The 288,358-nt window shown below is 42.9% G+C and overlaps 1 protein-coding gene and 2 long non-coding RNA genes across 9 annotated transcripts; 2 read left to right on the top strand and 1 right to left on the bottom strand.

Annotated features, from left to right (window-relative positions):
• Positions 1 to 5,971: 5,971 nt before the first annotated feature.
• On the bottom strand, positions 5,972 to 11,876 carry LOC146894444 (uncharacterized). The gene is made up of 2 exons (XR_015002513.2): positions 11,573 to 11,876; positions 5,972 to 8,485 (listed from the first exon to the last, which is right to left on the bottom strand). It is a non-coding gene; the product is annotated as an uncharacterized LOC146894444 (long non-coding RNA).
• A 45,147-nt stretch (positions 11,877 to 57,023) lies between these two features.
• Positions 57,024 to 65,057, top strand: LOC146894443 (uncharacterized). The gene is made up of 2 exons (XR_015002511.2): positions 57,024 to 57,273; positions 58,509 to 65,057. It is a non-coding gene; the product is annotated as an uncharacterized LOC146894443 (long non-coding RNA).
• A 43,995-nt stretch (positions 65,058 to 109,052) lies between these two features.
• On the top strand, positions 109,053 to 231,206 carry Lclat1 (lysocardiolipin acyltransferase 1). 7 transcript variants are annotated; one of them, XM_048416136.3, is made up of 7 exons: positions 113,353 to 113,511; positions 161,138 to 161,306; positions 166,043 to 166,241; positions 178,316 to 178,462; positions 182,778 to 182,894; positions 211,559 to 211,681; positions 227,528 to 231,206. In XM_048416136.3, the coding sequence occupies exons 2-7, from the start codon at positions 161,142 to 161,144 to the stop codon at positions 228,028 to 228,030; spliced, it is 1,254 nt and encodes a 417-aa protein (XP_048272093.3). In that variant the 5' UTR covers positions 113,353 to 113,511; positions 161,138 to 161,141; the 3' UTR covers positions 228,031 to 231,206. The 7 variants fall into 7 exon arrangements, with proteins under 7 accessions (XP_048272095.3, XP_085547384.2, XP_085547383.2 ...); XM_048416138.3 differs by lacking the exons at positions 113,353 to 113,511; positions 166,043 to 166,241 and adding an exon at positions 109,053 to 109,236; XM_085691258.2 differs by lacking the exons at positions 113,353 to 113,511; positions 166,043 to 166,241 and adding an exon at positions 109,530 to 109,693.
• Positions 231,207 to 288,358: the final 57,152 nt, after the last annotated feature.

Raw genomic sequence — 288,358 nt, 5'->3', positions numbered from 1 at the left:
CTGCTGCATGGGGATTCTGGTCGGATGTGAGTTTACCTGGAATGCCCCGGTGTTATTTCGGGAAGGCAGACATCCTATGGAAACAATGATGTGGAAAAGAAAACAGCTAAGGCAAATGCTAGTGCCTGGGTTTTTGCCAAGAGTCCCATGTGACCAGGGGCAGGCCCGAGAAGCCCAGGTCAGGCAGATGGAGGGCTTGAAAAGCAGGGTGTCTCGGTCACCAGCGGGAAGCATGCAGGAAGGAAAGGAAAGAACAGGTCACAGGGAAGTGCCCGGCAAGTCATGGTGGCATAGAGAGACCCTAAGATTTGGGTGACAGAAAAATAATAAAAGAAAAGAAATACAGCCTGGCCTAAGTTGGAGCCTAGGCTTCCCCTGTTTGCTGGGTGATCTCAGGCAAGACACTTAGCCTTTAAGATAGAGTTTCTAAGACAGAAGGTAGATGGGAACACAGAAGCTGGTAAGCAGGTTTCGTCAAGACATACAGACACAGCTTGCTCGTTAGTGATAAAATCTGACAAATTCCTGCATAGACATGCCATGTAGCCCAGGCTGGCCCTAACTTGTGACTTTCTTGCCTCTACGCTCTGAGGACTGGGACACAGGTGTGCACCACTGTGCTCAGCTCATTGCCTCTAAAGCTCATGTTTCTCAGAGGAACATGAAACCCCTCCCTTCCCTGCATGCAGCTTCTCCGGGACACAAGAAAGAGAGGTTCCCCGTGTTCTCTGTTCACTGTAGGCTGGAACAATTTTTTTTTGTGGGGAGTGGGGGAGACTCAGGGAGTTCTTAGTCAGCACCTGGTTAAGGAAAACAGAAAGAGTTGTCATATAAATGTGGAGTTTAGACATGTAGGTGTTTGTCTCAGGTAGGGAAAACTCAGCAACTGAACAGAGAAATGGGCAGAGAATTTCGAAGGTAATTCAGAGCTAAAGCGGAAAAGCGGGCGGACAGTGAGTTGACAAACAGGAGGAAAAGTCATTGCCATCACACGATTCGGGCGGCACGACATATAAAGTGCCGCAGCCACTTCGGAAGGCACGTGGCCGCTCCTTAAAATTCTGAACACGAAATCCAAAATGCGAAATTATCATGAGAGCAATTCCACTCCTAAGTTTCTATCCAAGAGAAGGGAGCAAGTGCCATCACACACAGCGATGAGTACAGGCTGCTAGGATGGAGTAGGGAAATTATAAACCAGAAACTCAGGCCCCTTTGGGCTGCTTCCCAGGCATGGAGCTAGGCAGACTCATAGAACTAACTGTGTATGGATCAACTCCAAGGGGAAGGGAGAAAACCATGGTCAAAAGGGAACCTTTGGGTTAGATGACCTGGGCTCCAGTTTCAGCCCTATCTGCTAGCCACTGCATGACCTCTGACATGGGTGGAGGGGCCTAACGTCTCAGAGTCTTGGTCCCCAAGTCTGTAAATGGGGGCCCATCAATGTGCCTGCTTCATACAGTAACGAAGTGTGACTAAGGGTATGTGTGTTAACACAGTGCCTGCTGAGAGTAGCTACCCTGTAACTATGAATTGTAACAATGAAAGAGGAAAATCCTTCACCATGGTGCTGTTGCAAATAATAAAAGATCTGATTGCCTTAGCTAGGGAGGCATTCCCAGAATCAAAGTTCAAAAAGGTCAAAATTGTAAACTCCATTCTGCCTGTAGCCATGGGAATGTGAGAAGGTATTGAGCTCTCTTTTTTCATTTCAGCTGGCCATGCAGCGCTCCTCTCATCTGCGAGCTGGTGTTCCAGGAGAGGGATAAACAGAAGGGACTCTGAGATGCTCATTGTCCTCCAACAGGCCTGGCTCCAGCCCAGCTTGGGTGAGCATTCCCTTCCTGGCCTCCCAAAGGTGACAATGATGAAAGATAATTACAACTCAGCAATCAGGGGTGACTGAAGGAGAGGTGCTGAGCCCCTCCAAGTGTGGAAGGGAGGGAGCGTCCTGGATTATCAATTATGCTCACATTTGCAAGATGTAAGGACAATAATCAAGTCCTAACTGTCATCTTTGAACCGTGTTTGAATATCTTGCTGAGTTGCTAGCAGTGGTGTCAAAGAAGCTCCCCATAATCATTTTTGGGGGAGAGTCTAAAGGAATGACTGACAAACAACTCACACATCACCTCATTTTTTTTTTCTGCGTCCCCATGGAGATGCCAGAATGCCTTGGCTTAAACGGTCTGTTTTGTAGGTTTGGAACATGGGTCATAGCTCACACCTCTAATTCATCATTGGGAAAATAATGGGGCAAAGAAATGAGGCGTGGGATTCAGGTGGTGGGGAGCATAGGGCCAGATGCATACATCTGGGAGTCAGGCCAACTCACCCCATGACACATCACTCTCTGAGACCAGACGGCCAATGATTGCCATCTAGCCTCGAGGTAAGAAATGAGTATGTGATTGGCTTCCATCCCCAAGACAGGCAGCCAATGAAGGCAAAGGTCACAGCAGGCTGGGGAGCTGCTGGGCTGACTTGCACCAGGATCAGAAGACAGGCAGAAAGGTGCCAGGATGGGTTCATGATGAAACTCTCAACCACATCAGCCTCCCCCACGCCTTCTGTACCAGTTACTGCTCTAAGGACCGGTATGCCATAGGTCACTGTTGCTACATTTGGCAGACACCCTGTTCTGAGTATCCAGTGAGCCTTTCTCCTTCTCCCCAACTCCACCCACATGGGGGACAGAAGTTACCGTGCTTGCACAATGTGGCACTATCTGTACAGACACATTAGTCCAGATGCGCAACTTGATTCATGACTTGGATAACGGGTTTCCCTGGGGGGCTCAGGAGCAGGTATCATGGAAGCTTAAAGCAGTTACCTTCTGCCATGCATGTTGGGGGGCAAAGCAGACTGGAAGTAAAGATAAAATCATCTTAAACACCATCCCCAAACCCACAACTGGCTACCTATGTGTCTTAGGGCAAATTCCTTAATCCTTCTGAGCTTGTTGCTAAGAGGCTTAAATTGAATAATAGACACCAGGGATCAAACCTAGAGGTTACCAACAAGTAGCGATCTCTTTCCCATCTTCTATCTCTGTTTCCTAAGACCACGCAAGATCGATGCAGACTGAGTGATGAGGCCCAAGTACACTGTCTAAATATAATTGCAATTAAGCAGGGCATTTAATTGAGCCCAAATATAGTTCTTGCTGGCTTGCAAAGGATTTTTAAAAACAATGTGAACGTATTTATATCAAAGTCTTAATAAGATTAGGTTGCAGGAACAATTATTGAAGAGACTAGAGATGAACAGCTCCAGCCAGTCTTGCAGCAGTTGTATGCGGCACACGGCTTTAACAGCAGCTGGCGGGATTCATACTCAAGACCATATATGATGTGATGATATCAGATCTCATGCCTCATCTGTCACTGAGGATCTGCTTCAGAGCGGGTCAGGAGCAGTGCTTGAGTGGACTGTGCCAGGCCTAGTGGGCTGTGAGTATCCTTTGTCAATGAGTTTCAGTGTCGCCATGACCTCTCAGCTATTCTGATGCCCTGAAAACAAGAGACCTCACAGTGTATGCGAGAGTGCTCATGTGAAGTCACATTAACTCAGACAGCAGGAGAGAAAAGGAATTTGGGGAGAGTCTGCAACAGAAGTAAAAGTGGGGTCTGGCAGAGGTGGTGCCAGCCCACAGGTGGAAGAATATCAGAACAGGAGATTCTTATTGGCAGTGACCAGGCTATAGTCAGTAGGGTCTTCTCAGATGCTATCTCTGTAATATGGGTTTTATTTGCATGGTCTTTTTTGATCCTCCAAACAATCCTATGGAACAAGCAAGAAGGACGCATGAACTTTGCAGATGAGATGAACAAGGCCCAGATAGGACATTAATACAAGGTCATGTTGGAAAATGGCAGAATCAGGGCTCTACTGAAGGGCTCTATAATCGCAGTGCCCCTGAGTTCCCATCTCTATATTCTTTCCAATATGGAAGCCCTATGAGTTAGCCATTTGTGGTTCTACCTGAAGTGCATAGGCTAGTCTACCAGGCGTTATTTGAGAGCCAAGCCCTGGTCCAGTCAACTAAAGGGGTCACAGACAATAGTGGGCCATAGCCTAATTCTTGGGAGAAAAAAACAAGATAATGGTGAATCTGGAGAGCATTTCTGAGCAATCTAGAAGGGACAGGGTCAGAGTACATGCCCCCTGCCAACCTGGGGGCTCTAAGGCCTCCTTGAGATCTCAAAGGGACAACTTGTCTAGCATCTGTCTCAAGCTGGTCAAGAAGATAGTAGGAGCACATCCTCCTCCTACCCAGATCTACATCTACATGGGGAAAAGCAGCAAGGTCACTAAGGCAAGACTTTAGTAAACCTTCATGACCCCATCTACTTGATGGCCCCAGTTTACCATCCTAGACCATCCTAGACACTCTGCTGCCTGCTCTCTATACCGTCTTCCAGAGTTTCAATGCTGTGAAGACACACCATGACTATGGCAACTCTTAGAAAGGAAAACGTTTAATCCGGGCTGGCTTACAGGTTCAGAGGCTTAGTCCATTATCTTTATGGTAGGGAGCATGATGGCACACAGGCAGACAAGGTATTGGAGAGGTAGCTGAGAGTTCTACATTTAAGTTGGCAAATAGCAGAAAGAGATTGACATACGGGGCCCAGCTTGATCATCTGAAACCTATATATGGAGTTCTTACATGAGTCTTAGTCTCAAAATAATTAGATGAATAAACAAAAATAAAGTATATATACAAGTCAAATACTTTCTGTGAGTAAATCATAAAGAAATGTATTTAAAAATGATTCATGGGCATACATATAATTTTATTATTTACTGAACATGAAAGCAAACTTGTATAATAATGAGGTGGATAAGTTTGTTCTTTTTATATAAAGAATCAAATCTAGACTGAATGTTTGATCCTACGGGGCATAGAGCATCTTCAACATTTTCCACAGTTGGTTGATATTTTGATTTTTATAGTCGTCAGTGCTGAGGTTCACATAAGTAGTACAGAATGACAAAAGTATGTTCAGTGCCATTTCAGAAAAGACTGGGAATTCTATCTGATGCCAAGTTAAACATCTATCTAGTGATACTTTAGGAAACTCAAATCAGTAACTCAAACAGTTGTTTTTAAAACCAACCATTCTAACATAAGACAAGACAGGGATATACTAGTTTGACACCTACATGCTGAGGGATGATAGTAGGAAAATATTAAAATTATTTCTTTTCTGTTATTAACCCATTTTGTTTCTAAAAGAGCAGGGACAAGTTCAACTAAGCTCTGGGGGTTCCAAAGCACAACCAAGACCAAACTGTCTTGTTCTATGAAGACATCAAGTTGAGAGAACTGAAATAAAATTCAGTGTGCATAACAGCAATGTCTTCTAATTTTTTCATTGGCCGAGCATTGCCTTCAGAACAGTTCTCCTACCTACCTGTGTAACCTTGAGTGAGTCACACAACTTTTACCAGGAAAGGCTTCAGAGTATTTGAACTCTTCGGACATTATCTGCCAGCAGCCTCCTCCTCAACCTCTGCTGAACAATGCAAAAGGACGCAAGTGAAGATGAGCTTCGGATTGTATCATGCTTGAGCCTTAAAGACAAGGCAGTGCTTGGGAGGCCCTTGGGTGTTGTTTATCCAGAACCATGCTTGGAAACGACCCATGTGAGGTGGAAGGTCAATGTGTTTCCTGACGTCACGTGACTCAACAGCATGCTAACACTAAATACGTAGGTGCCACTTCCTTGTGTGCCAGGTAAGTATTCTCCAGTAGATGTCAACCAAATGTCCTGTCATTTGATTCAGTTCTGTCACTGTCTACTTGGACGTAGTGTCAGGCCACCCAAAGTGCCACAAGACTGTTTTCCAATTCCACCATCAAAGTCCATCTCCTCCACCTCTGTGGCACTCGGTATAATCAAAGTCCTCTAAAAACATCTTTATTTGACTTCAGTGAACATAGAGGAACATAGAGAGGCTCACAGAACTCACAGAAATGTTTTAATTATGATTAGTAATTTACAGAAAAAGTTACAGATGAATATCACAATGGAAGAGATGTGTAGGGCTAGGGCGAGAAGTAGATACGGGAAGAGTGCGAGTTTCCATGCCCCTTCTGGGTTGTTCTACCTCCAGGGAACCTGTGTTCAGCTGTCTGGAAGCTCTCCAAAGACAGTTCGTTGCTGGGGGTGGAGGTGGTGTCTAGGGGTGCTTCATACAAAAACATGATTAAGTCCTTGGCCACTAGTGACTGATTCAACCTTCAGTGCCTTCTTTCCAGAGGTATGACAGGGGCTGGGGGGATGAGTGCTGGACGTTCTGGCTGTCTAATTACATGGCTGGTTCTTCTGGCAACCAGCCCCCATCCTGAGGCCCCCACTAAGAATTTCATTACCAAAACCAAAGATGCTTGTCTCATCCAAGAAATTCCAGTGGATTTAAGAGATCTGTGTCACATGTTCTTATCACTCAGTATCTCACAAAGGTCTTTGTACTGCTTTGTCATAAGGCATGGTACATTTCAAAATAGCTGGATGAGAGGGTTGAGGTTCTCACCACAAAGAAATGTGAAGGGTATGTGGTCGATAGACTAGCTACTTTGATTTGATCAATATACAATGTATGCATGTATTGAAACATCAAATCATACTCCATACATATTCTAAACTGTAATAAACAATAGTAAATGTCAGAATAAATTTTTTCCTAGAATAGGGAAGGAATGGGTTTGCAAGGGCTTTGGGAGCTCAAGTCAGAAACCAGGAGGCAGGAACAGAAACCAAACATGCATTTTTGATGGTATCAAAATATCCCTATACCCACAATGCCTTCTTTCAGATGCCATAATGACCCCAAATGAGAAGTATCTAGGTGGCAGGTTGGAGACCTCATGCACAGGGTGCAATTGCTGCTACTGAACTGGAAAGACAGCCATGGGTTATGGGACCCCATCCCATCAGGAAATGAGAAAGACAAGTTCAAACCCACGCTTCCCCCTGCACGTGTCTTTACTGTATAAACAGATGTTTGGCTAAAGCCCTAGTATAAATATCCTAAACTGTTACAAGTGTTTATTTCCAGTATGGGGGAATTAAGTGAGCCTTTCACTGTTTTGGGTGTCAATTATTTTGCTATTTACCTTTTCCATAACAGTCACTGCACTACCTTTGTCATAAAGAGTAATGAATTTGAAAACGCTGCCACAAATATTTGCAGAGCGCTAGCGGCTCTGCTTCCAAGTGCACTTTCAGGCAAACAGGCGGTCGTCTGGAGAATGATGTTGAGGTTATTGTAACCTGGGTCCTTTGTCTTCGCCTCTTTGTAGTGGAAGCCTCCTGAATTCTGATGAGGTTCCCCCTCACCTTCCCACCTCGAAGCCTTTGGTCGTTTTATGTTTTGCATCGTGTGGCCGTCTTGTGTTCCCTGTCTTTCGCCAAGCCCACCCACGTCAAGACACTCTGGGAGCTGTAGTGATATTGGAGGCTTGGCTGTCTAACCCTTGTTCCACAACAGGGAGAAGGTGATGGCCAGTTTGTAACAGTTTGATTCCTTTGCATGCAGGATTGAGTGACAGATTCAAAATATGATTGTGCTAGAGAACCCTTGTTTGGTGCTAGAAAGTGGTCCCAGCCTTGGCTCTCCTCACTCCAAAAACGCCACATTAAAAGACTTGACTTTCTGCAAAGAAAACCAAGTGACCTACATGCACCCATGCCGCAGGCCCTTGGCTTCTTTACATTATCTGTGATGACCCTGCTACCTCGCTCAGCCTGGCATCCAGAGGTGCAAATGTCGAGTGCCAACACAATGGAGTCACATCACGTAATCATCACGTGGGCAGCTAGCTTACCAAACTCCCTAGTGATAGTCTACCCCAGGAGCCCGAAAATCTGCATCTGCCTGAGTCATGTCAGCTTCCTACAGTGTCACCAACGGTGCTTAAAGGTACACGCCGGTCACACGACAGTCACTCAACGTGAAGTGATGGCATTTGCTGCTCAGCCTTAAGGTGTGAACATTCACCAGCATCTCCAATCTGCTGCCTTCTGAAGGAAGGGGTGAGGATGATCTTGGATCCCACAGTATCTTTTCTTATGTACTCTTTTTGGTGAGGTAATGATAATCTTGGTTGTTAACTTGAGATTTACAATCACCATGGAAACAAACCTCTGGACACTCCTGTGAAAGTCTTTCTACATTGTGTCAATTGAGGTAGGAAGACACGCCCACCTGGCCACCCCCACAGTAAAAGTAGGTGGCATTATTCCCTGCACTAAAGTCTTGGGCTGAAGAATCAGCAGAAAGGGAGTTGCCCACCAACCTTCTTCTTCCTCTGCTTCCTTACTTCAGATACAATGTGACCTGCTGTCTCAAGTTCCTACACCGTAACTTCCTCGCTCTGGAAGTGAGAGCCACAAATAACCTTTCTTCTTCAAATTGCTTCTGTTAGCTTGTTGACAAAGGTTTCTGTCCTGCCCAGTCCTGCAGCCCTTCAGTCCTAAAGAAACACATAGAGGTCTACATTAATCATAAAGTGGTTGGCCTATTAGCTCAGGTTTCTTATTAACTCTTATAACTTATATTAGCCCATAATTCTTGTCTGTGTTAGCCACATGGTTTGGTACCTGTTATCAGCGAGGCATTCTCATCTTGCTTCCTCTGCATCTGGGTGACGATTGCAGACTGACTCTTTCCTCTTCCCAGAATTCTCCTGTTCTCATTGCCCTGCCTCTACTTCCTGCCTGGCTACTGACCAATCAGTGTTTTATTAAAATAATACAAGTCACAGGATAAAAGACCATTGTTTCACAGCAGTCATCTATTTTGTCAGTGAGCAGAAAAGTAACTAATTCAAGAGAATTGCACTGTATGAGACTCCCCAGGTATGTAGATGATAGACACCCCAAAGTCTACTGGGATCGGTTTCCCAGGTCCTGCGGTTCTGCTTCTTTATTCCAACATTCTCTCTCTCTCTCTCTCTCTCTCTCTCTCTCTCTCTCTCTCTCTCTCTCTCTCTCTCTCTCTCTCCTCATTTCCCAACTCCCAAACCCATATTTTGGGTTTTCCCAATCCTTTACCCACAATGGGAAATCAATTACTTCATCATGAGAGTGATCTGTTGGAATATTACAGATTAGAGGCCACCAGAATATGGGACAAGCCAAAAGGATTTGTAGACCTGGTCCTGAACTGCAAATAGAACACCTTCCCTGTGGGACTCAGCTGAAAGAGCTGGGGTTCATGGGCACCAAGCCCATCTTGGTCATGGGAACCTGAACTATGAAGACACTGGCCAGGCCCTGGACTCAGAGTTGGAGTGTTTCTCTAGCAGGCCTAGCCCGTTGTAACCCTAGGGAGTGTGAGAGCTTAGCTCCTAAATGAGATTGCTGGTGCTGACAACTGGGGACCAGGGATCTGGGGCCACTTGCTAGATGAGAGCCAGTGGTCCTGGTGTAAAAGAGGTACCCCCTCCAAAGTGGGGGCTCTGAATTCTGTAGATGCCCACATTTGGCCTCACAGAGGGCTCCTATGGTGTCAGAGTCATCTCATGGCACCTGCATGCTTATCGGTTTCAGTTGAGTGCTTCTGGAGTGTGGATAGGAGCAGACAGAGACCAGCAGCTCCGGGCTTCCTGCCAGGCAGCTCATGGCCCAGAGGAGCCTAGGAGTCATGAGACACTTGCTCTCCCCCTGTGACTCTCACCAGCATGCTGGGTCAGGCACACTTGGAGCCAGGCAGGCTAAGTGCCGGGTTAAGTGAGTACTGTGGGTAAGGGCCTTGATTCCTTGAACTTTTGCCTCCTTACCTGTGCTGCAGGATAATGAAGTTGCATCCTTCCTTCCTGCTGCAAGGCTGGGTTAGAAAACTTTCAAAGGATATATCACCATTTCATGGGAGGGGAGAGAATAGAAAAGACAGACGGGAAGGAAGAGGAGAGAAGAACAGAAAGAGGGGAGAAGAGAGAGAAGGCCAAGTTGTTTTTCATTTGCCGGGCTTCTGCTCTAGCCAAATATCACCTTTAAATACTGTTGACACAACACAGCCAAACTTGCGGACTTCGACTTGAATTTCTGTTCTGTTTTAAAAAAAACCGGACTTGAAAAACAAATCTCCCCGAACACTGTGTCTATAGCCCAGTCCTGTGAGGTTCAAGCTTGGATCTAGCCCAGGACTGCCAAGGTCAAGTGACAACTTCCTGGACTCCAGAAAAGAACACTTGAGGAAAGGAAGCAGAAGGTTGCAAAAGGCCAGGTGTAGTGGAAAGGGAAAGCCTCCCAGGTAGTGCTTCCTATTGTCTGCCTAGGTGCTGTCTGCGGTAGTTCGCACAGCCTCAGTGGGGAAGCATTTCTGTATCTGGCTACAGCTAAAACTAAATGGAGAGGTGAGGCAATTATTCCAGCTCTTCAGATCTGAAGCTACTTCCACCTAAAATAACCAGATAATTGAGGTCAGAGTGGGTGGTCCATTCTGCTTGAATTACCCACGCAATTATCTCAATTTTCCCATTGCCTTTGTGTATAAGCCAAAACATTAATATCATCCAGGTCGAAGAACACAAATAGAAATAAGCCACATGTGTAAAGACAGAACTTCCCAGCCCAGTCTCCCTCTGGGTGGTGAACTTCATATTGTATTCAATGACAGTCAAGCAACAGGTTTGTGTTAGACCAGGGGCTGTGCACGTGTTGGGGATACCATGAGGATAAAGAAAACATGGTTTTGTCTGGCTGGAGCATAGATTTTCATCAAGAAAATGACAAAAGTCAGTAAATGAACAAATACAACAGTCATAAATTATAGCAAGGATGAGAATGAAGCCAAAAAAATTCTGTGCTTATTATAAGCAACTGTAGGTAGTGATTCACACAAGAAGAAGAAGAAGAAGAAGAGGAGGAGGAGGAGGAGGAGGAGGAGGAGGAGGAAGAAGAAGAAGAAGAAGAAGAAGAAGAAGAAGAAGAAGAAGAAGAAGAAGAAGAAGAAGAAGAAGAAGAAGAAGATTAAAATTAGCCTGTGTGGAGTGAAGAGTTTCTCACCCCTGCCAGTAACCACTTTCCATGTTAAGAGCTCTCCAGAGCATCAAAGCAACAGGTATGCAGGGAGAAAAACCACTGACTCCCACATGAAAAGCTCTGAGCATATGTCCTAGCTGGACGATCTCAAGTATGTCAGTGGAGTCTCATTTTTCTAATCTGTAAAATGGGCATAAAGACCAAGAAGATCTTCGGTGAAAATCCTCTGCAAGTGGTAAAGTTCTAAACGGAGGAGGTGGCATTGACTGGGTTTGTCTGCAAAGAGTTTAGTGAATCTGAGAGTGGAGGTAGCCCAACCCTGATCAATTCAAAAGAATAAAGTGGAAGGGGAGATAAGAGGAGAGGAGGGGAAGAGAGGAGAGAGAAAGGAGGCAGGGAGGGGAGAGGAAGAAGGGGGAATGAGGAATTATGAGAGAAAGATAAAACGGCGATGAAGGACTGGAAACTACAGGGATTGGGGATTGTCCCCACCGGAGCAGCCAGGATGAGAGAAGGGAAGGAGGAGCAGGGCTGGAGAAGACACGGGACGGAAGGTGGCATACTGTATTCTTCACCTGTGTGCCACTCACTGGGGTACAGACGGGAAACAGCAGTGGGTTCCAAAGAGACTGAGCTCATCCGCCAGGGTCGAACGAGACAGGTAGAGACAGCCCATCCACGACACAGTGCCCGACCTTCCTGTAACACAGGAGCTTCACCCCTGGCTCAGATGGCTTTCTAAAGAGGCTGACCACAGAAAGCGTTGACAATTACACCGGTATTTTGATCACCAAGGGCCTTGAAACCAGGTAAACAGCCCTATGACTTTTGTTTTAAATAACCACGAACGCAAGAGCTGCCCCTGTAGCTTGAGCTCACACTGAGTCTCACGGCCAGGGCCACATCTGCAGTCCACAGTAACATTTATGTCATACTCTCACGGGGTAAGAAACCTGAAGCCCTGAACCAGTATGGAAATGGGACGACTGATCTTGCTTGGAGCTGAACGCTCCCATATCCACCTCCAGGGTGTGTCTCTTCCCACAGTGCAATAGCCAGGCCAGTCGAGACTTCAGAGCTCTGAGTTTGAGCGTCCGAGTCTCAGTCAGGACTGGCTCGGGAAATGCTACAGGTGGCTATTTTAAGAGGAAGGAACAGTTCACATCACAGGACCCCTGGGAACCAAGGAGGTCATCAATCAAGTCTCTACAGATGCAAAGTCTCTTCATAGTTTAGGTGACTTGCCTCAGGCAATAGAACTGGGTAGGTCGCACCAAGGCAAAGAAAGAAAGAGTAATGGGCTTCAAACTGTGGGGGGCCACCTGCCAGTAGTGGGTCAGTCTCTGGGTTCAAGAAATGAAAGAGAATCCAATAGAAAACGGACTGGATGCATGCACATGTTTCCTAGTTTCCAGTTGTATGTGTTACTCTGTGCCTACAACCCCTGTATGTTAAAATGTCTCTGGGCCACAGGCAATAGCCTTAAAATGCACTGCACTAGGGAATGAGCACAAGCAAGGAAGACCGTGTGGGAGTGACAGGAAGTTTGAGCAAAATCCAACATTTGCTGCTTAATGCTAGCAAAACAGTTTTGAAATAACCACTGGACCTATTTTTAGGGCTACCAAAATTACCTCCTACTTTGATCTCTGACGCTGACCAGGATGGCTCCTCCACAGACTGGAGGCTCCTCACTAGCGCATGCTGTTCCTACGAACCAGACAGGCCCAGGGAAGTCATCACAGCGGAAATAGGCAAAAAACAGGTATTTCTCTCAACCCCATAGCTATTTCCCGTACCCGACTTCCTTCCCTGCCTGGGAATGAAAGCAGGCTCGTGGAAATAGAGGCCAATATCCTTCATAACAGGATGTAGCAAGGGACCACACAGGGCTCTCTGAGTCAGGACTAATTCAGAGCAGGGCTGGCTGTCTCTGGGTCATTTCACCCTTGCAGGACACCTTAACCCTTCAGAGAGCAGGAGACACTGCAAGGCCCTGCAGAGGACAAAGAGTTCCCTGCGTTGATCCTGTGGACAGGCCCTCTACAGCCTCAGTGCTCCTGCTCCAAGCACAGGCTGCACCTGGAGATTGAGGTGAGAAAAGAAACAGCTCACAGATTCGTCCACATCAGGGTTCACTTTGGCATGCGTGTGCACACTCATGTGCGAGAAATGAGCATGAGAACGTGTGAGGAAGAAACCATAATCTTGTAATGAAGCGCTTGAAACATCATGTCTGGGTCGTGGTGGGAAAGGCAAGGGTCCTCACTGGTGGTAAGCAGAAGCATGAACTTCCATCTTCCCGTATGTAGGGGGACAGTAGACGTGAAGGCTGGGAAGACAGTGAGAATAAACTATTTCATCAGAAGTCACACAAAAATACAGTTCTAGCGAATTATAATCCGGAAACTCAGCAAGTGGGAATAGAAGAATGATTTGGCTGTTCATCATGGAGGTCTAATTTCTGTCAGCTCAGTACTGACTGGCAAGTCACACGCCTCGTGGAGCATTAGCTTGCCTCCAAGCTTTATTGGATTACATCAGACTCTGCTCACGGATGATCTGCCTTTACTAAGTCCTGCTTATTGTTCTTTTTTAAAAATAATACCATGGTGGGATGTCCCGGGCAGCTCGCGGAGCAGCTGCAAGTGGCAGCGCCATGCGGCCGGGGAGTCAGGGTCCCCGGGCGAGCGGAGCGGCAGAGTCAGGCGACTGGATGCGGTGGACGGCAGAGTAAATGGACATAAGGCTATACATAAAGCTAGACATTTATTACTTAAAGAAAGGAAAACATAGACAAACATAGAGAGAACAAAGACACACACACACACACACACACACAAGAGAGAGAGAGAGAGAGAGAGAAGATGGCTGCGGGGGAGGTCCAAAGTGGCTGGGGTGGGCGTGGTTAGTTCTTAAAGTGACAGCAAAAGACTAACACTGCCCCCTGTAGAAGGCTGCTGCACTCACAGCTTAGACCAGTGGCTCTCAACCTTCTTAATGCCGAGACCCCTTAACACAGTTCCTCATGTTGTGCTGACCCCCAACCCGAAAACTATTTCACTGCTACTTCATATCTATAATTTTGCTACCGTTATGAATCGTAATGTAAATATCCGTTATGCACTCCATGGGGGATCGCGACCCACAGGTTAAGAACCATGAGCAGACCATCATCAAGAGTGGGGGTACATTTTTAAATGAGTGTGACTCTTCAAAGTCTGTGCTTCGAGACAGAAACGATGACACATCCTTATCATTTCAGCCCTGTGGAGACGGAGGCGGGAGGATCAGGTGTTTAAAAGTAGCCTGGGGATACAAAATGCAAAATCCACAATTTTGGTAACTGAAAATTGCCAATTGTTTTGCAGTACTTTATTATATTGGGTGTCTTGTCTTTCTTGGGCTTTTAGTTAGCTGATGAATGAATACATTAGACACTTCTGGGTTTTAGTTGGGATTTTACATAGCTTGCATTTTAATTCTTTGGTTCTTTGCTGTTTCTATTAACCCATAGCATTATTTTAATAAATGTTATAATACCAACCTACTAACTCTGGACTATGTCTGTTTATTAACCTTTACATGTTTAATGAAAATAAACAGAGATAAATAAAAAAAAATAAAAAAAAAAATAAAAGTAGCCTGGGCTTCATAGTGAGACACCTGCCCCCACCAAACAAAATCAAAAACCAAACACACATACACACACATACACATACACACACACACACACACACACACACACGCAAAGATCATGTATTGGAAACTTAATTTCTAAATGTCTTGTATTGATTCTGCTTTGAAGAAAACATTTATGAGGTAATTGGGGTTAAATGAGGTCTTACTAGAGAGACACCCCCCAAATGGCAGCAACAATGAGTATATAAGAACAATTGGCTCTCCATTGCTATGTGATGACCTCTGCCGGCCTCTGCCATGTTATGAAGTAAGAAGCGCCTTTCATACTGGCACCTGGACCTTGAGGATGTTCCAACCTCAAGAGCGTGGGAACTCAACCTCTGTCCGTCCTAATTACACAGCTTGGGAACGCGGTCACAGCCGCAGAACCTGGCGAAGATAACAGCAGATCCTGAGATCTAGTTCCGGTTACTGCTTAGAGAACAGCGTACTTGAGGGAAGAAGTGAGTGGCCAGGCAATGTGGCCAGTCAGAGATAAAGCGAATGCTCAGACAGTTTGGCTCTGAGACAGACGGTGCTGTGAGCAATCCTTCCCCTCCCTCGGTATCAGATTTTCATGAGCACGAAATTTTCCAGAGAGACCCAGGGAAGTTAAGGAAGGATTGCACTGGGTTCCTTTGAAGCTGAAGATGTATCAGAACTACCTTGAAAGCCCAGGGCCCAGTGAGTGAGACATACTTGCAGTCTGATCCCAGGTACCCTCTTAAAAACTGTGTAACCTTGACCAAGTCACTTAGTGTGCCGGCTAGGTTTAAGTCAACTTGACACAAGCTAAAGTCATGTAAGAGAAGGGAACCTCGGTTAAGAAAATGCCTCCATAAGATGGGGCTGTAACAAGCCTGTAGGGCATTTCCTTAATTAGTGAATGCTGGCGAGGTCCCTGTTCCTTGCGGCTGGTGGTCCTGGGTTCTATAAGAAAGCAGGCTGAGCAAGCAATGAGAAACAACATTGCTTTTGAGAAAGCAATTGAGAAACAATGTTGCTGAGAAGCAACATTCCTCCGTGGCCTCTGCGTCAGCTCGTGCCTCCAGGTTCCTGCCCTGCTTGAGTTCTGGTCTGACTTCCTTCAAAGAGGAACAGTGCAAGACAAAGCAACTCTTTCCTCCCAGTGTTGCTTTTGATCATGCTGTTTTATCACAGCAATAGTAACCCTGCCTAAGACACTTCACCTTTTTCAATTTCATTTTCTTATCTCTACAAAGTAGCTATTGAACTCCTGTCTTCTAGAGGATTAGGGAGACTCCTGAGCCAAAGCTGCTGGCCCAGAGCTGGGAGTAGAAACTCAGTTGAGATCTGATCGCCCTGTAAGAGTGCTTGTTGATTTAGAGTTGACCATTAGGGCAGGGAGTCCTCACCATTTGTTCCCTTGGCTTTTCTGTGTTTGGGGTGGTATCTTGGCAGCCAGTGCTCCGACCCCAGTGAGACCCAAGATCTCCTTTCCTCATAGCATGGCCTGGAGGATGTTCTCTGGCCCCGGCAGGCACAGACTTGCTGCCGTGGTTCCAAACTTATTGCGGCTTGGAAAGAATCTCTGGCACGTGTCCGGTCATCTCCCACAAGCTATGATCCATGGCGTGTTGGAGAAGTGCTTTGTTCTGGGGCCAAGGTCACTTTATAGGAGGGTCACCCATAAGTCTCCCTTTAGCCCTCTCTACTCTACCCCCTGTTCTGACACCATCGGCTGCATGTCACAGATACAGCCTGGGAGACCCAGCAGCTGCCTTCTTGCTAGAGGCCTAGACTTATGCCTGAGTTTGGAGATAGCTGGTAATGAACTATGAGTGAGACCAAGGCTGGGAGGGGGGTCATTGAGAAGTGACCAAGAGGAAGCTGCCCTAAGAAAAGACTGGGGAAACAGCTCCCAATCCAGGCTTTCTGAATTCAGTTGCTCAGTTGTTCTGGGCCTCTAAGCAAAGTGTCTCCCTCTCTGGGGTTCAGGTTCTTCCCTGGTGAAATAAAGACACCTGGCTTTTCTAAGGTCCCTCTGGCTTTGCTATTTCTAGGCTGTGCATTCCTGGGTTTTCTTAGGCCCACATTTCCATAAACCAGAGCACAGTTCAGCGAGTTTGAGTTGATGGAAGGGGCGGCAGGCTGGGGAAGAAAGCAGAGGAGGCAAGAAATAAATGCAAGGGTACGACTTTCCCAGTCAGAAATCTCTGGCTTTTCAGTGCTATTGCCCTTGCGTGCCTGTAATTGGATTGATTTTCTATCTCAAACCCTCATTGTGGCAAGTGCAGACACCAGCCTAGTTATTTCCAGGTAAAAATCAGACACCAGAGACTTTCTCAACCCTTTCAGTCTTCAGCTGTGTTCAATTCAGGCTTCCCCCTCCCTTCTCTCCTCTGCCCCCCCCTCTTGCCCCCAACACACTGAGACTAAGGAAAACTATACCGTTGTTCAGTCTGCCCTGGATTCCTTTTGTCAAACATGACCCCTTTCCAAGTTGGTGTACATGCTATTCTCATTCAACCCCTAATGGGATGGCCAATGTCAGAGCATCCTGCCTACTTCACATCCTGGCTCCTGCTGGATGCCCCTTTGCAGACCTGTTGTCTCACTATTGCACTTGAGACTCACGTACACATCTGCATCGGTTCCTTTTCTCACAGCCATGACAAAATACAAAATACCGGATGAAAGCAAGTTAAAGAAGAAAGAAAGGGCTCACAGTTTAAGGCTACACGGTCCATCACAGTAGGGAACTTCTGGTGGCAGGGGCATGAGGCATCAGGTGGCCCCTATAGTCAGGAAGCAGAGAGAGATGAATGCTGGGTTCAGCTTGCTTGCTCCCTCTCTAGTCTGGAACACTCACATCTAGGGTGGGTCTCCCCACCTCAACTAACCGAATTTAGAAAATTCTTCCCAGATATGCCCAGAGGTTCATTTCCATGGTAATTTTAAATACTGTTGACAGTCTAACTATTACACAGCCCCCAGGAGAGCCCTGGGACACCTACCTCCTTCTCTACTTGAAGATAGAGAGGGTAGAGGGAGGGAGGCCAGGTGTTCTGTGCCTAGGCATGCCACACAGCCTCTACCACACTATAGCTGCTACACCAGGAACTAACTCCGGAATGCTTTCCCAGAGAAACATGACCAGTTTCCCTTCGCCTGAACCCTAACCTTATAGGGTCTTCTAGGAGTCTATCTGCCTTCCCTAACGCCCTTCACCTCCAGGCCCCTCCTCAGACCAGTGGTTCTCAACCTTCCTAAGGCTGCGACCCTTTAACAGAGTTCTTCATGTTGTGATGGATCTCCGTCGGTAAAATTATTTTCATGGCTACTTCAAAGCTGTAATTTTGCTACTGTTACAACTCGTAATGTAAATAAATAGCTGTGTTTTCAGGTGGTCTTAGGCGACCCCGGTGTAAGGGTTGTTCTAACTAACAAAGGGGTCACAGCGCACGGGTTGAGAACCACTGCTCTGACTCTAAATTTGAGTCCTCTTCTCCGGATGACAGAATATTGATCTGGGTGGAGCAGGGCATGGGCAGGACTGTCTAAAGGTAAAATGACTTTACATGTCACATCATTGGTTCTTAATCACTCTTGTCTCTCACCTGCAGGGAAGCCTCGGCTTTCAGAGGCCAAATATTTGCTGCCTTTGTTTTATGCCTTCGTTCTTTAGACTGCTCCATTCCCACTGCCTGAATGTTGAAAAGGACACACTTATTAATACTCCTCCAGCCAAAGGGCCTGGGGAAGGTTGACTAAGGGACCAGAACTGGGCTCTGAAATGTCTTTGATTTTTAATCAATAATCTAAGTTCTCCACATTTAAGTTCAGTGTAGAGACACTTACCCTAAACTTAAAACCTTCCTCTTCCTTTCTATGGCCAGTTTCAATACGCTTATCCCAACCCCTCCCCTTTCTGTAACTTCCCAGGTCTTTAAGCAAACTTCCTTCACTCAGCTGACCCTCTGTGTGTGTGTATGGTTTATGTTCCGTGGGCATGCATGCATGAGGATGCATGTGCATGTGGAAGCCAGATGCCAGCCGCAAGGGTCGTTCTTCAGGCATTGTTTGCCTTCTTTGTCTTGTTGGGTTTTTGTTTGTTTGTTTGTTTTGTGGGTTTGTGTTGTTGCTGTTTTGTTGGGGTTTTCGTTGTTGTTGTTTTGGTTTGGTTTGGTTTTTCCAGACAGGGTTTCTCTGTGTAGCCCTGGCTGTCCTGGAACTCACTCTGTAGACCAGGCTGGCCTCGAACTCACAGAGATTGGGATTAAAGTCATACACCACCACTGCTGGGCTTGTTTTGTGTTTTGTGATGGGGTCTCTCACTGTCTTAGAATTCAGCAAATAGGGGAGGTTAGCTGGCCAGGGAGCCCCAAGGATCCTGTCTCTGTTACTCTGGCATTATGATTACAAGCATCACTACCACCCAGCATTATTTTTAAATGTGAGTTCTAGGGTTCTAGGAATTGAGTCAGATCCTCGTGTTTGCAAGGTCAGAGCTTCACTGCTTGAGCCTTCTCTCCATCCCCTGAGGTTCTGGACCCATTCCTCACCGTTTCAAGGTGGGCATCCTAATGATCAGACACAAATCTCCTTTAAGGACCGCTCCCTAGGAAGGATGTGACACATTAGAACAATAGGCCTCAGTTAGTTCCCTCCCTTCCCCAGCCCCAGCCAACTGGAACACAGGCAGGCTTGAGTTGATGGCTTTACTCCACTGAATGCCCCTCCCACTCCAGCCCCAGTTCTGACCAATCACATTTAACCTTTATCACTGGGCTCTCCTGCGGCTTCCACACAGTAGGCCTAAGCCAAAACCCCCTCCCTTCTCACAGGATAATTATATTCTCACCTCCTGAGAAGTTACGAGCCACCCATTGAAACCAGCCTGAGTTTCTCATAGATGTCCTTTCCTGACTCAGCAGCCTAGGCAGCTGCTAGGATGCCCCTCACCTGATCCCAACCTCCTTCTGCCTCACTCCTACTCTCCCCCATGCCTGTCTTTGTACCACTGACTTGGCCAATCCTCTGAATGAGGGTTACCTGGGCTCTCCAGGTTGGTTTAATCCTTTTCCTCTTAGTCCAGTGGTTCTGACCTGACCTGATGCTGTGACTCATTAACAGCTCCGCAGGCTGTGGTGATCCCAACCATAAAATTATTTTTGTTGCTACCTCATAACTGTAAGTTTGCTACTGTTAATGAATCGTAATGTAAAAACAGTGTTTCCTGATTGTCTTAGATGACCCCTGTGAAAAGGTTGGTGGGTCTGGGGTCATGACCCACAGGTTGGGAACTACTGTCTTAGCCTTTCCTACTTCTAGTGCCATTTTGGAGACACTGACCCTTGCCCTGGTGTCACATAGTTCTATCATGTAGGCCTTTGTCACCAATACTACAATGGGCACTCACAACACGCTAAGCGTGTGTGTGTGTGTGTCTATACATGTGTGTTTGTAAACTCTAAAGGGGCCAAGGTAATCCCTGAGTAGCTATGACAGAGAAGCAGGTTTGGACTTGCAGAAATGTGGAGAGTGCACACTCATCAGGAGGGGAGAGAAAGCAGGAGGCTTCCCCACTGTACACTGGCTGAGTGAGGATGCTTGCCTAAACTGGAGGACGGCCCAGGCCAGTCCTAATGTCTGGGCTATTCACATTACTCTCTATGAAACTTCTCATGGAATATTTGATCGTTTGGTATTTAAGACAGTGTCTTGTCAAAGGCCTGTGAGAGTCCATAGTCATGTCCACTCCAGGCTTAGCAAAAGCCTCTCTGGGACTCCTCCAGGCAGGGCGTGAGCAGGCACAAGTGTGGTTCCATTACCCTGAAATAGAAGGAGATAAAATTAATGAAGGGCCCCAAAACAGGAGAGCCACAAAGCCCAGCTACTACAGACCCTCTGGAGGGGATCATGCTTCTTCCTTCCTGCTCCACCCTCTCACTCAGCTTCTACACGAGAGCCAGATGCAGTACTGGGCACAGAAGGCGAAGTGATGGCATTAGCTGCTGACTAGAAGGCAGAAGGAACGGTGGGCAAGGGTGACGGATGCTGTGACTCTGAGAATACGCGGGAATCCAGGGACACTTGGGGGAACTGGGTGGTAAAAGTCAGAGTTAAAGCTAATCAGGAAAGATTTCCCAAGGAAGAAAACATGTGATTTAAACTTAGGTGAGTGTGTGTGTGTGTGTGTGTGTGTGTGTGTGGCGTGAAAGCAAAAGAGGAACTATGTGGAGAAGAAGTTCAAAGTGAGGCAGGAGATTAGAACAAGCGACAGCAATGGAATATATATGACATGAAAGCAGAAGCAGCAAAGGGCAAGGGAGGGCTGGGGTAGTGCCAACGAGGACAAAGTACAATACTGTGTGTGTACTAAAATGTCATAGCGGAATCCTTTGTTTTGTATGCTATCTAAAAACAATTTTTAAAAGAAGACATTTTATTATTATTAATCATTAAATTATTAAAAGGAGACACTTGAGTTTGAAGCCAAGGAAAGAACATTTGGATGACCAGTGGCCAGAGAAAGGACATCGTCAGCCGAATGTGGGGACATCTTGACTTGTGGGGGCACAGAGAGCTATGGGATAGAAGCATATGAGCTCACGGGAACAGAGGGTGCCAGTCATCGGGCACAGATTTGAAGGGTTCAGTGAGCACTCTTTTCTCTCCTGTCCTGAGAGGAGAATTGTGCCTTTATCATGTCTTCCTCAGTATCTAGCAGGGAGTTTTGCATACAGCAAGCGCTTACTCCTTGTGAAGCGCTTGACCCAGGACAGAGGTTAATAAGAGATTAGAATGCTGGTTCTGCATAAAGACCCTCAGAAAATTAAAGCATGTATCCAGTCATGTGATTTGTGAGTTTACTGCCCTGCAGTTGCTATTTTATAACTAGAATAAATACTCGTTAAAAACGAAATGAATCGGAATGTGTAAAATCAGCATCAGCAATTGGCAGGCAACAAAGCCTGGCTCCTGGGAGCTCGCTTGAGTCCAAGGTCAAAACATGCCGCGGGTGGAGATGCAGAGGCAAAAGGTCACTTGCTCCTGGGAGCAGGACAAAGCCAGAACAGCGTCCTGGGGCTGTCTGGGGTAAACGACACTGCATGGTTCAGCTGGTTGTGTTCTGCCCAGCTTTGGTTCTTTCATAAACACACTCACTGCAGTGAGAGACTGGAGAGGGGACAGTCCTAACAGGGGCCATTGGGTGATGAAAAGTGGAAGGCGCTAATCTTGAGTTAACACTGAGCCTCAGTAGGCCAGAGGAGATCAAGGCTCCCCAGCCCCTCCTGGAGGCTTTGCAGAAGCCTGCTGGCCTCTGGGCACTTTCTCCAGCATGGGTGTTGTCTTCCAACTCACCATACTCCTCAGCACATTTTCTGTCACCTCTTCACACACACACACACACACACACACACACACACACACCATCTGAATGAAACCCTTCATCCTTTACCTAGTAGTTTTATTCATTCATTTCTCAGCACATTGGAAATGATAATTGCAGAAAATCTTGTCTTTTGGTTCAAAGATATCCTCAGATTTTTTTCTGCCTTCACGGTCCCAATCTCTTCTCAGAACCCCCTCCCCTTCCTCTCCTCTGTCTCTCTGTGGTTTTACTTGGGAGTCAGTTGCATCTTTTAGAAGCATACCACAGAAGGAAATTCCTCCAAGACAATGCAGTAAGTCATGTGAGCTATGCATGAGTGATGGAGCCTTTGGGTAGAGGTAAAGAATGCTGATCACAGAGCAAAACAAAGCCCAAGAGGTCACGCTTTACAGGGTGAAATTAGTATTAAATAAGAGTGTGTCACAGATTGTGAGGTGCTGGGACCTGGCTGCCACACCCTCCTTTTGATAAGTTGGGTTTACTAAATGAAACATAATGATATGTAACCAAAATACCGGGGATCATTGCTTTACTAAGGGGACATAGCCAACAAACACAGAGGAAAGAAATGGGAGCAATACCTCTCACTCTGGGAGGTTATTTTTTTTTTTTACTTTAAAATCTGCCTGGGTGTAAGAAAACAGACCACAGAGTCTTGGAAAGTCCTAGCAGCCCAGAGATTCGGTGGGAAACATCTGACTCTCTTGAGCTGCATGCAAAACAACAACAACAACAACAAAAAATTGGTTGTTCTTCAGTTAAATATTTGTATTTGTGAATTTTTGCCCTGTGTTAGACAAGGAATTTTTTAGCAATAAAAACGTACACTTTCATTTAAATGATTGGTTGGTGCTGAGCCCTTGCTGGGAGGCTAGAGAGAAAACTATTTGGGGTGACAAAATGGGGAAAATTTGTCATCAGTGATTCATAGAGACTATAAATATGTGGCTATACTGTTCTTTTATTTATGATCCAGCTGGGAAGTGTTGTCTGGGAGGAGGCAGAAAGAATCACAGACAAGGTCAAAGGGCAACTGAGGACCTCGTGCAGGTTTTGCAAAGTGACTATGTTCCCCACAACCCCCAGCCCACCTGTCTGTCGCAGGCCCCGAAAGCTTCCACAAGAGCATCTGTTATGCCAGAGAGAATGGTGGTGTCTGCCACAGGCCTGTCTGGGATGCCACAGGATGGCCACTTAGTTAATGTTCTGCATCCTGGGGGACATCATTGGGATGAGCTCAGTGCTGGCTTTAGCATGTCCCCAGCTGGGGAGAAAAGTAAAAGCCAGGGTCCGGGTACTGTAAGTTGGAAAAGTTCTGCTTATTTCTCAGAATTCCAGACACACCCTAACCCCCACCCCTCCACACACACTATAATTAGTGACTACATCATTCATGCCTGCGTGTATTCATGCACCAGGGTATCCCTAGCTTCTTAGACAGACCAGTCTGGACTGCCCTGGTTGAGCCTTTAGTCTTGAGGGGAAGACTTCTGTATGAAGGTGGCGGAGAATTAGGCAGGTGGAGGCCAAAGGTCCTGCCCCCATGGGAACAGAATTGGAGAGAGTCCAACCTTGCCACAGGTCAAGAGAAAGGAATGTCCTAAAGCTAACCGTGTGGATACAAGCTGGTGTCCAGGTAGGGCAAGCGCAGGAGGGCACAGGAAGCAGGTCTGGGTTGCTGGAAGACATAGGCAATCTTCTGTTGCCCTGAAGCAGGATGACACAGAGCAGTAAAGACTTGCTTCAGCCATAGAGGAGTGGGAACTGCCAGGAGAGCGGGGGAGGGAGGGGCACTTTCCCAGGCCCTCATTGCTGCCTTGTAAAGAGACCACTATCTGGGTTCATATGTTTCTAGGTCTGTTTTCCAGGTCTTTTTACCTACCAACAAGCCCCTTGGCCTCAAATGCCCCTAACTGATGAGGGGTGATCAGGATGGAGCAGGGAAAGGGGTGTCCAGACAGATCCAGATGGCGACACACGGGGGGAGGACACAGAACCTTAAAGTCGGACTAAGACCTAAAGATCAACTCAAGGGTATCCTTAGGACTCCAGTCACCTCCCCACGGAGGGTGGCACCTACCTGAGACAGACAGGAAAAGGTCCAAGCCGGAGCCACCTGAAAAGGCACCCAAAGCTGAGGCTGCGGTCAACTGAATACCCTGAATGAAGACCCCTCTGTAGACTAGGTTTGTCCTAGGGGGTAGACCAGAACTTCACTGTCAGGGAAGGACGGACCCGTCATCCCATTTGTAGTAGCTTGAATGAACAGTGTCCCCTACAGGCTCGGATGTTTGAACAATTGGTCCCCAGGGGTGGCAATGTTTGGAGAGGTGCTGGCGCCCTGCTAGAGGAAACCACTCAGGGGAGGTTTGGATAGTATGCAGCCTCACTCCACAGGCAGCTCTGTCTCTGAATCATATCTATGGTGGAAAAAATAAGGTCCTCAGGCTTCTTCCTCGTGCCACCATGTCACCCTCTGCCATTATAAAATAACCCTCTCTAATCTTTTTTTTTTTTTTGACAGGGTTTTTCTGTGTAACAGTATTGGCTGTCCTGGAACTTGCTTTGTAGACCAGGCTGGCCTCAACCTCATAGAGATCTGCCTGCCTCTACCTCCCAAGTTCTGGGATTAAAGGCATGGGCCACCACCGCCCAGCAGCCCTCTGTAATCTTTCTTCTGTAATTCAATTTGGGTCATAGTGTTTTATCACAGCAATAACAACAAAAAGTAACGAGTGCACCAGGCTCACAAGGTAGAGGTCTGTGAGCCCAGAGATAAGAAAACATATCACCCTACCTGACGCTTGGGTCACAGCCCTCCTCTTTACTTTGACTCCTGCCTCTGTCCCGGATGCTTCTGCATCCATACAGGTGACAGTCTTCATTCCCTGGTCTCCTAATCTAGACAACGCCACGGCACTTCAAGACCCTCACGTTTCTGAAGAGCACTTGGAATATGCATGTAGGAGCCACTTACAGGGACTGGACTTCTGGTTCTGCTAGTGACCAAGTGGTCTGACTTAAGCAAGCTAAGTCACCTCTGCTAAGTCTCCCAAAGGGACTCTGAAAGAACCTCTACCACTGGAGACTGTGGAATTAAAGATTTCTCTGCACATGTCATATAGGATCCGTGAACAGCGTCCAAAAAGTGAGCGAAACCTCAACTCCTGCGAGACAGTGCTGCACCCCCAGCTGAGCACACAACCTGTACAGCGGAGCGTGCGCTCCAGGCTTGCTGAATGACTGAATTGTGCCTTCAGTTTGGCGTGGCTTCATTCTTAAAGTTAAAACAGGCACCTCTCCAGGCACATCCTTTATTCTTCCCAAACAGGACCATCTTTAATCTCTCCTAATTTACTTTATCCAGCCAGGACGCCCCCGCTTCATGCCATGTTAGAAACTTTTCTATTGCTGCAATAAAACACCATGACCTAGGCAACTTAATCGAAGGAAGGATTTCTTTGAGGTTTACAGTTCCTGAGGGATACGAGTCCATCACCATCATGGAATATAGCAGCAGGCACTCAGGCAGGAATGGCCCTGGCGCAGCAGGTGAGAGATCACGCTCTGATCCACAAACAGGAAGCAGGCAGCACACCAGAAATGGCTAGAAGCTTTAGAAGTCTCCATGACATGCTTCCCTCAACAAAACCACATTTCTCAATCTTTCCCAAACAGTGCCCACCAACTAGGACCAAGTATTCAAGCATCTGAGTCTATGGAGATCATTCTCATTCAAACCACTGTGTGTGGACACACACACTCCCTGAATTTAAAAATATTATTTTTCCAAACTCATGCTCAGAGGATCCTCTGGTCACGATCCCTTAGAGTGTCCTGGCCTGCATCTGCTGTCCCCTGCCTTCCTCAAGCTATAATTTTCTACTCACACTTAGAGCCCTTTCCCCCTCTTCCTCTGCCTTTGATCCCAATGGACAATTGCTTCTCCTTTCTGAGAGAAGAGACATCACTAATGCTCTTGTTTTTAATCTAGAGTGTTCCCAAAGATCCATGCAAGGACTTGGACTTCCCGCAGGTACACCCAGGAGACAGTGGAACCTTTAGAAAATGGAGCCTGGTGGGAGGGCTTGGGATTTGAAAGATGTGTCCTTGCTGAGAATAATGGGACTGAGCCTTTTCTTCTTTCCCATCTTTGAGGTGACCTAAACAGCCCTGCTCCCACATGCCTGCTATAATGAGGTACTCCTTCATAAGAGGCCCAAGAGTGGAAAAGTGGGCCTATCCAGTGTGGAAGAACCCTTCAAAATTCTGAGGCCAAAGAAATCCTTTTCTCTCTATATATAAATGTATTGAGTCGTAGAACAGAGTGAAGTTATAGCTTTTGCAAAAACGTGATGCAGCTGGAGATGATGATGTTCCCTGTCACCTGGGACCTGCCAGGGTCGTGCCACCGTGAATCTCTCACTCTTAAACGAATTAAGACATTATCAGAAAGATATACCATGCTTTCTCTTGCTTATCGGTCACGGGTGTTATAGATGCATACGGTCATATGTGAGCTAGTAAAATGAGAGCAAAAACAAAAGTGTTTGGGGAACAAAGGGAACCAACGGGAGGAGGGGAAGGCAATGACAGCAGAGTATGGGAAGATAAACCCAAGTACGTTACAGACTCACATGAAAGCAGCCTTGTGTAACTGTGTACTGTAAAAATAGAAAACTTGTTCATAAAGGAAACCCCTCTGTTTTCATAAGCTGGCATCAGTGACAGTGGAGTAAACCTGACTAATTCCCCAAACATAAAATTTCACTTGCAGGCTTTCCCCACCTATGAATCTCCCACATCTGCTGCTGGCCTGCCTTTCACAGAGCACTTCCTTCCTCATTAGCCCTTCCCTCAAATGTGGCCCTTATTCGCGTCTCATTCAGTTTTCCCCTCAGCACATAGACCAGTTTAAGACATGCCCATTGCCCTGGGGAGCAAATTGAAGTACCTGGAATGAGGAGGAAGCGACAGTTCTCTGGGGGAGACTTTTGTACGATTCCCACTCCCAGAAGGCAATGCCTCATGAGTCTCCAGAGTACACACATAAATCTAGAAAGAGTCAGGTATATTCTACAAACCCTGCAGATAGAACCCCAACTGATATATAAACTCTAACAAAGGAACACAATGCTGCTGCATACAAATATATAACCACATTGAAAGAGCAGAGAGGAGAAAAATTAATCTAGATATATTTAAAATCTCATTGTGACAACTCTCAGACTGAAGACAAGGAGAACTATGCACACAAGGGGGCTGCTATTTTATCTCTCAGGAAAATATGTGCCAACAACTCAGTATGTATGTTATAATTAAGCAAACATGTCTATTTCAGACAAGTAAAGCTAGATTCCTCAGTGTCACTGAAAAAAAGTTAAATATAAGAAAAAGAGAAAACTAAAAACAGTGTTAAGTGGTAACTTAAGGTATGAGCATTAACATAGGATGGAGAGAGAGAGAGAGTCTGAATGCAACAAGTGTCATTGCCTAACTCAGTCAGTAAAGAGAGCCAAAAAAGAATAATTCCCAAGAGAAATGAGAACCCAAGCCCAGTTACCCCCACATCTGGAGCAACAAAGCATCTCAGGTTCAACTAGCAAAAGAGCACCACAAATGATGGGGGCCCCGGCCCGCATGGCACGGATGCCTGTTCCAAAGGAGTTTCCCCAATTTGGAGGCATGACTCAGAGAGCCACACATTTGTCATGACGTTGAAAAACCCTCGAATGCATATGTCAGAGCCAAAGAAGGAAAACTTTTCCATACAGTGGCATCGGAATTAATAAACACAGAGAGAATAACGAAAACAGAAAATCGCCATCAGACAAACGCCATAGAAATAACTGGTCCCAAGAGGACCGAAGCCTGTCTTCATACTGGAGAGATTAGCAGACGTCACTCCCACTGTGTAATTTGGGTTTGCACAGCAGACAAAACTCCAGCAGTGTGTGTGCCTGTGACGCTGGCTATTTATCCATCTTTTGAGATGTGGGCAGACCATTTGTTAATTGGCAGACTGTTCTTTTGTCATTGATTTTTTTAAGGGTGATGTCATCCTGATATTAGTCTCCTGTCAGGTGAATGGCTGGGGGATTTTATGCCATTCTTTTGCTTGTTCCTTCACAGAGCTACCTACTGATGGTTCCCTGAACCTTCCAAAAATTTGCATGTTCATTATTAAAACCAATGTCTTTTTTTCCCAGCTATAATCCTTGGCTTAACCACTGTACCACCATCCACCTGATATCCCAAGAAAGAAGCCTGGTCTCTTTTCCTCCCACACTTCTCACTTCTGATCAGTACCTGGAACTTGCCAACTCCACACCTGGAATACTTTTCTGCTGCCCAATCCGATGCCTTCTTCCTCCCTGACCAGAAGAGGAAAGAAATCTTTTTGTATTGTGTTCTGCGTCTGGTCAGCCTCTGGTAACCACTGCCTTTCCTTAAGCCCCACATTGGCTTTCAGGATAGAACCAAAAGACCTTAAGATAACACTCGGGGTCCTCCATCATGTAACCCAGGACCCTCACTTCTCACCTTCTTTTCTCACTCTGGCTTCTCGACAGGCACCATGCTGCTATTGGAAGCACGTGTCGAGTCTCCCAAAATAATGCCTCCGCACCCCTCCTCCCTCTCTGCTTTCGCCCTTCATTGTGCTTATCATAATGTGGTAGTCTAATCAAATCTCTGTTCATTGACTGCCTTCCCACAAAAGCTCTGTGAAAATAGGAATTTCTAAAGTTGTGCCAACTACGCATGGCAGAAACTTTACTATTTTAGTCATCTTAAGAGCAAAATTCAGCACTATCAAGCGCATTTACTCAACCATTACTATATTTATCTCCAGAACTTTTTCTTCCTCTCTAATGGGGACTCTGCACTCCTTAAATAGTAACTCCCCATTACCCTTCCCTCCAGGCTCTGGTAGCCACTGTTCATTTCCTTTCCATGTAAATGTGCCCATTCTGAGTTCTTCATGCAAGCAGAGTCATATCTATTTGCTGTTTTGTGCCTAGCTTATTTCACTTAGCATAATGGTTTTAAGGTTCATTTGTTCTCACTCCCTCCCTTCCTCCCTCCTTCTCTCTCTCTCTCTCTCTCTCTCTATATATATATATATATATATATATATATATATATATATATAAAATCTATTTTAATGGTCACTTAATAATTCATTTTATGCATAAGACACACTTTATTTATCCGTTCATCCATTCATGTACATGTGGGCTGTTTCCACATTTTCCTCCCATTAGCACTTGTACTCCCAGTGTAGAAGTATCTGGAAATAGAAGTATGGTCATCAATAGTAGCCAACAGCCTGGAATCATATTAGTTTCCAGGCACCCAACCAAGCACCCCTCTTATGCAGCTAGGCCTAAATGTAGATTGTCTCCTCTGCCTAGAAATTCTTCCCCTTCTTGTCCTTGAAGAAATGCTTTTGTCCCCTTTGACACACATTACAGCTGAGACACTGAGCCAGTGATTCCCTCCTTTCTAATGCTGTGACCCCTTAATATAGTCCCTCATATGTGGTGACCACCAACCATAAAGTTATTTTTGTGGCTACTTCATAGCCATAATTTTGTTATTGTTATGAATTGTAAGGTATATATCTGAAATGTAGACTATCTGATATTCAACCCAAAGGGTTGTGACCCGTAGGTTGAGAATCACTGCCCTGAATTACCTTTTTCCTTTCCCAGGGTCTAAGGGATCTCATTGTTATTAATCTCCCTTCTTTTCCTTTCTCGTTGCCCCATTCTCAGCCATCCCTGCCCGACCAGCCTCTGCCATTCGCCTGCTACCTGCTTCTCCTGCTAGGACTCGATGATTCTGAGTAGAGTCATACTGGGCTAAATCTTCAGTAGTTTGCAGTAGCTGGTGCTAGTTTGAATGCAGAATGTCCCTCGCAGGTTTGCCTTTTGGTCACTCAGCCCTATCTGGGGTTGCAATTTGGAGACTTTATAGACCCTCTGTGATACTGAGCGTTGGTGGATGTAGCCTATCATGGGTGGGTGGGATCTTTGACAGCCATACTCACCCGCCTAGCTCTCTGCTTGGTACCCTAGCCATTTTGAAACTAACTTCCTCAACTGCCATGATGGATTGTATCCCCCAAAACCATGAGTTAAAATAAGTCCTTTTCCTTCTAAGTTGTTCTACCAAAGTACCTTGTCACGGTGAAAGACAAGTAACGAACCGGGATCCGAGGAGCTGAGGCGTGAAGCAGGTCATTGCCTGGCTCAGAGCTGGCCACCCACATCTCAGACCTGAGTGCCTCTGTGGAACTGGCTCAGACTCTGCAGAAAAGCCAAACGCCAGCAGCAGATCCAAAGCACCCAATGATTTAGTCCTGGGTCTGCCTGCAATAGCCCACTCTGTCTACCCTGCCAGGAGCAGGACCCCCCAGTGCTGCTCAAGCCCACAGAGGGAAGGAAACGACTGCTCTGAGAGCCTGATGAAGGCGCCCGAGGTCCTGTGGGAGTCTGACTTTACAACCCGTGGAGAGTAAGGAGGATTTTCGTTGGTTTTCAGAACCAAATGTTTTATCCATCATAAGAGAAAGGAGCAATCATCATGGAAAAGTCTGAGAGGCAGGCGGTGGAGTGGCTAATAATTCTGCTCTCTGGAAACCACCTGGAAGTGGCCATGTCCTCCCTGGTCCTCTTTTCATGCGGTTCTCACTGGACTCCCACGAACTTCTCTTCCAGGCAGCAAGCATTTCTTCCCATTCTTCACACTTGGAGAGATCATGACTTCCTTGGCTGGCGAACTCTTAGTTTTTCCTAAGGAGTCTGGTGACACTTGCTGCATCTTTAAGCCATATACAACCGTGATAAAATGAAACATTAGCTTCTAAGAGGGAGAGAGGGCATGTTTATTGATCTAACAGTAAACCCAGTTTATGTTTTGCACTCTGTAAACGCCATTTTTAATGGTTATATATCACCCCATCATGTAGAAATATAACACTTCTTTATTTTTTATTTCCCTGTTATGGAGCATATCATTTTCTACTGAATTCTATTATTCAGGCAGCATTTTGATGAGCAGTCACATCCATGAACCTCTTCCTTACCTGAGATTTGCCTTATAGGAAAGTAGAAATACTAGCAAGGTGTGCTGGCACTGACCTATAATCCCAGTTCAGAGAGAGCTCGAGGTTGAGGTTATCCCGGGCTATATAGCCCAGCAAGACTCTGGTTCAAAATAATAGGAGAGAAAGGGAAAGAAAGAAAAAGTGTGTGTGAAAATGCTTATTCCTCTCACTCTAACCAGCTTTGATTAAACCTCTTTGCTTAAAACCTCAGGCAGCCTCCTCGGCTTGCACAGGCGAATCGGTGATGGAGCCCGCTCCTACACCTGATCTGTCTGAAAAGCCAGGTACTGGACACAGCGCGTCTGATCTGTTAGAAGGACTCATGACTGTCAGAGTGAGGTTCTAATCCAATCCTCTGATAGTACTCTTTGATTCTCGGTTTCCTTGTCCGCAGAAACAAGTGCCCACTACCGCCCACCTGCACAGAGCTATGGGAATGAGTGAGATCGTAAACAGAAAGACAAAAACATCTGGAAAGTGTCATCTGGCTCTCGGCTTCAAAATACATGGGAGGCCTTATCCTTTCTGAGGAGTACATGAGCGTGGGCTGGGGGAGTGAGGGGGTGGGGAAGGAGGGGAGAGAAGGAGAACTGTGGTTGGTATGTAAAATAAATAATATCTGTTCAATAGTCTATAGGTGACATTTCTATAGAACTTACACACGGCAGTTATAATTAAAAGCTACATTAAATGCTTTCTATGGATGATCTCATTTAATTCCGCCAACCACCTTCTGGTATAGAGTTTTGTTTTTGTATTTTGAGGTGAAAAACTGCAGCTATGACTCAGCGAGTGACTGACACAAGTTTGGATATAGGAGTTCTGCCTCTGTTTTTAAACAGAGATCTTTATCATTATTGGCTTTGACTTTTTGCTGAGTCCCATAGATTAGGTGACTACTGCCAATGCAATTTCTAAGAGGAAAGGGTCACCAGAACCTGCACGACCATGCAGGAGGCCATAGGGCTGGCCAGGGTGGAGGAAAGCACGGATCTACTACAGATGGTTGAAGGAATGATGGTGATACAGAGTGAGCAGACTGATTGGATGCTTCCCTGGTTGCTTCCTTTGATTCTTCTGAGCTCTTAAGGGCACATGGACTGCTCCTTGGCCTGCTTGCTGCCTTGCCCTGGAGTGATTTGCGCTTCACAAGGTAGTTCAACCTGGGAGTTCTGAAGGGGACAGTTTTGACCCTTCTGGGCTCTGAGTTGGTTGGTTTTCATGAACTCCTTTGTTAGGTCAAGAAATTGGCTGGCCTAGAGAGGCTATCTCTCCAGCTAGTCCCAGAAAAATCTTCGTGGCAGTACTTTAAGAAGAAAGAATGGAAGAAAAACATAGTTAATACTCTGATGAACTAATCCACATTATTGGTGCTGGGGTTCTCTTCGTCTTGAACCACCCAACAATGAGGATTTCCATTCTTATCCAAATGCAAGGTTCATGAAGACAGAGACCATGAAGCACCCAGCACAATGCCTGGCACACAGTACTTCTTGGGATGGCTTTTCAGAATAAGTGAATGAACGAAGGAATGAATGAATGAATGAACGAACAAGTGAGTAAGTCTATTGAGTCTAGAGCTTCCTATACTCTAAAGGACACACAGATACAGATGCTTGACAAGTACAAACTTTTCTGTACCTGGTATGTAAGAGGGTGGAAAGGAGAATGTTGGGAAACAGACTCTGCATAACCATAACGGCCAGGATCTAGCACTCCGTAATCAGGAAGAGCTTCTCCTTGACGGCTCAGGGCATTCAGATATCGCCCAGTAGAGAGACCTGAATGCCACAGTGATCTATCCTGACCCCTCACCTAACCATTATTCTGATTTTAGAGTTCTCTCTAAGGACCAAATATCTTCCAAATTTAGCTGTCTTGAGAACACACCAGTGGACTCTGGCTTTGCATCCTCACACCCCTGTCCTTGGCTCCAGGGTCATCTCAAGGACCTCTAGTCACCTACATGCTTTTCATATACTGACCCTGATCACGACGATCGATGCTGATCCCTTCATAATCTGCAACTGTCTTCCAAGTGGAACAGCACCGCAGAACCCTGCTCAGCACCTTCCCAGCAATGGTCAGAGCTGGAGATGCTAAGAGTTGGCTGGAGGGTGTTAAGAACACCTTTCCTGCTGTCTTTCGGAGAAGTCTATGCTGCTGCACCTCCCAAGCAACTCTGTGAGAGGCTGCAGGATTACACAGTTATGGAGGCATCCAACAGAGGTCCTTCTGTCCTCAAGGTGTTTGCAAGGAATACAGAGCTTGGAAACTAAAGGACACAGGCATGGGGCCCCGCACTGTCACCAGGAGGTGACAAATAAGAACCATTGCAAGGGGTCAGGGAGACAGTTTGTAGGGTGCTTGCTACATAAGCATGAGGACCCAAGTTCAACCCCTGGAGCTCACACAAAAAGCCAGGTGTGGTGTTGTGCGAGCTTACAACTCCAGTCCTGGGGAGGTAGAGACAAGAGGATCTCTGCGGTTCATTGGTCAGCCAATCGAGCCTAACTGACAAGTCCCAGACCAATGAGATCTCCTATCTCAAAAACAAAAAAAGCAAAAGTGGATGGATGGCCACAAAGGAATAAATGAGAAGTTATCCTCTGGACTCCATAAACATACACACACACACACACACACACACACACACACACACACACACACCAAAACCACAGGAAATATGTTTTAAGAGCATCTGTGACAAGTAAAACAGAGAACAAAATAGCATAGAAAACACTCAACTCTGACCACTTCCCTCCTTCAGAAGCCCCAAGGTCCCCAAGCAGCCTAGCCTATCCAGTGGGCTGTCCAGCCCTTTCCTCTCCACGCCCTTCGGAAAGGCACTGGCTGGCTTCACAAGCCATATCTACAGAGAAAATAGAAATGAATGACTAGAAAATTAGAGTGCTGTGCAATAAGAGAGACAGATGTGACTTCAACCCCAGGGAGGAGCAGGGAGGAGCAGGGAGGAGCAGGGAGGAGCAGGGAGGCTCACCCCTCACCTAGAGACTGTCACGTCCACTTCCTTTTCCAGCCCGATTCCAAAAACATCTCTCCACATTTGCTCAGGGGTGGCTGTTGCCATGGCTACTGGGTGAATCTGGCATGTGAAAAGCTCTTCCAATTTTGGGACCCAACCTGAAACAGGTGGCTATTTTTAGTCACACGATACTGTATGCCTTAGAAAAATCGGCTCTTTGCTTGGTCTCTAAACTTCACCTTTATCGCCACCCCCAGCCCCGTTTCATTGCTCTAGCAGCTTGAAGCGTATGCAGGAATTTTTTTTATCAGCATCACAATACCCTAATATCTGCAAAAACTCCATGATGAGAAACATAAACATCTTATTTCAGATTCAGGACATTCTCCAGGGATCCAAAAGAAGGCCCTAGGCAGCATATGTCACCTTTCCCTTTGAGACAGGAGAAGGATCTCTCCAATCAACAACAATATCAGTAACGACAGCAACACACACATACACGTACACACACACATACACACAAGCACACACACACACACACAATTCAGAACTGCCGCCAGATCCTTGTTAAGGGATCTTGCTTTGACCTTGACAACCAGTTTTGGTAAGTTCATTCATGTGCCTGAATTGGCACTAACATTTGCAAAATTCCACCTAGGTTCCATGTGTATTGCATGCAATGTGAAGACAGGCATAAGAAGTGTGGTATCACTCACCTCCAAACTAACTAGACGTAAAAGAACTTACTTCAGGCAGCCCTAGGTTATCTCTGTAAATGTGCCCGCTTTTTCAGTCTCTCACCCCCAAGTCAGAAAAGCTCCAAATGCTCAATAAATTCCTGCTTCAAGTTCTTCATGTTTTATTATGCCCATTTCAAGTTCCTCTGTCCAATCAATTACTTGTGTCAACTCCTCCTACTCTATAGTTTAAATAATTCAAGAATTTTCTTTTTCTTGGATCTGACACTTGGTACTGAATGCAGAGCCTTGGAGCTGTGTGACTAGGGCATTTCTTGACTTCCTGGAAACAACAGAGAATCCCCTTTCTTTCTGGGTGGTGTCTTCAGTGATTTGCATGTAAAAGGGTTTCTAGAGGTATCAGTGGAACTGAATCGCTACATGGATGTCACCAGACAAGGTTTCAGCCACAGCCCCACACCCCTGGATGCTGAATTTGCTTTCAAGCTCAGTCTCCAGATGAGTAAAACAGGCTCACTTACAAATGATGTCACTAGAGTTGCACAGGCTTTGATTCGTAAATGGCCAGTTCTGATAGGAAAAGACATGATTCTTTAGAAATCAGGGAAGAGGATGGAAGAAGAGCAGGAATGTTAGTGCTATTCAAATTATAGGGCCATGGGAATTCTAGAAGCAATTCAGACAAGCTATCCAGAGGAGGAGCAAAGGAAGTCTGGGCTTGAAGTGGAAGACCAAGAGGAAGAGGAGGAGGATAGGGGAAGAGGGGGTATGAATACAAGAGCATCATGTGATTGTGGACAACACACAGTTTAATGGAGCTCAGACACCAATAAGCACACTGATGGCAGATTCTTGGGCCGGCACAAGCTTTTTCATGGGCTGACTAGTCAGGTTGTATTGAAGTCATATGTCTCTAAGTCCTCAGGAAGGAGAATCAGACTGTGAAAGACCTCATCCAAAGCAGGAAAAAGAGAAATGGAACTGGGAAATCTAAATGTCACAGGAGATTTTGGGTTCCTCTCTCAAAAAGTACTGAGCTAAACCCATCAAGGCAAAGAAAAACTAAGACTGACATTTGTCCCTCAAACCCAAAACCCAGTAGGAGAAAAATATCAACAGAAGTATGGCATTGTGGAAAGCCTGAGAAACAAGGAGAGATGAGAAGGCAACATTAAAAAGAAGCCTAGAGGAGAAAAACACAAATGTTGGTGGAGCAGAAGTTTCATACATGGGATAAATGGCACAAATGCTCAGAACGTGAAGAATAACAACTAAATTGGTATGTAGTTGTTTTTTTTCTTTCAAAACTGAAGATGAACAGAGTAATTCATTATTTATTAAGTCTGGGTTTACCCATTAAGTTCAAGAACGGCAAACAAGCAGCATACAAATTTATACATTGTGTACCAATAGACTTGTATCTTGACACTGGCTAGGAGGACACCAAACAAGAGAAACAGAAGAGACATGAGACAGAATGGGGAGTGAGACTCAAAAGCGATGCTGGAAGAACCGTGATAAATAGGTGGTGTGTGTGTGGTGGTGGGGTCTCTGGAGAGTCAAGGGGTCAGTGTGGGCTCAGGCAGGCTATCTCAGGACCATGGATAGCTCAGAGCTGCTCTCTGCCTGGGTCGAACTATCCCTTCCTGTTTTTTTGGTTGCTTATGCTTTTTTTTTTTCATTTTATTGTTTATTTTATGTATATAGGTGCTTTGCCTGCATGCATTTCAGTGCACCCCATGTGTGCAATACCCAAAGAGGCCAGAAGAGAACACTAGATCTCTTGGGACTGGAGTTAAAAAGTGGTTGTAAGGCATCCTGCCGGTGCTGGGAAATGAACCCAGATCCTCTGGAAGGGCAGTCAGTGTCCTTAAATCACTGAGACATCTCTGCATCCCACAGCTGCCCCTTTAACATAACATTACCTTGGCTTCTCTACCTGGGTGCCCTTTGGGTGTTCAATGGACCTGCTTTTATTCTGAACTTTATGGCAATCTCCTATCTCATAACTCTGCTTGTAAGTAGGATGGAAGTGTAGAAAGGAAACCACTGAGTTTGGAAACTCACTTACCTATGTCGTGACCACTTTCTACCTGTGTGGCCCTGAAGAAGGCAAGCACGGAGAAGCTTAATTTTGTCCTTTGTCAAATAAGGTTAATAAGGTTTTATCCTTTTTCTGAAAAGACCAACTGGGAAAATTAAATAATGTTATGCGTGTGAAAGCATTTTAAGATTCTAACACCCCCGGTAAATCTTGTGTAGTTACTAGAATTAGATCCCTACAAAACAAGTCCATGACTTTCATAGAAACTCCATAGGGCCAAGAGACATGGGCAGGAGAACAAAAGTTCAACAAGTTAGCCTGACTCCGGCTGCCTTAGTTAGCTATGTTCGCCATTCTTCTATGTGTGCCAATTAAAGAGAGGGAGGAAATAAAGAAAGGAGTCTAATTCATTAGGTCTCTTTAGGGGAAGTTCAGTGACTCCAAGCCCATCTTTGGGGTGCCAATATGAGTTCACATTTAAATAGGGGGCAGGAGGTATGCATAATTAAAGTGTCTGGTCAAGGGTGCTACCACTCACCATAACCCATCATTATCTCACTTGGGTCTTTCATGGTGAGCGATTTAAGATGTTAAATTGTTAGTCCGTTTGTTGCCGAGGTTGGCATTTCTTTATGGGGGGGGGGGTATGGGAGGAGGGGGAGAGATGGAGTCTGTCATGCAAGGTATGGCTGGCTCCTCCTGAAATTCAAGGTGACTCCGGAGGAAAGGCAAGGGGAAGTACTTATCTCTCTGCGCCTGAGCCAAAGTGTAGGAATAAAACACAGGCCGAGCTGCCAGGCTTTCATCTGCTTTTAGCTGCCTCGTGGGCCCAAGTAGAGCTGATGCTTTTTAGCATACGGAGCTTCTAAGTGCCTGTTTCAATTGCCCTGAGTCTCCAAAGGCTGAAGCAAGACCCTGAGAGGAATGTGGATTTTGAAAGCCATGGGATCTGGGTAGAAAGCTAAACAAATACAAAAAAGAGATAGAAGGGAATGGAAAGATTTGCAGATAGCCACGACTTTACCAAAACAGGTGAAAGATCAAGAGGAGAATGCTGCATAATGTCTATATAAATTTAGGACTAATACTCGGGAGAAGCTAGTTATTAAGTGGGCTTAAATAATTTCAGTAGTAGCAATCTTCTTTCTCAGCTTGTGTGAAAGCCCTTTCCAGTCAATGTGTATTTCCTCTTATATACTTTTTAAAATTTTAGTTTTAACTTCGTTGTTAAAAATATGTTATCATTATAGGAAAAATTAGATAATACAAAAGTATGATCATAATCCTCCAAAATGAAAGAACTATTTTCATTCCTTTTTTTAAAAGCAGGTATAAGATCATAGCCCCCAGGATCATCTTCTCAAATAGCCAAGAGCTCAGGAACATCCCATCATGTGGGTAACAAGAAATAAATCTAGTAAAAAAAAAATTTTTAATAGTTATATGTAAGATCTATTGTGTGACTATGTTGTAATTCTTTGTCCATTTTCCTATTGTTGGATATTTAGGTCATCACATCTAACATTTCTTTGTTGTAAACTTTGATACAAGGGGTTAGTGGAAAGGTTACACCCGTGAATTATGCGGAGGAAAGAGAAACCTATTCACTACTGGTGGGAATGTAAGCCGGAGCGACAGCTATGGAAGCCTATGTGGAGATTCCTCAAACACTGGAAGCAGAGCTATCACGTTATCCAGCTATAGCACGCTTGGGTCTACCGACATCACAATAGCTAAGAAATGGAACCATTCTAGATGTGTATCAATACGTGAATGGGTAAAGACCAATGGTCTACACACACTATGGGCTTCTATTCAGTCATAAAAGAAAATGGATTCATGACCTTTACAAGAAAAATAAATGCAACTGGAGACCATTATGTTATTTAAAATAAACCAGACTTTTAAAAGACAAATTCGACATGCTTTCTTTCATATGTAGGTTATAGGTTTAAATCCCCCCACCCCGTCTATGTGTGTCTGTGTGTCTGTGAAGGGGGGAGAGAAAAGGGATCATAAAAGGGAGGAAGAGGTCTAAAGGAATGGAAAGGGGGGACAAAAGATAGAGTAATGAAATAACATGACTGAAACAGGGTGTGAAGGGTCAATAAAAAGTAGAGAAGGGTTAAGGGCAAAGGATGGAGAAGAAGAATGACTAACAACAAACAGTGGTGTACATATATGAAATGTATGATGAAACTCATTACTCTATATGCTAAATTTAAAAAAAAATTATAAGAAAATTTGAAAACAGAAAAGGTCTAAGTTCAATATATAAACTTTTCGATGAGTTCCTGCTAAAAATATTACATGGGAAAATGTAAGGATCTCCAAGAGGTACTGTACATGTGACTTTTTAATGATACTGTGACTGAGGTTATTTAGTTAGGTGCACCAGCAATGGAGCCAACCCACATCAAGCGTGTGAAAGTATTTAAAGTGGAACAATGAAATACAGATGTTTTTTTATCCCAATAATCCAGCGTGAAATTTGCAAAAGGTGATGCAGAAACAGGCTAATGAAAAGAACAAGCTGTCCATGAACTAAGGGTGTTGCAAATTTATCTTTCTGATCAGGAAATCCAGGTGACAGAGCAGCAAAGATCCTGGAAATTACCAGACCCAGTGCTCAGCCTTTGAGTGCAGTGTGCTTATCTTTCTGTGGCCATGGGGAGCCCAAGGCACACAAAGCTAAGTGACTGACAAGGTGTCTCAGGGTTCCTTAGAATAGACAGATGACCAAGATGCTTTTCTCCGGATCAAAAGGGGAGCATTCTCACCATCTTGGGAACTTGGCAAGATCAAATAGATACTACACAAATTCCTACGAAGCTGGAAAAAATTAAGATTATTAAAGGAATCATTAAAGATAGCACGGCCTCTCTTTCTTCAAGATAACATGAAGAAGTAGGGCATGTTAAAAGCACTCAAAGGGAGGCCCTGAGCCAAGGACTTTAAATAACAGAATAGCTCTTTTTCCCTTCCACAGAAGTGATCAATGCAGATCATTTCTTCCCCCCCCCCCATAAAGGTGAAGAAAATGTAACAGAAATAGCAAAAATCAAAGGACAAACGACAGAAGTCTCCACAAACAGGGTTAGGGAGATGAGCAAAGACAAAAATGGCTAACAAGAGAAAAGACATTGGCTGTAGATGCTTTAGAGTACATCTCCTTTTTAAAAAAAAAAAGTTATTTTTTCTTTTATTTGTATGAGCATTTTGCTTGTATGTTTGTGTGTATGCAATGGATGTGTGTGGTGCTTGCGGAGGCCAGGAGAGGGGATTGGGTCCCTTGGAACTGGCATTAAAGATGGCTGTGGAAACTGACAACCAAACCCAGATCCTCTGGAAGAGCAGCAAGTGCTCTTAACCAGCGGACCATCTCTCCAGCTCCTGGGGCTCCTCTCTTCAAATTGGATATCTTTAATTTCATCTGTGATAACTGCATACATGTAATCAATGCATCTTGATCATAGGCATTCCCAACTCCCCAGTCACTCCTCTGGGCACATCAGCACCTCCCTTTCTCCACTCTTTGTCCTTTTTTTTGTTTGTAACCCACTGAGTCTAATTAATGCTGCCAGCGGGAATGTGGACCAGATCGTGCTAATCTGATAGTTGTAGCGGGCAACTGCAGCTATGGTGAATTACGAGTTCGATGGCCAAGTCATACCCAGAAGACAGCATTTCAAGCTTGCTTCCTTCCCCATTCTCCGACTCTTTCGTTCTTTCCGGTCCCTTTCTGTTGATGCTCCTGCGCCTTGGGCAGGTTGACATAGATGTACCATTTAAGGATGAGCTCCGAGGATTCACTTATTTTTAGTACTTTGACCAGTTATGAGTCTTTTAGATATGATCTGTCCTCAAGGATACTACACTGGGAACGTGGTTCCCTAGTATAACAGCATCAAGAGAGAGTGGGTACTTTAAGAGGCAGGATGTGGTGGGAGGCCTAACCAAAGGCTAAATAAAGACGTTGCATCTAGAAGTGATTTAGGTAGTTCTTGGAGAAGCCTGAGCTCTCACAGGAGCAAAACTGGTTCCTGAATCACTCCCTGGTTTCCCATCTAACCATCTGTCTCTTGTGTGGCTTTTCCTTGGGGGACATGAACAAATGTCAATTTACCCCGGATTAGGTACCAAAGAGATGATGGCACCCAAGTCTAGCTTAGTGAAAAAGCAAGTCTTCGGGTTAACTTACAGGAGCATGGGTGACGGCAGCAGCAAATTGTCCACCCTGGATAGGTGACGACTCACAAAGGGTGCAGGACCGACCGGAGTTCCCTGAATGCCTTGTAGGCAACTTGGCCGACTGAGAGTCTCCTCTTCTCAGCAATCACTCCCGTTTTTTTATAACCTCAGGGAGGGGCTTTGTGGATCACTTCCTGAGACTTTTAAATGTTATGTCCTGATTCTTAAGTCTTCCTCGGGAAGTGAGAGTTTCACTTAGGAGGAGAAAAACTCTCACTATAATGATCTGACACAGAGTAATGTAGCCATGGGAAGAGAGGGGCCAGGCTCGGCACCATGTTGTTCAGACTTTCCACTTCCGAAACTGCGAGCTAAGTAAACCTCTTCTCTTTATGGGTATTGGACTTCGTGCATTTCATTAGAGCAAGAGAAAAATCAACCAGCACAGAAACAAACCATGGGCTCAGGAACCTGTGCCTCCTCTAGCTGAGCATAGCTTCTCTGTGGTCTCTCTGTTCCTTGAGGCATAAACAGTTTTGTTCTAAATGCTTGTTTTGTTTTGTTTTTCTTTCCCTTTTGGTTATGAAAAGGCCAAGGAGAGAAGTCTAGAAGCTAAATGATAATTTTACTGTTGCAATGGTACCGGGAAGGGGGAGATTTCCTGGGGAGAATATATGGTATAGAGGAAAAACTCGGACCCATCACCGGGTAAACGGCCCTCTGCTGGATGTGTCAGTTCCGTGACCTGTCTCAGCCCTGGGAGACTGAAAAGAGGGATTTCAGAGAGAAAACAGTTTTCACCTTAGATGCTGGTTTTGTACAGATTAAGCACATTTAATAAGCCTCTTCAGTTTTGCAAGAAAAAATTGCTGACTGGTTATACAATAATGTAACAATATAAATACTTAGCGTTACTAAGCTGTACACTAAAAATGGTTAAGATGGTAATTTTTATATATGTACTTACTCTACTGCTTTAATCTTTAAGAACCAGTGGTGGTGATGTACACCTTTAATTCCAGCATTTGGGAGACAGAGGCAGGTGGATCTCTGTGAGTTCGAGGCCAGTCCGGTCTATAAAGTGAATCCCAGGATAACCAGAGCTACACAAAAAACCCTGTCTTGAAAATACTACTACTACTAAACTACTACTACTTAATAATAATAATAATAATAATGATAATGATAAATATCTTTAAGAAGGTACAGGAAATTTTACAAAGAAATAGGACAATTACCTTGCCCAGGGAATGCCTGATGCCTACGAGTTGCATTGGCAGATCTCCCTGCAGAAGGAGATCTACTGTAGAAGGTGCTTTTACAAGCCTCCCATTTGACCACATTAGTTGCTGAGTGCAGAAACTTGCATCATTCCAGTTTCCATACCTGCTCAATGAGACAAAAGTGAGCATCTAGTCCAAGGGGCCAAAGACTGGGATGACTCATTGAGCGTATCATTTCACAGCCAAACGTTCTTAGGAGTCCGAAAGAGGCGAAAGTGCGAAAAGAGAGACGGGGAGATGGCATGCGTGAGTGGTCACGCTACATCAGACGCACGCCTCTACGGTACGTAGGCATCCTTCCCTCTCACATGTTTTTAAACAAGGTTCCATGTAGCCTGGGATAGCTTCAAACTCACTATGCATCTGAGGATGGCTGACCTTGAGTTTCTGATCCTCCTGCCTCTGCCTCGTGAGTGTTGGGATTAGACGCAAGAACCATCATCATTCCTGGCTTATGTGACACTGAGGACGATTAGCCAGCTTTGATGTACCTAAGACAAGCACTCTGACAACTGAGCTATATCCCACGCCTCCTCTTTAACTTATAATCACAAGCATATAAAATTAACTGGACTCTACTTTGGTATTACAGTTGTGGGAACGTCTGCTCAGAGAGGGACACTAACTTTGAATGTTGCCCAGTTAGGTAAAGCTTAGAGCTGGGTCCAAAAACGAATACGAAGCCTAGAAGGGCAGCTGCAGGCAGAGGACTGCATTGGGAAGTCAACTAGATAACAATTGTGCCTCTCGTTGACCTTTGCTGCTGAAGAACTTGATGACACTTGGCTGCTTTGACACTGGAGGAGGTAATAGGGGCAAGCCACAGGTGCAAAGAACAAAACATTTCCTCAAAGGGAAGTAGGAAGGGAACAAAGGATTGCTATCTCCCAGACACAGACAGGAAAACAAAGTTACCAAAACCTGTAATTACAGTGTCAAGAGAAGTGGCCAGGGGAGAGAAAAGACTGCTTTGCAAGAGATTGGGGGTGGGGGGTAAAGATGCAAAGACATCTTTTTCCTGCCTGTGCTACATTTATAAGAAAGCAGCAGACACTGTGCAAACTATGTAGGTCAAGTGGGGGGAGACTGTAAATACATTTGACATTTAGCTAATTTTAAAACAATTTTAAATGCAAAGGGATCAAATGAAACAATGCATGGGAAATGCTTAAATTATAAAGTGTTTTTGCAAAAGAAGAGTGGTACTTATTTTTATGGGTATATTTATAATAAAACTGCAAAGACAAAGAAAACTCAGGCCAAGAGCCTGGACTACAGCTCTGCAGGCCCCAGCTCTTGCTGTGAGTCCCTGGTCTCAGAGGTTTCCCTTTATCTTGTTGAATTACAACTCCGCTCCACCTCTGTTGCTGAGGGCTGATGTGGGACAGCTGTTCAGCAGCTGGCCTGCATTTACCCCAGGTGGTGGTATCTTAAGAATCAGTTGAGCAATTGCTTTGCTATGTGTTGTTTGAGATTTGCAAAAGTCCGTCATGATCTTGGAAGGTTCGTGTCAGCCCTGAATTAGGTGCTGGAAACTGGCATTGTGCATTGGAACAATAGGTGCAGGGAGGGCTATGCTGGTGCTGGAGGAGGAGAAGGGACAGCCAGGACCATGGAGGGACCGTCGTCACACTGGGAGGAAAAGCATCATGTTCTCATCCTGGGAGGTTCTGAAATAATTCACTTTGAGAGTGTACCATTACCCACTCTCTTCTGGTTTCATGAGCTTTCTTCTCCCTTTTCTGTCCCAGTTCACTCTTCCTCTCTCATTGACTTCCCTCTCTATACCTTTCTTCTTTCTCTTCATTATCATTCTTTACCCTCTCCCTTTCTTCACTCACTCCTTTCTTCTGTCCAGTGAATATGCAAAGGCATATATAATGTGGGACTGAGAGACAGGCTAAAGTGTGTGGAGGGGAAGTTACAGTAATAAATTGCCCTTAAGCCAAGTATCATATAGACAGCTTCTCCTTCCAACTGGAGGATCAAGTTAATGAGATCCCAGGCCTGCAAAAGCAATTAGGCAGGCAACATTGAACTATCACTTCCTTACAACGAAAGCCATCCCCTCGGTTCCAGACAACCCAGGCCCTAGGAACAAGCAGGAAGCAGGCCAGCTATCTTATGTGGAGTCTTTGATGTCGGGCCTCACAATGGGGGCCACAGCTGTCAAGGTTCAAACTCGTAGAGGTGTGTGGATTAAAAATGCCAGGCAGATAGAAAAAAGATATGAAAGAAGAAGACAGAGACACAGAACTGCAGAACCAGGAGAGCAATCCAGTAAATACTGAATTCACCCACGTTTATTTTCCATATGCTCTTATACCCCAATACAAAAAGAGGGTGGAATGGTTCCAACTCTGTGGGGGCCATCTCAATACCCCAAATACCAAGTAACCACACTCTAGGTCAAAATATCTTGTTGGTAGCCACACCTTAAGTCAAAACTCTTGTCAATAACCTTGAAGGAGTTGGAATAGGCCTGAACTCTCTGACCTCCGGCCAAGGTGAAGTGAACCCACTTCTATGAGCCCCCACATGTCTCTTCAGTCCTACCCATTGTCCTCAGAGCCCTCATCTCTTGGTTCTGGGATCTAAGTGATGAAAAGGTTCACCAGGACAGAGAACACTGAAGGGGAAGATTTCCAGGGCCCTCACTGCCAAAGGTTCCTGTTGAAACACTTGCTTCTCAGGGGGCTGGGGTCCAAGCAGTAAAATGACTTTAAAACAAAACAAAACAAACAAAAACATTAAAATAACCTTGTTTCTCCACGACCTGGTTAATCACAATGGATGCGTATATCTGTCAGTTAGGCATCTGATGGCATGAGAGTTCAATGTCTGTCCCCCCCCACCCCAGAGATGGTACCTTGCAGACTGCTCACAGCCAATTGACATTTCAAATGACCTTTAAGGTCTGCTGGGTAAATATGCTTTTTCTCCTGAGCATTCTCAAGTATTTGAACACCCTTGGAAGCCAAAGACATTCATTCTTCCCTGCTGGGGAGCAGTGTTTTGAAGCACAGATGAAAGCCACTAAGGAGAGAGATGGCCTGTCTGGGATAGAGACATAAGAAGTTCTCAACTGGGAACAACTGTGCTGGTTTTGTGAAGTTTGAACATTATTCCATCTTTTTTTTTGGAGGGTTGACTTAACAAAAAGGTGTGGGAACTACAAGTGAAAAATTCCCATGAAGCTTCATAGGGATCCTGCAGCTCCTTCCTCTGAGTTGAAACAGTCCCTCCGAGGAGGAGGGGAGCTCTTAGGAAGCAGGAAGTACATGAAACTTAAAAGGCTCAGGAAGTAGAGGAACCTCACAGATCTCAAATAACCCCTGAAACCAGACTTGTAAAGCTCTTGTGCATGCTTATGAGAGCAGGGCCAATTTCTGGGGAGAAGGGACTCTTCCACCAGCTGAGCTGCCTGCAAACCATGCAGGACGCTCGAGAGCTTCAGCTGGTGTTGGGCTCCTCTATGGTGTGCTGATGTAGGAGGGTCTTCTGTCTATATGTTACTTTCATTGGTTAATAAAGAAACTTCCTTGGCTTTTTGATAGGGCAGGAATTAGATAGGTGGAGTAGACTGAACAGAATGCTGGGAAGAAGGGAAGTGAGGCTGACACCATGGATCCAGCCGCCAGGTCAGACTTGCTGAATCTTTCCCAGTAAGCCACGACCTCATGGTGGCATACAGATTATTAGAAATGGGTTGAGTCAAGATGTGAGAGTTAGCCAATAAGTTAGTACTAATGGACTAGGCAGTGTTTAAAATAATACAGTTTCCGTGTAATTATTTCGGGTAAAGCTAGCCGGGCAGGCGACAGGAAGCGACCCACCATTCCTTTTACAGTGTGCAGTCATCCAGGCTGCCGTAAGCAACCACTGTAAACTCATTCACTAGGCTAGACTTGCCACAAACCCTTTCTTGGATCCAGTTTGCATCCTATCCAAAGTAGGTATCTGTTCACATTTCCCCAGGAAGAGTCACAGCAATGGGTCCTGAAGCCTTAGGCTTACTGGTTTCCCCATAAATTTGTCCCGGCCCTGTGAAGCACTCCTTCTGAGACTCAGAACTGCTCAGGCCATCCTAAAGAGCAGCTGAGATGAGCTCCCTACTCTAGCCAAGGGAGCCTTTCCTCAGAACAAGAGCAATCAGCATAGGGCTGGGCATCTATGCTGACTATGAACTTGAACCCTGTGGCCCTTGTCTCTCATGTATGAAATTTCCACCAATGTTCTGCGACCAGTTCTCTACCTAGCAACAGGTATGAGAATTGTAAAATAGGATTTCAGTACTTAACCTACAAGCAATCTGCAAAACAATAGAAGCAACAAGAAAACACATAGAGATTAGAATTATTTGGGTCATTCCCAAAGAGCTTAAGAAACACCCCATAAACAGAAGAAAAGTGAGCCGGGAAGTGATGGCTCATGCCTTTAATCCCAGCACTCGGGAGGCAGAGGCAGGTGGATCTCTGTGAGTTCGAGGCTAGCCTGGTCTACAAGAGCTAGTTCCAGGACAGGCTCCAAAGCTACAGAGAAACCCTGCCTCAAAAAACCAAAAAAAAGAAAAAAAGAAAAAAAAAAAGAAAAAAAGAAAAAAGAAAGAAAGAAAGAGAAAATAAAAAATAAAAAATATATACTCCCAAGAACATGGAAGGATAAAGAACAATTGCTAGCCTGTATCATACATGCATTTTCCTTATTTTCTTTATAGATACACAATTATAAAGCCAGGCATGATAATATACACTCATAATCTTAGCACTTAGGAGCTGGAAGCAGGAAGGTCACAAGTTCAAGGCCAGTTTGGGCTACACAGTGAAAGCTTGTCTCAAAAGAAATGAACCAAAAGTGACTACATTGGAAAGCTGAGGAGGAGGACAGATCTCCATCGCCACCTTGGCGTGGTTGCTTCTTAGGTGCGTGACACAGGGGTACGGTTTGTATAAAGTCTACTCTGAAAGTGGGGGTGGTTACAATAGGTACACAATTGCTTTGAGAATTAAACAAGACAGTGAACAGAAGCGCATGTGTCTGACACAGAAGAAGTTGCTAATAATTATTAACCATTAGTGCCTACTACTTTCAAGCAATTACATATAGATTATCTTGTATATATCTCTGAAACTATACAGAATGCCTGTTACAATGACTACCAATTATCTCTGTGTGGCTGGACCAGTGTTCATCACCAGTTCACACTGACAGATGTGTCTGATGTTTCCAAGCAGTCTAGCAAACACCCTTGCATATCTTTGTACCTATGTAAGTACTTCCATAATTAGTAACTTCAGGAGCTTAAATTGCTGAGTCCTACTTAAGTTTTCCACAAATAATACTAAACGCTTTCCATATGGGACATTCCATTTTCAATTCCACCTATAAATAAAACTGGTTCTGATCGAGTTGCCAATAGTAGGTACTGTCAGTCTTTAAAACCTGTGCATGAGAGCTTTATTCCAGCAGAGAACAGGAACCATCCCGAAGCAGGTGGGAAAGTAGAAGATGTTTGAAAGGGGACTGAGGGGGTGGCTCAAAGCGCTTGCTTTGTAAACTTGAGGACCTGCAGTTTGCTTGGAATCCCACTGAGGCAGAGACTGAAGGACTTCTGGGACTCACTGGCTAGACATCCTAACTGCCTAACTGATGAGCTCTGGGCCAATAGGAGATCCTATCTCAAAGTACAGCAGCTGGCATTCCTGCGGACTGATACCCAAGGTTGTCCTCTGACTTCCATATGCACGTGGCTACATGCATGCACAAAAACCCAAACATGCTTAAGCCTGTGCAAACACACACACACACACACACACACACACACACACACACACACACACAAGTGAAACAAAATGTAACTAAATAGAAAGATACACTAAAGCGATCAGGAAGTCCAAGGAAGAAAGGGGAAGCTGAGGGCAGAAGTTTAACTGGCTCCTGAGCAGACAGTTCCATATCTAGGATCAAACCCCCACAGTCTGCCCCCTTGGTTATCGAGTCTTTAGGACTAAGACAAGAGCAGGAGAGTTCTAGAGTCGTTCACTGTCCCTGACCTCAGAAGACGGAGGACTCATGCAGAAGGCCTGTGATTAGAGCCTTCACCAAACCTCTAGACTAATTATGGCTGGCTGGATGAACAATCCAGAAATTTGGAGTTATATTCTGGAGATGCAGCCTGGCAGTGCTTCCTCTGTGTGGCTCTCAGGGTGACAGAGCAGTTCAGACTCCAACTTCCCACTTTCACAGGCGAACCATTCTAGAGCAGACCACTGGCCATTTTCTGTCTTCTGAAGCATCAAGTGCTTTATGAAAGTGGCCATGAATTCAAACCAACTTGCTTTCAAATCTGTGGCTCTGCCACTGAGCAGCTGGATAGCCTGAACCCTCAGCTACTTCGTCTAAGACATGGAGGAAACAGTCTCCCTTATAGGGAGACCTTTCTTGAGATGACTAAGTGACAAAATCTACCGCAAGGACTGGGATCAGGGAGGAATGCATGGGCACTTTCCCTTAAGCCACAGAGACAATGTTTTCTGGTTTCTTACAAACCGCAGTAAGCTAGATTCTACTTCAGGCAGGTCAGCATATCTAAAGTTGATCTTCTATAGAATTAAACATGCATGCACATGTAGATACGCGTGAACACCTCATTACCCCAGTGTCTATTTTCTAAAAATGTTGTTTATTGCTAAGCCAGGTTATGGAGGTCTCTAATCCTCGTTATTCAGGAGGTTAAGGCAAGATGATTACAGGTTGAGAGCCTGCCCAGATTTTAGGGTAAGTTCAAGCCCTTCCTGAATACAGATTCAGCGCAAGGTTATCCTGGGCAACATAGCAAGACCCTGTCTCAAAATAAAAAGAAAAGCAGTGTTGGGGATATGAATGAATGGTAGAATGTTTGGCAGGTGTGAGGACCTACGTTCAACCTCCAGCATAAACAAATGAATAAGCAATAAACAAGCTGCTCCTGCTGGAGAGTTGTGATAGCTCCGAATCTGGCTTTTAAAGCCACTGAGTCATAGGCTTCAAATGGGTGACAAGCCGTGTATGAAAGTATATCTCAATAGACTCATTATGTAAACAAAGAAATTTTTTGTGGGGGGTCAGTTTTCTACCCATGAATTATTTGGCTACAAGGAAAGAATAAAATTATAGGGGAAAATACATGTAATTACCCACTGAAATATAAAAAATCTTTATCCTTTCCTTCTTCTAGTTCTTGCTCTTAATTCTCTTCAAGATATCTGCCATTTGGGGGAAATCTTGGATTAGTCAAACAGTATTGTAATAGGGGAAACAGTCGGTTTGTTTTGAATCTTTTATCCACTAAAATTCTTTACTCAGATTTTCTTGGTTTTCAACAAAGACTTTTTTCTATTCCAGGATCTGTGTAAGACACATCGTACTTAGATGCTGTGCTTCCATGCCTCCCTCTGGGCTGTAATAATGTTTATATCTTTTAATTCCCAAGTTCAAAAACCAGTCTTGAAGCCGAGCAGCTTTTCTATTGCAGGCACAGAGGGCAGCCTCGAAGCAAACAAGACCAAGCTTATGTGCCACACAGACTGGGAAGAGCAAAGGGAAACTGGAGCACCCACTTCCTCTCTGCCCCCAAGAGAGCCAACGTAGGTACTGCTGGATGTGGAAGAGGGTAAAAGCAGGAGAAGGGGGTTGGCTGGCAGGGGCCCGCTAACTGTGGAGAAAGATCAGAGTGCAGGGTCTTAGGGAATTTCTAAAGAAAAAAAACTGGTTCAGCTGTAACCCAGCAGGTCTTCCCTATGGACAGAGGCTGAAGTTAGAAGGCTGTGCCAGGAGGCGCCCGCCTCACCGGACCACACACAGCCTGTAAAACGCGCTGAACAACTGTGTGGAGTGTGTCACTGTCCCATGAGAGACTTTCCCCTCTGCTGCCTGCTTGTCACCTCTAGATGAGATAAATGACATTTCTCCAACCCCTGAGACTTTGCTGAGCCTGTCCCAGATGCTCCAATCACCCAGCACCATTACTCTTATTTCAGTGGAATAGCCCTAGGAACAGGGACGGTCCAGTAAATACTGACTGCACACAGACCGTGTGGGCAGAACCCCAGCTCTGCCCAGCCCCCGACAGACACAGCTCCATGGAGCATGTCTAAATATTCTTTGTGGGGATCTGAGCTCAACTCCTGCTCTGTCCAATTCTTGCATCAGCTGCTGCTCTGCTCTCTGGCACCACAAAGGAAGCATGAAGAACCATTCAGCTCACTTTCTGAATCATTTGATGGTTTCCAGACTCCCTTAGCCTAGGGGTAGTCAAGAGCCGGAGACACAGGAATGTGACCCTGACGTGATTTGTCACCTCCGTCTTTGCTTTATCAGGAATGTTTCCAGTTCTGAGAGTAGAAGAAGACAAGGAAGGGCAAATTCTAATGTCACCAGTGTGGGAGTGAAGTCATGTGAATGATTCCCCATCAAGCCCCTTGCTTAGAAGAGCGCCCCTCTTCTCCAAGCACCTTTGGAAAGAAGGAAGGAGCCCCGTGATTAAGATCAGGGGGTGCTGAAATGTAGCACAATTAATAAAAACCCAGAGACAGAAATTGGGGTTCAAACTGAAGGTCAGAAAAGCAAAACAGCCAATCACTGGCTCTTCTTACCTCTATCTCAGTCGGACATGGTGATCCTACTTCCAAGAATCTCAGAATGAGACTGAGCTGTTCCCTCCTGACTTTCTTTCTTTCTTTCTTTCTTTCTTTCTTTCTTTCTTTCTTTCTTTCTTCTTCTTCTTCTTCTTCCTCTTCCTTCTTTCCTTCCTTCCTTTCTTTGTTTCTTTCTTTCTTTTTGTGGTTTTTTTGAGACAGGGTTTCTCTGTAGCTTTGGAGCCTGTCCTGGATCTTTTGTAGACCAGACTGGCTCAAACTCACAGAGATCCGCCTGCCTCTGCCTCCCGAGTGCTGAGATTAAAGGCGTGTGCCACCACCACCCAGCTTGGGGACTGAGATCCTTAAAGAATATCCCTGTGCAGAAGACCTGGAGTGGGGGTGGGAGGGTTGTCTGCAGATGTCACAACTGTGATGAGGCCACAGGACACCTACAATCCAGGCATGAGCGTTCCTTAATAGAAAATGCCTGACCTATAGAGACAGAGTGCCTTTGTCTGCGTTGCAGGTTGGCTCATGTCTGCAGTACTGGACTGAGTTTTGACAAAGAGTAGGTCTTCCAGCTGGTGGACCTTCACCATTCATTATGATTGTCAACTCTTGCCTCTCAGGCCTGCTGCCCCCAGCTCCAGAGCTCATCTACAGTGGGGCAGAATGTTGACATCTGTCACTCATACTTCACCAGGACACACCCATTTCCCCCTTCATTCCATGGCTCGACCTCTACTTCTGAGCTCCAGAGATGTCCACCTGCCCCATTTCTGCAACTTTTCTTTTTCCTGTTTAAAGAATTCTCAGGAAACAAGAACTCATTTTCAGTTGAATTTGAAACTGGGAGGAAGTGAACCGAAACTTCTGGAAGCTAGTCCCTGGAAATGTCTGCCTAAAAAGGACATCAACTAGGAACCAAGAGATAGACAGTCACCTAGGTCTCATGGTTTCTGGAGAAACAACCATCTTTGGTGTCTTAGTTAGGGTTTCTATTGCTGTGAAGAGATACCATGACCACAACAACTCTTGTAAAGGAAAACATTTAATTGGTTGTTCATTTTCATTATGGTGGGATATGGTGCGTACAGGCAGACATGGTGCTGGAGAGGTATTTGAGAGGTCTGTATCTTGCACAGGTAACAGGAAGTGGTCTGAGATACTGGGTGTGGCTTGGGCATAATGAGACCTCAAAGCCCGCCCTCACAGTGATACACTTCCTCCAACAAGGCTGTCTTAGTTTGGGTTTCTATTGCTGTGAAGAGACACCATGATCATGGCAACCCTTATAAAAGAAAACATTTAACTGGGACTGGCTTACAAGTTCAGAGGCTTAGACCATTATCATCACGGCATAAAACATGGCAGGGTGCAGACATAGTGTTGGAGAAGGAGCCAAGAGTTCTATATCTGGATCAGCAGTCAGCAGGGAGAAAGAGTCACATGGGGCCTGGTTTGAGGTTCTGAAACCTCAAAGCCCACCCCTAGTGACACACTTCCTCTAACAAAGCCACGCCTACTCCAATAAAGTCACACCTCCTAATAATGCCACTTCCTGTGACCAAGAATTCAAATCTATGTTCTTATGGGGGCCATTCCCATTCAAGTCACCACAAACATCTTTAATATCCTCTCAAGTCTCCAATGCTTCTAAGTATGCAGATCAGTGTGCATCCATGAAGAGATTCCTGAGAAGGACAACCGGGAGGAGACTGAGCAGCTGAAGTAAGCTTGGGGTGACCTTTATGGAGTTCACTGCCCAGAGCTCGAGCAAACTCCTGAACCTCAGGAATCTGAGAACAAAAACCCTTGCTAACGACCTAAACTCGGTTTCAAGGAGTGGAGATATTTCCCACTCTGCCCAATCAGGAGGCGGCCATCTTCACAAGCATGGTAGGGCATGGGAGAGCATGTTTAATAATGGCAAACCTATCAAAACCAAACGGACATAGCTCACATCCTGTGGGCAATAAACTTCCACAGGTGAAATATTACGAGGTTTTAGGGGAATTTTATGAGCTTTGAGGGAGCCCTAGTATAAACTGAAGCCAGCCATGGAAAAACAATGTAATGTGGACCATGGAAGGCAACCCTTGAAAGTGCCTGCCACCACTACCAAAGCAAAGAAACTGCTGGAGCAGAGGAGAGACATGCCAGGCTTTCTACACCGCTTGTGATTTCTGGGACAGAGGACACTCTTACCAGTCATATTTTTGTCCCCCTGAGAATAAAGATTATCAAAAGTCTCCTCTTTTCTCTCACTGTACCTAGTACAATACATATGTGCCTATAATTACCCGTGAAATATTTTTGAAGATATGGGATATATTTTGTAGGTACCCAGATATGTATTTTCATGGGAATTCATTATCTGGGAGACTTTTCCATACCTCAGTTAGGACATGGGCTCTGAATGAGAAGAAAGGTCCCAAGGTCACATAACTAATAAACAAACTCAGATTTGAGACCATGTTTCTCTGTCCCAGGAGCCTAAGTCCTTTCAACTACATTTATGTCTGCCAGCACTGTTTCAAAATACTCAAGAGGACCCTGAGTGAGTGGCCAACATTTTATTGCAAGGACAGTATTAAATCTCAGAAGTCATGTTAGTGACAGCCTCAAAGAGATAGGATAAGATGGCATGATGTCAGAGGAAAGAGACTCTTACAAACTTTATTAGCCCATTCCTTGACATGTATGTACCTTGACACGTGTGCACCTGTAAAAGCACCTCCATCATAGCCCCCAGACTAGCTCTTGGATTGGCCCCTCTGCCCTGCTCCCTGTAACAACAACACAATAGCAGGATGGTCTACAGGCAACAGATGTTTCAAACTTGCTGTTGAGTAATTAACATGATCAACTCTTTCGTTAGATCATCTAGAAAGAGCTCACACGTTTTTTTTCACCTGTGCCACAGACCCAAGTGACTTGTCTTACCTTGTTGAACTTTGTGTTTGTGACTTATCAAAATCTGAACGCGGCTAACACCTCTTCTTCATGTCTCCCTCTTGGACAGCAAGATTTCATGTCCTGGCCAAACCTGTGGAAACAGCTTCATTTCTGTCCACTGTTGAGATGCCATCCTTCACAGACCCCTGACCTAGGTGTTTATCCTCAGCGGTTCATTAAGAGTGGGGTAAAAGGGTTTTGCCACTTGTCGAGGTGAGTAGGCACCTTGGCCTAGGGTGTGAAAGTCCCTCACATTTGCCCTGTTCTTCCACCTTGAGAGATTCTCTGTTCTTGAATCTTGGGGTTTTTCATATATACAATGAAGAATATCGGACCAAAACTTTCAGAAGGTTCTTGCAGCCTTGGCAACCTCTACTCTTTCTTCCATCTGGTGATTTCAGCTCCTCCCACATCAGGGCTTCTTTTGTTTGAGAAAAACCAGGATTCGGGGATAGATTCAATGGCAAGCTGGTTCTTGAGGAAGATGCTGTAATATGATCACACAGCTGTTTAGTGATTCTATGTGAGAGAAAGACCACGTCAGGGGTAATGTCAAAGTTTACCAGACATTATCTTGGACCAAGTCTCTTTCTTCCATGATACCGAATCATTATCCTCAAAAGCATTACTAATTGTGCGCTTCCCCCAGATGCTGGGCAGCGCTGGCAGGAAAGCCGAGGACCCATGCTGGGGGTCACCTACTCACTGGGGTTTTTCCTTAGTTCAGCTTACATTGGAGGGCCTGGCTAGAAGCCAGGCTATGCCCTGGAATAAATGCCTTGTCAAATCATCAGCTAGAGCCCCGGGAGGTGCCCACGGTTCCACTTAGCCTTTCATTTATCTTTACAGCAGTGAAACCAGCTTGTCTGGAAGTCTCCCTCACTGGGGAGAAGGTTAACTTACAAGGTCCAAGTTTAAAAAGAAATGAAAACGATCTCTGCGCCCTCTCATTTTAGAAGAGTTACTCTCTGGCACCCATCAAAACGGGGCTGTTCAGATGTCATCTAGAGACAGAGAGGGGAAGGAGAGCGGCAGCGGGCTGCTCGCCCACAGGAGTGACTTTGGTTGCTTTTTCAACATATAGATCAAAAACTCGCTGAGCGGTTAACCCTCAGCAAGGAAGTGGCATGCTTAGCAAGCAGGAGACTTTTGCAAATGGAGAGGACTTGGCAGAAGCCACGGTTGCTCAACTGTGTATGGCACTGATCCGTGCTGGAAGCTTCTGTCATCATGTAAACATCCCGGGATGGGCTTTGGCTCCACTCTGGGAACATCCAGGATAATTCCCTGGAACCTACTGCCATCTTAACTTGTAGTGGGTAAGGTTTTCCAGACTCTTGGAGGCTTTCTCAGTAGAGGAACGTCAGGAGGCATACCTGGGTAGAGAGACGGTGTCTCTGCCTGATACATCCCCCGGATAGGCCTCTCCTATTCATCCCTGTTTTCTAGTGGATGAGCTCTAGCAACCACAGAGAGTGAAAACCTTGGCATCAAAGTCAGAGATATGTGTGCAAACAAGAACCATCAGGAAGGACAAAGCAATATGAGTTGATCCAGGTCAGGCCTTCAGGGAGTGAGAGTGAGTGGCTACCAAAATAGTTTAGAGAGCAGCCAAGGGCATCAATGTCCTCAGAGACGCTGATTTGGTAACAGGGATCCCCCTAAACATGGGCACACCTCTTGGCTTATCCTTTTCTTTGTCTGTTACTGTAATGAAAATCTGAGCCTGGGACATTTATGAAGAAATTTAATTTCTTCTTCTTCTAGAAGCCAAAAAGTCCCATATTAAGATACTGTCGTCTGGTAAGGGTTCACTTGCTGTGTCATAGCATGAAGGAGAGCATGCCATCATAGGAAAGAAAGAGCATGCCAATTCAGATTTCTCATTTCCTTATAAAGGCAGTAATGCCATCATACAGACTTCGTCTTCGTGATCTCATGTAAACCTTCTCAGAGGTTCTGCCTCAAATACCATTGACCTATGATCGTTGGAGATGGTACTTCAGACAGACACATGAACTTTTAGGGGACATATTGAAACTACAGAACCCTAAGGAAATGTCCATGAGAAAGAGCACTGCTCAGGTGGCCCAGGGACTTTCTGAAGTCAACAGAGAACTCAACCAGGACAGCCCTTACTTGTTTAGTATTCGGGTGTCAAGAGGAGAAAAGCTGTGTCTTAGAGTTGGGAGAAGAAAGAAGAAAGCGCAAGCTAGAGAGAAAATAAGGACCATTGATTGGAACACCAGGAAAGACCTCACCGTGAAGGTGAAGTCCAGGCCCTCTGAGAAAGATCTCTCCTGACCTGCTTGCTATAAGGAGTCTCAGAGCAGAGCAGACACTGAAAGTGCAGAAGGAAGCCAACTTCAAGCATCTACCTGGTCCTTCCCCCAGACTGACCTGGAGAACCACAGAGGCCACCTCTCTGCTCCTGTCAGCTGATGCATCCAACGAATACAAAAGTATCTGTATTTAGAAACTAGCCCGCAACCCTGCTTCCTTATTAGCCCAGTGAAGGCACCTGAGTTCGGAACAAGAGTCGTTGCTGGAACTGTACTAGAGTCAACATCTCCTCAAGTCCGATTCCTCCCACTTACCCATCTGGTGCTAAAGGTGAGACTCATTGGGCAATGTAACTCCGCGCCCACTTTTGGAACCTGAGACTCCTGCTATGCCTTCCTGTCCCTTCTGTACAGCAGCAGCACCCGCCTGTTTGTCTTGGTTTGTTTGTTTATTGGAAGGGTCTTATATAGTCTAGGCTGACCTCAAAGTCTCTGAGCCCTTCTCCTTCCACGTCCCGAGTACTAGGATTACAGGTGTAGGCCACCATGCCCGGTTTAAGTGTTGCTGGGGCTCAAACCCAGCACATCCTCAGCACCCTCCAGGGACATACAGGATGCTTCTCTTCTTTTCCTTTGTCTAAAGCTTTCCTTAATGTCACTGGATGGGGGTATGGGATAGGACCCATCCCCCACCCCCAGAAGAGGCTTTGGAAAATGGAAAGCCAGTCCCAGCCAGGGCCCTCACCGGATGGAGCACGGGAGGAAACAAAAGTGCTTGTGTTAACAGAATGTCATTTCCCAACATGAGTCAGGCTCAACGCTGAGGCAGGGAAAGGAGAGCAAATGCCTTCCCATTCATCACGATGGACACGGCTATTTTTAGAGCAACACCAGCTCGGCGCTGGGCTCCAAAGACCCTGCCGTGGAAGGAAATGAGACTCAGCCGATGGTAGAGCTGGTTGGGAGCATGCTTGTGCTTGTGTATGCACATAGGAAAGGGGGAAGGCAAGCCTCCCTCTCTAAACTTCACTTCAGTGTGAGCATGGGGAGAGAAATGGAGCAGGTAGGTGATCATTGAGGGGGAAAGGAAATGAACTCATCTTTGCCTGGAGCTGGAATAGGTATTTGGCCTAGAAAGGTACCTCGGATATCCCACAATCTGACTTTTGCTTGTTTGCTTGCTAGTTCCCTCTGCCTCTCTCTCTCTCTCTCTCTCTCTCTCTCTCTCTCTCTCTCTCTCTGTCATTTTTTTCCAAGATGGTTTCTCTGTGTAGTTCTGTCTGTCCTAGAACTTGCTCTGTAGACCAGGCTGGCCTCAAACTCAGAGATTTGCCTTCCCCTGAGTCCTGAGTGCTAGGATTAAAGGCATGGACCACCACTACCTTGGTCTATCTTGTACTTTCTTAGGTACATCGGCTCAATATCTCTAAGTGAGGGTTAAGCAGCCTCCTCCCAGATGTGGTGGTTGGGATTCAGGCCTCTGAGCTATCTGGTCAGCATGAAGAATCCAGACATGGGTGTCAATGGTGGATAGTTTCCGGAAACACTTGCCCTACTCAGTGCCCACAGGCCTGTACTCTAAAAGGGAAACCTTCCCTGGAATTAGAAGAATCCCTGTGTCTGACCCTTTTTCCCATTAATTATAGGAAAGGAAATCCTGAGTTTGAACTTGGCCCCAACACCAAGTCGGGCTAAGGGTGTGGTCCCATTCTTTCTAGGTCTCATCTAAAATATTTCTCGGTCCTGCCTCTGCTTATGCTAACGTATCCATGTTGGAGATTCGTACCTCCTCAGCATACACACGCAGAGGAGGAGCACAGCTGGGGAGGAGGCTGCCTCTTCTAGGAAGCCACAAGGCTTCCTAGATGTCCATCAGAGTTTATGGGAATGTGGTTTATACTACTTGTGTAGTATAAACCTGTAAGGGCCTTGGAGTTGACTCACTTTCCATTAATAGCCCCGAGGTTCTGGCCAGTTTTAAACTTCTTACAGGCAAGAAAGATTGAGGTGACTTCCTGCATCGTCACTGAATGGATTCCTAAAATCCAAAGCAAGTGGACAGAGCATTCCACAACAGGGTGTCATGACTGCTACCTCCCCACGGGGAAGCAGAAAGGACTCCTGAGGTGGAAAAGACAGCCGTGAGCTCAGTTATGAATGAAAGTCTCTGTTGCCCACCCCTCCCCAACCAATAGAGCCCAAGAGATGGAGGGCTTAATTGCTTTGACCCCCAGATACGGGCAAACAAAAGGGCAGGCCTCTTGCTCATTCGTTTTCATCTCCATCTTTTCTTCTTAGGGTTATCACAGACAAGAACTGTGAGTCAGCACTGTGTTCAGGCAAGGCACTCAGCTACCCTGAGACCCATCTAGACTACCTGGACAGAGAGACAGACCGACAGACCGACAGACAAGGTTTGGAGGAAGGCATACTGCCTAAGGATCCAGGTGCTTCAACCCCAACTCTATACCTGGTTTATGACCTTGAATCAACGGCCCACCTGTATGGGCCAGAAAAGGAACGGCTTGGACTACACGCCCTTGAAGTTCCTGTTCAGAATAGCGCCAAACAAGTCTAAGGACGGAGGTGGAAACTTCTAAACATTCTCCCCCGGAAAGCTGGTTCTCGGACTGAGGGAGTGGACTTGGCAGAAAGGGCGTGGATAGCTAACAGACATTCATCTCTCAAATGCTAAGGACTACAACCGGTATCCTCTGCACGACGGGTATCACTTTCCCATTGCGTGGATGAGTACGTGAACACTGAGATTCAAGGCACTTTGACCTTCCTGAGATGGAAGCTCATGCACTTTTTGTCACACCATACCCTCCCAGTGGACCACCAGAAATAGCGAGCTCTGTTTTCCTTACTCCAAACATCCTTTTTAAAGCCTGGCCCTCTATGAGCTCCACTTTTTTTTTCCTTCTGTGACTTTGTTTATTATTAAAAGACGGCTGCAATTCTGTGTACCCTGAGCTGTACTGGGAAAACGAACGAACAGTGTGGCCAAGTGTGTGGCCCTGTGTGACACCAGATCCTCTTGTACAAGTTGCCACCAGACGACATCATTGGCAAGTTTCTACATTGTGCTTGTACTTCTAGAAGAGGGCATGAGTCCGACGCCAGCCCACTTCTTTCCAGGCACCTGAAGCCAGCCAGCTCCCTGTTCCCCTTTCCTTTGGGTGACTTTGTGCCAGAAGATCCTGGCAGGCTGAGGTCTGATTGCTTGACTAGGTCTCTAGTAATGAGGAGGGGCGGGCTGTGTCCCGCCGCCTGGCTAACTTAATCCCCAAAATAATCACATGGAAATTGTATTAATTATATTACTGCCTGGCCCATTATATCTAGCCTCTTCTTGGCTAATTCTTACATCTTGGTTTAACCCATTTTTAATAATCTCTGTAGAACCATGAGGTCATGGCTTACTGGGAAAGATTCAACATGTCTGACCTGGCAGCTTCATGATGGCGGCTCTCTCTGACTTTGCCTTCTTTCTCCCAGCATTTAGTTCTTTCTATTCTGCCCAACTAAGGGCCGCCCTATCAAAAGGCCAAGGCAGTTTTCTTTATTCAACCAATAAAAGCAACACATAAAAAAAAGACCCTCCTACACCATAGGTCTCTCATGAAGCTCAGTGTGGTGATACTTTGTATGATCTAACAAATAAAGCTTTTCTAAAGATCAGAGTGTAGAGCTAGCCACACTAGTTAGCCACAGAGGCCAGGCAGTGGTAGCAGGCACCTTTAATCTTAGCACTTAGGAGACAGATGGATCTCTGTTAGTTCAAGGCCACCCTAGACTACGAAACTTATCCAGTCTAGAAGAGAAACAGAGCTAAGCAGTGGCGGTTCGCACCTTTAATCCCAGTACTTGGGAGTCACCTGCCTTTAATCCCATCATAAAGGAGGTGAAGATAGGAAGGGATATGGTTGAATGGAGAGAGGAATGTAAGGTGGGAGGAGACAGGAGCATTGCAGTCAGTCTGAGGAGCGGTCAGTCTAAGGAGGCAGCCTGAGGACAGGATTACCTTTGGTCTGAGCTTTGGCAGAGGTAAGAACTCCAGTGGCTGCCGCTCTGCTTCTCTGATCCTTCACCTTTCACCCCCTGATGGCTGACTCCAAGTTTTTATTATTAAGACCAATTAGAATTCATGTTTCAACTTAGGGGCACTGCAAGAGCAAGAGCCAGTGTCAGATCCACTCTACTAAAATTCCTTTGCCCCTCTTCTCTCTGGCTTGCCCTGCCCTGTTATATCAAGGCCGTTGACTACCTCCCCGTTTCCACTGGTTCAGCTCTTTTCTCGTCTCTCTAGTCTCCCTCACTCTTGTCTTTCACTCACTCTATCTCCCTCTGTCCTTGGTGCCTGTCTTCCTATTCATTCTCCTCTTTGACGGCCAGGGTCTAAAATAGCGAGACCCAGAATGCTGGACACACAACTGCTTGAAGTCATTTTCCCACGCGCTATGCCGTAGTACCAGGTGTGAAAGCTGAGAGACAAGACTTTCCACTCCATCCCTAGCATGGCCTGATGTTGCAAAGCTATGTCTGTCGTTAGGAAACTGACTCCCATGCTACAGGTTCTAGGCACAGCCTACCCCCTCACTGCTATCCGGGGTAACGAGGAGAGGCTGTCAGTTCATAAGGACAAAGAAAGTATCAAAGAGACACAGGGCCTTGTCAGCATTCTAGAACAATCTGGCATGCTTCTCTTGTTTCCATTTGTAACAAGGCCTACTTTAGAGGAAGTTTGCAAAGAAGCTCCACGAATTTACCAGTCTCAAAGGCTCAGAGCAGTTTCCGGTTGACCCGAGACATTCCAAGTTGGAAAGCAAAGGTGGCATGGGCTCCTGCATGCTCAAAACAAAGCCCCTCTATGTCTTTGATAGATGGATAAACGGCAATTGAAATGAATTGCTGGGATTAATATAGGTGGTATCTAGATATATTCATCTATTTCTGGGCTAATGACTGCCTACATAATTCTGAATACTGTTTTCCTTTTGTGTCTTGGTTTCCATGTTTATGAGATAGGGTTATTACAAGAAGAAACCAATGCATAATTGGAGAGAGAAAATGCTATGTAAATAAGATTTGAGGTCCTCCTGCTGTTCGCTTGACAGCAGTGCACTAGGAAGGTTCAAGATCCTTTTGATCTCAGAGGAGAGGGACCAGCTGCTGAGAGATGGGTCTGATCTAATCCAGAGCTGACCTTCCAGAAGGTCCTGTAGATAATTTGTGATGCTTCTTTGTAGTCTAGGACAAAGGTGGAGGACAATTTGCGGACCTGGTAATGACCATCTGCCACGAGTCCGATGGAGCCATTCTCTTTCCTGCATCATTTGTCTCCCACGTGTTTTGTTCTACAGGGTCAAGCACCCATGTTTCTGACCCCACCAAGACCTTTGATTCTGAGTGTTGAAGGCAAAAGAAGGAAGACTTTCCCACTCCGATGCGAAGCAAAACTCAGAATGGGGAAGTATCCTTTGTATTTTTGACACTCATCTTCAAGAGACATTAAGATAGTGTGGTCCCATAGGGGCCAGCACAGGGAAGGGCTGGTGGAGGATGGGGGCTCCACATGAATATACCGGACCACATGCAACCATCTCCTCAATCCTCCCTCACGTCTCCACCGCCAGATTGGAGCGGCCTGTGGAAAAAATTCCTGTCTGTTTTCAGAAACAGATAAAAGCATCCAGATTATGCAGAGCAAATCTCAGCCTGAAAGCAGCTGGAAAAATCTGTTTCTTGCCACTGTCACTGACCCTGTGACCCTTCCAAGTAATGACATTCGAGCTCATTCCGTCCCTCCTCCCTCCTTCCCAGTACTGACCGAGCCATCCACTGCACATCTGGTCCTTGTCGGCACTGTCAGGCCATTATCCCTCAGACAGTGAGAGATAGGCGGTGGAAGAGGAGTTGAGCTTGCTGGGGTTTTAAAAACAAATTAGCGGCGGGTTCAAGGACAGGTCAGTGTTAAATCATGTCTCATTTGATCCAGAGTATAGGAGATCATATTTACCACGCTGTGGGTCTTCAACCCTCCACCCACTGTCCCAGGGTAGGAGATTCAGTCTCGGCTAGGCACAAGGGTATAAAGCTTAGGTCCACTCCTGGATAGACAGTAGGCTAGACAGATGTTTGATCTCCTGTAAGCATATGGGGCTTGGAACACTGACTAGCTCATCACTCTGGAGTTCTGGTGCAGGGGGGGATTATCTCTGGCTTTAGGGAAAGTCTGCCAAGAGCCAGCTCCATCGTCCAGGGTGCTCATGTTTGCAATGCTTCAGTTACGTTCCCCCCCACACAATGGTAAACACAATAAAACAGGCTTATGCCCCATGCATGTGGGGGCAAATGCCAGCAAGCACACCCTTGGAGGTCTGCAACTAGCTGCTCAGCTGGGAGGCATTAGGGGCCCCATGGCTCCAGATTGAGACTCTGCCATTCCTTCGGCAGAGCACTCTTAGCTGAACAATTCCTTAGGCACCACTGTCCTCCCCAAGTCTCCCTCCCCCAACCTACTCTCCACCTCAGGCGGTGGATTTGCCATCCAAATAGGAGCCAAATACAGCTAACTTCCAAAGGAGCCCAGATGGGACAGTTCTTCCCAGGAGAGTGGGGTGGGCCTTCTTTAATCCTTTTGTCCTCTACGAGAGAAGGAGGACATCTGTCCAGCAGGTGGATGGATCGAGTCATTACAGCAAAGAGAGGCTCAAGAGAGGAGGTACAGAGTGTCGGACCGGAGTTGGGCTCCGAACCTGTCCCAGGTGCTCAGATAACTGTAAGTAGGATTTGATAGAGCAAGGGAAATTAGGGGACCCTGTAAAGCCCCACCAAGGCTCAGCTTTTATGTAGAAAGCATTTTCTCTGAGATTAGAACCAAGGATCAAAGGGAAGAGAGGTTTAATAAAAAGCAATAGCAGAGCCAGGCAGGGGTGGCACACGCCTTTAATCCCAGCACTCGGGGAGGCAGAGGCAGGCGAATCTCTGAGTTCAAGGTCAGCCTGGTCTACAAGAGCCAATTCCAGGACAGGCTCCCAAATCTATAGAGAAATCCTGTCTTGAAAACAAACAAACAAACAAACAAACGCAATAGCAGAGAGTTAGAATCATAATCCAGGCATGAAATGACCACTTTTGAATGGTTTGTATGCCTCTAAGCCATTAAGACAGTCCCACTGCCTACTAAGTTCTTCAATGCCTCAAATATGTATTAAATGCTTTTTCATCCTGTAAGGCAAACACACATCACACACACACACACACACACACACACACACACACACACACACCTGTATATATTTACAGGTTCTCATGTAGCTCAGACTGGCCTCTAATATGTTATGTAGCTGAAGATGTCCTTGTGTTCTCCATCTTCCTGTCTGTACCCCTGTCGGCTGTAGTTATAGGCACGTACCAGGTTTCCTGGGTACTGGCCATCGAACTCAGTACCTCGCGCACACTAAGCACAGACGGCAAGAAGCATTCTACCAACTGAGTCACTTTTCCTGTCTCTCAGATTCCTTCAGTCAGAATGAGTGACTCCCCATGGGCTGCAGGCGAGCCAGACCTCGACTTGGGATCTTCAGGCTGTTTTTCTAGTTAGTGAGGACTGGGTCTGAGTCCTTCAAGGTGCTCTGAGTGAGCACCCTAATGACAGAGCCCACATCATATTGATATTTTAGCCCCACCCGTGTCTGTCTCACAACACAGCAGAACAAATGTGCCTCTGAACCGCATCATCTTGTGGTCACAGCGAGTCCTGAAGGCTAGCTAAATCTAGCCCAATGAAACATAGGTGGCCAGTCTTTCTTTATTTTGAGAGTAAATTCACATAGCATATAATTTACATTTTAATTTAGTGGTCTTTGCTATATCTGAAAGAGTGGGGCAGCCGTCATTCCTACCTAATTCCAGAACATTTTCATCTTCCCAAAAGAAACTCAGCCTATTTAGCTTTTATCTGTTTCCCCTGGCTCCCGGCCCTAGGGAACCACTAACCTACTTTCTGTCTCGATGGACTCGCCTATTCTGGATACTCCACATCAATGGACTCTCATACAACACACAGAGAGTCTTTTGTATCTACTCCATACTCAGTATCATGTCTTTAAGGTTCATCCATGTGATGATGTGGCTTGGTACCCCGTTTCTTTCCACGGTTGAATACTATTCTGCTGTGTGAGATACCACGTTCTGTTTACCTCTTCATCGGTTGATGGACATTTGGGTTGCTTCCACTTCTGGACTACTATGAATCATGCTTCTGTGAATGTTCATGCACAAGGGTTTGTGTGGACATATGTTTTCAATTCTCCCGTGTATATATTTATGAGTGGAAATGCAGGGTTATGGGTAATTCTATGTTTAACTTTTTGAGAGCCTGCCAAGCTGTTTTCCAGAGCAGCTGTGCCATTTTGTCGTGCCTCTAGCAATGTACACGGACTCTAATTTCTTCCCATCCTCACCACTTCTTGTGATTTTCTGTTTATTTTTATTATAGCTATACTAATGGGTATGAAAACCAATGTAAGTTCATTTTGGTTTTGAATTGCATTTTCCCCTAATGACTAATAATGTTGAGATTGTTTTACTATGCTTGCTGGCCATTTGTATATTTTCTTTGGAGAAGTGCCTATTTAAGTCCTTTGTCCACTCTTAAATTGGGTTATATGTCTTGTTGTTGAATTCTAAGAGTTATTTATATATTCTGGATATTAGATCTTAAGCAGATATATCAGTTACAAATGTTTTCTTGTGTTTTGTGGTTTGAATTTTTTTTCGCCTTCTTGGTAGTAACCTTTGATTCACAAGTCTTTGATTAAAATGAAATTGTTATCTATATTCTCTTTTATTGCTTGTGTTTTGGTGTCAAATCTAAGAAGCTGTTGCCTAGTCCAAGGTCATGGAGATCTATAACTGTTTCCCTCTAAAAGGGAAGAGTTTTGACTCCCATATTTAGGTTTTAAAAGGTTATTTTGAATGTGCTTGTGTAAAAGGGATGCAGTGGAAATGTGAACTCATTCTTTCATCCGTGGGTGTCCACTCATGAAAAAATCTGTTCTTTCCCTAGTGAGTGCTTTTAGCACTGTGGCTAGAAATCAACTCCTTATTCCTTTGTTAAATGATTAATTATCGAATTCATTACTTAACAAAGGGTCATTCATTCAGAGACAGATATGGCAAACTGACATTGCCAAGACTTTTAAAATACACAGTTGTCTCAACCTGTCTTCATCTCCCACGCATCAAAATCCATCTGAAAAAGGTCAACAACCACTAGAATGTCTTTTACAAATGTTTCAAGTGATCCAAAGCCCTTGGACTTTCAAGCTAGTATCACTAGTGTAGACCTTCATACGATTTTGTTTTTAACTGATTTAAAAAGAATAAACCTAGAATAATTGTAAGATATGTTTTGTGGACAGAGCACATATACAGATAAGCAAAAGATAGCTGACTTTTCATCATTCAAAACTGGACATATCTTGCTGGGGTCTTGTGTGAGCAGGGAACAAATGAGGGACGCTCCTTGGCTGTGGGGGATTGGAAAAGAATCCTTTTTCCTCTCTGCCCTTTGGAATCCAATTCTTTCAATTCAGTGGATGATGTATATGTAGAGAAATGCATATGGTGATAGAGCCACAGTAAGAGACAGATCCGTGCTTGAAGTGTAGGACGGGCAAACGCTCCACACAGACGAGCAGAGAGCAAAGGCAGATCTGAGGAGTGAAAAGCGAGGCAAGAACTGAGGAGTGGGCCAAGGCACCATCTGCGAGAGGGCTTCCTCTGGCAAAGATGGATCTTCAAAGAGACGAGAAGGGGGGTGGACTCTGGTCTCCAGTACTAAATAACTTGCTTTTTCAAAACTACCAGGATATTGAATGTAATTCCCCTTAAGTCCACTGCGCTTATGTCTTTGAGGCTGGTCTTGGCTAAGAGAAAAAGAGCTGACTTCCTACCACTCACAGATGGACACATCCTGCTGGGGTCTAGTATAAGCAAAAACAAGTGAGAGTCATTCTTTGTCTGTGAGTGACGCTGTCTCGAGCATGCTCCATGGCGTCCCATCCCACATCACTCGACTTGTCCTTCCTCACTCTTTTTTTCCTTAAAAAAAAAAAAAAGCTTTTGGGTTAGTGTATGGTATGTGTATACACAAGTGTCATGTGTTTGCAAGTGTGTGTCGGGGTACACATAGGTGTGAATGTGTGCATTTTGCATGTGGAGGGGCGCGGAGGTGGGCATTAGGTATTTTTTCACATATTTTCTACACATATTTTTTAACACAGGGTCTATCGCCTTGAGTTCATCACGTGGCTATATTGGCTTGGCTGTCCTACAGGTCCCAGAGATCTTCCTGTCTTTGACTCCCCAGTGTGGACCACAAACACATCCCATCGTGCCCACCTTTTTACACAAGTGCTGGGAAGCAGACTCAGACAACAAGGAAACATATTATGGTCTGACCCTTCTCCATGTCCCCATTATCCTTACCTTTCTAGCTAATCGCAGCGCATACAGTTTCTGAATTTCTGTGTTAGGTCAGTAATTTGCTAATGTTTCCTAGAGTGTAATATCAAATATTAGACTTAGCACATTTATATAGAAAGAAAAATGGGTTTGTGATGATTAATCTCAATTGTCAGGTTGATGACACCTAGAATTACCTGAGAGACAGCCCGCTGGGCATGCTTGTGGGGTATTACCTACTGTGGGTGGCACCATTCCCTGTGTCGGGCTCCAGGACGGTATTAAAAGGAGACTGGGAGCTGAACACAAGCATTCATTGCTCTCTTCTTCCTGAGAGCAGAGGCAGTGTGAGCGGCTGCTCCAAGCTCATGAAGCCTTGATTTCCCTTCCGTGGTTGACTGTACCCCCAAACGGAGCCAAAATAAATTCTTCCTTAAGTTGCTTTGTTGGAGTGTTTTATCCCAGCAACAGGAATGTAACTAAGGCAGAGTTTTAATGTGTATTTCCCCACTAGGTAATAAGCTACTTGAGACCAAAGGCTTCATCTTTCTTAGCTGTGTGCTTTGAACAGTGTGTGGCCCTAAAGGACTGCCGATCTGGTTGTGGGTGCACGGTGGGTGACTTTACAGCTGAACAGTGACTCAAAGCTTGGCCTCCTAGGAGACTAAGAAGTAAAAAAGGAAGAGGAATGAGAAAAAGCACTTCATCCCTTCTGGTATTTTCTTTCTACTGCCAAGCTAATCACAAATGATAAGCCCATGGATTTCAACAGCTAGTCTGAGCTCTCCTGTCATTACCAGGAAACAGTTGAGCATACAGCAGGGGCAAGGCGCGCATGTGCTGCTGTGTAGCAGGTACTGTGGGATGCTGATAGAGAACACAAAAGAGGGAATCTGCGAGTCTTGGGGTTGCCATGACTGGAAAGGAACATTTAATACCGAACGTTATATCAGAAAGTCAACAGGCAGCCAGGTAATTGGAGTTAGAACTGCAGAGCTAAGTCAGGGCAGGGTGATGAGAGCATCCGTCCACAAGCAGCAGGTCAAAATAGAAGCACTTGGTAGAGATAGCTCAGGAGCAGAGAGCTTACTTGGCATGTGTGAGGCCCTGCATTCAAACCCCAGCACCACAAAAATCAAAACCAAATCAAACAGACATAGAAGTAGCAAGACTGAAGATAGGAATATGCTTGGAATTTAAACACAACAGAACACCGAGAGGGCTTTCCTACTCTTTGAGTTTTCTTCCTCTCTATAAATATATAAGGAAGTCAACCAACTCAATACTGAGAAAATAAGCAACCCAACTAAAAAGAGCCAAGGGCCCAGGGGTGCAGCCCAAGGGTAGAGATCTTGCCTGACGTGTACGATCCCCAGCAATGTACAAAGAAGAAAAGACTCTTAAAAGATATGAGTGGGCGTTTCCTAAAGAAGACATACAAGCTGTTGTATGAAATGCTGCTCATCGGTAATCATTGCATGGGGGGAGGGGGATTAAAGTCCCAGTGAGATATCACATCACACCTGATTCCTAGAAGCCATCTACATCAAAAAGCCAAGTGCAGTGGCCTGCATCTGTAATCTTAACGCTCCTCGGGTGAGACGGGAGACCCAAGAACGGTTTGAAAGCTCACAGGCTAGTTAGCCTGGAGTACACTGTGCAGCCAAAACTAAGAAAGACCCTGCCTTAACAAAGAGGAAAGTGAGAACCAGCTCCCAAAAGTTGTTCTCCGATCCCTTGAGTGCACCATGGCATGTTTGCACCCCCCCCACTTCACCCCCACCCCCCCTACACACATCACACCTTACATACACAAGTAACAACTTAAAAATAGTATTAAATATAGTCTTGAAAGTTACTGAGGGAAGATGTTAAGGGTTCCCATGACAGAGAGAGCTGTGAAGCAAAGGATATGATAGTCAGCTTGATTTAGTCTCTTGTACGATGGGAACATATGCCAAAATGTTATGTTCTGGGTATGGTGAGGTGAAATTGTAGTTCTGGTGCTGGGGAGGTAGAAACAGAGGGACCCGGGGGGTTGCTGGCCAGCCAGCCTAGGAATAAGGTGGAAAGTGATAAATAGGACACCTGACAGCCTCCTCTGGCCTCCATATTTTAGTACTTAGGCACAAGCACCACACTCACACACATGCACAAATGCACACACACACACACACACACACACACACACACACACACAACTTATTTGTGCTTGCTTGCTGTGGGTTGAATATGGAAGTTCCCTCATGGGATTCTTGTTTGTCAATGGGTGGCCTTTTGAGGACAGGTTGACTCATGAGAGTTCTTCCTTTATGAATGGATTCACCCTTCCTATGACTAGTTCTGATTCTGAATAGACTATCGGAAGATGGTGGAACCGTGGAAGCTAGACGCTGATTGGAGGAAATGGGTAACTTGGGGAACATCTTTTGGGGGTTCATTCTACCCTGGCCCCTTCCTGTACTCTCTGGTTTCTGTCCCCTATTGGATGACTAACCTTTTCCACATGTTTCCAGCACCATGGTGCTCTGTTTCGTATGGACCCTTAGTTAGCAGAAACGAGGACTATAGACAGAAGCCTGTCAAGCCGTGAGTCATGATAAATAATCTCTCCCATTCTGCTGTTTCTCTCAGGTGTATTTGTGGCAGTGACAGGGAAGGGAGTGAGTACAGTCCCTGTCGTTTTTTTTTTTAATGATTCCTCTACTCCTTCAAATTTAGAAGCTATTTCTCTACTGATTTGGCAAAGTCTCTGTGTTGATTTTTTTAATGTGTACAGTTTTGTCCGGCAATTTGATTATTTATATGTGTCATTTTAGCCAAATTGTCATTTCCTTTATTGTAGAAAATATTTAAATAAAATCATTTCTCAAATGGATGCCCAGTGCTGCCTACATCTTAATTAGATCCTTTCTCCGTACTCTCTTATTTATCATATTTCAAATTCATAGAGAAAGTTTGAGTTCTGAATTCTCTCTCTCTCTCTCTCTCTCTCTCTCTTTCTGTCTCTCTCTTTTTAGCTATATTGATCTATTTTTCCTTTTGTGATAAGAATCACCCACCTCATTTCTTTATTCTCCTCAATATCTCTGGTGCTGACTATATTGACTAATTTTTATTGTGCTCAATTAATCTTTATTGACTGACATTAAATGTAAAGTATTTGTAAATACCTGCCAAGTTTGAATCTCAAGTATTTTTAATTAAAAAATCGATTATTGATTGAATGTTGAATCACTCCTTGAGATGTTACTTTCTTTCATCTAAAAAACTGGTTCTTGACCTGTGGGTAGCAACCCCTTTGGTGGCCCTAATAACCTTCTCCAGTGACCGTCCAAAACCATCAGGAAAACAGAGATTTACATTATGATTCATAACAGTAGCAAAATCAGTTACGAGGAGTGAAAATAATGTCATGGTGGGGGGCGGGGGTACCATAGCATGAGGTACTGCATTAGAGGGTCCCAGCATTAGGAAGGCTGAGATCCACAGCTCTAGAATATCTCAATTCCTTGCCACCTTTACTTCTTGCGACACCCTCATGAGAGACACTAGAACAAAGGCTGAGATATGGGAATAAGGAAGTTTCCAGACTGCGTTAGCACATGCTTGAGTTCATCTCTGTCCTCATAGCAACCCCAGGAGACAGACCCTAAGGATTATGCCTTAATTGTCTAGGTAATATAGCTAGACAGACAATGACTATTTTCTGACCAAGTACAGACATTGTGACATTGGTTTGGAAAGGGCACATAGGTATATCACCAAGAATAAGATTTCTTTTTCTTCTCTAAAACAAGGCCTCATGTGTCCCAGGCCATCTTTTTCTGATCCTCCTGCCTCTATCCATGGCTGAGACTACAGCCATGAGCCATCATACCTGGCTTATGTGGTGCCAGGGGTGAAACCCAGAATGTTGTACATGCCAGACAAGTCCTCTCCCAACTGAGCCACATCCCCAGCCCACCCAGGAAAAGATGTGAAGAACACAGCACAGCTCCATCTTAGGGGAAAAGAAAAAAACTCACCATGGCACAGGCCACACACAGAACCGTGCCAAGGCTGCAGGGCTCCAGGCTGACTCTCAGGTACATAGATGTATCGTGTGCCAGAAGTTGAAATGGGCTCCCAGGGAGTTCTTGTGCCTGAGATTCAGAACGAAGATTGTTTAAGAAAAGTCTCTGGGATTGGTTTGAACTTGAGCATAGAGCAGCTCTTTCTAAATGTAGGCATTGAGTTGACCACAGGGGGTATGGGCAGAATAGCAAAAGGACAGGACTATAAATAGCAGCCGCATCTGGAAAGCAAAAGACAGGCCTGACCTGTGCACAGAATGGAAAGGACCTCTGTGCGAGCATCAATCTCTGCCATTCTTCCTCCCCTGCAGAGCACACCTCCCTCCAGCCTCCACTCCAGCAGAGAGTGGGCCTGGGCAGCGTCACTGGAGAAGTTCTGAGCTTACAGAGGTTTCTCAGTCCCCAATCTAAGGAGTTAAAATAGAGCAGAGCAAGTCAGCCTCAGATTGGGGACCAAGGCTCCCCTGGGTCCCTCCCAAAGGGCTACAAGCCGATCCTTTATTTATACTGGGTTGTCTGTCTTTGTTCAGTTCTGTCTGCTTAGTCAGACTGGAAATGGTTTGCTGGAAAAAATAATGGTGCTGTCTAACATGGTGTAACAAGATGTCATCCTCTGACTCCAACGCATAAAACGGATTTACAGGAAGGAGAGGGGGAAAAGACCACAAAGCCCCGGGGAGCGCTTGACTCAGATAAAAACCACGCGGTTTTGTTTGTGAATGTCAAAAACCTGTGTGCTATTTTACTGAGACGAACATGAGAAGAGACGTGTGTGTGTGTGTGTGTGTGTGTGTGTGTGTGTGTGCGTGCGTGTATGGGGCGTTGTGGGGGGGAAATGGATGTGAGATATAGACTACAGAGCCTGAAGACAGAGTGTACAGGAAAACTGAAACATTTCATTTCACATTGCGCACCTATGTAAACATGCCCTAGAGTCTACACATAATCGCACAGACATGTGGCAAGCATGTGCCACAAACAACATATACATGTCACATGTACATACAAACACCATACTACCTAAACCTCACCCAGATATGCCACGTACTCACCACCATGTACAACCATGCAAAAACACTAGCACCCTCCCAGGACACCACTTAGGTGTTCTTGTGTACACACACACACACACACACACACACACACACACCAATAATCCTTTAATTTCCACTTCACTGAATTAATAGTGGAGTCTGAGTTTTTCTGACGAACGTACATGTGCAAGATTCTCGCGTGTTTCTTGGGCTCCTCTTTCAGGAAGACTTGTACTAGAAATACAAAGTTGAAAGAGGGTCAAAGGTTTTTTATTTGCTTCCCAACAGACAGTGCTTCCAGAAGGCACATTAAAATTCAGTCCTAACATAATACAGAATATTATTAATACGTAATACATAATAGTACCATGAGTCAGGAAGGATGGGACGAAGTACCTTGGTCATGCATGGTACTTATGTACAGTATTCTTTCTGTGCTGGAAGAAAATTCTTGTGTAGCCTCTGGAGACTTTTAGAGCTTCAGTGGATCTCTCTCTCTCTCTCTCTCTCTCTCTCTCTCTCTCTCTCACACACACACACACACACACACACACACATATACACATAAGGAAGGAGCAACCCATAGCTCTTTTCGTTTCAGACCTTACTTACTCACCAGTAAAGCAAAAGTAAGGAGGATGGGTCGAGGGCTGTAGGTCAATGACCAAAAGAAGAACAACTGAACTTAGCTGTATGCAGTTTCCACTGCTCTGGCAAAAATTAAGTCCATATGCATGTATGAGCTATGAAATATGAACTGTGTAATCTCATTAAGTGGCTCTTATTTTACGTTTGAAACTGGCATTGTGTGTTACAAGGATGATCAACATAATGGTGATCATGGTAAATGATTATGTTTTTAGGACATTTTATAGTGACATCTTGAAAGGGAGGCTGCAGGGGGGAAAAGGAAAGAAGTAAGCCAGCGGAGGTGGCACACACCTTCAATTTCAGCAGGGAAACTGGCAGGTAGATCTCTACGAGTTTGAGGCCAGCCTGGTCTACAGAGTGAGTTCCAGAATAGCCAAAGCTACACAGAGAAACCCTGCCTCAAAAAAACAAAACAAAAAGGAAAAGTAAGTGTAGGTGTAGGTGTGGGTGCGCATGTGCACATGCTGAGAATTGAACTCAAGGCTTAAAGTACACTAAGTATGCTAAGCATATCCAGCCTTATACTTTTACAACTTTACTAACACTCATTTTCCTGCTGCTTAAACAAAGCCACATTTTCCCATGGTGCACTAGCTTCTACAAGTTATGTAGCAGGCCTGGCTGTCTTCCTGACTCCAAACATCTGCTGTACCTTGGTAGGACTTCAGTGTTTTAGCACAGTAGTATCCTAAGCCTCTATAACAGTGTCAGGAACATTATGGGCTTTCAATAACTCTTTATGGAACACATGGATGCTTTAAAAATAAATCTGTATAATCCCAGGATGCCATATCTCTCCTCTGAATGCATTAGCATGCCTGGCACATGCAGCATATCTCACTGCAGAACCGGCCTGTTCATCCATACAGTCTCACCTTGCTTTAAGGACGTCACTGTTTAGGAAGAAGTACTATAGACAAAGGGACAAAGTGATCACATGTCCATAGAAGCTTAGAAGAGCTCTGTGCAAGGAGCAGTTAGAGTTTTGGCCAGCAACACCCTGTGGGCCATGGAGAATACTAGAGAAGAGACCTCTGGGGCCCCTGGCATGATCCCCACCAGGAAAGCAGAACTGACCATGGCCTTCCTCAGCAAACCGGCTCCTTCCCTGCCTAAACACCTTGCTCCTCCATTTGCTTTCATTTCTTTTATCCTTCAAAGTCCTGTTGGTCTAAACTGAGCTCTCCTCTCTCTTGATGACTATAGAGCAATTTAGCCCTTGGCCATACCTTGTTTTAAGTTATCCTGTCACACAACTTCATGTTTATGAATGTTATCTCTACCCTGTTCTCACCTATCGCACACGTGCATGCACACACACATGCACACACATGCACACCTGGGTTATAAGCTCCTGAAACGTGGTGGGTTTCTGATTGAGACTTACATCACATAGTGGGTGCTAACACCAAGTAAACTACAGTGAAAGGCACATGTGGGCTTCACTCTCCCAAGGGTTGGCTACAATGCCTCCAGGGCTAACATACACTCTTGAGGAAAGGCAAGCCATCAATGATAGTTAATCATGACTGTCAATTCCATCGGATTAAAATCACAAGTTATTAGCAAAGCATGACACGAGGTATGTCAGTGGCGATGGCATTTCCAGAGAAAATCAAATCATGGGCTTTCTAACCTATGAATAGATCAATCTCTTGATAGATTAGCAATGTCATTAATATTGTTGAATGGTGTTGAAAAGTAGGAAGCATATTACATGTCTTTGGAGGCTGTATCTTGCCTTCACCCCCTCTCCTTGAAGGGCCTATCCAAATCAATGCAGTATGATCTGGGAGGGGTTTGGACCTATTGGTACTACCAAGGAAATACAAAAAGAATGAGTCAGGTTCCCAGGCTCCTGCATCCAGACGAAGGCATTAAAATGAGATCAGCTGAGGCAGACGACAAATCAAGTGATTAGCCGAGCAAGTCTGTTTCCTCTCTGACTGGCCTGGGCAGATGTTCATACTGGCTTCAGCTTTTCCCAGGAAGACACCAAGAGTGCCAAGACACCAAGTCAAACTGGCGGCCGCCTGTGCATCTTAGTTTTACTGTGTCCCTTCCCATGGCAGGCAAGCTACTGAGTGGCTAATAAGAAGAACCCTTGTACTTCCTCTCACACCAGGTCACAGTGGCCCAGGCCTTGAGACCTGAAAAGTGTTACTTCATCCAAGGCAAGGCCGACCAGTTCCTGAAAGGCAGAAATTAAAACCATCCAATTAGCATCCTGACCAGAGAATTCATAACAGCATCGTGTGTGACAGTGAACTATTTCAACGGCATGGAACAATGATTCAGTAACATCTCCTATGTGTCTAGTTCAGACCTGTAGAGGAAAACAACATTTTTAAGTTGGGAAAAATAAGGTGAGTGAGGACAAATAGAATATTCTGAAATGTAAAGGGAGCCCTAGTGGATGAGGTTAGGCTCTGTATTTGATCACCAGATCTGCTACTCCCAAATTCCTCGGATACATTGCACCTCTGTCGCCTAGCCTGTATAATGGGGATGACAGCAGAGTATTGTATGTAATACTGAAAGAATGATTATCTCAGTATCCATCACCATCATCGTGATAATGATGATGGTGAGAAGAAACAAAGATTTTTTTGGGGGGGGGGGGTGAGAAGGAAGGGGGAGGAGCTAAAAGGATCTGTTCGCAAATGTCTTCTTTACCCAACCTTAAATCTTTTCCCTCTCCTTCAGCGTGTAAATGGCAGGTACTATACTTTGTGGCCATCTATATTCGCTGGTGATAGAGATATTGAATTGGTCATTCTGGGATAGTATAGCCATAGGTCAGCTGGGAGTCAGATCTAGAAGGCAGGGCTAACAGCTTCAGGTTCAAGGGCTGTGCCGGGAAGCCATGGCCCAGCAACGATCTGGGTGGAGAAGAGGTGATGGTTCGCATCAGTCATGCGTATAGGATTTCAAACGCCAACTAACCGTGCTGGGGTTCAACACGCAATCCCGATGCCTCCTCACGTGTGAATTGCAGACTTGCGGGTATCCAAAGCGAAGGTTCGCTGAGGCATTTTGTAGGGCGTTTACTTGGTTCTCCAGGTACTCCTTCTCATTAGGGGATCCCACATGTTCACATGGTTTTCAGAATATAGTGTTAAAGGACCTGATGACAGACGCTAAGTGGAAATCCCACACTAGCTCAGAATTGAATATAATAAAGGGTTATTTATTTAGGGCTGGACTCAGATCACAGTCCTCTGCTCGAATGGGGAACAGCAACGGAATCAGGCAGCAGGAAGAGAGGCCTGGCATTCGAGCTTCACACAGGCATTTATTGTATAAGAGGCCACGCCCAAGTGGGCGGGTAACTTAAAGACTACTGACTGTAGGAATTCCTACAGCACGGACCAACGAGTCACGGACACGGACACGGACGTTATTTTGCTTTTAGTACATTTGTTTCTCCCACAGATGGCCCTTCTAAGTTCCTTTCTGTCTTAGCTCCTTTTTGGTGCTCACACTTTCTTCTTCCCTCCAGCCACACAGGTCTCCACTGTGTATTTACATCGTTCCACAAGTGTCTTTGCCAATCTTAGTAAACTAAATTTTAAAAACCTTTTTAATTTGATTGCTTTGTCCTTTCTTATTACTTTGCAACACCGTAAGGAAACCTGGGTATGACATGCTGGCTGCTGACACAGAAAAGAAATAAAAGGGTGTCCTCCAAAACCGCTCCCCAGACAGCTCCCCAGTGTTCACTTTCTACTTTGAAAGGCTTGGTTTTATTACACATCCCCTCTTATTTTTCCTGCCCTTTGGCCAAACCATGATTTGCTGTTACTAGATTTCCTCTTGCCCCTCAGACCCTATCTGAGAGGCCCTTTTCAAGTCAGGACCCAATATGCGAAAAGTCATGTGCTTGATGCTTTTCAGCGTTCCTGCCTGCCTGCTCTTAGACAGAACCCTTTGATGAGAAACTCACATTTTTTTTTTTTTTGCTTGCAATTTCACAGCATACCCACTAGCTTTTATCTTTGCGTCTGAACCCAGGCAATAACTATAGTGTCTCTGCTATCTAGATCCTGAGCTGTCTGTCTCACGCAGAAATCACTCCTGCGCCTGCTATCTGAGTCTTCCATCTTTCATCTCGTGTAGAAAGGCTTTCGCTTGTGCTCGGCTCTCTGTTCAGATTCTGCTTGATAGACTTTCCAGGTTTTGTTTTTATATGCTTCAGGATCTGATGACCCAGGAGGAGAGAATTATTTAGTAATTTCCTTGTCAACAGAGAGGACACGATGTGACAGAGACTGTCCACAGCTTGCTCCCCGTTTCGCCTTTGATTTGATTATCAGAAGCAATGCTGGCTACTTGTTCTTTACACTTGAAATTGGGTACAGCTCCCACCTGTGGGCTCCTTCCTTTCTGAGCACATCTGTTGGCTCCTGAGGGCTAATATCAGACAGTACCTCTGGGGTAACAGCATCCTGTCGGAACTCAGAGTCCTAATTACAGCCTCCATTGTCTCCATGGGCGATGTTCCTACACAGACAAGAACTTTACATCGTGGAAATCAAAATTGAAAATGATGGCAATTTTTTCAAAAGGTCGTTTATTAATTTATTTGTATTGATGTTTTGCCTGTATGTGTGTCTCTGAGCCACTTGAGTCCTTGGTGCCAACAAGAGACCAGAAGAGGATGTCTGATCCCCAGGACTGGAATTTTAGTTTATGAGCTGCCACGTGGGTTCTGGGAATTGAACTCGGGTCTCTGAAAAGGCAGCCAGTGCTCTTGACCACCACGTCATCTCTCCTGCCCAAGCAGGAGAATTGTGATCGCTACCTCCCATTCGTTCTTCTTCATCTCTGCTTCCTTCATCTCTGCTGGTGGGGACACAGGAAGTCCTTCCTACGTACCGGTAACTTTAAGAAACAAGGTTAATATTTAATGTTCGTATCTGACACATTTCACAGAGAATCCCACTTCACTATGAGAAGTTTCTGTGTCTGTGACTCTCTGATGGCCATTATAACTGGAGTGGCCATACTTTGGTGCACACAAATGAGAGATTATGGAACCACAGAGAGATGCTGGCTAAGAAGCCTGGTTATGAGTGGATGGCATGGGGAGTGAGTCAGCTCACCTAAGAGGAAGATAGAAGAGTCCTGTGTATCTGAGTCTGAAAACGTGCGCAGGTTTTATAAAGGAATGTGGGAGAAGGCACCTCAGAAACAGATAACCTGGAAGCTGATGGTGTGTGGAGAGCTAACTGTTAGAACTCACAGCACGTTTGGCAGCAAGAGGAGATAATTAGCCTGCTAGCTGCTGAGTGTCTTCTGATCTGGATTGAACTCAAAGCATCCTTCAGACACGTAGAGGAGCCCCACAAGATTTTTCAATAGTTTTTAACACTCCACCCTAAATATGTACAGATGACCAAGAATCATACGACATTTGAGGAAATCTCCAGGGTTTGAAAACGAGTTCAAAGAAGAGAGGTAGAAATTCTGAAGGAAAGTAGGGTGATACTAGATGTCAAAACAAGAATGGGGGTGTAATAAAACACGCAGACTCTGAGAACAGACATCTTTTAAAAATTAAAACAGAGAAAGATTCAGGAAAGGTCATCGGAGTTTGTAAAAAGAAAATCACATTAATAAAACTTAGGTCTTGGGCTAGATCTCATTTACTAGTGTGCTTGCCTAGCGTGCAAGAAACCCTGGGTTTATTTCCCAGAACTACCTCAACTAAGCATGGTGGCACAAGCTTGTAACCTCAACATGTGAGATGTAGAGACAGGAGGATTAGGAATGGGGGCTTGAGGCCAGCCTGGGCTGCACGAAATGCTACCTGAAAGCAAGCAAACAGCAACCAAACCAAAGCAATAGAGCTCTTAAAGGAAATTAAACAAATAATTTAAAAGACAATGGAATACAAGCAAAAGTGATAGCTGCAACCTTACAGGTCTAATACCCTGAATGAGAATTTCAGTAAATAGATTGCTCTTATAAAGTTGACAAAACATAGCAAGCTTAGTTAAGTTTGAATTCCTGACAATGAATAATTACTTAGAATCAGTATCACATTTACAGAAAAAAAAATACTAAAAAGTTATTTGTTGGGTGACATATACTTATAAACCCAGAAACTTGGGAGGATTACCAGCTCAAGCCTAGCATGGTTTACAGAGAAATTTCCAGGCTAGCCTATGCTATATAGCAAGATCTTACTACCTTTTAAAAAGTTACTTATTAGCCAGGCAGTGGTGGCGCATGCCTTTAATCCCAGGATTAGGGAGGAAGAGGCAGGCCGACCTTTGTGAATTGGAAGTCAGCCTGATCTACAGAGTGAATTTCAGGACAGCCAGAACTACACAGAGAAACCCTGTCTCAAAAAAGCAAAACAAACAAAAAGTTACTTATTGATTTCCTGAAATTCACATGGAACTGGGCATTTTATTTATCTGTATTTTTATCTAGCTGTCTGTCAGAAAGGAGAGAACAGACACATTAAGGGGAAGGAAATTATTAACCAAAATATCAATCAAATTTCCCAAAACTAAAGGACCTAAGTACCCAGCTTTAAAAGGTTCAGTTAATAGGCAGAGAAGTTCATTTTAGAGGGCCCCAAGGATTGTACTGGGTTTCCTTTTCTTTCTTCCTTCCTTCCTTCCTTCCTTCCTTCCTTCCTTCCTTCCTTCCTTCCTTCCTTCCTTTCTTTCTTTCTTCCTTCCTTCCTTTCTTTCTTTCTCCTTCCTTCCTTCCTTTCTTTCTTTTCTTTCTTTTTTTCTTTTTTAGTTTTTGTTTGTTTGCTTGTTTTCAAGACAAGGTTTCTCTGTATTACAGTTCTGGCTGCCCTGGAACTTGCTTAGTAGACCTGGCTGGCCTCAAACTCACAGAGATCTGCCTTCCTCTGCCTCCAAAATGCTGGAATTAAAGCATGGGCCACTACCGCTGCCTGGCCTGCACTGGATTTCTTAAGGGATGAAAATTCGGAAATGCCAAATTCAGAAAGCTCACCTCTCAAATCCTGTTTCTCAGGAAATGGACTCTATCACCTTAGAAGTAAGTGGATGCAGCTTGGTTGGTAGAATACTTGATTAGCTTGAGCGAAGTTGTAGGTGAGATCTCTAGTGGTAAATAAAACCAGGAGTGGGGTGCATGCCTCCCATCCCAGCACTCAGGAGGCTGAGGCAGGAGGATCAGAGCCCAAGGTCACCCTTGGTTACGTGGTGAGTTCAAGGCCAGTCTGAGCGGCAGGAGAACTGGTCTCAGCACAGTAATAATACAATGGAGTCAAAGAGCAGTGAGCCTACATACATCAAGTTACTAGCCTCAGAAGAAGATTCGGGAAGAGGGTTGTGTGACAAGTGTACGCCAAAGCTGGGAAACAGAAGATACGGAAAAGACAACCAGGACGAAAGGATGACTGGAGGTGCAGCTGGGAAGTTAGATAATGCTTCAAGGTATCTAAAAAGGACCAGAAGTATGTTTATGGGAAACTATAAAGCCATAAAATGAGGCAATCATAAACTCAAGGAAAACCATAGAACTTTTCAAACACTTTGTTTAGTATACTTGTTGGTTCTGTATTAATTATGTGTATGCTATGCTGGGGATTAAGTCCAGAATTCTGTAGTTGAATTCATAATTAAAAGTTTTTGTTGGATATGGTGACTCGTACCTACAATCCCGGGGAAATCGAGGCAGGAAGATCACTGAGAATTGAAGGCCAGTGTGTGCTTCCTAATGAGACCGAATCTCAAAAGACAATCAAACAAACAAAAACAAACTTGAAAATATCTCAAAATATCGAAGTAGCATTTTGTTGAATGGACTTGAGGAAATGCATCAGGAGATAGCGGCTCCAGCTTCTGCAATCAATAGAGTGAGCAGCTATGGAGGAGCTAGATAAACAATCTCCTTATGTGACACGTGTTCCTAACTTCTCAGTGTGAGTCCCATGCCTCTTTCTTCAAGCTCCCCCACCTCCCTCCCAGCAGTATCAAGATCCCTTTTACTCAGGCTTAGCGTCTGTAGGAATCACGGGGTGGTCCTAGGCCAAGGGCATTGTCAGTATCCAGGCAGGCCCAAAATCAAGGTGGGGGACTTTTGGGGATGCTGCTAGCTAGATTCACTGCTGCTAGTACTTGCACCCCCTACAATCCTTCCTGACACAAACATGTGTTTTATGTTTTCCACGGTGTTCACTCACTCCAGAGCAGGAAAAAGTCTTCCGATTTCTCGATGTCAGTGCTGGGAGCCAGCATCTTCTGGTCCTGTTCGAGGCATTCTTGCTAGTTATTCCTAGTCTTTGTTAATCAAATGCTTTCCTCCTTTTGAGTTTCTTCATTTCTTCTTGCCTGTGCTGTTGACATTGGCCGTAACAATGGAATTTTCCAGTTTCCTAAAAACTAGCAGTTTTAAGGGTATGACTGCCCCATAAACTCTTTACTTCTGTGACAGCCTGGAGTCCGGAGCTCTGCATGAAACAAACATTTCATGAGATCCAGGATTTGTGTCTGCAGTAGCCGCCATTGGCCAAAGCACCAGTTTAGCCGGGAGAACCCTCCGCGCTGTCGATGCTTTAGTTTGTTCTAATTTATAGTGCTTGGTTTGTAAACAGCTGGAGGGGATAGATGGCAGCAGAAGAGGACACATGGGAGGGGGGATAAATAATAGTGCAAGAGGACCATTTAAGGCAGTGGGACACGCTTAAAGGGAAGAGCAGGTTACAAATCACCAAATACAGGATGACCCCGTTTCTCCAAGTACGTGTGTGTGTGTGTGTGTGTGTGTATGAGCGCGCGCGCTCAAAACCAGAAACTAACAGTGATTTTCTTAGCCTGGGGGTTTATGAAAGGTTTGTACTTAATTTTTGCTTGCCTAGTTTTCCCAAACAGACATGCGCTGTTTTGCAACAACAAGAAAAACAAGTTATTTAAAACATAAATAAAAACTGTAAGATTCTGGGCAAACACCATGTTTTGTCTGAATTCCCTTTATGAGGGGCCAAGGACAGTCCTCGTTAGTAGAAGACTGAGGACAAGGAGTGGGAACATTCAGAGGTGGCGGCAGGGGCCAGCCAGCCTAAAAAGCTAGCAGGTCCATGCGCCTTATAAGAAACCGTTCCCAAATAACCAGGCAGGCGATCCAGAGAGTTGCTCAAACCTGACGGATAGATGTTAAAACTGTGCCTGGAAACTGGATCCCCAAATCCAGTGACATTTGCGCATGTGTCCACTAAACACCTATGGCAATCACTGCTGTGTTGAGCAGCGGGTAGATGGGCTGAGGAAGTCAGGGTGGGAGGACCCCTGCTAGCAGCTGCTATTCAAGGCTGAGGGTGCTGGTTAGCCAGCATAAGGGTCTGTCTCCTAGTCCATCTGAACTGCTGTAGATAACAGGACAGTAAAGCTAAAGCTTGCTCAGCTACACATCTATTGCTCCAGATGCTGGTGGCTGGGAAGCCCAAGGCCAGGTTACTGGGGGATTCTGTCTCTGGCAAGGGTGCTCTTCCTGGCTGATAGATTGTGGCTTTTCTTTTATTTTATGAGGCAAGGTCTCAGACCTCCCAGGCTGGCCTCAAACTCACCCACTAAGGATGACCTTGAACTTCTGATCCCCTTGTCTTCAAGCGGCGGAATGCAAGAAGGTGCCCCCGTGCTTGGTTTTATGTGATGGTGGGAATCGTAATGAGGCCTCATGAGTGCTGGGCAAGAGGCACCCAGCTGAGGTAGATCCTTAACCATTTTTTTTTTAAAAAAATCAGTTTCATAGTTAGGATATAAAATAATGGGTTTTGTTATGAAATCTTCAACCGGGAAGTCATTGCATCTTGCTTATTCTCCCTCTCCACTACCTCACCGCTTCTTGCTGATCCCCCCCCACACACACATAAATATTCTGTCTTCTGCTTTTCTGTCACATATGCACACATACTTGCACGCACACATACAAATCTAGATTCGACTTCAGTTGGAAAATATGCACTATTTTGTTTATCTTTCTCATTCCTCTCCTCTCACCTCATAGTTTCCCTTCTGCTTTCATGGTGTGTGTGTGTGTGTGTGTGTGTGTGTGTGTGTGTGTGTGTGTGAATATTTCTTTATATGTAGGCCTAGACTCTGCATATGAGAGAAGACATGCAATATTTGTCTCTCTGAGTTGGGCTTATTCACTTAACACATTGATCTCCAGTTCCATTCATCTTCCTGCAAATGGCATCAGTTTGTCTTCTGTACAACTGAATGCAGCTCTATTGTAGATCGATCCCATTATTTATTTGTCTATTGATGGGCTAGATGGTTGGGTGGCTTCTCCTGCCACCTCCCATTAGGGAAGGGAGGCAGACATTTTCCGGAGTGACGTTCATAAATGCACTGATCCCCTCCATGGGGTTTCTGCCTTCCGTGTCCAGTTACTCCCTCAAAGAGCCACCTTTAAATACCATCGTCCTGGGGGGCTTTGAGAGGGCATAAGCACCTATCCGCAGCAACCTTGAGGAAGAGGAGGGCCGCTGAGGGGAGGCAGGAGAGCAAGACCACCGCGGCATGCCACAGGGGTAGGGTCTCTGTTTCTCTCACCGAGCCCGACAGCAGCCTGCGCAGATTAGTTTCTGCCTCAGCCGCATCTCTAGCTTGGCTAAGAACCCATTAGCTAGAAGAACTGTTATGCTTTATTTTAAACAATTTCGCAAGGTTATGTAATGAACAAATATGCAAAGCTCTTCATCATGTTCCGCGTTCGCAGTGATTTAGAGTGGAGGATAGGCAAGTTCTATTATCTCCTTTTGTCCAGAGAATGAATTGAAGCTTGGGGGAAATGATTGCTACGATTTAGTACCGTAATTGGACCAGGGCTGGGTGCGAGCTTTTCTGACCTTTGACCACCAACCCTTTCTCTTATGCTGTCTCCTACTTAGTTGTTCATTCTTTCACTTATTCATCCAACATCGGCTGTACTTAAAGGCTTATCACATTACAGGCAGGTGTGTTCAGGAAATCAGGTCTAGGCCCTGGTAATGACACCCTAGGATCTGGCTTCGATCGATGATTCTTCATAGTGAATGCACTTAGAATTGCCTGGGGAGCGCTCAAAAGCTGCCATAGCCAGATCCCATCCCCAACCAATGCCATGATGATGGCTGCTGCCTTCAAAGCTCTGCAAGTGAGCCTCACATACAGCGAAAGCTTGCAATCATGGTTCCGGTGAGCACAAAGCATCGACCACCTCAGTTCCTTTATGAGGAAAACAGCCCTGACTGCAATGACTGCAATGACTGAGAACCAAGCGCTTTCAGTGGAGCTCTTCTGGTGTTACACCCGCTGCGCTGCCGAGACGTTCCTGAATGGTGAGTGGTTAGTTGCCTGTCATGAGTGACGGCTTGGTAATTGGATGGTCTAAGCTATTGAACGTTCCCGGCAGCAGTTAGAGGCTCTCTGACCCCTATGCGCGTCTCCTTTTGGAGCGAAGAATGTAGTCTGTTTAAGAGCTTCGTTCAGTCCTCCGTGGCAATTGTCTGAGTCTGAGTTTCCACTATGCAAATACATGTATACGAGCAGAAATGAGAACCGGGAACTAGAGTAAGTTTAAAGACTCCTGCCCAAGCGCATGCTGTAACTAGGTAGGAAACCGAATCTCAGAGAGGGGAAATGACTCGAAACGGTTAGACAGCGATGCAAAACAGGACATGATTCAGTGCTAGAGTATGGCTGCCGGCCACAACTACCTACTCTCCTGGTGCTTTTGAGGCTAATGTTTCTCCTCCGTGGGTCGCAGGATAGGAACGCTTTCTTTCCAGGTGGACTGAGAGGCGTATTTTCCTTTCCTCTGAGACATAGCCGGAACAAATTCATAAGCCCAATTAGGAAGACTAGTAAGCGACTCTCGCCTTCTAGGCAGATTCACCTCACGGTATCCCCACGAGGTTGGAACTGTTTATTTTCCTCATTTCATAAGAGAGTAAAGCCAATCCACCTCACGGGCAGAGTTGGGAAGCAGCTGTGGGACTCAGTGGTATCTGGCTCACTGTGTGATACATTTACCATTTATGAAAACATGACTAAAAGTCCTGCTCACTTTAGATGCACAGCTTGCCTCTAGACCTCAGAGCTGCATTGTTTTAGAACCGGGAACTGAGTAGCGACATATCTGCCATTTTCTTCTCTCTCTTTTTTCTTTTTCTTTTTTATCATCCCCTCAAGTTATTTCTTCTCCTTAAATTCTTAACTACACTGATATGAAGAAATAAGTTGTGTATGATGTCTTAGATGGGGAAACAGAAGGATCTAGAAAGAGCAAATGGCTAAAGTGTGGTAGTTCATACCTGCCATCCCAAACTTCAGACTGAAGCAGGATGAAGATTGTAAGTTTGATGCCAGCCCAGGGGGACACAGTGAGTCAGACTCAACCTCAAAAACACACAAAGAACAAATAGCTCCAAAGTGAACTCTACAACCATACGGTCTGGATCAATAACCCAGGGCGGCCCCAACAAAGATGGAGTAGTCATGGTATCTGTGCTGGCTGACTTTTACCATCAATTTGGTATGACCTAGAGTCTCCCTGGAATAGAGAACTTCAGCTGAAGAACCGTAACAATCAGATTGATCTGTGACCATGTCTGAGAGACTGTCTTGATAGATGGAGGTTGGAGGGCACTGGGGTGGTACCATCTCCAGGCGCATGAACAAGGTTGTACAAGAACGCTAGCTGAACACAAACCGGAAGGAGCTAGTGGGCAGTGTCCTGCAATGGTTTCTCCTCTCGTGTCTGCTTGAGTTCCTACCCTGACTTCCTCCAGGGATGCGCTGTTCCTGAAAGTGTGAGTTGATGTAAACCCCTTCCTTCCCCAGTTGCTTTGGGTCAGAGTGGGTGTCTTATTTGTTTGTTTTTTAATCACATCAACAGGAAGCAAACTAGAATTCCAAGAGCAACTTGACAATAAGAACTATTCTCAAGACATTTCCAGTTGATCTTGGAATAACACATAAATATAGACATGCCAAAGATGAACACACATAAATGGCATTTTCTTGATTGGCAACAGGTATGGATTACCTGAGCAGTAGTAGAATACTGTTGAGAATACTTAGAATACATTTCCACACCGTGGGGCTCCACACAGAGCCTCAGCCAATGGGACTAGCATCCTTGGGCACAACAGTCGCTCCTTGAACGTCCCCTTGCTTGTGACTAGTGGCAGCTTCCACACGCTGGCCTCCTCTTCTTCATTTACGGGGGCTGTCTCTAGTCACCAGGCAGCAAAATGAACCAATTTCTCTCTCTCTCTCTCTCTCTCTCTCTCTCTCTCTCTCTCTCTCTCTCTCTCAGAAAATACCCACTCGTAGCTTCTTAAAGACAAGATATATTCTGCAGTTTTCAGAAATTCTGGCTGATCTCAAAGGGAAAAGGAATGAAATGGTCATTTGTTGAACATCTATTAGGTACCAAATTCAGAATCAAACATAAGAATGAGTATGCATCCTTGTTGCACTGCTTCTAAGTGTCAAAGTCGCGGCCTTTTTTCCTTATGAAGTTTTAGAAACCAGATTTATGTGATATAAAAGTCGGGTAGTACTTTGTAGATGTTTAAAGCATACAATTTAGTTTTTGACATATGTCAGAATCTGAAACCCACAAAACTCATCCAATTAGTTAATCGAAACGATCAGTTCCCAAAGTTTCTCCCTGCTTTTTTTGTAGTCCCTCGTATCTGCTTCTGCCACCTTTGTATCCAATAACCTTCAAGCTAATTTCTGTATGTGCTGGCAGAGAGAATGTAACACACCTCTTTCCTCTCTAAGTCCCCGTAGCATCATTTTCCAAAGCTGTAAAAATGTTACTTTATGTGGCAAAAGTGACTTTTTACAAAATTAGGCTTTTCCTAGATGATCCTGGTTATACCCATAGAAGGCAGAGAAAAAGAGGGGACCACCAGAGTTAGACAATGAACTGTGATAATTGAAGTGGGGACTACAGTTCACTTGAGAGATCTGACGATGCCAGGAAACATTGAAAGTAAAGATGGGAGTCACAGTGTGAGAAATGCTGCTGGAGTCTAGAAGTTGCAAAGGGTAAGGTCATGGAATTGTTTTCTGTATTAGAGAAATGCAGTCCAGCAGGCATCTGTATTGGCCCTAAAAACCATCTTGGCACTAGTGCTGCCTTCCATGGCAGAAGAAACTTTGAAATTGCAATTAAATGAAGGATTTTGAGATGAAGGGATTATCTTGGATTATCCAGTGGGCCTTAATGTAATCACAGTGTCCTTATTAGAGTAGCATGGACAGGGATTTTACTATGGCAGAGGAGAGGTGATTTGGAAGCATGGATTGGAGCTATGTACCTGAAGGATAGAAGAAAGGACTGTAAAACAAACAGTGGAGTACAACTTGCCCCCCAGGTCCTGAATAACCTTGAAGAGGCTTAATATTAATTGTAAACTGTTTGGCCTATTAGCTCAGGCTTATTATTAACTAGCTCTTACAACTTAAATCAACCCATTTCTATTATTTCATATTTACCACAAGGCACATAACTTATTACCTCATATCTTGCTTCTTCTGAAGCTGCTGGCATCTCCCTGTTGAGAAAAGTCTAAGTTCTTAAAATATTTTAAATACCATATTCTGTAGGTCTTTGAAGTGTTTTAAGATTACTTATCCATCTGAAATATATCTCTGTATGTTTGGAAAGTCCAACTCACATGGCTATAAGTTTGACAATTATAGATGACTATTAATTTGTATTTTTAACTATATTTACATTTTAAATGAATTGCATAAACATAATACTTTAAACAAGAATAAAAATATACATATGGTATAACAAAATTGACCTTAAATTTGTATCAATAAACCAAAATCCACACCAATATATTCATTTGTCTGTCAGTGGAGCACACCATCAGGAAATGAAAATAGAAAAGACATGAAATCTTTATCAATGCCTACAGAGGGCAGTAGTGCTCCCAACCCTTTGATGTTAGTTTAGTGTAATAGTTTGAATCTGAAATGTCCCCAACAGGCTCTTGTTTTGAATCCCTCTTCTTCATCCAGTAGATAGTTCAGTCACTAAAAATTTTAGGAGATAGGACCTGGCTGATAATAAGTCACTGGGCTTTGAAGATTACAGCCTGGCCCCTAGCCTCTGCCATTCTGTGCCTTCTGGTCTACCATCATGTTCATAGTCTCCAGTACACACTCTGGCTGCTAAGAACTCCACCATGTCTTCCCTGTTAGAGTGGACTGAAACTGTGAGCCCAAATGAAAACGTTCTCCTTCAAGTCATTTCTGTAAATGTTCTGTCCCACTGACACAAAGTAATTCACATTTCTCCTGTTTAAGTCACTCAATTTATGTAAGATTTGTTACAGCATCAACACAAAACGAATACACTAATTCTAGTACAGTTGTAAAATGAAGATGCTGTATTTCTGGGGCTATGGTAAAACTAAATAATTAAATACATTTATAGTAGATGGACCTCTTTCTTCTAATGTTTCCTTGTGTAGTTCTCCTCAACCCTGAAAGTTTCTCTATAAAATATATATTTTTTAAAAAAATTAGTAGCTCCCTTTGTTTTCTGAGAGTGGACATGTATTAGCTTGATTTCCCAATGCTGTCACAAAACACAAAAAAGCAATGTAAGGAGGAAAGGGTTTATTTCATCATGAAGTTAAGGTCTATCATTGAGGGAAGCCAGAGCAGGAGATCAAGGCAGAACTTGGAGACAGGAACAGAAGCTGAGACCATGAGAGTGCTGCTTACTCTGAGGCTTGCATTCATCTATGTTTCTTTTACTTCCCTGTTGTGGAATATTCGATTAAGATGGGTTACATTCATCTGTGATGTGGAACATTTGTTTAATGATGCATTCTTTTATGTTGCATTTGCTTAACTTGGTAAAGCTATGCCATTTTGCCTGCCTAAAACACCTGATTGGTTTAATTAAGATCTGAATGGTCAATAGCTAGACAGAGAAAAAGGTGGGGCTGGAGGACAGAGGAAGTAAAGAGAAGGAGAAATCTAGGGAAGAGAGCAAGGAGTGAGAAAACAAGAAGGAGAGGGGGATAACAAGGGTCAGTCACCCAGCTACACAAAGCCACCTGTGGAGTAAGAAGGGAAAAAAAATATATAAAATAAATAAAGATTAAGTAGCCCAGAAGCAAAATGTAGTTAAAGAGAAATGGAATTGATGTGAAATTCTCCTCTGTATGCTGTGAATACCATTGGTTAATAAAGAAGCTGCTTTTGGCCAATGGCACAACAGAATGTAACCAGGCTAGAAAAGATATATAGAGAGAGTAGGCAGAGTCAGGGAGATGCCATGTAGCTGCCAGAGGAGACAGATGTGCCCTGCAACTTTACCAGCAAACCACGAGCCTTGTAGTAAAATATAAAATCATAGAAATGAGTTTATTTAAGATATAAGAGCTAGTTAGAAAGATGATTAAGCTATTGGCCAAACAGTGTTGCAATTAGTACAGATTTCTGTGTGATTATTTCAGGAATCTGAGCAGTCAGGAAATTAATGAGTAACTTCCAACAACAAATTGGTGCCAATGTAGTCAACTATAATCACGTGTAAATGCTTGTTTTCATTTAAAGGGGAATATGGTATGGAGATTTGTATTGGTATGGATCTTGGTTTATTGATAAAAATTTAAGGTCAATTTTGTTATATGTATATTTCTGCTCTTGATTAAGGTATTGTGCTTCTCATTAAAAATGTAATGTATAATTAAAAATACAGGTTAATAGATTATCATTTCTAATAGTAAAGCTTGAAGGCATGTTAGATAGGTTTTCTAAATGTACAGAAATATACTTCAGTCAGATACATAATCTTCAACACTTTCAAAGACCTACAAAATATGGCATTTAAAATGTTTTAAAAACTTAGGACTTCTCATGACAGTGAAACACATCTACTCCAAGAAGAAGATGGGCATCGAAGAGGCTCCTCATGGAATTAGCCATTTGGGCAAGAAACTGCTCTTGCCTGAACTGTTTGACTGGACTTGCAGGACTCACGGAGAAATGACTGCTTAACTTGCCTAAAGAAGGTGAGACAGTTCTTCAGTGTTCCTGCTACATGAAAGACTCTGCCAGACATTCTGCAGGACACAGAAGAAAGAGACTGACAAACTGCCAAAATAGGTGGAGGTGTCTTTGAAAATGCCTGCATCATGGAAAAGTCTGCCAGATACTATGGGCCTGTAGGATGAAGATGGATGCTTCAACAATACAGAAGAACTTTGGGTGATTGTCTAGGCAGCGAGACGTCTCTGTCAATTCTAGAGTTTTGAAGGTTGCTTACAATGCACTTCCTGTTTACTTGGGTAATTATATCCTTCTGGGTTCTTTGATGGAGTTAAAAAATAGATAATTATAACTGTAGTTTTTCTGAATTATAATAAAAGATAAAGTAGATGTAAATATTGTAACTATACTTCTTGTTTGATACCTATTTTGTTGTATGTAATCTTGCTATGTTAAAGTTAAAACTTTCTTTTTTATTTAGACAGAAAAGGGGAGGTAATATGGGATTCCCCTTGGTGTGCTGTGTATACCATTGGTTAATAAAAAAGCTGTTTTTGGCCAATGGTTTATGAGATTATAACCAGGATGGAAAAGATATATAGAGAGAGTAGGTGGAGTCAGGGAGATGTCATGCAGTCGCCAGAGGAGACAGATGTGCCCTGGAACTTTACTGGCAAACCACAAGCCTCATGGTAAAATACAGAATAATAAAAATAAGTTCATTTAAGATATATGAGCTAGCTAAAAAGACACTTAAGCTATTGGTCAAACAATATTGCAATTAATACAAATTTCTGTGTGATTATTTTAGGAGTCTGGAAATGAACAAACAGCCTTCAACAACATGAGATAATTCATGTTAGAAAAGTTGGCTAGAAACACACTGACCTAAGGCTGGGCATTCTGAGTACTAATAAGTCTCCTGTATTTATTTGGGAGCTTGGTGGCAGGGAAAAACAACAACAACAACAATAAAAAAAAAACTACACCTCCCTTGACCACCTATCAGAGATGGTGCCAATTACTGTAGGCCAGACCTTACCATGCCAACTATGAATTAAGAAAATGTTACACAGATATGCCCACAAGCCAGTCTGCTGGAGGTATTTCCTCAATTGAGGTTTCCTCCTCCCTACTATCTCTAGCTGACAAAAACTAACCAGTATAGGCTCTTGCTGTGTAGTCCAAGATGGCCTTGAATTCATAGTGCAGCCCAGTCTTGCCTCACCATCCTCTCGCTGCAGGCTTCTGAATGCTGTAATCAACAAGTATGTGCCATGACATCTGGCAAAGCTATACTCCTGGAGGTGGCCAATATTAACATGGGAAAACATGTTTGGTAGCAAGTTTGAAGTCAAGATGGTGATGGTTCAGGCTTTTTCTGGGGAAGCACAGAGAAAGTGACAAGCTGTAGGGAAGGAACAGTAATCTCACAGAGCCGATCTCTAGGAAGAGAAAGCAAATGCAGAGAAACCCATTTGTGTTTATTTTAAACTGTAGGTCAATGGGCTGGAGAGAAGTCTCACCAACAGTTAAGACTACTTGTTCTTTCAGAAGACTCAGGCTCGATTCCCAGCACTGTTGGGAATAACTCCCATTCTGGGAGATCCAACACCCTCTTCTGGTCTTCACAAGGTACCAGGCAAACAGGGGGTACACAGGTGTATGTGCAGACAAAACATTCATGCACATAAGATAAAGTTAATAAATCTGAACAAATCAAATAGAAGTCATATTATTACTCAGTTATGGGGAAGCCAACAGATCAGGAGGTGATGCCCATTGAAAAGACAGTTCATAGTTTATGTTTCCCAAGAGAAATGCTTGGCATGCCATCAGGGACCTCAGTGGGAAGCAACAGAGTAAGTTAAGAGGCTGAAGCAGCTGGGCAGTAGTGGCACATGCCTTTAATCCCAGCACTCAGGAGGCAGACACAGGTGAGTTCTCTGTGAGTTCGAGGCCTGCCTGGTCTACAAGAGTTAGTTCCAGGACAGGCTCCAAAGCTACAGAGAAACCCAGTCTCAAAAAAACAAAAAAAAACAAACAAAAAGAGGCAGAAGTAGCAAAAGAATGGGGACTGCTGTAGAAAGTCCTACAGTGGTAGCCTTTAAGTTACCTGCCCACTTCGGTGTGGCCTCTTATACTACTTATGCCCATGTAAAGTGCACGTCCGGCCTCTCTTTTCTGGCTGCTGCGGGATTTGGTTGCTGTTCTCTGCTCCAGCAGAGAATATTGATTTGTAAATAAACAACCCTCTATTATTCTCAATTCTGAGCTAGTGTGGGATTTCTTTTAAGCGTCCATCTTCATCTGGTGTCCCACGTGAATTCAGACTCCACACCTACTGGGTCGACGGCCTAAAGGCCTAGCCAGTCCATGGCCCAGAACACCACTGTGGTGCTAACTGTGTGCGGCAACTTGGAAATTTCCCAAACACACACATGCCCCCCTCACACTCACTGCTGCATTCCCTGGGGTGGTTCCCCGGCACAATTCCTTGCCCTGTGGCAGTTTGCAGCTTCCAGTTTGTGCTCCCTGCCCATGAGTTCTGGGTTAATTGTTCTGTGTATGGAATTAATTTAATTGCTTTTAATTTATCAAGCAAAGCATATTTCTCAGTATTTAGCCAGTACCAAGGTAGGAAACTAAAGCAGCTCAGGAACGTTCCTGTCGCCACCAACGGTTGCGCTGCTGCTAGTCGCTACTCTGCAACCACAACACCTGCTGTACAATAAAGATTATTACACCCAAAACAATTTACCAGCTAATCATTAATCACCAGGTAATTAATAAATCAATATGGCAGACTACATAAATATTGAAACTTTTTTGCTAATACTATGACTTGTTTTCTGCAAGGCTTATATGGTTATGGTGATACATCCATTTATTGGATATTGGGTCTCAGTTTTTTTCTTCATATTATATCATTAAGAAAAAATGTAGCACTTTTAGGTATGATACAGTCTTCAGGATTAATACCATCGAAAATCAAAAGTTACCTGAAAAATTAATACTATTGAAAAGGGTAACATTAATTTGAAAGACAAAATTGAATCCATATCTAAGGGTACTGAGAAATTATCTTAAAGAATTCATACTGCTAAATTTGACAATCAAATTTTTTTTTAAAAGTTATGATAGGTTAGCAGATAGAGAATCTCTCCAGGATGGCAATCTGCACACTATCCAAATAATGTCCAAGGATGAGGTGTTATCTCTAAAGGAGAAACTTCAGACCTTGGAATCACATGTGTAGAATGAGGACCAGAGGCTAGGTGCCTCAATGAAATCACTAGAAATATATACAGGCCAGAAGATTCAGGCTTTACAAAAGACAATAGTAAAAAGATTTGGAATGATTGAGGAAATTATTGGAGCTGATGAACAGGGAGAGAAGGCACAAGGACAGGAGTCAACATTGCCAGAAGCTGTCAGAGATGACTTACCCAGGGTTTTAGCTTCCTACCCTATAATCTACTCTGATAAAGATTCAAGTTCTAAAGGCCCAAAAGGATCCAAAGAAGGTAGATAGATACCTATAGGAATGAATGATATAAAAGGAATTAAGCAAACTGTCATAGCTTATGGCTTGCATCCAGCATTTGTTAGGGAGATGATAAAGGCATGGGCTTCTGGCATTAAGGTGACGCCACATGATTGGCTTCAGTTAGTTTTAGCAGTCCTGGATGATGGGCCCCAGTTGATGTTTATATGTTATTTCAGAGAAAAAGCTAAAATTTTAGAATAACAGGGAAAATCAAAAGGACTTGAGACTTCCCAGGATCAAATTCTTGGTGAGAACACTTATGCTGACTCACAGGTTCCAGCTCTTTACAATAAATAAATCTTGTCCCTACGGCACAAAGCAGTCTTTAATGTTTGGGACAGGATTCAAGAATAAGGAAAATGTATATCAAAACATATACCAGGGTTAAACAGGGCTAGAGAGAACCCTTTAGTGACTTTTTACAAAGATTAACTAAGGCTGTACAACTAGGAGTAACAGACCCAGACGCTAGATGAGTACTTATTGAATCTCTGGCTTTTGAAAATGTCACCTTAAACTGCAAAAAGATACTTGGGCCTTTAAAGGTTAGGTCAGCACCTATGGATGAATGGATCCTGTATACAATGAGCATTGAGACATTTGACTATAATACTGAATCTTGGATAGGAGAAGCAATTTCCAAAGGAATGAGGAGACATCAAAATGCCAAATGTTTTAATTGTGGTAGAATAGGACATCTAAGAAGGGATTGTAGACAAAGAATTCCTAGGAATAATATCTCCTTTGGGAATGACAAGAATAGGAGGATTCAGACTTCAGATATATGTAGAAGGTGTGGCAAAGGCCAACATTGGACCAATGAGTGCAGATCAACAAAAGACAGACAAGGCAGCCTGATATCATCAGAAAACTCCTTGAGGGGCCTCTCGTAGGCCCCCAGCCCAAAAGTAGACCAATCATTTCCAGTCACTGTGAAGGACACATCTCACCAGGAAAATTTTTTAAAAAATTCAGAGCCTTCTGTAAAAGACCTGTTCTAGATGATGGCATAAACATGGAGGATAAATCAAAAATTTTGATAGAAAATAGAAAACATATATTCTGGCATACATCTATAAATGACCAAAGACCAAAGCTAAAAGTGTATATAAATGGCATTATAATTGTTGACTTGATAGACACAGGTGTGGATGTGAGTATCATTACTCCAAAATCTTGGCATCCAAATTGACCTCTTCAAGAGGCGAATGTTCAATTACTTGGAAATTGAACCATATCTCAAGTTAAACAAAGTAGAAGATGGGTTGACTACATAGGGTCAGAAGGTTAGAGAGGGAGACTGAGGCCATATGTGGCTAATATTGCAGTAAATTTATGGGGTCATGACCTGCTGCAGCAATGGAATACCCAGATTAATATTCCTGCAGTCCCAGGAATTCATAATACTGGGAAGGATATTATAAGGTACTACACACAAAGGTCCCCAGCCATTCAGGCTGTGCAAGAACACAAAGCAACTAGCAAACCTTTAAAGGTACAACCTTTAAAATGGTTAACTGAGAAACCAATATGGGTTAAGCAATGGCCTCTAGGTGAAGAAAAACTGCAGGCTTTAGAACAGCTGGCAAAAGAGCAACTAGATGCATAGTGAAGAATCATACAGCCTCCTGTATTTGTTGTTAAAAAGAAATCTGGTAAATGGAGAATGGTGACAGACCATAAGAGCTGTCAATAAGGTTATTCAAACTCTACAATCTGGAGTTCCTCTACCTTCTCTATTACCAAAAGGATGGCCTCTTGTGGTTATTGATTTGAAAGATTGTTTCTTCACTATATCTTTACAAGAAAAGGATAGAGAAAAATCTGCCTTCACAGTGCCTACTTACAATAATTCTCAGCCTACTAGGAGAAATCAAAGGACCACCCTCCCTCAAGGAATGCTCAGTAGTCTCACTTTGTGCCAATACTTTGTAAGTCAGCCATTGGAAATAATACGTAAGCAATTTCCCAAGTCTATAATTTACCATTACATGGATGACATTTTGCTATCTGATTTAAACATAGATACTTCAGAAAGAATGTTTGAAGAAGTAAAGAAAGTTTTACCAAAATGGGGATTAGAAATTGTGCCTGAAAAAAGTACAGAGAGGAGATTCTGTCAATTACCTAGGTTATAAAATTGGCTTACAGAAAATTAGAACACAAAAGGCACAAATTAGGAGAGACTGTTTACAGACTCTTAATGACTTTCAAAGATTGTTAGGAGACATTTCCAGTCTATAAATGACTGTTAGGATAACACCTGATCTAATAATTCATTTAAACAAAACATTAGATGGTGATAAAGACTTGAATAGTCCCAGAAAATTGACAGCTGAAGCAGAAAAGGAATTGACAATTGTTGAGGAGAAATTACAGGAGACACCTGTGGATAGGGTGAATACAAATCTTAATTGTATTTTTTAGTCATATTGCCCTCCAGAATTTCTCCTACAGGAATTTTAATGCAGAGGGATGATATTATCTTAGAATAGATTTTTTATCACATAAACTAAGTAAAAAATTAAAAAATTGTGTGGAAAAAGTGTCTGAATTAATTATAAAAGGTAACTTGAGACTTCATCAATTAGCAGGAACAGACCCAGCAGAGATTATAGTGTCTTTTACTACTGATGAAATAAAAACATTATGGGAAGACAATGAACCATGGTAAATAGCTTATGTTAATTTTTTGGGATAAATTAATAGCAATTATCTCAAAAGCAATAGACTTAACCTTATAAAAAGAACTTTTTGGATTCTTTGCCTAATTGTACGTGATGCTCCAATAACTGGAGCCTGTACATTTTATACTGATGCAAATAAATAAGGGAAGGCAGGTTACAAACCAGAAGAATTAAGTAAGGTGGAACAAAACCCTTATAATTCTGTTCAGAAGGCAGAATTATATGCTATTCTAGTGGTGCTAAGGGATTTAAAGAATCTCTTAATATAGTTATTGATTTATAATATGCAGAAAGTTGTCTTGCATATTGAAACCACTGAATTTATACTAGATGATACAGGATTGACTTCATTATTTATCCAGGTGCAAGACATAATCAGGAATAAGCTTTGTCCTATATACATAACACACATCTGATCCTATACAGGTCTGCCAGGTCCTGCAGCACAAGGTAAGGCAGAAATTGATCAATTATTGATTGCAAACATGTTGCAAGCATCAGAATTTCATAGCAAATGTCAATAACAAAGGTATAAAGAAAGAGCTTTCTATTACATGGCAACAAGCTAAGGAGATTATAAAGAGTTGTCCTACTTGCTCTTTCTATAACCAAACACCATTGCCTTCAGGGACTAACTCAAAGGGTACTCAAAGGAATGAAATCCGGGAGATGGATGTGTTCCATTTTGTAGAATTTGGAAAATTAAAATATGTACACTGTAACATGAGGGGGCCTGCTTGTTGGGGTTTCTGTCCTGCCCGATACCCCACAGCCAGCAAACCCCAAAGAAAATCACATAGAGATCTCTATAAGTTATAAAGCTGTTTGGCCCAATAGCTCAGACTACTTATTAGCTCTTGTAGCTTATATTAACCCATTGTTCTTATCTATGCTAGCCACATGGCTCAGTACCTTTCTCAGCTGGGCAGGTTAAATCTTAATTCTTGGTGGCCTGGGCAGGAATAGAAGGAATGGGCTTCCTCCTTCCTAGCATTCTCCTGTTCTCATCGCCCCATCTCTACTTCCTGTCTGGTTGACCCACCTATACTTCCTGCCTGGCCAATCAGCGTTTATTTAAAATAAACAGATTGACAGAATACAGACAATTCTCCCGCACCAGTACACCATACCATTGACACTTATTCTGGTTTTCAGTGGTCAACTACTTTAAGCTCAGAAAAGACTGATTCAATAATTGCATAAATATTAGAAGTTATGGCAATCATGGGTATACCTGCACAAATAAAGACAGATAATGGTCCAGCATATGCCTCTAAGAAAATGAAACAGTTTTTTTTGCTTATTATAATATTAAGCATATTACAGGTATAACACACAATCCTACAGGTCAGGCAGTTGTAGAAAGATCAAATCGAACTATAAAGAATATGTTAAACAGAAAGGGGTGGAAAATACCCCGAGAAATAGATTACATGATGCTTTATTAATCTTGAATTTTTTTTAACACTAATGAGAAAGGGACAACAGAAGCTGCGAGACATTAGATAATAGAAAAGTCTTCTGAATTAAATCAGCCAGTTTATTTCAAGGATGTGTTGACCTGACATTGGAAACTAGGAGATGGGGAAGGGGTTTCATTCTTGTTTCCACAGGATAAGAAAAATAATTTCAATAGATACCATTGAAATTAATGAAGATTTGCTTTGAAAAGGAGAAACCTCTTGCAAAAGAGAAATGACAGCTCATCCACAATAGTGACAACCATACAAGTGGTAAGGAAACCTCATAAGGGTTGGGGTAGGGTTCTGTTCTTGTCTTTACAGGAAAATACACATCTTGAAAATTCAAGAACCCCTGGATGTTTGAATGCTGACAGAAGGAAAAAAAAACTATCCAATGAGAATCATCAAGAAAAAGAAATAAAACTTGTAAAGGACAGGTGATCAAAAATATACATACAGATAGATAGATAGATAGATAGATAGATAGATAGATAGATAGATAGATAGATAGATAGATGGTTTTGGAGTTGTGCAACGGCTCTGTCCTTCTCTACATTCAAGCATGTTGTTAAAAGAAATATTCAGAGTTTCTATCTCATGTCCTCTGGTATGGGGCAGAAAGAATAAAGAATTTAGAAAAATTTTACTTTCCTTCATACCTATTTTTGTCTCTATCATACCTTTCATTGAATATACATGTCTGTATATGTCTATATAAATAATGTTCAAGTTTTCCACAATGAACAATGAATTTTCCTGCAATAATCTTTGAAGTTTCCAGGAAGAAGATGGGGCCCCACAACAACAACTCCACCTGGCTGATATGATGTCATGATGCTGATAGTGCTACTATCAGACTTGTTTTGGGTGCCTGCTGCTCAAGAGGGTTCCAACTTGGTTAGCTGAAATGGTGCACTTTTTTACAACATTCTGGCAAGAAATCCAAATAGGAACCTCAGAAAAGCCCTACTGAATATTTAGAGACTATTAGCAATTATGCCAGACAGTAATCTTGGAACTTGACCATCATTTTACTTTCACAGGATGCCATAGAAAGAACATCGCCCCATGACAGCTGAAAGTAATTCTAGAAGACAATGTTCCTTTTCCCAACAAAGTTTGTCCTCAGGGTTAGGGACATCATTTAGGAGTTGATTCTAATTGGTATAGGGTTAGGGGTTGGGGAAATTTTTATAGATTCAGGGATCTCTTTGTAAAAATGGGGGGGGGATTGGATGGGATAATAGATTAGTGTGAGCTTACTCACACTAATAATAATAGTGAGTAATCGAGTGAATACTTGTGAGCTATTATTTATAGGCAATTTACACTGGTATAGATTCTTGTATATTGAAACAAATTAAATTATATTGAATATATTCCTATTTTTGTCTACAGTATTTGTATATCTAGGCAAAGTTATTTTGTCATATTGTATGCATGCATGCTTCTATCTCTGCTTAAAACATTTTTGCATATCGATACAATTTTAGGATATATTTATCATATTTGCAATGTACATTCTACCTCTGATCAAGATACTTATATATTGTTTACATTTTGAGCTCATTGTCCCCTTTTGTTGCACAGTTGTTTATTGTATAACATTCTAGTATGAAGTCTTAGTCTTTAAGTTATATACGTATTAAGAATTATAGATCAATAGTCATCTATGTTTGTCATACTTATAGTTAGATTAATCAGGTTCTTTAGATACATAGAGATTATATTCTGCATAGATAGGTAATCTTCAACCACTTCAAAGAGCTGTGATATGGCATTTAAACAACTTAGGGTTCTGTTGAAGTGAGACATGATTGCTCTTGGCAGGACCTATCTATTCTAGAGAGAATGTTGAGCACCAAAGACACTCCACTCTGAGTTTGTTTTCTTCTTGACATGATTGGCCTTTAGGCAAGGAACTGCCCATGCCTCAACCACTGACAAGTTACATGGTATTTGGAAATATATAAGCAGGACACAAGGAAAAAGACTGTCAAATCTTGCCAAGACAGGGTAAGATGGTTTTGAAAAATTTCCTGCCTCTGAAAATGATCTGTCAGTTACTCTAGGCCTTAGCCAAAGTTGGTTGCTTCAATATTTCAAATGGGACTTTGGGTGATTGCGAAGGTAGCCAGTTGTCTCTGTCATTTATTGTACATTTTTGGAAGTTACTTGATTGCACTTCCTGCTTACTCAACTAGTATTATTTCCCTTCTCGGATCTTCGATGGGGTTGAAGACTAGATAGTTGTAGTTACTTTCCACTCATGACTTGGCCAAGTTATTTATTATGCAAGACTTAAACTCATTAGGATAGGATAATTATTAAAACATTTATCATGTTTCTTGTTGATATATTTTTTTCTTATTGTATATAATTGTGTATTAAGCTTGGAACTCTCTTATTTAAACAAAAGGGGGAGGTGCTGTAGGAATTCCTACAGCCAGTAGCCTAAAGTTTCCCACCCAGTTGGTCGTGGCCTCTTATACTATTTATGCCAATGTAAAGTGCATGTTAGGCCTTTCTTTTCTGGCTGTGGGATTTGGTTGCTGTTCTCTGTTCTGGCAGAGGATATTGATTTGTGAGTCTACCCCTAAATAAACAGCCCTTTATTATTCTCAATTGTGAGCTGGTGTGGGATTTCTTTTAAGTGGTTATCTTCAGGAGACAATAGCCACTGTGGTTTCCATGGAGAGGAATGGGTGAGGCAGGACAATCAGGTTTTGGAGTAACTGATTCTGGAGTACAGGGCAAGATACTGCCAGGTCCAAATTCTGGGGGCAAGACAAAAGCCAGCATTCTACAGAAACTTGTGCAGCCAGTTTCCCTCTACCAAAGGATCCATTTCCTTCTCACTGGCAGAAGGGACAAAGGCTATCTGTGGTGCCTGTTAGCATATCAAAACACATGCCAGATTCTAGGCTCCCTCAGTGTCCCAAGTACCCAGTCCAAAGGTACACATTTCAGAGTCCTTGCTGACGTCCTAGCTCTTCCCACCTTTCCTCCAGCCCAAACTCCCTCCTGCTCATGGTCTTCCCTTCCTCCAGCTTCTCCTCATCCTTATGACCCTGCTATTTTGGTTATGCTCTCTCTTTAAACCCTCCCCAGACCTTTTCTCTCTTTTGTTTTCCTCTCATAGTCCCTTCTTTTGCCTTCTCGTGGTCTTCTCTGTGTGTCTTTACCACTTGATCTCCTCCGGTCTTTCTCTTCTCCTGGCTAAGTCAAGTAGGGTGGCCATGTTCTATGACTTGCCGTCTCTCTCTGCACTGGAGTCTTCCAGATGCAGGCTGCTCTCTCTCGCACATCCACAATAAAAACCTTACCCTCAAACATTCTTTGGAGTAATCATGTTGTTAGTTTATATATCTGGTGCTGAAATCCGCAGTTTATACAGATACCTAGCTGGGGGAGAGGGGAGGAGGACACTACAGCAGGCAGCTTGGAGTATAAGACCTGGAGTGGGGTGCTCCAGATTAGTTGGTTTGCTTAGGAAAGGCTCCTACCTGGGAAGGTTGGTTGCTGTCTCTGGGAACTAGCTAATCTGGGACAAGCTGCTCTTTCTCAATTTCAAGGCTCCAGATGCATCCAGAAAATAAAAATAAAATATATAGTTAATATGGATCTGTGGTTGACCATCCTAGACAGATTGTGTGGCTCTCAGAGGTCGTGCAATGAGCTCACAAATAAAGGCCTTAAAGGTTCATTTTGCTAGGAGAAATAGTATGGGGAAGACAATAGATAATTCTATTGGCAGATGGGGTAAGAATATCTCGGAGAGAGGTCAGTGGCTCAGGTTAGAGATGCTTGCTGCCAAGTCTGACTACTTGAATTTGATCTCCAGGTCTCACACACGGTAGAAAGAGAAATGATTTCTACAAGTTGTCCTCTGACCTCCATATACCACCTTCATAGTGTGGCAGTGTGAGTGAGTTCCCCTGACAATAAACCAATTAACCATAAATGCAATACTGATAGTAACAGTAGAAGACTTTCTCATGGAGGGGGGCAATTGGTCTGAGGGTTGGTTATAGGTTGACTATGTGATTGTTATCACCATCTTTCTCTCTATAGCCATTTTCCATTATGGAGTTTAGAAGGTTAGATACTAACTTTCCACTTCCTTATAGATAAAGGAGGTCAGTGTTTTAGATAACTAGGCACAAAGGAACATTTGTTGGGGAGGTTCTGGTTAGACCTTGTCCCCCATGTAAGAATACAAAGTGGTGGGCTGAGCCAGTCGTCTCAGGATAGGGAGGTGGGAGCAGGAGTTCAACTTAACTAGAGACAGTCTTAAGAAAACAAACCAAACTAGGGACCAAACAAAGGCCTCCCGCAGAGAATACCTCTTGTTTCCTGTTAGCCTTGTTAACTGGGAGCCTTTGAGCTCTGGGAAGCAAAGCAGGATGAAGGAATCTGGACTCTGGTGGCATCCCTGAGTTACACAACCAATTTTCTGTATTGGCTAGTTCTATACTTTGAAGAATAATAAATGTCCTTGTAGATTAAGCTACAGTTAGGTGGATGTGTTACTTATCTCCGAGAATTCCTTTCAGGCACAAGGGGTCTGCACTGAGGAGCAAGAGGAATGGTTGTGTCTGTATTGGAAGAATGGCCTTTCCCTCCATTTAGCCCAAGTGAAATGGAGGTTTATCAATGGATCTATCAGCCAGAGTTCTGTCAAGAAACAAATAGTCTATTTGATGAAGAAGGGATAAATGAAGAGAGTAGAAAAGACTTAGTTAGTTGGATTCCTGGATGGGTGGGGGGCAAATAGAGGGTGCAGGGAGGAGAGAAGAAAGAAGAGGGAAGAGGAAGGAAGGAAGGAAACATCAAGGAAGGAAGAAACAATCTCAAGGGAAATTAACAAAAGATATTGAAGCGCTGCGAGAATGTGAGGCTAAGCCATTCCTGCATTTGGGTCTTGTCTCAGGGAGCAAGGGTCAGGAGTGGCTTTGAAAATGCTAAAGAGAAAAGAAAGCCTTAGATATGGAACTATGCCCTCACCTCCAGGGAGGGAGCAGGGGAATGCACACCTTGAGGTACCTGTGTGCTCACCATGCTTGATCCCTCCAGAGACAATGGACCAGGCATTCTGGAGATGCCAGCTGGGTGGATTAGCATAGAGCAAGATATGGGAGCCAGTGAAGCAGTACAAAGAGAATCATCTTTTCACTGTGGGTGGTGTGTGTGTGTGTGTGTGTGCGTGTGTGTGTGTGTGTGTGTGTGTTAGCATAAACCTCTTTCATTCATTGTAACACCCAAACTCCTGAACTATCAAAGACCACACTTGCTTCTCAGGAAATTGAAACATCCTATTTCAAATGCCGTTTGTGCAGGGGATGCTGTGGGCTACAGAAGTGATTGCTTTAGGCCTTCAATATGAGTCTGTGGCCTCTGCCAGCTTTGTATGTCCCTTCTCCCTGGAACCTCTGGAGAGAGTTGTTCCAGCTTTGTTGGCAACAACTCACTTGGCCCTTCTCTGAAGTCTCCTACTGAGCACATACTCTACTTCTTACTATCACATTTAGAAGCAGCAGCAGCAGCAGCAGTTGCATGGCCATATAGATATTTAATAGTAACAGAGGCACAATAAGAACTAGAGCATGGGGTTTATTGCTGGTGATCCCGTTTCCCTGAGCATAGCAGAGAGTGCCCTAACAAATGTGCCTATTAAATCAATGGCTCATGCGGTTGAGCAATTAATCAGCTGTATATTGTATTGTAGGAATCAAGAAAGATTCAGAAAATGGGGAGAAATTACTCTTGGGGGCAGTAGAGGAGATTAATGCCATCCTATAAACATATGGGTACATAAATGGGAGATTTTCATTTGTTTTCTTCTACCTCAAAATATATATACCTGATAAAGATCTAACTGTATGTTAGGGAATACAAACATGCCAGTTTGTTGCTCTCAATTCTTTCAGCCAGAAGCAACTATTGCAACAACGATTACAACAGAGTCTCTTGTGTCTTCCCAGAGCTTCCAGGCATCTGCAGTCATATACGAGCTTCTTCAAGAAGCTAGTGCTGACTTAGTTGGTCCTTATGTGTCTGCAGTGGATGCTGTCAGGGCTCTTTCAATGTGGGGCAGCCATCCTCCGTGAGCTTTGGTTGTTAATGGCTCACAGCTGCCCCTCTTCTTCAGGGGGACACTCTTTGGAAGAGTGTTGCCTGCCTTGGTACGCTGGTTCCATCCCTCATCCAGTTATGCTTAATAACTGACCAATACTGGAACATAACACAGCCTCATGGCTGAGTAAACACATAGAAACCCAGAGTTTCCATGGGTTCTAGCTGAAGCTTGTCTCTAGTGGAGACTGCATAGTTACTTTCCTCTGTCATCTCCATATTCTGTTTCTTCCACCCATCTTCTCTTGATAGTGAGTGTCTTATAAGCAGATCTCTACTTCAGCCCCCATTTCTAGGAAACCACTAGCAGGAAATGTTCCTAGGAAGCAGTCTAAAGACAGGATTCTCAAGAGGACAAGGTGGTAACCAGGACAAGTCCCATTGCTAGGCAACAGCAACTGATCCCATGGTTAGTTACTGGAATATTAATAGGAATACTGTGGCAGATGACTTTGCTGAACAAGAGATGGGTGCAGTAGAAGAAGGTGCCTTATCTGATGTGGTCTTTGGTGTCTGACAGGTTTGAATACTTACTGTAAGGATTTGGAGATGGATGGCAAGTAACATGTTGGAGTTGGAAGACATGCACAGTAGAATTTTAAAAAGTTTTTGTCACCTGCCTCCAAATTTAAAACTAGACATTGTAGTGATATTTTGCTTGTGTTTTAACAAATAAAGCTTGTGTGAAGATTAGAGTGCAGAGCTAAGCTACTAGAGGCCAGCGAGTGGTGGCACACATCTTTAATCCCAGGATTTGAGAGACAGAGACAGAGGGATCTCTGTTAGTTCAAGGCTACCCTGAGCTACGCAAGACTGAATTTGTCTAAAAGAGAAACAGAGCTCACACCAAGATGATTCCAGCACTTGGGATCCCACGCCTTTAATCCCAGCACTAGGTAGGTGGAGACAGAAGTGATATGGCTGGACAGAGAGAGGAATAAAAGGTATGAGGAGACAGGAGCTCAGTGCAGTCTGAGGATGCTGTCTGAAACAGTCAGTCCGAGGATACCGTCTGAGGACAGGATTGCCCTTTGGGTCTGAGGATTTGGCAGAGGTAAAACATCTCTCTAGTGACTGGCTGCACTGTTTCTCTGATCTCTCAGTTTCCCCCCCCCTAATATCTGACTCTGGGTTTTACTTATTAAGACCAATTAGAATTTGTGCTACAAGGCATAGCCCTTTAACTTTAAAGCTGAGTGGAGTCTCATCTTGGGTATATTTCCAATACTAGATTTGGGGTGCTGACACAGAAACAGCTGAACCTTGAACCTTGGGGTGAGGCTCTCTTGAGAACCTTGAACCCTCAGATTCAAGCAGGCCTCTTTGACTTGATGGAAGATACAAGGTCTGTGGGTCAAAACTCATCTTGACAATAGGGAGGGAAAGGGGGCTGCAAGGCTTTTCTCATAGCGGGAGGGTGATGACTGGGTGTGCATCTCAAAGCTATGATAAGGAGAAACAGACTATAAAGTGGATTGGTTTCTGTTTTGTTTGCTTTTTTTTTACTCTTTGGTCTTTTGAGGGACCCACGTTGGTATGTCAAAATATAATCTGGCTTGTTTGTTTTACGCTAAACCCTTTTAATCTTTCGGCGTTTTACTCAGTTCTCAAATAAATCACATACAAAGTCTTACTATTACTTATAAAAGCCTAGCCTTAGCTTGGCTTATTTCTAGTTAACTTTTCTTAACTTAAATTATCCCGACTACCATTTCCCTTTGGGCTTTTGTCTTTTCTTACTTCTGTAATCTTACTTTTCCTCTTACTCCATGGCTGACTGGGTGGCTGTGTGACTAACCCCTGGCGTCCTCCTTGCCTCATTCTCTTGCTCCTCCTTCTTGGTTTTCCTATATATACTCTCTGCCTGCGAGCTACGCCTAATCCTTTCTCCTGCCTAGCTATTGGTCTTTCAGCTCTTTATTAGATCATCAGGTATTTTAGACAGGCAAAGAATCACAGCTTCACAGAGTTAAATAAATGCAGCATAAACAAAAGCAACACATCTTTATATTGTTAAACAAATGTTCCAGAGCATAAACAAATGTAACACACCGTAAAATAATATTCTACAGCAGTGGGGAAAGATAGGGTCATTTAACCAGTCAGAAGAACATCCGTCAAGGCAAAGTGTGTCTTACTATTGGCTTACTCTGTCCCTCAGAAAGGGCCCGAATGGCACTGCTTATCAAGGTGATGGGAGATGCTCCGCCTGGGACTAACAACATCATTGAGACGCTCTGAGGCGCTTGTCTTCTAAAAGCAGGACAGGGCTAAGGGAAAAGATATTCCAAAACAGGAAGCTTTGGTGGCATTGGGGAATGACAGATGTCAGAATAGCAGAGACAACTGTGAGAAGCAGGGGCAATCTAATTACCATAATGGATGGCAAGGTCTAAGTGGCAGCCAGGGGTCTTGCCCTGACCTTATGAAGATGGCTGATGGTACATAGCATTTGTTTTAGGCAGGAGATATGTGGGCAGACATTAAGGGCGCCGTATAATATATAGTCTCAACAGAACAGCGATAGGTAAAAGAGTGGGGTCAGACATCACCCCAGTGGAGAATTGTAATCCGTCGCCCAATTTCAAGTCCTGAGCCTATTAGACAGACTACAAGGCCTGAAGGAGTCACTGCTCCATGTGAGGACCCAGCACACACATTTCTTTGATCCTTTTCCAAAGTGTCTTACAATCATTATTGTTATTTTTTGTCTTTGTTTTTAATAATCACAGACTGGGGGACGAGAAGCACTCTGATTTTTAGAGAAATGTTGACTAACGGATCTAAGTTGATGGGGCTCTCTATAATCCCTAAGCATCCTTTCACTCCCCTTCCTTATTCGCCATCAGAATGGGGCACTAGTGAATTTAGGTAACAGAGAGAGTCCTCACCCAGGCCTGACTTAGTGGGTCTCCTGGAGTCTACCACCATCCTACTGGCCACTTCTCCACTTCCGGAATGTGCCATTGGAGTGGATATACTTAGCCACTGACCAGCATCTCACACTGGTGCTCAGCCCAAAAGAGTAAGATCTACGAAAGCTGAAGGCTAAGCAAGCATCCTCAGAGCTGCCCCGGCTCTCCTAGCAACTAAGACAGTAAACAAGAGCAGTTTTACATCCAAGGAAATAAAAGATTCTTAAGGACAGACTTGTGCAGCTTTGCTCCATGGCTGTACTCACTTTCCTGTTTTCCGTCCTAATGGATTCCAAAGGGACCCAGCCCACCTGGCATCATGTTGGTCTAGCATATTGAAGAAACATCATGCCAGTCAGGTCTGATGCGACTAAAACGTGAGAATTTTGTTGGATGTCTCGATGAGATACATGCATGGCAGAGGTTGGATAAACTTCACAGAAATTCAAGAATTGGTTACATGGATGAAAATTTTAAATAGTGATTATTATGCTTTAAGTGAGAAATAATTTTAGATTTAAGAGAGATGGAAAACGAGTATAAGGATTTTCTTCATTTCTTTCTGTGTTAACTTCTTGGGTAAGCCTAGAACAGGGAGCGAAACAAAGACAATCGTTAGGCATGGTGGCACACAGGTCAGCTATTCAGGAGCCTTGGAGAAGGAGGACTGCATGTTCAAGGTCAGCCTATTACTTGGTGATCTGTAGGCCAGCTTGGGTAACTTAGTGAGATCCCATCTCTCAATAAAAATTAAAACGGTAAAAAATGGTTTGAGGATGTAATCCAGCTTTCTTGGCATATGCAAGGTCAAGCCCAGCATACTCAGGAGACAGAGGCATACAGTTGTACGTGAGTTCAAGGCCAGCCTGGTCTAGAGATTGAGTTCCAAGACAATCAGGGCTACACAGAGAAACCCTGTTTCGAAAAGCAAAAAAACCCAAACCAAGCCAACAACAGCAAAACATTATGCAAGGTCCTCGACTCAATCATGATTACTGGACAAACAACAATAAAAAAAAGAAAATAATCTTCAAACAATGCTATTATCTAGCTCATAGACCTCATTTGGGCAGTGAAGAGGTCAATGGTCTTGGGATAACACATTTTCTCCCAAATGAATAACAAGTTACTGTAGCTTGAACCTTTTACTGCCAGGAAAAGAAGCGCAAGACTCCGATAATATTTTCAGGTTTAAGAATCATTACGCGCTGGGCAGTAGCGGTGCATGTCTTTATTCCCAGCACTCAAGAGGCAGAGGCAGGCGGATCTCTGTGAGCTCGAGGTCAGCCTGGTCTATAGAGTGATTTCCAGGACTGGCTCCAATGCTCTGAACTGTCCCTTAGCAGTTCATGTGGAGAGGAAGAGGGGCCAGAACAAGAAAGTGCCCAGCTGCATGTCCTGTCTGTGGCACAGCAGTCCTGCCTCTCCAGCACAGCAGCACACAACGGAACCTGCAGCAGAGGAGGGGCTCTGTGCGGTCTCCTCAAGTCCTCAGAGAAGTCACAGGACATTCATGAGAGGTTCTGGGGGATCACCACGTTCATCCGATAACAGTGACAAGCCCTTGAAAGCTAAGAATTTCCAGAACTCTGATTTTAGAGACAAATATGAGGTCTATCCAACCTCATAGGGATAACTGCATTTTTGTGTACTAGTGTTCTCCTTCGTTGTATTTTCATTTTCTAATGCAATTTCTGCACATCTCAAATACTGAAATACTGAACACAAGTAAAGGAGATGGAATGCTGGTTCTGAGCAGGAAGGTACCTTCCCTCCTTTTTACAAATCCAGAGTCTTGCTCAGTGGTGGAGGTACATACCTTTGACTTAGCACTTGGGAGGTAGACGCAGGAGCATCTCTGTAAGTTTGAGGCCAGCCTGGTCTACAGAGGGAGTTCTAGGACAGCCATTGTTACACAGAGAAACCTGTCTTGGGTGGAAAAAAAAGCAACCCTTCTTCCTGGTTCTGCTATCTGGAGTGCTGGGGTTACAGGCACGCACTGCCTGCCACACAAGGCTAACCTGTACTTCGAAAACCATTTCTCTTTGTTCCATGTTAAATAAACAAATTAAATGTATAAATATTCAAAAATGGCCGTGGAGGGGTTCTGTGGGTTATGGGTAGATATTTACTATTTTAAAAGATTTTTATTATTTATTAAAAGCCAGCAAAAAGGCATTGTGCCGGGGAAGTGAAAAGAAGTTAAATTAACCACAGTTTCTACCATCTATTGCGCTTAGTCTGGTAGGTTTGGGTTCAGACCCAAGGCAGTAGAAAGGCACTAAGTCCTTTCAAAAATAGAATGCTAAAAGAATTTTTTTTTTAAAAAAAGAGTCCAGGGGAGGAAAAGTTGAGAGCTGAGCAAACACCGTTGATGAGCAACAGTTGTGTGCTATGAACTGTGAATTTGTACTCTGATTTGGGACAAAAAAGCAAGGTTTAGTAATTAGTGCCTCGGATTTGTTTTCCATTAGGCAACCTCAGAGTTCGAAGGTGCCTTTAGTTTTATGCCATCAGGACACTGGTTCTAGGACTGGCTGGATGCTAATTTGCTCTTTGATTTGGGACATAAAAATTAGGCTTGCAAATGAGCGCTCCAGATTTGTTATTCCTTTAAGCAGCAATTGGGCTCCCCGGAACAGAGAGCGGCCTTCACTGAGCTCCGATCTCGCTTTCTCTGCTAGTATTCTGCTGCAGGCCAGACCAGGATCTGGGCACTGCCCCTTTAAAGCAGCCTAGAAGACGTCAGGGGTCTCTCCCGGCTGCGGAGCGGGGGCGGAGCGTCCAGCACAAGGGCTTCTACGTAGCCGGGGACGCCTCTGCGTCACAGCGCCCATAGCCAATCAGGGTGGATCCTGGCGGGACGCATTACTAAGGCGACGGGCTGGACGCCTCCCCGTTTCGGGATGAATTAGCGGCGGGTTCTGCTCGGAGGTTGTGACCCCCGTGGAGTCGCAGTCTCTCTCCGGTGTCCCCGCGACGTTGCGCGGTTTCCCCGGTGTGTCCCAGGTTCACGGCCCGCGGCGTCAGGTGCGGGTTTGGGCGCGGGGAACATGGCGGCGACCAGGGGATTCCCCGAGTGGGCGGAGGGGGAGCTGCGGCGTGGCCGCTTTTTCTGAGCGCTCGCTTCCTCCGGTGGGCCCCGAGGGACGGCCACTCGCGGGAGTTGGGGGAGGGTTAGAGCGAGCGACTCGAGAGAGGCGGAGGCCTCCGGAGCCGAGCAGGTTGTGGGACAAGGGTCGCCTTGTGCCTCGTCAGTGCTCAGGGACAAGTACCTTTTCGTCCACGCCACACCTTGGTGGCCCCGGGAGCTGTTGGGTCCCCAGACACCGCCTAAGGTGTGCCAGGGGCCAGATCCCAGGTGCACAAAGCTGGGATATCCCACGTGGGATACCCACAGGAAAGCTGTCCAAGGCTCAAGCCGGCTGTTTGCTGCGGGTGCGAGAGGTGTGCACTAGGTCTAGGTAGCAGTGCCACAGAAGGAAAGGTAGGCCACGTTAGAGGCTGACGTCTAGGTTGACTGATTTTTCTGTCCGTTTTTTGAGACATGCTCTTGCTAAGGGCTAGCCTTCCAACTCGTCGTCCTTATCTCTGTATTGTACCTTATAATTGGTGCGAAAGTAGGCGTGGTACCTGGCAGGTTCTGTCTTTCAGGTTGTATCTTAACATCTAAAATTATATTTGATCAGAAGCAATAAAGACGAAAGGTGTTTTCTTGTGGTTGTGGAACTGTTTGGTTTTCTCGACCTTTCCTGAAGGATTAGTTGCCTTTGAAGTTCACGTTCTGTCTTCGGTGCGCTTTGAATGGATGTAGACAAATCTGAGTTTTGCAATTCAGTTTAAGGCCCGGAAAAGTGTTGAAGGAATATCGGCGAAGGAATTACCAAGATAAATGCTTTTCATTCACATCCTCATGTATTTTGGCAAAGAAACATCTTGTCATAAAAAGTTTTAAGTAGTTGGACTATCTAAAAAACTACTATTTTAGCCAGGTGGTGGTGATGCACCACGCTTTTAATCCCGGAACTTGGGAGGCAGAGGCAGGCAGATCTCTGTGAGTTCAAGGCTAGCCTGGTCTACAGAGCAAGTTCCAGGACAGGCTCCAAAGCTACACAGAGAAACCCTGTCTTGAAAAACCAAACCCAACCGACCAACCAACCAGAAACAACAACAACAGCAACAAAACTATTTTGATTAGTGACTTTGCAAAATTTGTGTATTTAAAAATGTTATTTTTATTTGCCTATTTGAGACTGGTGAGTTTATATGCATCATGCAATGTGGAAACCTCCTGGAGCTGGAATTACAGATGTTTTTGAGTCACCTAATGTGGGTGTTGGGAACTCAACCCTGACCCCCTAAAAGAGCAGTAAGTGCTCTTAAGCATTGAACTTCAGCCCATAAACTTGTGCATTTTTGAATTACTAAAAGAATTGAAAAGTCATAGGCGCACTTGACTTCAGTCCTCAATAGCTACTGTCTCAGGAGTGCCCAGGGTATATCTGACACTGTGATTTCCACATAACTTCTACCTTAAGTTGAACAAATGTTGGGGGTTGCTCTTTTCCCACCAGGTGTGAAGACTGGCTGCTGCAGATGGCAGGAGGGGAACTTTTCTACACTGAATCTGCGGAGATAGGATCAGTTTGGCCTGGTGTTGAGGTTATATGTAGTGATAACTAGGTTACTTCTTAAAATACGGTAATTATATAACTTCTGTGGGGTGTTTTTTCTCTGAGTGGACAGTTCTTGGCCAAGCAGTCTTCATTAAGGTTTTGTAAGGGGGCGGGGCAATGCATCTAAAAGACTTAAAAACAGTGGTAAGAATTGACGTGTATTAGTATGCTCTACTCTACCTGGTGGTGTATCAAGGGCCTTGTGTCCACTCAACCGTTCAACGCCAGTATAAAGTGGTTACATCAACAGATGAGGAAACTGGAGCAAATGACATCGTTTGTCCTAAACCATTCAGCTAGCTTTGTGAGTCCAGCTTGTGGCCACCCACATCTGTCTGTTTTTTTTCCTGTCCTGGGGATTGAATGCAGAGGCTTGCATATGCTAAACAAGTGTTCCATCACTGAACTATTCCCAGCCCCTTTTTATTTTGAGACAGGGTCTCATTGAGTTGCCAAGATTAGCCTTGAACTCATTCTGGAGCCTAGGAAGGACTTGAACTTGTGATCTTCTTTCTGCTTCAGCCCTCTGAATAGCTGAAATCCCAGTCCTGCACCACAAGGCTGGCTCCTGTGTTCTTCCATACCTTCACTATATGCATCCAGGTGTATCATGTGCTAAGGGGAATATGTGAGCTGAGTTTTCAGGGTCTTTTACTTGTATAAACAATTATGATTCATTTTTTTGGCGTCCTTCATTGTTTGTGTGGCAGTGGCTACAATTACTTTGGTTATGTAGTATATTAATTTCACTTTTTTTGTTTATTTCCTGAGACAGGGTTTCTATATGAAACAGCCCCCTGGCTGTCCTGGAACTTGCTTTGTAGACCAGGCTGGCCTCAAACTCATAGACATCTGCCTGCTTCTGCCTCCCAAGTGCTGGTATCAAAGGTGTGTGCCACCACCGCCCTGCTTACTTTGTTTTTAAGACATCAATCTAGTCTGTAGGACAGGGTGATTTGATCTGTAATCATGATGGCTTCAAATACGCAGTTATAGCCACTCAGCCTTCTGAGTGTGAGGGCTCTTGCTCAGCTTTGATGTCCAATATGTTTAAAAACTATTTTATTTTATTTTAAAGATTTATTTATTTATTATGTATACAGTATTGTGCTTACATATATCCTATAGGCCAATAGAGGGCATCAGATCTCATTACAGATGGTTGTGAGCCATCATGTGGTTGCTGGGAATTGAACTCAGGACCTTTGGAAGAACAGTCAGTGCTCTTAACCTCTGAGCCACCTCTCTAGCCCATTAAAAACTATTTTAAAGCAGAGTTGTAACTAATACCTACCAGGAAACACAAGTTCATAGTTTTAATTTTTATTCGATTGTTTGTGTTTGCATATGTGTGTAGGGTGTGGCATGCACATGTTCATGTAAAGGCTTTATTTTTTGAGAAAAGGGTCTCACTGAATATGATGCTTATTGATTGAGTAGACTGGCATCCTCTTGTTGCTTGGATTACATACATGCACATGCTGCTAGACCTGGGATTTTACTTGGGTGCTGGGGCTCTGAATTCAGGTCCTCATGCTTGTGTAGCAAGCACTTTACCCATTGAGCCATCTTCCCAACTCTGGTTAAGTTCTTTGAGAGAATACTTTGATGGATGAATTTAAAAACAAACAGACTGGGTTTTAGTACAACTCATTGCTAAACAATAAGCTAATAATTTTCTTAGTCTTTTTTATTTCTGTTTTTGATTTTTTTTTCCCCCTTGAGTCAGGGTTTCTCTGTGTAGCTCTGGCTACTGGTTGTCCTATGTAGACCAGGCTTGCTTTGAATTCACAGAGATCTGCCTGCCTCTGCCTCCTGAGTGCTGGGATATTTTCTCAGTCTTTATAGGAAAAAAATGACATAAAAGTGGCTGTGATTTCATTGTTTCATAACTCTATCTGGAATCTTTCTGTCTCCTTGGAAAATTAATTCCTCATCTAATCCTTGAGGTCAAAGAGAGGCCCAAGTCCAATCTGAAGATGTGGGGAAGGAATAGATGATTAACTTACAGTGTGCTAAACTCTCAGATGTAGCGGTGATAGGCACAGAGAACTCTGGGAGCATGTGCTGGGATGGACCTAGCTAAGTGAGGAGAGAAGCTAAGCAGAGCACGAGGGAGACCAGCCTCCAGAAGTGAATAGGCAGGAACGCTGTCATGGCCGGATGAATGAGAGTGTGTGTATCCTTTCAGGGAGAGATACAGGAAGAGGTAGGTCCAGGCTGAGAATTCTTGGCTAAGACTGATTTTATGCTCCTAGCAGTATGGATTTTACAAGGACTTTCAGTCTAGAGCTAAACTAGACTTGCACTTTTCTGTCAACTGGCCAGCTGGAGTTGCTGGGAAGAGGAACCTCAGCTGAGAAAATACCTCCATCACATGGCCTGTAGGCAAATCTCTAGGTCCCAGTCTTGATTAATGATTGATGTGGAAGGGCCCAGCCTGCTTGAGAGTGGTGTTTTCCCTGGGCAGATGGTCCTCCTGAGTTGGATAAGAAAGCAAGCTGAACAAGCCATGGGAAGCAAGCCAATTAGCAGCGTTTCTCCTCGGCCTCTGCTTTGGTTCTTGCCTCTAGGTCTCTGCCTTGGTCTCCTGCCCTGACTTTCCTCAGTGACGTACTGTGACAGAGTTGTAAGTTGAAATGAACCCTTTCTTCCCTAATTGGTTTTGGTCATGTTTTATGGTGGCAGTAGAAATCTTAACTAAGACATGGAGTGAAATGATCGGCTTTCTGTTCTGCTTCTTTGTTTATTTGTTGGGTGTTTTTGAGGCATGGTCTCACTATAGCTCAGGCTGGCCTGGACCTTGCTATGTAGCTGGCTTCAAGCACAAGGTTATCCTCCTGCCTCAACACTATCAAGTGCTGGGATTACAGGCTAACATGAGGTGCTACACCTCATTATGTTCTGGAGAGGTGTCTTTGGTAACAGAATGTAAAGAAGAAACCAGTTAAGTATCATTTCATAATCCAGGCTTGGTGGTTTAGGCTGAATGGTGTTTCGGCTTGATAGTGTAGAGACTGAACAGTGTATAGACTGTATGGTGTATATATATATATATATATATATATATATATATATATATACACACACACACATAGGCTGTATGCTGTATATATAGGCTGTATGGTATATAGGCTGGACGGTGTATATATAGACTGGACAGTGTATATGGTGTATATATATAGGCTGGATGGTGTATAGGCTGGAAAATTGAATATTGCTAGGAGAATGGGTATTAGGTTTTCTTCCTTCCTTCTTTCCTTCCTTCCTTCCTTCCTTCCTTCCTTCCTTCCTTCCTTCCTTCCTTCCTCCCTCCCTCCCTCCCTCCCTCCCTCTCTCCCTCCCTTCCTTGGAGAATGGGTTTTAGGTTGTCTCCCTCTGTCCCTCCCTCTGTCCCTCCCTCCGTCCGTCCCTCCCTCCCTCCCTCTGTCCCTCCCTCTCTTCTTTTTTTTTGAAACAGAGTTTCTCTGTTTAGCCTGGAATGTCCTAGGGCTAGCTCTGTAGACCAGGCTGGCCTCGAACTCAGAGATTCGCCTGCCTCTGCCCCCAAAGTGCTGGGATTAAAGGTGTGCACCACCATCCCGTTGAATATTTTTCTTATATTAGGTTTTTGTTGTTATTTTGAGACCAGGTCTCATGTAGGCCAGGCTGGTTCTGAATTCTCTTTGTAGCTGAAGCTGATCTTAAACCGCTGATCCTTTGCCTCCAGCTTTCAAATGATGGGATTATAGATGCGTACTTCCACCCCCAGCTTATTTTGAGTACTTATATATTTGCACAGCAGTGATTTCAATGTGGAAACAGCCACTGATGAAATGAGGCGGTGTAGAAGGAGCGGTGGGCCACTTCCCGCCGCCCGCCTCCCAGCTAGCTTTACCCCTGAAATAATTACACGGAAACTTTTTTTTTTATTCATTTAAGCACTGCCTGGCCCATTATCTGTAGCCTCTTTTTGGCTAACTCTTACATATTGATCTAACCCATTTTTAATAATGTATGTAGCACCACGAGGTGGTGGCTTACCAGGAGGATTCTAACCTGCGTCTGTCTTGGAGAGGAGAGTCGTGGCGACTGCCTGCCTCTGCTTTCTTTCTCACACGATTCTGTTCTGTCTACTCCACCAACCTAAGGGCTGGCCTATCAAAAAGGCCAAGGCAGTCTCTTTATTAACCAATGAAAGTAACATGACCTTTCTCCATCAAGGTGGTTGTAAATGGATCATGCAGATGTTTATAGCACTACAATTACTCAGTGCCAACAGTACCACAGTGCGGGGCCCGGGATTAGTTAGGGTGAAAGTGCGAACTTGCCACGGTTTGAGGATCCTGTTTCTTTTGAGCATGCTGCAGAACCTTTCAATCATAAACAGAAATCAGTACTTGCAGATAGATTAAACAGATTTATTTGAATGATTTAGAAAGCAATGATTTTATAAAAGTTGATCCTTTAGTGTGTAGTTGCTGATGTAGACCAGTGGGAACTCATGTTGATGGGAGTGTGACATGGTTCGTACAATCACTTTGACATGTGTGGCTTTGTCACTCCTATCCGAGGTGCTTTGGTCATAGTGTTCATGGTGCTGTTTTTTTTTTTTTTCAACAATAGTAACCTTACCTAGGATAGGGAGAAAAGATGGAAAGTAGGGGTAGCTGAAACACTTTTTCTTTTTAGCTCCTCCCTTAGAGTCAGGGCCCTGCTACCCAACTCAATCTAACCTTGAATTATGCTGAGTCGTGCAGGCTGGTCTTGAATTCCTGGTCCTCCGGACTGTGCTTACTTTGTGCTGATTGCGGTGTCCAGTCTATGTTCTTCACTTCTGTGCCTGCATGCCTGTTTTACCTCAGTGAAAATTTAAAATATATGGTACTCTTGTGGCTTTATTTTGAAGGGCTTGCTTGAACAAAAATAATTTATGCCCAAAGTTTCTGAAGATCCATGTGAAATATACCTTTCTGTGATTGTTTAGAGCCATTCTTTCTGTGATGTGGGATTTTTAAATGAAATCTCTCTTCTGCCTTTTGTGTTCTACTGCAGTTTTTATTTTGTTTATTGGACAGTCTTAATGCTTCATTATATAATTTTGAAATTTAGTAAAACTACATACTCCCCCCACTTCTGATCGTGTCTCTATGTGACTAGGCAGGCCTTTGATCCAAGGTGTCTCATCCTCACTAGTGTTGAGAGTGCATTGTGAGCCACCACACCTGCCTAACACTGAAGTTGTTCAGTAAGGTCAGTTGATTAAGGAAAAAGTGTTTGTGTGGTGATACTTAATTTGTGATCTAACAAATAAAGCTTGCCTGAAGATCATAGTGCAGAGCTAAGCCACTAGTTAGTCATAGAGGCCAGGCAATGGTGACTCACACCTTTAATCCCAGTCCTTGGGAGTCGTGTGCCTCTAATCCCAACACTAGGGCTGTGGAGACAGGAAGGATATGACTTGGTGGAGAGAGGAATATAAGGTGGGAGGAGACAGGAGCTCATGGCATTCAGTCTGAGGACTTGTAGAGACAGGATAGCCCTTTCAGTCTGAAGATTCCATGGAGGTAAGAACTTTAGTGACTGGCTGCTTTACTTCTCTGTCTTTCAACTTTTACCCCCAATATCTGACTCTAGATTTTTATTAAGACTAGTTAGAATTCACAGTACATGTTTGTTTTGTTCTCTTGCAGGGGGGATTGGGAACAGGGCTCAAGTACAAAAGGCCAGGTCTTTGTCACTAGCTTTACTTACGGTAGTAATGACAGCAGCATGGTTTAACTTCTCTTTCCTTCCGAGGCTAGATATACTGGGAATTAGATGTCCTCTTTGCTACTGGGATAAAGAGTTCTTGTCTATTGAAGGTACTAGTTGTCCTTGGAACTGAGTCTTCATTCATTTCAGGTGTTCCCAAAGTTATATTTATTTATTCCTTTTTGAATCTAGAGTTTTGTGAGGGAGTCCTATATTCTTACTTTGAATTAAGAATGCTTAATGTCTGATTCTGTCTTTGGGGACTATTCTTAAGACTTCTCAGGGTCTTTCCACCCACTGGTAGTTACTAGGCATTTCTAGATTGTTAGCTGTTTACATTAGTTTCCTACAGCTGTTGCACTAAATCACTGCAAACATGTTGTGGAGACAAGCACTCCGAAATGTTGTTAGTCAGCCAAGATCAAGAGTAACAGAGCTGTGGCACCTCAGAGGCTCCAGAGGATCATCCTTCTTGGCCTCACAGCCTGTGGTGACTGCTGGCATTCCTCTTCATGGTATGAACACTCCAGCGCTTGTCTGTATAGCATAGCTGTATGTGATTGTATTCAGGACCTTCCTCAATAATTGAAAATAACCCACTCATTGTAAAGTACTTAATATAACCACATTTACAGAATCTTTTTTCTTTCTTTCTAGATAGTATTTATAGTTTTCAGAGATTAGGATGTGCTATGTTTATGCATCTTAAATTAGCATATATTAATTGTATAAAATAACAAATTGAATGTTGAGGTTTTCATACATGCTGTATAGTTAGTTACTTGTCATCTTGTGACAAAATAGCTGAAAAGAGCAACTTAGGGGAGGAAGAGGTTATTTTGGCTCACAGATATCAGGATACAGTTCATCACGGCATGGAAAGCCAGTGACAGGAGTGGGAGGCATCTGGTTACATTGTATCACAGTCCAGAAGGAGACAGTGCATACTGGAACTCACCCTGCTTTATCCTTTCTATTCAGTCCAGCATCCCTGCCTACTGAATAGTGCTGTCTGCAGTGAGGTGGGCATCCCATCTCAGTTAACCCATTCTAGGTAAGATGGTGCCTGCCGTTTGTAGTGAGGTGGGCATTCCATCTCAGTTAACCCATTCTAGGTAAGATGGTGCCATCTGCAGTGAGGTGGGCATTCTGTCTCGGTTAATTCATTCTAGGTAATTCCTCAGATCCATGTCCAGAGTCTTGTTTCCTACATGATTCTGGATCCTGTCAGGTTAGCAGTATTTATTAACCATCACATGGCTGGTTTCACAGGAGAAATTCTCTACTCTGTGATCAATGTTTTCTTTCCAGTATCTTCTTCAGTAGATTTCTTCAGTGTTTTCAAATTGTATGGGAGAGTGTTTTATGTCTTTGGTAGGTTTATACTTAGAATTTTCCTGCTTGAGATTGTTGTAAGTGAAATTATTTTCCTGATTCCTTTCTCAGTGATATTATTTTATTATTATTATTATTATTATTATTAATTATTATTTCTTTTTGAGGAAGGTTTTGTCTGTGTAGCCCTGGCTATCCTGGAACTCATTCTGTAGACCAGGCTGGCCTTGAACTCAGATCTGCATGCCTCTGCCTCTTTACTCCCCTGAGTTTTTTTTTTTTATTGGTAAATGAAAAACTATTGATTCTTGTGTGATTTTGTATCTTATTAGAAAGGTTTATTATTATTGCTTGTCTTATGGAATCTTTAGGGTTTCTCAATTATAAGATCATATTTGCAAGTAGAGATAGTTCAGCTTCTTTTTATGTGTGTTTTCTTTGTTTCTTTTTTTTTTGCCTTATTTCTCTGACTATGATCTCAAACATTATATTGAATAAAAGTGAGAATGGATACTCTTAGGATGTGAATTTACTTTGGCAGTCGTTCAGTCAGCCATAGTAACACTTGTTAATTTCTGTTTATTGCTGTGGGACAGTGGTCTTGTATTGTTTTAATAAAACACTGATTGGCCAGTAGCCAGGCAGGAAGTATAGGTAGGGCGACAAGAACAGGAGAATTCTGGGAAGAGGAAAGAGCCAGTCTATAGTTGTCACCCAGACATAGAGGAAGCAAAATGAGAATGCCTCTCTGATAAAAGGTACCAAGCCATGTGGCTAACACAGACAAGAATTATGGGTTAAGATGTAAGAATTAATTAATAAGAAGCGTGAACTAATAGGCCAACCAGTTTATAATTAATGTAACCCTCTGTGTATTTCTTTGGGACAGTGTGTTTTTTTGGGACTGAACGGCTGTGGGATTGGTTGGGACAGAAACCTCTGTCAACAGTTTATAAGTGAAGAAACAAGATTAATTGCCTAAAGTCACAAAGTTTGCAAATATCTGTTACTATCTCTTACCTCCTTCCTTTCAAAACCTAGGAATATGCAGAGCCAGGTGCAATAATATGTGCTAGTGGTCCTAGCACTTTGGAGGCTGAGGCAGGAGGATTGGTATGTTGAAGCTACTCGGGCCACATAGTGAATTCCAGCTTACTCTGGGCTACATAATGAAACTTGTCTCAAAACTCTGAAACATACACACACAGCCAAGATACAGTTTTACCATAAGGGCTCATTCTGTCGCCCTTGATGGACACATTCCCTTCCTTCCCTGACTTCTTACAAGTACCAATCTGTTTTTTGTTTTTACAGTTTGGTCATTGAAGGAATGTTAGACTCATGGATTTAAACAACATTCAATCCGTGGGATTTGACTTTTTTCCACCCCTATTTGGCATAATTCTCTCTGGATTCATTTTAGTTATGCATGAGTTTGTACTTTTCTCGCCCTTGCATTCCTTAGTCTCCTTAGCACTCCCTCATAGAGATGTGCACATTGAAGGGCGTCTGTGTTGTTTCTAGTGTTTGGCTCTTAGAAACAAGCTGCTATGCACATTTGGGTATGCGTTTTTTTTTGTGTGTGTGTGTGTGTGTGTGAATGTAAATTTTTTACTTCACTGGAGTAAAACTCAGCAGTGTAATTGCTGGGCCATATGGAGGTTGTGTAGATACATGGGTTTATTTCTGAACCCTCAGCTCTTTTCCCCAGATCTGTTTGTTTTTTTCACGTTAGTACCACACTATCTTCATTGTTGTTGCTTTGTACTGAGTTTTGAAAATAGAAACACAAATCCTGTTTTGTTCTTTAAAAATAATTTATTTCATTTTTTACTTATTTTTCTGTGTGTATGTGTGTATACACATATATGTGGATATGCTGTGCGGAGGTCAGAGGACAACTTTCAGGGATTGGAATTAAACTCAGGTCATCAGACTTGGCAGGAAGTACCTTTACCAGCCATGCCATCTGGCCTGACATATTTTATTCTTCATTAAGATTATTTTTAACTTATTTTTAGTTTCTTACACGACTATATTTTTTGTTTAGTCTCACTCTGTAGCCCAGGCTGTCTCAGAACTCATTACGTAATCCAGACTAGCCTTGGATGTGTAATCCTCCCCTCTACTTCCAGTGTGCTGGGATTGTTTGCAGGGCTGTGTCACTATGCCGAGCAGTGTATATTAATTTTAGAATTGATTTGTCGATTTCTACACAGTAGGCATATGGGGGTTCTGACAGGAGGTGCCCTTTATTTGTTAAATTGTACAACCTTCACCACGATCAATTTTAAAACATTTTGTTATTCTAAAGAATCCCCATTTGTCACGTGTATTAGTAGTGACACTTCTACCTTCTTCCAGACTCTCCTTTTCTCTAGCAGCTGTGATCTTCTTTCCCCTAGATTTGTGTATTCCAGCCTTTTTCTATAAATGGACTGATGATATATTGTGCTCCTTCTTCACACTTCTCCCCTCTGATCCCCCCTTTTGTATAGGGTCTATATTTGTAGCCCAGGCTAGCCTAGAACTCACTGTGCAACCCAGGCTGGCCCTGAGCTCGTGGATATCCTCTTGCCTCAGGTTCCCAAAAGGTGAAATTATACATCATGCCTAACTTTATCTGATCATTTTTGAATGACTTTTCCACTTAGCACAATATTTTCAGCATTCCTGTGCACAGTGGAACAGTGTGTTTGTCTGTTGTTGTGACAAAACAACATGATCAAGGTAAATAATAAAATCTTTAATGGGGCTTATAGTTTCAGAGGGTGAAGAGCTCATGATGGTGGGCAGAGGCAGGCCAGCAGGAACAGCCAAGAGCTCATATCTCAATCTCTAAGCAGGAGACAAAGAGAGAGCACCCTGGGAATGGTACATAGTTTCGAAATTTCAGAATCCACCCCTAGTGAAACATCTTCTCCAGCAAGGCCATACTTCCTTCACCCTTTCCTAACAGTTCTGTCAGCTGGAAAGCAAGTATTCAAATACATGAGCCTGTGGAGGACATTCTCACACCACCACACATGGTATACTCTGTGTGGTGTATACTTGGTTCTTTCTTTTGCCAAACCATCTTTTATATGGATAGTGCCACATTTATTATTATTATTATTATTATTATTATATTGGGTTTTGAGACAGCGTCTCATCTTTTAACCTTGACTGGCATGGAATGTACTGTGTCGACTAGACTGGCCTCAAGCTCGAGGTCTGCCTGTCTCTGCCTCCTGAACGCTGGTATTGTACGTGTGTACCACCACACCTAGCCTGCCACATTTTGTTTATCCATTCATCAGCTGGTGAACTCTTGAGTTGTTTTGCTTAGTGGCTATTTGGAATAATGCTGCTGTGATCATTCATTTACAAGCTCTGTATAGGTTTGTGTTTTCATTTTTTTCTTGTATATACTTAGTACTAGATTTGTTGGCCCACAGGGTAGTGGTATTTAACTTTTTGAATAATTATTAGATTGTTTTCCAAACTGGTTGTATGAGTTTACTATCTTGCCAGTGGTGTGGCCAGATTTCCATTCTTAGCATCAGTACTTGTTCCTATTGATCTTGTTATAGTTAGTTCTTCTGGAACTATCCTTTTGGACATGACCAGAGGCATGCTACAAATCTAGTTGCTTCTTTCAGACTGACAGTCAAAATACATGATCACAGCAAGTAATGGATTGTTTTCAAGTCATTTTTTTTAATCTATTGGTAGTATGTATGATTGTATACTTATTTTTCTTGGACTTACTAGTATTGTGAAGAAAATCTTAATATTGCTGACTATTGAACAATCTTTACATCCTGGTTTAAAACAGTTTTTAATATCATTGAATTCCTTTTCCAATGCTTTTTGAAGATTTTTTGTGTTTCTGCTACTTTTATATAGTTTTCCTGGTTTCTGCTTTGAGATAGTACTAGTTTCATAAAATAATTGAGACGCGTTCACAATTCATTATCTGTTTTCTAGGAGACATTGTAAGAGTTAGTTTGAATTCTTTAGTCCTTTGATAGAATTCTCTGATAAAACAGTCTGGGCTAGAAGATTTTTTTCAGAAGCCTTTAGGTCTGAGTTCAGTTTCCATGATCATCATGTGCTATTCAAACTTGCTACTTCATTTGGGTGACTCATGTTGCTTAGTGCTTTTGAGGAAGTGGCCGTTGGCAATGGAGTAGGGCCTCCTCATTTCTGCTAAGCAGCTGTAGGTCAGTGTCACCTGTCTGCTCGACTTCTCTTGATGTGGTCATGTCTCATTATTGCTCCCCAAATGGTCTTAACTGACACCTTGGGCCAGGGCGATGGCCTTCTTGCTTCCTCCTGTCTAGAAGTCTCTTCTGGGACCATCTTGATGGAGAAGAATAGGGGTGATAGATCTCTTACAGGCTTGTGTACTTGGACACTTGGTCTCCAGTGGGTCACACAACTGGAGATGTCATGGAATCTTTAGAAAGTGGAGCATTGCTGCAGGAAGTGTATCAAAATCTGAGGCCAGATTTTGAGGATTTATAGCCTGGCCCTATGCCTTAGGGTTCCTATTGTGGTGATAAAACACCATAAAAGGAAGTGGAAAGGAAATGTTTATTTTGCTTACACTTCTGTATCACAGTCCATCATTGAAAGAAGTCAGGGCAGGAACTCAAGATAGGAGGTAGAAACTGAAGCAGAGACCATGGAGGAGTGCTACTTACTAGCTTGCTTCCCATGTCTTGCTTGGCCTGCTGTCTAGGACCACCTGCCGTGGAGCGGCACCACTCACAAGGGCTAGGCCTCCCACATCACTCGTTAATCAAGAAAATGTCCTACAGACAACCTGATGGAGGCATTTCTCAGTTGAGGTTCCTCCTCTTAGACAACTCTAGCTTGTGCCAAGTTGACAGAAACTAACCAGGACATTCTATGTCCTATTCTTTTTCCCTGTTTCTTCTTTGTGAGGTTGAGATGTGCTCTCAACTTCCTGCTTTGCTGTCATGCCATGTCTTCCATGCCCTGATATACCATCCATCTGGAATCATTAGCCTTTTCTTCCTTAATATGTTTCATGTTTCATGCATGGTATTTTTACCATAGCAACACAGAGGTACCTAATATAAAAATTGGAGTGTTGCTGGCCATGCTATTTTATAGAGCAGTGCAGAGAGTGAGTCCTTATGGGATGCTTGGGAGCTGCTAACACCTTGGTGGGCCTGGACACACCCTTCAGGGAGAAGGGGTCAGGGAGGGGTGTGTCCCTTAATGTAGGGACAACCACTTGAGCTTTCTGGTCAGTGTGAGGGTAAGTGGTGGGGGTTGGGATTGGAAAAACAGTTCAAGACTGTCTTCTTGCCTTGACCTTTCCTTCTGATATTTAGTGCTTAACAATATTTTCCTTATGGTAGCAGAGTGAATTCCAGGGCTGGGTCATTTCAGTGGTGCAGTGTTTGCCTAGCTTATGCAAGGTCTGGTTTGGTTTCTGTCACTAGGGGAGAAGAAAAGAGAAAGTTGAGTTAGAAGAGGGAATCCTCAGAGGCTGAGGAATTAGCTTGATTGTTATATATTATTTATGTACTTTAGAAAGTAAGTGTCTAAAGTAGTCTAGGCTGGTTTTGAACTTATAGCCCTTCTGCTTTAACTTTTCCAGCAGCTGGGGTTACAGGCCTGTACCATTTGATTGGTCCAGCTTTTGGACTATCACAGACCACATATTGTCTTAAATGACATTGTTGGCCTTCTCTTGTAGATAGCTGACAGCTGACTCTGGCCTTGTCTGTCCAGCTCAAGGTCCCATCTGTTTAGCGTTCCCTTGAAATGCTTAGTCACCACTTTTTGCCTCAGTTAGCTGAGCTAAATTTATTCTCAGTCCCGTATTCCATTTCCTGCCAGAGTTTGTCCATTTTTGTACATTCAATTGTCCTGTCTTGAAGTTTTTAATACAATTTTGGCATGTCTCTCTATTTCTCTTTTATTGCTGCTTTTGTAAGGCTTAGGTTCCCCCTCTTCATTATACTTGGATTATTTCGGTAGTCTATGTTGGTATTAAAAATAGTAGCTTTTATTTATTACATATTTGATAAACTGTATCTGATCTTTCTCTGGCTCTTGACTTTGGGCTTAAAAAAAGAATCAAAAACCCTTGGAATTTTCTGAATGGTAAGAATATCTTTTGTTATCTCCAGTGTCTCTTGATTGTACTGGGAATTTGTGCTGTGTATCAGAAAGACCAAAATTAGAAGTTTGGAACTTTCAGTACCTCACCCTCACCCCCATGCATACTTGCCCATGTCTCTGAGAGGAGAAAAGGAAACTAGATGCTGAGTTTAATTAGGGGACCTATGATTTAGCTAGTCATATTTAGGGGGCCCGTGATTTAGCTGGTCATATTTAGGGGACCCATGATTTAGCTAGTCATGTTTAGGGGATTCATGATTTAGCTAGTCATGTTTAGGGGATTCATGATTTAGCTAGTCATGTTTAGGGGACCCATGATTTAGCTAGTCATATTTAGGGGCCCATGATTTAGCTAGTCATGTTTAGGTAATGCAAGTCTGGGACAGTGGTGAATGTGTTAAGGTACAGGGCTATTGACCCCTGGGTCTCTGGAGTGGCATGGAGGTTTCGTGTCCACTCTTCCTCTCCCAGACCCTTCTCAGCGCATCTCTTCCTTCCATTTAGCTATTCCTGAGTTGAGCCTTTTATAGTATAATAAAGCTGTGATTGGTAAGTATTGTGCTTTCACTGTTTCACGAGAATTTTTCTCGTGAATTACTGAACCAGAGAAAGAATTTAGAGAAACAGCGTTTATGGTTAAATGGGCATTAGTGTAGTGAGCCCAGAGATATCTGAAGTAAGAGTGAGTGGTTTTGTTAGGTTCTTGCTCTTTACCTTGCTGGATCTGATTTTACCTCCAGACAATGAGTATCAGAATCAAATAGAAATTGTAGGGCATCTGGCTGGTGTCAATGTAGTGTGTGCACGCTTTTAGGTGCTATGTGCATCATTTCATGTAGCACCCTAGAAAGGTAATGCCCGCTTTTATCTCCCTTGACCCTTTGCTAGGGAAGGTGTAGACCTACTAGTCCAGGGCCACAAAACCAGGGGTTGTTGGGAAAATTCCATGCTTTCTGACCACAGACCTATTTTTTAATCCTTTGTGCTGAGGCAACTTGATTTGGAGATTAAAACTCTCCTCTGACCTGGCAGGTGTGATCTTTGCATTTTTTCTTTTTTGTTTTGAGACAGGGTCTGCTTTGAAGCCTAGGGCCATGCCTGCACTCCCAAGTGCTGGGATTACTTGAATGGACCACAGAGCTTGGCCACTGTTTTTGAACTCAGGGACTTCTTAGTTGCTCCCCCTATTACAATACTCCTAAGGCAGCCAGTCAAGGCCCAAAGTGGTAATATTGCCCATATTTTGTTCATATGGAACAAAATCAACACCTGTTGTGTTTTTTGGTAGGCCGCTCCATTCTGTGTCTGCAGGAGTTGAGTTAGGAATGGAATGTGTGGGTTCTGGCCCCTGGTAAAATATAATGGGAGGTCAGAATATAGGAAAAGGATGTTGGCATAAAAATAGCACATACTGACCAGGTGAGTAGGTCTTGGACAAGCGGCTTCATGGAGCAGGGCTGTTTGAGTTTGACCTGAAGAGACTGTAGGATTTTGAGACCTGTGACTGGGCAGGTGATGCTCCTAGGCAGGAAGAAAGTGAGCTAAAGGGATTGAGGGGATTTTGGATTAAAGCTGAAGCAGAGGCTGCCTTACTTTATCTGGAGGCAGCTTTTTCTTGAGGCAGGATCTCTTTCCTCCTCTTAAAAGGCTGTGATATGTTTTTCTAGTTGAATGTTTGCCAGATCTTGGTTCTTGCCCCACTTTTAAAAATGCTGAAAGCTGTTTTAGGGTCAACCAGTGATACATTCATTTGTTTAAGTATGCTAATCAGTCACAATTTTACTAAAAACAAGGCCTGAAATATTTTTATGTTACCTGAACTCGCCAAAGGAAGCTTTAAATTAGAATGTTCAAAAACTTTTAGTAGTGAAACATTAAAGTGAATATCAAAATAGGCAGCCTGAAGAAGGTCGTATTCTTTAAGTTGGTTAAGGTGATAAGTATTTTAAATGTGGACACACATTGTTAACCGTGTATAATTATCTTGGCATTCAGAAGGGTAGGTTTGTGACAGCTTTCCTCACTCTTCAGAGCATAAGAATTTACTGCTGGTCATTTGTTCTTCTGCTTTGAAGACAAAGAAACTTTAGTTGATTCTTATTTGAAGATTAGCTGTGCTATGTAACATTTTTACACTTTGGGAAAAATAATATATAAAGAACAATTAAAATCACACTATTCAGATAATTGATAAACTTATTTATGTTGTATAATTTTTAGATATAATTATACAACTTTGTACCTACTGTTTTCACTAACTTATATTACCAGAATCTTTCCTAAATTATGCTCCTCGCCATGACTTCTATTAATATATAAGCATCATATGTAGAGTTTGGGAGGATGTCTTTCCTTTAACTAACAACAGAATAATTTATTTATAATTTTGTCAGTTGCTCCTTTTACTTCATTGATGACTTTTTAATTGTAACTTCACTGTTTAAAACTGACCCCACAGTACTCCTTTATGTGACTGTTGATCGTAGCTTAGCCATTTCTCTATTTTCTGTAGGGTGTGTGTGTGTGTGTGTGTGTGTGTGTGTGTGTGTTATGAGCACGTAAGTGTAGGTGCTGGGAGAGGCCAGAAAAGGGCATCGGGTTCCTTGGGACTGGAGTTGGAGGTGGTTGTGAGCCATGTGACTTGGGTGCTGGGAACTGAGCTCAGAAGAGCTGTAAGCACTAATGACTGTTGAGCCATCTCTCCAGCCCCCATTTCTTTATTGATGGACATTTTGCTCTTCTGATATTCATATTTACATACTACTCCAGTAAATTATTTATTCATTTATGTATTTATTGTGTTGAGATTGAATTCATGGCCTCCATTGAGCTACAACACCAGTCATCAGTGATGATCTTTACGATAGTTTCTCATTTTTATGATTATTTTTCTAAGATAGAAAATTTGAATGATATTTTTGAGTATAAATATATATGCACTTAAAAAGTACTGGCTTCACTATGTTATCTTTTTAAGGAACTTGGCCATCAATGTCCTAGTGACTGTGTGCTTGTCCTTTTCCCTCTCTGCTCACTGCTAAAGGAGCCCGTCTGTCACTGTCCTTAGTAATAGTGTGCTTGTCCTCCTTCCTGTGTGTTCACTTTTAAAGGATCCCATCTGCAGTGTCCTTAATAACAGTGTTTGTCCTCTTCCCTCGGTGCTCACTTTTGTAGATTATCACTGACAAATAGGAAAAAACGAGTAATTGAAAACATGTCTCATGCTGCCTTAATTTAATTTTTGTGTATTTTCTCATATGTGACTATTTTGATTCTTTGCCCATTTTTCCTATTGTTATATTTTATTCTAATTCTTTAGTGCTTTCATAGTTTACATGTAACTCTTTAATTCATCTGGAATTTATTTTGATTTCATGGAATGAAAACTGCTTGATTCTGGAGGAGATTCAAGGGCTAGTGGGCCTTGAAATTGTCTGGAAAAATTTAGAGGGTAAAAATAAACTTGTTGCCTTTGGAGAGTAGCTTGCTTCAGATTTATTTAAAGCCTTAGTTAGTGTTACCCAGCTCTGCAGGTCCTGCTTGTGAGGGGAAGACCCTGCTATGCTAGTGTAGCAGAAGGAAAGCTGGGTTCAGATATGTGCTTGCAGGTAGTTCAGGATAATCTGCATTTGAGCAGAATTGCACCCTCTTTATAAAGAATAGATGAAACTCTTGTATTCAAAGTACAGCTGTCTTTGCTGTGTGATAGCTTTTTATACACCTGATGAGATGCTCAAGTTTCAGTGGGAAAAAGGCCTGTGACCTTGTAATCTAAAATCTGGAAGCTAAGATGCATTATTTTTATGACAAAGAGTTCTTGATGATTTGGAGCTCTGGAATAGGATAAAGATCTTGAGTTACATGGATGGGTCCTCCAGGAGGTCACATATACCCTAAAAGGGGGAGGTGGAGGGACATAATGCACAGAAGAGCAGGAACAGTGACCGCACAGGCAGAGGTTGGAAGGAGATGGTCACACTCAAGGAATTTTAGCAGCTGTATGAGGCAAGAGCTGTTCCTTCTACAACGTGGAGGAAATATGACATATACCTGAACATGTACCTGAATCTGAAATAATATCACTGGATTTTATTTGGGTCCCAGGATTAGAGAATACGTTTATTTTAAGCCACTGGGGATTTGTTACCACAGATGCAGGAAACCTGTGTGCCCTAAGGGACGGGCTACCTGTCTCCTGTTAGTAACAAACACTAGTTATTTCTCTTCTGCTAGTTAGCTATCAGAGTTCAACTTTGGCTAGTTTCATTACTGATTATTGCTGGTTCTCTATGCCAATGGTGTCCTGTTTTGATTCCTGTACGTTTGTTGCAAGTGGGAAGCGCCAGTCTTTCAGCGTTCTTGTTCTTCCGCACTGCTCTGGCTACTTCGAACTCCTTTACATTTATTACGAAATTGAGAGTTTTTTACATGCCTGGAAGAAAACATTGGAATTTTGATAGAAATTATATTGCATCTATAAATTACTTTGCATTTTATTGCCATATTCATAAATGTGGGATTCTTTCTAAATGTTTGACTTGTCTTTCATTTCTTTTGGCAGTGCTTTGTCGTTTGTAATTTGTAGCAGTTTTGAAGACTTAGCTCTCTGGTTGAATTATTCTTAGGCATATTACTGCTAGTGTGCTTGTAGGGTCAGTGTTTTCTTAAGTTCTCTCTTGGTTTTCTTTCACCTCTTCTCCCCCTTTTTCTGGGTAGGATTTTACTATAAACTGCACACTGGCCTGAAACTCCCTAGGTAGTCAAGGCTGGCTGGCCTTGAATTGATGGTAATCTTTGTGTCTCAGGCTCTCAGGAGCTGAGATTATGGGCACAAACCTCCAAATGTGACTTATAGTTGAGTTTTGTGTGTTGAATTTTGTTCCTGCAGCTGTGCTGAATTGATTAGCTCCTTCCTCTGGTGAGTTTGTAAATTTTTTTCTGAGATTTCCAGACGTAGGATCATGTCTTGTAGAAATCACCTTTTCCCTTCTGATTTGGATGAGTTTTTTTTTTTTTTAAGATTTATTTATTTATCACGTATACAATGTTCTTCTGCATGTATGCCTGCAGGCCAGAAGTTGACACTAGATCTTACTACAGGTGGCTGTGAGCCACCATATGGTTGATGGCAATTGAACTCAGGGTCACTGGAAGAGCAGTCAGTGCTCTTAACAGCTGAGCTATCTCTCCAGCCCTTGGATGAATTTTATTTCCTATAACTAGTTCTGGTTAGAACTCCCCTCAGGGTTGATAGCAATGGTGAGAATGATTGTCCTTGTGTTCTTGATTTTACTTATTAAGTCTATTATCCTGGACTATGATTTTTGCTTTTAAATTTGTAAAATTGTTAGAAGTTGAGTTAATTGCTAACCTTTGAGAACGTAACTTATTATTTTTGCTGGTCCCAAATTTTAGAATATTTCTTTAGAAAATGAAATTTTCACACAGTTGTAATTTTTTTAAAGATTTATTTATTTATTATATATACAACATTCCTTCCATGTATGCTTGCACACCAGAAGAGGGCACCAGATTTCATTACAGTTGGCTGTGAGCCACCATGTGGTTGCTGGGAATTGAACTCAGGACCTCTGGAAGAGCAGTCAGTGTTGTTAACCTCTGAGCCATCTCTCCAGCCCCCACAGTTGTAATTTTTATAATTGGCATTTCATGATCTAGAGTACACAGAAAGCAAAGGAGATGGTAGCTCAAGGCTTCACAGAATGGAGAATTCTACCTGCCTTCACCCTGGATTTTGGCATTTGCTTCTAATGATTCACTTTTTATCACTGCTCTCAGAAAGGGAAAGCTTGCCCAGCTTAACCTTTTGAAACTTGAAACACCTTTGCATGTGTATCTTATCTCTCTTTAAGAGTTAGCCAGTTTCTTTTGTTTATGTTTTTGTTTTTTGAGACAGAGTTTCTCTGTAGCTTTGGAGCCTGTCCTAGAACTTGCTGTCCTGGACCAGGCTGGCCTTGAATTAACAGAGAATCTGCCTGTCTCTCTCCCTAGTTCTGGAATAAGAGCTTGTGCCACCACTGCCTTGCAAATCAGTTTCTTTTATTGATTCTTTTGTTTACAGTGGAAAGAAGGACCGTGGCTTCTAGAGCTGAATCCGAATAAATTTGTCTCATATCCTAGGAAAACAAGTGCCCTAGAGTCAGAACACATATAGTTATTGCATTTGATAAACTGTCTTATGATTTGTCTTTGTGGGTATTTTGATAACACTTAGATAGGTTCTGATGAGCCAGGCTTTATGTATGTGTGAGAATTATATGATTATATATGTTATATATGTCTGCATATTTAAATGTAAATGCAAGACATTTGTGTATGTGTAATATGCAATACATATATTATATATAATACAAATGTACATACAAGACAGTTTTGAATAAAGAAAATAGGCCAAGTATCTCTTGTAAGTAAAAGGAGTTTAAATTTATTACAGGGGGTAGCAAGAGGGCTCAGCAGATAAAGGCACTTGCTGCCAGGACTGGTAACCTGAGTTTGATCCCTGGAATGCACATGGTAGAAGGAGAGGACTGACTTCCACCAGTTGTATTCTGACTTCCACATGTACACTGTGTCATAGATGTGCTCACATGTAAGCAAACACTAATACACCCAATGAAAAGAATTTAAATAAAAAATCTGTTATGATTTAAAGTTAACTATAACTCCTGGCCTGGGAGTTTTCTTGGTTCAGACTCCAACTCCCAGCCTGCCAAGCGCTGACCCCTCCCAAGGGACGGTCAGGACTACTCCCATAGGCTATTTAGGCTTGCACTGAAGAAAAAAAAGTGGTTTTGGGTTTTGCGTGTCTCCCCACTCTGTCTGTCTGTCTGTCTGTCCTTGCCATGCTCTCCTAGCCACCTGGGATGGAATCATTTATTAAACGTGGGCATTTTTGATTTGGCCTAATTTGGTTTAATTGTAGTTATTTTGCGTCAGTGGAGAGGCTCTTTTTAAGGATTATTTCTAACAAACTATTATGATTATTGGTATGTTTGTGTGTGTGTATAGAGTACAGGCCCATGCATGCCATGATGCACATGTGGAGGTCAGAGGACAACTTCCGGGGTTGATTCTCTCTTCATTGGTTCTGGTGACCAGATTTCAGGGAATGAGGTTTGTACAGCAAGCACCTTTCAGCTAAGCCTTCTTGCCAGGCAAGTTTTTTTGCTTTTTTTAAGTTAATTTTGGGAGTATGGAAAGCAGGGGAGGACTTGATGATTTCAATACCACTTGATCGTTCTGCTTTGGGTCATCTGTACTCCATTGTTGTTTATACCTTTTTCATGCCTTCACTTGCATAATAGTTCTCCATAATTATAGTCTTAGAACTTTATGAAACTAAACAGATTTTTGTATTAATTTCTTCCTTCATGAAATAAAATACTGTACAGATGGCTTGATACATGGATGTATTTAAAGGACGGGGGCAGTTTGAGAACCTTTCACAGTGCACGTGTACCATACTTCTTTGTAAAGAGAATTGTTCTTTTGGATTGTGTGTGTTTTCCTCAGTTGGTGTACCTGTTTCAAAGGACTCCTAAGTGCACAGTAAAGGTAAGTAGGGCAGCGGGATGCTGAAACCCTCTTCATGTTGTCTACACTCTGAAGATGGGTTTAAACCCAGCTTTTTGTCTTCATCCAGTGCTCAGTGCCTAATTCCACCGACCAAATTCACAAAGGGTTGATGCTTTTCAAAAGCCAAAGACCCGTGTATTAATGTGCTTGGGAGGTGGGTCTTTCCATTGTAATTTGCTTTCACTGTTAGGAGTTTCTAATTGTGATGATATCACAGTACTAAGTAGTGGCTTCCTAATAGCAAAGTTGTCTAGAGTATGAGGACTCAGACAGACATGAAAATAAATAAACATGTGTTAAGGATTTCATGTAACTCATAGTCAGTGTGGGATCAAGCACATGCTTTAACTGGTTCAAAGGAAAAGTAAAGCAGCCCACAAATTTATGTGGGGTGAAGGAATGTTGAAATGGATTGCACATGATGGTGTTTAGTGGGGGAGGAGGGCTTGGGAGAGACTGAAGTCAGCTGGATCTTTTACCTGACAGTGGAACCTTTGCCTCTCTAGGCACTCCTGGTGTGTAGGGTTGTGCAGTGAGGTGGAGGAAGTGCTTGATGGGTTCCAGATTTTCTCTTGCTTGTTATTGGGATTTGTGAAGGGTGGCGCTTTGGAGTATTTGCCTGTTACTGTAGTTGTGGGTGGAACTTTGGGGTATTTGCTTGTTACTCATTGGTGGTGGGTGGAGCTTTGGGGTATTTGTTACTGTGAGTTGTGGTAGGCAGAGCTGTGAGGTATTTGAGTTCATTTCTGTGGATCCGTTTGGAATTCCATGACTTTATAGCCATATCATTATGTTGTTAATAAAAAAAGCATCTTAAAATAATTTGACTTTAAATATTTGATTATATACAGACCTAGGTCTAAATTTTCTTTGCTGGTCTTCTAGAAACTGGATAGTTTTTCAAAATTTTTCCTTTGTATTTGTGACTTTTTTCTTTCTTTTTTCTTTTCTTCCTTCCTTTCTTTTTCTTTTTCTTTTTTTTTTTTTTTTTGAGGGAGAGAGGGAACAGCTGGTGTCCACAGCAAGGAAAAAGAGTGCTGTGTCGTGTGCATGGCTTTCAGGAAAAGCAAGAAGCGTGCATGAAGTCACAAAGATTGCACAGGGATTGGAAAGAGCCCAGGCTTTCCAATAGTACCACTGGTCTGTCACCACACAGGAATGCCGCCCCAGTATCCTTTACCTAACTTGTCACAAGTTTCAATTAATTCCTCCTGAACATAATGTGTGTTCTGTATAGTTGGGTACAACTTCTCTGAGTAAATGCTGAATCTTTCCTTTTAATGTTTTTCTCTGATGTGATTTCTTCTGATATTTGATGCCTTCTAGTGAATTTAGCCTTTCAAAAGCATGATTGAGAGGCAGTAACCAGTACAATGAAATCTTCACAAGGAGCATTCCAACAATCCTTACATGCTGTGCTAACATGGCAAGTTTCTGACCCCAACATATTCCAACAAATATTGACTGTTTCTGATTCATCTTACTGACTTCAGTGGCTCTTGCCTTGAAAATCTCTTCAGCTCAGCGGCTCCAGTTAGACCTTGTATCCTGAGCACCTCTGGTGTGGTGTATCTATTTCCCCAGGGCTGTGTGAGTTTGGAGAGTCCCACATTTCAGCTGTGGGTTTGACTGCAAGTAACTACCCGTGTATGGGAGATGGTTCCCAGAGCCGCTCAGGTCCATTTCCTTGTTATTTAACCTGCACAGGTTTTATTCCTAGTGTAGAAATCGAGAGCCAAATGCCATGGTCATACTGTGGTCTCAGCACTTGAGAAGTGGAACCAGGAGGATCAAGGCTAGCCTAGGCCACTTGAGATTCTGGTTAAGAAAAAAAAAGCAAAATATCAAAAAAAAAAAAAAAACAACCCACAAAAAAGTTGAGTTGAGAGAGGTCAAATAATTTGCCCAAGGTTGTATGGAAAGTATTAGAACTATGTATGACCTGCTCATGTAAGTTAACAGTGGGGTGAGTAGCAGGTTGACAGCTCTCTTAGAAGTACCTAGTTGTCTCAGTCAGGTGAACTGAAGTCTCTCTGCTTGTTGAATCAGGTTTTCAAGTAGCCCTAACTGACCTAGAACTTTCTATGTAGCCAAGGCTGCCCTTGGACTGGTTCTCTTGCACCATCTCTCAAGTATAGGGAAGGACTGCTGCTGTCACCCCTAACTTTAAACTTTTTGATGCATCATCTTTACATTGTTGCACTTAATTGTGTGGTTTCTTGTGAGTTTCAATTGTAGAAGTCGTGTTTTAATCTGGACACAATTCTAGCACTTAGGAGCTTGAGATAGGAGGATTGCTAGTTCAAAGTTAACCTGAGCTACATGGTAAGACCCTGTTGGGGGTGGCTGCTTGTTCGTTCCTGGTTGCCCAGAACCGAAATAATCACACAAAAACTATATTATTTAAATCACTACTTGGCTAATCGTTTAAGCGTATTGCTAGCTATCTCTTACATCGTTGGTTAACTCATTTCTATTAATCTGTGTATTGCCACGTGGCTGTGGCTTACTGGCAAGGTTCCAGTGTGTCTGCGGTAGTGGCTACATGGCTTCTCACTGACTCCGCCTTCTTTTCCCCAGCATTCAGTTTAGCTTTCCTGCCTAGCTCTATTCTGCTAAGCCACTGGTTGAAACAGCTTTATTCACTAACCAATAAAAGCAACACATAGACAAAAGGACTTCCCACACCAAGACCCTGTCACAAATAAATAAATAGGAGTGGCAGATTCTGAAGCCTGTTTGAATTTTAGAATTGGTTTTAGTTTTCATCCTGTAAGGCTCCTTATAAAGACTTCTGTGCCAGACTGATGCAGTCTTTCCTAAGTGTACTTTCCTTAAAACCTTTGAGATCTGGAGAAGTGATTTCTAATATAGGTGTCAAATCTTTCAAGGTGTTCATAATTTTAAGGGCTCTTTTGGTCTCCAGTGCCATTTAATCCCCTCTGCATTGGGTCATGTCTTTTTATTTTTTATTGCTGACTAAGTTGAAATTCACTTCTCTATCTGTAGATGAGTTAATCTCAGATTAGAACTAGGTGTTTAATATTCTAGGTTGTAGGTAGTTGTGTATACTCAGGGCAGGCTTTGTTATGTGTACACAATTTAGGATATGTCTAATTACTGGAATAAGACAAGTCTTCAGAAAATCAGAGATGCTATATATTCTGTGCAAGGGAGATGTTTCTCATTTCTGGAATATTGTGTATTTTTTAAATGAAGCTCTTAATTGCCTCAGTGTATTCATATGGTCAATAACTTGTACTTAACTAGGTTATAGGTTGGTGGTGACTGATGACTCACCTGGCCCTTTTAGCCTTCTCACTCTTCCGTTTTCTGTGTGCCTACGGACTAGTTTTCAACCATATCTCCCCACTTTCTAGCTAGAGTCAAACTGAGAAATGAGAGACATTGTGTTAAGGAACAAAGCTGGGAGCTTTCCTAGTTGAAAGATAGTAGCTCAGAAGTGTCCAGTCTAGGATTTAAAGTCTGGAAGAACTGAGGAAATGTTCTAGAGAACATTTCAATGAAAGGAGAAGCTGAAAAAAAAATCCCACCGGAGTCCATCTGCCTTTTGGTTGAAACAGAACACTTTTCTTTTAAAGATTTCTTATTTTTCTAGTTCAGTCCTTTGTTCTCAAAGGTTTTTCTAGCTGTGAAAAAATGTCAAAAGGAACTTAAAAAAAGTGTACAAATTAAGAAGTAAATTGTGCTCTGAGTCCTGTGTCCTATGATCTGGACACAGATCATTTAAAGTTAAGAGTGTTACTGACAAGTAAAAAATAGGCATAAGCCAGTCACAAAGGTGTTTGACAGAAAAGACAGGGTGATAAGCAGGGTCTCCCACAGTCTGGGAGAGTTAACACATTGGTTGGGGTGATAGGAGACAGGGTTATAGACCACAATTCCAAGTTAGGCTCTGTTCCCCGTGATTGAGACTGTTACTAGTGCTGTATTCAGGTATGTCTGAGTCAATTGGCTCTTGTAGGTTAACGTGAAAACTTGATCACTGTGTGTCTTACAGTTCTAGTGAGAAAATTCTGGCTCAAAATGTGATACTTTGGAATGTCCTTGCTCATGAGCCAAGTCTTGTCTTTCCACATTTAATTTTTCATTTGGGAGTCACATTTTTATTTGACAGTAAATTAGGCAAGTATCTGTAAAGTAGACCTAGCATGAAAGCATTCCCTCCCTAAGTGTCAATAGTCTTTATTGGCTTTCACAAGTTAGGTTAAGATTGAATTTTATTTTAAAAGTTTTTAATTAAGTAACTGTAGTAGCCACATACTACAGTCATATTTTGCGTAGTATTTGTACCAATATTTGGTTTTGTATCACATGAGTATTAAAACCTTTATTTTAAGCTTCAGATAGATTTTCTGACTTGAGTACATAGCAAAGCAGAAATGCTTTGTGGGATCTAGTTGGGCTGCCTAATTGTTCTGCTTCTTTGATGAAGTCCTTGTTCCATTTCTGAATCTGAGTTTCTTCCACACAAAAAAAGAATGTTCATAATGTCACCACTCATATAGTTAAATCTAGAAGGATACAGGGGTTAGATATTCACTTTACTGTGTTTGTTCAGTGAGTACTATACACCAGTACAAAAGGCCACACTTTTCCTAAGTTTTCTTAATGAATGATTCACATAGGCAGGAGGAATAAAAGAAGTAGAATTCAGAAGAATATGTACTTTGTAGTATCATCTAAATAAAGCCAAAAAATAGTTAAGACATGTTATGGTCATAGACATTAGAATCATGGCTGCCATTTAGAATGGGTAATCATTGTGAGGGGCATGCTGGAACCAGGAGGCTCTAGGGTTGCAAACAGTGCTCTGTCTTCATCTTGTACTTACTTCGTAAAAACTCATCAGATTGTATATGTAGGGCTTGTATATTTTCAGCAGATACTTTATCTTTTAATATTTTGTTAGCATATATTATGCATAATGGTCTTGTGACAATATTTTTTGTAAAAAAATTATTTATTATGTATGTAGTAGTCTGCCTGCATGCCAGAAGAGGGCACCAGATCTACTTAGAGATGGCTGTGAACCACCATGTGGGTGCTGGGAATTGAACTCAGGACCTTCGAAAGAGTAGCGAGTGCTCTTAACTTCTGAGCCATTTCCCCAGCCCCTCGTTATGACAGTTTTATGCGTGATTGTATGTTGATCCTATTCACCCCCATTACTCCCTTTTGTCCCCTTCCTATGCTGATTAATCTTCTCTTCCTAACGTCCAGTTCCTGTCTTGTTTTTCCAGTGTGTTCCTTAGGGTTGTTGACAGGAGTCTGTGTGAGAGGGTATTTCTAGGAGAGTGTGATCACCTTACCTGTGGCTACACCACTGAGGAAGAAAGTGTGTCTTCTTTTCCCAGGAGCCCTTAACTAACTAGAAATCCTCAGAGGAGCGTGGACGCTGTGAGCCCTACCTCCCATGACAGGATGTTGACAGGCCCAATCTTGTACAGGTGATCATGACTGCTGAGAGTTGGAGTGCCGTAGCTGTGTGCCCTGTGAGAACAGCACTGCACAGCACCACCCCGTCCTCCAGCCTTCCATCCTTTCTACTACTCTCCCTGTGATGTTCTCTGAGCCTTGGAGGGGATGATGTCAATATCCTGTTTGTGACTGAACATTTAGTCGTTGCTTGTTCCCAACACTTTGATCATTTATGCATCTCTGTAGTTAGTACTGCCGGCCTCAAAAAGAAACTTCTTTGACCAAAGCTGACAGCCAGCACTTAGGTGACTGCAGATTATGCCTGGGGTCTCTTGGCATTTCTTCTCCAGCTTTTAGACATCCCTCTTGCCATTGGGAGTGCCTATGTCTTCAGACTTAAAGGACTGAAAATGTATACCAAAACAACAGCAGCAGCAGCAGCACACACGCATACATACAGTAAAAGAAACAAGAAAGGGCTTATTGGGGATGTCACAAGAACTAGGTTTAAATCTCAGGTACCCCACTAAAAATCTGTGGTTTTACCCTCTCATCTCTCTCTCTGAGTCTTAGTGGTCATATCTGTAAAATAGCTTCCTGTATCAGTATCCATTGAGGCAAAACATGAAGGCATATTGACAGCTAGAGAAAATACTCTGGATATAAAGTGACATTACCTTTCTGTTGTGCTATTTCTTGTAATGTGACTTTTACCCAGAAAGGATATGAATTCAAAAGTGGTATTGAATGACATTTTGATCCACTGAACCACATTTGTTTGACTCTTTCCCCAAAGTGACTGTAGCATCTTATCTGACTGCCCCTCCCCCCACTTTAAAACTGAGCCTTTTAAGTAGTAGAAACGGAGCTTTCTATGTGTGCTGGTTACGATGCCAGGGATGTAACCGTGAACAGTACTGACAGCCCTTGTAAGATAAAAGAGAAATTGCTTGAAAGCAATAATTAAATGAGCTTCTCAAAATGGCGTTAAGAGGTCACTGGGAAGTAGGAGTGCAGGTCTGCAGCTGGTGCCTACACTTTGGACTCTGGTCATCTTGATGTGGGAATAGCCAGAGAGTTGCTTGTACCCAAACGTAGAAAACAGTATCAGATGGTTATTGCTTTGTGGACATTTTCTTGTCTTTATCCTCTGTTGGCCGTGTAGCCCCGATACCTTCTCAATCCCTACGAAAACTTCCACTTCCCTTCCTTCTTCAGCGTAACTCTTTGGAGGTTTCTAGACCTGTTTCTCTTGGATTGCAATCCCCAAGACTCTAGATAATTTAGATTGATTGACACACTCACAACCATAAAAAAACCAAAGAAAGACAATTGAAATCCTTAGAACTGAGTAATGTTACAATCAGATTTACATTTGTCTACAGTATGAGGAAAGGAACAGACATGTTGGCCATTTGACCAAGAATGAAAGAAAGGATGTCAATAGTGGTGTGAGCAAAAGATGAGTGTTTTGTCAAAGATGGTGGCAACAAAAGAATGATGGATTTAGGATTGGAGACAAAGGTACCAGGCCCCTTGATGACTTGAGGGAATCTAGAGAATGAGGGAAAGGGAAGAGTAAACTTGACTTGTAAATTTCTTGGTCAGTCATCTGGTGGAGAAAGATTGTGAGCAACAGAACACTAAGAGAAGGATGAGGATTAGGGTGTTGGTTTTGAGTGTGCTCTGGTGGATAGAACCACTAGACAGTCATGCTCATTGTCCAAGTGTTCAGCAAACTAGAGTGTGGGGCTCAGTGGAGAGGATGGTGCTCAGTATCCACAGTGAAAGATCACCATGAAGTTACAATGGAGAAAAGGAGCAGAAAGAGATAGATGCAAGAAGACAGCCAATGCCCAAGGAGTAGAATACCTCAGATTTAGAGGTCTTATGGTAGAGGAAGAGCAACCCCAGCTGGTAGAATATTGCGGCAGTAGTGTCACAAAAGTTGAGCGAGGCCTGAACTCCCAAGAGGGAGTGACGTGTAGAATATCCCTAAGAGGTAGACGAAAATGAGGGAAGCTGCCATTGGATGCAGCAGCGTGGAAGTGCTCTAGTTTTGATGTGATGTCAGGGACAAAAATAAAAAATAGCTGGTTGTGACTGACTGAAGAGGAGGTAGTGGTGAGGAACAGGCTGTGGATAGCCACCCGAACACCCTGGGTAGTCACTGTAGATGGGGCACGACTTACTTGAAGAGTCTTAGCAACCCACTTAGTAGTGTTTGCATCATCCATAAAGGGCTTTAGGAACTTAGCATTGGCCTTTGACCCCTAGTAGTTTTTCCTTGGTTAGGAATTAAGAGATTCTGAATATCAGAGACATCTTCCATTTAAGAATAAAATTGAATATTCAATCTGTTAACTTCTAGAGTTAGTGTTTTAATTAAAAAACGAATTACCTTTTCAGGAAAATAATTTTAAGCCTTGAAAATTATTCAAAGACTATTTCATCTCAAATCACTTAGAAATTCATTTTTTTTTTTTTAAATTACAGTGTTGCAGTAAGACCAGCATCTAAATAGGGATTGCATTTGGCAGTTACACATGCGTCCCAAACACAGCACTGTTCCTGTGGTTTCGGTTTTTTCCTTTATAAATAGAATTGTAATCGGTGTAGGTCAGAATTTCCCTGAGCCTGTTATAGTTAGCACTGGCCGCAACTTAGCCCTAAATAATGTGTGTAATGAATCTAATAACACTTAACAAGCATGCATACCATTCAATGGAAGCAAATAGGATTTGAATTAAAAATTACATAACATAGCAGGAAGGGCATATAGCAATTTAAAAAAGCTAAGTTAACACAGCTCTTTCTTTAGTCCTGTCATCAGAACAATTTGTACTTACAGTTAGAAGTCATACGGTCTTACACACCACTGCTGCCCGTTCACATACTGAATATACTGCAGACTGAGACAGTCTCTGGAAGAAAGCATTGCCATAGGGACGACTTCCAAAGTGTGGTCTGCCTGCTATGTCAGGCTCACTGCATTGACCAACATGGATGCCTTTTTACAGTGTAAAGACAAGCCATTAATTTAGGACTGTGGTTAAAACATACCCTGTCAAACATCAGCTTTTTGTCTTTATAGTCATTAGAAACAAGAATGGTCTGAGAAGTAGTCGTGGCCGAGAAAAGCCTAGGAGACGTAGCAACTAAATGTACTGTGGCGTCCTGATGGTCTCTGGCACAGAAGAACAACCTTGAGTAAAAACTAAGGCAATGTAAACAATGTATGCATTGTAATTAATACAAAGGCATTCATCTTGATTCCTATGGCCATCACATGTATGAAACTAATGTTATGATCCTCTACTAGGGGAATGTGGATACATGGTATATGAGGATTCTGTTCTGACCATTGCATTGTTTTCTAACAATCTAAACTATCAAAGGAAACATTTGTTAAAAAAAGAACATAGGAGCTTTTTTTTTTTTTTTAATAGCTATCTTTGGAAAATACAGCCTGCCACACTTTGTGACTCTATTTAAGTTTATGAACTTACTGGACCTCAGCAATGTTCCTGTCTTTTCATGTGCTGTGACAAAATGTCCAACCAGAGCAACTTAAGGAAGGGCTTGTTTCTGCTCACAGCTCCAGAACACAGTCCATCATGGTGGAGAAGTCTAGGCAGCAGGAGCTTGTAGGAGCCGGCCTCTGTTCACAGCCAGGAAGAAGAGCTATGATGCCTGTGCTCAGCTAACTTCCTCCTCCTTTTACCCCCGCCCTGCACTGTGTATGGCTGTGTATGCTTGTGCGAGAATATAACAGTGACACATTTTCCAAATTTTCTTTTTTTTTAAGTTGCTTCACTTTAAAATTTGAACAGTTTATTAAATAGAATTTCAGATTTCCAAATGTGCAGAGCAAATTAAATTTAAGTATCTGAAATTTCTTTCTCTTTGTGAAAATAACTTTTTAGATACTTTACTATATCAATGATACGTGTTTGTTAAGTTAAAAAAAAACAGCTTTCACTTAAACAGAATCTTTTCAGAACCTGACTAATTAAGTTGTCTAAACATTAACAGACTAACAGTAGTGGATTTTGCTGGTCATTCCATTTAGCACAGTGTGATCTCTCACCAGCAAATACTTGAGCTGTTTCCACTGCAAACACTGCAGTGAGAGATAGGCCTTGCCACCGAAGCCAGTGATGGTAGCCGTCATCAATAGCTGTTCTTCAGGAAGAGTTGCCTTCGTTTGGCCTGGTCCTCCCATGGCCAACTAATTTTAAACTAACCGGGAAGATGCATGGGGAACAATTGCGTGAGCGGTAGCAACTTGCTGAAGCTGTTTGCTAGGTTTACAGTACATGGAGTTTCCTTGTACTCTAAGGGGCACTGTGCAGTGCTTGGTTCCCAGTACTCGCCATTACTAGCGTGAGGGGGAGAAATGGGGACTGGCTTGTAAAAGAGCCCTGCTTTTGTTAGAGGTTACGCATTAGCCTTTCGTTTTTCATCAGCTCATATGCCCATTAGTCATAAATACTTGTAAACTTTCATTTTCTTTAGTGCTTAAATTTAATACTCTTAGATTTCACCAAAATTTATTGTTGAATAACTCTTGACTTTTTCTAGCAAAAAAATCATTTTACTTTGTTGCCTTTCTCTCCCCCCCCCCCCCCCTTGAAGATCTCAACATTGTAGCCAAGGCCTTGGACTTAGCTACACCTAGGCTGACCTCAAACATGAAACAATCTTCCTATCTTAGTTTCTCAAATGCTGGGATTACATGGTGAGCCAACATGTTCAATTTTTTTTTTTTTTCTGTTTGTAGTGGTAACGAAATACTCCCTTCTAATCTAAATGCTGTGGTTCTCAACCTATGGGTTGTGACCCCCTTAGGGGTTGAACAACCTTTTCACAGGGATCATATATCAGATATCCTGCATATCAGGTATTTACATTATGATTCATAGTAGTAGTAAAATTACAGTTATGAAATAGTAACAAAAATGATTTTATGGTTGGGGTCACTCTGACATGAGGACCTGTTTTAAAGAATAGCATTAGGTAGGTTGAGAGCCACTGTTATGATGGATAAGTAGAACAGTGTGTCTATTATGTCATTTTTTTTGCTTTAGTATTTTTTTTAATTTCACATCCTGACTGTAGCCTCCCCTCCCTCCTGTCTTTCCACTTCCTCCCCCTCCTCCCAATTTATCTCCCCCCACCCAATCCACCCATCCTCCATAATAGCTCAGAAAGGGCCAGGCCTCTCCTGGGTGTCCCCAAGGCATGGCATATCAAGCTGCCACAAGATCAAGCACCTGCTCTGTATTCAGTCTGGGCAAGGAATCCATGTGAGGAATAGGTTCCTAAGAGCCAGCCAAAGCACCGGGGACAGTCCTGCTCCCATCACCAGGGATCCCATGTATAGACCAAGTGCCACATATGCAGAGTGCCTAGGCTGGTCCCATGCAGGCTCCCTGGTTGTTGAGACTCTGTGAGTTCCCGTGAGCCAGGCTAGTAGTTTCTGTGAGTTTTCTTGCCATGTTCCTGATGTCCCTGTTCCTTCCTCCCTCTCCTCAGCAGAACTCCTGAGCTTGGCCCAGTGTTTTTCCTTGGCTCTCTGAATCTGCCTCCATCAGTCACTGAATGAAGGCTCTCCATGACAACCTAAGTAGTCACCAATTGGATCACAGCGGATGGCCTGCTCAGGCTGTGCATCCACTGCTGCCAGAAGTAGACTTCTGGAAGTTTTCCTTGCATCAACTCCCTAAAGGGTAAAGGCCCCCTTTCCAGTCATCTTTCTCAGCACCCCCCCCCCACCTGATCTCTCAATTTCTCATGCACCCTGTCCCCAGTTCAACCAGGAGATCTCCTCTATTATTTTCCTTTCCCAGGGAGATCCATGTATTCCCTCCTTGGGACCTTGCTTTAGAAAATGCTTTGTAGCAGAGTGTATTTTAACTTGCAAATTAATTTTTTCATTCTTTCCCCATTCTCATTCTCTCTCTCTCCCTCTCTCTCTCTCTCTCTCTCTCTTTCTCTTTCTCTTTCTCCATTCATCCTGCTTGTAGCTCAGGCTGGCTTGAACTTAGCTGCTGTTTATAGTTTATCCTGACTGAAAAACTGCTCTGCTCTGCTCACTTCAGGTAACCCGTGCTCGTGTTTGAACTTTGTGACAGTGTAGGATGAAGCCTAATTGAGGCTGGTAGGCAAACACTGATGAGTAGATGAACTGGAAGATGAAATTAAGTACCTCTTGCTCATGGAATAAAGACTGAATTGTTTTGTAGCCAGGAAGGGAAGGGACATTATCTGAGAAAAACTTTAGTCACAGCCTTAAATGACATATTTAAAAAATATTTTTTGTATAAAATTAAGACATGAAAATTTTAATCACAGTCATAATATCACGCGTGTAAGTAATAGAAAACTGAACAATAGTTTAGCGTTTTTAATGAGTTATGAACTCATATTTTTTTCATGTTGTTCTAGACAGAACCTAAGCAGCCACCATCCCTGTTCTGCAGACTGCGTCCAGACACGCCCTCGTTCTTGTGGAGTACTGTTGCTTCACTTGATGGCTTGTTTCTGCTCACCAGGCTTCTGTTTTGTTCTTCAGCTCCTGGTGACCCATCCTTTAAGGTTCATTTTTGAATTCTCTTTTTGAAGATACTATCAGATGTCCACTAGAGTTTATTATTTCCTTCTTTCTGAGACTGGAGCTTGCTTCTCTTGTGATTGAATTCTAGACAATAGGGTGTGATTCAGAAGACTTTGTCCCCTCACATCCTTAGGTTCTGTGCAGGGCGAACATGAACTAGGGTATGAGGAGCCTCAGTACGAGTGACCTCGATCCCTGAGTGTCTCTGTGGGAGGAGAAGGCTGCCCACCAACCCAGGGACTCCTGTAACTCTTCCGTATCATGGTGAATAGATTTAATTGTCAACTTGACACAATCTGGAATCCACTTCAAAAACGGTTTTAAAAGGGAGGAATTGTCTGGATTGGGTTAGCCCGTGGGCATGTCCATGAGGGATTTTTTTTAAAACAAGTTGAGGTGGCAGCACCAGTCATAGATTGGGTCCTGGACCAAACACAAAGAAAAGAGCAAACTGAACATTAACATGCATGTATTCCTTCTGCCCCAGCCTTTTACTGTGGATGTAATGTGACCAGCTGATTCTGGTTCCTGCTGCCTTGACTGCCACAGTGATGGGCCATCACTTGGGATTGTGGGCTGGAGTAAACTCCATCTCTTGTAGGCTGATCTTTGTCAGACTGTATCACAACAGCTGGAAAGGATGAAGACGCATGTCGAGATGCAAAGGCAGTGTTAGCCTTTACTTGTTCACTACTTGCCACCCTAGGGACACTTCCTTCAGGAGCACACTGCCGTGTCCATCCTGCAGTCCAGGATAGCTAGGAATATGGCCCAACACAAAACCATAAACTTCATTAGAACATTATAGGCTTTTTTTGTGATTTTTTTTTTTTTCGGGGTGGGGGATAACTCAGTTGTGCCAGTTTGAGTGTGAACTTTGTATGATATCCTACATTTAGTGTATGTCTGCTCTCTCAGTCTCTAGACTGGACACCCCAGATATATGCCCCAATTTCATCTGCTGTGGCTAGAGAAGCCAAAAGATTGGACTGCTTGTAGGACAAGTTTTTACTATTCTAGTTCACTTGGATTGCGTTTTTTTTTTTCGCCCCAGATTGTAAGATAGCTATTTGACATTTACTCTCTCTCTCTCTCTCTTTTTTAAAATATTTATTTATTATGTATACAATGTTCTATCTGCATGAATGCCTGCAGATCAGGAGAGGGTGCCAGATTTTACTACAGATGGTTGTGAGCCACCATGTGGTTGCTGGGTATCAAACTCAGGACCTCTGGATGAGCAGGCAGTCCTCTCAACCACTGAGCCATCTCTCCAGCCCTGGTATTTACTCTTAAAAAAAGAAAAGAAAAGTCCTATCCAAGTCCTTTTAACAATACAAACATTTGCTTGGAAAGAATAGGGGTGGGATATAATTAATTGAAAAATAAATTAATTCAACCTATGACCTAGCTCCATATGCAAAGTCTCAAAGTCCATATGCAAAAATGCAAGTAACGTGAGAAACTAAGACAGTGTTACTGCTAATCTTGCAGTAATGGCATGATGCCATACTCTGATGCTACCTGCTCAACCTCCAATGATCAGAAGGGCGGCAGGGGATGGGGGGGGGAAAAGAAAAATGCAGAAAACTTATGCAGAACTTTTTAATTTTAGCTCAATTTTTTGTGTTAGCCAAGGAAACCCTTTAGGGAGTATATCTCACAGGTAATACTTTCGTACCCTTTATAAAAGCCTTCGGAGAACTTGGCTTCCTTCCTGTTAGATGGTACATTCCATGAGAATTCCGAGGTCTTGTGTCTTAAGGCTGAAGCATTATCTGCAGTGTATAGCAGTAAGTTGCTGGCTACCGAGGAAGTGGCCTTTTGTGTATCCCCTTCCTTCCTTCCTTCCTTCCTTCCTTCCTTCCTTCCTTCCTTCCTTCCTTCCTTCCTTCCCTCCCTCCCTCCCTCCCTCCCTCCCTCCCTCCCTTTCCTTCCTTTCCTTCCTTTCCTTCCTTTCCTTCCTTTCCTTCCTTTCCTTCCTTTCTTTTGTTTTTCGGGACAGGGTTTCTCTGTAGGTTTAGAACTTGTCCTGGAACTAGCTCTTGTAGACCAGGCTGACCTCAAACTCACAGAGATCCGCCTGCCTCTGCCTCCCGTGTATCCTCTGTCTTGTCCCTCACTACCATTCTGGTGTTTTCCATCCTGTGAGAATGAATACAAATCCAGTAACTCCAGCACTAGCTGGCACTCCTTTGCTACTTACCCACTTCCTTAGTTTCTTGTTCCATGTAGTTTCTATACTGGTGCCTGGCAGTCCTGTGGGCTTTAGAGTAGTCTAACTTTGTAGAAGAATATGTGCTGAATTTGCTTTTGTGACGATCCCAGGTGATTAGGGATACTGATGTTAGAGAAAAACTGCATTGTTTGTTTAAATGTAGCCTTTGCATTAGTCATGTTGGTTAACTGTCTGAAGGATAGTTTACTTTTTTGCAAGTACTTATTTTAAACAAAGTATAACATACTTATTTGTGGCAGTCTCAGATTTAGTAACTTTTTTGGACATTGTAGTTTCACTTAAGTACATTGATTCCACTTGTTTCTGCCAATTTTAGAATGTGTGTTTTGTTTGATGTAGGGTTTCCCTTCAATAGCCAAGATGATCTTGTACTTAATTTCTCTTGTCTCTGCCTCCTAAGTGCTGGGATTGCAGGTGTTGCCCCAACACCTGTCCCTGGCTGTGTCTTTATTAAACAATCCTTAATTCATCTGGTAAACCTCCATCTAAGCTGGGCTTTGCTTTATTGGTCTTAAAATTTCTCTGTTTATTTTTTCCTTTTCTTTTTTAGTGGGTTGTCAACATCATCTTTACAAACCCATTTCTTTCAATTTTAAAAAGGTTTTAGGTGTGTGTTTAGGGATGGGACGTATGTGCATGTGAGTGCCATGCCCTTCGAGGCCAGAAGAAGACACGAATCTCCTGAAACTGGAGTGGCTGTAAACTCTTCCACATGGCTGTCGGCAACTGAACTTACCTCTTCTACAAAGAGCAGCCATACACTTCCTTAATCACGGAACCATCTTTCCAACCCTGACCCTCTACCCGGCCCCATTTGTAACTGATGAGGTAGAGACCATGTGTTTCTCATTGTCTGCACCATGAAGTCTTCATTTCATAATCTAGAATTCCTGCTGCACTAATTTGAAGTACTGTATTGGAAAGAACACAAGCTTTGGAGTTAAATGTATGTGGGTTTATGTCTGAGTCGCTACCTTCTGGTTATGCCGTCTAGATATTTCAATGCTTTTTGAGGTCGTGTTTAACAACAAAGGAGAATGCTTTAGCTATCTCGCAGAATTGTGAGGATTGAGGTGCAAAATGTGAAATAGTTTATGCTAGCTTTCTCTTGTCTTCTAATGACTTCTGAAAAAGACCCATTTTCAAAGCACTCAATTTAAATAGAGCCAGGTAGTTGAGGAGGAGATCAGATGGAGGAGGGCTTACCTGACTCCAAGTCCTTTCCTATTGCCAGCATTTTGTGTTTGTGACTTTTAAGTAAGACATTCTCATATCTGTACAAAGAGGGAAGGAAACTGTCAAAACTGAGCCTGTGTTCCTGACGCCTCAAGTGTGATGTCAAGGGCTTGCCCTATGTTTCAGGTGATGCTCTCTGATACCTGGAGGGGAGAGGCCCACAAATGGACAAGCTGGGTTTAGGGAAGGGCAGCTCTAGTCAGAACTGCTAGCTTTTTGTTCACACATGAGTTTTCATGGGCTTGTTAAATGAAGGGTTCCATGACCATTATCTGTAATGCCTCTTTGAGCAGATGTTTCCATAGTGAATTTATAGGCTGCATGGTTTTTAAATTGACTGAATTTTCAGAGATGTGTCTCATAATATCTTAATGATTACACTGTATTGCTTTGAAAACTACTGCCTTTGCCTACCAAATGGAAGTTATACTTATGACAAATACTTTAAAAAATTTTATTACTGTTAGTTGGTTTTCTTCAGGCCTCGGAGCTTTTGTTACCAAATGAATATTTTTATAGGCCTTCACATTAATTTTTTTATTTATGTTTTTATTTGTTAGTGATGAGAACATGTTACATGAAACACTTGAAAATAGATGGATAGAGTTCTGGTCATTCTCCGTCTGCTCCTTATTTTTATTTTTGCTAGTCTAAGGAAAAATAAAAAGGGTCACAGATGTAATCCTTTAATAGCAAAGCAGGCGTTCCAGATAGTAACCCTGTTATTATTTGTACAAAATATAGTTTGTACATGAGCCAGCGAAACCCAGTCATTGTTTTTTCAGAAAAAGCCAGAGAAAAAGTATTTTGTAACTGTTGCAGAGAATTTCATGGCTGGTAGAATTCAATCTGATTTGCTTTGGATAAAAATGGATAGCTCCATCTAAATTACAAAATACCATGCAAGTATCATGGCATCACAAAGATGTTGAAAGAAAGTCTAATACAAGGATACAAATAATACAATGACATGATCTATTTCTGAGCAGGAGAGTTCTTGTTTCTACTTTTTCTTTAATACTTTTTCAGTGTTTTTCAAATTTCCCAATTGAGAGTTTTTTGAACAACAAATGCATATGGTATATCTCTGGTTCTGCCTTGTTGCTCTGGCCTGGTGCCTACATGACACGGGTCCTCCAGTCCTAAGGTGACTTTAGATGGCTCCCAGCAGCAGGGCTTTGAGACAGCTAGTGAGTGTTTCTCTAAGGAGGAGTTCTTTGTGTCTTTCTGGTTACAGAGTCCCTGCCTGATACAAGTTAGGGATTTTCTCATCAAGAAAAAAAATACATGTACCTGTCTTTGCATCCAGTTCTAGGTATCATATCCTTAGATATATCTAGGCTGAGTCACTCTGCCGTGAGAATAGATTAAAAGAGAGGTATATTCATTTTGCTTGTGTCTGTTAACATGAATGTTTGCTGTCTTTGTCTTTTGTTTGTTTGTTTGTTTCTTGATACAGAGTTTCTCTGTAGCTTTGGAGCCTGTCCTGGAACTAGCTCTTGTAGATCAGGGTGGCCTTGAACTCACAGAGATCTACGTGCCTTTGCCTCCTGAGTGCTGGGATTAAAGCGTGCACCACCACCGCCCTGCTATGTCTTTGTTTTACTTGAAATGTTGTTTGTTTAGTTAGCATAACCTGTATCTTAAACATCTTTTATTAAGGGCAGTAGAGCCCTCGAAGCAGTGTAGTCAATCGGCTTGTTGTTTGAAGAAGTGTCATTTCATGAGGGAAGCAACTTATTCTTTGTCTCTCCTGTGAGTTGTTAGGTATCCTGCCGACTCAGTGAAATCAGTAGTTCGTGTCTGGAAAAAAGAAAAAAAGACCAAAGCCTGAATATCAGCTTTTGCATATCTAAAACATTGGATCAATGTCTTCTAATACCATGTGATTCAAATTTCATACTTTCCATTAGTGACTAATACTATTCTTTGTTTGTTTGTATGTTTGTTTTTTTTCAAGACAAGGTTTCCCTGTATAGCCCTGGCTGTCCTGGAATTCACTATGTAGACCAGGCTGGCCTCGAACTCATAGATCCACCTGTCTTTGCCTCCTGAGTGTTGGGATTAAAAGTGTGCACCACCCTGGCCTAGCTTTCTTAATACTACTCTTAAAATGTGTATCAGTGATAGTGATAGGATATTCAGATCCTCAATTAAAGAAATTCTGACTTTTGAGTTTCACTTTAAAGTATTTTTGGGGATTTTGTTATTATTATATAAAAACCATGTTCTTTGCACCGCTTCGAAAATAAGCAATCATAGTCACTACACATGGACAGCTATTAGTAGTGTTTTGAGTATCTGATCTTTCTTCCTATCAGTGATGCTACTTTACTTTTTGGTCTCCCTTTATTCTCTGGTTTTATTTTGCATATTTTAGCTTTTATGTTACCGAATACTGGTACAGAATGATGAAGTGCATTTTTGTACACACATGATGTACTCTAATGATATTCATGCCCCGTTCTGCACTTATGTTTCCTTTGCCTGACTCTTCTCTTCCCTGGTGAATTAAAAACAAAAGGAAAGGACATGACTGCTCCTAGGTATGGTGGAGGAGAAAATTTATTCTACATAAAAGGAAGAGCACAGCCAGAGGCAGAGACATCTGGGAGAGTCCAGAGTGGGCATGACCCTGAGCCATGTGGAGAATGGTAGATGGAAAAGGAGAGGGAGAGACTGAGACAAGGTACAGCAGCCAGGGTGTCCAAAGAAGAGATAAAAGGACCAGGTAACCTAGATGGTTGGGTTATATATAGAAGGGCAGCTAGGGAAGGGAAGCCCAGCCCCAGGGCTGGAGAATTCAGGGTAGAGGGCAGGTATGCCAGCCAGGAGAGCCCCCTAACAGGTAGGGAAGGGATTGTGCGAGAACCTGGCTGCCAGGTCTCCTTTGATATGTAAAATAGACACTTCAGCCAATTGTCCCAGGTTTGAAACCTAACACCTGGAAGCTCCTCTTCTGCCTTAACCCTCCCAGACTCACAAATATCTGTATTTATAGCTTCTGAGGTGGTAGTTCTTTATTTAACAGCTCATAATTTCTCTTTTCCCTCGGGATTTGTGATCTACAGAGTAGAGCTGGCTAGAATTATTCCTGTGTTGGTAATCCACCATTTGATCTTCTTGTTTTTAGATGTAATTACATACCGCACAGTTAAGGTTATGTATGCTTATAAAGTTTGCTAGTCACTGGCTTATAGAGTTGTGCCGCCTCCACCACTGTCCTTTAAGTTCCCCAAATAAATTTGAACTCATAGTCACTTTCTGTTTCCTGAAACCTCTGCCTTTGCAGGCAGCCCACCTGTTGTTGTCTGTCTTTGGAGCTTCGCCTATTCTAGACAGTTCATAGAAACAAAATTCTGGTGTCCATGAATCTTTGACTGACATCTTTCACTTTAGCAGGATGTTTTTGGAGCCAGTCTACATGGTAGCACGTAGCAGTATTTATTCCTGCTGTGGTTCTGTAGTACTCGCTGACAGATATACTCCATTGCTACCCACTCAGTAAGTGACGAACGTCTGTGTGACTCCCACTGTCTATGTCATTAGCAGTGAGCCTTCAGCTGTAATTGACTGTGTACGGATGTGCGCCTTCATTTCACTTGATGTCTCTGAGGGCTAGAGTTCCTGGGCCATGTTGTAACTCTATGGCTAACATTGTGAGGGCTGTAATAAGTAATTGGAAAAGGAAGGTAGTCTTTTAAATACTGGCTAGGTGGCATCTTGGCTACCCTAATAATCCTTTCTGAGACGGTTTCACATTGGTCATGTTCCGCTCGGCGTGGGTGTATGTGGTTTTAACTTTTAGGTCTTAGAAATCTTTTTGTAATAACAGGAAATTGTTGAAGTACAGTGCTTTTGCCATTTACACAGAAAAATATTGGTGACATTTCATTAAAAATCTTACATAGTGTTTGAAATAATTTGAAAACAACAGAATCCAACAGAGATCCAAAGACTTCAGTGAAGTTTCTTTAGGATCTACCAGTCACCCCTGCTCCACCTGTGATGTTGCCCATAAGGATGGCAGTACCAGCTTCTCTCTGACTTTGCCCCAGTTTAACTGTGACTGTCCCTCCTCTAGGCCCAGGCCCTGCTTGTGTCTTAATTCTTTTTCAGTGGCTCACTTATCTGTGGTCTCCTTAATGGTCACCCTGTCATAGCTGGCTATTTCCTCTTAGGTACAAGTTGGGTCCTACCTTCCCACTCCTCACTTTCTTCATTGGGTGTCTGCTGAGACACTGGGCCATGAGACCAAATATTTTTAAAGCCTAGTGGCTTTAATTCCAGCTTCAGATACACAGTTCCACAGACGGACAGACTGCCTAGTTCCCTGAACTTGGCATCTACAGTCTACAGTCTTCCTCTTCTCCTGGGATTGCACTCCACCACACCCAGTATGAGGGGTGGATCCAACCTCGTGCTCCACGTAGAGCCTGAAGATGGTTAGCAATCAGATTGGAAACTGATTGCTGCTTGTTTTCTTTTCAAATGCTTGAAATAACTTGGCATTTTTTTTTGTTTTTTTCTGTTTCTCAATTAACATGGCTATATTGATTAAGAATTGAAAGTAAACAGGAGTGCAGTTATGTTCCCATTCTGTTTTGCTCACATTTTAAACAGTTGTAGGAAACTGTTAAAACAGTTACCTGTAGGCGTCACCTCTCCCTCTCCCGACACTCCCTTCTCTGCTTCCTCAATCCTACATCACCCCCCCCCCCGACTTTCTCTTATCTCAGTCTATCTTTTGTTTTCACGACCTCATATTGTGTAAATAGGATTTTTGCTACACACTGATGCATCTCTCAGTCACTTAGTATCTTGAACTTTGGATGTTTTTGCCTCTTCTTCTCTGGAGTGTTTGGAATATTGGTATGCTCCACCATCCCTGGTTTATGTGTTGTTGGGGATAGATAGGACTTTGTGTATTCTAGGCAGCACCCTCTCCAGCTTACGTCCATGCTCCTCCTTTACACATTTTGACCAGCTAGTTCTGTGTCTCATGAACGGAGAAATGGAACATGGGTTCAAGTGAATGGAGATAAATGCTGTGAGGTCAAGTGGATGACTTTTGTTTTGTTTTGAAGGTGGGTTTCTTTATATAGCCTAGGCTGGTCTAGAACTCATGGTCATCCCTCTTCAGCCTCCCCAATGCTGCAGTAACAAGAATGTCACAAAGCCTCACTCAGGGATGGCTTCTAGTTATTTTTGTTAGGCTTAGGATCTTCGTGATGTTGGCATAGTTTTAGGTCGGAGGAAGATTTTTTTTTTTTTATCATTTCTACCTTAATGTATTATTAAATCGTTTTTAAATTTGAGTGTAAAATTTTACTTTGAGCTTAGGGTCTAGCTAACAGTCATTTGGCTAAGAGCATGGATTATTTCTACTTTCTCACTTGATACCCACTTTTGCTTTGATAATGGGATAAAACACAAACAGGCCTTACCGAGAGTAGATCTTTGGCTCTACTTTCTTCATCCTGTCTTGACAGGTGGAAATTCTTTCCTTAGAAAATGTTATGGAAAACTTCAACCCTCTTTCACTATCCCAGTTGTGGATGGTGTCATCCTACAGAGGTGACTGTATGGTACCCTGGCAGCCATCCTTGTGGACAGATTTCTGTGCATTTCACTTAATATTGTGTAGTTTTTAGAGACTAGTTTTTGATATTGTCTAAACTAGCTATGAATTCCTGGTTTCAAGTAGTCCTCCTGTCTCAGCCTCAGAAGCACTACAACTATAGGCCAATGCCTCTGTGTCTATCTATGTTTCTCTGTATTAGCCACAGAACATAGGAAGCTTAGGGGAGGGGAGGTCACACTCCCCAAAATGGTATCATATTCTTTTTTTTAGCAATGTATCTTGGAGCCAGATGTGCTGGAATCATGCCTATAATCTTAGCTCTTGGGATGGATCTCAAGTTTGAGGTTTCAAAAGAAATCCTCCTCAAGAGCTGTTGAGTGCAGTGTAGGAAGCACACCAGCCACTCTGTAGGGATCTACAGTGTTGGATGGACTGCCTTCATCTAGCCTGCCCCATCCGTGGCCTGTTTCCTTTCTCCTCTTCGCTGTTGGTTGACAGTGGGACATGCTTGTACATGTAGTGGAGGCGTTCTCTGAGGTAAGTGCCTAAGAGCTGTTTCACGATGATAGGCATGCTCAATACCGTACCAGCTACTTACTCTTCTGCCCTTGGAAGGGCTTGTTCCACTTCATAGCCTTTCAATTGTGAAGGGGAGGACACAGGCAGTTTCAGAATATGAATGGCAAACCAGATATTGACCATTTGTGTTTTCTTTTCATGAACTGCATGTTTCTGATTGGGTTGTTTATAAAATGTCTAATTTAAATTATTATGTGTAATGTTTTCATAAATAGTGTGAAGAGGCACAAATAAAGCATATGTATTTTAAGGGTGCAGTTCGTGAAACTTCAGAGTTATTCCATTCCTAAGTGTGACCAGCACCAAATCAAGAAACAGCATTTCAGGTGCTCCCCCAGGACGGCTTATCTATTTTGGAATTTCGAGTAAAAAGAGTCATACTAAGACATATACGTACTTCTTCTGCATACTGACTAGTGAATGCATTTTAAGTAAAAGATTGCTTCAGGAGTTAGTGCACTGAATATTTGTATGTGTCAAATATTTACATAGAATATGTAAGTCTCATGTAGACACTTTCTTCTCTGTCCAAACACCAAAGGTAGATAATGAAATAAGCACTTTCATTTGACACCACCCTTGCTGCCCTGGCCTAGTTCTAAGAACTGCCGGAGTGGACTTCCCTGAATGGAGTTATAAGAAGCTGTTGACAGAGTCTGCTGGGTACTGAACATTCTTCTGGCTTTGTTCTAGAAGATGTAGCCTAAGCTTGGCCCCATTCTGCTCCTTCATAGTTGCGTTTTACCAGAATGGGTAACTGTGGTTTGGTTTCTTGTAAGACCTTTATGACTACAGTGCCTGTTTACCTGTATGTTTTGTACCTGAGGAAACCGTATTTTTATTGCTGTTTTAGGAAGAAAGAGTTGACGTGGTTTGTCTCTTCCCTGTTATAGTGTCTCTGTCTTTTCCAGAGTAAATTCTGTGTTCCCTTTTCAACTTCTTTTGAGTACTCAGTTGATACAGAAAATATGTTAAAGTTTTGACTTATTTTTATCAAAAGAAGCTTTTATCCTGATGCTTTGTATATTATTTTTCTTCAGAATATTTTGAATGGAAATTTTAAGTGAAGTTGTTTCCTGATCCTATGTGTTAATAGAGACTCAGTTGTATGACTAGGAAGTAAAGAAGAATAACATTGGTAATGGTGACATTGGATTTTAATTTATTTTAATTAGTTGTCTGTTTCCTGAAAGAATTTAAAGTTGGTTATAATAAAAAAACATGTGTGACAATGCCATTGAGAATAAAAATGGAAGGCTGTAAGAGAAGAAAGAGGTAATAACCATAAGCTTTGTTTCTAGAAAGGAGTGCTCCATTTAGCTTAGTTCTTTCTGTCCCTTAACATTGGAAAGGAAAACAACTAAAGCTCTTTTTGGGGGGATAAAGAGACATTCTATTTTACTGGGTAAGACAGATGTATTTATGTTATCAGGTTCTGAAAATTTTTATGGGTCCTTGTTTTGTACATAGAGAAACTTATGTAAACCCTTCAACAGCAGTCACAGGGAAAATGCAGATGTGTCTGCGAGAATGGGCTGTGCAAATTAGTATGCATGTGTGGGTTTAAAAAAATTAGTATTTCTTATGCTGAAATGTTGAGCCTTTCACTGTGTTAGAAAACAGTGGTTTAGTGATGATTGTGTCTGGTGTGGCGCTTGGACAGCTGGTTCTTTTCTGTTCACACAAGGCACATGCTGACAGTCTCAGTAAGCGGGCTATGATTATTTAGTATTTTTATTTTTGCTGTTATTTGATCATTTTTCCAATAAAAACTTACCCAATATGCATGTATGGCTGGGCAGTGATGGCACATGCCTTTAATCCCAGCACTTGGGAGGCATACTAGGTGGATCTCTGAGTTTTAGGCCAGCCTGGTCTACCAGAGCTAGTTCCAGGACAGGCTCCAAAGCTATAGAAAAACCCTGTCTCAAAACATCAAAACAAAACAAAAAGCCGAAACAAACCTATTTATGTGTATATGCAGTCATTGAAATTTGTGCCCGCGTTTTCCTTTTATATATTTGATTTTATCATGTGAGTTACATGATTCTTACTAGTTTAGTTTAGAGAGATTATCAGCTTCTCTGATATATTTGTCTCAGCTAACTCTTCTGTAAAGTAATTAGGATTATGACAAATATTCCTAACCATGGATTTATTAATATGCTCTTGATATTATTATAATTAAAATATTTTAAGTTGTAAAATGCATGTTTATTCATTAAAAACTTAGACTAAAACAAAAGTAAATGAATTAAGGAGTGAAAGTTTTCTCCATGTTTCATCCAAGAGTGGGGGAGATCTATAAAATACTCATGTTGTTGTTAATGTAACATGCGTGTGAAATGTGTAAAGAATGGATACTGATAGTCTAAAAACACTTGAACATACAGGTCAGTCACAGTCCGTAAGACTAGAGTGTTATCAGTACTACAGCTCTTACCCATTTATGTGAGTCATTTCCAGTTTATTTTTCTTTAAAAATTTACTGCCTACCTCCGTATTTGCCTGTCTGTCTAGTTACCTACCTACCTACTTAAATTTTTTGTTTATTTGTTTGGTTTTGGTTTTGTGAGACAGGTTCCCTCTTGTGTAATCCTGACTGTCCTGGAACTTGCTCTGTAGACCAGGCTGGCCTTGAACTCAGGGAGATCGGCCTGCCTCTGCCAACCTTGTGCTGGGATCAAAGGTGTGCGCCACCACTGCCGGCCCTAGGCGTTCTTGTTTGTTTGTTTCATTTTGAGAGGTAAGCATGCTCTGCTACTGCCATCGTTAACTGACAACTGAGACTCTCTAAGGTGCTAGGGCAGCTGGGGTGATCATAAAACTTCAGTTTCTAGAGAGTTGGTCAGATCCTCTGCTTCAGGACGCAGTGGACAAGAGTTCAGTGAGTTTGGTAAACAGACTCAGCAGTCAGGGCATCTGGTGGGACCCTGTGGGTGTTGACTGTCCAGTGGGAATGTGTGTCATTCTGCTTCTTAGTTCACAGCTGCTGCCTTTCACCTCACAGAAGTGCGTCAAAACAGACGCCCAAGACAGATAAAATGAATGTCACCTGCTGATCTGGAAACCAGACATGGAAAGGACAACAATGCTTATATTATCGTGTGGTCAGAAACCAAGTTCAAACTGGAATTTGTGCCAGATTCACTTGGCATTCCATTCATGGCTCAGAAAGGTGTTTTGTGTAGCAGTGTGGAGCAGGGCCTTGCACACAACGAGGAGCAGGATCTCTTAAGTTGTGCATCTCTTGTCTTGGTCCCCATCTACTGCAATAAATAAACTTCTCTGATGAGAGTTGAGACATTGGCCTGTAGGGATAAAGATAAAGATTTACAGAATATTTTCTTTCCTGATACATTTATTTTTAAATAAAATTAACAACTAGATTAATTTTGGGCTAGGAGTGTAGTTCAGTGGTAGAGTACTTATGTAGCACTTGAGAGGTTCTAGATTTGATCCTTACCACCTTAAAAAAAACTGGAAAGATAACTTTTTATCAAAAAGGATATAGGAAACAGTAATGGAGAGAATGAATTACTGCACATGCCCTAAGGAAACAAAAATGTATAAAAATCATCTGTCAATAGAAAATGACAGACCCAGTACCTTGTAAATGTCCTGTACTGAGCAGGGTCCATCAGAGTTGCTCAGATGGTGGTGCATCCACTGTGGTCAGGCAGGTCTTGAACCTGGGATTTCCCTGATTCTGTGAGAGGTAGCTGGGATTGCACATTTGTACTGGCAAGCAAGACAATTGTTTAGATGCTAAGCAGATAAATACCACAAGCCCTGTATAAAGTGTCTGATAAATAAAAGGAAGCCTACATTCAAACTAGCAGAGGTCTTAGGATCTGCCCCAAACCTCCTCATGTTGCAGGTGAGGTATGCAGGTAACTAAGTGTGCTCATAATCAGCTGGTTGTCAAATGTTGTGCTTTGTGTCTGACCTGCTGCAAAGCGGTATTTCTCAGTCCTGCTCTTTTTGCTAGTAAGTCTTATGAGTTATCTGTTGCAGAGTCCAGAGAAGGCTCTTAGCAAAGCTAGGCTGTCCACATTTGTGTCACTTTTAACACCTGTCTTAAAAGATGAGTCATAAGCCTTAGATTTTCCCCCTACTCCTTGTGCCAAGATGAAATGCTGTTTTTCCCATCCTAACTTGGGTGTAGCTTTCTCCCTAGGGCCAATGCTCTTATGATTTTTTGCATACCAACATTCTGAACCTTGTTTTCTTTTATACTTCTGTAATTTCTAAGTCTTTCCACCATGCTGTTTCAAATTTCTATGTACCTGTATGTTGTTTTTCTGCCTGAATTTTCTCCCTGCTTCCTCCAGGAAGATGCCTTCTTGAATGCATTAGAGAAGCACCCATTATCCCTGGTCCTAACTGACTGACGGTTCCATGATACCTCTGTTAGGACCTTTATCACAGTGAACTAAAGGATCTTAAGATAAGAATGACTTAGTGAGCCTTTCTCATAAAGCTCCCGTGAATGTCTAAGATTCAGAATGCTTTTTAAAATAAAGCATTAAAACTTTGTTTACAGTTTATCCTTGTAGTGTAATTCTTTTAAAGTATGTGTTTAATTACAAAAATAATACAGTCTTGAAAAAGATGTATAATATAGCAGACTGAGTATAGACACCAGCACCAGAATCCCTAGAGCCAGTTCTCAGCTTTGCTATATAGTAGCTGTTTAACCTCGAGCCAATTACTTTAACATTTTTGTGCTACAGAATCCTGATGTCTAGATTAGGGGTGATAAAAATACCCATGCCATGAGATTATTGTTACTGTTAAAGTCTACTCAAATCAAATACATCAAGCAGTATTTGGCTCATTATAAAAGCTTGGAAAAAATATTTCAGATCATTATTATTGAAATAATTTAAAGTATAGATTTTCACAGGAACAAGAAAATGACAAGTTAGTCATTTTAAAATTTTTTTATTTGTGAAACAGAGTATCGCTATGTAGTTCAGGCTGGCTTCAGATTCACTCTGTAGCTTTAAACTCGGGATCCTTGCTTCCCAAATGCGAGATTATAGGCGGATCATAATTTAAAATGTCCAGAGTGGGTGTGCATGCTGCTTAGTGACAGAGCCATGTAAGTATGCATGGGTTTAGTGCCCAGCTCTACAGAAGGAAGCTAGTGGATGTGTTTTCCACCAATCTGCACTGTGCAGTCAGGAAACAGAGAGAGCAGTTTGCTCTTCTACAAGCTTGCCTGTGTCATCCTCCGGTACTCGGACTATCTCTTCCCCTAACCTTTGCAGCCACTCATCTGTTCCCCTCCTGTGGGTTAGCCTTGCCCAGAATGCCCCCCAGAAGAAAGGTCTTTTGCACCTGGTATTTTTGATTCAGCACACCATTTGAGAGTAACTCAAATGGCCTACATTAGGCATATATCTTCATTGATGAATACCAATTCAGTATCTACTCACCCTCAACTGACAGGTTAGTTCTAGCTTTGTGCAGTTGTGAGAAATGGTGCTATAAAGGATTATGTAGAACTTTTTGTGTGAAGATAATGTTTTATTTGTACAGGACATCCAGTGGATTTACTAGTATAAATATGGTGGCTATCAATGTAGCATTTTGTAAAACTGCTGAGTTGTTTCCCAGAGCTGCAGACAAGTTGGAGTTTTCCCCAGCAATGTTTGTCAGTTCAGATTGCTGCACATCTGTGTTGGTCCTTGACGTTGTGTTTTCCTTCAATATTTGCCTCTTCCAAATAAGTACATAGCTATTCTTAACCTATTGACCCCCAAATTAGGACTTGAGTAAAAATACAGAAAAAGGCTATGAACTAGAGCCAGAGAGGAGCACATAAGAGAGAGATGAGACCAATAGGTCAAGGAGGGGAGGGCTTGTGCTTCATGGGCAAGAGGCCCTAAGTTTCATTCCTAGATTTGTGAGACCTTTGGTGATGATGACTAGTCCCGTGACTGGCACACAGTAGGGATTTCTTTAAATGCTTATTGTTTCATAAAAATATTAAAGTAGATTACGTTGGATCTATAGAATCCATTGCAGTCATGGCGGTAGATCCCTTTTATTAGCTTGTCTTTGTTTACGTACACAGTTAAAGGCTGATGTTGGTCTAATTCTTAGCTGCATGGCAAGAGGGAGATGGCATGATGCAGTGGAAGGTGGACTAGGCAGGAAGGGATGCTTTGTGTTGAATTAGGAAAGTCCTTTTAGCCTCCGTGGGGTTCAGATTCGCTGCTATACAGTGGAAAGCTTCTGATGATAGCTAGGCTCTTTTCTTATAATCACATCAAGTCAGAAATTGGTAAGGTAGAAGCGTGCAGGAGGTTTTGATGAGGATACTGCCTGAATGGATAACGGTGCAAACCTGTAGCTCCACCAGGGAGGTTAGGAACAAGTGTCTAGAGTTAGCTGCTGACTGGCTGACTGGCAGAAAATAACAGATAGGAAAAGGTAGATAAGAGGAGTTTCAAACAGAGAGCAACATTGTAGATGGTGGTAGTGGGTGTGTGTATAAGAGGCAGATCTGAAATACTGAATTTAAAGCCTGTGTGCCTTTCTTCTGTTAAAAAAGATTTATGTTGAAGACTGGGGAGAAGCTGCTGCTGATGTTTTTAATGCAAAGAGGCTCTGAGACAGTGATATGGAGGGTTGTGGGAATGCATGCCTGTAGCCCTGTGTGCTGGAGTCTGCGCCACTGCTTCCTAGTCATCTTTTCCTCCATGATTCCCTGTCCCTCTCCCTAAAGGTTCAGATCTAGAATTTCTTAGGATTCTAAGGATTTATCCTAAGGATAAAATCTTAGGATTTTGTGTATATACCATCAAATATTGGTAAAATTTAAAACATACACTTGGTACCAATTTTTTTTAAAGATTTATTTATTTATTGTGTATACAACATTCTGCCTCCATGTATGCCCACATGCCAGAGGAGGGCGCCAGATCTCATTACAGATGGTAGTTGCTGGGAATTGAACTCAGAACCTCTGAAAGAGCAGCCAGTGCTCTTAACCACTGAGCCATCTCTTCAGCCCTCACTTGGTACCAATTTAAACTTCATTCGGTATCAATTTGTTCTGTTTAGTTTAGGTTTATAAAACGAAATGTTGGAGTCTTCATTTTCAACTATGTTTCCAAGCATTTGATTTAAAATATCCATGTTAGGTTTTGGTTTCAGGTATTCTAAGTTAATACTTTGGCAGATGTCTGGATAAAGGAAAGGGGTTGGCTGACTTACCCAGCAAGCTCATAAGGAGCCCATCTATGACTGGGTGCCCAGAGATATATCTTCAGGGTCTGACATGAAGAACGAACTCTTCAGATTCTTTTCTTTCAATTTTAATGTTCTCTGTGAGACTGCTGTTGCTTTTAGGTGTGCTCACCCTTAGGAAGTTTTCTGCAAAACTTAATGCTTTATTTTGGCTCCTAGGTAGAAAATAATCTCTGAAATAGTAACCTAGGAAAGAAAAATACCCTTTTATGTTAAGTGCCAATTGATTTTAAAAAGACTTCTTATACACCAGACAATGTATTTTTCTGGATAACAGACATTTATGTACTGTTTGAGAGTATCAGTTTCTGGTGTACTGGCAACTTGTCAGCCTTGTAGAGCAGGGAATTGAGTCTCTTCTAGCCTTTGTCAGAGTTATTCAGTAGCCTCATCATTAAAGAGTATTGTATGCATAGTTTTGATGGAATTGGAACAACTAAATGTATAGTAATAAAATATATTCTTTGTTTTGTTTTCTCTTTCAGAATCATGGTGTCATGGAAGGGGATTTATTTTATACTCTTTCTGTTTGTGGGAAGCTTTTTCGGAAGTATTTTTATGCTGGGTCCCATTATTCCTTTGATGTTTATAAACCTGTCATGGTATCGCTGGATCAGCAGCCGCCTTGTGGCTACGTGGCTCACACTTCCTGTGGTAAGTCACACACAAAAGAAGGGTGTCTCTGTTTGTAGTGGGTATCCCAGCTCTTGTACTTTTTTAGCGTCAGAGATTTGGTTTTCAGGGAAACAGAAGTCCTTGGTGTTCTACAGTAGGCACGTCTGACTTAAGAAAGAAGTGGGAAAATAGAAAAAAATAGAAATACAAAATTCGTGTCTTTAAAGAAAACCCTTATAAAGAACCTTACAGAAAATTAAGAGCTTCTTTGTATATTCTTCATGAATTTTCTTTTATATTTCATATGATGGAGGATTATATCTAGAAAAATATGCAAATTTTAAATATTGAAGAATTTTTACATCACTAAATTTTATTCTGCATTTCCATTCTGTGTTTTACAAAGCAGTGACACATTAAGAGTCTATGGGGAAGGTGAAAGAATATCAGATTATTTTAATGAAAAATTTTAAGTAAATGTAACCCCCCTCATGAATAGTAAACATCTTTTAAAATTTCTGATAGAGGTGTGATTGATTCACATCTTTCCAGTAATTACAAAAATTAAGAACATAAAAAATATCAAGAAAATGTGATTTCTATCTGAAAATGAGATTAGTAGCTTGGATGAGATACTATTCAAGAGCATCAAATGTTCAGCAGAGTCCTGGGGTCTGTGGCGCTCTATAATTGCTCCAAGCGCACCTCCTTCTGATCTTGCCGGTTCCCCTCCTCTGGGACTGAGAAGAGGTTGTTGTGCATCCGTTGGCCCTGTGCGCTTGTCTTTCCTTGGATGGTCTCTTGGGGACTGGTCTGGTCTTTCTCTCCTTAGCGACAGCTATTCCTCTTTTCTCCTCAGGTTGCTGGGTGTATCAGTCTGTTTTGGTAGGCAGTCGATGAGTTTAGTACCTGAAAAAGAAAACAAGGAGGGAAAATGTTCTTCCCTAGTTTGTAAAGGAGCCTTTCCTACCTGTTTCATTGAGCAGCGTGTCTCCCTCGGGCAACAGGTGGAATGCCTGCCCGCAGGATGAAGGTCATGCAGCTGCTGTGGACCCTTCAGATGGAGATTGATCAGTAGTCACTGAAAGAGTGCTTGGGGTCAGATAGACATTTTAAAAAAAATCTCCTGATAATTGACTGTTAAACCATTTACATATACTTTTCTTATTTAAAAGTAAGTCCTGTGGTGAATGACTTTTAAACTTGCATTCATTAATTGCAAAAAACTAATCCTTCCCTTCTTAAAATTATCTGGGTTTTAAATTTTCTGTACAGATGTATCTGTTTTATGAAATGCAATACTTGCAGCCTGGTCCTCCTAGCTTCTGACTTCTTTCTACACTCACACTTTAAGTGGTCTGTTCTGTAGGCACAGGAAAGGACTTGTGTACTGGACCAAGTAACCATGGTGTGGTTGTATATTTAGCTCAGGTACAAAAATAATTTGAAGGCTTTGTTAAAAAGAAACAACAGTGTAAGAATCCAGATGTAATGAGAGTAAAACCAGTTGACCACCAATGTGACCCCTCTAAGTGCTTGAGGAGGATGGCTTTGTTTCAGCTGCCACCTTATCAGTGCTTATGGAGAAGGAAGTGGAAGCTTCTAGGGATTCAGTACTAGTTGCTTTTCTCATTCTGTGATGAAATACCCTGTTGACAGCTACTTAAAGGAGAAAGGATTCTGACACCTTCAATCTCCTGGTCTCTGCGGAAACAGGCTCACCTTCACAGCCTCACATCTGTCCGCAGCAGCTCCTTATAGGGAGTCTGTCCCGGCCATACCATTGCCTGGCCTCGGTTTCTCTCTGAAAAGGACTCCATGGCCTCCTCAGTCTCTCAGATTTCTCGCCTACAAAGCTAGTACACTGCACAGTGCGGTCTCACACTCTGTCAGCTTGAGCCATGGTCTGGGTCCTTTGAAGCATAGCTGTCAGCTTCTCCGCGCTGACACTGGGAACACTTTCCCAGACAGTTGCTTTTAAGGCACGGAGAAGACCTTCAGCTTCATTTCCAGTTCAGGATCCTTCTCTTCAAGTAAGCGTTCATGTTCACAAGTTGGAACCCTTAATGGGTAAAGTCTTTCTCTTCAGGGGCATTTCCCATTGTCCTAGTACAGAGCCAAGTGGTTCTTCATGGCTGTGAAGTTTATAACGTGTTTGAGCTCTTTTCTTCCTCAACAAACTGCACAGTAAAAATAAATCTCTCTCTGTCTCGTTTTGTTTTTAGAGACAGAGTTTCTCTATGTAACCCTATTTTTTCTGGAACTAGCTCTGTAGACCAGGCTGGCCTTGAACTCACAGAGATCCTTCTGCCTCTGCCTCCTCAGTGCTTGAATTAAAGGTGTGCACCACCACTTCCTGGCTCCTTTTCTCTTTTTAACTGTAAACTGGGTAAACATAGTAAAAAGTAGCCATGCCACAGAGTAAATGTTCTTGCCTTAAAATTTCCTTTGTCAAACAAATTAGTCCATTATCTTTAAATTCAGCTTCACTAAAGTTCTCAGGACACAGGCAGAATGAAGCCAGATTCTTGGATGTAATGATGAACAGGACGGGATATCCACATTGTGGAGGTGACAGCACACTACCTAAAATAAAATCACAAGAAAACAGAGATCCACTTAGCTCTGCCTCACAAACACTTGGATTAAAGGCATGTGCTAACATGCCCAACCCATAAAGCTTTTAATTTTTAAATAGAAAAAGCCATAAAAAGTTAGTAAACACTAATGTACATGTTAATGGATAATGTGTGCGTGTGTGTATTGATGTGTGTGTTAGTGTGTGTTTGTGAGGTCAGAAGAGCGTGTCCTTTATTTTGCTCCATCGCTGCTCACTTATTCCTTTGCAGTGGAGTTTTATCCCTGAACCTGGGGCCGTGTTTTCTCAGACTAGAAGCCCGCTAACCCCAGCAGCCCTCCTGCTAACCCCAGCAGCCCCCGTCCGTGCTCTTAGGTGTGACTGCGGCTCTCAAGCAGCTCAGGAAACAGCATGGCCAGCTCTAGCGGCGGCTCTACTCAGCCGTCCAGCCCAAGCGCCCTCTTTTTTGGAAGAAGTAACATGAATACAACTTTTTAAATAGTTGTTTCTTTCTTTCTTTACCTCTAAGATATCCTGCTCTTGTAGAAAGCCTTATATGTGGATATTTATATTCATGATTTGTTTTACTTCTCTTTCACTGCTATGTTTGTGTTTGATGCTAGCATAGATACTCATTTCTCCTTTGCTGTCAATGTTGAGTGATTTAAAGATGATTGAGAGGTTTGAATTTCTTGGTTGAATTTTACCTCCCTACTAACCCTTTCTCGATTAGTAATGAAATAAAATAGGATGTTCCATATAATAACTTGAGATTGAGATTGAAATTGGGAATAGTCATGCACACTGTAGTCTTGGTTTCTTGGAAGACTGCAGGTAGAGGTTGAGTGCAGATTCTGGGCAATATAATGAAGGGAAACGAAAAAGAAGGGGGAGGTACTAGCTCACTTCTTAAGAACTCTAGATTGTAGTACACACTTTTCTTCTGAATATTTAGTCTAAATTATATCCACAGGTCTTAGAAATGTTAGTTTAACAAACTCAGCAAGCGTTTGATCATTCGTATGTGCCAGACGTTTGCTGTAGGTGGTAGGCTGAAAGATTTTAGTAGACAAAGTTATTTTAGTCATTATGTATTCTTTTTGAGCAACCAAAGATCATCTTATGGAAAAAAATGAAATTTAGTTTCTTCAGTCCTTTATTCAGTTATATTTTTGATTATTCTTTCTAGAAAAATTATATAATATATATCTTTTAAAGTACCCAGTAGAATCATATTTTGTATTTCTTTTAACTTAATAATATATAATTGACGATTTGAAATGTCAATTTGAATTGTAACATGAGGGGCCAGCTTGTTGGTGTATCTGTCCTGCCCGACACCCCACAGCCAGCATACCCCAAAGAAAATCAATCACACAGAGATCTCTATAAGTTATAAAGCTGATTGGCCCATTAGGTCAGGCTACTTATTAGCTCTTATGACTTATGTTACCCCATTATCCTTATCTACATTAGCCACATGGCTCAGTACCTTTTCCAGCAGGGCAACTTACATCTTTCCTCTCCGGTGGTCTGGGCAGAACTGGCAGAGGGAGCTTCCTGCTTCCCAGAATATTCCTGTTCTCATTGCCCCACCTCTACTTCCTGTCTGGTTGACCCGCCTCCACTTCCTGCCTGGCCAATCAGTGTTTTATTAAAATACATGATTGACAGAATACAGATAATTCTCCCGCACCAATGTAGTTTATATTTTTTATTATGAAACTTCCAGAAATTAAAAATAGTGGAATAAGTGTATATAGTACTTCATTGTCTTATACTTGATCAGCTAGCCCCCACTTATTACAGAAGCAAGAATATAGGAAACTATGTTTTATGTGTTAGAATAATAGGCTATAACATGATAAAATTTACATATGGAAAATTGCAGGATTTTTAAAAAAAATTGTTAAGTATTGAGTTTTGACTCAGGGTTGCTTTTCCAAAGACAATTTTTTATTTAGTTATTTAGTTTTTAAGTGTCATCTTTTTTCGTATTATGAAAAGCAACATAGCATAGTCATGACAAGATTAGCAAGAAGGAAAAAGATCCATAACTCTTAAATATTTTTTCATTTCTTTTGAATATTGTAAATATCTAATAAATTAATAGAAATGTTTAAGAATAATCTCATACCTGGCTTCTTGGCCTGAAAATCCTAAATTGTTCTATATCTGCATTTTTAAATTTTGGTAGGCATTGTTGGAGACAATGTTTGGTGTCAAAGTGGTTATAACAGGTGACGCATTTGTACCTGGAGAAAGGAGTGTCATCATTATGAACCATCGGACCAGAGTAGACTGGATGTTCCTGTGGAATTGTCTGATGAGATACAGCTACCTCAGACTGGAGAAAATTTGCCTCAAATCCAGTCTCAAAAGTGTTCCTGGATTTGGTATGTTATTCATACATTAACTATTATGTATTTGTATGTATTTATGTATTTGTATGTATTTGTGCCTACTCTAAGACTACAATGGTGTCAGTTGAAGTGTATTATTCTCAGCATATCTCATGGAGCTACAAATACCTCCAGTTTCTTTTCTCTTAATGGCTTTGTTATGAAGATTTTATCTTCATCTCTGTTTTAAACAAATCTTAACTTGAGAAGAGAAAATAAACTATTATCAAGGAAGTAGGTCATTTCTTAGGACTACCACACTGAAGGATATGAATCTAATAAATTGGTAATTTTCTTATAAAACCTCATTCACAAATTAAAATGACACAAACACATTCTCATGCAGTCCCTGTCTCCACAGCTTCCTGTGTCCAGACAAGTCCCGTGGACGATCTCCTGCAGCAGCAGGCTGGATCTCATCGTCCTCTTGTTTGTCACATACCTATTAACTGTGTGCTGTGTTACTTAGTTGTTTGAGTCTGATTTTCTTTTTGTTTGATTTTCTTAGGTTTTTTGTTTGTTTGTTTGTTTTTGTTCAGTTTTGTTGTGTTATGAGACAACCCAGGCTGGCCTCAAACTCGACTCTTCTCGCCTCAGTCTTGTAAGTGTTAGGATCTCAGTGCACCACCATGCTGCCTGAGGCTTTTGGCTATAGACTTCTTTCTTGAAGGCAAGACCACACACATTCTGCCTCTTTCTCTTTTTAGAAATACTTTATTAGCATATCATTATGACATTTTTATACATGCACATATGTATTTTGATCATGTTCACCCCGTTTTCTTATTTTGTCTCACCCCTACTGTCATTAATTATTTCTGTTTTTTGAGTTGACTACCTTCTACTTTTTCTATTTTGATGTGCCCAAATATAAAACTTGCTTACAGGATTATAGGTGAGAGTTTGCTCACAAGCGTGTAGATACCTTTCTAGTACCTGTACCGTTGGAAAATGCCTATTCCCCCACCAATTATTAGTGCATATAAATCCTCAAGTGGGGTTAAGGTCCCGTAAGACTCCCCTTTTCCATCTATCACAGGGCCCAGTCTTGTGCAGGTAATCGTAGCTGCTGTCAGTGCAATAGTCGTGCCGTTAAGAAAACAGTCGTCCACTCTGCTCAGTCCCTTCTCATTGCTTCTATATTATATCAGCTCCTTCCATGGTATTTATGGAGCCTTGGAGGGATAATATAGATGTTTTATTTATGACTGGAGATTCAAGAGTCATTACCAATTATGAGTTCCTGCAGTCACCATAGCTCCCTGGAAAAAGGAGCTGCTCTGAGCTGACAGCTGCATCAGTCTAGTTATTTAGAAGACAGTTTGAAGGCACACCATATACACTTAGTAAACAGCAGCAGTAACTTTCTCTCTAGTGCCTGTGACCTCCCAGCCATGGGCTTTTGACTAGTTCACATATCAGATGTGCATTTCTTCTTGTGGGCTAGGCAATCGATCAGATCAGAGAATCAGCTGGTTATCTCCATAAAAGATTGTCACTATTGCACTAATTGGCACATCTTGCCTAGTCAGTTGATACTGTGTGAGCATACGTGCAAACACACGCACGCACGCACGCACACACACACATTCTCACACTGGATAAGACAGTTCTCTCCTAGCAGTCTGTGTAGCACCCTGCAGCATTATGAAAGCTAGTTAGCAGGGAGGTTGCATTAGCCCATTTCCAGATTAATTTCTCTGTGTCCTGTGATCAATGTATACGGATGGCATCTTTAACAATAGAATTTTTTCATCTGGTTCTGGAGAAGAACCAATTGAGTGACATTTGTCTACGTTGTTTCTGGGCTCTAGGGGTCTCACTGACAGACTGAAAATCTCATAGGTAGATAATTGCTTGCCTTGGGATTTTTGTTTAAAAACATGTGGCTTCAGGGTGCTGATTTATCTACCCACACAGGGTATTTTCATTTCAAACATTTAAAGAAAAATGTTTTGATTAGCTTCTTGAGTACCAGAATTCCTTCTTTTTTTTCCCCATATATCATTAGTATTGGTTGACCCTTCCTCCCCACCACCTCTTCCCAGCTCTTCCTGCCTCCCACCCATTTTTCTTTTTATCTTCTGCTATTTCTACCCCTGCTTTTAAATCACATGCATTTTGCTACACAACTACCGCTCTTTAAAGAATCTTACTTTCCTGGATTCCACATGTGCTGACTTCTTCAAAAATGCATATGTACATAAAATAAAAGCGAAGTTTGCATATGAGAGCTGTGGTGTTTGTGTCTTTGACCTCAAGTTACCTCATTTAATACATAATTTTCTAACTCCATTTTCATGCTATTTCATAATTTCATTTTTCTTTATGGCTGAATAGAATTCTGTTGTGTATATAACCACACAGTTTCTCTGCCCATTCAACAATTTATGAACATCTGTACTGATTCTATCTTCTTGCTTTTATGAATAAACCATCAATGAACATAGATACGCAAGGCTCTATTGTAGGATATGGAGTCCTGTATGTGCCTAGGTCTTTGGAAGCCCTGCTTTTAGCTGTTTTAGAAACCTTTGCACTGATCTATATGGTGACTACTCCATATTACATGCCCACAAGTGAAGACTGAGGCTCTGTGTCCTCCCCAGCATCCGTGTCCCCCTCCTCTCGATAACAACCTTTCCAGCTGGAATGACACGGACTCTCAAAGTAGTTTTCATTTTCATTTATTTGATGAATAAGGGTGTTGAATACACTTTCAAACATTTGTTAGCCATTTGTCTTGCTATTTTTAAGAACTGTGTTCAGTTCGTAGCTCATTTTAAACAACTGAATTATCTGCTTCCTTGTTTTGCTAATAGGGCTGTTTGTGTGTTTCTTACATTCTCCCAGTAAGATGAGGAGCTCATGAGGATTTCTTCACTCACTCAACTGTGTTGCTTACAACTTTTTCATTTCGTTCTTCCTTTCCTGTCTGTTGACTGTCACTCCTATTTTGTGAGGGGCCGTAGTCCTGTTGAGAAAGTGTCTGCCTAAGCCTGCATCAGAGTTCTGGCTTTTCAGTTGAGGTCTTTCTTTTTGGAGTTGATGTTTATGCAGGTGGAAGATAAAGATCTCAGTTCTTCTGATTGTAGACACACAGTTTTTGTTGAAGAGACTGTCTCTTCTCTGGTGTGTATTTTGGCATATTTGTCAAAAATTAGGTGGCTTAGCTGTGTGAGCTTCTCTCTGGGTCCTCTCTTCTACCCCACGGCTGCACGTGTCTGTCTTTGTGCCAGGGCCATGCTGCTTTCATTACTATGGCTCGGTAGTATAACTTACGGCAGAGGATCCCTCCGGTGTCATTCTCTCTGCTCAGGATTGCTTTGGGTATCTGGGTATTTCATGGTTCCACATGAGTTTAAAGGCCCACTCTCCTTATTTCTATGAAAAATAATGCTGGAATATAGATGGAGAATGCATTTATCTGTAGATCGCTTTTGGCAAGACAGCTGTTTTTACAATATTATTTTTTCTAATCCATGAGCATGGGGCTGCTTTTCAGTCTGCTAGTGTTTTCTTCTGTGTTTTATACTTTACATTTAGAGACTTTTTTTTCACTTTCTTAGTTAGCTTTAGTCCAAGATTTCTTAATTTTTTTGTGTTTATTGTGAGTGGGATTATTTCTTTCTTAGTATGTTTGTCATTTGTACATAAGAAAATTCCTGATTTTTCTGTGTTGATATCATACCATGTCACTGTGCCACGAGTGTTTATGAGTTCTTAGATACAAAATTAATATCTACAAATAGGGATGCTCAACTAACTTAGTTGGGAGAGTGATTTTAGCTATTTTTTTAAAAAATGAGATATTTTAAATTAGTTTCAGTCTTATTTGTTGTAAATATGTATAGAATAGAAGCAGAAAAAAATCCCTAACACTATAAAGTGGATCAAATATTATGATGCATGCATTTGAATAAAATTATTTGAATGAGAAATACAAAGAATGATAATTGACTGGAAAATATGATGAAATGTGAGAATCCGTTGAATTAAAAAAGAGCATAGAGGAAAAAGAGAATCATATGAAGAAGCATAGTAACAAGAATTTTCATAGTACCTTACAAGGGAGGCGAAGAGAACCGGTGCTAGGAAACAGTGCTCCGGGGATGTGACTGAGGAGAAAGTGGGTAAAGCTCCTCTTAAACCTATATAAGGCTGAGTAACCTCATCAAATGAGCTGACATTTGAAATGCTCACAAGTCTCAGAGTTTTTAATGCTGACATGATACTGCACCAAAACATCCATCCCTGACCTCACATGGTTTGTGACTCTCCAAGTGCGCACAGACATCCACCCCTGATCTCACGTGGTTCGTGACTGTTGAAGTGTGCAAAGCTAATAAAGCAGTTGCTTAAAATTACTCCAGGCTCTGAGTATAAGGTAAAGTCAGCGAATTTGTATTTATTAGATGTGGGTTGCATTATGTGTATGAAAATACTTTTTAAAGATACACAAAATAAAGCATTTGTGGTGCCAGGCATTTAGGACAAAACACACCCAGCTAGTACTTGGAGTCCTTTTGAGAACAAAGTGTGACTTTAAATATTTCAAAGGTAACACTTAGATGACAACTGAGGGCATAATAGACAAGCTGAGGGACTTAACAGCTTCCAGATCCACCAGAGACCTGCTCCCCAGAAGACATGGAGAAAATTTTAATCTACTCACCTCTTGAAGACCTTGGAAATATCCCAAGGGTCCCCAGCAGAAGCAGAAACATTTCTTATCCTGAGATTTTCCTTCCCATGTCCTCTCAAAGATGCCACTCCAGACCAGGATGGCCACCAGCACAAGGGTCCTACTTTCTCATGCTTCCAATTCTAGTTTCTTTGAAACTTGGGTTACAGTGCCCACCATGCCCAGCTGACAACTTTGAATTTATGGCTTAAACGCAGACCAGCCAAGCCTGCTAAAACAGTATATTGGCATCAAACAAGATTTGGCTGCATGTGGTGGGGAACAGAAAGGATACCATAAGACAAGAAAGAGTAGTGAGGTCCACACACACAGAGGAGGGCATGGCAGCTAGGACGTGACATCCTGGGCTCTGAGCCAGCCTTGGGGCCAGTCTTACTTATGTGGAGATTCCAGTCAGGCTTGTTTCAGTCTAGACTGGTTGCTGACTCTCCTGTCCCTGATAGCCATAAACATCGTGGATAACCTGCTTCCCACCACTTCTCCATGCTGGGAAATGCTCGTTGGTGGGTTAACTGCTTGTCTTAAGTTCAGAGTTTTATAAAAACTGTGAAAGTTGATAAAGTTTCCTTGATTCAGAGCCATGGCTTTAGGGTTATCTAGTCAAGCCCTTACTAAACTTACTACACTCCATTCCTTAACTAGAACATCCTGTCAATATGCTCTGAGCTGACCCCTCAGGCAGGCGTACATCGCTGCGGGTGAGGCATGTGAGAGCAACAACAAGCAGAATTTGCATCCTTAAGTTTGCTGAAAATCAGAGTCCCCTTCCCCAAATTTGTTATTATATTCTAAAATTATCAGGTGTGCTTTTGTAGTAGTCATTTTAAGAGAGAGCAGTAAAGGAATTATTTGGGTGAACTTTAAGGCTTTTCATCTGCCTTGTATTTATTGGTGAGACATGAACAATGCAATGACAACTTTGCAGTAATAGTAAAGAAATACAAGATGGACTCAGTGTACCCGACAGTTGTTTGTTAACCTGAATTTCAATAGATAATTTGACCAAAGTTTTCAATTATCCTTTTTCTTGTTACTAAAGTATGTGTAAACTGTCATTACATTTTTAGTACTGGGATAGATTAGCTGCTATATTTATTATAAGCATGTGTCATTTTTTAAAAAAAAGATTGGCACTGCCATCTTTTTGTTTCTTGTAAATCTTATAGAAAAAATTTTCTGTATGTTTAAAATCAGATATTTCAGCTGGGTGGTAGTGGTGCACAAATTTAATCCTAGCATTGGGAGGCAGACACAGGCAGATCTCTGAGCTCAAGGCCAGAGACTACAGAGACTTCTGGACTACAGAGCGAGTTCCAGGACAGCCAGGGCTACACAGAGAAACCCTGTCAAAAACAAAACAAAACAAACAAATAAAACAAACAAACAAACAAACAAAAACAAAACAAATCAAAACAGAAACCCCACAGAACATTTGTGCTGTAGAGATGGCTCAGTGGTTAAAAGCACTGGCTGCTCTTTCAGTTCTCAGTAGCCTGCGTGACAACTCACAGCTGTCTAACTCCAAGGGGGTCTGACACCCTCACACAGACAAAACACCAGTACTCATAAAATAAAATTAAATAAATTAAAAAAAACTCTTTTAAAAAATGTTGTTACTTGGTAACTCTTTAACTCTTGAAATTAATATAGTTCATATAACTTCCAAGTAAAATATTTAGGCTTTGATATTAGATGGAAAGTAGTTGTTAAAAACAACTACTTACATATTTTTAATCAAACAAAATTTTGCGTCAACAAATAAATGTTCTGAAATAAGAAGTTTTATATGTAATAGAAAGATTGTAAAGGTGTCCTTGTTCCCCGGTCTCCCATGGTGCTGGTCCGTTCCAGAGCAGCAGGCCGTTCAAGGGAAGGTGAGAGCGGCCTTGTGTCAACACGCATGGCTTTGCCACTCTGTCTCTTAATGTCGTTCTTCTGTCGGGAACCGCCTTTCTTTTGGTCACTCTTGCTCCACTTCATGTCATTATGCACTTGCTTTCCATGGTGCTTCTGGGTAGGATCTCCTCATTCTGAATTTTACCATGTTTCTGCATTAGATGGTGGTCAAGCATGTGGGGAGTAAATACCAGAGGTGAAGTGCCAGTGTCCTATCAGAGAAGTTCCTGGTGGGTGGCAGGTGCTCTGTCGTTGGTGACATTTATTTTAATCACTTGAGTGATATGGTGTGGTGTCAGCCAGGTTTTCCTACTGCCATGGTGCTATATTCATTATACTAGATTCTGTATATTCACCAGTAACTATGTTAAATTCATCAGTGACAATTCATGCTCATCATATCTGTTTTATTATTTGATTTTATTGTCTAGTGCTATCATTTTATTACTGAAGGCATTTTAGCTTTGGATGTTGGAAATACCCTTCTTGTTTCTTCTTGCTTATGTTCTGATGTTCTAAGACAACTCCTACCCTTCTTCTCTGACACGGTCTCACTGAATAGATCAGGCTGGCCTCAAACTCAGAGAGATCCATTTGCCTCCTGAGTGCTGCAGTTAAAGCGGTGCACCACCCTGCCTGGCATTCCATCCTTTTGGATATGCTCTCTGTACGAGCGGTTTTCTTGCCTTTCCCAATATTTAGTAGATACGCACATTCCTTGGCTGGTAGCCTCTTCTTTGATCTTCAAAGACAGCAGTGGCAAGTTGAGTCTTTACCCTTCCATTTTGATACTGAAGCCCCCCTCCCTCACTCCAATCTCTTCTACTCTTAAGGGCTTTTATTATCACTTTTGGCTTACTAAATTAATCTAGGTTAATTTTCCAGGGTTAAACTTAGCTATATAGCAACCTCTGCTGCCTGTTGTCTGTGATGTGACATATGCAGCAGTTCAAGAGTTGGTACACTGAGGGATTTGTTGTGGTTCTGCAGTTGCTAGCTAGTCTGGGTCTTGGAGTTTTTCAAATTAGCTTGAGAATTTGATAAGGTATAGATAGATAATAAACTATCTAGAAAATGATCAGTGACAAAGCTAAAGGATGAAAGAACTATTGACCTATGTTAGAATGGAACTCCTAAGTTTTACCACAAATGAAAAGCCTCATCTGACCAACATATGCCATCAGTGAATGTTTATTTCCTCAATTTCAAACAAGGGTGCTTAGAGTCTGCCAAGAGATGAGTTATTTCTAGGGTAATCTTCTACTCTTGTTGAAGACAATGGGATAAGCTATGCATGCTTTTCTTTTCTTTTTTCTTTCTTTTTTTTTTTTGGTTTGTTTTCCTTTTCAATTTTGTGGTTTTTCAAGTTTGGAATTGTGTTTTAAAATGTTTGCTTTAGAAGATCATTTACTTGCTTGTGTTTTATGTCTTGCCTTTTCTTTGAGAACAAGCATCTGTGAAGCCTAATAACACAGGCAACTACAACAGAATTCTTGAAGGAAAAGGTCATAAATTAATGGTCTGCCTCCACTCAAGAAATTCTGAAAAGCCAGAGGCTTTGTGGAAATTGATCCTCTCAGTAGAGGGGTGGAGAACATTACATTTGTTACATGAGGAGTTCCAGGAAGATGGCTCTTGCCTTTGTCTCTATGACTAGTGTCTTGACTGAGGTTGACATTCTGGGAACTGTGACTGCTTGTTAACCAGTTTCTGGATTTATTGCTATGGCTACTGTTGCACACAGGTACCCACTCAGTCAGTACTGTTTCTTGGGAGCTTTGTGGTAGTGTTTTTACTTACAGTCTGCATCTGCTCATATTATTTATTCTCAATTAATTAGAGACCTTTGGGTAGCATTTCTTGGTTTCTTTCTTCAGAATTGAAAATACTATGGAAGGTATTGTCTAGCTACTTTGGTTTCTGGTGCCTTGTTCATAGTGCTACAGAAGATACCATAGTGCATTAGCAGATATACAGACATTGATGATAATGCCTAAGCTAACACCATGGTTCAGTTCTGAGAGTAATAGATGAGTAACACAGATGTTTTTATGATTCCTTAATTGTATGCCATCTGTACTAAAATGAGTGAAAGAAAAAAGTAATGGCATACAAGTTTACTTACTAAGGAAGAATGTGAATGCTTGAAGTTAGCAATACATTCAGTTGAGCCAGGAGGTGGAGCACGCCTTTAATCCTAGCACTTGAGAGACAGAAGCAGGTGGGTTTCTAAGGTCCTACAGAGAAGGCGCCAGGACATCCAGGGCTACACAGAAAAGGGAAAAACAGAACAAAACCACGTTCAATTGAATAATTTCTTCTAGCAAATTCTACATCTTAATAAAAAGGAATGTCACAAGAACAAAGTGAAATTATAGATTGTGGTCCATGGGTAGGACAGAGTATCCAGGGGTTTCTCACTTGTCCTTGGGGGTGATTGGTGCTGATGCTGTGTAGGTGGAAGGGAAGATGGCAGAGGCTCCAGGGAAGGACTGAAGTCTCTTGGAGGAGAGGAGAGAGGTTGGGCGATGCAGCTGTTTTTTCTTTTCCTTACATTTATTTGTGTGTCTGTGTACATGTGGATGCCATTGTGTACTTGTGCAGGTCAGAGGACAACTATAGGCAGAATATCAGGCTCTAGTTTCTGAGCTGATTTCCAGCCCTAGAACATTCTTTACAAATGTGAACATGGTATAATTAACCATTTGTAGAACTGTACAGCTTTAAAGAGTTGAATGGTTTATACAGTTGGACTTGTAATGAGTAATAATTCTCTGAGCCTATACATTATACATAATATATGTAGAGAAATTCAAGTATATTTGGAGGAAAGCTGCTTAGAATATACCTTGCAGTGGTTTTATAAAGGTTTATTAATATTTTTTAAGTTATGTGTGTGTGTCCCTGTGTGTAGGTATGTGCTCATGAGTGCAAGTTCCTGTGGATACCTAGAGGTGTCAGATCTCTTGGAGCTGGAGTTAGAAGTGGTTGCAAACTACCAGACATGGGTGCTGAGAACCACAGTTGGGTCCTCTGAGGGAACTGTGTTCTCTTAACCACAAGCCATCTCTCCAGGCCCTTCACACTGATTTAAAATATTTGATGCCTACAAAGTAGGAATAGATAGCATGCTGGGAGACAGAGGTGAAACGGTCAGGTTGTTGTGAGTTCAAGGCCAGCCTAGGCTACAAAGTGAGTTTGAGGCTAGCTCAGGCTTAGGCTACATAGTAAGAAGCATTTCAGAGTGCCTCATCCATGCCATAGATAGTAACTGTTACCTGATTCATTGTTGTCCTAAGAACTAATGGAATGAAATGCTCAGATTAATACCAACATGCTGTTAGCATTCACCAAACATTATTTTTATAATTACACTATTTTTTCATAAAATGGCTGGTGTAGAAAAGAATCATTGGCAAATATTAAAAACAAAAATATGATTGTTGAAATAAGCTCAGTTATTGGGACAAAAGAGAAAAATCATAAAAGCTGGGGAATAGCTGGTAGGGTATTTCATGGATGAGCTTGGGTTTGGCTTCTTCCTGGATGCTAGCCACACTGGCTGCACTGAGGGATAGAGGGCTGTGGGAAATGCTCTGAAATGCTGAGGAAATAGTGATTTGGAACCTCAAATTCTATTTTTAGCCAAACCAGCTTCCAAAGTTAAGAACCAAAAATACATTTCAGGAATGCGAGGACAGAAACAATTTTCAAAAGGAAGGACTAACAGAAGGGCACAAACAAAGAGGTCAGCAAGCTTGGGGTCAAGTCTAAATATTAACAACATTTCTGTCATGTTGAAGAATGTGATAGAGAAGTAAACAGTCTTTGGAGCAGCCGAGTGATCCATACAAATTCAGTAAGACGGGTGGTGGTAAGAGGCATACAGTTTGGGCATCATCTTACTTTTTAGTAATTAAACTTAAATTTAAACCGGAGTCTTCCTGTTTACACAGTGGTAGAATTAAGAGCTGTTTTGGTTGGTGGAACTTAATAATTGAACTCAATGTTGAAGGAGTTGTGTGGTTCAACAGACTTACCAAATAAAGAAGGGTAAAAAAGCAAACGAATGAAATGGAATGTTCTGCTTCCAAGCCAGTCAAGCTGAGGTCAGCATACTGTCTGCCAAGGGATAGGAAGTCCATGTTTCATATTATGGGCAATGCTGTCCCTGTGGCAGCCATACTGTCCTGGTGGCACCTAATGCTTCCTGACATTGTTAGACCGAAATAGCTATAGATGGTATACATAATTAAATGGGATGGCTGAGTTCTAGGAAAGCCTGGATTTTAGAGAACAAGAGAATTAAGGCAAAAAATCCTTAATTTCAACTGAAGACAGGGAAAAATGGGAGAAGGGGAACACTAAGAAGGATAACAGGAAAACATAAAAAAATATTAGGAAATCTTACCCCTAGATGTCTAGTAGAGATAAGAGATTCTCAGATTGGTTTTAACCTAAATTATAAAGGAGTAGGGGATAGGTAAACCATGGCCTATCTGTATTTCAGAACAGCACTGCTTGTTTGCAAGGTATTGCCCATCATCCCTTCTGCTGAGATGAGTGTTGTGGTTATTGTGAGAGTCAGAGAGGAGGATTCTCAGTGGCATCATGGAGATGAACCTGTACATGGGTTGGCAAGACTGAGGACCAAAGTGCTTTGTTAGGAATCAGAAAGAACTCTGTGTTTGGCTTAGCAGCAAGAACTTTTGGCCTTTACTACCTATGGTGTCTTTATTGCCTAACTACCTTTGCTTCACAGTTTACTTTCCAATGCTCCTAGGTAAAATTATAAGACAGAATGGACATTCCAAGCTTTTCATGCTTTATGAGCTTCTTCAGAGACTGCATAGACTGTCCTGAGTCAGGTATCTCCCACAAAAGCTCAAGAGGTTGTGGCCAGGGGAGGATGGTCAGGGAAGGCTGGTGGCGAAGGCTGGGTAGGCATCTGAAGCACAGGTGGGTTTACCGAGACTGCCATTTCAGTAGTAAAGTGGGTCTACCTCTGAGATAGCTAGTGTGACCACATACACGCTCAGGGGATATGCTTAGTAACAGTCTAGATTTCCCTTTTCATTTAAGTAAAATCTGGTGACTACTGTTGAAAATAGCATTTGTATTTAGTTTGAGAGTATAGAAAACGAAATATTAGAAAATTCTTCCATGACCTGAGAAATTCTTTTTTTACTACTTTATAAACAGTAGTACTTTAAGATTATAATGGCAAGCTGTGACTTAAAGGAGATTTTAAAGAATTTTACAAACCCCAGGATAACCAAACTCGTAAAAAAAAAAAAATACTGTGGCTTATCTGTTTAATTCAAGATGAGTGCTAAATTTATAATGTTATAGAATGCTTATGATAGAAAATATAGTAAAAAATTGAGGACTTGAAAGTTATATTTAGTAGAATGTGAATATTGCTCTTGAAGCTCATGCAAATGCTTGTTAATTTTTTTTTTTTTAGGCTGGGCCATGCAAGCTGCTGCCTTTATCTTCATTCATAGGAAGTGGAAGGATGATAAGAGCCATTTTGAAGACATGATTGATTATTTTTGTGACATTCATGAACCACTCCAACTTCTCATCTTTCCAGAAGGAACTGACCTCACAGGTGAGGCATCTGGGGTTTGGATCACAGAATTTAAAACCTTATAAACCACTAGTTAAATTTTTTAATCCTAACGTGAGATATGTGGCTATCAATAAAAATAATGGATGACCCCAAGGTCACTCAGTTAATGGTACCCAAACCAGACATGGTGGTACAATCCTAAAGGTCTAGCTACTCATGGGAATGATGCAGGCAGATCACAGGTTTAAACCAGCCACAGCAACTCAGTGGTCAGCGTCTCACCATACACAGTAACGTGATGCCGTGAGTAATGCTCAGTGGTAGACTGCCAGGAGGCCCTGGTCCAGTTCAGGTACCGTGGGTGAGGGAAGACCAAAGAGAAAGGACATTTGTAAAATAGAGTTTTATGCTGGGTGATAGTGACACACACCTTTAGTCCCAGCTTTCAAGAGGCAGAGATAGGTGGATCTGTGAGTTCAAGGCCAGCCTCACTCAGACCAGGCAAGTGACTACTACAGAGCTATGTACCCAGCTCTACATGATTATTTCTGTGAGGTAGAATGATACTTACATTGTAGGGCCAGTTTGCAAAAGCCGTGTTTCTTGTATAGAGAAAGTAGACTGGTCAGGGAGCTTTAAGGTATTTTTATAAAACCAACATCTACAGATGATTTTTATTGAGTTGGGGAAACTTCTCCCTTCCTCCCTTCTTCCCTCCCTTCCTCCCTCTCTCTCCCTCTCTCCCTCCTTCCTTTCTTTCTCCCTTTCTATTTAATGGGCTAGCAAAAGTATTTCAATAATTTAATTTAAAAGTATTTTTTAATTATTAGAGTTATCTTTAAATTTAGATTTGTTTAAAACTGTATTACAGCATTTATATTTCACTTTAAATTCTGAAACTAGTTTGCTTGCATATTTTTAGATTAGTGTGTTTCACTGTGACTTTATATGTTCTGGCTTCATATACTATAATTGGTTATAACTTTTTGTTAAGGGGCAGTGTATATTGGGGAATTTAAAAACACAAAAGTATACACAAAGGTTGCTGTAATCCCACAACCCATGGATGAACACAATTTGAAATTTTGGTCCATTTGGACTGTTATTTGGTCACAGGTACACACGTACACACACATTTTTAGGAATATGTGTATGTGCACACCAGCTCCTGTTTAACCTTAAAACTGGCAAACAGACCATGCTCTTCTTTGTCTGTTTCAGTTCTCCCTCAATATTGTGATCTTTCCCATGTCTGTCCTTGAGAAGATTGGGGGGTCTTTAGGTTTTATGTTATGTGTTGGGGTCTCTAAAGAAAGGATTTTTGCGATATGCTTGAGCAGACATTAAGGTTTGCTCTAAGGGAGTAGTTGACCTGGCAAGTGGTTGAGCTCAAGGAGGAGGAGCAGCTGAAGACCAAGGTGCCTGCACGCGAAGTTCCCTTCCTTATAGGCATGTAAAGTAAGGAGACCCTTGTTTCTAAGACCTTTGATTATATGAGATCTATCGCATTATGGAGTTAGTAATCTGCATTACTACTCTACTGACTGAACTATTAATCCTGCCTGAAAATACCCTGAAAACCTCTAGAGCAAATGTTTGTGCTGTCCTAGTTTCATTTCTCTTGTTATGATAAATAGCCTAACTAGTTGAAAGCAGCTTGGGGAGAAATGGGTGTACATCAGCTTACAGTTGCAAGTCACAGTCTGTCACTGTGTGGCTGTCAGGTGAGGACCTTTAAACAGTCAGTCACACTCACAGTCAGATAGGAAGAGAATAATGCATCCTTGCCTGCTTGCTGTGAGCTAGTTTTCTTGTCCTATTGTTCAAGAACCCCTCTCCAGGAGATGATGCCACCCAGAGTGGGTGGTAGTCCACCTGACATCACAGATCTGTATAATTCCTCTTTAAGAGTTTCCAGGTGTGTCCTCCAGGTTGTGACAAGGTGACAGTTAGACACTGACAGGTGCTGCTTTGTCAGGGTTACACAGAATTAACCGTCACAGCGGTAGGGTGTAATTTTGAGTTCCATTTTCTTAAGTTGGAAAGGAAAACTATTTTTGGTTTAACAACATTACATACAATTGGACACTCTTCTACATAGTTTCTTTAGTAGATATCTTAGTGTCTGAAACTTTGTATGCAAAATTAATTCCCTTCCTTGGAGCTTATTTTTGATGAGGAATAAGCTAATAATATGTACAGATGTTATAAGAGTTTGTGTAGAAAACTAAAGCAGGGTGGGTAGATAGAGAGCAAAGGAAGGGAGCAGGGTTCTAGTCGTAAGGTGGTCAGGGCAAATCTCTGTATTGTGTTTCTGTTTAAGTGGGGATCATATGTACAAGGTAGAAGATGCATCTGCAGCAAGAGGCTTTCTGGGTAATTGAATAACAGCTGCATAGGCCTGAGGTTGGAACATGCCCGGTTGGCTTGAGAAGATCGCTGGCAGTCCTGTGGTATGGGTGGGAGCAGTACTGGAGTGGGAAAGTTGCAGGGAGTGATCTGACAGGAGGCTGCGGTTGGAAAATGGGATGCTAGTGCAGTTACTAATAATGATAGCCTGGGAATGGGTGGATGGAGGGAGGTGGAGGGAATATCGCCACACTAGTTTGTCTGATTATTTCCAACTTCCTACAGTGTGACTGTATATTTTAAAGTTGTGTGTTTGTATTCATATCTGGAACAGAATTCAGTTATACCTAAGAATCTCCAGAGTTACTAACAACTGGAAAACCAACTGCTTCTTTCTCTGATGACTCTGGTACTTCTAATCTCATCTAAAGTCCATCAATTGGCTGTAACAGAAGTGCTGTTTTATAGCCCTGTGCCCAGGATATTCACAGACTAGTAGAGAAGAGCTTTCTGATGTTCATGTCCAGTGCCTTTCCCTTTAACTGCTGGGGAAGCTGGGGGCATTTGACTCGGTGCCTCTTTGAGAACTGACAGAGTGTCTGCTGGATCTCGTATTGTGGGGTGCACCTGTGGTTGGTGTGGGTTGGAGAACTCACCAGCCTAAGCTTACTCCGAGGAACGTATTTTTGTAGATATTTTTCTTGTACTAGTGTACAAGTTTCCAGATAGAGCTGAAGTACAGACCCTAACATTTGCTGTCATCAGAACATATTTCATGATCTCCAGTCAAAGCCAAATTTTTGAACACTTTATTTTCCAATTGTATTTGCTGAATAATGAGTTTGGTTCTTCTTGGAATTTGTAAAGTGACCTCATGGAATGGAAAAAAAAGTTATTGCCAACAATTGGAATATATACTTGTCTCTGTAACTATATTCAGCCAAACCATGTTCAGATGTTTGTACATGATGTGCTAATCATGTGCTGTTTTGTTGTGCAGTGGTTTTGGTTAGTAATATTAGTCATTCTGCTTGAGCAAGGCAGATATTTCACTTTGAAAGCCTAAATTACTGGGTTAAAGAAAACGTTGATCTGATATATTTGATTGCTGGTTATTTCTTCTGGATGTCTAAATCCTTGTCTTTTGTTAGTTTTCAGCTTTATTAGCATTTTATATTGTATTTGAACTTTTATTATTTAAGAATTTTATTATTATTGGTGGTGCTGGGGATTGAACCTAGCATGATAGTAGACAAGAGCTCTATCACTGAGATACATCCTCATCTCACATAAAGTTTATCTTTAATGAAAATTTTAGCTTATTAGTGTTTTGGTTTTCTGTATCTCAATTTTCATTACATCTTGGCTTTTGTGAAGTATTCTAAATGATTTTAAAGTTTGGGATATAAATGTAAGGGAACTTATTAAGGTTCTGTTCATAACATATATTCACATATATCCACACATATATCAGTAGATTGAGATTTTTGTAAGGGATTATTGCAAATGTTTGTATTTTGGGGCTGGAGAAATGGATCAGTGGTTAAGAGCATTTGATACTCTTGTAGAGGACCTGGTTTGGTTTCTGGCACCCACATGGCTGCTCAAATCTTTTAACTCCAGTTCTTGGGACTCTGGTGTCCTCTTCTGGCCTTGTTGGGCATTGCACATGTTGGTAACATATTCAGGCAAAGCACTCATACACATATTCAAAATGTTTGCATCATCTTTGTATGCTGTCTGTAACAATGTAATATGTAAGTGTATTTTTGGGGGAGGCACGTTCTCACTATTAGTCCTGGCTGGCCTATAATTTACTATGTAGACTAAGCTGGTCTTGAACTAAAGATCTGCCTTCCTCTGCCTCTTGAGTCCCGGGATTGAAGGTTTGCTTACAATGCCTGGTCATAAGTGCTATTTTTATCCAAGAAATTCTTCATATTTTTCTGCACCTAACTATCTTCCTTAATGTTATAACTTTTATTTTGTCTGTTATTTTGTTTAGAAAACAACAAGACTCGGAGTAATGATTTTGCTGAGAAGAATGGACTTCAAAAATACGAATATGTCTTACATCCAAGAACTACTGGCTTCACTTTTGTGGTGGACCGTCTAAGGGAAGGTCAGTGCTGCTCTTCAAATGTGTTCTAAACCCAATGTGGCACATTCTTCTGAGCTTTATGTGCAGCTCTGACGTCTAGTGAGGCACCTTAGGACCATGCTGATCTGTGACTAACAGTTACCTTCCTCCTCTAACTGCTACATGCCACAAAGCCGCCTGTGTCCAACATGAAAGGCCTTGAAACATTATGGGAGAGAAGGTCCATTTCTTTCCCTAAATGGCATCTCTGCTCTGAGTCTGATGTGCTTTAAGATGCATAGTACAATCCACTAAAACAAAGCTTCTTTACATCTAATTACCATGATTTTGAAGAATGTTTGGTACTGGTTCAAAATCACATTGGGATGGTAAAACCAAAACTGTGCATGATTATTTTTGAAATTCTATGATTATAACTAATATGATGTAGTCTTGTGGTTTTGACTTCCACTTTGCCAGTAAACACTGTGTGCCTTGCCTGTCTACATGTAGAAGTTCATAAGTGGGGTTCTTCATGTCTGTGGAAAGTGGTGCAAAGGCACTCAGGTGGTGTGCTCACACTTGTGTGTTCACTCTTGTCTCATCTCTCATCTCTCTGATCTAACACCATTTTGGTATCTAACTTAGACTCAACAACATGGTTTCTCTTGTATGTAGTTAGTAATTTCTTTAAAAGTATATGTGATGGACTGGAGAGATGGCTCAGAGGTTAAGAGCACTGGCTGCTCTTCCAGAGGTCCTGAGTTCAATTCCCAGCAACCACATAGTTGCTCACAGCCATCTGTAATGAGATCTGGTGCCATCTTCTGGCCTGCAGGCATACATGGAGGCAGAATGTTGTATACATAATAAATAAATAAATCTTTAAAAAAAATAAAAGTATATGTGACACCAGGAAACATCATAAAAATTTTTCAAATGACATTGTGACATATCTTTTACTTAAAAGATCATCCCTGATATAGCAAGATAATGGAGAGATTATTTTATAGTTGGTCAGAATATATTATGTTCTCTGTTCTGAAATCCAGCAACCTGATAACTTTGTTGCACACTTGGGAAACGTATATTGTTTGGTTGTCACTCAGTAGTCAGTAGTCACATGTAATAATTTTTTTCTGCCGGAACTGTAAACCGATCCCCTAAACCCTATGTATCAATAGAGAGAGAGAGAGAGAGAGAGAGAGAGAGAGAGAGAGAGAGAGAGAGAGATTCAGATGATCTCATTTGCTGTATTTAGCAAACCAGGTGATAATTCTGTTTATTTCATTTAGAATTGTAGACTAGAACCTGTACTGACAAAGAAACTTGGTGATGATTGTTACAACAATAATAGCACTGACGTTGAGTGTTTACAAGTACCAGGCATTACACTAAATATTCTAATGTCTAATTCAGTTCCTCCTCACAAGCCTCCAGAGCAGTTCGCATTATCACACAAAACGAGGGCAGGCGGCAGTGTGAAGAGTCACCTGTTAGCGCTGAATAGTGCTGAATTGAGTAGCATGTACTTCTCCATCTAAACTATAATTGTAGTTAGCCTCCAAACCACAAAACACTGTCGTAACAAGAGTGAGCTGGGTGGTTTTATGAGAGGATTTAAAAGAAAGAAAGAAAGGCAAAAAGAGGCTAGATGGCCAGGTAATGGAAGGATGATGGTCACAGGCAGGTGTTGGGATGCTGTGTGATGTGACAGGAGGAGCAGGTACAGACTAGGGAGGCACAGCTTACAGTGTTGAGACAGATTTAGTTTCTTGGGAGGAGATGGAGTTCAAAAGAATAGAGAGTAAGATCTGCACTAGAGTTCAGCAGCGAAGAGGATCTTAGAGTCTAGAGTATTCCTTTAGAAAAGAAATAGAAGACTCAAAAGGAGGCCCAGCCTAGCTTTCAGATCTGCTTTTGATAGTACACTGTGAAAGGAAAGCTTTCTGCTACACCAGATGACCTTATAATTAGTATCCCAGTAGAGCATAGAGACTGCACAGTCAAACAAGTCTCCATAAAGTGCCACCTTTGTGGTTCTCATAGACAGCAGAGGCAGGCAAACATGAGTTCAGAACAGTAGGAGCTAAAGATAAAGCCAGAACAGACATTATTGAGGAGGCGAGGAAGGAGAGCAAGGAAGAGGAGCCCACGTCTCTCTTTAGACTGTTTATCAGAACTGAGAATACTTGGAAATCTCAAAATGTAACACTAATTATGTAATGCTTTACAAGTAGGTTGTTTCTGTCATAGTAATTGCAGGTAAAGATTCTTTCAGTGCCTTAATGTTTACCATCAGTGGACTTGCTTTATAGTCTTGCTGGAATCTTTCTTCCTTGGGGATGTGAAATTGCCCTGCAAATGGAGATAATCAGTATTTAGTTTGATGCATCTTTAAAAAAAAGTCCCCAAAAGTAATAAAAAGTAGTGTCCTAGCATGCTTCTTAGAACATTATATCTTACACTGGTAGGTATTTGTTATGGGTGATTCATATGGACTCCTAATCATAGAACCTTTCAATATATGATCATTTTTGTTTCTTTTTTAAATACCAAAATAATCCAAACTGAAAAATAGTTAACAATTTAGATGAAAGAGGCTTCATTCTTTGTTCTAGTTATCACTTATAATAAAAAGTATAATGTAATCTTAAATCTTGAAACCATCACCCCCAAATACTCTATTCATTATAATCTCTGGTGATTTTTAATTTTTATTTTACATTTGATCCAACCATTATAACTTTGGCATAGATGTGCAGTTGCAATAATCATGTTCACCGTTAGGAAGCACAGGTGTTGTCATTTGAAAACACTGAGTTGTGTTGAAACAACCTGGAAATACGGTTAGCCTGACTATGCAGGGGAAGGAGATGGAAACATTTGTTTTTAAGGTATGGTCCAGTTTGAGATAGAACTTTGTCTTCAAGAAGCTTATAGTCTTAACAGATAGAGATAATAGTGAAAGATGTCTAAATTGACATGTATGTGAAGTGCTAAGTTTTATGCAGATATTATGCTAAATAGTAGGAAGAGTACTCATTGAAGAGGGTACTGAAGATTCATCTGTGACTTCTATTAGAAGCTGAATTTCTCTTGAACACTAGGGACTGTGTGGCCTGGAAAGGCAGAAAGAACATTCATGGATGAGGAAGTACAAAGAAGGGCCAGCGTGGACCCAACAGTCACCTTGCAGACATCAGTGTGGGAGCTGAAACAGCTTGTAGAGTAACACTCAGTACTTTAAATGTTGTCTGGAGGCCAGCTGTTAAAAATGTAATACCTCAAGAGTCATAACTTAGTCTTTTAATAGGTTGAGTCACCAAGCAAGTTGGCGTATCCATTGAGATTACAAATGATCATGTAGATATGCTTAAGTTTTAGATTTGAAATCAGTCATTTTAAAACTTAAAACAAGTCCATATTTCTGTTTATACTTAGGTCATATGCATAAAAATCTACATAGGAAGAAATGAAGAATATAGCTTTTCCATGAACCTGGGTGGCACTGAGTTAACCACTAAAGTAAAAAGTAAATTCTCATTGGATAATTTGGATCAGCCCATTTAAAAGAGAGAGCCCTTAGATTAGTTCAGAAAAAGAGAATTGCTGACTTTAACACTGGATTTTATGGATATTTGATATCTGCTGGCCCTGTGTCTGGCTCTCTTGCGTTGGTTTCTGTAGCCCTCCTTTGCTATGAGAAAACTGCAAGCAACGTTGTATATTCATAGGCAGCTCAGGCTTCAGCAACATTGGGGGGACTTTAACTTCTTGAACTGGAGGCTAGATTTGCACCTAGCTGCCGACAGTCTATTGCTGCAGTGGCTTAGTATAGGGAAGGAGTAAAGCCAGCAGAGGTCAGCACCCTGTGCAGCAAACATTCCATTTATTTTAGGCAGTGAGCCTCTTCCAGGATGGAATTTCAGCCATCCTTCTCAGCAGCATGTGAAAGATGGCAAGGAAGACAGGCAGGCATATAAACAATTAAAATACTGAGGGCATTAAATACCATGCACTCTGACCTTTCATGGCACTTTTCTTAATTGCCGAGAGCCATTTATAAATATGCCAAGACCTTTCCGTTATGTTAAAAAATGTGATTGTACAATAGACTTTTGACATTTGCAAGAATATTTTCTGAGACCTATTCTGCTTCCCCACATTTGCAGAGCTCTTTGGAGACTGGCAGTTAGCTTTCTTTAGAGGTCATGTTGATTGTGATGCGTCAGTGCAACACCACCTAAGAGATTTATGTGCTCACCATTGGGGTGAGCACACAGGCCACATAAGTGACTTGTGATTTTTACTTTGTGAATGGTTCTTCTGTTTTCGTTGTTCATTTTAACTCCTGACTATAGCAAAACAAACACAAAGAAAAATACCTGAGCTTTTCATTGTAGATATAGATCCTGTCTTTATTTTTTAATGAGCCAGTTTATGACAGCCTTTATTAAAAACGATGGACGGCATATATATGAAACAGCCACCTAACATTAACAGGTGCTGTCATGTTCCAGGCACAGGGTCATACATGATTTCCCTTACCTTGCCTGTGGAGTACAATCAGTTGTGCTGCTTTTTACAAACATAGTCACTTGGCTTCAGGCCCAGACCGACTGACTCTGTCTGGTGGTGCCATCGTGGGTTCATAGTCCCCAACCTACTGCCATACATGCTACCTAATCCTCCCAACTGAGCCATGTGCCATAGTCATACCTGTACAGACAGTCTTCCTTCAGCAGCTTGTCTGGGGTTGTGGGTGAGAAGAAAGATCATAATTTGAAATTATGCTTGTTTCATGCTAAAGCTCATGCACTCCTGCACTCCTAGGTATAATAAGTTCCCAGTTGTTCTGCTACACATACTACAAAACTTGTGCCTGTAGCAGCCCTCCAAGCTTTCACGCTGAGCTCCTTGGATGTATTATGAATTTTGTTTAAGCGTGAGAGAGAGAGTGTATGTGTAGGGTTTTATAGTAACTTGTTTTGTCTGATTCCTTTATTTACCAACTCCATCTCTATTTCTCTGAGGGTCAGTGAACATTTGGAATGGAATAGTCTTATTTTAAAATATAACATCCATTATATCTAGTATACTGTACAAATAGACACTTTTAGGAATTATTGCATTATTTATTCCACGTACCTTGATTGTCTTTGCAATTTGCTCTGTATTTCTTCTAGAGTGTAAACAGTTGCAACCAGTCTCAAAATCATACTTGGAGTGCCTGTTCTTTCAAATCAGGGCTCCCAACTTTTGCCTTTGTTTAGGCATTAAGTCTCAGATATGCCTCATAACTTGATATTTACAGTACAGGGTCTCTTTCTATAAAAAAAATGAAAGTCCTTCTCTCTTTCTTCTGGTTCTGTTTGCTAAAGTGTATGCACATAACAAACTAGACTAGGGTCCGGTCATAGATGTGTTTTATAATTGTTTTTAAAGTTATGGTTTCTTATTTGTTAATATATGCATTCTGCTGTATCAGAATACTATTCAACTAGATTCCAGTTTTCCTACCCTTGCAAATAATACCTCATGGTTAGCTCCTTAGGAGAACTTTTCTTAGCTTAATTACCAAAATGTTTAATTTTCTCCAGGTTTTTGAAAAATCTTTTACTTTATTTGATCCTCAGTTCCACTGAGAATGCGTTGGGACCTTCTCTTAAAGACACACCCACCTTCTTCCATGTCCTTTGTGTCCCCATTGGTGTTGGGCAGCATTACTTCTCCTGTCTTTGTTCTTGCCCTTCTGACTCGCCTGCTCTGATATCTCCTTTGCTAATCTACTCTAGACACTGCTGCCAGGCCGCCTTCAGTAAAGTACCACTCTAGGATAATCATTTATGTGTTTATTTGTTCAGAAAATGTTCTTAGATATCTATTTTCTTGAAGATTGTAGAGTTTAGAAAACAATTACAGTGCATTGTCTTAAGAAGTAAAAATAAAAGTATCCTGGGAACATCAATGTACTAAAAAGGTAGCATATGAAGTGAGAATTAAAGAGTAAGGCATTTTCCAAAAAAGGCATTTAAAGATTTATAGCACTTTCATATTCTTTGATCAAATCTTAACATGGTTCCATTCTCCCACTTTCTTTTTAATCTGATTTTTTAACGTGTATGGGTATTTTTTGTGTGTATATATATGTATATATATACATGTATATATGTATGTATGTATATATGTATATTTGTGTGTATATATATGTATACATACATACATACATATATATATACATATATATATGCACTACCTGCTATGTGCAGTGCCTTTGGAGGCCAGATGAAGGCATTGGATCCCTTAGGACTAGAATTACAGGTGGTTGTGAGCCACTGTGTGGGTGCTGGGAATTGAACCTAGGTCCTCTGAAAAGCAGCTAATGGTACTCTTAACTACTGAGCACTGTGGGGCACAAAGGACATGGAAGAAAGTGGATGTGTCTGTAAGAGTTGGCCCTCCATTTTTGTTTTTTAAATTCACTATCTGAACGCTCCTTGCAGTGTGAGCCAGACGTTGAATTACTTGACTATTCATTCCCAGTTATACCTTTTGCTTTTGAATTTTGCCCCTAGTTCCATCTCTCCATATTAGATCCTACAGTTGTTGGCTCTCTTCTTTTTTCTAAGGACCTTCCCCTAGTCTGTTCCCAGCTTTTGCTTTCTGTTTAATGGGACACTCCACACAGTTCTTTATTAAATAGCGACTTTAATACAATCATCCTCTACCTTCCTAAAAGTACAGCAAAGGCTGTACCACCTAGATCACCAGAGCAAAGAGTTACCTTTCATGTAACGATAGTTCTCTGCCACCTCTGTTCTAGAACTTGAATCTAAGACAGATACTCATGCAGCTGGGCTTCTCTGTTGTGAGGAGAGATGCATGGCAGTCTGGAAGGCCCCTGAGGTGGACAGGCAGTAACTACTATTTCAGACAAAAGAGTGAACCCCCTTCTATTGTGTATACTTTGAGAAGAGAACTGTAGAAACATGTAACTGTAATTGAATTTGATTATATAAAAGAGTTTTGTATATAAAAAATAGAAATAATTCTTTAAAAATCTTCATTTTTTAAATTTTCATCACACTCAGTACTTTATTACACGAGACTATTTCAAACAAGCCTGCTTTGTACATTGAGAATGTAGTTCTTATTGTTTCCAGCGTTAGGATTTCTATCAGCAAGTTTCAGTTCTGAAGTGTTGCCACAGGGACAGTCGGGCAGCTCTGTGTCACTCTGTCCCACTAGCTTTCAGTGGGAGAGATTTTGTCCTTGGCCAGATACTGTTCCGAATGTAAAGGAGTGGGTGGGTATAATGGAAGGAGGGCACCACTTACAAAGATGCTCAGAATGTCTTCTCTTGTTACAGAGTTACCACTGTTATAAATGGGTGAACATTTTATACTTGATGCCTTTTACTCATTTAAGACTCGTTTGTCCTCACATACCAGTGTCCTGTTGTGCTGCATATATTTAAAATATCACCCTGAAAATTGCTGTTACTGACATTTATGAAATGTTTGTTTTAAAATACAGAATTGTGAAAGAAGAAATGTCTGTAAGTAAAACTTGTGGTGTTGCCTTTGAGTGATAACTTGTACTGTGTACTGACCATAAAGACATTGTTACATACACTGACATGTTTTCCCAGTTTTCCCTCTGAATGCAATAGTAAGGGAAGAAAGCACGGTAGAGGGTGGGTGTGCTGGACTGTCACACTGGCAACTTAGTATATGACAGCTGCATGCAAAATGCCCATAGACTATTGCTTGACACAAGCTCCTAAGAGGGCTGCAGGTAAGGGTCTGAGTGTATGTAACAATACTCGAGCTTCCTGTTTACATGAAGATTGGTTCTCAGCAGGGTCAGATTTTGACCTGAATATAATAAACTTACTGAACTCTTAAATCAAGGAATTCATTTTAACAGGAACATATGGCTGTCTTTTGGTTTTGTATATAACTTCATTGTGAACATGCTGTGTTTCTTTTTTGGGTTTGTCCAAAAAAGGTTTATCTTGTTTGTTGTTAACCTGGACATATGTCCATTACTTTTTGTAAATGAAGGTTGCAGTTTTTCTTTTTGGATTTGTAGAGTTTATTCTTTTCTAGATAGTATACTTTCTTGCATTAAAAAGTCAGCTTATTTGGAGTATTATAAAGTAATATTAAAGCACTTTCATATTGATGTGTGTGTGTGTGTGTGTGTGTGTGTACATGCAAAAGAAGTACACAGCCTTTACTTTTCAAGTCAATCATAACAGCTCCACAAAACAGAACACCAGGTACATAAATTTTTCAGTTGCATTCTGCTTAGGCTATCTTATGTGTTATACAATATGAATTTATTATATTTCTATATTGCCATTCTAATAAGGGAAACTCTTACAAGAACTCACGTATGTGCTATTCCTTCTTGTCTTTGACCATGAACATTGTCTCTGTTGCTCAGGGTAGTTTCTTGTGGTTACTGAAATATTTTTTCTCTCATAAATACGTTTGCCTGTAATTTCTCATGACTCATTTATTAAATTGAAAATAATCTGTTTTATTTGGTTCTTGATGTACTTTTAAACAACAGTGTGATAGTGCTACAGAATTTCTTAGTTATTAAATCTGAGGCATTTGTATTGTGGTGTCCTGTCTGTAGGTTAAAGGCCACTTTGATTGAAGTAATTTAGTCTCCGCACACTCATAGTTCTTTGGGTTCATTTTGTGATATTTATCAGTAATATGCGATCCCATGGAGAAACTCAACAGCATTTATAAGAACAGAAGCTTAAAAATTCCTCATTCATAGTTATTTATAACATAGCATCCTTGCTTCCTCATAGAATTTTAAATGGCCTTTACCAGAAGTTAAAATAAGTATAGTGTGGTCCAAAGTGCCAAAGCCAAGTAATAAAGTGTGTGTGCTTAGGACTTGAAAGGAGGGCATGGCATTATCCAAGCTGAGGAGAGTCGAGTTAGTCAAACACAAGCCTTAGCATTGACCTTCTTAGAAATCAGTGCACCGGGCCCTTCCTGTTTTCCTCATTGTGTCAAGGGCTTCACGATTTACAATGGCTGTGAGCTTCCTTCTAGTTCCTAGTCTCCTGTAGTTGGTACTCCTGGTCGACCAGTGTTCTTCAAAGATGGCCACTAAACTACTTGTTTTGCAGATTGTTCTTAGATGTCATTAACAATCGAACCATGGTGCACAGCCACACAGGAATTTCTTGCTATTCCAGTTGTGAGTACCTGGGAATTGCCCTGAATCTATAATCCATGTGCCTAAAAAATGGCATTTTTTCAGAGTTATAAGATCATGTTTTTATAGAGCAGTGTCTTAAGGTCCACAGTAGGCTTTATCATGTTAAATTTCAGGAAGTTTTCCACTTAATTTTGGTTATAGAAATTAAAAACATGTTAGAGAGATAGATGACTCGGAAGATCACTGAGTTCAGTTCCTAGCAACCATATCAGGTAACTCAGAACAGCTCCAAGGGATCTGACTCCATGTTCTCCATGAGCATGTGCATATGCAGATACGTACATACATTCATACCTTCATACATACATACAACATGCAATTTAAAAAATTTTAAAAGAAATTAGTAATCTTTCTTATCTGTAAAACGCATCTTTATGTGTTGGCCATTTTTAGTTTCTTTAGTAATTCAGGTGTGTCATAGCAACTCCTATGCTATTATTCTTAATGAAAGCTCATTTGACTATTTCAGGGGTGGACACTGACAAGATCTGAAATAATCAGCAAACACTGGGACTGTGGCTTCACTTTGAAAGAAAGATGAGTTGAATTCAGATAAGAAACCTGTTATAGGAAGCTTGTTTAAATCAAAGGTGTACATGTGTAAATATTCAAACAAGAATGTCTCTGTAAATATATAATTTTATATTTAAGGCCTTTGTCTTGTAGTCAGTATCATATGATTGTGGTATGCTGGTGACACCATCAGCATAAACATTCATGATGAGCGTATGGTCTAACAGTGCAAAAAAAAAAAAAAGAAAGAAAGAAAGAAAGTCTACTTCCAGCAAAACAGAAAATGAAAGGAATCAGAGATCATGTCATTTGTAAAGGTAGCAACAATGAGTACGGATTCTCCAGAACTGGTGAGCAGACTGTCCCTTCTTACTATTCCAGGCATTTACTACCTGTTTCTGGTTTTGCCATCTTCATCATTATCTCAAAATTGTGCCCTTTTTTTTTCTTCTGAATTTTGCAGTAATTGTATTCCATTTAAAGTAGACTCAGTAAAAGTAATTATACCTCATGGTTTTTACATCTCCCTTGAACCACGAGTGAGATATTTATAGAACATGTGATGACATAGTGTAGGAATAGAGTATGATTCATCTTGCTTCCAAAGATGCTAGGAAAGAGTCACTGAAGAAGTGCCTTATTTATGTCTTTACAAAATAGATGAAGATTTAAAACAAACACCTTGTCTTTTCTGTGTGTGGCTATAAATGGCCATATTTATATCTCTAAGCATTGATTTGATCTGAATCAATGTTTTCAATAGTAATGGGTCTGATTGCATGGCTGGGTACATACAGACAATGGATATGCCTTCTGTTTGATGCCTTTCAGATAACTTGTATCTAGGAGCCATATCCTTGGGCATAAATTCTTCAAGAATTCTTTGAGTACAGCAACAACTATATATTTGATGACCTTAGCAAATAAGTTGCATAGGATTGATGCTTCAGAAGCCAGAGTAGTGAAATGACATAAGTGGAGATGTAGGGAGCTTGCTGGTAAAGAGAAAAGGGTTCAAGTAACCAGACAGGAAGCCCCATCAAAAGATGGCTTGGGAGCATAGTATTTTTAAGACTGAGATTCACCAAGCAAAAGCTGAATGTAGTGATATTTTGTTTGTATTTTAACAGATAAAGCTTGTCTGAAGACCAGAGTGCAGAGCTCAGACACTAGAGCCAGAAAGTGGTGACACAGCTTCAATCCCAAGACTCCCAGAGACAGAGGCAGAGGAATCTCTGTTAGTTCAGGGCCTCCCTGGGCTGCACAAGATTGAATCTGTCTAAAAGAGAAGTAGAGCTCACACAAAGTGATCCCACACTTTTAATCCCAGCACTAGGGAGATGGAGACAGGAGTGATATGACTGAGTGGAGAGAGGAATCTAAGGCAGGAGATAGGAGCTCAGCGCAGTGTGAGGATCACCCCTGTAGTGTGTGGATGCAGTCTGAGAACAGACTGCCCCTTCGTCCTGAGCATTGGTAGAGGTAAAAAGACTCTCTAGTGTCTGGCTGCTCTGCTTCTCTGATCCATATTTCACCACCTAATATCTGACTTCAGGTTTTATTTATTAAGACCAATTAGAATTTGTGCCACAGCTGAAAATGAAGGAATTAGCTAGGAGCTGTTTTCTGAGACAGGAGAGAGGGGATAAAAACAGCCATGAGCTTTCCAAGGCAGGAAGCGGGGTTGAGCCTCAGCATGTATTCTGGTTTGGGGGTGAAAGGAGGGTACTTGGCTGTCAGCCCTGCTCTCTCCAGCAGTTCGGGTTAGTGATCTGACGGTAGTGGGGTGGGTAGGCTGAAACAGCTGTTGTGGGAAATGGGTGAAGGAAGCTCACCAAAAGCAAGTAAAAGCATTGCTGTCCTCCAGTCTCAGCAAGCTCGGCACGCCTCTTCTCTCTGCCCCGGCACTGCTGGGGTTGTAGGCACTTGTGTTGCCATGACTGGGTTTGTATGTGGGTCCTGGGGATTTGAACTCAAGTCCTAACACTTGTATAGCAAGCACTGTTATTCACCAAACAATCTCTCTAGCTTTCCCTATGACACTCAAGTATATCATCTCTGTTACCCTTTCCTGTCCCCTCTCTCACTGGTCCCTTTCTTCTCAAACTTCTTTCTCTCTGCCTTTCTCTGTCTCTCACACACGTACACATTGAGAAAAACCTATATAAGATATTTATCTTTCTGGGTCTGGTTTATTTTGTTTAATACAGTAATCTTCAGTTTCACCCATTTGTTTTTTGTAGGTGACACAATTCATTCTTTTGGGGGTGTGATAAAACTTGATTGTGTATGTAGCATTTTCTTTCCATACTCACTTGTTGCTGGATACCTAGGTAGTTCCCATAACTTGGTCCTTGTGAACAGTGCCTCCGTAAACATGAACACAAAGGTGTCTCTTGTTATACTTACAGTCAGTCCAGTGTATTCCCAGGAGTGATATTTCTTGATCGGATGTTAGTTTGCTTGCTTTTCTTTTTTTTTTTTTAAATGTAGTGTGTTTACAAGTACGTCAGTGTGTGAAGGTCAGAGACCCACTTCTAGGAGCCAGGAGTCATTCCTCACTTTCTACCTTGTTGAGGTAGACCTGCTCCTCTTTCTGCTGTGTTCTCCAGGCTAGCTGGCCCATGGGCTACTAGGGAATTCTCCTGCCTCTAGCTCCCATCTCTGTAGATGTGCTGGGATTACAGATGTGTACCACAGCATCTGCCTTTCCCCCTGGGTTCTGGTATCTACAGAGCCATATTTGCAAGACCCTTCTAACTAGTTGCTTTAGTGCTCCAGCTTGCATTATGGAGTCTACCTCTAGTCTTCAGAAGCTGAGCTACTCTTCCAAGTTACTGATGTTGTAAACTATTTTATCTTCTTAAGACCTTTGGAACAAGAATCATGGATCTGTCTTCATCTCTGTTACACCCCCTCAATGCTTTTTTTCTCTGACTTTACCTACTTACCCACCCAACGCATCAGCCTTACACATAGGGCAGCAGTGCTGTGTGTTCAATAAAAATGGACTGAAGAAAATAATAAATATGACAAGCTTTTATAACCACGTTGCACGAAAGAGCACTGGACCCTTAACAAGGAATTTGTCAGAATTCCTTATTAGGTTAATAACCACTAAATATCAACTTGGAAACTATTGTTGTATACAGATAGCTTCCCAACTTTTCTCTCATTGTTGTTCTTGTAGCCATCAGCATTCTTGCCATGACAGTTCACTGTTTATCTTCGTTACACACTATTGCGTCTACTTTTGTTCATGTGCAGCATTTCCTTTGGCTTTTCTAATAGGATACTGATGCTAGAATGTACTGCAACCAGAGATTGCTATGTATTTCCTTTTTTATTTTGGTTACTGTTTTATTGCTGTGAAGAGACACCATAACTCAGGCGAGGGAGTGGAGGGGGAGAGAGAGAGAGAACACAGAGGAGAGAGAGTGGTCTGGCCTGGTGTGGGCTTATGCACCTCCAATGACATACTTTCTCCAACAAAACCACACCTGCCAATCTTTCCTAAGCAGCACACCAGCTAGGAACCAAACATTCAAATATATGAGCCTGTGGGACCATTCTCATTCAAACCACTGTAGTCACCATGTTCTGATTTTCTTACCCCACCCCTGATTTTTCCACTTGCATCATATATGTATTCTTTTTTTCTTCACTCATGTTTCCCATCTCATATTGTATTCTATATTCCATTCTTTCAACTATACCTTGCCAGTATACTCATCACATTGCCCTGACTGGTACAAACCCAGTGGAAACAGAACCCTGAGCCTTGCCAGCAGCCTTCCTTCCCTAGACCTGCCCTGGCTTTGAACTCTGTTGGAGAAAATCTCCCGAAGGATGCAGATTACTACCAAAATAAATTCTTGGTTAATTGTATTGGATTTTAAGATTATTATAACAAATACTTTGTTGATCAAAGCAACAGAAATTTACTTTTAAAATCTGATGTTAAATGCCTGAACTAAAGTATTTAAAAGGATGTGGGGAAGGGGCTCTGTAGTACACCAGGTTTCTTTCTCTACAGTAAGTAAAACAGCAGGAAGAAATAGATGTCCAAATAGGTAGGTTTCATTCGTAATTGGGTCTGCTTTATCTCTGTGATTCAAAGTGTTGGAGGTACTTAAGTAAAGGCACAAGCTTGTGTTCATTTTGAGGTAGACTTTGTAGTCCAGACTGGAGCTCAGTATCGCCCACTTGGCTTGCCAGGTGATTATTGCAAGTGCATGCTACCGTATCCAGTGAGGGTAGACTATTCAGAAATTTTATAGTTCCCCTTTGTCCTTCCTCTGCCAGTAGTTGTCATTTTACTTTTGTCTTGCATCTTTGACAGATACTTAGTAACAGGCCAGGATATCGGTTTGTCCTTCACCCCATGTGAAGGGTGCCTGGTAAAAAAAAACCATGGGATCAAAGATGTGATTTATCCTGTTTTACCTTCTGGATGACTACACTAAGTTTCCCTTGTGACATCTCATGAACCAGAGGGTGCAGGGACATGAACCTTTAAGTGACTTTGCTGGTACACTGGATTTTGCTTGAGAGGAGTTTTGGAACCTGCTCTGTGTGCAGGTGCCTGGGTTTTTTTTTGATTTTTTTTAAAGAATTTTTTATGTGTATTTATTTGCCCCAACATGAATTTATGTGCACCACATGTTCAGGAACCTGTGGAGTCCAGAAGAGAACATTGGACCACCTAGAACTAGAGTTACAAGCAGTTGTGAGCAACCATGTAGGTGCTGGAACCATCAAGTGTGCTTAATTGATGAGCCATCGCTCCAACCTCAAGAATCTGGATTCTTTTGCGTACTTCACCCACATAAACTTGTGATTCTAGAACATTTGTGGGGGAAGAAAATGTGACTTGAAACTGTCACTTAATTTTTTTGTAAGCTATTTGTTTTAACTTCTGTCATTGACCTTAAAATACTCGTAACTAGCATTTTTGATGGGTTTCTTTTGATGTCAGAGTAAAAATAGTTGCTTCATTATTCTTTCACTGAAAGCACTTTTGTGGGTGGCACAGAGAACTCACGTCATTTTTAAAAAGTATCGAGTGGATCAGAATAAAAGGTTAGACATGCCCTACTGAGAGGCAGTAGACCTAATTATACCCACTGCTGTGTGAAATTAGGCCTGGTAATATTCCAGAAGCGATGAGGCAGGCCCTTACCTGGAGGAGTGGGATCCAAAAGGAGAATATATTTACTTTGGATGGAAACTTAGCTCAGCTTCTGATGTCTCACAGTAAGTTTCAGGACATGGAAATGTATTCAGCACATAGAAAACTGAGGTAGTTGATCATGTATGCAGAACATTAAACAGTTAATGGTGCCACATAGTTTACTTTTAAAAGGTAAGTATTAATACATCAACATGTACCCCCCCCAACCAAGGCTAGTATGCTTCCTATTGTTGAGATGCTGCACAGAAAATCCACTTAGGATGCATGACGTCAAAGCTGCAATGGTGTTTAATGCCCTAAATATTCCCTGCTTTTCAGTTCTCCATCTTACAAGCAGACTGGATAGCAACATTGTTTTGTATTTGTGAGTGCTCCTTTCACACTTCAGGGCTTGGTGAAAACAGTTCAGTCCGCTGATGAGGCAGCTCAGCAGGTAATACTTGCCTCTAAGTGTGAGGACCCCAGTTTCATCCCTGGAATTCATACAGTAGAATGAACTGAACCAACCCCTGCAAGTTGTTCTCTGATTTCTATACTTACGTTATGGTACATCCTCTGCCAAACAAAATAAAAATAAGTCAATGAAATGGTTGTTTTTAAAAAAATTTAAGGACTAGTTCCTGTAATTCAGCTTGGAAATGTAAACATTAAAGCTATTGAAAACTTGGTGATTAAATCATTCCTACCGAGTCTTTAAAAGTAAAGATGTTTGCCTGTGACTTCTACATGAAGACCTTAGCTCAGTGCCTGGGCCATAGCTCACTCAGAACAGGTGCTCCTGGCTGCCTGTCCAGAACAGTTTGCGGCTGCTGAAGCTGACATTAAGGAGTAATTTGTTTGGTTTGGTTTGGTTTGTTTGTTTGAAACAGACTTTCTCTGTGTGGCTCTGACTGTCCTGGAACTCAGTAGACCAGGCTGGCCTTGAACTCAGAGATCCACCTGCCTCTGTCTCCCTGAGAATACAGGTGTGTATCACCACCGCCAGGCTAAGAAGTGAATCTTTGTTGTTTCTCTTAAAGCAAACAAATGAGAGGGTCCTGCCCAGACCCCTGCCCGCGGCCTCCTCCCACCCCACGCAACTGAACTACCTCTCTGCATTTGAACTGTTCCTCTGGCGCAGCTCTGCACATTTTGGGTTCAGTGACTTGGCAATTTCCCGCTTGCTTGGTCCTGCCTACTAAGCCACTGCAGCTTCCTGCTGCAACTTCTCTGTGGCTTCTCTGTACCGTGTGTCTCACTGCTGCTACCCAAACTGTGATCTGCTAGGTCCAGCTGCTGCCAGGCCTGCTGTGATCAGGCTGAACTCTGACCCTGGGAGTTCTAACCCTGCACCTAGAACACAGGCTTGTGTTTCCAGTTCAGATCTGTAAGTGCCTTGGGCGCCATTTTGTAACTGGAGGTTGTACTTTAGTTCCTGGCTACTCAGACCCAAATAATCACACAGAGACTATATTAATTACAACACTATTTGGCCTATTAACTCATGCTTCTTATTAACTAACCCTTACATCTTAAATTAACCCATTTCTATTCATCTGTGTATTGCTACGAGACTGTGGCCTACCAGTAAGGTTCTAGCGGTGTCTTCAGTAGCTACATGGGGTATTCCCGACTCTGCCTACTCTCTCTCTATACATATCTCTTCTAGCCTGACTATATTCTACCCTGCTATAGGCCAGAGCATCTTCTTTATTAACCAATGGTAAAAAAAAAAAGCTAACCACAGCATACAGAGGGAAATCCCACATTACATTTTAGTAGCATTTAATAGATAAATTCAATTATTGCATTTGTTACAAGCAACCAGAGTCATCTGTTTGCTGTTGCTGCTGCTCAGCCTGTCACTAGCACTTTCCTTTAGTGGGCTGTACTTCGAGGAGGATGAAATGGAAAATAGCTCCTCTTATTCTCAGTTAGCTAAGTTAACAAGCTCCTAACCCTGGTGTTGAGTATTACAGGTAAAAGAATTTTCATAATTTAAAATCATATGAAACATACTAGTATACTATGGCTTAGGGAGCATAGGTTCATAGAGCCCTTCAAAACTCAGTATTTATAGATAAAATTAACCAATGCTTTATTATAAAGAGTTTGGCAAATTTATCTCATGGTCATTTTCTAAAATACCCAACATTTGAAAATCTAGTTTATAGGAGATGAAAAAAACAAGCTAGTGTTTCTTCTTTGGGAATAAGATGTACTTTCTGTTTCTGTTCCTTTGGTTTGATATTTCTGTGGTTGTATAACAAAAGCAATTTGTTGATTTTTAACTTATTCTTGGGCAGTTTCATACATATATACAATGCATCTTAACCACATTTAACTCAACTCTCACTGTCTATCCCTGGCTTGTGTCCCTTCCACCTTAATGTCCCTTTTTTCTTTTTATAAACCACCTAGTCCTTTCAGTGCTTCCTGCGTGTGCACAGGCAGCCTGCCGCTGCCACACTTTTAAGACAAACACAGCCATTAGTTGCCAATAGCTTGTAAGCTAGGGTAGAACCTCATGAGCCTTTCAGTCCATGCTGCAATGCTGGCTTGCGTGATTTTGTGTAGTTGAATGCCAAGCACTAAACTTGAGTCTTATTTCCATTCTGCTCAGCTTGCGTTCTCAGTGCCTTCTGGATGGGTTATGCTTCTTCCTAGCTAGAACCCTTCCTCCCTGTTTCTTACCAGTATCCTTCAGTACCCAGCTGCTTTACTGAACTTAATAGATACAGTAATACACACACACACACACACACACACACACACACACACACACACACTAGGTTTATTTATGTTAAGGTGATATTCATACCATTGGTTTCAAATAATGGGTCTGTATTCTTTCGCAAAAGAGAGCCTAAGTTTTTGGATGCTAAGTCTGAATGTTGCATGCCGTCACTTTCCAACTATTCTATTACAGGCTGAGAACTGTTATAGTATTTCTGGGCTGCTTTTCAACACCAAGTTGCTCTGAGTGCTCATAATTATTGAGGTGGTGAGACAACCAAAGCAAAACACTGACTTTTCTTCAGTTTTAGTGTTTCCTTTGGTCAGTAAACATTAAGATCAAGGTCTACTTGGGGGAGGTAACTGCACGAACAGAAATTGTGTTTTTATAGAACATGACTAGTTCAGCACAGATTCTTTATCCAGTTGAACAGTATTAGCATCACACTTTAAGGTTAACAGATGCAGGAAAAATGCATATTTAAAAAAGCATTCAAGTTATTTGGCAAAGTTTCTTTGTTTTTAAAACCCTGCCAGAGACATACCAACAAAGTGATATAAATGCTGGACTCAAGTGTTTTATAGTCATGTAGTTGGCATATAGTATAAAATGATAATTGAATTATATATGCTTAAAAACATAGTTGAGACTAGGTCAGATTGGGAGATAACTCCAAAAAATGGTCTCTTAGAATTAATGTTGATAATAAGGATGGATTGAGTCATTTAAGGAACTTGCTGGGTGCTGGAGGGATGGCTCACCAGCTAAAAAAGTACTTCTTCTTCTTACAGAGGACCTAGTCACTTCTGAGCACTGATGACTCACAAAAGCCTGGAAGCCTAGCCAGTAGATTCAGTGCCCTCTTCTGGCCTTCAAGGTCACCCCCACACTGGCATATCTCTACACAAACACATACACGCAAGTAAAATTCAAAAAATAATCACTTAACAAATGAAAGAGACTTGGTTTCAAAACAAAGAAACACATTACCTGGCCTTTGCCTGCCTTGTCCTGTATAACTTTTGTTTTTAAAGAATTTAGGTGGTCTGCATTAGCAGGTAGATCTCATCAGGTGAACCATGGGAACCTGTAACATCTTTTCACTGCAAGCAACAAGCAAGGAAACGGCTTTAAGAAAGCTCACATTGGTAGCTGAGCTGTTAAACCATTTTGCTGTTGTGTGTTACTAGACCTCGCCAGTAACTGAGAGTTGCAGACTCCTCAGGAGAGTTAGAGTTTGTTCATTCGGTGTCAGGTGCTGGGTGCAAAGAATTGCAGCTTAAAAGATAGAGTCACAATGGAACGTTTCAAAGTCTATCTTTGAGTAAAGCACCTTGGAGTTGAGGCGCTGGTCGCCTTACACTTCCCCCAGGACACATCTTGAACTGTTCAGTGCTGACATTTCCCACAGTCATTGTCTTGTGCCTCCCGTCCTTAAGAGTGCTCCACAGCGTGATGAAGCACTCGATTCTCCCCAGTGTCCGTTTTCACACACGTTCGGTGTCATCTTTGCCTGTGATACCTGAACTGGAAAGTGTAAACATCATGGCTCTCTACCTGGGCCATTCTTCTGAAGCAGCACTCTGGTCCCTAAGTGCTATTTTCTAATCACAAGATCAATAGTGCTTTCCCAATCTTCGTCTTCAGTTGGACTAAATATAAATTTAGAGATTGTAGAGCTGTGTCTCAGAGTCAAGGAAACAGAATCACATCATGGGCTTTGCAATTAAACAATTGCACTAGCTTCATGCTTCCTCCTCATCTGGGGAGTAAATTTTTACCATTTCATCTGTTAAAGGAGAATTAAGACCTACCATTCCATGAAACAAATAATGCATAAAAAGGTTAGCATTAATTTACAACCCAAAATACTGAGGAAATTTCTATAGGAAATGGTCCTGGTCCAGAGTAAATACTTACAACAGGCTCTGAGTGCTGCAGTCTTTTCCCTTTGCCACAGAAAAGAAAGTATCACAGAAACTGTTCAAGAATGAAGGGTAGCATTTCTAGGCAGAGGCACCATACAGTGAAAGAACACTGTCTATGAGAATGTGCAGTCTCCACCGGTTCTAGAGCCCAAAAGGCAGAGCTCAAAGCTGAACAGAAGAAATAGTTAGCTCTAAAAAGCCAACATTGGGGTTGGGGTGGCATTACATTGTTCTAGGTAATACTAGCAAAAAAATGGGGGGGGATCCTTCCATTTCTAAGAAAAAATGGACTCAGCTAAGAATCCTGAACATAGTGAACAGAGGGAATTCTCAAGCAAGTTGAGAGAAGCAACCTTGAAGCATCTGGAATCCCTAGGCTTGCATCCCTCGCAGCTGTAGTATAATGGTGATATGTCATCTAACAGGGAAGATAACAACTGGTTAGAGAGCAAAGACACTTCCAGGAATCTTCAGGGCGGGAACAGGAGCCCCATAACAGGTGCAGAGCTGGTCCTGATCTGGTAGAGCAGGGAAGGCTTCAAAGGAGAATGTCCCTGCAAAGATGAGACTGATAAGCTAGCTAATGTTTGAATAAAAGAAATGCAATCGGCATTCACTTTCCACCTAACTTTATAATGTGAATGCTAAATAGTGACCCTACAAAGAGTTGGTATGTAGCTCTATTGTGGCTCTGTATTCTATTCCATGAAGGAAATGAAGGAATTTTCTCCTCCCTGGGGAAACAGAAGCACGAGGCAGGGGTGGTGAGAGGGGTGTCATTTCTTGAAAGGGACAGGGTCAGACTAGAATCCATCAAGTAATCTGTGAAAATGTTTTCTCTGCTCTGGAGAAAAGGCTAGGAGAAATAGACAGCTGTGTTCAAATCGTGTTGGCAAGCTTTTCGTGTTAAGGGCCAGTGAGTAAATATTTTCGGCTGTGCAGGCTTGTGCTGAGTTCTCCAGCTGTGTTAACTGTGCTAATGGGAACAAATGAGTGAGTCTTTATTAAACTCTATTATTGAAGTTAAAGCTTGAACTTCACGTTTGATAATATTCTGAGAATTTCTTTTCATCATTTAAAAGGAAAAATAACAAATTATTCTTCATTCACAAGCTCCTTGGACACAGGTATAAGTGACCCATGGGTTTCATTTTACCGACTCCTGCCTCAAACCACTTGAATATCATACTCTTCTTTATAGGACAAACTAAAGAGTAAGCTGCAGTCCCCAGGTACTGAGAACAATGGAGAAGCCGCTCACTGTGGCCTTGCAGTGTCCATGCAGGTGGAAGGTTGCCCAGGTAACTTCCAAGTGCCCCCTTTTTAGTTCTTACCTGACATGAACCTCTAACACAATTAGGAGTTATGCAGATCAAGCCTAAAATGTTTTCAAGGTGTACTGACTTCCGCTGGGTTTGAGGACAGTGCTTTAAAAAAAAAAATTCAATGTTCATTCGTGTGTGTGTGTGTGTGTATGTGTGTGTGTGTGAAGTTCTTTAAATTAGCAGTTATAGTGCCAAGGTTTGCAGAGACTACTTACTATCCTAACCATGTGTGCACACAACAGTATCTTCTAATTTAAATTCAGTAGTAATCTCTAAATTGCTCTAGCTTAGACTAGTTGAAGATATAAACTCCATTTTCATCTTATTAGGCCACCTGGAGGCAGCAGTCAGTGAGTAGTCCTGACGTCAATAGACTGTCTGCTTCATTAAAATGTTAATTTCATGGCTTTAATTCCCTTTGTAAAATATACCACTGCAGGACACTAGATGCAGATGTATTCTGAGATGGCTAATTTGCATGTTGTGTTTTTGGTTCATTTCTCCAGGTTTTTTTCCTCTTACTACTATTTTTAGAAATTGTTTTAGTGCTTAAAATGGGTTCAGATATATAAAGTAAATATGTAAGTCAATTTCAGACTTGCAGAATTAATTTAAAAGAATCCCAAAAGATATTTTCCTCATCAGTAACACAATTACCAATTCTGAGAGTGAAGTATGTCTCCTTTCCCCCTGCAACCCTAAAGCTGCTCTTGGAAAGAAAGATTCAGTAGCAGTGTCAGTGAACTGAAGGCCGGAGGGAGTCCAGAGCCTGGTAAAGAAATGAAGGAGCTCAGTCCCTGTGGTCCTGCGACAGCCCCAGTTGACCTTTCTGTGCTTTTGAAAAGTAAACAATAGCAACTTTACATTTTTACTCTCCCCAAATCTTGAGTTCTAATCCTGATTGCCCACAGAGTTCATTGAAAACACTAACCAAGGGACTTTTGCTGCTCTGGTGGACACTAGGCTGCCCCAATCTATCCCCAAAGTCATTAAAATAGTTAAACCCTGGAAAATACAGATAGAAGCCTCCGAACAAGGTCTTGGCCTTGGGGACTTGCACTTTCACATGCTTGCCAGTGTCTCCCATCACTGGCGTTCCTCCCGACTGTACCCCCTTATAGCCTCTGGCTGCATGGCTGCTTTTTCTCTTCTGATTTTCTGTGTGACAACAGTTCCTGGTCTCCTTACTGGCTCCTTGAGAGTAACCTCCAGTCATGACTGCTGTCTTCTTGCTAATGCTTTTCAGATGCATGCTTCTGACCAGCCAGTCTCCTCACATCTGACACTCCTGTGTTTGCAATAAGTCTGTTAATTTAGAGACCGCTTCACCATCACAGATCCAATGTGTCTCTATGAACTTTCTTTCTTCCTGCCTTCTCTGATTCACTTAAGTAGTAGCACCATTTTCACATACTGTCCCAGGAAATGGTACGCAGAAGTTCAATGAAGAGCATCAAATAGTTCATCTCAGTTTGATGAGTGCCAAAAAATGTGTCTTCTAGGCCAAATCCATAGATTTTAGTTGTTCTTATCCTCAGGAGATCTATAGCCATCTGTTCCCATAGGTAATGACCCAGTGAGATTAGAATTATCCCTCAGTTGGGTTGACTTCAGCCACCATAGCAACCATACAAACTGGTGTCTGTTTTCTGGTTAAGGAATTAATTTGATAAAGAATCCCTTAAAATCTCCTGAAATTACCAAAATTACTATAATTCCAGAGGGCCCTAAAATTATTCTTTTCCTAAGATAACAAGTATCCAAGTTACAACCTCTGGAGGATTAGTACTTATTGGTTGTAAGTAGATCTATTTGTAAAATATGACTTTAGCCAGCTGGCGGTGGTGGCACACGCCTTTAATCCCAGCACTCAGGAGGCAGAGGCAGGTGGATCTCTGTGAGTTTGAGGCCAGCCTGATATACAAGAGCTAGTTCCAAGGTAGGCCCCAAAGCTACAGAGAAACCCTGTCTCGAAAAACCAAAACAAACAAAACAAACTTAAAACAAAAATGACTTTAGCCAATAATGTCTCACTCAGAATTCCTGTTAAACGATCTTGTAACTCTTAGTTAAGTTTCCAAGTGTTACAATATAAAAAATGACATGGGGGGGAAGAGGAAGAGAGAGGGGCAGAGAGAGGCAGTGAGACAGAGAGATAGAGAGAGAGGATGTGAATATGGCTGTAACAATGTAGCAGATGATATTGTCAGGACCCTGAGCAGGTCAGAGTATTACCTGAGTACTGGCAAGTGCATCCTGCCAGGTGACTGCCTGAATTCTAACACTCCCCCCCCCTTTTTTTTTAAATAAAAAGGTGAGGAGTTAGAAGGTGGAACAGAAATGAGGGCAGTGGAATTCTTGAGACTGCTTCCTGCTGATCTGGGGGCATCACATTTTGGGGGACCTGAGAAAGCTGGATTGCTCGTCAACTCTAGGAATAGCTGACTGTTTTACTTTGCTATCCAGGCTCTGTAAGGCCATCCATTGCCTTTTGGACGTGGCAAGATGCTGGCAGAACAGATGATGAAGTTAAGTTTAGGGAATAAAATTTTTATTAGGTTCTGGTAATTGAGGCAGGGGAGTCCCAAGACCAGGGAAAGGTGGGGAGATTTATGCTATTGATTGACAGTACTTAATTGAGGTGTGTCTGACCTGTTTGAGGTGAATCCAAGTCAAATCCCTGGAGCTTACAAGAATTCTTTGAGTATGTAAAAAGATAGGTTTTAGACTCATTAACCTTCCCACTGTTTATTACCTATAATGAAATTCATACTTTAAAAAGGGCACTATACTCACACTGGAAATGATTCGGTTGAAAGCATTAACACTCTTTCTTCTATCCCAATAACTGTGACAGATGTTTTTATCACAATAAAAAGCACCTTTTAAGTCTATAGTTAGAGACCAACCAAAGGGAATTTAAAATCTTGTTATTGTGACTATTGTGGTCGTGTGGTGTTTAGTATTCTGCCAGAGCTAGATTAATAGCTTGTCAGAATTCCATCGATTACTGTTAAGACTCTGAACTTTTGGAGTTTTAACATAACATCGTGAAGGAAAGAAATCTGAAACGCTTTATTCTTTAGACATCTCACATTGCTTCCTCCTTATCACATTTAAGCTTTCCCATCTTTAGACCTTAATAACTTGCATTTGCATACCTTATGTCGCTTTTTTACATACTAGAACCTTCTTAGATCCTCACATCTTAAGCTTTCATATCCTCACATAAACTTCACACCTTAAAACACCTTTCTCTAGCTAATTCACCAGGAGATACAGGTGGCTGGGTACTGAGGGAGTCACTGCAAAGTGAGTTCTTTTAAACAAAGGAGTGCTAAGAAGCTGCACTGAAGTCTGTTTTGTGAGCTTATCTCTTTTCCGAACGTGGTAAGGAGGTAAATTGTGTCTAGACTTAGTATTAGCTCTGGAGAGCGAGGCCGGTGACCTGAATTTTACACAGAGAACTGAGAAGGCAGCTGGATCCTTGGCAGCTGCTGCTAAGTTGACAAAACGACCTCTAGTCTAGTTGTCAAACAGCATCTGAGTTCTGAGGATAAATTTTACCTGAGTTAGTGATTAAAGTGACAGAGACTTTCTTGCTGCCTACATAGACAGCCACCCATGGTCCTCCATAGTCATTGAGGGCAGAGGTCTGGGAGCCGTCGGTTGTCAGGCCCAGAAGATCCAACAGACTTTCCTTGTCTAGGCAAAGTGAGGCAGCCAGTTCCTAGTGTCCTGATGTCCACGGTCTGAAGAGGGGCTTTGCAGCAGTTGAGGAGAAAGGCAGTTTTTGCTCAGTAACTGGTGCTGCCACATTCGACTCAAACTTTGGGTGAAGGTTCTTTTATGCCCACCCATCTTCTTTGGAGGAAATAGGGGTTGCTTCCTGGAGCTGGGATATAGAGTACCAGGATGTGGCCATTTGGATTGACATCTAACGGGTATTTGGGCCAGATCTGACCCAAAGGCAGGGTTTGCAATTTCCAGTGTCCCAGGAATTCAGAGAGGATCAGATTTGAGAAGCGCAAGTTACTCAGTGATTCATCAAACACAGAGCAGGGACCAGGGCTCTGAGCCTGAGGGATATGTGGGCCCAAGAGACACATGAGTTGTCCAGTACATTTGAGAAGACACAGGCTGCTTAATAATTTGTCGAACACAGAATAGGGGCCAGGGCTTGAGCCCAAGGAACATGTGGGTCCAAGAGACATTTGGGTTGTCTGATACCAGACAGAAGACCGAGAGGCAAGAAACCATGATCAAGAAACCATGGTCAAGAAACGAGGCCTTACTCATGGGAAGTGGCGGGCGGCGGGGGGGGGGGGGGGGGGGCTCACCAACTGTGCCAGTATTGGATGGAGGGGCCCAGAGATCCGTTAGTTTGAAAGGCAAGGTTATCATATGTGGACTGGATTCCAGGGTTCTGGTGTGTCTCAGACTGATGGCAGGCAGGAGTGCCAGGAGAGCCTGCCAAGGTCAGGGCATCAATGTTATAATTTAAAAAATGGCACACATATGTGTGAGCGTGAATGTGTGTGGGAGGGAGGGAGGGAGAGAGGCCATTTAGCTCACATGTTATTGTTATTGGGGAAGGGATTGGGAAAGGGGGAGGAGACGGAGAGAGCCTGAGAGAAAGAGATAGAAATAAGCAGAGAGACAGAGAGAGAGGAAGAGGCCGTAGCTGTAGCAGCAATGTAGCTGATGGTGGTGTCCGGATCCTGAGCAGGTCAGAGTACTGCCTGAGTACTGGCAAGCACATGCTTCCAGGTGATGGGGCAGGCCAGCATAATGTCTTTCTTTATCCTAACATCAAGGACTAGAGACTTATAGTTAGATACAACAAGAAAAGAACTATCTTAGTTCTCTGGGTGATCTTGACAAAGGGGAGTTGGGATCCTCCCTTCTTGGGATTCTTGATTTCATTAATAAAAGGTTTTAAGAATGGACTCAAGGACAGTGTTTTATTAGTGTTTGCTTTGTTTTTTCAGAAAGCTGTAATCTCAACAGCTGCTGAGAATGGAAGAAGGGGAAGAAATAGCTTGCAGTTAGGCTGGCATGGAGGTCAGACACATGACCAGCAAAGACTGTCTGGCTGGGAGGGAGACTTTAAGGAAAGAGTAAGCGAGCCTGAAATGTTGGGGCAATGCAAAATTTTAAGAAAGTATGCTTAGAAAAGAAAATGAAAAAAGTCACATTTTTCTAAACAGTTCAGAACAGTGGGCAGATTTAGAAATATACATGGCTGTAGTCCAGCCAGCTACTGCGCTGGGTAGGGATTCTGGGAAGGAAAGCAAACTCACATGAAATGACTGGTTATTCCTGTCTCTCCAGCTTGTCTAGAGGTGAGTCCACCTTCCTAGAGGTGACCGCTTGTGTAGGTGATTGACCAGGACTAACTGGAATGGAATGTTAGGGTCTCTACATAGGCCAGAGTAGTTCCTTCTTTTTTATATATTTATTTTTTTAAAGACAGGAGTTTTCTGTGTAACTCCGGCAATTCTGGAACTCAAAAGACCTACCTGCCTCTGTCTCCTGAGTGCTGTGATTAAGGGTGTTTGCCACCACATCCAACCAGAATATTTTCTTGACTAGGAATTTTTCTACTTTGACCATCTGAAAATACTGACATTGATTATCTCAGATGACTAGAACATAAAAGCTATGAGTACATCAGATTAAAGTCACTATTTCCGAATCTAGTTTATTTCAGTGGAAATGATTGTTACCAAGGTTGAGAGATCTTCATTAGGCCAAGCAGGCAGGCCATATTGAGTCATTCCAAGTCAGCATTGGAAGCAGTGATATAGAAACACAAAGCTAAAATACTTAGACATTGCCCTTGAAGGACCAAAGTAATCTGATAAAATTTCTGAATGAACTGTGAGTTTTAAAAAGCAACTGAAATTATGTTACTTCTACGTGATTCAAAAATGGATCCCATAAGATCTGTGACATTTGGGGCAGTTTCAGGTATTCATTGCCATTTAACTGTGTTCTTGCTAGTCAGGGGCAGGTTATATGGCTTTTTTGGAACTATTCTCAACACTAATGAGGTCAGGAATGACGTCTTCTCAGGGACCCCTTACAGCACCATTTTTCAATCTGTGGATTGTGACCCTTTTGGGGTTGGCATATCAGATATCTTGCAGATATTTACATTATGATTCATAACTAACAAAATTACAGAAGTAGCAATGAAATAATTTTATGGTTGGGGGTCAACACAGCATGAGGAACTGCATGAAAGGGTTGCAGCATTAGGAAGGGTGAGAACCACTGCTCTAAAGTAAAGGTAGATTAGTGTGACAATGACTGGGGCCTTGGACTTCAGGTGAGGATTTCCAGTTCCCCAGTCCTCCCAACAAAGGGAGCCTCCATCTATGTGTGCTCACCCCAGCATATTGAAACAGGTAGCCTTAGATGACTAAAGTACACCCACAAATAGAAGTTTGGCTTTCACTGTAAATGTGCAATCCAAGTGAGTGTTAGTGAAGGCCCTCTTATTATCAGGCTGCCTTTTCTAACTTTCCAGTGAGCAACACAACACTTATTCTCTCTCTCTCTCTCTCTCTCTCTCTCTCTCTCTCTCTCTCTCTCACACACACACACACACACACACACACACACACACACACACACACATATCGCTCTAAGCAAGAAAATTGTAAGCTATAACTAAAAAACGCCGTGAAAAGTGTCAGGTCAAAGAGACTTGAGTTCATCCTGGGACCTGGGCTGAGCCGACTGGCACAGCGCTGCACAGCAGTGCTGCCTCTGAGGTGAGAAAGGACACTGTCCAAGAATAACTGATGGATTTTCATGGGGTCATAAGTAGAGCACTCTAAAGACCCCAGTAGGGAGAGAGACAGCAGACCTCAAGTTTATATAGCTGTTTTACTCCTTATTAAGCCTTTAGTTTTTTCCTGTGAGGCTAGATATAAAAAAATTTAGTAGAAAATGGGTTTATTCGTTTAAATAGAAAAACAGGAGGGTGTGTCGGAGAATGGCTCAGGGAATGGTAAAGTGCTTGCTGTACAAGCACGAGAATCCAAGTCAGATCTGCAGCAGTTGTAGAAAAAAGGCCTTTGGCTCTTGCTTGTAACCCCAGTGATTGTGGATGAGGGATATAGGCTGAATGGTGAGCTCCAGAGATCTTGTCTCAGAATATGACCTTTGCTCTTCAAACTCTGATTAGCTGAAGCTTGTATTTCAGAAATGAAAAGAATTTCAGGTAGATTATTCATGTAATAAAATTTAGATACTTTAGTGTGCATAAAGGCTTTCCCTTCCAAACTTATAAAGAACATAAAGGCCAATTGTATCCTTACGATTTTAACATTCAGAAATTGTGTTTATCAGGAATATCAAGTACAATCCAGGAACCTTTATTTCAGTCCTTTTGTAGCATAAAAAAAGGTATTAAAACTGGAAGGCGCGACTGGTTTCATAATTTAATCCTTCCATTTATTTAGCCAGCTCTAGAGCTGCTTGAAAATCACTTGATCCCCCTCTCTTAGAGTTCATGTTGAAAATGAAAAATTCTGAACTGTCTCCCTGTTAAATTTTTAACCTTCTCCCAGGGTCTTTACAGTCACACGGGTTGGAATTTGCACCTCTCTGGTATTAGCCAAGCTAGGTGTCAGGTCTCAAGCTCACTCATCGGGATCCTGCGGATGTTGTAAAGCGGTGAGGAAGCAGCAGATGTGTGGCTTTCACTCTGTTATTTTCTTTGCTCTTAGTCCACCATATACAGAAAGATCCTTCCTCTACAGGTATTTATATGAAGACTGTGTTCCAGGATGTCATGGGTGAGAAGGCCAGGCAGCCTGCCCTGGAGTTCATAATCCAGTCTGGAATACCATTTAGAGTAACACAGTTTCCACCAGGAAATAATGGTGAGTTCTGTTCAGAGAGGCACGGAAGAAGGGGGACAGTGTTCTCGTCCTTGTTACCAAACCTCAGAGTCTCGGGGACTCCAGCATAAAATATTTTTATGTTAGGATTAACGGGAGAGGAGAGGTTGCACTGTGGGTTTTCCTGTATCTTATCCATGACTGAGATACGGAAAGTGACATTTAAATGCTGCCTCTGGATGAAGACGCTAAAGATCGGAGGAGGTGTACAGTAAAGACCTGATTTTGTTCCAAGTTGTCTGTCATTTAAGAATACTTGTAATAAGTTAGTAACCCTGTTTCAGGGGACAAAGTTCACCATAGTCCTTGGTTTCTGGGTCTTCCACATTACTAGTTATGGGTGTGGTCACTTCTCTTCTACAGTTTTTCCTGATATACGTTTCCCCTGTACTCTTTCTTTCATCTTCCATAAGCAAATCTTTCTACAACATGAGTACTTTTCTTGCTTGCGGTCCTGTAAACTTCATGTTTGGCTATGTGTTCCTGTATTTTTTTCACTTACACAAATAGGATCGTTATCCCATTTTTGAGCTTGATTTTGATAGGGCATTTTGTTTTGAACATGCATATGTTCATGTCCTTGGCTTCTGGTGTGTCTCTTCCACATGTCCCATTTACTGAAACTGCTGAAGACAGATATTCAGGAAGCCTCTATCCCCATCCCATCATCATGTGAACACCCTTATCAGTTCCTTGTAGTGCTGAAATTCCTTGTGGATGCTGCCCAAGAAGAGAGCTGTTGGGGGGACTGGCTGACCTAGTGTTACTTGCTCAGTACTTCTCCAATTCTGCTCTGTTCTCTTGCAACATCTGTTATGTCCGAGGTGCCTCTGCACACTTCTGCCAGCCTTATATTATCTTGCTTTGCCTTCTTTGCTACTTGAACAGATTTAAAATGGTAACTTGTGGCTTCAATTTCTTGTCTGATAAGGTTTTTGTGTTGTCTGCTGTTTTCCGGGTTTCTTCTTGTTGAACTTCCTGTTTGTATCTTTGGAGGTGACAGTGTGGCCTGTTCATTTGTACTAACCAGTTATTTCTATGTGTTTTTTTAAAATCAGTTTTAGATATTACAAACATGGTTTTATTATACAGTTACTGACAGTTTGTTTGTAAAGTCAGGGTGCCTTGAATTCCTTCTCTTCCTCCAGTCCCTGCCTGGTGCTCAGGTTCTAGGACTGTGCCAGCATGCCTGCTTGGACAGAAATTCTTAATATAAACATTGTGATAATTTTGCCTCGTGGTTTATGTTCTTAAAATTTTGTTTCAAAAGAAAGTTTTCCTTTTCCAAGTGCTGCTTGGTCTTCATTTTCTTCTGTTAATGGTGATTATATTAATTTTTATTCATCTTGAATTCTTTAAATGTCTTGTTTGGTATGCATCTTAATTTATTTTGGCCCATTACTACACACGAAACAATTTTATTCCACCTTGCTTTGTGATACTGTCTTTATTATAAATTAAGTTCCCATATACCCAGGCTTTGAATTTTATTCTCTTGCATTGTTGATTCTTCTTCATTTTCCCATACATCCTGAAGCTTGTTTCTCTGCAGCCATTGAAGACCTAGTGTCCTCTTAATCACAGAGACTTCTCCTTGAATATTGTATCTGGAACAGTTCAGACATTTCCACCCAAGTCCGCCTCCTCTGAACTCACAACGCTTATTTCCCATCACGTTCACTACTCTTGAAAATTTTTATTTTTATTCATTTCCTGTGTTACTACATAGCTCTTCCCATGTTTATATCTTGTATTTCAACTGGATTATAAACTCTGAACAGGCACGGGATTGCTTGCATGTCTTTGACTCTGTCTTGGTAAGTTCAGCTAATAGGGCACCTAAGGTTATCATAACCATGATGTAGTGAGCATTTAATAGGCTCTTCATTGCACTTTCAGTCTGATGAACACATGCCTTTTTAACATAATTGATTGTAAGCATATGAGGATAAATGCTGTTTAGGAAGGAGACACAAACAGCTTCCATATGTAATGTTTGAGCATTCTTTCTCCAGTAGGATTTTTCCGTTTAATTTTTAAACTTCCTGTTACACTTGACTTTCTCCGTATTTTAAAAAAGAAAGCTTAAATTTACCAATTCTCTTTATCTTTCTTCCTTTAGTTTTAGTAATTGCATTTTATTTAAGGTTCCTTAATGAACTGTGTGAAAAACTATGTACTCAATCAGTCATGTGCAGGAAAAAGCAATACATTATAATTAGGATCCATTACCATTTAATTAGGCATTCCATTATTGAATTAGTGCCTGTAGCTTTTCCTGGTCTCTGACTAATCCTGAAACAAATTCCTTTTCTGTGGACAAATATTAGCTTGTAATAATTAGAGTATTCACCAAAGTAAGGCTTTTCATTAAATCTCTTTTTGATTAAGATAGTTCCTCAAATACAGACTGATTTAATTTAATATGATCTATCCACTTATGTATCAAAGTGTGGGGAAAATTGTTAACACCAGAGGACTGGGCATATTGAGATTATCTTTATATTCACAGCTCTCTGGGATATTTAAGATTTTGTTGTAGTAGTTATGCAAGTCTAGGTATAATGTCACACTGCTAATTTGAGAGTACCATAATTGGTAGAACAGGCTACCATTGAATATAACATGCTGATCCTGTTCTATAATGTGTTGGAGCATAAAGTCATTACATACGTGTGTTCCTTGGGTTTGAGAGCTGATTTCCATTCCAACTAGGTGGTTCTATACATTTAGCGTGCATCTTTTGTACCCCAAGTTCAGTCTAACTATAGCTCTATACCCTGAATTAAGGGTCTCTGTGGATATGACTATGTCTTGGTGTGGGGTTTGGTTAAACACTCTACCGCTAAGCAGTGTTCCAGCCTTTTCTTTAAGGCTGCTTAACTTAATCATCATTGCTTCCTTGCCCTGTCTACACTGCCTTTCTTCTCTCTGTACTGACTGTTAAGTAGATGTTAAATTTAATTGGTGGGATCTTTTAATTTCTGCCTTCATCATCTTCCCCGGTTTGTTTAGTCCTGGTCTCATCACCTGCTCTTAAGCTTTAAGCCTTTTCTTCTGACCTCTGTTCCAGCCTTCTTTTTGTTCTTGGTTCTTTTAGTTCTAACTCGTTTCCCTTATATGTAAATGAGAGTTTGCATTGCTGCCTGTGTGTGAATTAGGGATAAACTTAAGTAAACTAATAATATGAGGTCAAAACATATGTACTGATTTATTGCAGGGGGAAAGTCCAGAAAATGTTGTACCAAGCTCCTGCTTCAGGAAGTCTCGGGGCTAGAATGAGAGTGGGTAGTTGTATATGTGGGAGAGGGGTGCACATACCTGTGCCATCCCTTCAACAGAGGGAGCAAGGGAATGCAGGAGCGGGGAAGCAGAGGCACCCTGGCATGCTTGTACCTTCTCAGACTCCATTTCTAGCTGCACCCCTTAGTTAAGAGGTTCTGACTCTTCCTCTCTCCCATGTTCTCCGCCCTGTAGGAGCTGTTCTCTGAAAGCTGCCATGTTAGGAATTCAAGTCAAAAGGCCAAAGAGTCGACCAAGAAAGAAGGGGCTTCCATGAGTCCAGGAGGCTGAGGGAGCACAGGCCGGGTTAGGATTCTTCATAGGCCTGGTGAAGTTTTAGGAGCTGGAAGCTGCCCAACAGCCAGGAGTCTACCTTGGCTGGGTCGGTAGAGGAGGCAGTTGACAAACTACATAATAGAGACCTGATAGGAGGGTCTCTAACTCAGGAGAAAGATCAGAGACAGAATAATTGCTGTCATGTGTAAGGCAGCAATTACAGCACTCAGAAGTGTTTGCCCTGATTAAAATGCTCTGTGAGAATATTTTCCTACCTAATGTGTGTGTTGTGTGTGTGTGGGGGGGTGTCTTATAGATAGAAAGGGGAAAAATAGCACAGTAGAGAGTGAAAAATGCTGTAAGGAGTTAATGATTCTATTTAAAGACATTTGGGGGAATTAATTAGGAAACAAATGCTCCTATGATAGTATCTGAATAGAGAGGCTGCTTTCCAGAATATTTAATAAGCTGCTTTTGTTAGCAGAGAGAACTGATGCACAAAACACAGGGGATTGTATTCTAAAATTTCAGAAAGTAATTCCATCTTAAAAATAGCATTATATGCTTAGCGTTGTCAAACACATGGCTAAGAAAGTCCTCATTCAGGGGATAGAGAAGACAGAAGGACCCGTCAAACTCACTTGGCTCTTTAGACTTGCAGGGCTTCAGGGACCCTGTGGACACTGTGATACTTTCAGTTAGCTCCTGTGACTGACTGCTGATATGATACTTGTGACCTTGACTTTCCACTACATTATGTGAAATCTTATCAATAGACATCAGTGGGCAGCCTTGAAGAACACCAACACCTACAGAGCAACGTAGCAGTGGTTGCACAGATAGGGGAACAAGAGAAACACAGACTCCTAGTGGCTTCTCTCTTCTGGTTTAGAGGATGGTTAGTCACGGTTACTCTCCAGGTAGTCTCATTTGTGTTCCTTCCATTGCAGGCTGTTAGAGAAGACTGCTCTTAGGCTGTCTCTCAAGCAGAAGTATCCCAGAGAGCCTCAGCTCATTTTACCTGCATCTGCCTACTGGAATGCTGATTCCATAAACATATTTACTGAAATCACTGGGAAATTTCTGTCATTGTTTGCTTATATTTATCAGAAGAAAAAGGGACAATAAGTAATATCTATAGTATATCAGATGATTGTATGTGCTACGAATTTAGGGAACCTGCTGTTTTCAGTAGGGTGGGGCCAAGGCCTCCCTGATAGAACAGGCAGTAGAACAAAGACCATGGATGGAGCCGAGCAAGACAATTAGTAGGGAATGGAAACGAGCGATGAAAGCTCACAGACAGCACAGGGCTTCAGAGGCCTGGGAGCCTTCTGAGTGAGGTGGTAGCAACTAGGCAGAGAGTCAAAGGAAATTATAATGTGTGACTGCTAACATTCTGGAAGGGTTACTCTAGCTGTTGCAGTAAGAAATGTGTCAGGTAGCAGTTAAGCTAGCAAACTCATTTACGAAGGCATTTGTAGTAATCTGGATGAGAGACAGGAAGGTAAAATTGGTAAGGTAAGAGATGGCTGGATTTGGGATTATTGAAGTAGAACCAGTACGATTTTCAACTGGGGCTGTAGAATGACGGATGACTCTAGGGTTTCTAGCGTGAGGTGGAAGATAACTTTGCCTTGACTGACAAAGACTGAGGACAGCATAGGTTTTGACAGAAAGACCAGGTTGGAGTTCAATCTAGGTCACATTGATCTGAGATACTTATTAGAAGACATCCAAGATATGTAAAGATTAACAGTCAAATATATCAGTCTAAAAATGAAAGACCAGCTGGAGTTATGAATTTGAGAGTCAGCAGCATATATTTGGTATCAAGGTCACCCAGGGATGGAGAAAAGTAGGAGCAAAGCCCTCGGGCATCTGATATTCAGAAATCATGTAAGCTAGCAGTCCACAGAGAAAGTTCAGAATGACTAAAGGGCTGTGTGGCTAAGCATAAAGCACAAACCCAGTCACTGTGTTACTTTTCTGTTGCCGTGGTAAGTTCCACACTCAAAGTAATGTGTAAAAGATTTGCTTTGGCCTTCAGTTCTTCCATCATGAGGGGTAAGCATGACAACATGCAGCATGCATGCAACAGGAACAGGAAACTGAGCAACCACGTCTTTACCACAGGCGTGAAGCAAACTGAACTGGATGTGGGTCAAGGCTATAATCTCTCAAAGGTCACCCTAAGTGGCATACTTCTTCTAGCAAGGCCATACTTCCCAAACTTCTCCAAACATTGCCACTTGTTGGGGACCAAGTTTTCAAATGCCTGAATCACTGGGAGATATTTTCATTCTTACAGCCACAAATGCCTTGAGCTTACTTAGTTGACATTGATTGGTTCACTACAGCAGAGGGTGAAGACCATTGGCACACAGCTCAAGAACTATAGCTGTGTAAGTCACCAGAGAAATGAGTGGAAAATTGTGTCAAGAGATAATGAGAGAAATTATAACAAGTGGATAGGCAAGTTACAAGGATCAAAGAGTGTATTTGTTATTTGTTGTGTTGCTATGGCAGATAACCTCACAAAAATCTAAGAAAGGGAGAGTTTATTTAGTTATAGGGTGCAGTCCAGGATGGTGGAGAAGTCATGGCAACAGGAACGGTTGAGGAGGTTGGTCACATTGCATCCATCTGCAGTCATGAAACCAGAGACATGAATGCTGCTGCAGACCTCACTCTCAGGCTGGAGCCCCAGCCCAGGGGATGGTGCCACCCACACCAGGGTGTGTTTCCCACCTCAGTCAGTCTAATCTAGAAAGTCCCTCATAGGCATTCCTAGTGGTTTGTATCTATGGTGATGATAAAAATTCCATCAAGTTGACAGTTAAGGTCATAACAGGGAACTATGCGGGGAGGAGCTGTCTTGAGTTTATGAAGGAAATGAAATAGAGTACATGAGTGGAGAGTTTGGTCCAACTATAAACAGCTTAAAACATTGTCATTTTAATATTTTCAGAGTTTCTTGGGAAGTATCGAATGTGGATGTGTGTGTTTTCTTTTTGGTAAACTAGAAGCCTCAAGTGAACCTAATAAATGAGAGCTGTCAACCTCTAAAACACTCTCTCCAGAGCTACTAGCTAGCTCTTTTCTGTTTATTCTTGGGGTTTTGTTTGTTTTTGTCACTTCTAACTGAATTATCTGCAATTACTTCAAAATTTTGTAATGTTAGTCCTTCTAGATAGTATCCATAAGACATATTTATGACCCTGAAAAAATTAGAGCTGCAAAAGTTTTTCCAGCTGCTAGATTACATGTAGTCTAACCAGGGAATTATATTGTGCACTGGACAGGAAATGGAAAGATAAGGCACAGCCTGTGGTATGCTAGTGTCCATTTTCATGAGTGAGCAATTACTTTTCCAGTATAATTCTAGCATCAAGAAATTCTTAAACATAGTACATGCATTCTGAATTTGTTTCAAACATACTTTTTTTTCCCTAACATTTTGATTTGGTAAGTATCCAAGTAGATTTTTATAAAGCTCTCTTTAGCTTATTCCACATAAAACAAATTTGTTGAGTTACTTTAAATGAAGCTGCCCACTCCCGACTCCCGACTCCCCCCTCCCCACATCCCCCTTTAATGTATCTGCGCGCACCTGTGCCATGGATCTTCAATTGACTCTCTTCTGCCACCTTGTGAGATCTGAGGATGGAGCTCAGGTCATCAGGCCTGGGTGCAAATGCCTCTACCTGCTGAGGTACCTCAGTGACAAAACCTAACACTCTTTAGAAGTAGGGTTCACTGTTATAAAATCTGTTCATTTAAAGTGTACAGTTGGGTGTCCTGATAAATATATAACACCACATAGCTTAGCATCTTTGTCAAAATACAGAGCATCTCATTCCTCCCAAAGTTCTCCTCTGTGTGGACCCTGGCCATGACCGAGCTGCTTTCTGTTACAGTGTCTTTACCTTGTCTAGAGTTTTGTGTAGGCAGAATTATATAATATGTAGTCTTCTGCTTTATTACTGGATGACATTCCATTATATAGAATATATCACATTTTGTTTACCTGTTCACAGACTGACATATGTGGTTTATGCATAATATATAAAATTGCTAAGAATATTTTCATACATAGATCTATGTGAGATTGAGTTTGTTCGTGTTTTTTCTTTCTTCCTTCCCTTCTTCCCTCCCTCCCTCCCTCCTTCCTTCCTTCCTTCCTTCCTTCCGTCCTTCCTTCTCCAGCATATCCTACAGATCTAGAGCTGAATCTGATGCATTAAGTGCTCTATAGATTGTTGAATGAATAATGTCAATATCAGACATAGTAAGCACTCAGTAAAGGCATGTTCAAGTATACTATTAGTCACCTTCAATGCTAATATCAGCATAGAGACGATGATCATATGCTTAGTAATAATGATCTCATTTATTTCAAAGGTCAGAAAACTCAGTATCTGATGCCTGTGCTGACACTTCTGTGATCTGCTAATGATTTTTGAGTCCAGGATTTTTAACATCTAAATGACCATGTTGAGTGTTGAGCCCAAGCAGTGAAACAGGTGGCCTTTCTTCCTGTTCCTGTTTGCATGAATTTTAATGTCTTCTCTCATTATTTTAGCAAAGAATGGCAACAAAAACAAAGAAAGCACATAGATTTTTGTTTTTGAAGGAATAGACTAGAAGAGTCTCTGATGTCAGTGACGCAATGCAGATGTCAAGCTGTAGGTGGCACTTGGGCCTGATAGGTCCTGGGATGAAGACGAGTACTGTCCCTCTCCTTCTTTATTTACCATAACTTATGGACTTGGGATATTTCACATCATGTACCCCAGTTCCACTCACTTCCAAGTTTCCCCATATCCTCCCTCACCCCTGTAGCACCCACAAAAGAAAACTAAAAAAAATCAAAACAAGCAAGCAAACAAAAACTTTCTTGCTCTTCCATTGTTCCTGCCTCTCCAACACCTCCTCATTTGTCCTGATGGCATTGGGATCTGAGGTTTGCCACATAATATACTCTTTTGTCCAGTCAGCTTGTCCCTTTCTTATCAAAGAACTTTATGTTGTTGTTTATTGCTGCCCATTTTGGCTTTGTAACATGTATGTGAAAATCCCAGGAGCCAAGTCTAGCCACTGCACACTAATGTAGCTGCTAGATCACCCTGCCATATAGTTAGCACCGGTGTGCTATGCTTGCATTTCTCTAACAAATAGGCTAATTTAATGGTATGGCATGACTTCTTAGTGGAACACAGATACTTACCAGTTAGAGTTCTTGTGTCACTTGCAGTGTATATGCACACCATAATCTACTGTGGTTTGTGTGTATAAGGCTTGCAAATCCTCTGCAGTTCTGCCACATGGGTAGATTTGGATTCTCATCACCCCTTTCCTTGTTGTTCAGTCAGGACAGGCGAGATGGCTCAGTGATTCAGAGACTTGCAGAGGATCCAAGATCCCAGCACCCACATCATATTTATCACTCCAGCTCCAGGGGATCTGGCAAGTCAAGCCATTCATAATAAAACTTAGGAAAAATTAAATAGAAATTAACTACTTAAATACAGTTATACCTAACCAAAGTTTTATAATAACAGGTTAGAATGAGTATTTTAAATGCTGTAGCACTAAAACTCACATTTTAGTTAAATCTGAAACTATCAATTTATTTTGTTAAGTAAATGTTACTAATGAAAGCAAAAGAAAACCTACCATAAAGCCTTGAGAACTAACCATATAGCAAGAAAGGCAGTATATACCCTTTTCTTAAATGAGAATACTTAAAATGGCAGTTATTCCAAAATTATAATGCAAAAATAATATAGAGTTTCCAGATAGGTTTTCTTATATGTTTTTGGAGGCATGTCTTTTAATTTCCTATTTTTGTAAAGAGATACCGTGGCCAAGGCAACTTACAAAAGAAAGAATTTAATGGAGACTTTCTTACAGTTTCAGAAGGTGAATCCATAACCTTAATGGTAGTGGGTATCCCGGCAGCAGGCATTTTTATTCAAACCATAAGGTGGTAGAGTACTGTTTTAGAATTAAATTAGATGCTCTTAGAGAGTTTATTTAACAAGATAGTTGCCCAGGACAAGTCATTATAGTGAACACAGAAGCATGCCTACTTTATCAGCTGTTGAGTCAGTAGAAAAAAAAAACAGTATGGTTTTGGAGCGGAAATAAGCTTGGAGCTTGTGGAGCAATGGAGAAAAATGACACTCGCTAGCGGTGTGTTTTAGCCATGACCAAGTTAGTACAGCAATATAATAGAGGAGGGAAACTGTTTAATAAAAGAAGTGGGAAAACTTGTTTTCTTCTTGCAAAGAAATGCAAAGGTCCATGTATTAAAGGCACAAGAGAGACGGAAGAATTGAAAACCTGTAACATGAGAAAATTTTTTAATTAAATACACAGCTGTATTGGAGAAGATGCTATCAATAAAGATAGTAAATATTTGTAAAATATTTGCAACACGGTGTTTAGAGAAATACTGATCTGTGATAAGAAGCTTTGCAAATGGGATTGTAGGAAATGGACTTGGAAATGAACCTGCATTCACGGAGGAGTTAACCCCACAGGTCCTCCCCCTCAGTCATGAGCACCACAGTTTATACCTCAGTATCCTCCAGACAAGCCACGTTTCTCTGCAAAGGTCTGTTTGTAGCCCCAGTTCTGAAGGGAATGGAACAGCAAGGAATCTGCCAGCTTCTTGCTGGGACCCGAGCCCCAGGTTCAGGGAGAAAGCCTGCCTTAGAGGAGCATGTGGGGAGTGGTGGGAGAGGACGGCTGCACCCGCTCCTGGCCTCTGTTCACAGCCACTCCACCTCCCACACCCAAATAAATTAACTAATTAAAAAGGAAAAAGTCCTTAGTGGTCAGGTGTCAAATACTACCAGGTGTAATAAAGCGTGATGAAAAGACACATAGCTGAATTTTGAAAGCATGCAAAAGTATTAGCAGTATATATATATATATATATATATATATATATATATATATATATATATCTCCCATGGATGTGTTATCAACACATATCAAATCAAAATTATGTTTCAAAAACTTTCTAAAACCACAGTACAAGCATTAGTAAAATTTCACAAAAAATAAGTTTCTTGTGTAAAACATTTTGGGGAATCAGTTGCTTATTTGTATGTAGCAAAAAATTTTTAACGTATTTACATTCTTTGACCTAACTTCTCAACATTCTCTAAAATATCATTATCATTGATCACAAAAATATCTATAATGTAAATGTAAATGAAAATAATGTAAGTATCCAGACACAAGGGACTTTTGTTCTCTCAAACATTCATCCATAATATTTTAGGACATCTTAAATGGCATGGATGGGAAGTCTAAAAGAGTGCTTCAGCATGGTCCAGACTGGCTGCTGTTTGTTCATCTCCATCTTTTGTTCCATAAATTTTCAACTTGGGCGGAAAAGATGGTGAATAATGTTCCAAGTAGGAAATGACAGAAATTCTCTGGTAATGAACATGGTGCTGTTTGAGTCCTCATGCCAGTTTGTTTCAAGAGGCTCATGCATGCTCTTATTTTGAAGTCGGAAGGTGTTTTATTTATTAGTGCCAGCGTGTCAATGCTAGTGCAGGGGAATGGTTGCTTAGTTATAAACCCAACTTCTGTCCCGAGGATGATAATTTTTCTGTTTTGTTTTTAAATATGAAAACAAAAAAAAAAAACCAGTGGCCTTCAGCTTTTTATTTTAACATAAAATGGATCATGGGTGACAAGTTCCTTTAGTAGTTGCTATTATTTGTAGTTAAATTTATGGATTCAGATCCAGCTAGATTTTTTTATGTAATCAAGGTATCAAAATGAAATATAAAGTTGTATTTTGTGTATTTTATACATAATTATTATGAAAGAAATAAAGGGAAACTTACAATCCTTACTAGTTCTAAGATCACTGTTGGGAATTTGGAATATTCTGTTATCCAGCTGCACAGTTGCATCATATGCTTTAGTAGGCGTGGGTACAGCAGCGCTCCTTCCCTTCGATACAGTTTTAGAGCTCACAAAAGCGTCTTCCAGTTTTTCCTTTTAAACATTCAAATGCATAAGGATTCGGCAATCTCCTGTTCACAGTGAGCATTTGATACTAGATAGGATTCTTTTAATGCCATGACTTCAACTTGAGATGATTACAGACATTACCTTATGGACATTACATTTGGAAAAATCAATCCTAGTTTTCACCTTTTGTTGGTTATTTAAACATGACTAGAGTATTCAGAATCCTCCAGTGTCCGTCCAAGTCTTAGAAGTAAGGTTTGGACAAGTGAGCAATTGCTCTGTTCCTCCACTAATAGAAACAGTTGAGGTCCCAGTGTGCACGGCTGTTCTAACAGAGCGCTAGCTTTATAAAATAATTCCATTAGGTACAGTATCCAAAACAGAACAAATCTACTTTCTGAGCCCAGTGCAGGCAGATGGCATCCATGCCTGTAATTTAGATCATCTGAAAAAGAGTGAGACCTTTTAAAACTGCTTTCTGTTGATGACAGCTAGGTGTAAGGATAATATAAAACCTTAGTGATAGCAGAAATATTTTTTCTTAATCTATTATTTTAACTGGTAAGTGGAAGCACGTCTCAACTTTTGACTCTTGTTTCTTTACTGTCTTATGTGAGCCCAGCCCCTGCAGCCATGCTCCCCTTTCCCTGTCCTTATCTCATGGTACTGACTTCCCTGGGCTCCAGGGCACAGACCATGGGGTCTAGAGGAGATGTGGTACAGAAGTAAGCTCCTCTGCCTGCATAGACTTAGGCTTTCCCACCCAGCAGAATAGTGTCTTGTGGCCTTTGTGTTGTCTGGAGACCTTTACTTCATATAAAGGTTAAAACATCTCAGGACTGTTGACTCTCCTTTTGTAAGCACAGGCCTTTCTCTTGCTGATGTGTTTACCCATATCTAAGTCTGAGCTTAAGGAAGCCAGCCCTTATGCTACCTGAAGCTCAGGACGTGAATGTCAAGGACGAAGTTTCTTCTTGCCAGCTCCTCTTCCCTTTAATTTATCTTTTTATTTAAACACTGTTCTGTACTTACTTGCCATATAAAAAGGTAGCATTTTAGTTATGCTGGATTATATTAATAGCCTTTCAGAGTTCTAAGTCTCAAGCAATTTATAAGAGATTTTTGGACTGTTGCCCTTCCAGGACCAACAATTCGTGGAACCCAAGATAGAAAAACTATCATGAGGCTTACTCAGTCTCACTAAACCAACAAGAAGTGTTGTAGTCAGTGCTAACATTTATGACTTTACTGGGTCCAAGACTCACTCTGCATTCATCCACTGAATTATAATAACTTTCCCACAAAGAAGGTATAACTAGCACCCATACTTTCAAGTGAGAAGATAAGTCCCCCACATACTGATCACATGCACATTTCTAGAACCTCTCTAAAACCTGGGCTCTAAAGAGGCAGGCATGGTTCTTGTTGGAGCATACAGTGGCAGCTGGGTCTCACACAAGCCGGGGCCATGCTAAGCCTTGGCGTTTAATAAAGGCTCTTCATTTGAGCTGGACATTGAAGGAAATTGAGGTCAGGCATTTCAGGGAGATAAATTATGTATTTGAAACAAGGAATTCAGGAGAAAGCTTTGTAAAACATCAGTTGGAACATTTATCTTGAGCAGGGAGGCCCCTGATTGGCATCCTCGGGGTCTAGGCAAACAATGCTATGGATAGTGACAAAGGCAGAATGTGAATGAGCTTTCCACAGACTCCATGATGGTGGGAACTGTTCCTAGAGAGAGGCTATAGCTTTACCTGTTTGTCTGATGGCCTGTGTGTCTTCTTTAATTCTCAGAATCGGTCAGCCGTGTACTTTGTAGGTACAAGAGATGCCAGTAGCTCTGAGAAGGGTTTGCGTGGAAGGAGGAAACCAGAGGAGTTTTTAAAACAAAACGTGAGACGTTGACATGGTGACCATCTTTCCTTCACTGTGAGAGAAAGTGGGAAACTGAGGGTGTAGAGGTCCGGCAGCCGCAAGCACACTGGCTATGGCAAGTGGCAGAAGCAGGCAGAGCCTGGTCTGTGTGGAAAGAGTGCTGGTACCACACTGACTGTCCAGTCAAGGAAAGGTTTCTGTAAAGAATGAATAAACCAAGTTTAAACCTGGTTGTTACTCTAAAGTGAGCTGTAGTGTAGCCGAGATGAACGGCTACAGAAGACCTGAACCATTTTTAAAAGTGACGGGTTCAGTTGAAGGAGTGTGGTGGAAAATTGTTTCACTTCTTTGCCATTATTGCTATCAAGGTAAAACTTAAACAGAGTAAAATATTCTCAGCTCAGATGCTGTTTGATTCTGATAGAGGCAGTCATGCCTCAGTCTAGAATACTTTTGCTGTTCCCCAGATTTCCTCATGTGCCTTCTAGGTACTTCCTACCATGTAGGAACCACTATTCCGACTGCTGTCACCACACACGAGTCCTGCCTGCGTCATCTATTCTGTCAAGTCCTCATCCAGTCTCTTTACTGGAAGGGGAGAGAAGACTAGGGATGGATATTGTTGAAGTATATTACATACCTGTATGAAACTGTCATAACAAAATCCATTGTTTATACGACTAATAAAGAACACTTTTAGGTTTATTCACTGAAGGTAATAACATTCAGAGATAGTACCAACAGTGCTGTATTGTTACATGGAGAGCCGGCCCTTGTTCTTTCCCGGCTGCCTGGCTAGCTTACACCCGAAATAATCACACAGAAACTGTGTTAATTAAATTACTGCTTGGCCCATTAGCTCTAACTTTTTATTGGCTCACTCTCACATCTTGATTTAACTCATTTCTATTAATCTATGTATCACCACGTGCCAGTGGCTTACCGGCATCCGTCTCAGGCAGGAGGATCCATGGCTTCTGCCACTCTGCTCTTCTTCCCAGCATTCAGTTCTGTCTTCTCCACCTACCTAAGTTCTGCCCTATCAGGCCCAAAGCAGTTTCTTTATTCATTAATCAATGAAAGCAACACATGAACAGAAGAACCTCCTACACCACTGTATCCCTTGGGTAGAACACTAAGCTTCCCTGGACCTATGTGCACAGGGCTCAGTTGAGTGGTAGCCATTGTCCTGTGCAGATCGTACAAAGCACAAGCTCTCTAAGCCCTAAGGCTCCGCCTTAGGGGTTCAGTGCTGAGCCAAAGAACACTCCCTCCTCTACACCCCTCCTCCAGCTGCCACCATGTCACATCAGTTCTTGTTACTATTGTAGACGGCTCCTTCCTGGCCTGTTGTAACAGCCACTGTTTTGCCTGTGGTCTTCACACTGCTGATGCTCTACTGCCCCCAAGTTGCTCCTCTGCCACATACAGTATACAGCAGGAAGGCCTATACCATGGGCCCCAGGCTGCTTTTAATGTCCTGTTCCCATGGTGTTCAACCCACCCCATCTACAAAACCTGTTCCTTCCCCCACCTCATCTGCCATGTCCCCATGGGACTGTTTGAAATCTTGTGCATTCTTACGTTCCTGATTATGTTAGCGACATTTTGAAGGACACCAGGGACTATGTTTACCATGTCTTTGTTGTTAGCATCTGGTGTGTGACTTTGAAAACAACTCCATTAAAGACTTGTGCAGAGCCAGGCAGTGGTGGCATGTTCCTTTAATCCCAGCACTTGGAAGGCAGAGGCAGGAGTATCTCTGTGTGTTTGAGACCAGCCTGGTCTACAGAGTGAGTTCCATGACAGGTACCAGAGCTACATGGAGAAACTCTTATGCAGAGTGGTGTTTCAGGTCAGGATCAAAGTTGTTATGCTTGTTTGTGTTTTTTTAATTGTACAGAAGTGTTCAAGTGACTGACAATTTCTTCAAGTTTGTTTTGTTTCTGAGGTTCCTTTGCAATGATTATCATGGTCATTTTAAAGTAAAGGTGCACGCACACATTGCTATCGCCTTTGATGAGCTGAGTATGTTAATTGTGTCAGTGTAACATCCTGTGGCTGAAAGGCTAGCCTATACCCTTTTCTCCTACCTCAGCTCCAGCTTACTGTGTCTGTGCAGTTCTAGAATGCAGATTACCATTTCTGGGAATGAAGATAATTTCTTTTTAAAAGTCTTTGTGGTAATTAGCAAACAGGAAAAAAAAGCTAAAACTGGCTGGTAAATATTGACCTAAGTACCCAGAAACACTGGTATTTTTAGCTCTTGTTTGTTCATGGTGGTTCACTCTGTCCTGATTCTTCATGCTCATGGCTCTGCCTGGCAGAGCGAATCAGCATTACCATCCCATTGACTGTTGCTAAAGTTTTCATCTTTCCAAATCCTAGGTAAGAACCTCGATGCTGTCCATGACATCACCGTGGCATATCCTTACAACATTCCTCAAACTGAGAAACACCTCCTCCTTGGAGACTTTCCCAAGGAGATCCACTTCCATGTCCATAGGTATCCAGTCGACACCCTTCCCACTTCCAAGGAGGATCTTCAGCTCTGGTGCCACAAGCGGTGGGAAGAGAAGGAAGAGAGACTGCGCTCCTTCTACCAAGGGGAAAAAAGCTTTCATTTTACTGGACAGAGCACAGTTCCACCTTGCAAGTCTGAGCTCAGAGTCCTTGTGGTCCAGCTGCTGTCCATACTGTATTGGACTTTGTTCTGCTCTGCAGTGTGCCTGCTCATATATTGGTACCGCCTAGTTTGGTGGTATTTCATAATCAGCATTGTGTTTTTTGTGCTGCAGGAGAGAATATTTGGTGGACTGGAAATCATTGAACTTGCGTGTTACCGTTTTTTCCACAAGCATCCACATTTAAACTCAAAGAGAAACAAGTAAGACGGTTGCATTCACCACATAAAACCCTAGGAGCATTATGGAAATGTCACAGCCTTCGTAAACCGAGATGAGTTTTTGCATGACTATGTCAAATGTTTCTTACTATCATCATTCTTTGTTAAAGATATTTTGCACTTAATTTTCTGGGGAAAATATTGCTACAGTTTCTTTAAACTCTCTGAATGTAATTCCAGTGCTGCATATGTAGCAGGGGTCAATCATTATGAATAACTCGGGCCAGAATACTAGAAACAATCAGGAGGCTGTTGAGACAAGATACAAGCTTTTCTGAAAGGGTCAGCCCACTTCTGACAGGCTGCCAGTCCAAAGGCAGGCCTGGCACCATGACCATGTCCCAGCACTGTAGGCGGGTGGTATCCTGCTCTCCTGTGGGGCTCCGTCCATCTATCCTTTCATCCTTTTACAGCCTTCAAACCCCAACCACAATTGTCTTGTCCTAAACTGACCACCATTTTATAGGGAGCCCTTCATTGCTCACTCACAAAGCCTTGAGCTGAAGCCGCCAGCAGGAGGCCCCTTTCTCACCTGGAAGTCACACCTCACTCTGCTCAGGGAGCACCTGCAGGCTCTCCAGTTGGATTCTAAAGGACAGAAACTGGCTCAGCTTGCTCCTCATTCGGTCCTCATTCCCTCCTGCTCCTTAGCAGGTGTAGCTTCATTATCAGTGTGAACGGACACATGGAAAGGTATATTAGAACATTCTTGTATTTCAGACAGAAACGGTCTTATGAAATATTGCTTTAGAACCTACACACAGTGGTATCAGGTGTGTATACTATGCATGTAGGGTGTCTACCTTTTGCCATCAGAGCTACAACAAAAATGCCCACAGACAGGATGTTATAGCCAAAGCCCCCAAGCCTTGATCAGTTTCACTCTTAAAACTAAAAATGCTAACCCAGAATGAACCCTTTCATTGAGATCAAGGACTCCCTTGCTAACTCTCTCAGCAGTAACATTTATACCCACACACATACCAGCTGTTTACCAAATAGCCCTATCATCTGGAAGCCATGAAAACCCAGCAGACCAATAGCATCATTGACCTGGGTAAGAGAAGCATGTGGCCATTGTTCCCACAGAGCTACATGGGCCTGTCTTTGTCATTGACTGGGGCGGGGGCACAGGCACAGACACATAAAACTGTTCAGCTGTTAGCAAACCTGTCAATCCCCCACCCAGCCGCCGCTGGGCACTCTCAGGAGCTATCACTGCCCTGTGTATTCAGACCAGAATTCACCTTCCTACTCAGCTTAGCAGTACATTCTCTAAGAAAGCCCTGGTGGGGACACAGCACAGTTAGTGGATCATGTTTAGTTTATTTCTTTGGAGCTTGTGTTTAAAATGTGGGAGAGTGTTTGTGAGGGGTGCCGCTACGGAAGCACACCAGCCTGAATTTAACTGCTCTATCAAAGCTCAGTTCAATTCTGCCAGGAGCTTCCTAATTAGTTTCTGTGCACATCTGCTCTCAACACAGCTGTTTGACGTTAGAGTTTTTAAGGTTAAAAACACACACAAAAAAGAGCAACCTTTTTTTCCCTTTCCCTTAATGAGAAAGACTGCAATTTTAAGATTTTCTGCAACTTCCTTGGATCACATTTAAACATGGAAATAGCTAACAATCAAAATTACATTTGTTTCCCAGGTAAAAGAGAAAAAGCTTCTCTCTCTGCACACAGTACCTGGGATTACCCAGCAGTGATGCCCATTTCATTGTGTGTCCTCAAACCCTTTGCCTCTTATTCACCCTTCAACGGGAAGATCTCCCTCCTCTTTTGATCACAGAAAACATGCTTAAGGTAGGAAAACCTTAATTTTATTATCTACCCCAAATTCATAATTCTAAGTATAGCACTAAAACTAGAGAAATTGCTTTAAGAGAAATTTCTCCAGAAGGAAAAAGAAAATCCCCTTTTAAATAAAATTTAAATATTTAATATTTAAATAAAATGATTATTTGTTTTTACCTACATATTTAGCTTTGTTAAATTTTTATTAACTTTATATATATAATATATATTACATATATAATATAATGATTTTGAGCATAAAACTGCTTTAAATCAATCCTTGATGGTAGTTGGCCTTAGAAATGACCCATTACACCCCACCCTTCAGCCAGAGCTTCTAGCAGTTGGCAGCCCTGCTACAGCAGAACCTAGCCCCTGCTCCATGTGATGGTGAACCTGAGGGACCGAAATGCTCACAGCACTAGCTGGCTAGTTGACCCCATTCTGGGAGATTTTAAGTATAGTAGTTGTGGGTTATTTATAATGTAAACCATTTCACTTTACAGTATGAACCAATAAGGAGGGGAACTGGCGAGGTGACAGGTTTCCACAGTAGGTATCTTTGCAATAAGTTCAAGGAATCCTGAACTTAAGTCAGGCTACATGAGGAAAGACTGAAAACAAAATTCATAAGTATCTGAAAGAACTTATATCCTAAGACTAAAACCCTGCCTCTGTGTGCTCTCAACATAGACGAGAAAGAACTAGCATCTTCCACTCATGCACTCTAGTGGTGGGCACTCCACATGCAGACCACATATTGGTAACCAAGCCTGAGTTCTGCAGACAGACAGATTTCCATTTCACCTGCTCTCAAGCTCTGGCCCAATAGAGATGCTCCAGTACAGTCATAAAGACTAGCAGAAGGAGCCTGTTGGTGGTAAATTGTTTACATTTCTTTATATAAAATAATGTGCTTTCAGTGCCTTAGTTACGGGTCCCCTTCTTTTTCCTGTTCCAAGAGTTCTATAACGTATCCTTAACGTCTCTCCTTGTCACTCATTAGGAGGAGAAAATGGTGTCTCAATACTGGTCATTGGTTGACAGAAACAAAACACTATGTTGTAACTTTGAGAAAAGAGCTGGACGCTGAGCTAGTGGCTAGTGTTCTAACTTAACTGTAGAAGATGAAAATGGCTTGGCCGTACAATGAACTTCAGACTAAATAGGACTCTAAAGGTGTCTTGTACCTTAAATTTTTATTTCAGAGTCTTGGTTTTGGTAACTCGTTTTTAAAAGATCATTATGTGGAGAACACCAAGTTTTAAAAATAACTCACAGAATGGCCTTAGCTTTCCGTGTCCACTGGAATGTTGTGAGTTGTTATTTGTAATATGCATCCAGAATAAAGTGGAGTGAATCACATTGTTCCAAAGTTGTTGTGCTTCTATTTTTACAGGAATGACAGAATTTAAAGGCCCTAGTGCTGTTGTTTCCCATATTGTCATGGTCTTAGCCTATGTCACTGATGAGCAGGACTCCCATGGGTGTTAAAGAGTGGCCTAATTTAGAGCAGAATGCAGTATTCCCTAATTGAGAGAGTCGGGGATACAGCTGAACCCCTGCTCCAGTGTCAGCAGAGCCTGTTTTCCTCGGGACAGCTGTTCATTCCCCAGGTGTGGGACACAGACACGTAAAGGAAGAGAACATGAGGACTCTCTGTCCCTCCCGCACCTCACTATCTGGGAGTAGAACTCCAAAAGCGAGTGTTAGTCTGGAATGTGACAGATGTACAAAGAACATCATTAGCTAAACACACATCATCAGGGAAACCTATTGTAAGCTCAAGAGCCATTCTGTCCTTGGTTCTCCAATGAGCACTTTGTGTGCAAGCCCTGGTGTTCCCTGAGAAAAGGCACATGGGCCGAAAGAGTGTTGACCTGGCCCTAAGAGCACTGGTCCCAAGGAGTGAGACCTGAGAATATGGACTGCAGCCCCCGCTCATGCTCAGCCTCATCCCTTTTACAGAAAATGGATTTCTGATGTGGGGACCTCAGATGCCAACCATGGGCACAGAAACTGCCTCTACAGCGCATTCTAAATACCAGATACAAAGTTACTAGAGAGACCATTTGTGTTTTCCTGCCTGGTGGACTTCACACAGGATCCACGTGCATCCTCTGGGCTTAAGTCTAGTAAGAAAGAAGGAGACAGGCTGCCTTCTCATGGGCCGACCAACACTAAATCCAAATTCGGGACTCATTCCTGGACCAGTCCTGAGGGTCACATTCCTGAGTTACTAGACATCCTCTGAATCTGAGGATAGGACATATTCTGGATTACAAGAATTGGGGACTGGAAGGAGATGCATTTTAAGACAAAGTCAGAGAATTTTATTGAGAGCAGCATATTTGTGATGGATGGCCAAGTGACCACAAATGTCCACCTTACTTTCTCAAGTCTGCCAGAGCAGGTGAGCATACAGTACTCTCAGGCCCAGCATAGGGAGAGACACTGAGAAGTCTGACAGTGTTTTGTATCAGCCGTGGATGTTTGGGAAGCCAAAGAGTCCATAGAGCTGTATGTGGAGAGTCTCATCAATAATTGGTCAACCTGGGTTGGGCGTGGTGGTTCATGCTTGTAATCCCAGCACTTGGGAGACAGAGGCAGGAGGACCACGAGGTTAAGACTAGTCTGAGCTACATGAGTTCAGGTCAGCGTGTGCTACATAGCAAGGCACTGTCTCAAAAAGGGGTAGGGGTCAGGCCCGGGGTCTGGGGAGAGATAAGATGGCTCAGTCAGTGAAGTGCTTGGTTTACAAGTATCTGAATTCAATCCCCAGAACCCACATTAAAAAAAAAAAAAAGCCAGGTATGGGGCACCTCCTTGTAATCCTAGCACTGTGGAGGGTGAGACTGGGAGTCCCTGGGGTTTGCTAGCCAGACAGCCTACTAAATGAACTCTTAGCCAATGAAAGACCCGCTCCATCTCAAGAAAAGGTAGATGGCACCTGAGAAGCTACACATTTGTCTTGGCTTGTACTTGCACACACTCACACTCACATACACTCACACACGCACACAGAAGGAATTAAACAATGAGTCCACCCAAATAGTTCAGCCATTGCCTCCCTGAGGATCATCCAGATTGAAGCATCATCCCACTGAGCAGTTTTCTTCCTCCAGGGGGAAGTTTGCTGAAATGGAAATACTGCAAGGCCAACGACCTTCCATGTTGCCCGCTGTGTTTCTCTTCTCCCGGTACTGCAGACTCATAACCCTGCAGAATCGCTCATTCCTTCCTCTCCTGCCTGGCCATGTAAACTTTCAACATACCTGTCTTCCAGAATAGCTTTCCCCATGTTTATCACGCCACACCTGTATCACACATTACCCAAGCAAGCCTGGCCAGGTTCTTCCCACACACATCGGTCTCAACTCACACAACCTCATCACAACCCCACGCTAATCATAGAAGTCCCCTTCTCAGTCCCCAGTGCTTCCTAATGGCTATTGCACAAACCCACGCCCCTCCACCTAGCCCAGGTCCTTCCAACGGACACATCCTCATTCTCAGGTGTGTTCTGCCCCTTGAAGCCTTTTCTTCAGCGTGGGTACTCAGAGCCTTACTGAGTTCCCAGATCTCATCACATCTGCTCGCCTTTTCCAGTACCTAGGAAATTGCTTCCCTAACTCTTAGACTGAGCAAATCTCAACTTATTTCCAGAAATCTTCCTAGTCAATCGGGCTGGGAATGCTCTCCCGCCTTTTCCTGGGCAGCTGTTCCCTGCGGCCCTGTCCTCGCTGAGTCACACACCATCTTAAGTCACAGTCACTTTTCAGTCTTATCCACGCCACTGCATGGCATGCTTCTGGAAAGCCAAGATAAAGTGCCCCAGATTTCTCTTACTGCCAGCCATTGAGCCAGCCATGCTCATTTGCACAATATATTCTTCATGATAATGTTTTTGGAAGCCATGCACAGGACTTCTGGATCGAAGAGGCTGAGTACAGGGGTTTATGGGTCCAAAATGAAAAACAACAAATGAGGCTTGGAAGATCATTGGTCTCAGCCAGTATTTTAGTTAGAAACCAAACGTCGTGGTACATGCCTTTAATCCCAGCACTTGGGAGGCAGAGTTAATTCAGGGCCACCCTGGTCTAACATAGTGATTTCCAGGGCAACCAGAGCTATACTTAGTTTGAAAAAACTAAATAATATGGTTTTTTCTAACATATATATGTATATAACTAATACACATATACATGCAGGCTAATATATTCTAACAAACATACATATATTCTAATAAATATATATACAGATATATTCTAACAAATATATGCATGTACACACGTTTTATGTGTGTTAGAAAGTCATTTTTGATTGACAGTCTGTTACCAAGATATACTAGGATTTAAATTACTAAAAGTAGAAAAGCCAGCTCAATCTATGCCTGTGAGAAATAATTCTAATTTATCTCACCATCTTCTACTTGCACCCCTGAAGGAAAATTCACCACTATCTAATTAGCATCTGCACTGACTCCAGTCCCACAGCCTTCCTTTTAGAAACCTATGGCTCAAACGCACCGCCCCAAACATCATGAGATGCCACACACTGCTCTTCACTGTGGCTCTGAGAATAGAAAACGTAAATGTCTGGGGGATTGGTGAAATTATCCCAGGTTCCTGTAATCATGTGACCGAGTTCTGTGCAGCAGCCCAAAAGTCTCCAGGGTAGCACTTTTGGTGACATGTACAGCTGTGCCACCCTTTGTCGAGTAAGAGACTGAGCTGGGTGGTACCTGACAGCGTCCTCAGTCCCCCAGAGCCAGAGGCAAGATCAAGAGTTCCAGGTCAGGCTTGACTACATAACAGACCTTGTTTAAAAACCATCCCAAAACAAAAGATGAAGCTGGCAAGGTGGCTCAAAAGTAAAAGCACTTGCCATACAAGCATGGCATCCTGAGTTCACTCCCCAGGACCTACAAGGTAGAAGGCGAGAACTGGCTCCTGAAAGTTGTCCTCTGACCTACACAGGCGCACACACACACACCATGGCTTGCAGGGCCGGGTTTCATAGATGGCTACTGCTGTGTTTGCATGCCTTCATGTCTTCATGTGTTCCCTTCAGAAGGGACCTCTTTTATATGATAGTAGTTAACACTAATCCTGCTCATTGGTCCATCTGGGCAACCTCACAGCCTCCAGAAGGTCCCACCTCCTGACATCATCACCCTGGGGACGTGCACATGAGCATTCAGACCACAGTGTCTATGCCTGTTGCCGGGTGGAAAGCCCCAACAGTCAACAGTAATATGATAAAGACAAAAGAGCTACCAGAAGGGAAGAAAAGTAAAACACCGGAATTCTTTAATCCTTATATTGTTAGTAATGATAGGCTTATTCTCTCAAAGTATCACATTTGTTATAGTTTTGATGTTACCAGGAACCACGATAAAACAATTAGGTAAAAACCCCTGTAATCCTAAATATTTCTTTCAAAACAAAACCAAACAACAACAGAATACTCAACCAAACCAACAGAAGCAACAAGAACAAACCATATGTGAGATCTAATACTCTCCATTGGGAAGGCTCAGGATAACCAGTAGCAACGGCAGCTAGCACCCTTGTGCCCAATTCTGAAAGGCTATGTTTCCAGTGAAAGAAAGCAGGGATCCAGGGCAAATGACTGCACCTAGATTAGATGCAGAGTGGTGGGGTCATTTTGAAATACTGAAAGCCAAGGACGTTTTCAAAGCCTGCCGAGGCCAAGTCAAAAGCACTGAAGGATCACCAGCAAGAGGCTCCTATAGCCCAGGGAAGCAGCTGGACCGGTGGTAAGATAACAGAGAGGTGGAAATGTGGGAGCAGAGTAAAAACCAGGAAGGTGTGACACTCCTCATTAGTTACACTCATGGATACATTGGGACAGTCTGGATAACCAATTCATTCTTGTGAGAACTGCCGTCTGGTGGCTGATAAAATGGCAGATAAGTCAGCCTGCTGCTTTTCTTTTCTGTATGAACTGGGCCTCAAGCTGAACAGTCAGGTCAGAAAATGAGCTTTCTGTACAGGTATTGCTCCGCAGAAATAAACCCACATTTCCGAGGTCAAGAGCAAGAAGAAAGCATAGTGAGGAAAAGATATTATCTTCAACAATGATACTGGGAAAATGCACATCCCTCCAAAAGACAAAAAGCCAGACCCACACCTGACACTGGTTAACGGCTTGTAAATAAAACCTCAGAAACTGTACAAGTCGGAACAAAGGTGTGCAGCATCCACCGTGACAATGGTGTCTCATTCATAGCCTGCTCAGACCACAAAATCCAAGTTGGTCAGTCAATCCACAGAGTGAGAGAGCAGCCTGCAGAATACAGGGAAATATTCGCAAACCACATACTTGGTAGGGGATGTTTCCAAAATATTTAAAGAATGTCCACAACTCAGTAGCGAAATGCTTTGTGACCCAGTTTAAATCCAGAAGCGGTACTTGAGCAGACATTTTTTCCAGTCACAGCGGATGAAGAGCCAGCAGCATATGAAATTATACTCACCATCCACGTCAGGAAAGCGCATTCAAAAGGGAGTAACCGTCACCTCACCATTGCAAATACGGAGAAATTTCAACTCGTAAACTCAGTGGGGATACAAATTGCAACCACCCCTGAAAACAACATGGAGGAAATTCCTTACAAAATTAAAAATAGGACTCTTCTACTCTACTCACAGTCTCCCTCTGCATACATACTCAAAGTAGCCAAAATCAAAAAGTAACGCTGTCTACTGTGGCCAAAATAGGGACTTCAGCCCAAACAACGATGGGTGAATAACAGAAACCTACTACAGGTACACATACATATAAAGGATTTTTAGCCATTTATGGTAACGTGCGTGAACTGGAAGATAAGTGAAATTAATCAGTCAGAAAATCTAGATGGAGTTTCCTTCATCTAATGAGTCTCATAAATGCTACATAACTTTAAGACTTTTGTAACTTAGGGTGAGTGGTTTTGAACAGACCTTGGAAGCAACCAGGGTTGAGTTTCTTTCAACAGTTGTAGCAGAATGGCCCGTGTGGTGTGTGGAGCAAGTCCTTCTTGCCTGAGGTATCTGCTCAGAGGACGCCATAAAGAGAGACTTGGCGATCTCAGGTGAGCTAGAGTATCAGGAATCTTCTAACCAAGCACCACCCGTTCAATAGGAACAGGTAGGGGCCTGTTGAACCCACATTAAACCCACAGGCTTTATCCCCACCAATGGAACCCCGAAGGCTTCCCCCAGCAAGCTCTCCCCGGAAACTCCTCTACAACTTCAACAAGGACTGACATTTGTAGAAGTAGACAGGGGCCTGGAGCGGTGGGAGGCATGAGCACTTGGCCCATCCTGGCCTCAGGCGGTCCCTACTTCCAAGACCAGTGTCCCCAAATCTCCTGCACCTGCCTCATTTTAACACTCGTGCTCCACCCACAGCCAGGCTCCACCCACAACCAGGCTCCACCCACAGACAAGCTCCACCCACATCCATGCTCCAACCCCAGGACTCTTTAATGGGGCAGGTGGGCAGCCTGGACCCCAGGGCTTTGTCAAGCTTTGCAGCTGACTCCAATTGAGAGCTGATTCTGCTGCTTTGAGACTTCCACTCATGAGCCTCTGACCCATTGTGTATAAAATGAGCATTTGGCCTTAGATGTTCTAGGAGCAGTAGGTTATGTGCAAGTTGACTTCATTTGTAAATATTTAAGCGTTGCTAGATATGGGGCTCAGAGCCGGGGAGGAGGGAGCAAAGATGACATTGCTGAGTTCTTCGCTCCTCATACCCCTTACATCACTCCTTCCTTCCGGAAGAGAAACAAACAACAAGCCACTGTTTCTGAAGTGCCACCTTCCAGGGTCGAAAGCCAGCTGGACGGAGATGGAGAGAGTAAATCAGAGATGGCTCTCTGTGCCAAGGCTTAGCGGACCCTGGTGCCAAAGTTTGTGTGCCGGCAGGGCTGAAGGCCCTGTGTCCCCAGCTGGTGAGCACACGCCATCAACCCAGACGCCACAAGGCCATCTCCACCCTGCCCAGAGTGTCATGGACAGTACAATTTCCAGAAACCACCATCAACTGACAGATGAGCAGTCTGTTTCCCTGTGGCCACTTATGTCCACTTTATTGAAACTAGGGCACTTATGTCTCTTTACTGACATTTTGTCCCAGGGGTTGGCTGGAGAGAGCATCCATTTTCTCTTCTACTCCTTCATTCTGGAAGGCTGAAAGCTCCGTGGAAACACCCTCTCCTGAGCTGTCACTGCTGGGAACTGGAGGGCAGACTCCATCCCCCTGCTCCGCCCCTATTGGGTTCAGGCAGCAGGCCAAAGATAGCAAGGGGCTATTGACATGGTAGACTGGGACCTGTGAGAGGCTGGGTCTGCAGCCCGGAGGCAACACACGCTAGTCTCCAGTCAGGCTTTGAGGTAGCACGAGCTTGTTGTGGGAAGGAGATGGGCTTGGGAAGAGCTGAGAAGGCCCTCCCTCTGGGCCCTGCCCTGCCTGGAGATGACTTCATTCCATTGCAGGTTGCCTGCGACCACTGCCTCAGCTGCCTGGGGAAGCAGGCAGAGCCAACACATCGAGGAGGTTGCTGTGGAAACAGTGACCAGAGACCACGGATAGACTGCATGGGAGATAACCTGGGCAATCGCCAGGGTCTGACTGTGCTCTCGTCGCCATCTCTAATGCTCTAATAATATTTCAACAAAGACTGTCCGATTCCCTTTTCCACTGAGCCCATGATTCCCATCATCAAGTCTATGCTGGCTGCTACTGGAGAACTGGGGAAGCCTGGTCGGGAATTGAGGACCTACGTTCCTGCTGTTTATGGTCATCACCTAGGATGTTTAGACAGCACAGACATCTACCCCATCCATGCCCCACCCCCAGGAGGAGGCAGGCACCTTCCCACATGATTCTCACACACATCAGAGAGGAGAACGGGGGTTCCAAGTGTTGGGGAGTATTATTTTCAGGTGTGTGACTTTTGTTTAACTCTGAGAAGCTGTGTTGCTGTGTCTGTCTAAAATGTGATGCCCTAATAAAGAGATGAAGGGCCAGTAGCGAGGCAGAAGTGTGGATAGGAAGGGCTAGCAGGCAGAGAGTATAAAAGAAAAAATGAGGCGGAGAAAGAGGAACAAGAGAAAAAGGAGTGGAGACATCAGGGGTCAGCCACCAGCTACCCAGCAAGTCATGGAGAAGGAAGTAAAGAAAGGTATACAGAAATAGAGAAAGAAAAAACCAGAGGCAAAAGGTGGGCAAGATAATTTAAGGTAAGAAAAGCTGGCAAGAAACCAGCCATGCTAAGGCCGGGGATTCATAACTAAGAATAAGTCTCCATTTGTGATTTATGTGGGAGCTGGGTGGTGGGCTCCTCAAAAGAGTGAAATTCACACAACATCTAAGGAATGCCTCTCCCATTCAGGGTGGGTGGCCTTGGAGAAGTTCTGTTGGGTGGTGGCACCTCTGCCCCAGGGGTGCCCTGACTGCAGCCCTGCAGTACAGTGACCTCCTAATGCCCACAAGAGCTGAGGCCAGAGACGGGATCTGATTTCTTTGTGAGACAAGTTGGTGCTCTGGATACACTCCATCCCCTCAAACTCATTCAAGCTAAAAAACCAAAGGAACAAATAAAACCCCATGTAAGATCTTGTTTTGTTATTGACTCCTTAAGCCAGAGGCTAAGATACCTTTGGACTGACCAACACAAACCGTCTCTCTTTTCTCCAGCCATAGTGGGATGCAAGAGAACAGCTGTGTCCCCTGGTTGGCCTGGATCTGCTGCCGCTTGACAATGACACTTTTATCGCAGCCCCATTCAAAGTGGATTTATTAGCCATTTTAAGTCCCCTATGCTTTAAAAAAAATGTATAAACAAGCCAAATTTATTTCTGATCTACTCGTTATTTTTCTAATGTGTGAAGCACACTGCCTGCCTGTGTGTGTTCTGGGAAGTCCTTCTGTGTTTATTTGTGTGGAAGTCATCAGGGAAGATAAGCTTGCTTTCCCAGCAATGAGACAAGCCTAGCTGGGAACAGGCTCCTGAAGGTCACTGCAGGCTCCACAGTGGGGCGAGGTGATGGACGGAGGCCTCCCAGTCTTCTCGCAGTATCCAAAGGATTTGGAAGGGGTAGAGTGCAGTTCTTTAATTTTTTTCAGGTGTTATAAGCCACTAGCAAAAATATTCTATAAAAGAGAAAAAGTACCCAGAGTGTTCTAAAGTTTCTTTTCTTGTTTTGGCCTGAGACCTGTTTACACTCTTAAAAACTTGCTCAGGACCGCAAATAGTGATGTATAGGTTCTATGTGATCCCTGCCTACTGTGACCAATATTTAAGTGCTTATAATATCTACTATGTTAACACAAATGATCCATTTCTATGAAATTAACTATTTTCCACTGAAAAGAAAAGCTGAGTGAGAAACAAGGCACAATTTTACACTTTGCATTTCTGTTACTAGACAATCAACTTCCCTATCTGCAATTACCACATGTAACATAGCTTCTAGAGAATTCTACCAGACATCTGTGAGAGAACAGGAGCAAGCATCGTCTTAACTGTTCTCCAAGATACCACCTGACTAGACGATGGGAAACACAGGGATACCGCTGTAGACTGGGGACCTTCTCTGATGGGGACCGAAAAGAGTCTCTAGAAGCAAAAGCCACTGTCCTGACGTCTGTTTTCACTGGTATGAACTTTGGCAGAGGGGGTCTGACCTACAAAGCAGACCACGGAGTGCTGGCCCCAGCTCCCCAGCCCAACTATGGTACTGATAAGCCCGTCATTTCTCCTGCCTCAGCCTTAGAGTCCTCTTGTGTGGACTAATGACCTTGAGCTGGGTCAGTCAACAACTGTAGTCTTAACCCGGGCTACACTCTGAAACCTCCCAGACCCCTGCTGTAGAGCAGGCCACAGTGTAAAAGCTCCCCCAACCAACGGGCTCGGAAGCTGTGTTTGTTTTATTATTTGGATCAAATGCCTGGCAGAGACACCTTACCAGACGAGACGCTTGGCTCAGTTCCAAAGATTTCAGTTCTGGCGACAGGGAGAGTGTGGCAGAGCAAACAGCTTATGTCATGGTAACCTCGAAGCAGAGAGGAGGTAGAAATGGGGGAGGCAAGATGCACCCCCTAAGGATGAGCCCAGTGGCCCGCTTCCTCCAGCCAGGTCAAGCCTTGCTTGCCAGAAGTTCATTCTGATTTTGAATGAGAACTTATTCTCATCAGGGAATAAATTTTTTCACTAGGTCAGAGCCTGGATGATACAATGCTCACACACTCGTGGACTTATCTGGAGGTGTGTTCTTCTCAGTTCCTTCAAGATGACAGTATGAGCTGGCGAGATGACTCAGTGGTTGAGAGCACTGACTGTTCTTCCAGAGGTCCCTGGTTCACTTCCCAGCACCCACATGGCAGCCCGCAACTGTCTGTAACTCCAGTTCCAGAGAATCTGACATCGTTATACCAATGCCCATAAAATAAAGTTAAGGGGCTGGAGAGATGGCTCAGAGGTTAAGAGCATTGCCTGCTCTTCCAAAGGTCCTGAGTTCAATTCCCAGCAACCACATGGTGGCTCACAATCATCAGTCTGGTGCCCTCTTCTGGCCTGCAGGCATACACACAGACAGAATATTGTATACATAATAAACAAATAAATAAATAAATAAATATTTTTAAAAATAAAATAAAATAAAGTTAAAAATAAAGTTTTAAAAAAGATTGAAATGAATTGCCTTATAATGTGAGTTTTAAAAAAAAAGATGACAGTATGAACCACTAGAGGAACTAAGTAAGGCATGGTCCAGCACAATAAGGTTATCAAACAAGGACTGATAGAAGGGAATTATTACGCACAGAATACAAAGAACAGGCGCCAGCTCCAGTGGGTGTAAGTAAATGATGCGTAAGTGGGAAGGAGTGACAGCTTTGCTTGCAGTAGCGTTCCAGTTAATAACTGTAGAAGAAGCGAGGGCAATTGGGAAATCACCCTTTGGCAAGAATGCTTCTTACTTAGGAACAGCTTTCACAGGCAAAACTCACTGATGAATACTACATTTAATTAAGCAAAAATAGATGCTTGGAACCAGGATGTGTGCATATTTGCACAGTATCTTGCCCTAGATAAATTCATTATGAAAGAACAAAATGGTCACTACTTGGCTGCCCAGGGTCAACATCACCAGCCTAAGCCATGCTGATATCATGTACGCTCCAAAAAGGATGCCTCATTCTTGCAAAACAAAACAAAACAAAACAAAACAAAAACCCAAAACAACAACAATAAAAAACTTGCCTTTTATCTGATCTCAAGGAATGCTCAGACAATTCCAAACTGAATGACATCTCATGAACCAACTGGACAGCGCTCATCAAAAGCATTAATGTTAAAGAGGGCAAAAATGGACTGGGGACCTGTGGATGGAGGAGACTAAGGAGCTATGACAACTAAATGCAAAGCAGGATCCTGACAAACTCTGAGCATGCTAGCTGATGGCATTTGATGTTAGGTTCCTTGCTTTTGAAACTGTACCCTGGGTACGTAGAGTGGTATATTCCCAGGAGCCGAGCCAACTGCCTTGAGATTCTCTGCCCCTGGCTCCCTCTGTCCACGTGGTTTGTCCATTCTTTTCCCTCCCCTGCCACTCGGCATGCCGAAGAGAGAGCATGTTTTCCAGCATAGGAGAATGTTGTTCATCCAACACGTGCTACCCATTCACTTTTCAGGAACCCTCCCCACAGTCTTCCTGCTGGAGCTAAGAAGGTCACCAGCAATGGCGAGAGATGCCAGGCCAGTGTGTCACCTTGGCTGGATGAAAAGAAGGTCAGAAGATATGAGCCATGAGTGGGCCTACAGTTGGCCACATGGAAATGATGTTAAACCAGATGAAGGGCATTTTGTGTGTACCTGAGTCAGGCTTGGCCAGTGAGGGAGACCTAGAGTCCCCTTGCTCTGCTCAGACAGGGACCAGATGTTTCTAATCTCTGCTATTCAGAGGTCAAGGAATTCAAGCCTACTGCGCATCACTAACTAGGAGGAGTCCCCATCCTGTGAGGGAACTCGACAAAAAAGCAGTGAAAATCCAAAACCCTTTCTGGCCATCGTTGTGTGTGAACCTCAGCATTCCATGATGGAAAGAAGGTAGGTGGAAGGCTATGAAGTGAGGCCCTTTGCTCAGCCGCAGGAAAACTGGGGTAGGTTAAGGGGTAGACACAATTCAGTCAGCAATCCCACACTCTTTGCCTATTTTTTCAGTCCACTAGCCTCTGTGAATAGTTTGCTTTAGCAAGGAGGTTGTGTGTGTGTGTGTGTGTGTGTGTGTGTGTGTGTGTGTGAGAGAGAGAGACAGGGCAGTAGTCTTGCAGCAGAGCAATGGGCTAGAGACAAATGGAAAGGGGGGGAGTCAAGGCTAGCTCACGGAGGACTAGAAAGCTATAGCAGAATAGATATAGAGTGTTTTGTATGCTGATTGGAGAGATGTCGACAGGTGGAACATTGCCCGGTTCCGGCTTTATGGAGGCATTACTCCAGCGCTGCCTGCTGACTGTGCTGTCGAGGTTAAGAGAGGCACCTGTGAGATCAGTTTATGAATGCGAGGAACTGCCAGATGAGGAATGGACATCTGTTTGCCGTAAAGCAAGGAGTGTCAGAACCCCACGCTCCCCGATCCTTTGCCAAACCTTCTCAGTCCCCCTTACATTCCTCATCCTATGCATGGTGGCTTTGCCCTCCCTCCATTCACCTTCATGCTGAGCCAGGTCAAGCTTTCAGGTTCTGGATCCTGCCTCACACCCTCTGATAGCGTCTACTCCAGCATCATGGCAGAGAGCAATGATGCCCTGGCTAATGTCCCTGGCGTTCCAGGCAGCCTTGGAGAATCGCGAGGAGACATGTTCTACGCTGGTGAAAGTCTCCACCGTAGAGCAGACCTCTATGGGGTTAGAAGTACCGAGGATGAATGCTACCTTCTTCTCTCTCCTTCCTCTAAGGAACCTTCCTTTTCCTGGGTCCTGGCCCTGGTGATGGTGCTGGGTGATGCTTCCTCGCCTTCCTGTATTACCTTCACCATTCACACCCCAGTTCAGCTTTAAGGACCAACATGCTTTGCCCTACCTGAGCAGTATGGTCCAAGTCCCCATCCTCAACAGAGCAGGAAAGACTTAGGGGCTGAGGGTAGAGTCAGGCTTTACTGCAGAAAGTCCCATGTCACAGAGGGAGCACAGACCCTGAGCATGAAGGCCAAGCTGGATTCTACACCTTGGGCTTGGCAGAGCTCAGGGCTTTTTAACCTTCCTGAGCCTCAGTTTCCTTAGCTGGAAGATTGGGATGATAAGACCCAGCTTAGGGTTGTGGTATGTATAGTAACAATAAATACATAAAACACACAGCGTGGTGAGTAATGAAAACATACTATTGCCTGCCTTTAGTGTGAACTAGCACTAAACATTGAAGGGTTGTTGACCTTCATATGCTTCTGAGTGAAGATCTGGAAGGAGCGCGGTGTAGAGTTTAGTGGCGGAGGCACATATGCTCTCATGAGAGTGGCCTGTGAATTTTCAAGCCAACTCTCTGCTGCCCCATTAAGAAGTCCTTGTGGAAGGGTGGTCTGGGAAGGGCGTTCTGGGCCATCCACTCTAGTCACTTCAGGACACAGATGGCACACAAAGGCCTTTGCCAAGCCTCCACAGAGCTAACTCAAGTGGCAGAGCTGGACCCATGCTCAGGATTTCTGGGTGTTGGACATCTGGTCTCTTGGACAGCCTTCATTCGGGCTTGGAGGAACTGAGCTGATGGTGAGTGGAATGAACACCCCAGCCAGCTCAGATCTCAGGGCCAGGCTATCCAGATGAGGCCCGAAGGACAGTTTCTAGATTCATGCTGGCCCCAAGCTTCCCACAAAAGGACTACATAGCTCCAGATTGACCCCAAAATTTGGGGTCGTGGCTTCTTTCCCACTCCTTTTGTGTCTGTCCAAAGTCCTGAGCCAACCAGCACATACAGGGTCCTCTAGACAGGTGGAGAAGATGGAATAGAGGAATAGCTTCAAAAGCCGTCAGGGACGCAGAGGATACACTCACGGGGGTTCTGCTAAATTCTTTCTAAACTAGGAAAGTCATAGTGATGGGATAGGCAAAGGCAAGAAGACATCTAGTTGTGTTGGACGAGGTGAGTGTCATACACAACTCTACATGAGAACACCCCAGTGTCACCTCATCTGAGGGTATGGGGACAAGGGAAGTGCCATGCATAACTCTATATAAGAACACCCTAGTGTGAGGGTGTGAGGACAAGGTATCACACACAACTCTGTGAGAACACCCCAGTGTCCTCTCATCTGAGGGTATGAAGCTCACACTGAAAACCGTGTGATGCACCTCCAATAGGAATGTTCCACCGCCACTCACGCTTTCGGAGATCTTGTGCAAACAGAGGTAGCTAGCTGCTCACAAGGGCCACTAAAAAGGACCCTGGCATTCTTAGCTTGAAAAACCTTCCCCAGTGCCTGTGTGCTGGAGAGTTAGCCCAGGACACAAGGCTCTCTCTAGGGATATCCTGTCTTAGCAGTCTGGAAAGCTAGCTCAGAAAAAGAGTGTGGGTGGGGTTTGGAGCACCAAGAGGCTCCTTAGTAGATGCATGGCCAGGTTTCGAGCACAGCTGCCCCAGGAACTGTGGGATGGGGACTGGAGGGAGGGATAGTCATGTCTGATGTGGGATGTCCGTCCTTCTGTATATGTGCTAATTTTATTGATTGATGAGTAAAGCTGTTTCAGCCAATGGCCTAGCAGAATAAAGCCAGATGCGAAATCCAAAGAGAGCTATATGTAGAGAGAGTAGGCAGAGTCAAGGAGACGCCATGTAGCTGCCAAAGGAGAAGGACTCCAGAACCTTACTGGTAAGCCACAGCCTCATGGCAATACACAGATTAATAGAAATGAGTTAAGTAATAAAATAAAACAATAAAAATATGTAAGCTAGCTAATAATACGCCTAAGCCATTGGCCAAACAGTGTTGCAATTAATATAGTTTTGGTGTGATTATTTGGATCTGGGCAGCTGGGAAACTAAAGCGCAGCCTTTGTCTACACTTGTCTCCATGAGTCTTCTAGACCTTAGGGAAAGCTTGGTGAGTAGTCTTCAGATCTCTACTGCCAGGACCTCTAAAGCCCACTGTCCCAACAAATCCAGCCCTTCAATTCCAAGAGAAGGAATACTGAGAGAAGGCAATGAACTCACTGTGAGAGGTAGGAGGAAGGGTGGAGTACGGAAGATGTGCACCTGACCTTGGTCATTTCTACCACAGGAGGCTGTGATCTGTGCATAAATGGCCTTGACCTTGAAGAGAAGGAATATTAGAGTATTCCAGAGAGACAGCCATCTTCCTTACGGCTCTTCACAGGGCCCCAGGGACTGTAGATATGGACAGCAGATGGTTATGCGCTAAGCGTGAAAACCTCCTTCTCATAGGAGCAGAAAGAGCAGAGCCTGGTGTCCCTAGGCTCCTCATCCTGGTTCCAAAGGATGGGCTGAGTTGACCTCCCCAAGCCAACATTGCTAATGGGCTCTGAGTTTGTCATTTGTCCATTATGGCTTGTCATTCTATATCAGTGGAGAAGGAGCCTCTGGGCTCTGAAAAGGAAAACCCATTTCATCAGTCATCTACTCCACTGACTGACAGCCATGGTCAGTAGCCATTCAGAGAGTCCCACAGTGGAGAGCTCTCTCCCAGCTAGCTCTGCACACAAGGCCCGGTAGCCATGCCTTTGAAGAGGCTGCCTTCTCAGACCTTTCTCATGAACTCAAAACGGTTCCCCTCAGCCTTCCACCACCCCCTCCCCACCTCCATTCTGCGCTTTGCCTGCCAACTTTTTCCCAGAAATCTCCACACGAGGCTCCAAGCTCCATCTGCGGCTCTCAAAGGTTATTCACCTCCACTGACCAGGGCCCTCTCCCTTCCCAGCATCCTTTCTTAGGCCTCATGGCATTAGAAGGATTTGTGTTCTTATTTCCTTAGAGAACAGTAAGGGCCTATGGCCACATTTTGTCTTTACAGAGCTAACCCTGTGCTCTGCACACAGTAGGAGCTTAATAACAGCTTGGAATGAAAGTATACCTTCGTGGGAAAAGAACTACTTCAAAGCATCCTTGGCCATGGGGCTTTTGGGTCTCACGTGGTGGAGGGGGAGGGGTCCTCTTTCGTGGGATTCTCTAGACAGTCACCTGGTGGGTCTTATTCTGAAACTTGGCCTATTAATCCAAGAATAGTGAGTGCACTGATTGTGTGTGTTTGCATAATGAACCCAGTGTCTCTGCCTTTGATTTTGATCCTTCTTATCTAAATGTTCTCCACAGAGGGTGGAAGGCGGCCCCTACAGGAGAGCCAGGTGGGCTGGCTCTATATCTTTCTAGACACTCATCCCTGAATGGTCAAAATCTACGGGATGTGCAAAACCCAGAGCCCAGCAGCCCAGCACAACAGCTAGACCAACAGACCAGGCCCACATGCAAAGAAACAAGAAAGGCTGTCTTAGCTTGAGGACTTCCGGTTCCTCCCAGGTACAGCCTCAGGCACGAGGGGACTTCGCGGCCTCACATCTGGGGGCCATTTCATATCCAGCTCACTCCCCTGGGTTTTCTTCCGCCTGCATCTTCCTTCAGGGGATGAGGCTGCCTTGTGTTTCCCTGCTCTCTGCTCGTCAATGAGAAGCAGGCACAGGGACTCTCATGAACTCATTTGCTCTCCCGGCTCCCTCTGCACCTGCTCCCTCTTGGGCCATGAATCCAGCCGTTTCCACAGCAAACAGTCGTAAACAGCCGGAAGGGGCCCAGCACTTCAGGTGCAGAAGCAGGGCAGGGAGCAACTGCTTTGGCAGAGCCCGTTCTCACACAGATGTTTTCAGCCATAAACGAGGAGGCTGCAGAGCAAGAAGTGGGCCGGGTTGCAATTGACAAGGCCTGCAGAGTGCATTAGGATGAAGCTCAGACAGTGACTCAGAGAGCTTCCTCAGAGCTGACCTCCATCTCACAGCAGGCCAGCTGGAGGTGGGGATGGGTAGGGGAGTGGGGGGGCTAGGGGGTGCAGAGGCCTGGGTAGGGGGATGTAGCTGAGGAAGCTGAAACTGAACCACCCTGGTTTTGCAAACACACAGAAACCCTATCAGTTCATTCTCTTAAGTTCCTTTTCTTTCCAAGTGTGCCTATGACTGAACCAGCCTACCAGTCCAGAGCAGAGAGAAGTCACTTCTAAAGAAATGTGAAAAACTATCTAGTTAGTGGTGACCTTTGCGACTTTGGGTTGTACGATATCAGCCTTGCGCTACCGCATCATCGGCTCATGGGATTCCTTAGAGATGGTGATGGTTAATCTTCATTGTCAGTTTGACTGAATTTAGAATCACCATGGAAATATGCCGCTGTGCCTATCGGGGTCTTTCTAGAGAGGGTTAACTGAAGAGTGGGCAGCACAGTTTCATGAGCTGGGGTACCAGGTTGAAGGAAGAGGAGAGTGTCAGTTGAGTATCAGCCTTCACCTCTCTCTGCTTCCTGACTGCAACAATGTCGCAATGGGCCAAGTCTCCTCATACTCCTGCTATTGTGTCTTCCCTGCATGATAGACCATATCTTCTTGAACTGTAATAAATCCTTCTAACTTGTGCTGGTTAGCTTTTATTGCCAACTTGAGGCAACTAGAATTTCCTGAGAAGAGAGTATTAGAGAGAAATTGCCTTAATCAAGTTGGTCTGTGGGTATGTCATTTGGGAATTGTCTTGTCCATCATGGGCGACACCATTCCCTAGTCAGGGTGTTCCTAAACTATACAAGATAAGAAAAAGTTAGATGAGAGGAAATAGGTAGTAAGATGTATTCGTTTCTCTCTGCTATTGACTGTGGATGTGATGTCACTAGCTGCTTGAGTTCCTGCCTTGATGTCCCCTTAATAATGGACTAACTGCATGCTGAAATAAATCCTTGCCAAAGTTGATATTTATCAGAGTTTCCTTTATCACAACAACACAAACAAAGCTATAACACCCTGTGAGTTTCTTCTTGTCAGATATTGTAGTTACTGCAATGATACTCACCCAATGACTCTTTTTGGAGTTGGGTCGCTTTTAACCCAAATCCGTTGTAGGAATGGAAGGACTTTGAGAAGTCTTGTGAGATGTCATGGTGAGGGATGGAGTCAGGCACACACAACATGATGCCGGGGGATTTTTAATTCTAATAGCCCCTGAAAAGTCTCCGGGGCATTTGCCTTGTGTAAGCTCTGAGACCAAGAAGCATCTTCCATCTTAATCTCCAGCTATGCGAGGAAGATGAGTAGGCACATGCGCATGCATACACACACACACACACACACACACACACACACACACACACACACCTCATAACGAATAGATCAGGCTGTGTTTTGTACTAGGACATGGATACAATGTGCAAAGGAAGCAAAAAGGAGGAATCAGACATGGAACAAAGGGATAACTCCTTGAAGAAGATGGAAGGGATGGCATAGGTAGATGTGGAAGGCACAGCACAGTGCTGTGCACATCAGCTAGAAGAGCACAGAAGCAAGAAAATTGATCCATGCCCAGAGAATGGAATGGCAAAAAGCCTGGTCTCTAGGACGTAGCATACCTGTGGCCATTAGCAGAGAGGACAGCTGTCATGGGTGATGGTGCTCAAGTGAAAATGAGACCCAGAGCATCAGAAACCCAACAGGCAGACACAAGAAAACTATTGATGGATGTGAGTTTGATGTGGGAGTACTCTCTGTGTGCTGTAATTACCATTAATGAATAAAGAAACTGCCTTGGCCTGTTGATAAGGCAGAACTTAGGTAAGTGGGAAAGATGGAACTGTATTCTGGGAGGAAGAAAGCAGAATCAGAGAAGCTACAGATTCTCCACCTGAGACAGACACCAGTTAGAATGTTTGTTGGTAAGCCACTGCCACGTGGCAATATACAAATTAATAGAAATGCGTTAAAGTAATATAAGAGTTATCCAATAAGAAGCTAGTGCTAATGGGCTAAGCAGTGTTTTAATTAATACAATTTCTGTGTGATTATTTCAGTTCTGGGTGGCTGGGATGAACAAGCAGGCCCTCCTCTCATGTGAGTTTGTTTCATAAACAAAACTGGGTTCTTGAATCTTGTTGGAGTTTGAAAAGTCTAGAATGTGGAGCCTTTATTCCCTTGTGCTTAGTGATTACTGGAGAGTGGCTACACTAGACAGGACAATCATTCCCCAATCTTACCAGTTCCTCAACACTTCCTATAGTGGCTCTTCAACAGTTTGCCCCTTGGGATGCCTCCCTCTGTCATCTTCTGGACCTCATGGTCTATGTGGGGGAACTGCCACCGGGCCTATATTGAGGAATTTATCATAAGAGTTGAAAAGTCTCTGGGCTGCAGATGCCAAGTCCAGAGAAGAACTCTTGAATGAGCACTTACATGGGGAAGGGCCTGCAGAGACAAAACCCAGGGCCTAAAAGAAAGCATGCATTGGGAGGCATTGTAGAACTCCAATTACTGATGATGATGAAGGTAAGATGGATGAGGGAAGGGTGGAGCCAAAATAAATTCTAGGATGTCAAGGTGAAGGTTCAGGGCAGAAGGTGGAACTGTGCAGGGAGACAGAGGAAGAGGAGAGAGCTGGGCTCAGGGAGAACAGGGGGTGCTATGTCCAGCTCTATGCTTGAGGTACTTGGGCAGGTACAACTTCTGATAAATCCTTGGGTGCACTAGCCCAGACCTAGACTTTGGCATGCTAGGGAACCAGTCACAGATCTGGGATTCCCTGGCAGTGAGTAGTCAGTGAGGATTCTGCTTCAGATGAAATGAATGGAGCTGAGTTTCCTCCTTGCTCCCTGCAAGCTCAGTTCCCAACCCCAGAAACCAAATATGGTGTGGGAGGTTCTTCTGTCTATGTATTGCTTTTATTGGTTAATGAATAAAGAACTGCTTTGGACCTATAGCAGGGCAGAACTTACCTTGGCAGAGATGGGCAGAGTCAGGGAGAAGCCATGGATCCTCTGCCCGAGACAGATGCTGGGAACAGTACCCACTAAGTCACTGCCATGTGGCGATACACAGATTAATAGAAATGGGTTAAATTAATATAAGAGTTAGCCAATAAGAAGCTAGACTAATGGGCCAAGCAGTGGTTTAATTAACACAGTTTCTGTCTAATTATTTCAGGTCCAAGCTAGCCGGGTAGCCAGGAACCAACAAGCAGCTAACTCCAACACTTCTATTGGGAGAATCCCTGTTATAAACTAAATGTCTGTGTCACCCCCAAGTCCATATCTTAAAATTCTACCCACCCCCATGGTGATGCTATCTATATAAAGGGGAGACTTTGAGGAGGTGGTTAGGCCATGAGGGAGTGAGCCCTTATGAATAAGATTAGCGCCGTTACAATGAAACAACAGGGGCTGGAAAGATGGCTCCACCAGTAAATGTGTTTGCTGCCAAGCTTGATAATCTGAGTTCAAGCCCAGACCTCATGGTGAAAGAAAAGAAACAACCATTGCAAGTTGTCCACTGACATCCACATGTGCCCTGTGTTGTGTGTGCTTGTGCCTCCCTGACACCTGCCCCAACTTCCCCTGCCAAATACATATGTGTAACAAAAAGTTTCGAGAAGCAAAAAGTATTTTAAAATAAATGAATAAAAGAAACCCCATAAAGTTGGGCATGGTGGCACACACTTCGGAGCTTGGCATCCAAGAGGCTGAGGCAGAAGGATGGCGAGGTTGAGATCAGCTAGGTCTACAAAGCAAGACCTTATCTGAGACATACAAATGTAACAGCAAGAGACACCAAGTGTTCCTGAGCTCTTCGTCCATTAGAGGACATAGCAAGAAGATTTTGACTACCTGCTTCATCTGCCTTGCCCTTGGATACAGGCTCTTAGACCTGTGGGGGAACAGTAATGCTGGCTAAGTCCCTGGTCTGTGGTGCTTTTGTTTTAGCATCTCAGCCTAAGTGTTCTGCTGACTCATCCATCACCTGAAGAATGTGTTCCTGAAAAGCCAGAGAAACCGTTAGCACAGCTCAGTCATGGAGAGGCAGTAGGTGTGGGCCAGGCAGGCCAGGCAGGCCAGGCTGCATCTTTCTGCCTGAGTCACACGGAATGTATTTCGTGTCTTGCTACTCTGAAGCGGCTCTGAGGGACAGGCAGAGTGGGTGGAGGCTGAGTCATGTGAGCCACTTCCGCAGATGGTGTAGGGTTGTGAGTCACACCATGGCTCCAGTGCTTAATCAGAAACAGCTTAGAAACGCGCAGAGACCATGTCCACGGACAGGCGCGGGGTGTCAAGCTCGCTGACAGCTGGCCCTTAACCAGTGGCAGATGGGACTGGTATTGGTATTGGTATTGGGGGAACTTACAGTTCAGACGCTCACCTATATTTCCTCACCAGGTCTCAGGTTCTAATATCTTTATGTGTGTGGCTATCAGTAATGGAGTGCATTTGCCCCCAGCCTGGGCATGAAGGCACTGGGTGGCCTTTGCTCATCATTTTCCCCTTGGTGTTAAGTCCATTTGAACTGATCAGCTGATGAACAAGTGAATGAATCGCTTCACTTGGGACCAAAGTTTAATACAATCGGCAAGTGTGTGTGTAATCTCAATATACATCAACGTATACATATTCTATTTTGTATGCAGAATAATTGGAAGAATAAGGGTATGTAATACATTAATAACAGAGTTTGCTTCCTGAAGATGCAGACTGAGGACAAGAGTCTGGAATGACAGTCCTTTTCATTCTTCTTGAATATATATATATATATATATATATATATATATATATATATATATATATATATATATTTCTAAGTAGCCCAGGCTATCTTCAAACTCACTATGCAGTCAAGGATGACTTTGAACATCTGATTCTTTTTCCTGTCTTTTCCACCCGAGTGCTGGAATTATAGGCTTGGACCAGCATGCCTACTTTGTGCAGTGCTGGGGACTGAATCCAGGATGTCACACATGCTGGGCATGTGCTCTACCACTGAGCAACACCCCCAGCTCCCATCCTGCTCTCCCATCTACTCAGGAACGCAGAGAACAAAGTCTGTATCTATCTGTAAAGGTTTGATTTTGCACCCCATGTGTGCGTTCTCTGTTGAGTGGATCCCTATTTAGGTTTGGAGGTGTTGTGTGGCCCATCTCTTGGGTGCCGCATTGTATTTTGGATCAGCAGTATCTGCTATAGCCAGGGGGGATCAAGCACGTAGAAGTAGAGAGGGGTGGGGTGGTGGTGGCAGAATTGAGCGTGTGCTGAATGAGAGCCCCTGATGATTGGCAACCGCAATGAAGCCTAAACTGGTGGTGGATCAGAGTTCATTAGAGCTGGGACTGTGAGTGCCAGCCAGCCAGTCCTGGCCAGCTGGTTGAGATCCCCATAGTGAGGTGATTCTTTCCATCCAGTGCACCAGTGATGGATGTTTGATCTCACTGGCTGCATAAATCCAGAGCCTCACTTTCCTGCCTTCTGCCCTCCCGAAGACCTGAGAGCAAACCTTAAACTTCCCAGCCTTTGGCTAAAGGAGGCTTCGAGCAGAACTCTAGGTACTCTGGAGAGCTTTGACCTGGAGGTTAGAAAATTAGGGTACAGGCTTGCCTTTACGAGTTCATCTCCTTTGCATTCTGATAGCCTGAATTTGGCCCAAAGCAGCCCCCATATGTAGATATGCTATAGAGAGTTCCTACATAGCAAACTGTAACCAAACCTAGGATGTAAACAAACAGCAACCTGATTTAAAAGTAAAAACTAGTAATACATAACTGAGTCTCAGCTAGTCTCAAGAGCTAAGTGTCATCTAATCACAGGATTCTGACAATGCATCACAGAGGAGACCTGTCCTCCTCAGCTTAGTTGCTTAGTTCTTAGTTGCTTAGTTCTCATTGCTTAGCGTGGGGCTACGTAAGATGCGGTGGGGTTCGCAGCGTGTCTGGTTAAGCCCTAGCATCACACAGGCATCATCGTCTCTGTTCCTGGCCCCCATTATGCCTGCTCTTCTCTTTCATGGCTTCTACCTCTTGGATACCTGTGGAGCTTCTCGATTAGGAAGATCTCCCTGCCTTACCTTTCCTCCATCCTCAGAGATAAAGGGCATTTGCTTTGTGTCTCTAAGGGCCTTAGCCTGAGTGGGTTTCTTGCCCGTCCCTTGTGGCAAGCAGGAAGCAAAACTATCCTCATACTTCTCCACTATCAAATGACTGCAGGGCGCTGAATTTCACCCAAACTTTAGGGTTCCGGTCCTTTAGTCTTTTAACTCCAGAGTAGTGCTTTGCATCTGTTCTCGAGTGGCTGTGGATTACCTCACTTCAAGCCTGTTGACAGCCTTGGAGGATGCCGCCATCTGCCTTTGCCAGCCTCTCTCAGAAGCTTCCGAGGGAAGGTAATGGGAAAGGGCTTACGAGTGAGTCCTTCAAGATTTGGCAAGAGAAACTCTGCAGAGTTAAATAGAGTAAGTTCTCTACTTTCCGGTTATACTTGCACATGTGTGTGCATTAAGCAGATGTCAACCTGTAACACATGCCACAGATTCAAGTTGAATCACAGATCTTAAAATTATCAAACATTTAGAAGAAAACACAGGCAGAATAAAATTCAAGTATAGTTGGGTCAGGCAAAGATCTTAAAATACATGATACTGAAAGTACATTCCATAAAATTGATCACTGGTAAATTTGACACTAAAATCAAAACCTCTGTCTTTCAAGAGACACCATTCAGGAATGAGAGGACACGCCACATGACAGGAGGAGACAGAACATGTGCATGGCAGAGATGATAAAGGACTTGTATGCAGAATGCAGAGATTATTAAAAAACACAACAGTAAGAAAACAAGCGCCAAAGTGACAACAGAAACCGTGAGTGCAAATAATCAAGCGTAATCAAACCTTACAAAACTGGGAGGCAAGCCCAGGCAAAGAAATTTATTATAAGAATCACTAGGCACCTGCCAATTAATTATAACAAGATGCCACTATGCCTCTATTAGAAATGCTATCATGCTGATCATTCCAAGCCATGGTGAAAACATGGGATAAGAAGGAACCCTTACAGGCTGTGGGGATAAATGTAAAATAGCAAGACTGTTTTGGAAACTCACTTGACAGTTTCTTAAAATGCTAAGTGTACATTCACATGACTTAGCCACTGTGACCCAAGACATTTACTCACGCAGACGAAAGCACATCTGTGACAAAGACAGGTACACAAACATGATTAGCAGTTTTAGCTGTAACAATTGTCCTTCGACAGGAGAATGGACAGCTAAGGTGAAGCATGCTCATGCAAGGTGGAGCATGGCCACGCAAGGTGGAGCATGGCCATGCAAGGTGAAGCACAGCCATGCAAGGTGAAGCATGGCGTTCCACTGAGTAACAGAAAGGTGTGAACATGGGCATATCTCAAAATAACTGCTCTGGGTGGAGAAAGCTTACTAATATTGAGTGCGCCTTTCATTGTTACATTTGTAGATGCTCCTAGAAAATGTCACTTAGTTTTAGTGACGGAAGTCAGACCTGTGCTCGCACATGCTAGACAAGTGGGTGTCACCACACCAGCTCCTCAGGCCCCAAGTTAGAAGTTCCGTAGCTAAACAAGTGAAGATGTTTGGTTCGTCTACAGATCACTGGGCTTCATGTGTGTCACGTGTGTCACGTGCTCTGCTCGTTGTGAAAATATCTTATAGATGTGGAGTATTGCTAAGGCAGAAATTTAATATTTATATTAGATATTTGTACTAGAAAAGTGGGGAGAACAAAAGTTAATGAACTAATATCTAACTTATGAAAGAGGCAAGGGAGACTAGAGCACATCACACTATAGGGTAGAGGGAAAGAGACAACAGCACAGAGAACAGGAGTGAATACCTTACAACACCAACACACATCAGGGAAAATAATCAATTGTGTTCACATCTCAGTCGATGAGTGAAATGGGAAAATCTCTACCAAGATTTGTCAAGGAAAAAAGGTGTGACCAAAAATAAGATTAGAAAAAAACACAGACTTTAAGAAGACAAGTATGGACAAATTTACGTGAATAAGTTTAAAAAATTAAGATAAAATAGACAACTCAGAGACAATATAAATATTGTTTAAGGATAGACATAAAAACTCATATTTTAATAAATTCATCACCTAATAAATTAGAAAAATTATCATCCAATGACTTAATAGGTTAGTCAGACTCTACCCCCTCTTAGAAATTCCGTAACCAAATCTGCCTTTTAAAAAATATGAATTCTCATCTGGTGTGATGGTGCACACCTTTAATCCAGCACCCAGGAGATAGAATGAGGTGGATCTCTGCCAATATCAAAATAAAAATGAATAATACCAAAATAAAATAAACAGCGTACAACAGTCTTAAACAAAGTATTAAAGAAATGTATTCATGTGTAAGAGAAATCTCTCACAACCGAGTTCAGATCACGATTGTGAAGATGAATTACAATTGGAGAATTAACGTGACTCCTTGTACAAGCAAATGAAAAAAAAAGTTAATTCCATTAGATGCAGGGAACGAACTTGCTATGACTCAGCCCCATTCACAATAAAAATGATTGGCTACCTAGACATAGAAGGAAACGTCCTTAAACTAACAAATGGCATTCTTGCCCAGCTCTAGCCAACTTCAGTCTTAATGAAGAATTCCTATTATAATCAGAAGTGCGCTGAGAGCTGCAGGTCCTGGCCAGGGCAGCAAGACAAGAAAACTAAGCATAGTGACAGATCAGTGGTTGTAGTAACTGCCTGGCTTACACAAAGCCCTGGACTTGATTTCCCATCAACGCATTTAAAAAAAAATCATTGAAAGGCATAGAAGAAGAAATAAGAGATAAGCCACAGGTGGGAAAATGAAACAACCAACAGTGTTAACTGACGATTCCTTCATTGTCCATACTTCCTGTGAAATTCTAATTAAAACCACCTTCTTTTCATGGAACCTGAGAAACCAGTGGCAGGATCCAGCTGAATGACCCCAGGAGGAATGACTGCAGGTGCCTGGAAGAGGGATGGTTGGAGTTCTGGCCGGACATCAAGACTTGCAAAAGCATAGCAATTACAGAATTCCTGATGGCACAGGGACAAGCACATAGTCACGTGGACATGACGTATTCCAGAAGTGTCATTGCGAGTCAGTGTGAGAGGACAGATATTTTTGGTTATTTGAATGGAGAAAAATGAAATTCATTTTCTGCCCCATTGAAAGGTAATTTTTAGATGAATTAAAAATCCAAATATAAAAAAACAGGACTTATAAATGTGCCAGGAGATTATCTATATCACATTGAGACAAGACAAAATTTTAAAATATTTTTAGATTTATTTCATTTTATTTATTTTATTTTATGTGTACGAGTGTTTTCTTGTACATGTGTATGTGTACCATGTGCTTGTCTGGTGCCCAGGGAAGCTATGGAGGACTTTAGATTCCCCGAAACTGAAATTCAGAGGTTTGTGAATTACCATGTGTTGATGGGAGCCAAAGCTGGGTTAAGAGCAACAAGTGCTCTTCACTGCTAAGACATCTCTCCAGTCCCAGGAAAGGAAATTTTTAAGCAAGGGCCAGAGAGCCCAAATTTCAGAGAACAACTAAATATTTTGACTGTATTCAAACTTAGCATTTACTTTGCCTGAAAAACTCAAAAGCAAAGCAAAACAGACACCACATATTGAAAAAAAAAATTACTTAACCCATAACCCCTGCCTAAAAGAACTACTATTCAGAATACAAAGGGAAAAACAAATATCACAACTGAACAAAAGATTAACAGAAAGGAACCCAATTGGAGAAATGTCCTCTTTCTGTTCACCAAAAAGCAAATAAGACCACTGGGAGAGGACCTTCACACTGATCAGCAAAAACGTCCAATCCAACCCTACCAAGTGGGTGAGGATTGTCAAGGGTCGCTTCTAGCACAGCGGGGAAGGCACAGGTTAATACCAATTATGTTTATACAGTCTACACGTTTCTTGCCTAGCAACTTCCACGGTCAAGCAGGGAGCCCCAAGAAACTGGACACAAAGAGAGAGGAGCGAAGAAGTTGCCAGACAAACCTGGAACCACCCCAGTGTTCACCAGCAGGGAAATGAATGAACTAACTGCGACTCATTTGTGGTATCTGTACCCATGGGAGTTAAAGCCAATTGTCTATCCTGCTTATCAACACGGAGGAGCCTTATAAAAATGATGCTGAATGCAAGAAACTCTTGATTTTTATTTTTCCCCATAGCTATGTCTTCCCCAGCAATCGGGCTATAAATGGTGCTGGCACACTTGGCCAACAAAGACCGGATGGTTAAATGTGAAGTGGCTCAGGCCATATACAACCTCTATCTATCTACCTCTGTCTCTCTCATCTTTCTGTCTCCCTTCTTCCTCCCCACTCCTTTTCATATATAAAAACCTTCCTGCGGTGCCTCTCCATGTTATCATGGGCATTATTTTTTACCCCCTTCTATCATCCGTTTAGTATTTTAGATTCAACTCTGTTCACTTCAAGCTTCCCACCAAGGCTGAATCCCAAGCTCATCTCTCCCTTGTGTGGACCTGTCTGTGACAGTGACAGGCTTGTTGAAGAGGCGTCGGCGAGGATCTGCTCAGATGCATTCCGCCACTGAGTCTGTCACTTCCTCTTTGCGCCTCAGGTCTTGCTCCCCTCTTCAGGCTCTGAATGTGTATGACTTATTCTCCGCCCCACTCACCAAGGCCTTGGGAGGGCAAGGAACTTCTGAGTTTAGTCCCTTCTGGTGGGGATAAAAGGTTGTCCCTGGCCTCATTCTGGGTCAGAGAGGTTTTGGCCAGTGATGGAGGTACTGATGATATGGTGTCTTCATACAGTTGGTGCAGGAGGTTTTCTGGTCAGCCTTCCACTGCTAGTCTGTAGCTGACTGTAGCGCCCCTGGGTCTCAGTGCTTTGACCGAAGGATGGAGAAGTCCTAGCCCACAGGCAGAATCTGAAGCCTGATGGAGACAGCTTGCAGCACAGGTAGCACAGGGCCTGGCACATAGCAAAGCTGTTCCTTTCCGTCCTTGTAGCATCTTCACCTGAGTGGCCACACCTTACGATCGCAGGCTCTGTCAACAGTGGCTGGGAGCCTCCATCCCTGGAAGAAACTGTGCAAGGCAGAGCAGAGCTAGGGATGTAGCCGGAGGAGCAAGGACCACTTAAGCTTAAAGAAGGCACTGGTAGTCTATAGTGCCTTCCCTGCTAGCAGGGTAAGTCCAGGACGGAGCGTCCCAGGGCTTGCATCCTGTGAGAAGCCTTTGAATAAGACCATCAAGGGACCGAGGTGCTCGGCTACTGCCACGTCATAAGAGAGTTGGGTCTGGTGATGCCACTTCAAGTGGCTGGGGACCCCTACCAGATCCCACCTGACACCTGATGCCTGCTCCCTCTTCCTCATTGCAGTTTCTCTCACTATCATCCATCTTTCACAGTGATGATACCTTTTTCTTCATGCCCACAAAGATGACGAGGTTTTTGTCATCCTGTGACACAGCTTGGTCTATTCATTTCTTCCTGTGTATTTCTCCACCCTGCCTGGCCAATGGTGATGATGTGACGTCTCCATGGAAACAGATGTTGATTCCCACAGTTGCTTAGCGATGTGCTGCAGAATGATGTAATCCAAGCTCTGGTTTCCTGTTGGGGGGGGGCGGAGTTAACATCCTTTGATGTGTCTGTGCTACTGGGGCCAGGATGAGTAGGAGCTTCATCCCTCCCTTGCCTTGGCCCTTTTTATGTAAGAGTAAAAAGCAAAAGGAACTGGAATTTACCTACTTGGGAGGAATAGCATCAGAGAGAGCAAAGTGTTAGGAGTCAGAGAACTGGGTTTGAAGCAGGGACAAGATGGGAAAGGTGACAATATTTTCTACTGGATCACTGGGTGCAGATGTCATGGAAACTGTCTAGTGGGGAGGCTGAAGCCAAACATGGAGGCTCTGATTCTTCCTGCTCCATCAACAACCATTTTGACAGCTATGGTGGGGCAAGCACTGCTCCCCACAGAGCCCACACCATGTTTGGGAGGCCTGGGGTAAGGGTACTGGACATTATAAAACAAGTCATCAGACTGTTAAAATTGTGGTAGCTGTAGTCGTATTCCCTTGAAACAGGTCTACACCACAATCCCCCAAACATGTAAATGCATTTTTTTTTCCGAATAAGGCTGCTACCTGATTGCCTTTCAGATGAAGAGGTTGTATTCTGGATGAGGCAGGGTGAGCCATGTAATCACAGGGTACATTGTAGTTTGAATGTGTGTGTCCCCTAGTACACTCCATGTATTGAAAGCTTGTGACCATCCTGGAAAATAGAAACTTTGTAGAAGAAGCAGGATCTGCTGGAGGGTTCTTATGTCCCTGGGGGTGCTGCCCTCCGGAGCGTGGGAGTCCTGGAGTGAATTCTCACTAGAACCACTTAAAGATACCTGCATCCGATCTCTAAATTGTCAGCTTTCCTCTTTGGTGGTGTGATTTTTTTTCCCCCCTTACATACATGTTCCTGTCACCTACCATGATATTCCCACCAGAGCCATGGAATGGTGGTGCCATGCCCTGGAACCTCCAGAACTGTGAGCTCGACCATCCTCTTTGCTTATAAAGTCCAACTGTTCATTACAGTAACACAAAGAAACCGAGGTAGAGCCCTTCAAGGGAGAGCTGTATGTTGAAGAGAACGTTCCAGCGATGAGAGTGGAGAGAGACTAGATATCCCCCTAGCTTTGAAGATGGAAGGAGGCATTTGAGAAGGAACATACCATGCCAGTAGAAGATGGGAGAGTTAAGGAAATGGATTTCCCCCCAGGGCGACCAGACAAAAATGTACCCTGCAGGACATCCAGGCTGGCTTCTGACCAAGGAATTCTAAAGCAATAAATAAATTTGTGTTATTTTATTCTCTCTCTCTCTCTCTCTCTCTCTCTCTCTCTCTCTCTCTCTCTCTCTCTCTCTCTCTTTAGCAGGGAGTTGTTTCTTCCAAACAAAATAGTCATTCTCTGCTGAGGTTCCAGAATAGCTGCAATCCACAGGAAGACAGCTCTTCAGCCTCTGCTTGAAACCCATAGCTACAGTGTAACTTCTAGCGTCCAGTTAAAGTCATTGCTTATTTTATTCTACTAAGAGATTATGGTGTCTTGTTAAGCCTGAAGCAAGCAATAATAATAAATGCCACAAGCCTGTGGGCAGCCCATGGCAATGCCACCCAATGGCTGGCCATCGGAGGGGTCTTTCTGCCTGCCTCAGTCAGATCTGGCCCCACCACCAGAGAAAACAAGACATGTTCCTACCTCAGGTTCCTCCTGCACTACACTCTTCAAAGTAAAGAAAAGCTAAATGAGACCAGCCCAGACTCTCCCCATGTTGACAAACTCAGCACACCTACTAGCAGGAAAAATGGTAGGGGAGCTTTTCTGTGTCCCACAAGATGGCAGTTGGAACCATTTTGGACTTCGAAATGCCCTTACTTGTTGACCCCACCCACAACCAACAGGGTGACCTTTGTCAACTCACAGAACTCTGTAGTATCTAAGGATTTGACAGGTCTGAGCACACTCTGCCCCCTCCAGGAAGCCTTTCTGTGGGATGATGGTCTTGTACCCTGTACAGATTTGTAACTTGTATTAGTTTAATAAAATTCTGCTTGGCCAGTAGTCAGGCAGGAAGTATAGGTGGGTCAACCAGAACAGGAGAATTCTGGGAAGAGTAAAGGCTCAATCTACAGTCATCACTCAGATGCAGAGAAAGCAAGATGAGAATACTTCACTGATAAAAAGTACTAAGCCATGTGGCTAACACAGACAAGAATTATAGGTTAATTTAAGATGTAAGAGTTTGTAAATAAGAAACCTAAGCTATTGGCCAAGCAGTGTTATAATTAATATAGTTTCTGTGTAATTGTTTTGGGCCTGAGAGGCCAGGAAATGAACAAGCAGCCTCTGTCCATACCTTTCTCAGCCAATATTGCCCATATGCAGCCCTTTCTGGCTACAAAGCTTTTACACAGTAGTTTCTGCTGGGTGTGGAGTGATATGTGAAGATAGTTTAATATATGCCCCTCTATTCATGGACTATTTCATGCCTCTAGGCCCCAAATTGGAGGTAAGCAGAGGCAAGCCCACTACCTCTGTTGGCCAGTGGTCATCAGCTGGTATGTTCAGCAACCTGGAGGACAGATTCCAGCTACGCCTGGCGTAGCTTGCTACCCAAGGCTTTCATTCCCTGCTAAGTGCAATGGCATTTTTGGCTTCATGCTTTTAAACTTCCCTTGGACTTCTTTTCTGGACTGTTGGAGCACCCATGCATGGGCTCAGCCCTGTTGTAGCCTCTGGCACACTCTGGCAACACAAGAAATTGAAAGTCCAGTGACTCAGGCTGGAGAGATGGTTTAGCATTAAGATAGGTTGATGCTCTTCCAGGGAACCTGAGTTCCATTCCTATCACCTATGTTGGAATGCTCTAGAGACCTGATGTTACTTTCTGACCTTTGCTGGCACCCACACACATGCTCCCCAAATACATAATTAAAAATAAGTATTTAAAGCATGTGCATGTATCCCCATACATGTATTTTTTTTTAATCATGAAAATAAATCTTTCAAGTTCAGTGGCTCAGGGGATTTGACCTTGAGTAGGCCCATCTGGAGCCTCATCTGATCTCACTCTGGGGGTCTGTTAAAAGCTTTACTCTAGTGGCTATACCTGCTTTCAGTTGCTGGTCTAGTGGCTATGCAAGTCCTCTGGACTTTGAGAGCCTGCTGAGCTCACTGCCTTTCTGGGTTCTCTCTTATTAATGACCCTTATGTGACTGACATCCCTTTTCCAGAGACGCCTGCCTTTAGTCACGACATCCACTCAATATGCCTTGAGAAGGATTCCTCTGTACCTTTTGAATTTATTCCTTGACAGATACCTCATCCAAGTTCAAAGGACATGTTTATCCTCCAGCTGCATCTTCACACTGGTTCTCAGCCTCCCTCTCTATCATCCCTATTGATCAGGTACTGAGACCTCGAATTGAGTCAGTCACGAAATTGAACATATCCTTTAGGAAATGGTGTCTGTGAGTGTCCTCCCACTGTGAGAGGCTGGATGAATCTGCTGTTTCTGGAACCGTGTTCCAATCTCTTCTGGCCTCCCAAGCATAGAGAAAGACCCCATGTTTGTCCTCATGCAAAGGAGCCCACAGTCACTTCCCAGGTCTTCCACTCCGTCCCATGTTCTGAGCAGAGTTTTGAAGAGTATCGAGATGGCACATGTGGTATGCAAAAAGAAAACAACGAAGTACGGTGGCCTGCAGGGATGGCAAGCGCCTGCCCACTGAAAGATGCACACATCCCAAGAGCACTATAGCCTGCAAGCAGTCTCCATTTCCAAGCCACTCAGGGTGTCACTGGTTGGGGACCACTTACTAATTCTTTCATGGCATTCCTGGGGACCAAGCAATGCCACCATCTGGGAATTGGAAAAGATGGGAGTAGATGGTTGGGCCATCTCTCTGTGTCCAGAGATAGATCTTCATGCTGGCCAGATGGTTGCTGAAGCATTGTCCATATCGTATGTCATGATGCTGTTGGTAAAGTTTGCTCCAGTCTGGAGTCTTCTAAGTAACTTGACACAAGACCATGTGTATATGCACCATGCATCATCTTTTTTTAAAAAAATATTTATTTATTATGTATACAATATTCTGTCTGTGTGTATGCCTACAGGCTAGAAGAGGGCACCAGACCTCATTACAGATGGTTGTGAGCCACCATGTGGTTGCTGGGAATTGAACTCAGGACCTTTGGAAGAACAGGCAGTGCTCTTAACCGCTGAGCCATCTCTCCAGCCCCCCATGCATCATCTTTTATATTAATTTTCTTTTACCTTGTCACATTCTAGAGAGAAATTTTCTGTTCGTCTGCCCAAAGGGTGGCATCTATTATAGATTATAAATAATTTCTTTCCCAAGTATCAAGACTTTCCGTTTTCCTTAGGAATATATTTCCTAACTTTAATGCTGTTTTGTGGGAGGCAAGGTCTTAAGTAGGAATGGTTTTTGGTTCCTAAAGCTGCCCTGGTTTGCCTTTATGGCTTCCCTTCCAACAACTTGTCATATTTCAATGATCCCTATTTTTTTTCTATTGTAAATTTTTTATTTGTTTTGCATCCTGACCACAGTTCCCTCCCCCTACCTCCCTCTGCCCATCCCATCCATTCTTCCTTGTCTGTGTTCAGAAATGGGCAAGCCTCCCATGGACACCAGCAAAGCATGGCACATCAATCTGAGGTAGGACCAAGAGGACTCCTTCTGCATCAAGACTGAGTGAGGCAACCCAGTGTAGAGAATTGGTTCCCAAAAGCTAGCTCAAGCACCCGGGACAGGTCCTGATCTCACTGCTAGGAACCCCACAAACAGTTCAAGCGACACAACTGAATGACCCCTGTTCATGACCCCTGTTCTTAAAGAATGTTTTTCCACGATCTCTTTGATTTAAGTTCTTAGGTGTTTCACTTTCAACTGTGGAACAGTTGGGGCGGTCGTAGAACACACTTTCTCTAAGTCAAATCTGGACTGTACCAGTATCCACCTCAGTACCCTTTTCTAACATGCAGACCGCCGGCTCTGCACACACCTCCCACCCCCGACGAATATTCTAGTAAGGCAGGGGACCTGGAATCTGCGCTTCCCATAAGGTAACCAGGAATGGTTGTGCACTGTGGAGTCTAAGAACCACCACCCAGGAGGAAGAGCAAGGGACACAACCTGTCCCCATTCCAACATGGCTGCCTTTTCCTGGACATCTCAGTTTACAGGTCAGTACTACAAGAATGGATGCTGGCTTTGGGTCTCTTGTGGTAGCTGTATGTTATGTGGGTTTCAGTCACTTTCGTGCCGCACAGAAGTTTGGTGGCCCTTCTGAAAGTGAGCTGCACTATCAGAGTTGTATGCCATGGGAATGAGATATGAATAAGAAGATTAAAATAAGTTGAAAACAAGAACAAAAGCAACAGGTTCTTGGGAAGTAGAAGCTTTCCCATTTTCCACACACACACACACACACACACACACACACACACATCATAAAATATGATGGCATTTCCATTACATACTGGGAACACCAAATAAAGCCTGCTAAGTCCTAAGGCTACATACAAATGCTGGCCTGCAGGGCCCAGCTTCCCCAGGCCTGATCTCTCGCCGGGGGTTACAGTGACCCAAATGGTACTCTAGCACCTGTAGCCTGCTGGCTGGAAGCCCCTAGATTCTGCCGCAGCTCCAGTTGGAAACACTTTGTAGGCACACGGAGGAGGATAAGCACCAGATACTGAGACCTAACAACTGATTTAAGGTAGGGAAAAGAGAGGACTCTGGGGTTCCTGCAAGAGACTTGGTTGGATCTCTCGCTCACTCCTTTCATTCCAGTTTTGGCCAATTGCATGACATCACCTGTCCCTGCTCTATTCCCAAAGGCCCGTGGCTATAATATTTGCCCTCAGGCATGCAGGACGGGCAACTGCTTTTTTTTTTTTCCCCATATTACCCATGCTCTTCTTAGTGATGACTATGTAGCAGTCTGTTTCCCGCCTCATCTTCTACCGGAGGTGGGAACAGTAAGCTGTGCAGCTTGTTCCAGGCATGACTGGGCAGGACATAGGGGAGAGTTTATTTCTGGCTCTTCCACCCCAGACCTAACTCAGTGTTTTGAGTGTTTCTACAGTGTTTCCACAGTGCTCCAACACTCCGCTCATCTGTTCCGGTCTCACTCAATTGCTGAGAGTCGGGAGTCGGGCAGGCTTCTCCCCTGCAGTTTAAGCAAGATGGTGTGCCTGCATGTGAACATCCCAGCCACTAGGTGGCGGAGAAAACCACACTGACTCCTCCACAGGCTCTGGTTTTATTCTGGTCCAACAAATGACCACACTGCTTAGCTCCCTAGAACTTGCACCCCACAATCCATGTGCAAGTCTTTAAAGGCAGCAACAGGATAGAGACGAGAGACAATCTCGCTTTAAACCCAAATGGATTAGGTTTTGTGTTTATTCGATTTTAGAGGGTCTCTTTAGAGTTGAAAAAAAGAAAGAAAATTACTTTTTTGCAAATTTTACAGAAAACATATACTATATAATTAAGGGATCCTGAAGATTGGATCACAGTGCTGTACCTTTAACTGTGCCTCAGCTTGTTAGGGACGATGGGTCACTGGTCCCTTCTGTTTGTGTCTTGCCTGGCACATACATATGCAAAACAGCTCCCTCTCCTCACATCTGAAGACAACAGTCATCCCACGGCCCTTGAGATCCTTTATAAATGTCAAGCTAATTATTAGATGATTAGATAATAGCTACAGTGTGGACCATCTGGGTGAGACATGCTACTGCTACCAAAATACGCTGAGGATGCCAAGTATCAGGTTTGAAAAGATGGAGAAGCCCGGAAGAGGAAAGGCTGGTGGTGGGTGGTCTCTGTTAGGGAGGGAGATTTCTGAGAGGGGAGGGATGGAGGTGGCCAAATGGAGAGGCAAGCCTCTTCAGAAAGCAGCAGCTGAACATGTCAGTAAGCACTTCTTAGTTCTTTAATTTAATATTCAAAACAACTTTATCGGGACTAATTTGTAATTAGCAGATAAACACCGAGGCAGAAATGCCTTGCTAATGGGAGGAGCTGTTCCCTGCTTTTAAACCTAGACCCTTTTGATTCCTGTTTCCTATTCCTAACTGCCAGGAAGCCCTGTTTTTCCTGGGATTTAATAAAACAAAACAAAACAATACATGAGGGGGCTCATAAGAGAGTCATACATGAACTTTCACTCAGCCTCACCTCAGATCTACAGACCTGGGCCAAAAGCATCCTCGACTTTGCATGACTATGGGAAGTTACACCATACTGTTCATTCCCAGAGAGCAGCTGCGTGGGTCTGTGATTTACAGAGGGTCTCTGTGCAAACCTAGAAAGCACATGGATCTTTCTCAGAAGGAAATGAAGATGGAAGGCACCTCATGGTCAGGGAAGGGCACAGCTCCCAACCGCACCTCACACACACCTGCCACATCACCAGGTCTCTTCCTCAAGAGGGCACCAGATCTCTTACAGGTAGCTCTCTCTACAGGTGGTTGTGAACCACCTTGTAGTTGCTGGGGATTGAAGTGAATTAAACTCAGGACCTTTGGAAGAGCAGGCAGTGCTCTTAACCACTGAGTCATCTCTCCAAACCAAATAGATTCAAATAAAAAAAGACATATAGATTTTTTTTTGCCATTCCAAAGTTGAGATGCTACAATACAAGTGTGTGTTAACACCCAAGGTGACAGCAATTATAACAACTACCCTGATTCCAGAACAGTGATGAGCTGAAACAGGAGTGTACTGTGAGGTTTTGTACAATGTATGTGTTGTTTTCATTGGTTGGTAAATAAAGTGCTTTGGCCTATGGCAAGGCAAGATAGAACCAGGTGGGAAATCCAAGCAGACACACAGGTGAAGAAGGGTGGAGTCTGGGAGATACCAGCCAGCCACCGAGGAAGCAAGAGTGTAGAAAATGAGGTTAACACCACGGCCACATAGAAATACACAGATTAATAGAAATGGGTTAATTTAAATGTAAGAGCTAGCTAGTAAGAAGCCTGAGCCATTGGCCAGACATTTGTAAATAATATTAAGCCTCTAAGTAGTTATTCAGGAACTAGCGGGCTGGAGAGAAACCTCCAGTTATGGGAACATGAAATATTTTCAACAAATACACTATGACATGAAAGAGGGCTTTGATTTCTATGGGCAACAAATCCCAGGTGCTCCTGGAACATCTGAGCTCCATGCCTATGTCCATCAGTGCAGCTAAAGTTCCATGTGAGGGCAATGGAACAGGATGTAACTTTCTCCCATCCAAGTTCACAGGCCCCATGAATACCTTCCACCAGTCTCTCCACCCATACATAGAAATCTATCAGCACAGAGTATGTTAGCCATTTGAATTGTTGCTAATTATCCTTGCTAGAATTTTCTGCAGGCACAGGGTTGCTGATCTGACCCTTTATTCCATGTTCTCACCAGCCAGCCCTAGGTCCTGGGGACTACTGAGATAGGACATGTCTCCATCACTGTTCTCACAGGATTTTGGCCAACGCGCATCTAGCCTGTAGCCTAACTCTCCACCAAGGAAAGTTACAGAAGGAAAACTGCAGTGTTTCCATCCTAGGCCCACGGAGACCGTTCATCACTCCAGAACCAGAACCTGTGGTCCTGATGCAGTCTGTTCTCACAATACAGCTCATTCTCCGAGACTGTCCAGATGCATCAGGGACCCTCCATGTCAAAACAGCCAATGGCTATGTGACAAAGGCACTGAATGAGGTAACAGGCAGAACTTCTGAGGGCCACTGGGAGAGAACTGGCTTTGGTTTTCTGTATCTAATTCTGTAATGCTTACAGGATGCCACAGAGGCTACCAGAGAGAGAGGTACTTTCTCCTGTGCTTAAAGTAGGGTAGAGTTGGGAAGAACAAGGCTTAGTGTGCTCCCCTGTCTCCCAGAAAGCAAATGTAGTCCTTTTTTAGGTCTCAGAATCCCACTATTAGTGCCAAATCACCTTCAGGTGTCATACATTTTACTAGGCTCCTGGTTCAGGCCGGAAGAAAGGAATCAGATGTGCCTGCTAACTTCCCAAAGCTAATAATGTCCAGTTGGGACATCAGAGAACATGCAGTCCATCATGTTTGATCCTGAATAAGGAAAGCAAAGACGATTTCTAGGGGGTTAGGGCATAACAAATTCCCAAAGCCCTTGTATCTTGTTCTCTGGCCAGACATGATATGGGCCTTGGATTCTCTGGTGAAATCGTTCTACTCATGAGTGTTCAGTTGCTCCCTTTCCCCCTTTATAGTATGGTGGATCTGACCCTGGTGCCACATATAGTGGCCCTTCCCACGCAGTGTGACAAGCCTTTATGACCTGGTGATGGAGGCATCAAAGACTCTGACCTTGATTTCATCCCCATCCAGCACCATCCAATGCCAGTGTATGGAAATGGACAACCATCAAGTTGACTTTGCCTTTACGCTATGTGGTTGTGGTGTAGCCAGTGTGATCAGTGTGAGCTTCCTGCTGTATCAAGCTCTTGAGTCTTGCTTTACATTTCTTGGACTCAAGACCTCCACGTAAGCCTCCTCTTTGGGTTTCCTGGTCTCCAAGTCTATTCTCAGAATGACTTTAAGTTACCAATTGGGTGTTGCATTTAACCTGCCCCTGCACCAAGCAGATGTTACATTTGACCTGGCCCTGCACCAGTATTGATGTTGCTCTTGACTCAGCCCTGGAAGGTGCCTCTAAGACTTTTTATTGCCACTCTGTGGGCCCTAGGCAAAGTACTTGGGCAGAGACTCTGGAAAGGAGCGGTGAACAATTTGTCTTCCACCTCGTCCCAGCCTCTGGAGTAAGGCTGACTATGATATGCTAGCCCACGAGTCATAAAAGCATCTGAAGCTTCTTCATCTGAGGACAGACATGACCCTCAGCTTGGATCAGCCCCAGGCTCCAGGCTTATCCCGAGACCAACACCTTCCACTTCAGGGACTGGGTAGGGGGTTCACAGCCACATTGTCGTGACATGTGTGGTACTGGGGAGAAACAAGGCGTGCATGCGTCTAACTCCTCTGAGACTCTGAGGTATGAGAAAAGAGGGTACTCTGGTTTCTTCTTTGAGGGGCCTTCTATGAAGCTGAGTTCCGAGGAGTTCAGAAACTGTTACCTGGCTTTATTAGGCACCAGCTGTGTACCATGTACTTCCCACTGTCCGGGAACAGTGGTCTTTAGTCATTTGTAACATGGTGAACCGGTGGGGGAAAATGAGGCCAGACATCTTTCCAACTGTGTGCTTCGATTTAACCCTTGTTTAAACCTTGTTGGATTTAACCCTCCACCATGATCCACCACTGTCCTCAGCCCAGACAGTGTGGTATAGCCACAGCTTCTGCAGGGATGCAGGACTCAGGTTTCTGTGCTCGCTTGCGGAGGAATTCGCTTCTGCCCCAGAGAAGTGTGGGGGCTAGAACATTTCCATCAAAGGTGACCTGGGAGAGCAGTTCCAATATGGGAGCGGTAGATGGAATGACTTGATGTTCAGCTTTCCTAACAAAAATAACGTGAGATTTGTGTCCCCACACAGAGCGCTGCATGTTCCACTCACAGTCCTGCCTAGAGGCCTGCAGAAGGGTGAGCAATGTCCAATTGCAACATCTGAGAGTCAGAACCATCGCTCAACACTGGGCATACTATTTCAACCGGGCATCTTGAGTCACTACTTGGAAGCAGGCAAGCAGGTTGGACCTTGGTGACCCCAGATGCACTCAAAACATGAAAGGGCAGAAACGACCTGTCCATGCATTCATGTAGTCTCTGTGCCAGGTATGGCGCTAAGCATGTAGCAACATTCTAAGACCTCCCAATAGAGGACAGAGAGAACTGTCACCCTCATTTTACAAGTGGGTAAACTGAGGCAGGGTAGGCCGAGTAAGACTACACTAATGTCCACATCATCAACTCCAAAACGTGATTTACTGACTTCACATGGAGGAAAGGATGTTGTAGGGACAAGTGAAGGATCTTGAGCTGGGAAAAGCTGTGCATGGGTCCAATGTCACCCATCGGGCCTTCTGAAAGGGTAGCTGCGGTTTAGAATTAGGGAGATACATCCATGGAAACTGTTGTATCAGTGATACAGGATCGAGGAGGAGGAGCATGAGCAGCTTCTAGATGCTGGAAAAGGCAAGGATACAGAGCCTTGGAGCCAGAAGGCTTATGGTTTTAACTTACTGAGACTGCATTTGGTTTCTGACTTCAGAACGATGAAGCGTGCTGTTTTAAGCCAACGGCAGTTTATGTCAGTCCCAACATCCATGAATCTAATACTCAAGGCATGATGACTCCCAAGGCCACAGAGTTGGAGGGACAGAAATTGAAAGAGAACCATGTCTTTCTGTTTCTAAAAAAAAAATGTTACGGGCTGATACTTATATTCCTTGAAAACTCCTAAGTCCCTGGAAAGAGGTCTTGCAGGAAGAGTTCACATAAACGATGCTCTAAGACTAGGGCTAGATCTGATAGGACTAGCGCCCCAGAAGAAAAGCTACCAGAGTCTTTCCCTTCCTATACTATGTGTGAACACGGCAAGAGGGTAGCAGTCTGCAAGCCAGGGAAGGAATTTGCTCTGGAAAGTGCTGGCATTTGACCTTGGGTTTCTAGCTTTTGGAACCGTGAGATAAATTCTTACTGCTCAAACCATTCAGTCTCTGGTGTTTCATTATGGCCGCCTCAGTGAACGGATCCAGATGTTAAGAAACATCTCCTAAGAGTTCGGAACCTGAAGCCAAAGGTATGATGGCCTGGTGGAGTAGGAATGATGGTGCCCTCCAAATCCCAGCACAGGAGGGGAAGTGCGCACAAAGTCCCAGCCATGGCCAAGAAACTATTTACAACTGGTAGCTGCTGGGAGAAGGAGAATTTCTTCAGTGGAGTGACACTGGGTATATCAGGGCAGGCTCCATGCTCAGGGTTGACCTTCTGCATTTTTTTAAATGGCTTTTCCCTTTCCTTCCTCCCTTTGGGGGGAGTTTGTGAAGAGTAAGAATATGAAGTTGAGTGTGTGGGGAGGTTCTGAAAAAGGAAAAAACAACAAAAAAAGAAGGAAGGAAGGAAGGAGGGAAGGAAGGAAACAGAGAAAAGGAAGGATGGAGTCCCAGCCCCAGTTGGTGGGACAGATGCTGAGCATAATGGTGAGGCCCTGGAGAGCTGCTCTACCCAAAAGTCCCAGCCGTGTTGCTCACAACTGCAGATGTCCCCGTTGCTTCCTCCTGGAGGACCCACATCTACTCCAAAGCTCCTGTTCCCAGGGGGACTAGGATCAGTGTTGCTCCCTGTGACTGAAGCTCAGACTCTTGTTGATGGCAGGTTAGACTACCACACTGCTACTGGGAGTACTTGGGGAGGAGGAGGCTTTCTTTGACACTGCCAGAGACAAAGTCTCCCTCTAATGTCCCTGACCAGACTGTGTGATCATGGGTAACTTACTGAATCACCCTAGTCCTTAGTCTCTCCATTCATAAAACATGCAATGGCAGCATCTTTCCTAGGGCTTTTGTCAGCATCAGAGAGGAAACTGCTCATCTTGACTTGATGAGCCTCTAGCCCTGGCAGATGCTTCCTGAGGCCACCTCTTCTACTCTGGGCCCATTTCCCTCATACTAAACCAGCAGGTGAATGCTGTTGCTCAGTTAGTTCCGCCCCTACTCCTACTCCTATAAACACAGCCAGGGACCCCACCTTATGGGATGGTATACCCACATGCAGTGTCCTCCTAGTTCAGTGGTTCTCAGCCTTCCTAATGCTGCGACCCTTTAATACAGTTCCTCATGTTGTGGTGACCCCCAACCACAAAATTATTTTCATTGCTTCTTCATAACTATAACTTTGCTACTGTTATGAATCGTAATGTAAATATCTGATAGGCAGACTATCTGATTAGTGTCCCCATGAAAGGATCATTCAACCTCCAAAAGGGTCATGACCCACGGCTTGAGAACTGCTTTCCTAGCCAGCTTCTCTAGATACCCTCACAGACAAACCCAGAGATGTACCTCCTAGGCATATACACATTCAGCCATGTTGGCAATGGAGACTATGTATTATGTATACACACACAAGTATGTATATATACATATAAACACATAGACAAATGTATGTGTGCATGGATGCATACCCTTTTCTCTTTACTGCTCTAGATATGTCCCTGGCACAGTTTTCTGCTGTTGAACAGAATATTCTCTGAGCATCATTTAGGTTCAGTTGTGAAATCTTCAAGTCTAATAAGCCTTGAAACCAAGCCATGTGATTTCTCCAACACTGTTCTGTTTTTGAAAGACATTTTTTGGCTCCTCAAATTCCTTTGCTTTTTCTGCATAAAAGTTTAGCATCATCTCGTCAATATTTATAAAAAAATATAAAAAATTTGGAGAGAGTTTTGCAAATACTCTAATTTTGTTGGAACTAAATCAAATCCACATGTCAGTTGGGGTGAACTGACATCTTAGTATTGGATCTTTTGACTCAATTCTTTTATGTCTTTCAGGAGTATTTTAAATTTTTACCATGTGCATATTGTATATATTGCATAGGTTATGCTAATTATGTGAAGTGTTGAATGTTTGGTCTCCCTTCTCAGTCTGGCTAGGGGCTTTGTCAACTCTACTATTTTTCTTTTCAAAGAACCAGACCCACCCTTCCTTCCTTCCTTCCTTCCTTCCTTCCTTCCTTCCTTCCTTCCTTCCTTCCTTTTTTCCTTTTTTTTTTTCTGAGACCATGTCCCACTATAAGCCCAAGCTTGCTTCAAGCTACAATCCTTCTGCCTCAGTTTCCCGGGTACTGGGATTACAGTGTGTGTTGCCATGCCTGACTTCCTCCTGTTTTTACTCTATTGCTTTTGTTCCACTTTTTCTACTGTTTTTGTTGATTTTTGCCCTTTCCGTTCAGATTTCTGCCCTTCTTCCTGCCTTGGGTTGTGTTTGTTCTTCTATTTCAGTCTCCTAAGGTGGAAAATTGGTCATTTATTTTGTGTCTTTCTCTTGGCTTCTTTAGAGCCACCCGTTCCCCTCAGAGTACTGTCTTAAATGTCTCACATGAAGCTAAATATTTTGTGGGCTTTATTTTCATCCACTTTAAATTATTTTCCAATTTCCTGTTACCTCCCCTTTGACCCATTGGTTATTTAGAAGTATCGTTTGAAACTTCCCAAATATTTGGGTATTTTTCAGATACTTTCTGGCTTTGGTCCCTACTTTAACTCTGCTGTGGTCAGAGAACATATTTGGTGTTATTTAAATTCCTTTAAATGTGTTAGTTTCTTTTCTTTTTTTTTAAGCCCTGGATCTTGTTTATTTTGGCAATTGTTTCCATGTGCTCTTAAAAAAGTGAGCACCCCACTGCTGCTGGTGGTGGGATGTTCTACAAGCATCCCTCAGATTAAGATGGTCTCTAGATTTTCTATTTGTCTGGAGAATTCATTATTTCCAGAGGACCATGGTGGCTGTTAAGCACAATATGGAGTTTCTATCTCCTCTTAGCAACGTCAGGCTTGCTTTCAGCTATTTCAAAGCGCTGGCTTTAGTAGATGCGTGGGAAGGATTGTTATCCTATTGGAGAATGACCCTACCATCCCGGGTACTGTCATCCTCTGTTGCTAGCGATATTCTTTCTCCTGAAGTTTATTGTGCTTGACATAATTGTGGGTGCTCCCACTTACTTTCAGATGGTTTTACACAATATTTTTTTATCAGTTTAGTTTGATCTATGCCTTCTTATTAAGAAACATAATTTAATTTTATTTCTTAAAATTATTTAATCTGGGGTTCAGTGGGCAAAGCGCTCATGGCTGTCTATATACCCAGCACCCACATAAAGAGCCAAGTATGACTGTGTGCATTTGTAACCCTGGTGTTGGGGTGGAGTGGGGCAGAGACAGGTAGATTCCAGGAACTTTCTGACTAGCCATTCTAGTAATTAGTAAGTTCCAGGTACAGTGAAGAGGCCTTGTCTCCAAAGGGGTGGGATGGGGTGGGACTACCTAAAAAAAAAAAAAACCCCTAAAGCTAGGCCTGCAAAGCTTCCTTTCTAGTTGTTGATCAGGGGAATCCAATAAACTTTTTTTTTCTTTTTTTTGGTTTTTCAAGACTGGGTTTCTCTGTAGTTTTGGAATCTGTCCTGGAACTAGCTGTTGTAGTCTTGGCAGGCCTCGAACTCACAGACATCCCCCTGCCTCTGCCTTCCGAGTTCTGGGTTCAAAATTATACTATAGCCTGTTGCCATTGCCCTTAGTTGTGTCCCAGAACTTGAAAGTAAGACTCCATTGCTGACGACACCGCACACGTCAGACATTGGGCTTGGAGGGAACCATCTGGAAATGACCCAGAAGTCTCCTCCTTGAGGACGAGCTCTCATAGTTCCACAAGGAGCTGCTCAAGCTCCCAAGAGAGAAAGCAACCACGAGTACCACCCAGCTATAGTGCCCTTGAACCACAACAATGACCAGAATGGCAAGATATCCTGAAAGGCGCATCAGTGGCTCTTACCTCTTGGAGTAACAAACAGCTGTCTAATGGACTTTAGGTCCACTCAGTAGGTGGGGATTTATGCCTGCCTCTGTAAACCTAGCCAGCTATCCTTGGATGTTAAGGCTGTGAACCCTAAAGAAGTATTTATTACTGCCACTTTCTTAAACCAGAATTCTTCCTAGCTGTATCCGAAATACTTATCCTTAAACTCACAGAGAGGTAGCTTTCACCTCTCAATAAAGAAAGTTCTTTTTGCCAAAGACAGATTCCCTTAGAAAGTCACACTGGTCAAAGTTCAAATAAAAACTGTGGGCTCACCAACCTCAATGATTCATCTACAACGCAAACCCTATTTCAAAGACTTATGAACATTTTAGAAGGGTCAGGCAGAAAGATGGTAAGAGCCAGAGGACCGGGATGTCTGGTTGTGAGATATGTTTTCTGTACATGACGTGGAATCTGTGCCCATGAAATCTCAACAATTCGGTTGCTTAAACAAGACCTGCACATTGGCAATACCACTTGACATACCAAGGTAGGTGGGAGAAATCTCACAAGATCTTGCCCTTAGAAGAAGAGCTGTAGCCAACCCATGACTACTGAGAGGAGAGTCAGTCTTCTCCAGAGACAAGACCACCCCTGATAAGTTATCCAATCCCAAGCCTTCAGCCCTAGACACATATGCATCCAAATGAATGAATACACCACATAGATGATGCAGGCTGTTTATATATATATATATATATATATATATATATATATATATGTTTGTGCAGGTGTATGTGCGCACATATGCACATCAATAATTGAAGAAGAGGTCATGAATTTGAGAGGGAGTGAGGGGATATGGGAGGAGCTGCAAGGGTCAGAGGAAGGAAATGATGTAAATAGAGTGTTTCAAGCATGAAAGTCTAAAAAAAAAAACCTGGAAGTAAAAAAAAAAATAAGATGGAGAGTGGTAGAGGAAGACACACAAAATCAACCTCTGGTTTCTACACATCTGGATATATATACACAAAGAAGATCTCTCTCTCTCTCTCTCTCTCTCTCTCCCTCTGTCTTTCCATTTTCCTTTCTGTCTCTCTGGCTGTCTCATTGTCTCTGTCTGTCTGTCTGTCTGTTTGTCTCTCTCCGGTCTGACAATTGCATCTTTAAAGCAATTCTTTTCTTCTTGTGTCTACCTGTGTGCTTGTGTGTATTCTTGTGTGCAGGTGCCCATGGAAGGCAGAAGGCGGCACCAGATCTCTTGGAGCTGGGATTGCAGATAGTTGTGGGTTGTCCGAAACGGGCACTGGGACTAAATTGGGTCTTCCAGAAGAGCAGCAAGCATTCTTAACCACTGAGCCACCTCTCTGGTCTGCAATGGCATCTTTTAATTATCATATGTTATCATTTTTATCATATTTATCGTAATTATCATATTCATTTGCTAGAACTGTCATCACTGCCACCAATGAGGTACCTTAAACAACACCACTTAGTTTTCTTAGTTCTAGAGGCCACAAGTTCAGAATAAAGATTCCAATACCCAACAAGTATTGCTTTTTCCTGAGATTCCTCTCTGTAAATTGGAGATTAATGCTAGAATCTCATATAAGTTTATTTACCTCCAAAAGCCCTAAACACAGTCACATTCCAAGGTGATATATCAGGAGTTCTCAACCCATGGGTTGTGACTCCCTGGGGTTGAATGACCTTTTCACAGGAGTCTAAGACCATTAGAAAATACATAAAATTACACCACGATTCATAACAATAGCAAATTTACAGTTATGAAGTAGCAACGAAAGTAATTATATGGTTAGGGGTTACCACAGCATGAGGAGCTGTATTAAAAAGTTGTAGCATTAGAAAGATCGAGAAACACTGGTCTAGATATTAGGGGTTCAGTATATAAATTCTGGAGCTTTGCAAGTCAGTCCACAAGCCATAATGTAATGATAGGTATGTTTGGGTTAAAAATCTGTGCTCCTGGATCCTAGTACTAGTTTTATATGTTCCATTTCTTTAGTTCACATATTTTTTAAAATTGAATATTTGTTATCATTCTCCTTTATCCCCCCTATTGGGTTATTTATTTAATTTAAAATTTACTTTTATTTGTTGCCCTAAGTTTTAGAATACCTTCAAAAGTCATCCTTGTGCTTCACTTAAACGTGGGCCTCTCACTGCAATGCAGTGCTGACTTCCACATCCTTTGGACTCTACTGTCTTATGTTTCTCTCCCACGGGCGCTGCAAGACCCAAGACACGGTGACTCCTTCAACCCTTTACAGTAGTTTAAGATTCGCCTCCGTGTTTGCCTTGTCTGTGTCCCTTGCTCTCTTTTGTTATTCTTGGCTTCGGCTTGTCATCATAGGTTTTGTCCTCAAGAATGTCTTATTATTTCTCAGAGTGTCGGTCTGCTGGCAACGGATTCTTCCAGCTTTAATTCTCACAGACGTAGCTTTCGCTGGACCTTTGTGATGGAAAGTTCTCCACCCCTTCCCACACCCTCTTTCAGAATTGTACAGATGTCATTCCGTGGCCTTCTGGCTTGTGTAGACTTCGCAGACAAGTCAGCTGTGTCCCCTCTTTTGTTCTCTTTATGTTCTTTGTCATTGTATGTCTATTTTTATGAGTTTGTTTTCAAATATTGATTTAAATTCTTTAAATATAATGTGGTCAAATTTTTCCCTCTTCTTTCTCTTGCTCCTTTTCCTCTTTATCCTTCAACGCCTTGTTTTCTTCTATTATTTTTACAGTTTTTAGATTGATAGATCTGTAAGGTTTAGTATCTGTTACTAAGTTTTTAATTATCCATATAGAAATACATGCATAAATTATTTCTTAGTGTGTGTGTGTGTAGGTCAGAGGACAACTTTGTGGAATCTGTACTCTCCTGTCACCCTTACATGTGTATGAAACTCAGGGCATCGGGCTTGGGTAGCAAGCTTTACACGCTGAGCATCTCATTGCTCCCCGTCAACATGTCTTAAAATGTTGGTACTGCTTGCTCTTCCTGTCTGCCTTCTGGTCCGATGTTTGCCCTTTGGACACTGTCCCCACTAGTTTCATTACTGTTCTGTTTTCCTCTTTGCTTTTCAGTTTGAGTAATTTCTTTTGCTCTGTCTCGGTTCACCATTCCCTCTGCTCCATCAAGTCTGGTGACGAGACTTTTGGTGTCGTTCCCTTTGTTTTCCATGTCTAGTCTTTCTACTTGCCCCCACCCCACCACCCACTGCCTGCTGCCTACAGTTTGTATATCTTTTCTTTTGTACCACCTGGAACACACGTATTGCCCACTTTTTTTGCTAAAAGTTTTAACACATTACCCATAGTTATTTTAAATTTCTTCTCTGATAGTTTCAATATCTACATAATTTTTAAGTTTAGTTCTGTTGATGGATCTATCTATCTATCTGTCTGTCTGTGTTTCTATCATCATTCTTTTTATCTGTTTATCATTTATCTATCTATCATCTGTAGCATGATGGGGCCCTCATGTGTTTTCTGTCCCCCTTGGTTCCCCCAGCCGGCAGGCCCCAGAGAAAATCAACCACACAGAACTCTATTATTTATAATGCTGATTGGCCCGTTAGGTCAGGCTTCTTACTGGCTAATTCTCACATCTTGATTAACCCATTTTTCTGATTTATGTTAGCCATGTGGCTCAGTACCTTTTTCAGTGGGGCAGCTCACATCCTGCTGCTTCGGTTCTGGGCAGGAATGCAAGTAATCAACTTCTTCCTCCCCAAAATTCTCCTGCTCTCCTTGCATCATTTCCACTTCCTGTCTATTTTTCCCACCTATACCTCCTGCCTGGCCAATCAGCGTTTATTTAAAACATGATTGACAGAATACAGACAATTCTCCCACACCAATCATCTATGATCTAGTTATCTATCATCTATCTGTCATCTATCTATCTATCTATCTATCTATCCATTATCTACCATATATCCTATCTGTCATCTATTCATCCATTTATTTATCTATCAAGTTTATTTTTCTTCATCGTGTGCTTTGTAACTGTGTTGCAGCTGTTGAAGGCTGAGCAGCTTCAGTAGAACACTATGGACTGAAGTAAACACTGGGAGTGGCCAGGCCTCTTTACATTTTACTGGACCTTTTTTATGGGGAGATGCATTTAAACTTTGTTGTTTCTATGGTTACCCCCAGTGCACCACAGATTTAATTTTTCTCACATTGCCTTATTGGTCAGAAGACTTTTCTTAATGTCAGTTCTATCTCAGCTTTAGGGCCTCCTTTGGCTTACAGACCAAGAAAATTGTTTGTGTCTTGTGGTTATTGTTGTTTTAGGTCTTTTAAAAAAATCATCTGAAATAGTTTGCTGCTACTCATTACTCAGTGGATTTTAGGTGGGAGTTAGAGCTTGGGAAAAGAGAGACAGTCTGGTTGCTGTATTCTGGCTTCAGTCTTGAACAGAACCCTGGCACTCCGTGGAGATATTTCTCTCCTTCATGTGCAGATCTCTGTCTGCGTGTGCTTTCAATTCCCAACCAGGGATGGAGGATTTTCCTTCTGCCCGACACCCAGCTACAACAGGTGTCCACCATGTTTTAAAGATTTAAAGTGTGTTGCCTTTCCCCGGTGACCTACTTTTCCCTGACGGGTTAGAGCAGGATCCTTTTAGAATTGCTTCAGCACTGCCCCTCCCTCCCAGATCTGAACCAGGAGAGAGGCTAGTATGGGTTTTGCCCTCCCTATTAGCTCTTGTGAGCACTTAACATGGTTCACAGAAGAGAGACAGCTGGGACTCACGCCGGGTCATCTAGAAGAGCAACCAGCACTCTTGACCTTTGAGACATCTCTCCAGCCTCTTTTTCTAATTAAAATCAGGAGTCTGGGAGCTGGAGAGATGGCTCAGCAGTTAAGAGCCCTTGCTCAGTTGCCAGCACCTCTATGGTGGTTCACAACCATTTGTAACTCTAGTTCCTGGGTATCTGATGCCCTCTTCTGATATCCAGCATGCATATGGTGCTCACACATACATGCAAACATGGAAACCACTCATACATATAAAATACATCTAAAAAATAAATTAAGGGCTTTTTTAATGGCCACAGAATATTCCATTATATGAGCATGCTATTTATTTGGAAACACACTGCAGCCGCCTCCTCTTGATGGTCATTTAGATTGGTTACTGGCCTTGACACTGTTTACAAATGGTGTTGGAAGTCATCTACCTTATTACAGAGATTATGTGTGGCATATATATCTACTCATGCTACTCCTGGACCTACACACACGCGCATTTGTGTTATAGTCACTGCCAAACTCGCCTCAGCAGGGACTGTGCCCAGTTCAATTCCCCTCCACAGCGCAGGAGAATTTGCCTGCTCCTGCACTCTCAGCAGAGTAGCGTGTCCTCCTCCACTGATTTGACAGAGCTGAAATAGTATCTCAGTGTGGATTTCATTTGCATTCATTGTACTGAGAGTTAAACCGGGCTTCCTGATGTAGGCTACAGAAACACTGGCATTCACCCTTCGGTTCTTCAGAAGCTAGAGGGGCCTGGGATGGCTTTCCAGAGCTCAGGAAAGACCCTCCCTGGGATCAAGCTTTCTCCAGCCCTCTACCTTCTCTAGATTCAGACAAAAAGACGGGGGCTACTGCGTGAAGCTTTAGTGCGTGCAAAGCATTTCCGTTACATTTTGTATTTATTTGCAGAATTGAATTTTATTGAGCAATTTTGAAAATTTGAATATAAATTTAAGAGCACAGGCATTAAGGAAGAGGCAGATAGTTGGAAAAGGGAGATTGCCTATCTAAGATAAGGATGTGCATTGAGAGAGAGAGAGAGAGAGAGAGAGAGAGAGAGAGAGAGAGATATTCATCTCTGTTATATTGAAAACCCAGAAAATTACTGATAGACACAATGTCACTCTGAGTTATTTTCAAGGCTGAGGTCAATCCTTTAGTGACAAGAGGGATGAGCATTTTTGGTGGAGATGGGTGAGGTATTAGGAACTGAGTTAAGATACTTTTGGGGGGGATTTGAAGCATGGCCTTCCTCATGGTCCAGTCTGAGCTTCCTGGACAGGCCAGCTCAGGGTACATCTCTAGGGTATGGCGGAAGCTGAGGTAGTGTTTCCCTGGTGACCAGGGCACACTTCTGTGGTGGGGGCTACACAGAGGATGGCTGCAGACAATGCAGAGGACTTTTTGCTCTGAGGAGTGGGAGTTTTGCTTTTATTTTATTTGTCCCATAAAGGAAAGCAGGAGTCTGTGAGGAAGGTGGCAGTGTAGGAGATGAGGGACCAGCACTGGGTCCCAGAGCAGAGATGAAGTGTCCGGACAGGAAGTCAGGGCATTTGCATAAATCTGAGGGCAAGAGTTGAGCTCACTGCTACACAGGGCTTGATCCAATTGAATTTTATTCTTCAGGGGCAGTTGGAGCCTCATTAATCTGTGGGTTACAAAATCAACGCTAACTGCCCTGTTTGCAGAGCCATCTCAGCAGCCTCCCCCTTCTCCCTCATCTGAAAAATCTCCCCTTAGTGCAGCGGGAGTTGGTGTGAATGAAGGGCGACCCCAGGTCAGTGTCTACCTCCCTAGTCCTGTACCCTCACCTCTCTCAAGGCATTGAGCTCCAAGTCCAATGGTGCCTGTGCCTTGCATATCTCTCCTGTTCAAAGGCCACATTGTAGCTGCTGGTTCTGTCCAACCCTCTCTGCCTCTGTGCATCCAAATTATTGATGGGCAGAGAATATCTAGAAACTGCCTAGTAACGGCCCAAAGCAGTGTGTCTTTCAGCTTCTGAGGAGCCATGGTCCCTCAGGGTTCCACACTTCCAGAGACAGAGAGGGAAGAGGATGCTGGAGGTCCTCGAGGGATGAAAACAGCAGCTATGGATACTCTAGAATAGACACGGTGTCTTAGTTGTTCTATGGCTGCAAAGAGACACCATGACCATGGCAGCTCGTATGAAGGAAAGCATTTAGTTGGGGCTGGCTTGCAGTTTCAGAGGTTTAGTACACTTTCATCACAGAAAGGAGCATGGCAGCATGCAGGTAGACATGGTGCTAGAGATGTACCTGAGAGTTCTACATCCAGATCTACAGAAAGCAAGAAGAGAGGAACACTGGACCTGGCTTGAACCCTTGAAACCCAAAGCCCACCCCCAGCAACATTCGTCCAATAAAGTCACACCAACTCCAACAAGGTCACCCCCCCCAATCCTTTCAAATGATACCAGTCCCTGGTGAGACTAAGCATTCAAATTGTGAGCCTGTGGGGTCCATTCTTATTCAAACTACCACACACAGCTGACTCCAGTAGTTTCCTGGGACCTCATAAATGACCTTGTTCTTCATAGCTTTGTTTCAAAATAACACTATAGCTCTTCTCAGTTGAGATCTTAGTTTCACATGAGTATCCTGAGAGCCAATCAGAGCACAGTGGGGAGAAAGCTGTGCCTTCTTCTCCAACAGGCAGTAAACCCAATACAGAAACACCACACACCGGTCTGAGGTGTTGTCCTAGGCCGCTTTCATGGGAAGAGAAAATAAGACAAGAGTTGGAGAAGCTATGATCACAAGAGGGCTTCAGCCTGACCAGCTGACCCCAGAAACCCCAGTGCGGACCCGTGTTTGTACGCGTGGCCAGCTGACAGATTCCCCAGGCACATTCAGGGCGAAGGGATTAGAGGCTGAGTTTCCAATGCAGTGGCTCAGTGGGTGAGGATGCTCAGCAGAGCACTGAAGGGAGTTCTCACAATCCATTTTGGCTTTTGGCAAAGATCATTTTGAGAATGGAAGTGGTTTTCTTGGGTGATTCAGAGGTCCAGCTTTCCCATGACTGTGCCAAGCCTCTTACTGGTCCGTGCCCTGCATGATGGGACATTTCCAGGAGCTGGTCCTTCTGCCTCACTTTCCTCAGTCATGAAGGTGGATACTACACTCACAGAGAAGGCCAGCCTGGTGAACAAGTAACCTGGTCAGCAGCCTTGGAGATAGAACTTGTTTGGTTCCTGGTTCTCCCTGTCAGGGGTGCCTCCTATCAGAAATCCCTTTCATTCCTCATTAAGCCAAAGCACTTAAACATTGTTTGAGGAAAATGCTCCCTACATCTCGAGCATAGTTAAGAACCCAACAGTCTTGTAATCGTTGCTCTGGTCCCGTCAGCATTTGTATTTGCGTTTGTGAAGCAATATTGCCTATAAAGCAAAGCTCTGGTTCTGTGGCCCATGCTGCCATCTGGAGGTCATGGGGGAAAGAAATAAAAACAACTGAAGATAAGAAAATCAAAGATGTTGATCATGCTAATAGACCCAGCATAATGATCTAGGCACAGGCCTGACGCTTGACATGATTTGCCCCACTTAATGATTAGAGTCAGCCTGTCACTAAATTAAGTGACACGGCTCTGTCACTCTATGTATGAGGGCGGAGGAATCACAGCCATCGCTTAGTCTTTATGACAGTCTCAGGTGGAGATTTATCCTCCCCACTGCTGAGATATAGCACCACACAGCCAGAGTTGCTAAATACCTTCCCGGGATCACACAGCAAATAAAAGATAGATCTAGGATTAGAACCAAAATTCATGCTTGTTCCTTTACATTGTACCTCCCCCAAGATAAGCTTTGGATCCTGCTGCAGCAGTGATTCTCATGACCCCTTGGGAGGTTGAGTGACCCTTTCATGGGGGTCACCTAAGATCATCAGAAAACACAGACATTTACATTATAATTCCTAACAGTAACAAAATTACAGTTATGAAGTAGCAACAAAAATAATGCTATGTTTGGGGTCACCACAGCATAAGGAACTGTATTAAAGGGTGGCCGCGTTAGAAAGGTTAAGAACCCCTGCTCTACAGGCATCTGCCAGGAAAGACAGGTGTGGCCAAAGAGAGAGATACAAGTGAAATCAGATGTGTGGACCAGGAAGCATCGGTGCCGGTCCTGACCGCTTGCCGTCCCCGTAGCAGAGACCGGAGACTGATCCGTAGTGAACAGACACTGGTGGTAGATCATAGTCCTCAGCGCTATCCAAGCGTGATGCAAACACGCACTGGCAAGCACAGCCTCACAGCGGTGCAGATTCAGAGGGCAAGCGAGGGAAGAAGCCCACCAGCTCCGGGGTAGGTGGTGATGCGGGTGTTTGTTTCTGTAGCTCTGTGCATGGTGCCTTTTCTGTTACTTCCAGTGCACTGACATATCATTTAAAAACACACGCTATCACCAGAGGAAGGACCTTTAGATGTTGCCTGACTCATAGCTGGCAATTGAAAACGTATTTAGCGTCAGAAGGAAGAAATCCATTCCAGGGAAACTGAGGCCCAGAGAAGAAAGAGATTATTACAAAGCCATACATTTAACTGTGAAGTCGGCCCTGAAATTCAAGTCTCCAGAAGCCAGCATGTTCTCTCTTTGCTTTGCTGGGTGATACCTGGAAGTATCAGATGGCTACTTGGGGGGTAGGCGAGGACTTGGTATTCTCTGGCGGCATCTACTCCTTGATTCTTATACCTGTCCCCATCCCGAAGGCTTCCTGTGGGAGATATGATGGAGATGTCCCTTTTGCTGTGGGGGCATCTTGACTTTTAAGAGGATGGTAACACACCATTCAGCTTCTGTGGATCTCACAGTGTTACAAAGACCACACAAGGTTGTTTTATAGAATTCTCGTATTAACCTTCAGAGGTAATATCTCCCCAGATGTACACTTTAAAGAATACATTTTCCCTGTAAGGCTTTAGGTTTATAGCAAAGTTAAGTAGAAAGTGTAGACTTCCTTCCCGTGTCCCCACAGCCTCCCTCAACATCAGCAGCTTCCACCAGAATGGTCCTTTTGATGCAACGGATGGACCGACATTGACACCTCATTATCCCCAGAGTTCATAGATTCTGCTGTGGATCACCCTGGGGTTGAGGTCATGTGATAAGCAGTTGTATGTTTTAATGTCTATTTACAGAGGAAGGCAGCTGGGACCAGAAGTTATGATGTAGGTCACACAGCAGGAGGTGGCAGGGCTACCAGGCTGGATCTCCAGAATGGTATACCCAACTTTGAGGCTTCCTAATGAGGGTCACCATGTGACAGGCCTAGGCTGGCTGCTGGATAGAGCTGCCACCTTGGAGGGCCACGGTCTTGTGGGGCCACAGATGCACCTCATTTGGCTATCCTTTGTAGTAAGTGGTCTTCTGTTTGTGAGCCCCCCCCACCTCACTGAGGTTTCTCAAATGGAGCATGGGCTGGCAAGCAGACAGAAAGTTGGAAGGCTGGTGCTGGAAGCATTCCTGCAGTGACTCAGGACTCCTGATCCGATATCATAGTTGTTGTGGGATATTTTACTCTCTTGATTTTTTGGGGGATCCACCACCCAGCTCCCAAATAAATCACAATGGAGGCTTATTCTTAGTTATGAATGCCTGGCCTTAGCATGGCTAATTTCTTGTCCGCTTTCCTTAACTTAAATTATCCCAAATGCCTTTACCTCTGCGCTTTTCTATTTCTCTACTTCTGCATACCTTTCTTTACTTCTTTCTCCGTGACTGGCTGTGTAGCTGGTTGGCTGACCCCTGATGTTCTCCTTTTCTCTTCCTGATCATGTTCTTTCTCCTTTTATACTGTCTCTCTGCCAGCCCTGGCTATCCTTGCTCCTGCCTTGCTATTGGCCATTCATCTCTTTATTAGGACCATCAGGTGTTTGAGGCAGACACAGCAACACAGCTTCACAGAGTTTAACAAGTGCAGCAGAAACAAAAGTCACACACCTGAAAATAATATTCTACAACACATAATATTGGTGGGTGTCTTTTTCTGTTGAGTTGCATCCCTGTTCCATAAGACGGCTGTCTGGCCCTCATCTCCAAATACCTGGAGGATTCGGGGCATAGGGTAAGTGTCTTTTCTTGCTCCTCTAGGACATTTCTGGGTTCTCCTGGTCAAGCTCTGCCTCCTGGTGGGCGGTCCAGTCATTCACACCTGCAAGTGCTCACCCCATGAGGACTGGCCTGCGGGCAGCCAGCCTAGACCCGCCTTTTCTCAACATCTGTGCAGAGCAGCAGAAAGAGTGGCTTTGCAGCCGTCACCCGTGCTCCACCATTTCAGCTCGCAAACATGTGTCTTTAGTTAATAATTGTGGTATAAGTCCATGAAGAGAACTTAGGGATCAGAAAATACAGCATGGTTCTTATTACTCCACAGGTGTGTTCAGCAACATGCAGCCCTCATCCCTGAGCAAGATGCTCTCCCTCGGAGGTACCTCCCATCTAGAAAGTATACCAGTTCTCTTGTTTACCAGTCCGACAAAGAACAATCCGTTTTGCTTCCATTAGGGTTGTTACAACTTCATCATTCATAAAGCAACCACAGCCCCTGCTGGATTCCCACTGCAGATACCAGCCATGGCTACCAGTCTTCCCACAAGGTGCCTGCCATCTCCCCCTCCTAGAACCCAACGGGTAATGCTTTACTTGCTTCTTCCTGCCCACTGGGGAGTGATGATCTTTCTCCGGGGTGCAGCAGTGACTTGGGGGTGGGGTTAAATGTTGATCCCAGGCTTCCATCAGCACCCCGGGTCTATCTAGAACAGGCCTAGGACACTCTCCACAAAACTCCCCAGTGACTCTGGTTTGAGTGTCAGTGCACCCTCAGGATGGCTGCCTCATGGTCTTTCTCTCCAAAGAGAGTCAAGTTCGGGCTGGGAGAATTGGGAAGGGAGGAATGAAGTCTTTCTCATTGGTTGATCCAATTTTAAAAACATTACTGCCCCAAATTCTTTATAGGCAGAGGCACTGCTGGCTGGGTGTGGCAATGCACACTCCAGATCTGCACATATATCAGTTTGAACACCAGTTCAGCAGATGTACACTCACATCAAGTTCTTTCTCTTAGTTTTTAGTGTTTTTCCAATGCTAGAATGGTTTGAAATAGCTAGTTTAAAGATTTACAAATGAAGTCATGCTAAATTCACGAGAGACATACAAAACACAGGGCCTAGCATTGCCTCTCAACTCAAAAATCTGTCCTATGATGCCAGACTTTGACACACCTGTGTACATGTCTCCTTTCCCCACTCATGAAATGTCCATTTTCACTACTAGAGGGAGCCAGTGAGACATTGAAAGGCTTAGCATAATAACCATCAGCTCATGGGAGTATCAGGTCCCAGCTCGAGTGAGTGTCTCCAGTACACATCAGAGAGCCTCCCCGGCTCCAACTTCATTCCTTTGAAGAAGTCAACTGCATTTTATTTTGGTAATTGTATGGGCCATGAATTAGATTCCCCTCATTCAAGTTGCTGGTGTGACTTTTGTTCCCAACAGGGACTCTGACAAATGCACAGCAGGTGTTTTGAAACGGCAGTACTGGTTCTCACCTTTAGAAGGTGATTTCATGACAGAAAGTGACCACACACTGCCAGAAGCTATGGAAACTCTAGAATTTGTATCCTCAACCAGAGCCTCAACCCACTTCTTTCTGGGGGGACTCTTAGGGGTTCCTTCTATGCAGGAACTACTCTGTGGTAGTCTAGGGGTAGACTTTTCCCAGTTGTGTCTGTTGATTTCTCACTGCAGCATCTGGTATGGAGGGAAGCCTTGCCATGCAATATCTTTCACTTAATTACCTGGCTCTATGATTCTATTGCACAGCCATATGAAGGTGGGTATGGAGAGATATGATGATATAGGTGAAATCCAGGGTTCCCATACTGGATTTCGGGTCACTCCTAACTGGTAAGAACTCTGTTTTATACACATTGGAGAATCTTGGGGAACAAGGGGAGGATTTAGGGGCCATGCCAAACTAATCGAAGAAACTGATTAAACCCATACTGAGGCACAGTTTCAAGACCTAGCTTACCTTAGCTCCACAGTGCCCACACTGTTGGGTTCAGCCATGCTGGGACTGGACTTCTAGCAGCTTCTTTACTTGCTGGACAGAGCAGTGGGGCTGGAGAGTAATTAGTAGAGGCAGCCACTAGGTGTCACTGTCTCGCCAGCATCTGTCCAGGAAGCTAAGCTGGCCGATGGCCAGCTCCAGGTAGCTGGAAGGGGTTTGTCATTTTTATGTTCATGAACATCCAAGACAGAAACACATCTGCCCCCACACTGTGGGGAAAGAACACTGTCTTGCTGTCCCGGACAGTGTTAGTCTCTGGCTGTTGCGGTGCCAGGGGTCTTTTTTATGGCTTCCCGGCTGCCCTCAATGTGGATTAGACTATTAGGAACTGGCTCCTTAATATTGTTGTATGGAAAAGACCTTAGAGATCTTAAAGTCAGAGTTGTAATTTTTGAAGAGGCCCAGAAAGAGAAAGCTGATCCTCTAAGACATACAGTTGAATAGGGAAAGAGTAAACCTGAGCCTTTGGCCAGGAGGTTCAAGGCTCTGTCTACTCCACCGTGTTCCCTGTTTCACACTCTGCTCCATCAACTGTGCTCTTACCGTCCAATGAGCAATT

This window comes from Myodes glareolus, chromosome 6 (assembly GCF_982192425.1).
Source record: "Myodes glareolus chromosome 6, mMyoGla1.1, whole genome shotgun sequence".
NCBI classification, from domain to species: domain Eukaryota; kingdom Metazoa; phylum Chordata; class Mammalia; order Rodentia; family Cricetidae; genus Myodes; species Myodes glareolus.
Note: the sequence above shows the minus strand (reverse complement) of the source record. Positions and strands in the feature narration are given on the sequence as shown.

What these genes read in the sequence shown, in the direction of transcription:
- Lclat1 (XM_048416136.3), top strand. Translation starts at nt 161,142, where the DNA reads ATGGTGTCATGGAAGGGGATTTATTTTATACTCTTTCTGTTTGTGGGA. An exon ending in CAAAAGTGTTCCTGGATTTG is followed by an intron (nt 166,242 to 178,315) that starts GTATGTTATTCA and finishes TTTTTTTTTTAG; the next exon opens with GCTGGGCCATGCAAGCTGCT. An exon ending in GTTTCCACCAGGAAATAATG is followed by an intron (nt 211,682 to 227,527) that starts GTGAGTTCTGTT and finishes TCCAAATCCTAG; the next exon opens with GTAAGAACCTCGATGCTGTC.